Source organism: Pseudopipra pipra, unplaced genomic scaffold (genome assembly GCF_036250125.1).
Source record: "Pseudopipra pipra isolate bDixPip1 unplaced genomic scaffold, bDixPip1.hap1 HAP1_SCAFFOLD_54, whole genome shotgun sequence".
Lineage (NCBI taxonomy): Eukaryota > Metazoa > Chordata > Aves > Passeriformes > Pipridae > Pseudopipra > Pseudopipra pipra.
In genome coordinates, this window is record NW_026991024.1 from 1 (window position 1) to 261,270 (window position 261,270).

At 55.3% G+C, this 261,270-nt stretch overlaps 6 long non-coding RNA genes across 11 annotated transcripts; 4 read left to right on the top strand and 2 right to left on the bottom strand.

The window, feature by feature from the left end:
* The first annotated feature begins 858 nt into the window (after window positions 1-858).
* LOC135408632 (uncharacterized) lies at window positions 859-3,488 on the top strand. Of its 2 annotated transcripts, none has more exons than XR_010427731.1 (5): window positions 859-1,098; window positions 1,183-1,306; window positions 1,771-1,901; window positions 2,545-2,739; window positions 3,109-3,488. It is a non-coding gene; the product is annotated as an uncharacterized LOC135408632 (long non-coding RNA). The 2 variants fall into 2 exon arrangements; XR_010427732.1 differs by having other exon boundaries at window positions 860-1,098; window positions 1,814-1,901.
* A 2,149-nt stretch (window positions 3,489-5,637) lies between these two features.
* LOC135408630 (uncharacterized) lies at window positions 5,638-160,623 on the top strand. Its single transcript, XR_010427729.1, has 18 exons — window positions 5,638-6,304; window positions 6,575-6,704; window positions 7,915-8,595; window positions 10,118-10,249; window positions 10,778-10,951; window positions 11,222-11,351; window positions 91,519-91,650; window positions 92,626-92,755; window positions 104,975-105,225; window positions 106,313-107,883; window positions 129,562-129,690; window positions 131,261-131,392; window positions 131,922-132,046; window positions 149,809-151,430; window positions 151,504-151,635; window positions 152,591-152,720; window positions 159,812-159,943; window positions 160,473-160,623. It is a non-coding gene; the product is annotated as an uncharacterized LOC135408630 (long non-coding RNA).
* On the bottom strand, window positions 18,688-108,458 carry LOC135408637 (uncharacterized). The gene is made up of 2 exons (XR_010427740.1): window positions 108,349-108,458; window positions 18,688-18,862 (listed from the first exon to the last, which is right to left on the bottom strand). It is a non-coding gene; the product is annotated as an uncharacterized LOC135408637 (long non-coding RNA).
* LOC135408636 (uncharacterized) lies at window positions 108,936-136,181 on the bottom strand. The gene is made up of 2 exons (XR_010427739.1): window positions 136,070-136,181; window positions 108,936-109,110 (listed from the first exon to the last, which is right to left on the bottom strand). It is a non-coding gene; the product is annotated as an uncharacterized LOC135408636 (long non-coding RNA).
* Window positions 122,370-125,801, top strand: LOC135408634 (uncharacterized). Of its 4 annotated transcripts, none has more exons than XR_010427736.1 (4): window positions 122,527-122,976; window positions 123,346-123,637; window positions 125,020-125,136; window positions 125,686-125,801. It is a non-coding gene; the product is annotated as an uncharacterized LOC135408634 (long non-coding RNA). The 4 variants fall into 4 exon arrangements; XR_010427737.1 differs by having other exon boundaries at window positions 125,607-125,686; XR_010427738.1 differs by lacking the exon at window positions 125,686-125,801 and adding an exon at window positions 125,328-125,425.
* Window positions 145,763-148,811, top strand: LOC135408633 (uncharacterized). 2 transcript variants are annotated; one of them, XR_010427734.1, is made up of 4 exons: window positions 145,763-145,988; window positions 146,358-147,671; window positions 148,031-148,147; window positions 148,618-148,811. It is a non-coding gene; the product is annotated as an uncharacterized LOC135408633 (long non-coding RNA). The 2 variants fall into 2 exon arrangements; XR_010427733.1 differs by having other exon boundaries at window positions 148,698-148,811.
* Window positions 160,624-261,270: the final 100,647 nt, after the last annotated feature.

The following is a 261,270-nucleotide window of genomic DNA, read 5'->3' on the forward strand; positions in this document are numbered from 1 at the left end:
TAGGGCAAGCGGCGACGCATGCGCAGTGGCTCGTGTGCCGCTGCAGCGCTCCCCGCTCGACTTGAGGGCCGGCTCCGGCGGCACGGCGGGAGCTGCGGTCTCCCGTCTCTCCCGGGGTGTGCGCGGGGGGAATAAGGTGAAGATTTTTGGGGCGAAAGCGCAGAAATTAGCGAGGGTCGTTGTCCGGGTAAAGCGGGGCACCGGAAGTAGAGAGCGACCGGGCTGTTTTGGATGGCGCACCACCCGGACCGGAAGTGCTGCGAGGCCGTACACAAAGATGGCGGCGCCAGCAGCGGAAGTCCTCCAAGGCCGTACACAAAGATGGCGGCCCCGGCCCGGAAGTCGCCCCGAGGCCACACTCAAGATGGCGCCGCCAGGACCGGAACTTAGCCCGGCCACACTCAAGATGGCGGCAAGAGGCCCCCTCGCCTCAGAGAGGCGTTTTTCCTGGTGCCTGACCTCCGCCCTGCCCCGGACCCCCGCCCCGCGCCCGCAGCGCCGTCTCGCCGCGCCGTTTCCCGCTGTGGGGACGGGGCGGGGCGCTCGGCGGCGCCGGGCGCGGGCGGCGGGTTCGCGGGCGGCGGCAGGCACCGGCGCTAGCAGCCCCCTCTCGGCGCCGCGGCGCGCCGCGCAGGCGCAGGACTCCAGGCAGTCACCGCCCGCCCGCTTGTTCCTCACCGTTGGGGTCCAAATGAGAGGGGAGCAAGAGGCAGAACAGCCCGGTGCTGCTGCTGCTGCCGCCGGAGGAGAGAAGTCCTTTGAGAAGCCGGGATAAAAACAGCAACTCTGTGACTTGCCCAGCTTTTCCTGGGGAAGGGCAGGTTTTAGGGAAGAAAGGCCCGTCCTCGCGAAAGGCGCCGCGGGTCTCGCAAGGGGGGGGGCGCGGCTGCAGTGCCGTTCCCGGCCGTGTCCGCCAGGCGGCGACTGCGAGGCGGCGCCCGGCGGTCGGGGCGGGCTGGGAAGCGGCGCCTGCGCAGAGCGAGGCGTTGGCCGGGCCGGGCCTGGAGCGCTCGGGGCCGCCGGGCAGGGCAGTGGCCGGGGATCGGCCGGGGCGGGGGTTGGAGCGTAAGAGCAGGTTTTAGGGAAGAAACGCCTGTGGTGAGTAATCAGAAGAGAAGGGTGAAAGCCAAGAGCCTTTGACTTCCCCGGTGCACTTAATTCTCTTTTTCTCCTCTCTTTCAGGACAGGGAAAATCGTTGACTTGGGTCCAGCAATGCCAGATGTGTTGGGGTGTGAGCAGCCAAAGCAACAGGCTCCAGCCCCACCGACCGGCGCTGGGGGCTCCTGGTGCTGCCTGTGGGGTGGGGTAAGTCAGAGGGACACGTTTCTCTCCTCCTGCCTGTTGGCATTTGCTCCCTGGGCACTGGCTCTGTTTCCCACTGCAGGCTGGTCCTTGCCGTGCTGGGAAGGGTGGAGAGGAAGGGGCGAAGGGCCGGGTGAGCGTGGGGTCCCCGAGCTGTGGGGTTGGGCTGTGCTGAGTGGGGCAGGTGGGTCCCCGTTGGTGAGCCCGAGCCTTGGCTTGGGGGTTCAGGAGCCCGGGGGGCTGAGCTTTGCAGCTCTGCCAGGGCTGGGGCTGACACAGCGCTGGGGGAGAGCCTGGAGCTGGGCTGGGCCGGGGGACAGCCCAGGGGAGCTGGGGGAGGGTTTGGGACTCCCTGGGGGGAAAGGAGGGGTGGATGGGCTGGATGGAGCCATGGGCCTGTGCTCCTGGGAACACACTTGTCCAGGGCACCAGGATCCGGGTCAAACTCCAGTTCCCCTCCTGTCCAGGGCTGCAGGGTCTGAGGGATTGGATTTCCCTGGGGGTTTGCAGGAGACCAGGAATGAGAGGAAACACGGTGCCAGAGCTGTGTCCGAGTGGGCTGCGTTTCCCTGTGAGGACAGAGGGCCTGTGGGCTGAGGTGAGATTGCTGTGAGTGTTGGGATGAGCATTGCAGGGAACGGGGAGCTTGGAATTCCAGGTGCTGATGGAACCATTGCCTTAGGTGGGTTTAGTTTGTGTCTGTGGGAGCTGGGGTTCGGGCTGGAGAGCTGTTGCTGGGAACAAAGGGTGGAGAAAACCTGCTCCACGGATGTGTAAGGAAGGATGAAGTAGCAGGGAAGGGGAGTATTTCTATACAGTATCAATATTCTCCATGTGGGATGGAGCAGCAATGGGGGTGGTTGGGTTTGGCCTGGGCCGGTCAGGATCCACCATAAACAACCCACCAGACCCTGAACCCTCACTGGACATGTCCAGCCCCTCAGCAGAAACCCAAGTTGTTCATTTGTTACAGAGGACAAATGGTTGGTAATTGCTTCTGATCTGTGGAGAATCTCCTTTGGAATGATCAAGCAGAGGGCGTACCAAGGCAGGCAGAGCATTTCTTTTGGCTCTTTTTTTTTTTCTGGTTTGTCATTTTCTGTTTGGCTTCAATGCATTTTGTGTGCTCCTGTTCAGGTGCCGGGGGGATGGAGCTGCCAAGGACAAACTGGGAGGGCGTTTGTGAAGGAAGGGGGGAGGAGGAGCTCTTGATGTGCTTTTTTTACTTCTTCATCCCACAGAATTGCCACGAGAGGAAATACCTCAGAGGGGCTTCCCTCCAGATAAGCCCTGAATGTGCCAGGAGGTTTCAGCCGGGAGAAAGGAGCTGTGGAAGAAAAGCAGCCTGAAAATAGCCAGTGGGGATCAGCAGCTTTTCCAACCAAGAAAAACAAGGACGGAGATGAGGGAATCGGGTTCCAATTCCTAATGATTTGGTGGGTGCAGGAATGATTTCTGTGTGTTTTCTGGTCCCTTTTTATTCCTGGGAAGATTTTAAAATGATGGCTTTAGCAATCAACTAAATTGGAGATGTTGTTTTTGAGAGGAAATGATGCCAAATAAATGCAGAGAGAGAGTGTGGAATCATCCGGGGATCCTGGAGTGGTTTGGGTTGGAAAGGATCTCAGGGATCATCTCCTTCCATCCCCTGCCACAGGCAGGGACACCTTCTAATAGACATCCAGCCTGGCCTTGGCCACTTGCAGGGATGGGGCAGCCACAGCTTCTCTGTGCCAGGCCACCTCCCCACCCTCCCAGGGAAGAATGTCTCCCTTATGTGCAATCTTTCCCTTTCTTCTCTGCAGGAAGTGGGCTGGGACAAGGGAATTGGCTCCCACGAGGCCGAGGATCAGAGCGGGCTCTGCACAGGGGACGACTTCCACTTCCGAACGGGGAAGGGCACCTTCGTCCCCACCCCCGGCACGGGGACGGAGTAACATCTGCCTGCAGCTGGCTGGAGTTCCCCTTGGCTCTGGGCTCTCTGCCCACGGGCCGGGGATCATGGCCAGAGTCCTTCAAACCTGGGGCACAGTGGCCTTCACAGCATCCCTGCAGCCCATCCAGGGCAGGCTGCTGCCCATCGGCCCCTGATCACAGGTGGATGTAGAAGTGATGGTGTTTAGGGAATGCTGATTGTATTTCCCTGACTTTAGCAACGTGGTCATTAAAAAGAGAAAAATAACAAGTCTATGGAAATCCCTGCACGTGGGAGCCTGCAGCGCTCGGGATTAAACTTGGCTCTATAACGTTAAAACTGTGGGCGAGGGGCGGTGGCCGAGCAGGGCCAGCGGCGGTGCCGGACGGGCCCGGCCCGGGGGTCCCTTCCCCGCGGGGTCGCAGCCGCGGGACCCGCCCCCGCCCCGCGCGGCCCCTCCCGGCGCGCCCCGCCCGGCGTTGGGGGCTGCGGCCGCTCCCGGCGCTGCCGAGGCTGCCGGGGAGGGACCGGCCTGTGCCGGGGGCACGGGGTTCGTTCCTTGGGTTCGAGGGCGGCAGCGGGAGCGGCGCTGCGGGGCGGGACGGGCGGGAGGGGCCGGGGGAGGGCGGGGAAGCCGCGGCGGGGCCCGGGGGCTGCAGCTCTCTGGCTTCCCGACTGGCTTTGCAGACATTTGCCACCTTCAGAGGAGGCACAAATCCCCGCGGAGCTGAGCAAGGGGTGCGGGGAGTGCAGGGAGCTGGGGCGGGGCTGTGACCAGGGCAGGGTGTGCGCAGTGCCCCAAACCCGCACCCAAAACCAGCCCGGAACAGCCCCAGAGCCCAGAGCGAAGCGCCGCGGGATCGCGCCGGCCCCGCCCCTCGACCCGCCCAGGCCCGCCCCCCGGCTCGCGCCGGCCCCGCCGCTCGGCCCCGCCCTGCCCGCCCCCAAGAACGCCGCCGCCCCCGCTGCCCGCCTCGCTCCCCTTGTCCCGGGAGAGCTCCCGGCCGGGCCGTGACCGCGGAGCTCCCACCGCCCTTCCCCGGCCCCAGCAGCGCCCGCCGGGGCTGCGGCGGCGGCGGGAGCCGCGCTGAGGGAACGGGGGGCGGGGCCGGGCTGAGCGGGCGGGGCGGGGCCGCAGGGCCGGGCGGGCTGGGATTGGGCGGCGGCGCTCGATGCTGATTGGGCAGCGCTGCCGGCCCGCGGTATAAAGGGCGGGCGGGGCAGGTGCGGGCGGTTGTGTGTGAGGGCTGAGGGTGCGGCCTTGCTGCTGCCCGGGCTGCGGAGGGGAGAGCGCCTTGTTCGCTGGGTTATGGACCGGGGGAGCCGGGGGGCGTTTAGGGGCGCCTTGTGCTGGGCAGCAGGAGCCGGGTAAGCCCCTTACGTGCCGGGTGACCCCGGGGGTAGCCGTGGCCGGGCTGCGGGGCTGGTGCTCTCTGGGTGTCTCAGGTTTTGCTTTGGGATCCCAAACCCTTTCCCCGTGCAGAGTTATGAGGCAAAGACTGCTTTAATTTGGTTTTTTTGTGCTGCGTTAATGCTTTTTACTCGTTCTGTGTTCATTTGCAGCCTCGCTCGTGGTTTCCCCTGGGGCGGAGGCGAGTTGTGCTTCCTGCGGGGAGAGAGAAGGGCCTTGGGAAGCTGCTCCATGAGCCACAGCTGTGCCGAGCCCGGGAGTCTGTCCAGGTAAGAGCAGGGCTTGTACTGCCCGGGAGGAGCTGGGTTTGCTGTTGGAAGGTAGAATGTGCCCGTGCCTTTAAATGCAAGGACAGGCAGAAGCTGGGAGGGACCCTGAGCAGGTTTGGTGGCACGACAGCAGTTTGAAAAGACCTTGTCTGTGGGGGAAGTGTCCAGGAAAAATGATTCCTGTTTTGCAGGGAGCCAGTTTGCAAGGACAGGGGGGTTGCTGTGCTCTCTAGCAAAAATACTGCCCTTGGGATGTCCAGGGTGAGGAAATGTTGGCCCCGTGTGGGCTGGAGCAAAGGTGTGTGGGTGCCTGTGTGTGACAGCCGTGGGTGTGCAGGAAGGGGGTTCTGGTGCCATTGGAGCTGCCAGGGAGCCAAAAAGGGCACAGTTGTCTGAAAAAGGCAAAAAGTCTCAGCCTCTGTTGACACCTGCACCAAAGGAGATGCAAATTTTCCCTTTCTCATCTGCAGACTTCACAAAGCTCCCCAGGAAAGGAAGCTTTAGATTCCTCCCCAGCTTTATGCTAAAGGTTTCCTTCCTCCTGTCTCAGCACCCTTTCTGCTGTTGGGAGAGCACGAGGTGGATGGAGAGGATCCCCAGGCATCTGCAGGCACAAGGGACTCGTACAACTGCGATTTTCCTACAGCCCTTGTGGAAGGGACTTCCAGGATACTCTTGGGAATGTGCCAGTTCTCCTGCTGGAGCTTTTCTGTGGAATATTTGAACACAAAGGGTAAAATTAAGTCAGGTCTGTTCTGGAGTGTGTTACACTTGTGCAAAACTCCTTTCTTCTGTTTATTTTCTGTTCTGAAAAGCACAGTCTGGGGTTCCTGGGCACTTCCTATTGAGTGATTCCATGAAAATAATTTTGTACTGAAAGGGGAAAGGAGCTGTCTGTGGGAGGTCAGGTGTCCATGATAAAAGCTTTATGTTTTTCAGTCAGATAAGCCTTAAAATATCTCACAGTGTATAGGAATGCCTGGCTTCTAAAACTCACAGCTGAGTCTTAGAGGCTTCTTTGCAGAGCTGATTTCAGGCAGCAGAATTGGCCCCCAGGAGGGACTCTGTGCCTGCTCTCCCGTGGCTCCAAGGGATCTCTGGCCTATTACCTTTTAATAGGTAGCCTTGAGTGTGTCCTTGTTGCCCCAGTGGGCCTTGTCCACCTCCCTATCTTCCAGGGGATATACATATTGAAGTTGAAAATGCTCTTCCTAATCCTTTGTTGGCTTGAGGCTCTCCCCTCAGGAACTGCAGGAACTCCTGGTGCCGCCTGGGCCGATGGATTGGACGCCCCAGCCCCTCCGTTCCTGCCCAGCCCCTGGGGCCGTGTCCAGTGGTGGCACTGCCAGCCCTGCAGGGGAAGTGGGAAGGGCCTTTGCAGGTCTGGTGGATCACATTGATAGCAGGTAAAGTTGCAGAACAAGTACCTGGGGTATGTTATTCTTGAGTTAAGAAAGCTCCTTTGTATTGGTGAGCAGAACAAAGTGGATCCTTCAGAGTTCCCATCCGTGTTTGTGTCTCAGCCTGTGTTAGGATTCAGGGCTGTCAGGTGTTGTCACTGAGGAGTCAAACTGTGCTTTAAATAAGGAGACCCTGGCCTGATGGCCCAGTGTCAAGGCAAAAGGGGGAATGATATGTGAGTGTTGAGATGTAACAAGGGCTAATCCTTTTTGCAGTGGGATGGAGCCTGGAAACTGCCCAGAGCTGAGCCCAGGGATTGAAAGGGACCAAGCAAGGGAGGTGAAGAAAAAAGGAAGAAGGGAAGTGAGGCAGCAGCCAAGCAGCACCAAGTTGCTGTGTAAGCAGGTGAGTTGTGTTGAGGTTCCTCAGGCAGGCACTGAGGACTTGGAGGACTCCAGACAGAGCAGACCTGGGAAGGCCCTCGGTGAAGCTCCTTGGAAACCTTCTAAGGGTAGGTGTGTGTGGTGATAAGTGTTGGGATTGTCCTGAATGTGGAACAGGAATGCAGGGAAGGAAAATGAACCCTCCTGTAATGCTGACCCCTCCCATCAGCTGCAGTGGAGACCCCTCCGTGTGCCCTTTGGGAGCGGATTGCCAGGACACCCGTGGGGCTGGGATCATGGCAGGGTGTTGTTAGCAAGGAATGCCTGGCTTCTTAAACTCACCAGCTGAGTCTTAGAGGCTTCTTTGAAGAGCTGATTTCAGGCTGGAAAATTGGCCCCCAGGAGGGACTCTGTGCCTGCTCTCCCGTGGCTCCAAGGGATCTCTGGCCCTTCACGCCGGCACCGAGATTTTCTCGGGAAGGGCCTCAGATCCCCAGACCAGTCTGGGACACAGGCAAGATCCCCCTGCAGTTTAGGACCAAATTGGCCCCCTGGAGGGACAGTGCTGTTGGTGCCCCCCCGGGTTGGGGCACCCCGAGGACTCCAGCGCGCACCGAAAGGATTATTCGGGGAGATCCTCGGGGTGCCCGGCCCTGGGGAGCTCAAAGCAAGGTCCCTGCCATGGATTCAGGCATTGCTGAGAGTATCCCAGGGGTCCCTGTCCCTGCTGGACATGGAGCTCTCTACTGGGCTGGAATTGGGTGCTAAAAGTGGTGCTCCAGGTGCCAAAGAAGTGTGGGATTGGGATTAAGAAATGAGCAGTGAGGGTCCAATTGGCTGTTTTCTCTGGAATGTGACTGTGAGAGCTGCAGGAGTGCCAGGTGTGTGTTCCAGTCCCCAGCATTTGGTTTGCACATGTCCTGGTCAGACACAGTAGTCTGACTATTGCACGTGTCCTGGTCAGACTGTCCTCAGTCCTTAACATAATAGAGGGAGAAATAAGGACTGGCAGTGTTCAGGTGATTGGTGTGACAGGGGTTAAACTGGGAAAACATTGGGGATTCCTAAGGTTGTTTATTTGCCAAACTTGCTCAAACCTCTGCTAGGAAGAGATTGAGTGGAAAAGTTGAGGCAGAAATGAATTGGAAAACTGGGGATATTCAAACTGTAATTGCTGAAACTAAATGTGTCCAAGCAGCAGCTCTTGTGCAGGGAATAACTCCTGTCAGCAGCAAGGTCCCGACTGAAGTGGCAGCTGCAGTTGTTCCTGTGGTGTGGGCCAGTGGAATTCCAAGAAAATGGACAAGGGCAGAACCTCTAAGAATTATTCCTAAGGCAGAGTCTCTCCTGGTAAGGCAAACCCAGTATCCTTCAAAATTGGGAAGCCAAGCTGGATTGGTTCTAGTAACAGCTGAATTTGCTGATCATGGTTTGATAGTAGAATGTGAATGGAAGGACCTGTAAAGAAAGCAAATGGGAAAGATGATGGATTGCTGGGAGCAGGGGCTGGCAGACAGTGGCACTGGATGTTTGGTTGTGGTTGGGAATGAGCAGCTTGACCTGCCCAGGGTTGTCTGTGCTGGGGGTGGGTTTGGGTCCTGTGTGGCCACAGGTCTGTGCAGCAGCTGGAGCCTGGGCAGGTTTGGGGGCTGTGGTGTGCCAGGCTGCTGAGTTTGTTGTCCCTGTTTCCTTGGAGTGTCCCAGTGTCCCTGCTTGGCTGTTTGTTACCCTGCAGGCAGAAGAGCCCAGGCCTGAGCTGGCTGAGTGTTGGTGTGACCCAGAGTGGGTGTCCCTGCCCTCGGGACAGTCCCCAGAGCTGCCTTTGGCATCCCCTGCTGAAGGGTGGGAGCTGCCCAGAGCCAGCAGCATCCAGCTGGAGGATCCAGGAGGATGCAGCTCCTGTTGTCTGGGAGGTAAGAGGTGGGGTGCAGGAGCTGGCAGGGGTGTTTTGCAGGCAGAGGGAGGGCAGGAGCAGGAGAATTGCAGGTGCAGCAGCTTGGGTCAGTGCTGGATGGAGTCAGGCTGGGAAAGGGCCCTGAGTGTCAGGGCAGGGGAGAGCCCAGGGTGGCCCTGGGAGCCCTGGGGCTGTGACCAAGTGCAGTGGGCAAAGGAATGGGCACTGGAGAGCTGGGCAAACAGCTGGAGGAGTTGCAAGGGGAGCCAGGAGACTGGAATGCAGGAGCAGCAGTTCCCTGTGTGTGTGTAGAACCAGCTGTACTGCAGCCCCAGTGAGGTGGGAAATGAATCTCAGGAGGCTGGGAACGAGTCCCACACACTGGTTAAAGTGGGATGGACTCTTCCCAAGTGTCTGAAAAGCTTTTTGTTGTTGTTGTTTGTTTTGCTTTATCAGTTGAAAACTGAAGTGATTTTCAAGGTGTTGGCACTTGTTTTCCTGTGTCTTTGGTGAGGTGTTGACTCAGTACCTTTCTTGGAGCTGCTGTTGGATGAAGAGGTGCCCCCAATAGACCTGTAAGGTCCTGGTTTTCTTCCCTGCTTCTCCCAGCTTGTCCAGGAGATGGAATTCCAGTGCTACAGTCTACATGGGTCGTGGTGCTCCCAAAAGGAGCCTCTGTGCCTTCAGGACAAATTCTGTTGCCACTGAAGCTGTTGGAGAAGTGGAGCACTGGCAGTGAGAGGTGTGGAATGATGTTGTTGTGGCACAGAAGAAATGCAATTGGCTGTTTTCTCTTGAATGTAATGGTGAGAGCTGCAGGAGTGCCAGGTGTGTGTTCCAGTCCCCAGCATTTGGGTTGCACATGTCCTGCTCAGACACAGGTCCAACTTGCTCAGTCCTTAACCCAAGAGAGGGAGAATGAAGGACTGGCACTGTTCAGGTGATTGGTGTGACAGGGGTTAAACTGGGAAAACATTGGGTGATTCCTCAGTTTGTCTGTTTGCCAAACTCACCCAAACCTGTGCTAGGAAGAGATGGACTGGAAAAGTTGAGGCAGAAATGGAATTGAAAACTGGGACTATTGACTCTGTAATTGCTGAAACTAAATGTGTCCAAGCAGCAGCTCTTGTTGTGCAGGGAATAACTCCTGTCAGCAGCAAGGCCCCGACTGAAGTGGCAGCTGCAGTTGTTCCTGTGGTGTGGGCCAGTGGAACTGCAGGAGAGTGGAAGAGGGCAGAACCTGTAGGTATTACCCCTGATGTGGGATCTCTCCTGGTAAGGCCAAGCCAGTATCCTTTAAAATCAGAATGGCAGCTTGGATTGGTTGCAGGAACAGCTGAATTTGCTCCTCCTGGTTTGCTTGTAGAAGGTGAATGCCAGAACCTGCCAAGAAAACCAATGGCCAAGGGGATTGATTAGTGCAGGACCTGAGAGAACCCCCTGAAATGACAGCCTGGAGTAGTTTCCAGGATTAGATTGCAAAGATGGCCTTTGCTGCCTCTCCTTGAGCAAGGAAAGCCAAGAAACCTTTGCTTTTGCAGGAGAAAATGGGGCAAGCGGGCAGGAAGAAGAGAAGCCCCGTGACTCCTCCCTGAGCCCCAGCCAGCCCCTGAACTGCCTTCCTGGGAATGGTGGGACGGGCTGGACTCTGGATTGCTCCCTCTGCATGTGTGGTAAGTCTGTTCTGCAAACTTTTAAGAACAGCCTGTAAGCATTTGCTGCCTTGGCTGGATGGTGCAAGGGCAGCCTTTAAGCAGCTGAAGCATTCCCTGAGGAGAGCTCTGGGTCTACCAGATGTGTCAGAACTGTTGGAAGCATCTTTGGTGGGGAGGGCAAAGAAAGGCCAAGGGGTGCAGTGACCCCCCTGAGAAGGGACTTTGAGTTAATGGCATCCCTGATGGGGAACTTTGTGGGCTGTTCCCCCTGTAGGGCAGGTGAGAGTCCCAGCTACAGTGATGGGAAAAATGGTTAAAAGGGAGCCCCAAAAGCTGGAAATCCTCCTGGAGGCTCTTGGCAAACAGAGTTTGCTGAGTTCCCCCTGACAGAAGGGTAGTAATAGCTTTGAGTGCTGGTAGATCCTTTGAATAGACAGCCTTGAGTGTGTCCTTGTTGCCCCAGCAGGCCTTGTCCAACTCCCCATCTTCCAGGAGATATACCTATTAAAGTTTCAAATGCTGTTCCTAATCCTTTGTTGGCTTGAGGCTCTCCCCTCAGGAACTGCAGGAACTCCTGGTGCCGCCTGGGCCGATGGATTGGACGCCCCAGCCCCTCCGTTCCTGCCCAGCCCCTGGGGCCGTGTCCAGTGGTGGCACTGCCAGCCCTGCAGGGGAAGTGGGAAGGGCCTTTCCAGGTCCTGTGGGTCACATTTATAGCAGGTAAAGTTGCAGAACAAGGACCTGGGGTCTCTTCTTCCTGAGTTCAGAAAGCTCCTTTTGATTGGTGAGCAGAACAAAGTGGATCCTTCAGAGTTCCCATCCGTGTTTGTGTCTCAGCCTGTGTTAGGATTCAGGGCTGTCAGGTGTTGTCACTGAGGAGTCAAACTGTGCTTTAAATAAGGAGACACTGGCCTGATGGCCCAGTGTCAAGAAAAAAGGGGGAATGATATGTGAGTGTTGAGATGTAACAGGGGCTGATCCTTTTTGCAGTGGGATGGAGCCTGGAAACTGCCCAGAGCTGAGCCCAGGGATTGAAAGGGACCAAGCAAGGGAGGTGAAGAAAGAAGGAAGAAGGGAAGTGAGGCAGCAGCCAAGCAGCACCAAGTTGCTGTGTAAGCAGGTGAGTTGTGTTGAGGTTCCTCAGGCAGGCACTGAGGACTTGGAGGACTCCAGACAGAGCAGACCTGGGAAGGCCCTCGGTGAAGCTCCTTGGAAACCTTCTAAGGGTAGGTGTGTGTGGTGATGAGTGTTGGGATTGTCCTGAATGTGGAACAGGAATGCAGGGAAGGAGAATAAATCCACTTGTAATGCTGCCCTATCAGCTGCAGTGGAGACACCTGTGTGTGCCCTTTTGGGAGTGGGTTGCCAGGGCACCTGGTGGGCTGGAATGATTCAAGAGCATTGGAATAGAAGATTGCCTGGCTTCTAAAACTCACCAGCTGAGTGTCAGAGATTCTTGTACGGAAGTTTTGGCAACACTTGAACTTCTAGTGTGTACTTCTGAGTTCAGTTGGAAAGAGATTGCCAGGGAACAGGGATCTTTCTCAGTGCAAGATGTTGCAATTGCTGAACTTCCCATCTGAGCTGATGCCCTTGGCAGGAGAGGTGCTCAGCAAGGAGGCTCTTTGCTGCTAGGCAGGAAGCAAGGCCAGTGCCCTTCCTCCCCAAGGCCCAGCCCAGCAGGGCTGGCAGGAGCTGCTGGTGTGGCTGCTCTTTGGGTTCTCAGCTGTGCCTGTGGGGTGGTGACATCGTGTTCCTGCCTGTGCTCCAGGGCAGCCAAAAGCCCCAGCACAGCCCCTGGGTGTTTTTGGGAACCTGAGCTGTTGCAGCCCTGGGGATGGCTTTGGTTTCCTTCTCTGCTCAGAATAAAACTGTACAGGGGAGTCTGTGATCTCCCTGATTTTTGTATCCTAACTGGAACTTGGAAGAAAGTTGACCTTGTGTAATTTCCCAACTGCCTTGGCCGGGTTGAACCAGCAGTGCCAGATTGTTGTAGTGTGCAGGTTATTGTTTGTGTCTGAGCTGTTTGGGGTTGATTTGCCAAGGAAGGCCATGGAATGTTCTGGTAGTTTTGTCCCAATATTGGTAGGTAGTGCCCTGGATTAGTTGATTTCTGCCTCACTCCCTGATGTCTGAGTTTGGAGATGTACCAAGAACTGGTAGTTTTTGCAGTGGGATGTTCCCTAGAAACTGCATGGAGCTGAGCCAAGGAACTTAAAGGGACTGAGCAAGCAAAGTAAAGAAAGAATGAAGGGAACTGAGGCAGCAGCCAAGCAGCACCAAATTCCTCCACAACCAGGTGAGTTGTGTTGAAGTTGCTAAGGTGGTCCCTGAGAACTCTGGGGGCTGCAGGCACAGGGGACCACCAGAGACCCCGATGGAGCCCCTCAGAGACCTTATAAAGGTTTGTGTTTATGGTAACAGGTGTTGGGAATGTCCTGAATGTGGAACAGGAATGCAGGGAAGGAAAATGAACCCTCCTGTAATGCTGACCCCTCCCATCAGCTGCAGTGGAGACCCCTCCGTGTGCCCTTTGGGAGCTGATTGCCAGGACACCCGTGGGGCTGGGATGATGGCAGGGTTTTGTAAGCAGGGAATGCCTGGCTTCTAAAATTCACCAGCTGAGTCTCAGAGACTTCTTTGGAGAGCTGATTTCAGGCAGCAGAATTGGCCCCCAGGAGGGACTCTGTGCCTGCTCTCCCGTGGCTCCAAGGGATCTCTGGCCCTTCACGCCGGCACCGAGATTTTCTCGGGAAGGGCCTCAGATCCCCGGACCAGTCTGGGACACAGGCAAGATCCCCCTGCAGTTTGGGACCAAATTGGCCCCCTGGAGGGACAGTGCTGTTGGTGCCCCCCGGGTTGGGGCACCCCGAGGACTCCAGCGCGCACCGAAAGGATTATTCGGGGAGATCCTCGGGGTGCCCGGCCCTGGGGAGCTCAAAGCAAGGTCCCTGCCATGGATTCAGGCATTGCTGAGAGTATCCCAGGGGTCCCTGTCCCTGCTGGACATGGAGCTCTCTACTGGGCTGGAATTGGGTGCTAAAAGTGGTGCTCCAAGTGCCAAAACAGTGTGGGATTGGGATTAAGAAATGAGCAGTGAGGGTCCAATTGGCTGTTTTCTCTGGAATGTGACTGTGAGAGCTGCAGGAGTGCCAGGTGTGTGTTCCAGTCCCCAGCATTTGGTTTGCACCTGTCCTGCTCAGACACAGGTCCAACTTGCTCAGTCCTTAACCCAAGAGAGGGAGAATGAAGGACTGGCAGTGTTCAGGTGTTTGGTGTGACAGGGGTTAAGCTGGGAAAACATTGGGTGATTCCTGAGTTTGTCTGTTTGCCAAACTCACCCAAACCTGTGCTAGGAAGAGATGGACTGGAGTCTCTGATCCCCTGGGCAGTTGTCCTGCATGACCTGGGAGCCTGTGGGATTAGACTGGACTGGGCAGAGAGGGAGCAGTTTGTCCTGTGGAGCTGGGCTGGGTTTGTTCAGGATGCCTTGGGAGGCAGGGCTGGAGAGGCCCCTCTGTTGGCTGTAGTGCTGGAAGGTTGTAGCAGCAGGGATGGAGCCTTCGACCTCCTGCTCCCCCGTGAGCCCCGCCGGGCCCGTGCCCTTGGCAATGGAGGGCCCCCCATTGCTGAGCCAGCGGGTCCGGGGCCAGGAGGGATGGGATCAGGATGCCGAGCTCCACCCAGGGCCAGGGCTGCCAGTGTTCAACCATGGAGGGAACTGAGAGCAGAGTGAGATGGAGGCCAAGCTCCAGCACAGGGATGGGTGAGAAAAGACCCTGGTCCTCAGGTGGAGCTTTGAATTCCCTGGAAAAATGGATCCTGTCAGATGGTTCAGGCCCTTGTGGGTGCTGGAGCAGAGGCCTCTGTGATTTATGGTCACCCTGAAAGGTTGCAAGGGCAGCAAGTTCTGACTGCAGGATGAGGTGGCAAACAAAGTGCAGTGGTCCAGAGAAAAGCTGAGGCTAAAATTGGTGCTGTGCCAGAGCAGCCTCGTGCAGTGCTTGTTGCTGTCCTGAGTGTCCCATTGCAGGGGATATTCCCAAGGGGGCCTTGTGCTGGGGAACACTGGGGGCAGTTCCCTTTCCCTGGGCAGGGCAGGCAGGGCACGTTTCCCCCCTCGAGGGTGGCTCCACAGTCCCCCCCTGTGCCCTGGGAGCGTGGCAGAACACCTGGAGCCACTGTCCTTGTCAGAGAGGGCAAAGGGATGGTTGGATGGGGGAGGGAATGGGTCAGGGAGTACAAGCACCATTAGAGTGAGTAGGGCAGCACATGGAAAGGAAGGGGGGAGTTAATCCAGACAAAATCCAAGCACCTGCCCAACCTGTGATATTTTTAGGAACTCAGAGGTGCTGTGGTCCCCAGGAAGTATTGCCCAGGACTAGGCAGGGGACTTCAGGCTTGGTCACCCCCAGAGCAAGTCTCCAGGGGCAGGCAGTGGGGAGGCAGCTCTGCTGGTGAGGATGGGGTTATTTTCTCTGCTTTATTTTGTCTCCAGAGATATTCTGCCCATTAATCCAAACTGACTCCATCTCCTAACTCTCTGAAGAGGTTTTCTGCTTTTTGTGGGAGGGTAAGGTTTGGATTCTAACTATAGAAGAGCCAACAAAATAAAGGCTTCATGGCAAAGAAATGGTGTCTCCCAAACTCTTTGTACTTCAAATAGATGCCTTTATTCTTTTTTCTTATTGCTATTCTCAAGGTGTTTAATACCCTGTCTACAGTTATTTATTTTGGCTTCTCTTTTTTGTTTTTTACAGAGTTGATGTGACTGACTTCTTTTTGCAATCCAGCAGTGCTCTCAAGGATATTTCCCCCCCACTCCTGGGCTTGTGCAGGGCTGTTGAGTCCGTGTGTGCCACTGTTCTTGTCCCAGGGGGACCGAGTGACATTTGGAACCAAACCTGGGTCCTTGGGACCGAGCCCAGACCTGATCCTGTTCATGAACCACAAGGGCTGAAACTGTTCTGCAAGCCCAGTTTGCAGAGCAGGAGCTTTGCAATACTCAGCAGTGAGCAAAGGAATTCATTTCCCCTGAAATGTTCTGGGAAGGTTCTGTGTGTGCCAGCCCTGCTTCCTCCCCAGTGTGCCAGCCCTGCTTCCTCCCCAGTGTGCCCTCCTTTGTGCTCCTCTGCCTCAAGGCCAGGGCTGGCTGGGCACTGCCCTTGTTCAGGCAGGAGTGCCCGTGGGCAGTGGGTTTGTCAGCAGTGGGCACAGCTCCCAGGGGCTGTTCTGGCTGGGCACACGTTTGCTCAGGTTACTGCAGTCCCAAGGACTTGGCTTGGGGCTTTTCAGGAAGGGCCAGAAAGACTTTCTTTTGCCACTTCTGCCATTCCTGAAAGTGAAATCTCTGCACTGAAACTTCTCTTAATAAACTGTCCAATTTTTTATTCCCCCAGAGTGAAGCTCCCAATTTTGGATGCCAGGGTGCTGCCAGCTTTATTTGCCCAGCTGGAACAGTGTCTGTAGAGGTACCCAGTGTCTCCTGTCCTTGTCCTTTCTCAGTTGGGAAGTGAGCTGCTCTCCTCCCCTCTGACTCTGCCCTGGTCCCCAGCACCTGCTGATTTCAAGAGAGCAGCATCTTAGGCCAAAGGTGTTCCTGCCCTTTCTCTGCTCCCCCCTCCCCCCACGGCCTGGCAGGGAGAGCCAGCTCTGAGCTCCCAAATCTGCAGTGCCCAGGCAGATGCCCCGGGGCAGCTGAGAGCTCTGCTGGGCTCACACTGGCAGCTTTGCTTCTCCATTGGCTTGGCTGGTTCCTGTTAGGAGAAGGTTTGTTGTTTTTCCTCCACTGTAATAATTCAGGGAAATCCTGAGATATGATTTAAGAAAGAAAGTCATGAACTGTTGCAATAAATGTGAATCTGAGAGTGCCTAAAAGCTGTTACTGAATTCCATTTCCAGGGACTGTCCTGGTGGGGATAATCCAGAACTGCAGCTTTGATGTTTAAAAAGAGCCTGTGGTACTTCTTGTTTCCTGTGCTGGGCCTTCCTTGAACAGTGCCCAGGGAGGGGAGCAGCAACAGCTTCACTTGGAAGTGGACTCTGGTTTTTAAGCACATCCTAAGCTCAGTGTGGTTTTGGTATCACTCAGTACTTATTTTATTTGCCATTTGTCTTAAATTTTATACACCTTTGAAGTGCCAGCTGTGTTTTGAAGACATTCTTACAGTTGTTTCAAGTGAAATTTGGACTGTTACACATTTAGAAAGAGATGATTTTCCTGTGAATAAACTACTAAAACAAAGGGGGGAGTGAGGAAAGCCAGCTCAGGAGATAACCTTACCAACTGGTTTGGGAAGTTGTTTACCTAAATAGCCCAAATTGGTTGGAGCTGCAGCACAAACGGGGGAAAAGGAGAGGGTTTGTATTTTGACAGTTCTTCAGTTTTTTGCAGGGACTACTGCCAGGTTCTCTTTGAAGTCCCAACCCCATTAGCATGGGGAAATGTGTGTTTGGCTTTAGAAATAGGAGTGTGTATTTCCCTTTGAACTAGAGGAATGTTTCTATGTCTTTGAATTTTAAATTGCACATGAAGCAGAAATATGTTTGTGTTTTACAGGTTATATTTTCATGAAAATAGAAATGCATCGTTGGATCTTACTCCTCTGAGGGCAAACCAGCAGCCTGATCATTCCTTAGTCCCTCAAACCCAGTGCCATGAGCTCAGAGGGGTGTTTGGGTGCAATGTGCTGAGTGGTGGTGGCCCCGTGAGATGTGAGCAGCTGGAAATGTGTGTGTGTGTGCAGAGTTGGGCTGGAGCCCTTGGGATTTGGCTCCCAGATCCCCCCCAGCCTTCAGGAAAACCAGAGGACACCGAACCCTGAGGGAAGGGAGTCCCATCTGCAGAAGGGTTTTTAGGTTGGGGAAAAGCTCCAGAACAAAGCCTGGGTTCCAAACACCTTCAGCAAAAGTCAAGGAGCACAGACCCTGAAGTCATCAAGTTATGGAGTTTGGTTCAAACCATTTGCTTCTCAGTCAGTTTGAATGAAGTGTTAAAAGGAGAACTTAAATAAGGTTAATTGCTGATAGAGGACAATGGGAAGAAGTGAAGTGGTTTAAGTTCATTAAACATGTTTTATATCAGTCCATGGTTATTTAATTGAGCATTGTTTGGAATTGTTCTTTTTGCATTTGTTCCTGGTGTGCTTTTCTCTATCTGAGGGATGGTTGGAGGTCTTTCTGATTGGTTGGATGTTTTTAATGTCAGTGCTAGACTGGGGTGGACAGTCATTGTAACATGATTGAGAGTTTGATGCATTTTATTCTGTGTGCTCTGTTTGATGTCTTGTGTTCAGCGAGTGCCTGGGCAGAGTTTGGCCCAAGCCTCTGTTTTTTGGGTGAAAACCCAAAGGGGAATTGTAGTTGCAGCTTTGCCCTTGAGCTGCAGCTGGAGCCCAAGAACAAGGAAAACCTCCCTGGGGAAGGAAGGGGGAGCCAGAGAAGAAAAGCAGCTGCAGCCAGAAAGGTGGGTTTGGGGGGGGAGAAGAGCTGCTGGGACCCAGCAAGGGGCTCTGGAGGGCTCTGGAGGGCTCTGGGGGCTCTGTAGGGAATCTGGGTCCCTATAATGGCTCTGGGGTCCCTATAATGGGTCAGGGGTCTCTGTAGGGGCTCTGGGTCCCTATAATGGGTCTGGGGGTCCCTCTCGGGGCTCTGGGGTCCCTCCCATGCCCTTGAGAGGAGCTGCTGCCGCCCCAGCAGAGGCAGAGCAGTCGCTGCCCAGATCCAGAACTCCCTGAGAGCTGAACTGGGGCCGTGTGGGGCCAGAGGGGAGCAAAGGGAGGGATTTGTTCCTAAGAAAAGAAATAAAGTTTGGGGCATTTTTGGGGTGATCTGGGTGAGTTTCTGGTCATTTCTTGGGGTTATTTTTTTGTGAGTTTCTGGTCATTTTTGGGGAGACTTGGGTGAGATTTGCGTCATTTTTTGGGGATGATTTTGGAGACTTGGGTCATTTTTTGGGGAGATTTGGGTCAGTTTTGGGTCATTTTCTGGGGTTATTTTGGTAAGTTCTGGTCATTCTTTGGGCAGATTTGGGTCAGTTTCTGGTCATTTTTGGGGGGAGATTTGTTTTGAGTTTCTGGTCATTTTTTGAGGACATTTGAGTCAGTTTTGGGTCATTTTTGTGGGTTATTTTTTGTCAGTTTTGGGTCAGTTTTGGGGTGATTTGGGTGATGTTCTGCTCATTTTTGGGGTGATTCTGTCAGTTTTGGATCATATTTTGGGGAGATTTGGGTGAGTTTCAGGTCATTTTTTGAGGTGATTTGGGTCAGTTTCTGCTCATTTTTTGAAGATTTGGATGAGTTGGAGGTCATCTTTAGCGGTTATTTTATGTCAGTTTCTGGTCATTTTTCAGGGAGATTTGGGTTACTTTCTGGTCATTTTTTGGGGTGATTTTGGTGAGTTTTGAGTCATATTTTTGGAGATATTTGGGATAGTTTGGGGTTGTTTTTTTGGGGAGATTTGGGTGAGTTCTGGGTCATTTTTGGGGAGAATTTTGGGTCAGTTTCTGGTCATTTTTTTGGGAGATTTGTGTCAGTTTCTGGTTATTTTTTGGGGAGATTTGTGTGAATTTCTGCCCATTTTTGGGGGAGATTTGGGTCAGTTTCTGGTCATTTTTTGGGGAGATTTGGCTGACTTTTGGGTCATTTTTTGGGGAGATTTGGCTGACTTTTGGGTCAATTTTTGTGGGGTAATTTTGAGTCAGTTTCTTGTCATTTTTTTGGGAGATTTCGGTGAGTTCTGGGTCATTTTGGGGGGTAATTCTGGGTCATTTTTGGGTCGTTTTGAGAGGTAATTTTGGGTGAGTTTTGGGTCATTTTTTGGCGAGATTTGTGTGAATTTTTGACCTTTTTTTGGGGAGATTTGAGTCAGTTTCTGGACATTTTTTAGGGAGATTTGGCTGACTTTTGGGACAGTTTTTTGGGAGATTCGGGTGAGTTCTGGGTCATTTTTGGGGGTAATTTTGCATCAGTTTCTGGTCAATTTTTGGGGAGATTTGGGTGAGTTCTGAGTCATTTTTTGGGGAGATTTGTGTCAGTTTTGGGTCATTTTCAGGGGAGATTTGAGTGCGTTTTGGGTCATTTTTGGGGGTGATTTTGGGTCAGTTTCTGGTAAGTTTTTAGGGTGATTCTGTGTCATTTTGGGTCAGTTTTGGGGGTTTTTTTTTGCATTTTTTGGCTCAGATTTTGGGCCAATTTGGAGTTAGTTTTTGGGGTGATTTGGGCAGTTTTGGGTCAGTTGTGGATCAATTTTTGGGGTGAATTGCATCAGTTTTGGGGTAATTTGAGTCAGTTTTTGGGGAGATTTTGGTCAGTTTCTCGTCATTTTTGGGGGTGATTTGGGTGTTTTGGGTCAATTTTTGGGGAGATTTTGGTCAGTTTTTGAGTATTTTTGGGGAGATTTTGGTCATTTTTTTTCAGTTTTTGGGATGATTTGGGTGACTTTTGGATAAAGTTTTGGGGTGATTTGGGTGAGTTTCTCGTCCTTTTTTGGGTGATTTTGGTCAGTTTGTGGTCATTTTTTGGGAGATTTTAGTCAGTTTCTGGTCATTGGAGAGATTTGGGTGAGTTCTGGGTCATTTTTTGGAGTCATTTTGTGTCAGTTTCTGGTCATTTTTTGTGGTGATTTGGTCAGTTTCTGGTCATTTTTGAGGGTTAATTTTTTTCAGTTTTGGGTCACTTTTTGGGTTGATTTGGGTGAATGTCTGGTCATTTTTTGGGGTTACTTTTTGTCAGTTTCTGGTTATTTTTGAGGGAAATTTGGCTCAGTTTCTGGCCATTTTCAGTGATGATTTGGGTCAGTTTTGGGTCATTTTTGGGAGATTTTGGTGAGTTCTGGGTCAGTTTTTGTGGTGATTTCCGTGAATGGGGGGGGGAAGACTTTCTGGCAAGGGGTGCCAGGAAGAACTGGAGTCTCTGGAGAATAAAAGCTGGAAGCGTGCCCCCGAAAGTCCCCAGCCCCGGGTGGTCAGTGGTCTGACTTGCACGGAGCGGTGGCCCTGGCCAGGAGCGGTCCTGCCGTCCTGTAATTTGAATTTCCTGCCCAGGCTGTAATTTTAATTTCCACTGGGTGCTGGCAAAGCTCCCCTGGGGGTGAGCCCCAGTGCCTGGCAGGAGCGGAGCGGGCTTGCGGGGCCCTCCTGGCAGGCGTTGTGTCTAAGGGAAGGGTAGGGGGGCCTTTGTCTGTCCCAGAGGAGCTTCAGTGTTCTTTGTTGCTCTCTGGAGGACTAAGAACTAAAAGAAATAAAAGCAAACGAGAAAGAAAAGAAAAGAAAATGAAATGAAAAATAAATAGAATAAAAAATTAAGGCAATAAAGAAGGAAAATGAAAGAAAAAAAATCAAAGCGAGCAAAGTAAAAAGGCCCTAATAAAATGCCAAGTGAAATGAAAGGGAAAACCAGGGCTTCTTGGGCACCCCGGGGTTTACTCCCCGCCCCGCCCCGCCCCGTGACTTGGGGGTCCCCCCTAAAGTATGAGAAGGGGACCCGAAAAGGTGGTCGGGGGAAGGGCGGGGAGCCGAAAAGGCAGCGGAGGGGGTGCCGCGAAATGTGAGGGAGGGGCCGGGGCAAAGCGGGCGAGGCGCGCGCAGCGAGAGCGAGCGAAGGCGGGCGGTGTGGGGGGGGCAGGCAAGGTGGCGACGGCGGCGCCTGCGCAGTCGTAAGCGAGACGCCGGCGATCACGAGGTAAGTGAGGGCGGGCGGGCGAGGGCAAGCGGCGACGCATGCGCAGTGGCTCCTGTGCCGCTGCAGCGCTCCCCGCTCGACTTGAGGGCCGGCTCCGGCGGCACGGCGGGAGCTGCGGTCTCCCGTCTCTCCCGGGGTGTGCGCGGGGGGAATAACGTGAAGATTTTTGGGGCGAAAGCGCAGAAATTAGCGAGGGTCGTTGTCCGGGTAAAGCGGGGCACCGGAAGTAGAGAGCGACCGGGCTGTTTTGGAGGGCGCACCACCCGGACCGGAAGTGCTGCGAGGCCGTACACAAAGATGGCGGCGCCATGACCGGAAGTCCTCCAAGGCCGTACACAAAGATGGCGGCCCCGGCCCGGAAGTCGCCCCGAGGCCACACTCAAGATGGCGCCGCCAGGACCGGAACTTAGCCCGGCCACACTCAAGATGGCGGCGAGAGGCCCCCTCGCCTCAGAGAGGCGTTTTTCCTGGTGCCTGACCTCCGCTCCGCCCCGGACCCCCGCCCCGCGCCCGCAGCGCCGTCTCGCCGCGCCGCTTCCCGCTGTGGGGACGGGGCGGGGCGCTCGGCGGCGCCGGGCGCGGGCGGCGGGTTCGCGGGCGGCGGCAGGCACCGGCGCCGGCAGCCCCCTCTCGGCGACGCGGCGCGCCGCGCAGGCGCAGGATCCCAGGTGGTCGCCGCCCTCCCGCCCGCCCGCCCCGCTCCGCTCCGCTCCGCTCCGCTCCGCTCCCGCCGTGCCCCGGAGATGCTGTCGGGGCTGCGCCGCCGCCTCCCCCCCCCGGAAGCGACCCACGGCGGCGGATCCGACGTCGGGCTCTGCAGGAGATCGTCGCCGGGGTAAGCGGGGGCCCGGCGGGGGGGCGGCGGCCGCTCTTCTGCCTCTCCCGCGGCCAGCGGGGCCTGCAGGCAGGGGAAGCGACAGGCAGGTTTCTCGCCTCTGCGGAGACACTCGCACCTGCGTGCCGCCGCCAGGAGAAGGGGCGGCGAGAGCGGCAGGCGGCAGGGCCGGGCTCGGATGTGCCCTGGCATCGCACCCCCCCCGCGGGGAGGGTCTGTGCCGCCTCAGGGACAGAGGAAGCGGATCTTGCAGGACCCCTTTGTTCGCTCGTTGAGCTCGCAAGAGACACAAGGGGCATGAAATCCCAGGGCAGCTGCGCCTGCCGGAGGGGTTGCAGGGAGAAGCAGCTGGGGGGGGGGGGGGTTTGCTCTCTGCCCCTTTGCCACCTTCCCCTCGCTTCCCTGGGACTGCAGGGAATCCCAGCTCCCCTTGGCTTCTCCGGGGGCCTCGCGGCAGGGTTTCGAAGTGTGGCCCTGAGATTTTCTGGCCTTGGAACTGATGGCTGTTTCGGGGCACGTCTCCCCGGGCAGTGTGTCTTTTAACGCTTGCCGGGGCAGGAGAATTACGGCGGAAGAAAGCAAAGAAAGCCCAGAGCCTGGAGTAGGCAGGCCCGGGCCTCTGGCGAGCCCAGGCCTTGCTGCTCGGTGCCGATTGTGCCCGGGGCTTGTTCCTCACCGTTGGGGTCCAAATGAGAGGGGAGCAAGAGGCAGAACAGCCCGCTGCTGCTGCTGCTGCTGCTGGGGCTGAACTGTCTGCAGTGCCCGGGGGCCGGGCAGGACTTGGCCCCGATGCCTGCATTGCTCTGCAGCGGCCAGGGAGGGGTCCCAAAAGTCATCCCCCCGCCTGCTGTGCTGCACAGCAGGGGCTGGCTAGGCCGGTTCCCGGCCGGGGGAGCCCGGGGGAGGCCGTGCTGGGGCTGAGGGGCTGCTGCTCTCTGGGCCTCTCGGGCTTTGCCTTGGAATCCCAAAGCCTGGGCCTGCGCGGGGGGGAGGAGGCAAAGGGGACTGTAAATTGGTCTGTTGGGGAGTGTTTTGGGGCCGAGTTCGTGCTCTTGGCTTGTTGTGTGTCAATTCCCAGCCTCGGTCAGGGCTTCGCGGGGAGCGTTGCTGCTGCCGCTGCCGCCGCCGCCGGGAGAGAGAAGTCCTTTGGGAAGCCGGGATAAAAACAGCAACTCTGTGAATTGCCCAGCTTTTCCTAGGGAAGGGCAGGTTTTAGGGAAGAAAGGCCCGTCCTCGCGAAAGGCGCCGCGGGTCTCGCAAGGGGGGGGCCGCGCGGCTGCAGTGCCGTTCCCGGCCGTGTCCGCCAGGCGGCGACTGCGAGGCGGCGCCCGGCGGTCGGGGCGGGCTGGGAAGCGGAGAGCTGGAGTGTTTTGGCACTGCCGGGCTTCTCCGAGCTTCAATCCGGAGTCGGAGCTTTTTGTGGGACTGCACAGCGAAGCTGCCTGTGGGAATGACCCGGCTGTTGCTCGGTGTACTCCTAACGACAGTGTCTTTTACTCCGTGTTCCCAGGCTGCCTCTTTTCCTTCGGTCGCCGTGGACACTGTGCCGGACGCCTCTGGCAGGACTAACTACCGTGGCTTTTACGTCCAGCGTGCTGTGCTGTGAACCTGCAGGTAAGAAAAGCTGGGAGTGCAGTCCCTCTGCTTTGGTTGCTGTGTCTCTTTGGGAGTTGTTTCGGAGGGGAATGAGAGAGCGATTTGGTTTGAAGGGGACCTTCAAAGGCCACCCTGCCTTGCGTGGGCAGGGGCACCTTCCACTCTCATCCCCGGTTGGATGCTGCAGGTCCCATCCAGCCTGGCCTGGAACACTTGCAGGGATCCAGAGGCAGGCTCAGCTTCCCTGTGCAGTGCTCTCTAGTAGCTCTCCACTGGCATGGTGAAAAATGTTGTCAGTGTGTTTTGTTCGAGGATGGGAAGCAGGACCGGGGTGAAAATTGCGTTCTCTGAGGTGCAGAGGGAAATAATTCTCCTTTGAAGTCAAATGTACTGGGTTTTGCACGAGCCTCGTCTGCCTTATGTTTGAATTGCTTTCTATTCTCGGCAGTTGTTTTAAATTAAACTTTTATTTTGTGTCTCCCCCCTCAGCATCCTGTCCGAGACAAAGCTACCTTTCTTTCCTCGTGGGAATGGACCGGCCGGGCTTTGGCAATCTGTCCCCTCGAAAGACAAAGTGACCTCTTCCAACAGGGGAAGACTGAAGCAAGGGGTGCCAGGAAGAACTGGAGTCTCTGGAGAATAAAAGCTGGAAGTATGGCCCCGAAAGTCCCCAGCCCCAGGTGATCAGTGGTCTGACTTGCACGGAGCAGTGGCCTTGGCCAGGAGCGGTCCTACCGGCCTGTACTTTTAATTTCCTGCCCAGGCTGTAATTTTAATTTCCACTGGGTGCTGGCAAAGCCCCCCTGGGGGTGAGCCCCAGTGCCCGGCAGGAGCGGAGCGGGCTTGCGGGGAGGTGTTCACCCGGTCAGCGTCAGGAACCATCCTAACTGAGGCCTCGGTGAGTGCTTTTTGTGTGACTGGAGAGTGAAGCTGTGTGAATGACCTGGCTATTGCTCAGTGTACTCCTAATTAAAGTGCCTTTTACTCCGTGTTCCCAGGCTGCCTCTTTCCCTTCGGTCGCCGTGGACACTGTGCCGGACACCTCTGGCAGGACTAACCCTGTGGCTTTTATGTCCAACGTGCTGTATGCCTGCAGGTAAGAAAAGCTGGGAGTGCAGTCCCTCTGCTTTGGTTGCTGTGTCTCTTGGGAGTTATTTTGGAGGGGAATGAGAGAGCGATTTGGTTTGAAGGGGACCTTCAAAGGCCACCCTGCCTTGCGTGGGCAGGGGCACCTTCCACTCTCATCCCTGGTTGGATGCTGCAGGTCCCATCCAGCCTGGCCTGGAACACTTGCAGGGATCCAGGGGCAGCCTCGGCTTCCCTGTGCAGTGCTCTCTAATAGCTCTCCACTGGCATGGTGAAAAATGTTGTCATTGTGTTTTGTTCGAGGATGGGAAGCAGGACCTGGGGGAAAATGCCATTCTGTTAGGTGCAGAGGGAAATAATTCTCCTTTGAAGTCAAATGTACTGGGTTTTGCACGAGCCTCGTCTGCCTTATGTTTGAATTGCTTTCTGTTCTCGGCAGTTGTTTTAAATTAAACTTTTATTTTGTGTCTCCCCCCTCAGCATCCTGTCCGAGACAAAGCTACCTTTCTTTCCTCGTGGGAATGGACCGGCCGGGCTTTGGCAATCTGTCCCCTCGAAAGACAAAGTGACCTCTTGCAGCAGGGGAAGACTGAAGCAAGGGGTGCCAGGAAGAACTGGAGTCTCTGGAGAATAAAAGCTGGAAGTATGGCCCCGAAAGTCCCCAGCCCCGGGTGGTCAGTGGTCTGACTTGCACGGACCGGTGGCCTTGGCCAGGAGCGGTCCTGTGGGAAGCACCTTTGCCCAGGCTGTAATTTTAATTTCCACTGGGTGCTGGCAAAGCCCCCCTGGGGGTGAGCCCCAGTGCCTGGCAGGAGCGGAGCGGGCTTGCGGGGAGGTGTTCACCCGGTCAGCGTCAGGAACCATCCTAACTGAGGCCTCGGTGAGTGCTTTTTGTGTGACTGGACAGTGAAGCTGTGTGAATGACCTGGCTATTGCTCAGTGTACTCCTAATTAAAGTGCCTTTTACTCCGTGTTCCCAGGCTGCCTCTTTCCCTTCGGTCGCCGTGTGTGTGCCGGACACCTCTGGCAGGACGAACCCTGTGGCTTTTATGTCCAACGTGCTGTATGCCTGCAGGTAAGAAAAGCTGGGAGTGCAGTCCCTCTGCTTTGGTTGCTGTGTCTCTTTGGGAGTTATTTTGGAGGGGAAATTTGGTTTGAAGGGGACCTTCAAAGGCCACCCTGTCTTCCGTGGGCAGGGGCACCTTCCACTCTCATCCCTGGTTGGATGCTGCAGGTCCCATCCAGCCTGGCCTGGAACACTTGCAGGGATCCAGGGGCAGGCTCAGCTTCCCTGTGCGGTGTGCTCTAGTAGCTCTCCACTGGCATGGTGAAAAATGTTGTCAGCGTGTTTTGTTCGAGGATGGGAAGCAGGACCTGGGGGAAAATGCCATTCTGTTAGGTGCAGAGGGAAATAATTCTCCTTTGAAGTCAAATGTACTGGGTTTTGCACGAGCCTCGTCTGCCTTATGTTTGAATTGCTTTCTATTCTCGGCAGTTGTTTTAAATTAAACTTTTATTTTGTGTCTCCCCCCTCAGCATCCTGTCCGAGACAAAGCTACCTTTCTTTCCTCGTGGGAATGGACCGGCCGGGCTTTGGCAATCTGTCCCCTCGAAAGACAAAGTGACCTCTTCCAACAGGGGAAGACTGAAGCAAGGGGTGCCAGGAAGAACTGGAGTCCCTGGAGAATAAAAGCTGGAAGTATGGCCCCGAAAGTCCCCAGCCCCGGGTGGTCAGTGGTCTGACTTGCACGGAGCGGTGGCCTTGGCCAGGAGCGGTCCTACCGGCCTGTACTTTTAATTTCCTGCCCAGGCTGTAATTTTAATTTCCACTGGGTGCTGGCAAAGCCCCCCTGGGGGTGAGCCCCAGTGCCTGGCAGGAGCGGAGCGGGCTTGCGGGGAGGTGTTCACCCGGTCAGCGTCAGGAACCATCCTAACTGAGGCCTCGGTGAGTGCTTTTTGTGTGACTGGAGAGTGAAGCTGTGTGAATGACCTGGCTATTGCTCAGTGTACTCCTAATTAAAGTGCCTTTTACTCCGTGTTCCCAGGCTGCCTCTTTCCCTTCGGTCGCCGTGGACACTGTGCCGGACACCTCTGGCAGGACTAACCCTGTGGCTTTTATGTCCAACGTGCTGTATGCCTGCAGGTAAGAAAAGCTGGGAGTGCAGTCCCTCTGCTTTGGTTGCTGTGTCTCTTGGGAGTTATTTTGGAGGGGAATGAGAGAGCGATTTGGTTTGAAGGGGACCTTCAAAGGCCACCCTGCCTTGCGTGGGCAGGGGCACCTTCCACTCTCATCCCCGGCTGTATGCTGCAGGTCCCATCCAGCCTGGCCTGGAACACTTGCAGGGATCCAGGGGCAGGCTCGGCTTCCCTGTGCAGTGTGCTCTAATAGCTCTCCACTGGCATGGTGAAAAATTTTGTCAGTGTGTTTTGTTCGAGGATGGGAAGCAGGACCTGGGGGAAAATGCCATTCTGTTAGGTGCAGAGGGAAATAATTCTCCTTTGAAGTCAAATGGGTTTTGCACGAGCCTCGTCTGCCTTATGTTTGAATTGCTTTCTGTTCTCGGCAGTTGTTTTAAGTTAAACTTTTATTTTGTGTCTCCCCCCTCAGCATCCTGTCCGAGACAAAGCTACCTTTCTTTCCTCGTGGGAATGGACCGGCCGGGCTTTGGCAATCTGTCCCCTCGAAAGACAAAGTGACCTCTTGCAGCAGGGGAAGACTGAAGCAAGGGGTGCCAGGAAGAACTGGAGTCTCTGGAGAATAAAAGCTGGAAGCGTGCCCCCGAAAGTCCCCAGCCCCGGGTGGTCAGTGGTCTGACTTGCACGGACCGGTGGCCTTGGCCAGGAGCGGTCCTGCCGTCCTGTAATTTGAATTTCCTGCCCAGGCTGTAATTTTAATTTTCACTGGGTGCTGGCAAAGCTCCCCTGGGGGTGAGCCCCAGTGCCTGGCAGGAGCGGAGCGGGCTTGCGGGGCCCTCCTGGCAGGCGTTGTGTCTAAGGGAAGGGTAGGGGGGCCTTTGTCTGTCCCAGAGGAGCTTCAGTGTTCTTTGTTGCTCTCTGGAGGACTAAGAACTAAAAAAAATAAAAGCAAACGAGAAAGAAAAGAAAAGAAAATGAAATGAAAAATAAATAGAATAAAAAATTAAGGCAATAAAGAAGGAAAATGAAAGAAAAAAAATCAAAGCGAGCAAAGTAAAAAGGCCCTAATAAAATGCCAAGTGAAATGAAAGGGAAAACCAGGGCTTCTTGGGCACCCCGGGGTTTACTCCCCGCCTCGCCCCGCCCCGCCCCGCCCCGCCGTCCGCCCCGTGACTTGGGGGTCCCCCCTAAAGTATGAGAAGGGGACCCGAAAAGGTGGTCGGGGGAAGGGCGGGGAGCCGAAAAGGCAGCGGAGGGGGTGCCGCGAAATGTGAGGGAGGGGCCGGGGCAAAGCGGGCGAGGCGCGCGCAGCGAGAGCGAGCGAAGGCGGGCGGTGTGGGGGGGGCAGGCAAGGTGGCGACGGCGGCGCCTGCGCAGTCGTAAGCGAGACGCCGGCGATCACGAGGTAAGTGAGGGCGGGCGGGCGAGGGCAAGCGGCGACGCATGCGCAGTGGCTCCTGTGCCGCTGCAGCGCTCCCCGCTCGACTTGAGGGCCGGCTCCGGCGGCACGGCGGGAGCTGCGGTCTCCCGTCTCTCCCGGGGTGTGCGCGGGGGGAATAACGTGAAGATTTTTGGGGCGAAAGCGCAGAAATTAGCGAGGGTCGTTGTCCGGGTAAAGCGGGGCACCGGAAGTAGAGAGCGACCGGGCTGTTTTGGAGGGCGCACCACCCGGACCGGAAGTGCTGCGAGGCCGTACACAAAGATGGCGGCGCCATGACCGGAAGTCCTCCAAGGCCGTACACAAAGATGGCGGCCCCGGCCCGGAAGTCGCCCCGAGGCCACACTCAAGAGGGCGCCGCCAGGACCGGAACTTAGCCCGGCCACACTCAAGATGGCGGCGAGAGGCCCCCTCGCCTCAGAGAGGCGTTTTTCCTGGTGCCTGACCTCCGCTCCGCCCCGGACCCCCGCCCCGCGCCCGCAGCGCCGTCTCGCCGCGCCGCTTCCCGCTGTGGGGACGGGGCGGGGCGCTCGGCGGCGCCGGGCGCGGGCGGCGGGTTCGCGGGCGGCGGCAGGCACCGGCGCCGGCAGCCCCCTCTCGGCGACGCGGCGCGCCGCGCAGGCGCAGGACCCCAGGTGGTCGCCGCCCTCCCGCCCGCCCGCCCCGCTCCGCTCCGCTCCCGCCGTGCCCCGGAGATGCTGTCGGGGCTGCGCCGCCGCCTCCCCCCCCCCGGAAGCGACCCACGGCGGCGGATCCGACGTCGGGCTCTGCAGGAGATCGTCGCCGGGGTAAGCGGGGGCCCGGCGGGGGGGCGGCGGCCGCTCTTCTGCCTCTCCCGCGGCCAGCGGGGCCTGCAGGCAGGGGAAGCGACAGGCAGGTTTCTCGCCTCTGCGGAGACACTCGCACCTGCGTGCCGCCGCCAGGAGAAGGGGCGGCGAGAGCGGCAGGCGGCAGGGCCGGGCTCGGATGTGCCCTGGCATCGCACCCCCCCCGCGGGGAGGGTCTGTGCCGCCTCAGGGACAGAGGAAGCGGATCTTGCAGGACCCCTTTGTTCGCTCGTTGAGCTCGCAAGAGACACAAGGGGCATGAAATCCCAGGGCAGCTGCGCCTGCCGGAGGGGTTGCAGGGAGAAGCAGCTGGGGGGGGGGGGGGTTTGCTCTCTGCCCCTTTGCCACCTTCCCCTCGCTTCCCTGGGACTGCAGGGAATCCCAGCTCCCCTTGGCTTCTCCGGGGGCCTCGCGGCAGGGTTTCGAAGTGTGGCCCTGAGATTTTCTGGCCTTGGAACTGATGGCTGTTTCGGGGCACGTCTCCCCGGGCAGTGTGTCTTTTAACGCTTGCCGGGGCAGGAGAATTACGGCGGAAGAAAGCAAAGAAAGCCCAGAGCCTGGAGTAGGCAGGCCCGGGCCTCTGGCGAGCCCAGGCCTTGCTGCTCGGTGCCGATTGTGCCCGGGGCTTGTTCCTCACCGTTGGGGTCCAAATGAGAGGGGAGCAAGAGGCAGAACAGCCCGCTGCTGCTGCTGCTGCTGCTGGGGCTGAACTGTCTGCAGTGCCCGGGGGCCGGGCAGGACTTGGCCCCGATGCCTGCATTGCTCTGCAGCGGCCAGGGAGGGGTCCCAAAAGTCATCCCCCCGCCTGCTGTGCTGCACAGCAGGGGCTGGCTAGGCCGGTTCCCGGCCGGGGGAGCCCGGGGGAGGCCGTGCTGGGGCTGAGGGGCTGCTGCTCTCTGGGCCTCTCGGGCTTTGCCTTGGAATCCCAAAGCCTGGGCCTGCGCGGGGGGGAGGAGGCAAAGGGGACTGTAAATTGGTCTGTTGGGGAGTGTTTTGGGGCCGAGTTCGTGCTCTTGGCTTGTTGTGTGTCAATTCCCAGCCTCGGTCAGGGCTTCGCGGGGAGCGTTGCTGCTGCCGCTGCCGCCGCCGCCGGGAGAGAGAAGTCCTTTGGGAAGCCGGGATAAAAACAGCAACTCTGTGAATTGCCCAGCTTTTCCTAGGGAAGGGCAGGTTTTAGGGAAGAAAGGCCCGTCCTCGCGAAAGGCGCCGCGGGTCTCGCAAGGGGGGGGCCGCGCGGCTGCAGTGCCGTTCCCGGCCGTGTCCGCCAGGCGGCGACTGCGAGGCGGCGCCCGGCGGTCGGGGCGGGCTGGGAAGCGGAGAGCTGGAGTGTTTTGGCACTGCCGGGCTTCTCCGAGCTTCAATCCGGAGTCGGAGCTTTTTGTGGGACTGCACAGCGAAGCTGCCTGTGGGAATGACCCGGCTGTTGCTCGGTGTACTCCTAACGACAGTGTCTTTTACTCCGTGTTCCCAGGCTGCCTCTTTTCCTTCGGTCGCCGTGGACACTGTGCCGGACGCCTCTGGCAGGACTAACTACCGTGGCTTTTACGTCCAGCGTGCTGTGCTGTGAACCTGCAGGTAAGAAAAGCTGGGAGTGCAGTCCCTCTGCTTTGGTTGCTGTGTCTCTTTGGGAGTTGTTTCGGAGGGGAATGAGAGAGCGATTTGGTTTGAAGGGGACCTTCAAAGGCCACCCTGCCTTGCGTGGGCAGGGGCACCTTCCACTCTCATCCCCGGTTGGATGCTGCAGGTCCCATCCAGCCTGGCCTGGAACACTTGCAGGGATCCAGAGGCAGGCTCAGCTTCCCTGTGCAGTGCTCTCTAGTAGCTCTCCACTGGCATGGTGAAAAATGTTGTCAGTGTGTTTTGTTCGAGGATGGGAAGCAGGACCGGGGTGAAAATTGCGTTCTCTGAGGTGCAGAGGGAAATAATTCTCCTTTGAAGTCAAATGTACTGGGTTTTGCACGAGCCTCGTCTGCCTTATGTTTGAATTGCTTTCTATTCTCGGCAGTTGTTTTAAATTAAACTTTTATTTTGTGTCTCCCCCCTCAGCATCCTGTCCGAGACAAAGCTACCTTTCTTTCCTCGTGGGAATGGACCGGCCGGGCTTTGGCAATCTGTCCCCTCGAAAGACAAAGTGACCTCTTCCAACAGGGGAAGACTGAAGCAAGGGGTGCCAGGAAGAACTGGAGTCTCTGGAGAATAAAAGCTGGAAGTATGGCCCCGAAAGTCCCCAGCCCCAGGTGATCAGTGGTCTGACTTGCACGGAGCAGTGGCCTTGGCCAGGAGCGGTCCTACCGGCCTGTACTTTTAATTTCCTGCCCAGGCTGTAATTTTAATTTCCACTGGGTGCTGGCAAAGCCCCCCTGGGGGTGAGCCCCAGTGCCTGGCAGGAGCGGAGCGGGCTTGCGGGGAGGTGTTCACCCGGTCAGCGTCAGGAACCATCCTAACTGAGGCCTCGGTGAGTGCTTTTTGTGTGACTGGAGAGTGAAGCTGTGTGAATGACCTGGCTATTGCTCAGTGTACTCCTAATTAAAGTGCCTTTTACTCCGTGTTCCCAGGCTGCCTCTTTCCCTTCGGTCGCCGTGGACACTGTGCCGGACACCTCTGGCAGGACTAACCCTGTGGCTTTTATGTCCAACGTGCTGTATGCCTGCAGGTAAGAAAAGCTGGGAGTGCAGTCCCTCTGCTTTGGTTGCTGTGTCTCTTGGGAGTTATTTTGGAGGGGAATGAGAGAGCGATTTGGTTTGAAGGGGACCTTCAAAGGCCACCCTGCCTTCCGTGGGCAGGGGCACCTTCCACTCTCATCCCCGGTTGGATGCTGCAGGTCCCATCCAGCCTGGCCTGGAACACTTGCAGGGATCCAGGGGCAGCCTCGGCTTCCCTGTGCAGTGCTCTCTAATAGCTCTCCACTGGCATGGTGAAAAATGTTGTCATTGTGTTTTGTTCGAGGATGGGAAGCAGGACCTGGGGGAAAATGCCATTCTGTTAGGTGCAGAGGGAAATAATTCTCCTTTGAAGTCAAATGTACTGGGTTTTGCACGAGCCTCGTCTGCCTTATGTTTGAATTGCTTTCTGTTCTCGGCAGTTGTTTTAAATTAAACTTTTATTTTGTGTCTCCCCCCTCAGCATCCTGTCCGAGACAAAGCTACCTTTCTTTCCTCGTGGGAATGGACCGGCCGGGCTTTGGCAATCTGTCCCCTCGAAAGACAAAGTGACCTCTTGCAGCAGGGGAAGACTGAAGCAAGGGGTGCCAGGAAGAACTGGAGTCTCTGGAGAATAAAAGCTGGAAGTATGGCCCCGAAAGTCCCCAGCCCCGGGTGGTCAGTGGTCTGACTTGCACGGACCGGTGGCCTTGGCCAGGAGCGGTCCTGTGGGAAGCACCTTTGCCCAGGCTGTAATTTTAATTTCCACTGGGTGCTGGCAAAGCCCCCCTGGGGGTGAGCCCCAGTGCCTGGCAGGAGCGGAGCGGGCTTGCGGGGAGGTGTTCACCCGGTCAGCGTCAGGAACCATCCTAACTGAGGCCTCGGTGAGTGCTTTTTGTGTGACTGGAGAGTGAAGCTGTGTGAATGACCTGGCTATTGCTCAGTGTACTCCTAATTAAAGTGCCTTTTACTCCGTGTTCCCAGGCTGCCTCTTTCCCTTCGGTCGCCGTGTGTGTGCCGGACACCTCTGGCAGGACGAACCCTGTGGCTTTTATGTCCAACGTGCTGTATGCCTGCAGGTAAGAAAAGCTGGGAGTGCAGTCCCTCTGCTTTGGTTGCTGTGTCTCTTTGGGAGTTATTTTGGAGGGGAAATTTGGTTTGAAGGGGACCTTCAAAGGCCACCCTGTCTTCCGTGGGCAGGGGCACCTTCCACTCTCATCCCTGGTTGGATGCTGCAGGTCCCATCCAGCCTGGCCTGGAACACTTGCAGGGATCCAGGGGCAGGCTCAGCTTCCCTGTGCGGTGTGCTCTAGTAGCTCTCCACTGGCATGGTGAAAAATGTTGTCAGCGTGTTTTGTTCGAGGATGGAAGCAGGACCTGGGGGAAAATGCCATTCTGTTAGGTGCAGAGGGAAATAATTCTCCTTTGAAGTCAAATGTACTGGGTTTTGCACGAGCCTCGTCTGCCTTATGTTTGAATTGCTTTCTATTCTCGGCAGTTGTTTTAAATTAAACTTTTATTTTGTGTCTCCCCCCTCAGCATCCTGTCCGAGACAAAGCTACCTTTCTTTCCTCGTGGGAATGGACCGGCCGGGCTTTGGCAATCTGTCCCCTCGAAAGACAAAGTGACCTCTTCCAACAGGGGAAGACTGAAGCAAGGGGTGCCAGGAAGAACTGGAGTCCCTGGAGAATAAAAGCTGGAAGTATGGCCCCGAAAGTCCCCAGCCCCGGGTGGTCAGTGGTCTGACTTGCACGGAGCGGTGGCCTTGGCCAGGAGCGGTCCTACCGGCCTGTACTTTTAATTTCCTGCCCAGGCTGTAATCTGGGGCTCACCCCCAGGGGTGCTAAGCCCCCCTGGGGGTGAGCCCCAGTGCCTGGCAGGAGCGGAGCGGGCTTGCGGGGAGGTGTTCACCCGGTCAGCGTCAGGAACCATCCTAACTGAGGCCTCGGTGAGTGCTTTTTGTGTGACTGGAGAGTGAAGCTGTGTGAATGACCTGGCTATTGCTCAGTGTACTCCTAATTAAAGTGCCTTTTACTCCGTGTTCCCAGGCTGCCTCTTTCCCTTCGGTCGCCGTGGACACTGTGCCGGACACCTCTGGCAGGACTAACCCTGTGGCTTTTATGTCCAACGTGCTGTATGCCTGCAGGTAAGAAAAGCTGGGAGTGCAGTCCCTCTGCTTTGGTTGCTGTGTCTCTTGGGAGTTATTTTGGAGGGGAATGAGAGAGCGATTTGGTTTGAAGGGGACCTTCAAAGGCCACCCTGCCTTGCGTGGGCAGGGGCACCTTCCACTCTCATCCCCGGCTGTATGCTGCAGGTCCCATCCAGCCTGGCCTGGAACACTTGCAGGGATCCAGGGGCAGGCTCGGCTTCCCTGTGCAGTGTGCTCTAATAGCTCTCCACTGGCATGGTGAAAAATTTTGTCAGTGTGTTTTGTTCGAGGATGGGAAGCAGGACCTGGGGGAAAATGCCATTCTGTTAGGTGCAGAGGGAAATAATTCTCCTTTGAAGTCAAATGGGTTTTGCACGAGCCTCGTCTGCCTTATGTTTGAATTGCTTTCTGTTCTCGGCAGTTGTTTTAAGTTAAACTTTTATTTTGTGTCTCCCCCCTCAGCATCCTGTCCGAGACAAAGCTACCTTTCTTTCCTCGTGGGAATGGACCGGCCGGGCTTTGGCAATCTGTCCCCTCGAAAGACAAAGTGACCTCTTGCAGCAGGGGAAGACTGAAGCAAGGGGTGCCAGGAAGAACTGGAGTCTCTGGAGAATAAAAGCTGGAAGCGTGCCCCCGAAAGTCCCCAGCCCCGGGTGGTCAGTGGTCTGACTTGCACGGACCGGTGGCCTTGGCCAGGAGCGGTCCTGCCGTCCTGTAATTTGAATTTCCTGCCCAGGCTGTAATTTTAATTTTCACTGGGTGCTGGCAAAGCTCCCCTGGGGGTGAGCCCCAGTGCCTGGCAGGAGCGGAGCGGGCTTGCGGGGCCCTCCTGGCAGGCGTTGTGTCTAAGGGAAGGGTAGGGGGGCCTTTGTCTGTCCCAGAGGAGCTTCAGTGTTCTTTGTTGCTCTCTGGAGGACTAAGAACTAAAAAAAATAAAAGCAAACGAGAAAGAAAAGAAAAGAAAATGAAATGAAAAATAAATAGAATAAAAAATTAAGGCAATAAAGAAGGAAAATGAAAGAAAAAAAATCAAAGCGAGCAAAGTAAAAAGGCCCTAATAAAATGCCAAGTGAAATGAAAGGGAAAACCAGGGCTTCTTGGGCACCCCGGGGTTTACTCCCCGCCTCGCCCCGCCCCGCCCCGCCCCGCCGTCCGCCCCGTGACTTGGGGGTCCCCCCTAAAGTATGAGAAGGGGACCCGAAAAGGTGGTCGGGGGAAGGGCGGGGAGCCGAAAAGGCAGCGGAGGGGGTGCCGCGAAATGTGAGGGAGGGGCCGGGGCAAAGCGGGCGAGGCGCGCGCAGCGAGAGCGAGCGAAGGCGGGCGGTGTGGGGGGGGCAGGCAAGGTGGCGACGGCGGCGCCTGCGCAGTCGTAAGCGAGACGCCGGCGATCACGAGGTAAGTGAGGGCGGGCGGGCGAGGGCAAGCGGCGACGCATGCGCAGTGGCTCCTGTGCCGCTGCAGCGCTCCCCGCTCGACTTGAGGGCCGGCTCCGGCGGCACGGCGGGAGCTGCGGTCTCCCGTCTCTCCCGGGGTGTGCGCGGAGGGAATAACGTGAAGATTTTTGGGGCGAAAGCGCAGAAATTAGCGAGGGTCGTTGTCCGGGTAAAGCGGGGCACCGGAAGTAGAGAGCGACCGGGCTGTTTTGGAGGGCGCACCACCCGGACCGGAAGTGCTGCGAGGCCGTACACAAAGATGGCGGCGCCATGACCGGAAGTCCTCCAAGGCCGTACACAAAGATGGCGGCCCCGGCCCGGAAGTCGCCCCGAGGCCACACTCAAGAGGGCGCCGCCAGGACCGGAACTTAGCCCGGCCACACTCAAGATGGCGGCAAGAGGCCCCCTCGCCTCAGAGAGGCGTTTTTCCTGGTGCCTGACCTCCGCTCCGCCCCGGACCCCCGCCCCGCGCCCGCAGCGCCGTCTCGCCGCGCCGCTTCCCGCTGTGGGGACGGGGCGGGGCGCTCGGCGGCGCCGGGCGCGGGCGGCGGGTTCGCGGGCGGCGGCAGGCACCGGCGCCGGCAGCCCCCTCTCGGCGACGCGGCGCGCCGCGCAGGCGCAGGACCCCAGGTGGTCGCCGCCCTCCCGCCCGCCCGCCCCGCTCCGCTCCGCTCCCGCCGTGCCCCGGAGATGCTGTCGGGGCTGCGCCGCCGCCTCCCCCCCCCCGGAAGCGACCCACGGCGGCGGATCCGACGTCGGGCTCTGCAGGAGATCGTCGCCGGGGTAAGCGGGGGCCCGGCGGGGGGGCGGCGGCCGCTCTTCTGCCTCTCCCGCGGCCAGCGGGGCCTGCAGGCAGGGGAAGCGACAGGCAGGTTTCTCGCCTCTGCGGAGACACTCGCACCTGCGTGCCGCCGCCAGGAGAAGGGGCGGCGAGAGCGGCAGGCGGCAGGGCCGGGCTCGGATGTGCCCTGGCATCGCACCCCCCCCGCGGGGAGGGTCTGTGCCGCCTCAGGGACAGAGGAAGCGGATCTTGCAGGACCCCTTTGTTCGCTCGTTGAGCTCGCAAGAGACACAAGGGGCATGAAATCCCAGGGCAGCTGCGCCTGCCGGAGGGGTTGCAGGGAGAAGCAGCTGGGGGGGGGGGGGGTTTGCTCTCTGCCCCTTTGCCACCTTCCCCTCGCTTCCCTGGGACTGCAGGGAATCCCAGCTCCCCTTGGCTTCTCCGGGGGCCTCGCGGCAGGGTTTCGAAGTGTGGCCCTGAGATTTTCTGGCCTTGGAACTGATGGCTGTTTCGGGGCACGTCTCCCCGGGCAGTGTGTCTTTTAACGCTTGCCGGGGCAGGAGAATTACGGCGGAAGAAAGCAAAGAAAGCCCAGAGCCTGGAGTAGGCAGGCCCGGGCCTCTGGCGAGCCCAGGCCTTGCTGCTCGGTGCCGATTGTGCCCGGGGCTTGTTCCTCACCGTTGGGGTCCAAATGAGAGGGGAGCAAGAGGCAGAACAGCCCGCTGCTGCTGCTGCTGCTGCTGGGGCTGAACTGTCTGCAGTGCCCGGGGGCCGGGCAGGACTTGGCCCCGATGCCTGCATTGCTCTGCAGCGGCCAGGGAGGGGTCCCAAAAGTCATCCCCCCGCCTGCTGTGCTGCACAGCAGGGGCTGGCTAGGCCGGTTCCCGGCCGGGGGAGCCCGGGGGAGGCCGTGCTGGGGCTGAGGGGCTGCTGCTCTCTGGGCCTCTCGGGCTTTGCCTTGGAATCCCAAAGCCTGGGCCTGCGCGGGGGGGAGGAGGCAAAGGGGACTGTAAATTGGTCTGTTGGGGAGTGTTTTGGGGCCGAGTTCGTGCTCTTGGCTTGTTGTGTGTCAATTCCCAGCCTCGGTCAGGGCTTCGCGGGGAGCGTTGCTGCTGCCGCTGCCGCCGCCGCCGGGAGAGAGAAGTCCTTTGGGAAGCCGGGATAAAAACAGCAACTCTGTGAATTGCCCAGCTTTTCCTAGGGAAGGGCAGGTTTTAGGGAAGAAAGGCCCGTCCTCGCGAAAGGCGCCGCGGGTCTCGCAAGGGGGGGGGGCCGCGCGGCTGCAGTGCCGTTCCCGGCCGTGTCCGCCAGGCGGCGACTGCGAGGCGGCGCCCGGCGGTCGGGGCGGGCTGGGAAGCGGAGAGCTGGAGTGTTTTGGCACTGCCGGGCTTCTCCGAGCTTCAATCCGGAGTCGGAGCTTTTTGTGGGACTGCACAGCGAAGCTGCCTGTGGGAATGACCCGGCTGTTGCTCGGTGTACTCCTAACGACAGTGTCTTTTACTCCGTGTTCCCAGGCTGCCTCTTTTCCTTCGGTCGCCGTGGACACTGTGCCGGACGCCTCTGGCAGGACTAACTACCGTGGCTTTTACGTCCAGCGTGCTGTGCTGTGAACCTGCAGGTAAGAAAAGCTGGGAGTGCAGTCCCTCTGCTTTGGTTGCTGTGTCTCTTTGGGAGTTGTTTCGGAGGGGAATGAGAGAGCGATTTGGTTTGAAGGGGACCTTCAAAGGCCACCCTGCCTTGCGTGGGCAGGGGCACCTTCCACTCTCATCCCCGGTTGGATGCTGCAGGTCCCATCCAGCCTGGCCTGGAACACTTGCAGGGATCCAGAGGCAGGCTCAGCTTCCCTGTGCAGTGCTCTCTAGTAGCTCTCCACTGGCATGGTGAAAAATGTTGTCAGTGTGTTTTGTTCGAGGATGGGAAGCAGGACCGGGGTGAAAATTGCGTTCTCTGAGGTGCAGAGGGAAATAATTCTCCTTTGAAGTCAAATGTACTGGGTTTTGCACGAGCCTCGTCTGCCTTATGTTTGAATTGCTTTCTATTCTCGGCAGTTGTTTTAAATTAAACTTTTATTTTGTGTCTCCCCCCTCAGCATCCTGTCCGAGACAAAGCTACCTTTCTTTCCTCGTGGGAATGGACCGGCCGGGCTTTGGCAATCTGTCCCCTCGAAAGACAAAGTGACCTCTTCCAACAGGGGAAGACTGAAGCAAGGGGTGCCAGGAAGAACTGGAGTCTCTGGAGAATAAAAGCTGGAAGTATGGCCCCGAAAGTCCCCAGCCCCAGGTGATCAGTGGTCTGACTTGCACGGAGCAGTGGCCTTGGCCAGGAGCGGTCCTACCGGCCTGTACTTTTAATTTCCTGCCCAGGCTGTAATTTTAATTTCCACTGGGTGCTGGCAAAGCCCCCCTGGGGGTGAGCCCCAGTGCCTGGCAGGAGCGGAGCGGGCTTGCGGGGAGGTGTTCACCCGGTCAGCGTCAGGAACCATCCTAACTGAGGCCTCGGTGAGTGCTTTTTGTGTGACTGGAGAGTGAAGCTGTGTGAATGACCTGGCTATTGCTCAGTGTACTCCTAATTAAAGTGCCTTTTACTCCGTGTTCCCAGGCTGCCTCTTTCCCTTCGGTCGCCGTGGACACTGTGCCGGACACCTCTGGCAGGACTAACCCTGTGGCTTTTATGTCCAACGTGCTGTATGCCTGCAGGTAAGAAAAGCTGGGAGTGCAGTCCCTCTGCTTTGGTTGCTGTGTCTCTTGGGAGTTATTTTGGAGGGGAATGAGAGAGCGATTTGGTTTGAAGGGGACCTTCAAAGGCCACCCTGCCTTGCGTGGGCAGGGGCACCTTCCACTCTCATCCCCGGTTGGATGCTGCAGGTCCCATCCAGCCTGGCCTGGAACACTTGCAGGGATCCAGGGGCAGCCTCGGCTTCCCTGTGCAGTGCTCTCTAATAGCTCTCCACTGGCATGGTGAAAAATGTTGTCATTGTGTTTTGTTCGAGGATGGGAAGCAGGACCTGGGGGAAAATGCCATTCTGTTAGGTGCAGAGGGAAATAATTCTCCTTTGAAGTCAAATGTACTGGGTTTTGCACGAGCCTCGTCTGCCTTATGTTTGAATTGCTTTCTGTTCTCGGCAGTTGTTTTAAATTAAACTTTTATTTTGTGTCTCCCCCCTCAGCATCCTGTCCGAGACAAAGCTACCTTTCTTTCCTCGTGGGAATGGACCGGCCGGGCTTTGGCAATCTGTCCCCTCGAAAGACAAAGTGACCTCTTGCAGCAGGGGAAGACTGAAGCAAGGGGTGCCAGGAAGAACTGGAGTCTCTGGAGAATAAAAGCTGGAAGTATGGCCCCGAAAGTCCCCAGCCCCGGGTGGTCAGTGGTCTGACTTGCACGGAGCGGTGGCCTTGGCCAGGAGCGGTCCTGTGGGAAGCACCTTTGCCCAGGCTGTAATTTTAATTTCCACTGGGTGCTGGCAAAGCCCCCCTGGGGGTGAGCCCCAGTGCCTGGCAGGAGCGGAGCGGGCTTGCGGGGAGGTGTTCACTCCGGTCAGCGTCAGGAACCATCCTAACTGAGGCCTCGGTGAGTGCTTTTTGTGTGACTGGAGAGTGAAGCTGTGTGAATGACCTGGCTATTGCTCAGTGTACTCCTAATTAAAGTGCCTTTTACTCCGTGTTCCCAGGCTGCCTCTTTGCCTTCGGTCGCCGTGGACACTGTGCCGGACACCTCTGGCAGGACTAACCCTGTGGCTTTTATGTCCAACGTGCTGTATGCCTGCAGGTAAGAAAAGCTGGGAGTGCAGTCCCTCTGCTTTGGTTGCTGTGTCTCTTGGGAGTTATTTTGGAGGGGAATGAGAGAGCGATTTGGTTTGAAGGGGACCTTCAAAGGCCACCCTGCCTTGCGTGGGCAGGGGCACCTTCCACTCTCATCCCCGGCTGTATGCTGCAGGTCCCATCCAGCCTGGCCTGGAACACTTGCAGGGATCCAGGGGCAGGCTCGGCTTCCCTGTGCAGTGTGCTCTAATAGCTCTCCACTGGCATGGTGAAAAATTTTGTCAGTGTGTTTTGTTCGAGGATGGGAAGCAGGACCTGGGGGAAAATGCCATTCTGTTAGGTGCAGAGGGAAATAATTCTCCTTTGAAGTCAAATGGGTTTTGCACGAGCCTCGTCTGCCTTATGTTTGAATTGCTTTCTGTTCTCGGCAGTTGTTTTAAGTTAAACTTTTATTTTGTGTCTCCCCCCTCAGCATCCTGTCCGAGACAAAGCTACCTTTCTTTCCTCGTGGGAATGGACCGGCCGGGCTTTGGCAATCTGTCCCCTCGAAAGACAAAGTGACCTCTTGCAGCAGGGGAAGACTGAAGCAAGGGGTGCCAGGAAGAACTGGAGTCTCTGGAGAATAAAAGCTGGAAGCGTGCCCCCGAAAGTCCCCAGCCCCGGGTGGTCAGTGGTCTGACTTGCACGGACCGGTGGCCTTGGCCAGGAGCGGTCCTGCCGTCCTGTAATTTGAATTTCCTGCCCAGGCTGTAATTTTAATTTTCACTGGGTGCTGGCAAAGCTCCCCTGGGGGTGAGCCCCAGTGCCTGGCAGGAGCGGAGCGGGCTTGCGGGGCCCTCCTGGCAGGCGTTGTGTCTAAGGGAAGGGTAGGGGGGCCTTTGTCTGTCCCAGAGGAGCTTCAGTGTTCTTTGTTGCTCTCTGGAGGACTAAGAACTAAAAAAAATAAAAGCAAACGAGAAAGAAAAGAAAAGAAAATGAAATGAAAAATAAATAGAATAAAAAATTAAGGCAATAAAGAAGGAAAATGAAAGAAAAAAAATCAAAGCGAGCAAAGTAAAAAGGCCCTAATAAAATGCCAAGTGAAATGAAAGGGAAAACCAGGGCTTCTTGGGCACCCCGGGGTTTACTCCCCGCCTCGCCCCGCCCCGCCCCGCCCCGCCGTCCGCCCCGTGACTTGGGGGTCCCCCCTAAAGTATGAGAAGGGGACCCGAAAAGGTGGTCGGGGGAAGGGCGGGGAGCCGAAAAGGCAGCGGAGGGGGTGCCGCGAAATGTGAGGGAGGGGCCGGGGCAAAGCGGGCGAGGCGCGCGCAGCGAGAGCGAGCGAAGGCGGGCGGTGTGGGGGGGGCAGGCAAGGTGGCGACGGCGGCGCCTGCGCAGTCGTAAGCGAGACGCCGGCGATCACGAGGTAAGTGAGGGCGGGCGGGCGAGGGCAAGCGGCGACGCATGCGCAGTGGCTCCTGTGCCGCTGCAGCGCTCCCCGCTCGACTTGAGGGCCGGCTCCGGCGGCACGGCGGGAGCTGCGGTCTCCCGTCTCTCCCGGGGTGTGCGCGGAGGGAATAACGTGAAGATTTTTGGGGCGAAAGCGCAGAAATTAGCGAGGGTCGTTGTCCGGGTAAAGCGGGGCACCGGAAGTAGAGAGCGACCGGGCTGTTTTGGAGGGCGCACCACCCGGACCGGAAGTGCTGCGAGGCCGTACACAAAGATGGCGGCGCCATGACCGGAAGTCCTCCAAGGCCGTACACAAAGATGGCGGCCCCGGCCCGGAAGTCGCCCCGAGGCCACACTCAAGAGGGCGCCGCCAGGACCGGAACTTAGCCCGGCCACACTCAAGATGGCGGCGAGAGGCCCCCTCGCCTCAGAGAGGCGTTTTTCCTGGTGCCTGACCTCCGCTCCGCCCCGGACCCCCGCCCCGCGCCCGCAGCGCCGTCTCGCCGCGCCGCTTCCCGCTGTGGGGACGGGGCGGGGCGCTCGGCGGCGCCGGGCGCGGGCGGCGGGTTCGCGGGCGGCGGCAGGCACCGGCGCCGGCAGCCCCCTCTCGGCGACGCGGCGCGCCGCGCAGGCGCAGGACCCCAGGTGGTCGCCGCCCTCCCGCCCGCCCGCCCCGCTCCGCTCCGCTCCCGCCGTGCCCCGGAGATGCTGTCGGGGCTGCGCCGCCGCCTCCCCCCCCCCCGGAAGCGACCCACGGCGGCGGATCCGACGTCGGGCTCTGCAGGAGATCGTCGCCGGGGTAAGCGGGGGCCCGGCGGGGGGGCGGCGGCCGCTCTTCTGCCTCTCCCGCGGCCAGCGGGGCCTGCAGGCAGGGGAAGCGACAGGCAGGTTTCTCGCCTCTGCGGAGACACTCGCACCTGCGTGCCGCCGCCAGGAGAAGGGGCGGCGAGAGCGGCAGGCGGCAGGGCCGGGCTCGGATGTGCCCTGGCATCGCACCCCCCCCGCGGGGAGGGTCTGTGCCGCCTCAGGGACAGAGGAAGCGGATCTTGCAGGACCCCTTTGTTCGCTCGTTGAGCTCGCAAGAGACACAAGGGGCATGAAATCCCAGGGCAGCTGCGCCTGCCGGAGGGGTTGCAGGGAGAAGCAGCTGGGGGGGGGGGGGGGTTTGCTCTCTGCCCCTTTGCCACCTTCCCCTCGCTTCCCTGGGACTGCAGGGAATCCCAGCTCCCCTTGGCTTCTCCGGGGGCCTCGCGGCAGGGTTTCGAAGTGTGGCCCTGAGATTTTCTGGCCTTGGAACTGATGGCTGTTTCGGGGCACGTCTCCCCGGGCAGTGTGTCTTTTAACGCTTGCCGGGGCAGGAGAATTACGGCGGAAGAAAGCAAAGAAAGCCCAGAGCCTGGAGTAGGCAGGCCCGGGCCTCTGGCGAGCCCAGGCCTTGCTGCTCGGTGCCGATTGTGCCCGGGGCTTGTTCCTCACCGTTGGGGTCCAAATGAGAGGGGAGCAAGAGGCAGAACAGCCCGCTGCTGCTGCTGCTGCTGCTGGGGCTGAACTGTCTGCAGTGCCCGGGGGCCGGGCAGGACTTGGCCCCGATGCCTGCATTGCTCTGCAGCGGCCAGGGAGGGGTCCCAAAAGTCATCCCCCCGCCTGCTGTGCTGCACAGCAGGGGCTGGCTAGGCCGGTTCCCGGCCGGGGGAGCCCGGGGGAGGCCGTGCTGGGGCTGAGGGGCTGCTGCTCTCTGGGCCTCTCGGGCTTTGCCTTGGAATCCCAAAGCCTGGGCCTGCGCGGGGGGGAGGAGGCAAAGGGGACTGTAAATTGGTCTGTTGGGGAGTGTTTTGGGGCCGAGTTCGTGCTCTTGGCTTGTTGTGTGTCAATTCCCAGCCTCGGTCAGGGCTTCGCGGGGAGCGTTGCTGCTGCCGCTGCCGCCGCCGCCGGGAGAGAGAAGTCCTTTGGGAAGCCGGGATAAAAACAGCAACTCTGTGAATTGCCCAGCTTTTCCTAGGGAAGGGCAGGTTTTAGGGAAGAAAGGCCCGTCCTCGCGAAAGGCGCCGCGGGTCTCGCAAGGGGGGGGGGCCGCGCGGCTGCAGTGCCGTTCCCGGCCGTGTCCGCCAGGCGGCGACTGCGAGGCGGCGCCCGGCGGTCGGGGCGGGCTGGGAAGCGGAGAGCTGGAGTGTTTTGGCACTGCCGGGCTTCTCCGAGCTTCAATCCGGAGTCGGAGCTTTTTGTGGGACTGCACAGCGAAGCTGCCTGTGGGAATGACCCGGCTGTTGCTCGGTGTACTCCTAACGACAGTGTCTTTTACTCCGTGTTCCCAGGCTGCCTCTTTTCCTTCGGTCGCCGTGGACACTGTGCCGGACGCCTCTGGCAGGACTAACTACCGTGGCTTTTACGTCCAGCGTGCTGTGCTGTGAACCTGCAGGTAAGAAAAGCTGGGAGTGCAGTCCCTCTGCTTTGGTTGCTGTGTCTCTTTGGGAGTTGTTTCGGAGGGGAATGAGAGAGCGATTTGGTTTGAAGGGGACCTTCAAAGGCCACCCTGCCTTGCGTGGGCAGGGGCACCTTCCACTCTCATCCCCGGTTGGATGCTGCAGGTCCCATCCAGCCTGGCCTGGAACACTTGCAGGGATCCAGAGGCAGGCTCAGCTTCCCTGTGCAGTGCTCTCTAGTAGCTCTCCACTGGCATGGTGAAAAATGTTGTCAGTGTGTTTTGTTCGAGGATGGGAAGCAGGACCGGGGTGAAAATTGCGTTCTCTGAGGTGCAGAGGGAAATAATTCTCCTTTGAAGTCAAATGTACTGGGTTTTGCACGAGCCTCGTCTGCCTTATGTTTGAATTGCTTTCTATTCTCGGCAGTTGTTTTAAATTAAACTTTTATTTTGTGTCTCCCCCCTCAGCATCCTGTCCGAGACAAAGCTACCTTTCTTTCCTCGTGGGAATGGACCGGCCGGGCTTTGGCAATCTGTCCCCTCGAAAGACAAAGTGACCTCTTCCAACAGGGGAAGACTGAAGCAAGGGGTGCCAGGAAGAACTGGAGTCTCTGGAGAATAAAAGCTGGAAGTATGGCCCCGAAAGTCCCCAGCCCCAGGTGATCAGTGGTCTGACTTGCACGGAGCAGTGGCCTTGGCCAGGAGCGGTCCTACCGGCCTGTACTTTTAATTTCCTGCCCAGGCTGTAATTTTAATTTCCACTGGGTGCTGGCAAAGCCCCCCTGGGGGTGAGCCCCAGTGCCTGGCAGGAGCGGAGCGGGCTTGCGGGGAGGTGTTCACCCGGTCAGCGTCAGGAACCATCCTAACTGAGGCCTCGGTGAGTGCTTTTTGTGTGACTGGAGAGTGAAGCTGTGTGAATGACCTGGCTATTGCTCAGTGTACTCCTAATTAAAGTGCCTTTTACTCCGTGTTCCCAGGCTGCCTCTTTCCCTTCGGTCGCCGTGGACACTGTGCCGGACACCTCTGGCAGGACTAACCCTGTGGCTTTTATGTCCAACGTGCTGTATGCCTGCAGGTAAGAAAAGCTGGGAGTGCAGTCCCTCTGCTTTGGTTGCTGTGTCTCTTGGGAGTTATTTTGGAGGGGAATGAGAGAGCGATTTGGTTTGAAGGGGACCTTCAAAGGCCACCCTGCCTTCCGTGGGCAGGGGCACCTTCCACTCTCATCCCCGGTTGGATGCTGCAGGTCCCATCCAGCCTGGCCTGGAACACTTGCAGGGATCCAGGGGCAGCCTCGGCTTCCCTGTGCAGTGCTCTCTAATAGCTCTCCACTGGCATGGTGAAAAATGTTGTCATTGTGTTTTGTTCGAGGATGGGAAGCAGGACCTGGGGGAAAATGCCATTCTGTTAGGTGCAGAGGGAAATAATTCTCCTTTGAAGTCAAATGTACTGGGTTTTGCACGAGCCTCGTCTGCCTTATGTTTGAATTGCTTTCTGTTCTCGGCAGTTGTTTTAAATTAAACTTTTATTTTGTGTCTCCCCCCTCAGCATCCTGTCCGAGACAAAGCTACCTTTCTTTCCTCGTGGGAATGGACCGGCCGGGCTTTGGCAATCTGTCCCCTCGAAAGACAAAGTGACCTCTTGCAGCAGGGGAAGACTGAAGCAAGGGGTGCCAGGAAGAACTGGAGTCTCTGGAGAATAAAAGCTGGAAGTATGGCCCCGAAAGTCCCCAGCCCCGGGTGGTCAGTGGTCTGACTTGCACGGACCGGTGGCCTTGGCCAGGAGCGGTCCTGTGGGAAGCACCTTTGCCCAGGCTGTAATTTTAATTTCCACTGGGTGCTGGCAAAGCCCCCCTGGGGGTGAGCCCCAGTGCCTGGCAGGAGCGGAGCGGGCTTGCGGGGAGGTGTTCACCCGGTCAGCGTCAGGAACCATCCTAACTGAGGCCTCGGTGAGTGCTTTTTGTGTGACTGGAGAGTGAAGCTGTGTGAATGACCTGGCTATTGCTCAGTGTACTCCTAATTAAAGTGCCTTTTACTCCGTGTTCCCAGGCTGCCTCTTTGCCTTCGGTCGCCGTGGACACTGTGCCGGACACCTCTGGCAGGACTAACCCTGTGGCTTTTATGTCCAACGTGCTGTATGCCTGCAGGTAAGAAAAGCTGGGAGTGCAGTCCCTCTGCTTTGGTTGCTGTGTCTCTTGGGAGTTATTTTGGAGGGGAATGAGAGAGCGATTTGGTTTGAAGGGGACCTTCAAAGGCCACCCTGCCTTGCGTGGGCAGGGGCACCTTCCACTCTCATCCCCGGCTGTATGCTGCAGGTCCCATCCAGCCTGGCCTGGAACACTTGCAGGGATCCAGGGGCAGGCTCGGCTTCCCTGTGCAGTGTGCTCTAATAGCTCTCCACTGGCATGGTGAAAAATTTTGTCAGTGTGTTTTGTTCGAGGATGGGAAGCAGGACCTGGGGGAAAATGCCATTCTGTTAGGTGCAGAGGGAAATAATTCTCCTTTGAAGTCAAATGGGTTTTGCACGAGCCTCGTCTGCCTTATGTTTGAATTGCTTTCTGTTCTCGGCAGTTGTTTTAAGTTAAACTTTTATTTTGTGTCTCCCCCCTCAGCATCCTGTCCGAGACAAAGCTACCTTTCTTTCCTCGTGGGAATGGACCGGCCGGGCTTTGGCAATCTGTCCCCTCGAAAGACAAAGTGACCTCTTGCAGCAGGGGAAGACTGAAGCAAGGGGTGCCAGGAAGAACTGGAGTCTCTGGAGAATAAAAGCTGGAAGCGTGCCCCCGAAAGTCCCCAGCCCCGGGTGGTCAGTGGTCTGACTTGCACGGACCGGTGGCCTTGGCCAGGAGCGGTCCTGCCGTCCTGTAATTTGAATTTCCTGCCCAGGCTGTAATTTTAATTTTCACTGGGTGCTGGCAAAGCTCCCCTGGGGGTGAGCCCCAGTGCCTGGCAGGAGCGGAGCGGGCTTGCGGGGCCCTCCTGGCAGGCGTTGTGTCTAAGGGAAGGGTAGGGGGGCCTTTGTCTGTCCCAGAGGAGCTTCAGTGTTCTTTGTTGCTCTCTGGAGGACTAAGAACTAAAAAAAATAAAAGCAAACGAGAAAGAAAAGAAAAGAAAATGAAATGAAAAATAAATAGAATAAAAAATTAAGGCAATAAAGAAGGAAAATGAAAGAAAAAAAATCAAAGCGAGCAAAGTAAAAAGGCCCTAATAAAATGCCAAGTGAAATGAAAGGGAAAACCAGGGCTTCTTGGGCACCCCGGGGTTTACTCCCCGCCTCGCCCCGCCCCGCCCCGCCCCGCCGTCCGCCCCGTGACTTGGGGGTCCCCCCTAAAGTATGAGAAGGGGACCCGAAAAGGTGGTCGGGGGAAGGGCGGGGAGCCGAAAAGGCAGCGGAGGGGGTGCCGCGAAATGTGAGGGAGGGGCCGGGGCAAAGCGGGCGAGGCGCGCGCAGCGAGAGCGAGCGAAGGCGGGCGGTGTGGGGGGGGCAGGCAAGGTGGCGACGGCGGCGCCTGCGCAGTCGTAAGCGAGACGCCGGCGATCACGAGGTAAGTGAGGGCGGGCGGGCGAGGGCAAGCGGCGACGCATGCGCAGTGGCTCCTGTGCCGCTGCAGCGCTCCCCGCTCGACTTGAGGGCCGGCTCCGGCGGCACGGCGGGAGCTGCGGTCTCCCGTCTCTCCCGGGGTGTGCGCGGAGGGAATAACGTGAAGATTTTTGGGGCGAAAGCGCAGAAATTAGCGAGGGTCGTTGTCCGGGTAAAGCGGGGCACCGGAAGTAGAGAGCGACCGGGCTGTTTTGGAGGGCGCACCACCCGGACCGGAAGTGCTGCGAGGCCGTACACAAAGATGGCGGCGCCATGACCGGAAGTCCTCCAAGGCCGTACACAAAGATGGCGGCCCCGGCCCGGAAGTCGCCCCGAGGCCACACTCAAGAGGGCGCCGCCAGGACCGGAACTTAGCCCGGCCACACTCAAGATGGCGGCGAGAGGCCCCCTCGCCTCAGAGAGGCGTTTTTCCTGGTGCCTGACCTCCGCTCCGCCCCGGACCCCCGCCCCGCGCCCGCAGCGCCGTCTCGCCGCGCCGCTTCCCGCTGTGGGGACGGGGCGGGGCGCTCGGCGGCGCCGGGCGCGGGCGGCGGGTTCGCGGGCGGCGGCAGGCACCGGCGCCGGCAGCCCCCTCTCGGCGACGCGGCGCGCCGCGCAGGCGCAGGATCCCAGGTGGTCGCCGCCCTCCCGCCCGACCGCTCCGCTCCGCTCCGCTCCCGCCGTGCCCCGGAGATGCTGTCGGGGCTGCGCCGCCGCCTCCCCCCCCCCGGAAGCGACCCACGGCGGCGGATCCGACGTCGGGCTCTGCAGGAGATCGTCGCCGGGGTAAGCGGGGGCCCGGCGGGGGGGCGGCGGCCGCTCTTCTGCCTCTCCCGCGGCCAGCGGGGCCTGCAGGCAGGGGAAGCGACAGGCAGGTTTCTCGCCTCTGCGGAGACACTCGCACCTGCGTGCCGCCGCCAGGAGAAGGGGCGGCGAGAGCGGCAGGCGGCAGGGCCGGGCTCGGATGTGCCCTGGCATCGCACCCCCCCCGCGGGGAGGGTCTGTGCCGCCTCAGGGACAGAGGAAGCGGATCTTGCAGGACCCCTTTGTTCGCTCGTTGAGCTCGCAAGAGACACAAGGGGCATGAAATCCCAGGGCAGCTGCGCCTGCCGGAGGGGTTGCAGGGAGAAGCAGCTGGGGGGGGGGGGGGGTTTGCTCTCTGCCCCTTTGCCACCTTCCCCTCGCTTCCCTGGGACTGCAGGGAATCCCAGCTCCCCTTGGCTTCTCCGGGGGCCTCGCGGCAGGGTTTCGAAGTGTGGCCCTGAGATTTTCTGGCCTTGGAACTGATGGCTGTTTCGGGGCACGTCTCCCCGGGCAGTGTGTCTTTTAACGCTTGCCGGGGCAGGAGAATTACGGCGGAAGAAAGCAAAGAAAGCCCAGAGCCTGGAGTAGGCAGGCCCGGGCCTCTGGCGAGCCCAGGCCTTGCTGCTCGGTGCCGATTGTGCCCGGGGCTTGTTCCTCACCGTTGGGGTCCAAATGAGAGGGGAGCAAGAGGCAGAACAGCCCGCTGCTGCTGCTGCTGCTGCTGGGGCTGAACTGTCTGCAGTGCCCGGGGGCCGGGCAGGACTTGGCCCCGATGCCTGCATTGCTCTGCAGCGGCCAGGGAGGGGTCCCAAAAGTCATCCCCCCGCCTGCTGTGCTGCACAGCAGGGGCTGGCTAGGCCGGTTCCCGGCCGGGGGAGCCCGGGGGAGGCCGTGCTGGGGCTGAGGGGCTGCTGCTCTCTGGGCCTCTCGGGCTTTGCCTTGGAATCCCAAAGCCTGGGCCTGCGCGGGGGGGAGGAGGCAAAGGGGACTGTAAATTGGTCTGTTGGGGAGTGTTTTGGGGCCGAGTTCGTGCTCTTGGCTTGTTGTGTGTCAATTCCCAGCCTCGGTCAGGGCTTCGCGGGGAGCGTTGCTGCTGCCGCTGCCGCCGCCGCCGGGAGAGAGAAGTCCTTTGGGAAGCCGGGATAAAAACAGCAACTCTGTGAATTGCCCAGCTTTTCCTAGGGAAGGGCAGGTTTTAGGGAAGAAAGGCCCGTCCTCGCGAAAGGCGCCGCGGGTCTCGCAAGGGGGGGGGGCCGCGCGGCTGCAGTGCCGTTCCCGGCCGTGTCCGCCAGGCGGCGACTGCGAGGCGGCGCCCGGCGGTCGGGGCGGGCTGGGAAGCGGAGAGCTGGAGTGTTTTGGCACTGCCGGGCTTCTCCGAGCTTCAATCCGGAGTCGGAGCTTTTTGTGGGACTGCACAGCGAAGCTGCCTGTGGGAATGACCCGGCTGTTGCTCGGTGTACTCCTAACGACAGTGTCTTTTACTCCGTGTTCCCAGGCTGCCTCTTTTCCTTCGGTCGCCGTGGACACTGTGCCGGACGCCTCTGGCAGGACTAACTACCGTGGCTTTTACGTCCAGCGTGCTGTGCTGTGAACCTGCAGGTAAGAAAAGCTGGGAGTGCAGTCCCTCTGCTTTGGTTGCTGTGTCTCTTTGGGAGTTGTTTCGGAGGGGAATGAGAGAGCGATTTGGTTTGAAGGGGACCTTCAAAGGCCACCCTGCCTTGCGTGGGCAGGGGCACCTTCCACTCTCATCCCCGGTTGGATGCTGCAGGTCCCATCCAGCCTGGCCTGGAACACTTGCAGGGATCCAGAGGCAGGCTCAGCTTCCCTGTGCAGTGCTCTCTAGTAGCTCTCCACTGGCATGGTGAAAAATGTTGTCAGTGTGTTTTGTTCGAGGATGGGAAGCAGGACCGGGGTGAAAATTGCGTTCTCTGAGGTGCAGAGGGAAATAATTCTCCTTTGAAGTCAAATGTACTGGGTTTTGCACGAGCCTCGTCTGCCTTATGTTTGAATTGCTTTCTATTCTCGGCAGTTGTTTTAAATTAAACTTTTATTTTGTGTCTCCCCCCTCAGCATCCTGTCCGAGACAAAGCTACCTTTCTTTCCTCGTGGGAATGGACCGGCCGGGCTTTGGCAATCTGTCCCCTCGAAAGACAAAGTGACCTCTTCCAACAGGGGAAGACTGAAGCAAGGGGTGCCAGGAAGAACTGGAGTCTCTGGAGAATAAAAGCTGGAAGTATGGCCCCGAAAGTCCCCAGCCCCAGGTGATCAGTGGTCTGACTTGCACGGAGCAGTGGCCTTGGCCAGGAGCGGTCCTACCGGCCTGTACTTTTAATTTCCTGCCCAGGCTGTAATTTTAATTTCCACTGGGTGCTGGCAAAGCCCCCCTGGGGGTGAGCCCCAGTGCCTGGCAGGAGCGGAGCGGGCTTGCGGGGAGGTGTTCACCCGGTCAGCGTCAGGAACCATCCTAACTGAGGCCTCGGTGAGTGCTTTTTGTGTGACTGGAGAGTGAAGCTGTGTGAATGACCTGGCTATTGCTCAGTGTACTCCTAATTAAAGTGCCTTTTACTCCGTGTTCCCAGGCTGCCTCTTTCCCTTCGGTCGCCGTGGACACTGTGCCGGACACCTCTGGCAGGACTAACCCTGTGGCTTTTATGTCCAACGTGCTGTATGCCTGCAGGTAAGAAAAGCTGGGAGTGCAGTCCCTCTGCTTTGGTTGCTGTGTCTCTTGGGAGTTATTTTGGAGGGGAATGAGAGAGCGATTTGGTTTGAAGGGGACCTTCAAAGGCCACCCTGCCTTCCGTGGGCAGGGGCACCTTCCACTCTCATCCCCGGTTGGATGCTGCAGGTCCCATCCAGCCTGGCCTGGAACACTTGCAGGGATCCAGGGGCAGCCTCGGCTTCCCTGTGCAGTGCTCTCTAATAGCTCTCCACTGGCATGGTGAAAAATGTTGTCATTGTGTTTTGTTCGAGGATGGGAAGCAGGACCTGGGGGAAAATGCCATTCTGTTAGGTGCAGAGGGAAATAATTCTCCTTTGAAGTCAAATGTACTGGGTTTTGCACGAGCCTCGTCTGCCTTATGTTTGAATTGCTTTCTGTTCTCGGCAGTTGTTTTAAATTAAACTTTTATTTTGTGTCTCCCCCCTCAGCATCCTGTCCGAGACAAAGCTACCTTTCTTTCCTCGTGGGAATGGACCGGCCGGGCTTTGGCAATCTGTCCCCTCGAAAGACAAAGTGACCTCTTGCAGCAGGGGAAGACTGAAGCAAGGGGTGCCAGGAAGAACTGGAGTCTCTGGAGAATAAAAGCTGGAAGTATGGCCCCGAAAGTCCCCAGCCCCGGGTGGTCAGTGGTCTGACTTGCACGGACCGGTGGCCTTGGCCAGGAGCGGTCCTGTGGGAAGCACCTTTGCCCAGGCTGTAATTTTAATTTCCACTGGGTGCTGGCAAAGCCCCCCTGGGGGTGAGCCCCAGTGCCTGGCAGGAGCGGAGCGGGCTTGCGGGGAGGTGTTCACCCGGTCAGCGTCAGGAACCATCCTAACTGAGGCCTCGGTGAGTGCTTTTTGTGTGACTGGAGAGTGAAGCTGTGTGAATGACCTGGCTATTGCTCAGTGTACTCCTAATTAAAGTGCCTTTTACTCCGTGTTCCCAGGCTGCCTCTTTCCCTTCGGTCGCCGTGGACACTGTGCCGGACACCTCTGGCAGGACTAACCCTGTGGCTTTTATGTCCAACGTGCTGTATGCCTGCAGGTAAGAAAAGCTGGGAGTGCAGTCCCTCTGCTTTGGTTGCTGTGTCTCTTGGGAGTTATTTTGGAGGGGAATGAGAGAGCGATTTGGTTTGAAGGGGACCTTCAAAGGCCACCCTGCCTTGCGTGGGCAGGGGCACCTTCCACTCTCATCCCCGGCTGTATGCTGCAGGTCCCATCCAGCCTGGCCTGGAACACTTGCAGGGATCCAGGGGCAGGCTCGGCTTCCCTGTGCAGTGTGCTCTAATAGCTCTCCACTGGCATGGTGAAAAATTTTGTCAGTGTGTTTTGTTCGAGGATGGGAAGCAGGACCTGGGGGAAAATGCCATTCTGTTAGGTGCAGAGGGAAATAATTCTCCTTTGAAGTCAAATGGGTTTTGCACGAGCCTCGTCTGCCTTATGTTTGAATTGCTTTCTGTTCTCGGCAGTTGTTTTAAGTTAAACTTTTATTTTGTGTCTCCCCCCTCAGCATCCTGTCCGAGACAAAGCTACCTTTCTTTCCTCGTGGGAATGGACCGGCCGGGCTTTGGCAATCTGTCCCCTCGAAAGACAAAGTGACCTCTTGCAGCAGGGGAAGACTGAAGCAAGGGGTGCCAGGAAGAACTGGAGTCTCTGGAGAATAAAAGCTGGAAGCGTGCCCCCGAAAGTCCCCAGCCCCGGGTGGTCAGTGGTCTGACTTGCACGGACCGGTGGCCTTGGCCAGGAGCGGTCCTGCCGTCCTGTAATTTGAATTTCCTGCCCAGGCTGTAATTTTAATTTTCACTGGGTGCTGGCAAAGCTCCCCTGGGGGTGAGCCCCAGTGCCTGGCAGGAGCGGAGCGGGCTTGCGGGGCCCTCCTGGCAGGCGTTGTGTCTAAGGGAAGGGTAGGGGGGCCTTTGTCTGTCCCAGAGGAGCTTCAGTGTTCTTTGTTGCTCTCTGGAGGACTAAGAACTAAAAAAAATAAAAGCAAACGAGAAAGAAAAGAAAAGAAAATGAAATGAAAAATAAATAGAATAAAAAATTAAGGCAATAAAGAAGGAAAATGAAAGAAAAAAAATCAAAGCGAGCAAAGTAAAAAGGCCCTAATAAAATGCCAAGTGAAATGAAAGGGAAAACCAGGGCTTCTTGGGCACCCCGGGGTTTACTCCCCGCCTCGCCCCGCCCCGCCCCGCCCCGCCGTCCGCCCCGTGACTTGGGGGTCCCCCTAAAGTATGAGAAGGGGACCCGAAAAGGTGGTCGGGGGAAGGGCGGGGAGCCGAAAAGGCAGCGGAGGGGGTGCCGCGAAATGTGAGGGAGGGGCCGGGGCAAAGCGGGCGAGGCGCGCGCAGCGAGAGCGAGCGAAGGCGGGCGGTGTGGGGGGGGCAGGCAAGGTGGCGACGGCGGCGCCTGCGCAGTCGTAAGCGAGACGCCGGCGATCACGAGGTAAGTGAGGGCGGGCGGGCGAGGGCAAGCGGCGACGCATGCGCAGTGGCTCCTGTGCCGCTGCAGCGCTCCCCGCTCGACTTGAGGGCCGGCTCCGGCGGCACGGCGGGAGCTGCGGTCTCCCGTCTCTCCCGGGGTGTGCGCGGGGGGAATAACGTGAAGATTTTTGGGGCGAAAGCGCAGAAATTAGCGAGGGTCGTTGTCCGGGTAAAGCGGGGCACCGGAAGTAGAGAGCGACCGGGCTGTTTTGGAGGGCGCACCACCCGGACCGGAAGTGCTGCGAGGCCGTACACAAAGATGGCGGCGCCATGACCGGAAGTCCTCCAAGGCCGTACACAAAGATGGCGGCCCCGGCCCGGAAGTCGCCCCGAGGCCACACTCAAGAGGGCGCCGCCAGGACCGGAACTTAGCCCGGCCACACTCAAGATGGCGGCGAGAGGCCCCCTCGCCTCAGAGAGGCGTTTTTCCTGGTGCCTGACCTCCGCTCCGCCCCGGACCCCCGCCCCGCGCCCGCAGCGCCGTCTCGCCGCGCCGCTTCCCGCTGTGGGGACGGGGCGGGGCGCTCGGCGGCGCCGGGCGCGGGCGGCGGGTTCGCGGGCGGCGGCAGGCACCGGCGCCGGCAGCCCCCTCTCGGCGACGCGGCGCGCCGCGCAGGCGCAGGATCCCAGGTGGTCGCCGCCCTCCCGCCCGCCCGCCCCGCTCCGCTCCGCTCCGCTCCGCTCCGCTCCCGCCGTGCCCCGGAGATGCTGTCGGGGCTGCGCCGCCGCCTCCCCCCCCCGGAAGCGACCCACGGCGGCGGATCCGACGTCGGGCTCTGCAGGAGATCGTCGCCGGGGTAAGCGGGGGCCCGGCGGGGGGGCGGCGGCCGCTCTTCTGCCTCTCCCGCGGCCAGCGGGGCCTGCAGGCAGGGGAAGCGACAGGCAGGTTTCTCGCCTCTGCGGAGACACTCGCACCTGCGTGCCGCCGCCAGGAGAAGGGGCGGCGAGAGCGGCAGGCGGCAGGGCCGGGCTCGGATGTGCCCTGGCATCGCACCCCCCCCGCGGGGAGGGTCTGTGCCGCCTCAGGGACAGAGGAAGCGGATCTTGCAGGACCCCTTTGTTCGCTCGTTGAGCTCGCAAGAGACACAAGGGGCATGAAATCCCAGGGCAGCTGCGCCTGCCGGAGGGGTTGCAGGGAGAAGCAGCTGGGGGGGGGGGGGTTTGCTCTCTGCCCCTTTGCCACCTTCCCCTCGCTTCCCTGGGACTGCAGGGAATCCCAGCTCCCCTTGGCTTCTCCGGGGGCCTCGCGGCAGGGTTTCGAAGTGTGGCCCTGAGATTTTCTGGCCTTGGAACTGATGGCTGTTTCGGGGCACGTCTCCCCGGGCAGTGTGTCTTTTAACGCTTGCCGGGGCAGGAGAATTACGGCGGAAGAAAGCAAAGAAAGCCCAGAGCCTGGAGTAGGCAGGCCCGGGCCTCTGGCGAGCCCAGGCCTTGCTGCTCGGTGCCGATTGTGCCCGGGGCTTGTTCCTCACCGTTGGGGTCCAAATGAGAGGGGAGCAAGAGGCAGAACAGCCCGCTGCTGCTGCTGCTGCTGCTGGGGCTGAACTGTCTGCAGTGCCCGGGGGCCGGGCAGGACTTGGCCCCGATGCCTGCATTGCTCTGCAGCGGCCAGGGAGGGGTCCCAAAAGTCATCCCCCCGCCTGCTGTGCTGCACAGCAGGGGCTGGCTAGGCCGGTTCCCGGCCGGGGGAGCCCGGGGGAGGCCGTGCTGGGGCTGAGGGGCTGCTGCTCTCTGGGCCTCTCGGGCTTTGCCTTGGAATCCCAAAGCCTGGGCCTGCGCGGGGGGGAGGAGGCAAAGGGGACTGTAAATTGGTCTGTTGGGGAGTGTTTTGGGGCCGAGTTCGTGCTCTTGGCTTGTTGTGTGTCAATTCCCAGCCTCGGTCAGGGCTTCGCGGGGAGCGTTGCTGCTGCCGCTGCCGCCGCCGCCGGGAGAGAGAAGTCCTTTGGGAAGCCGGGATAAAAACAGCAACTCTGTGAATTGCCCAGCTTTTCCTAGGGAAGGGCAGGTTTTAGGGAAGAAAGGCCCGTCCTCGCGAAAGGCGCCGCGGGTCTCGCAAGGGGGGGGGGCCGCGCGGCTGCAGTGCCGTTCCCGGCCGTGTCCGCCAGGCGGCGACTGCGAGGCGGCGCCCGGCGGTCGGGGCGGGCTGGGAAGCGGAGAGCTGGAGTGTTTTGGCACTGCCGGGCTTCTCCGAGCTTCAATCCGGAGTCGGAGCTTTTTGTGGGACTGCACAGCGAAGCTGCCTGTGGGAATGACCCGGCTGTTGCTCGGTGTACTCCTAACGACAGTGTCTTTTACTCCGTGTTCCCAGGCTGCCTCTTTTCCTTCGGTCGCCGTGGACACTGTGCCGGACGCCTCTGGCAGGACTAACTACCGTGGCTTTTACGTCCAGCGTGCTGTGCTGTGAACCTGCAGGTAAGAAAAGCTGGGAGTGCAGTCCCTCTGCTTTGGTTGCTGTGTCTCTTTGGGAGTTGTTTCGGAGGGGAATGAGAGAGCGATTTGGTTTGAAGGGGACCTTCAAAGGCCACCCTGCCTTGCGTGGGCAGGGGCACCTTCCACTCTCATCCCCGGTTGGATGCTGCAGGTCCCATCCAGCCTGGCCTGGAACACTTGCAGGGATCCAGGGGCAGGCTCAGCTTCCCTGTGCAGTGCTCTCTAGTAGCTCTCCACTGGCATGGTGAAAAATGTTGTCAGTGTGTTTTGTTCGAGGATGGGAAGCAGGACCGGGGTGAAAATTGCGTTCTCTGAGGTGCAGAGGGAAATAATTCTCCTTTGAAGTCAAATGTACTGGGTTTTGCACGAGCCTCGTCTGCCTTATGTTTGAATTGCTTTCTATTCTCGGCAGTTGTTTTAAATTAAACTTTTATTTTGTGTCTCCCCCCTCAGCATCCTGTCCGAGACAAAGCTACCTTTCTTTCCTCGTGGGAATGGACCGGCCGGGCTTTGGCAATCTGTCCCCTCGAAAGACAAAGTGACCTCTTCCAACAGGGGAAGACTGAAGCAAGGGGTGCCAGGAAGAACTGGAGTCTCTGGAGAATAAAAGCTGGAAGTATGGCCCCGAAAGTCCCCAGCCCCAGGTGATCAGTGGTCTGACTTGCACGGAGCAGTGGCCTTGGCCAGGAGCGGTCCTACCGGCCTGTACTTTTAATTTCCTGCCCAGGCTGTAATTTTAATTTCCACTGGGTGCTGGCAAAGCCCCCCTGGGGGTGAGCCCCAGTGCCTGGCAGGAGCGGAGCGGGCTTGCGGGGAGGTGTTCACCCGGTCAGCGTCAGGAACCATCCTAACTGAGGCCTCGGTGAGTGCTTTTTGTGTGACTGGACAGTGAAGCTGTGTGAATGACCTGGCTATTGCTCAGTGTACTCCTAATTAAAGTGCCTTTTACTCCGTGTTCCCAGGCTGCCTCTTTCCCTTCGGTCGCCGTGTGTGTGCCGGACACCTCTGGCAGGACTAACCCTGTGGCTTTTATGTCCAACGTGCTGTATGCCTGCAGGTAAGAAAAGCTGGGAGTGCAGTCCCTCTGCTTTGGTTGCTGTGTCTCTTTGGGAGTTATTTTGGAGGGGAAATTTGGTTTGAAGGGGACCTTCAAAGGCCACCCTGTCTTCCGTGGGCAGGGGCACCTTCCACTCTCATCCCCGGTTGGATGCTGCAGGTCCCATCCAGCCTGGCCTGGAACACTTGCAGGGATCCAGGGGCAGGCTCGGCTTCCCTGTGCAGTGTGCTCTAATAGCTCTCCACTGGCATGGTGAAAAATTTTGTCAGTGTGTTTTGTTCGAGGATGGGAAGCAGGACCTGGGGGAAAATGCCATTCTGTTAGGTGCAGAGGGAAATAATTCTCCTTTGAAGTCAAATGGGTTTTGCACGAGCCTCGTCTGCCTTATGTTTGAATTGCTTTCTGTTCTCGGCAGTTGTTTTAAGTTAAACTTTTATTTTGTGTCTCCCCCCTCAGCATCCTGTCCGAGACAAAGCTACCTTTCTTTCCTCGTGGGAATGGACCGGCCGGGCTTTGGCAATCTGTCCCCTCGAAAGACAAAGTGACCTCTTGCAGCAGGGGAAGACTGAAGCAAGGGGTGCCAGGAAGAACTGGAGTCTCTGGAGAATAAAAGCTGGAAGCGTGCCCCCGAAAGTCCCCAGCCCCGGGTGGTCAGTGGTCTGACTTGCACGGACCGGTGGCCTTGGCCAGGAGCGGTCCTGCCGTCCTGTAATTTGAATTTCCTGCCCAGGCTGTAATTTTAATTTCCACTGGGTGCTGGCAAAGCCCCCCTGGGGGTGAGCCCCAGTGCCTGGCAGGAGCGGAGCGGGCTTGCGGGGCCCTCCTGGCAGGCGTTGTGTCTAAGGGAAGGGTAGGGGGGCCTTTGTCTGTCCCAGAGGAGCTTCAGTGTTCTTTGTTGCTCTCTGGAGGACTAAGAACTAAAAAAAATAAAAGCAAACGAGAAAGAAAAGAAAAGAAAATGAAATGAAAAATAAATAGAATAAAAAATTAAGGCAATAAAGAAGGAAAATGAAAGAAAAAAAATCAAAGCGAGCAAAGTAAAAAGGCCCTAATAAAATGCCAAGTGAAATGAAAGGGAAAACCAGGGCTTCTTGGGCACCCCGGGGTTTACTCCCCGCCTCGCCCCGCCCCGCCCCGCCCCGCCGTCCGCCCCGTGACTTGGGGGTCCCCCCTAAAGTATGAGAAGGGGACCCGAAAAGGTGGTCGGGGGAAGGGCGGGGAGCCGAAAAGGCAGCGGAGGGGGTGCCGCGAAATGTGAGGGAGGGGCCGGGGCAAAGCGGGCGAGGCGCGCGCAGCGAGAGCGAGCGAAGGCGGGCGGTGTGGGGGGGGCAGGCAAGGTGGCGACGGCGGCGCCTGCGCAGTCGTAAGCGAGACGCCGGCGATCACGAGGTAAGTGAGGGCGGGCGGGCGAGGGCAAGCGGCGACGCATGCGCAGTGGCTCCTGTGCCGCTGCAGCGCTCCCCGCTCGACTTGAGGGCCGGCTCCGGCGGCACGGCGGGAGCTGCGGTCTCCCGTCTCTCCCGGGGTGTGCGCGGGGGGAATAACGTGAAGATTTTTGGGGCGAAAGCGCAGAAATTAGCGAGGGTCGTTGTCCGGGTAAAGCGGGGCACCGGAAGTAGAGAGCGACCGGGCTGTTTTGGAGGGCGCACCACCCGGACCGGAAGTGCTGCGAGGCCGTACACAAAGATGGCGGCGCCATGACCGGAAGTCCTCCAAGGCCGTACACAAAGATGGCGGCCCCGGCCCGGAAGTCGCCCCGAGGCCACACTCAAGAGGGCGCCGCCAGGACCGGAACTTAGCCCGGCCACACTCAAGATGGCGGCGAGAGGCCCCCTCGCCTCAGAGAGGCGTTTTTCCTGGTGCCTGACCTCCGCTCCGCCCCGGACCCCCGCCCCGCGCCCGCAGCGCCGTCTCGCCGCGCCGCTTCCCGCTGTGGGGACGGGGCGGGGCGCTCGGCGGCGCCGGGCGCGGGCGGCGGGTTCGCGGGCGGCGGCAGGCACCGGCGCCGGCAGCCCCCTCTCGGCGACGCGGCGCGCCGCGCAGGCGCAGGATCCCAGGTGGTCGCCGCCCTCCCGCCCGACCGCTCCGCTCCGCTCCGCTCCCGCCGTGCCCCGGAGATGCTGTCGGGGCTGCGCCGCCGCCTCCCCCCCCCGGAAGCGACCCACGGCGGCGGATCCGACGTCGGGCTCTGCAGGAGATCGTCGCCGGGGTAAGCGGGGGCCCGGCGGGGGGGCGGCGGCCGCTCTTCTGCCTCTCCCGCGGCCAGCGGGGCCTGCAGGCAGGGGAAGCGACAGGCAGGTTTCTCGCCTCTGCGGAGACACTCGCACCTGCGTGCCGCCGCCAGGAGAAGGGGCGGCGAGAGCGGCAGGCGGCAGGGCCGGGCTCGGATGTGCCCTGGCATCGCACCCCCCCCGCGGGGAGGGTCTGTGCCGCCTCAGGGACAGAGGAAGCGGATCTTGCAGGACCCCTTTGTTCGCTCGTTGAGCTCGCAAGAGACACAAGGGGCATGAAATCCCAGGGCAGCTGCGCCTGCCGGAGGGGTTGCAGGGAGAAGCAGCTGGGGGGGGGGGGGTTTGCTCTCTGCCCCTTTGCCACCTTCCCCTCGCTTCCCTGGGACTGCAGGGAATCCCAGCTCCCCTTGGCTTCTCCGGGGGCCTCGCGGCAGGGTTTCGAAGTGTGGCCCTGAGATTTTCTGGCCTTGGAACTGATGGCTGTTTCGGGGCACGTCTCCCCGGGCAGTGTGTCTTTTAACGCTTGCCGGGGCAGGAGAATTACGGCGGAAGAAAGCAAAGAAAGCCCAGAGCCTGGAGTAGGCAGGCCCGGGCCTCTGGCGAGCCCAGGCCTTGCTGCTCGGTGCCGATTGTGCCCGGGGCTTGTTCCTCACCGTTGGGGTCCAAATGAGAGGGGAGCAAGAGGCAGAACAGCCCGCTGCTGCTGCTGCTGCTGCTGGGGCTGAACTGTCTGCAGTGCCCGGGGGCCGGGCAGGACTTGGCCCCGATGCCTGCATTGCTCTGCAGCGGCCAGGGAGGGGTCCCAAAAGTCATCCCCCCGCCTGCTGTGCTGCACAGCAGGGGCTGGCTAGGCCGGTTCCCGGCCGGGGGAGCCCGGGGGAGGCCGTGCTGGGGCTGAGGGGCTGCTGCTCTCTGGGCCTCTCGGGCTTTGCCTTGGAATCCCAAAGCCTGGGCCTGCGCGGGGGGGAGGAGGCAAAGGGGACTGTAAATTGGTCTGTTGGGGAGTGTTTTGGGGCCGAGTTCATGCTCTTGGCTTGTTGTGTGTCAATTCCCAGCCTCGGTCAGGGCTTCGCGGGGAGCGTTGCTGCTGCCGCTGCCGCCGCCGCCGGGAGAGAGAAGTCCTTTGGGAAGCCGGGATAAAAACAGCAACTCTGTGAATTGCCCAGCTTTTCCTAGGGAAGGGCAGGTTTTAGGGAAGAAAGGCCCGTCCTCGCGAAAGGCGCCGCGGGTCTCGCAAGGGGGGGGCCGCGCGGCTGCAGTGCCGTTCCCGGCCGTGTCCGCCAGGCGGCGACTGCGAGGCGGCGCCCGGCGGTCGGGGCGGGCTGGGAAGCGGAGAGCTGGAGTGTTTTGGCACTGCCGGGCTTCTCCGAGCTTCAATCCGGAGTCGGAGCTTTTTGTGGGACTGCACAGCGAAGCTGCCTGTGGGAATGACCCGGCTGTTGCTCGGTGTACTCCTAACGACAGTGTCTTTTACTCCGTGTTCCCAGGCTGCCTCTTTTCCTTCGGTCGCCGTGGACACTGTGCCGGACGCCTCTGGCAGGACTAACTACCGTGGCTTTTACGTCCAGCGTGCTGTGCTGTGAACCTGCAGGTAAGAAAAGCTGGGAGTGCAGTCCCTCTGCTTTGGTTGCTGTGTCTCTTTGGGAGTTGTTTCGGAGGGGAATGAGAGAGCGATTTGGTTTGAAGGGGACCTTCAAAGGCCACCCTGCCTTGCGTGGGCAGGGGCACCTTCCACTCTCATCCCCGGTTGGATGCTGCAGGTCCCATCCAGCCTGGCCTGGAACACTTGCAGGGATCCAGAGGCAGGCTCAGCTTCCCTGTGCAGTGCTCTCTAGTAGCTCTCCACTGGCATGGTGAAAAATGTTGTCAGTGTGTTTTGTTCGAGGATGGGAAGCAGGACCGGGGTGAAAATTGCGTTCTCTGAGGTGCAGAGGGAAATAATTCTCCTTTGAAGTCAAATGTACTGGGTTTTGCACGAGCCTCGTCTGCCTTATGTTTGAATTGCTTTCTATTCTCGGCAGTTGTTTTAAATTAAACTTTTATTTTGTGTTTCCACCCTCAGCATCCTGTCCGAGACAAAGCTACCTTTCTTTCCTCGTGGGAATGGACCGGCCGGGCTTTGGCAATCTGTCCCCTCGAAAGACAAAGTGACCTCTTCCAACAGGGGAAGACTGAAGCAAGGTGTGCCAGGAAGAACTGGAGTCTCTGGAGAATAAAAGCTGGAAGTATGGCCCCGAAAGTCCCCAGCCCCAGGTGATCAGTGGTCTGACTTGCACGGAGCAGTGGCCTTGGCCAGGAGCGGTCCTACCGGCCTGTACTTTTAATTTCCTGCCCAGGCTGTAATTTTAATTTCCACTGGGTGCTGGCAAAGCCCCCCTGGGGGTGAGCCCCAGTGCCTGGCAGGAGCGGAGCGGGCTTGCGGGGAGGTGTTCACCCGGTCAGCGTCAGGAACCATCCTAACTGAGGCCTCGGTGAGTGCTTTTTGTGTGACTGGACAGTGAAGCTGTGTGAATGACCTGGCTATTGCTCAGTGTACTCCTAATTAAAGTGCCTTTTACTCCGTGTTCCCAGGCTGCCTCTTTCCCTTCGGTCGCCGTGGACACTGTGCCGGACACCTCTGGCAGGACTAACCCTGTGGCTTTTATGTCCAACGTGCTGTATGCCTGCAGGTAAGAAAAGCTGGGAGTGCAGTCCCTCTGCTTTGGTTGCTGTGTCTCTTGGGAGTTATTTTGGAGGGGAATGAGAGAGCGATTTGGTTTGAAGGGGACCTTCAAAGGCCACCCTGCCTTGCGTGGGCAGGGGCACCTTCCACTCTCATCCCCGGCTGTATGCTGCAGGTCCCATCCAGCCTGGCCTGGAACACTTGCAGGGATCCAGGGGCAGCCTCGGCTTCCCTGTGCAGTGCTCTCTAATAGCTCTCCACTGGCATGGTGAAAAATGTTGTCATTGTGTTTTGTTCGAGGATGGGAAGCAGGACCTGGGGGAAAATGCCATTCTGTTAGGTGCAGAGGGAAATAATTCTCCTTTGAAGTCAAATGTACTGGGTTTTGCACGAGCCTCGTCTGCCTTATGTTTGAATTGCTTTCTGTTCTCGGCAGTTGTTTTAAATTAAACTTTTATTTTGTGTCTCCCCCCTCAGCATCCTGTCCGAGACAAAGCTACCTTTCTTTCCTCGTGGGAATGGACCGGCCGGGCTTTGGCAATCTGTCCCCTCGAAAGACAAAGTGACCTCTTGCAGCAGGGGAAGACTGAAGCAAGGGGTGCCAGGAAGAACTGGAGTCTCTGGAGAATAAAAGCTGGAAGTATGGCCCCGAAAGTCCCCAGCCCCGGGTGGTCAGTGGTCTGACTTGCACGGACCGGTGGCCTTGGCCAGGAGCGGTCCTGTGGGAAGCACCTTTGCCCAGGCTGTAATTTTAATTTCCACTGGGTGCTGGCAAAGCCCCCCTGGGGGTGAGCCCCAGTGCCTGGCAGGAGCGGAGCGGGCTTGCGGGGAGGTGTTCACCCGGTCAGCGTCAGGAACCATCCTAACTGAGGCCTCGGTGAGTGCTTTTTGTGTGACTGGAGAGTGAAGCTGTGTGAATGACCTGGCTATTGCTCAGTGTACTCCTAATTAAAGTGCCTTTTACTCCGTGTTCCCAGGCTGCCTCTTTCCCTTCGGTCGCCGTGTGTGTGCCGGACACCTCTGGCAGGACGAACCCTGTGGCTTTTATGTCCAACGTGCTGTATGCCTGCAGGTAAGAAAAGCTGGGAGTGCAGTCCCTCTGCTTTGGTTGCTGTGTCTCTTTGGGAGTTATTTTGGAGGGGAAATTTGGTTTGAAGGGGACCTTCAAAGGCCACCCTGTCTTCCGTGGGCAGGGGCACCTTCCACTCTCATCCCCGGTTGGATGCTGCAGGTCCCATCCAGCCTGGCCTGGAACACTTGCAGGGATCCAGGGGCAGGCTCAGCTTCCCTGTGCGGTGTGCTCTAGTAGCTCTCCACTGGCATGGTGAAAAATGTTGTCAGCGTGTTTTGTTCGAGGATGGGAAGCAGGACCTGGGGGAAAATGCCATTCTGTTAGGTGCAGAGGGAAATAATTCTCCTTTGAAGTCAAATGTACTGGGTTTTGCACGAGCCTCGTCTGCCTTATGTTTGAATTGCTTTCTATTCTCGGCAGTTGTTTTAAATTAAACTTTTATTTTGTGTCTCCCCCCTCAGCATCCTGTCCGAGACAAAGCTACCTTTCTTTCCTCGTGGGAATGGACCGGCCGGGCTTTGGCAATCTGTCCCCTCGAAAGACAAAGTGACCTCTTCCAACAGGGGAAGACTGAAGCAAGGGGTGCCAGGAAGAACTGGAGTCCCTGGAGAATAAAAGCTGGAAGTATGGCCCCGAAAGTCCCCAGCCCCGGGTGGTCAGTGGTCTGACTTGCACGGAGCGGTGGCCTTGGCCAGGAGCGGTCCTACCGGCCTGTACTTTTAATTTCCTGCCCAGGCTGTAATTTTAATTTCCACTGGGTGCTGGCAAAGCCCCCCTGGGGGTGAGCCCCAGTGCCTGGCAGGAGCGGAGCGGGCTTGCGGGGAGGTGTTCACCCGGTCAGCGTCAGGAACCATCCTAACTGAGGCCTCGGTGAGTGCTTTTTGTGTGACTGGAGAGTGAAGCTGTGTGAATGACCTGGCTATTGCTCAGTGTACTCCTAATTAAAGTGCCTTTTACTCCGTGTTCCCAGGCTGCCTCTTTGCCTTCGGTCGCCGTGGACACTGTGCCGGACACCTCTGGCAGGACTAACCCTGTGGCTTTTATGTCCAACGTGCTGTATGCCTGCAGGTAAGAAAAGCTGGGAGTGCAGTCCCTCTGCTTTGGTTGCTGTGTCTCTTGGGAGTTATTTTGGAGGGGAATGAGAGAGCGATTTGGTTTGAAGGGGACCTTCAAAGGCCACCCTGCCTTGCGTGGGCAGGGGCACCTTCCACTCTCATCCCCGGCTGTATGCTGCAGGTCCCATCCAGCCTGGCCTGGAACACTTGCAGGGATCCAGGGGCAGGCTCGGCTTCCCTGTGCAGTGTGCTCTAATAGCTCTCCACTGGCATGGTGAAAAATTTTGTCAGTGTGTTTTGTTCGAGGATGGGAAGCAGGACCTGGGGGAAAATGCCATTCTGTTAGGTGCAGAGGGAAATAATTCTCCTTTGAAGTCAAATGGGTTTTGCACGAGCCTCGTCTGCCTTATGTTTGAATTGCTTTCTGTTCTCGGCAGTTGTTTTAAGTTAAACTTTTATTTTGTGTCTCCCCCCTCAGCATCCTGTCCGAGACAAAGCTACCTTTCTTTCCTCGTGGGAATGGACCGGCCGGGCTTTGGCAATCTGTCCCCTCGAAAGACAAAGTGACCTCTTGCAGCAGGGGAAGACTGAAGCAAGGGGTGCCAGGAAGAACTGGAGTCTCTGGAGAATAAAAGCTGGAAGCGTGCCCCCGAAAGTCCCCAGCCCCGGGTGGTCAGTGGTCTGACTTGCACGGACCGGTGGCCTTGGCCAGGAGCGGTCCTGCCGTCCTGTAATTTGAATTTCCTGCCCAGGCTGTAATTTTAATTTTCACTGGGTGCTGGCAAAGCTCCCCTGGGGGTGAGCCCCAGTGCCTGGCAGGAGCGGAGCGGGCTTGCGGGGCCCTCCTGGCAGGCGTTGTGTCTAAGGGAAGGGTAGGGGGGCCTTTGTCTGTCCCAGAGGAGCTTCAGTGTTCTTTGTTGCTCTCTGGAGGACTAAGAACTAAAAAAAATAAAAGCAAACGAGAAAGAAAAGAAAAGAAAATGAAATGAAAAATAAATAGAATAAAAAATTAAGGCAATAAAGAAGGAAAATGAAAGAAAAAAAATCAAAGCGAGCAAAGTAAAAAGGCCCTAATAAAATGCCAAGTGAAATGAAAGGGAAAACCAGGGCTTCTTGGGCACCCCGGGGTTTACTCCCCGCCTCGCCCCGCCCCGCCCCGCCCCGCCGTCCGCCCCGTGACTTGGGGGTCCCCCCTAAAGTATGAGAAGGGGACCCGAAAAGGTGGTCGGGGGAAGGGCGGGGAGCCGAAAAGGCAGCGGAGGGGGTGCCGCGAAATGTGAGGGAGGGGCCGGGGCAAAGCGGGCGAGGCGCGCGCAGCGAGAGCGAGCGAAGGCGGGCGGTGTGGGGGGGGCAGGCAAGGTGGCGACGGCGGCGCCTGCGCAGTCGTAAGCGAGACGCCGGCGATCACGAGGTAAGTGAGGGCGGGCGGGCGAGGGCAAGCGGCGACGCATGCGCAGTGGCTCCTGTGCCGCTGCAGCGCTCCCCGCTCGACTTGAGGGCCGGCTCCGGCGGCACGGCGGGAGCTGCGGTCTCCCGTCTCTCCCGGGGTGTGCGCGGAGGGAATAACGTGAAGATTTTTGGGGCGAAAGCGCAGAAATTAGCGAGGGTCGTTGTCCGGGTAAAGCGGGGCACCGGAAGTAGAGAGCGACCGGGCTGTTTTGGAGGGCGCACCACCCGGACCGGAAGTGCTGCGAGGCCGTACACAAAGATGGCGGCGCCATGACCGGAAGTCCTCCAAGGCCGTACACAAAGATGGCGGCCCCGGCCCGGAAGTCGCCCCGAGGCCACACTCAAGAGGGCGCCGCCAGGACCGGAACTTAGCCCGGCCACACTCAAGATGGCGGCGAGAGGCCCCCTCGCCTCAGAGAGGCGTTTTTCCTGGTGCCTGACCTCCGCTCCGCCCCGGACCCCCGCCCCGCGCCCGCAGCGCCGTCTCGCCGCGCCGCTTCCCGCTGTGGGGACGGGGCGGGGCGCTCGGCGGCGCCGGGCGCGGGCGGCGGGTTCGCGGGCGGCGGCAGGCACCGGCGCCGGCAGCCCCCTCTCGGCGACGCGGCGCGCCGCGCAGGCGCAGGATCCCAGGTGGTCGCCGCCCTCCCGCCCGACCGCTCCGCTCCGCTCCGCTCCGCTCCGCTCCCGCCGTGCCCCGGAGATGCTGTCGGGGCTGCGCCGCCGCCTCCCCCCCCCGGAAGCGACCCACGGCGGCGGATCCGACGTCGGGCTCTGCAGGAGATCGTCGCCGGGGTAAGCGGGGGCCCGGCGGGGGGGCGGCGGCCGCTCTTCTGCCTCTCCCGCGGCCAGCGGGGCCTGCAGGCAGGGGAAGCGACAGGCAGGTTTCTCGCCTCTGCGGAGACACTCGCACCTGCGTGCCGCCGCCAGGAGAAGGGGCGGCGAGAGCGGCAGGCGGCAGGGCCGGGCTCGGATGTGCCCTGGCATCGCACCCCCCCCGCGGGGAGGGTCTGTGCCGCCTCAGGGACAGAGGAAGCGGATCTTGCAGGACCCCTTTGTTCGCTCGTTGAGCTCGCAAGAGACACAAGGGGCATGAAATCCCAGGGCAGCTGCGCCTGCCGGAGGGGTTGCAGGGAGAAGCAGCTGGGGGGGGGGGGGTTTGCTCTCTGCCCCTTTGCCACCTTCCCCTCGCTTCCCTGGGACTGCAGGGAATCCCAGCTCCCCTTGGCTTCTCCGGGGGCCTCGCGGCAGGGTTTCGAAGTGTGGCCCTGAGATTTTCTGGCCTTGGAACTGATGGCTGTTTCGGGGCACGTCTCCCCGGGCAGTGTGTCTTTTAACGCTTGCCGGGGCAGGAGAATTACGGCGGAAGAAAGCAAAGAAAGCCCAGAGCCTGGAGTAGGCAGGCCCGGGCCTCTGGCGAGCCCAGGCCTTGCTGCTCGGTGCCGATTGTGCCCGGGGCTTGTTCCTCACCGTTGGGGTCCAAATGAGAGGGGAGCAAGAGGCAGAACAGCCCGCTGCTGCTGCTGCTGCTGCTGGGGCTGAACTGTCTGCAGTGCCCGGGGGCCGGGCAGGACTTGGCCCCGATGCCTGCATTGCTCTGCAGCGGCCAGGGAGGGGTCCCAAAAGTCATCCCCCCGCCTGCTGTGCTGCACAGCAGGGGCTGGCTAGGCCGGTTCCCGGCCGGGGGAGCCCGGGGGAGGCCGTGCTGGGGCTGAGGGGCTGCTGCTCTCTGGGCCTCTCGGGCTTTGCCTTGGAATCCCAAAGCCTGGGCCTGCGCGGGGGGGAGGAGGCAAAGGGGACTGTAAATTGGTCTGTTGGGGAGTGTTTTGGGGCCGAGTTCGTGCTCTTGGCTTGTTGTGTGTCAATTCCCAGCCTCGGTCAGGGCTTCGCGGGGAGCGTTGCTGCTGCCGCTGCCGCCGCCGCCGGGAGAGAGAAGTCCTTTGGGAAGCCGGGATAAAAACAGCAACTCTGTGAATTGCCCAGCTTTTCCTAGGGAAGGGCAGGTTTTAGGGAAGAAAGGCCCGTCCTCGCGAAAGGCGCCGCGGGTCTCGCAAGGGGGGGGGGCCGCGCGGCTGCAGTGCCGTTCCCGGCCGTGTCCGCCAGGCGGCGACTGCGAGGCGGCGCCCGGCGGTCGGGGCGGGCTGGGAAGCGGAGAGCTGGAGTGTTTTGGCACTGCCGGGCTTCTCCGAGCTTCAATCCGGAGTCGGAGCTTTTTGTGGGACTGCACAGCGAAGCTGCCTGTGGGAATGACCCGGCTGTTGCTCGGTGTACTCCTAACGACAGTGTCTTTTACTCCGTGTTCCCAGGCTGCCTCTTTTCCTTCGGTCGCCGTGGACACTGTGCCGGACGCCTCTGGCAGGACTAACTACCGTGGCTTTTACGTCCAGCGTGCTGTGCTGTGAACCTGCAGGTAAGAAAAGCTGGGAGTGCAGTCCCTCTGCTTTGGTTGCTGTGTCTCTTTGGGAGTTGTTTCGGAGGGGAATGAGAGAGCGATTTGGTTTGAAGGGGACCTTCAAAGGCCACCCTGCCTTGCGTGGGCAGGGGCACCTTCCACTCTCATCCCCGGTTGGATGCTGCAGGTCCCATCCAGCCTGGCCTGGAACACTTGCAGGGATCCAGGGGCAGGCTCAGCTTCCCTGTGCAGTGCTCTCTAGTAGCTCTCCACTGGCATGGTGAAAAATGTTGTCAGTGTGTTTTGTTCGAGGATGGGAAGCAGGACCGGGGTGAAAATTGCGTTCTCTGAGGTGCAGAGGGAAATAATTCTCCTTTGAAGTCAAATGTACTGGGTTTTGCACGAGCCTCGTCTGCCTTATGTTTGAATTGCTTTCTATTCTCGGCAGTTGTTTTAAATTAAACTTTTATTTTGTGTCTCCCCCCTCAGCATCCTGTCCGAGACAAAGCTACCTTTCTTTCCTCGTGGGAATGGACCGGCCGGGCTTTGGCAATCTGTCCCCTCGAAAGACAAAGTGACCTCTTCCAACAGGGGAAGACTGAAGCAAGGGGTGCCAGGAAGAACTGGAGTCTCTGGAGAATAAAAGCTGGAAGTATGGCCCCGAAAGTCCCCAGCCCCAGGTGATCAGTGGTCTGACTTGCACGGAGCAGTGGCCTTGGCCAGGAGCGGTCCTACCGGCCTGTACTTTTAATTTCCTGCCCAGGCTGTAATTTTAATTTCCACTGGGTGCTGGCAAAGCCCCCCTGGGGGTGAGCCCCAGTGCCTGGCAGGAGCGGAGCGGGCTTGCGGGGAGGTGTTCACCCGGTCAGCGTCAGGAACCATCCTAACTGAGGCCTCGGTGAGTGCTTTTTGTGTGACTGGAGAGTGAAGCTGTGTGAATGACCTGGCTATTGCTCAGTGTACTCCTAATTAAAGTGCCTTTTACTCCGTGTTCCCAGGCTGCCTCTTTCCCTTCGGTCGCCGTGGACACTGTGCCGGACACCTCTGGCAGGACTAACCCTGTGGCTTTTATGTCCAACGTGCTGTATGCCTGCAGGTAAGAAAAGCTGGGAGTGCAGTCCCTCTGCTTTGGTTGCTGTGTCTCTTGGGAGTTATTTTGGAGGGGAATGAGAGAGCGATTTGGTTTGAAGGGGACCTTCAAAGGCCACCCTGCCTTGCGTGGGCAGGGGCACCTTCCACTCTCATCCCCGGTTGGATGCTGCAGGTCCCATCCAGCCTGGCCTGGAACACTTGCAGGGATCCAGGGGCAGCCTCGGCTTCCCTGTGCAGTGCTCTCTAATAGCTCTCCACTGGCATGGTGAAAAATGTTGTCATTGTGTTTTGTTCGAGGATGGGAAGCAGGACCTGGGGGAAAATGCCATTCTGTTAGGTGCAGAGGGAAATAATTCTCCTTTGAAGTCAAATGGGTTTTGCACGAGCCTCGTCTGCCTTATGTTTGAATTGCTTTCTGTTCTCGGCAGTTGTTTTAAATTAAACTTTTATTTTGTGTCTCCCCCCTCAGCATCCTGTCCGAGACAAAGCTACCTTTCTTTCCTCGTGGGAATGGACCGGCCGGGCTTTGGCAATCTGTCCCCTCGAAAGACAAAGTGACCTCTTGCAGCAGGGGAAGACTGAAGCAAGGGGTGCCAGGAAGAACTGGAGTCTCTGGAGAATAAAAGCTGGAAGTATGGCCCCGAAAGTCCCCAGCCCCGGGTGGTCAGTGGTCTGACTTGCACGGACCGGTGGCCTTGGCCAGGAGCGGTCCTGTGGGAAGCACCTTTGCCCAGGCTGTAATTTTAATTTCCACTGGGTGCTGGCAAAGCCCCCCTGGGGGTGAGCCCCAGTGCCTGGCAGGAGCGGAGCGGGCTTGCGGGGAGGTGTTCACCCGGTCAGCGTCAGGAACCATCCTAACTGAGGCCTCGGTGAGTGCTTTTTGTGTGACTGGAGAGTGAAGCTGTGTGAATGACCTGGCTATTGCTCAGTGTACTCCTAATTAAAGTGCCTTTTACTCCGTGTTCCCAGGCTGCCTCTTTGCCTTCGGTCGCCGTGGACACTGTGCCGGACACCTCTGGCAGGACTAACCCTGTGGCTTTTATGTCCAACGTGCTGTATGCCTGCAGGTAAGAAAAGCTGGGAGTGCAGTCCCTCTGCTTTGGTTGCTGTGTCTCTTGGGAGTTATTTTGGAGGGGAATGAGAGAGCGATTTGGTTTGAAGGGGACCTTCAAAGGCCACCCTGCCTTGCGTGGGCAGGGGCACCTTCCACTCTCATCCCCGGCTGTATGCTGCAGGTCCCATCCAGCCTGGCCTGGAACACTTGCAGGGATCCAGGGGCAGGCTCGGCTTCCCTGTGCAGTGTGCTCTAATAGCTCTCCACTGGCATGGTGAAAAATTTTGTCAGTGTGTTTTGTTCGAGGATGGGAAGCAGGACCTGGGGGAAAATGCCATTCTGTTAGGTGCAGAGGGAAATAATTCTCCTTTGAAGTCAAATGGGTTTTGCACGAGCCTCGTCTGCCTTATGTTTGAATTGCTTTCTGTTCTCGGCAGTTGTTTTAAGTTAAACTTTTATTTTGTGTCTCCCCCCTCAGCATCCTGTCCGAGACAAAGCTACCTTTCTTTCCTCGTGGGAATGGACCGGCCGGGCTTTGGCAATCTGTCCCCTCGAAAGACAAAGTGACCTCTTGCAGCAGGGGAAGACTGAAGCAAGGGGTGCCAGGAAGAACTGGAGTCTCTGGAGAATAAAAGCTGGAAGCGTGCCCCCGAAAGTCCCCAGCCCCGGGTGGTCAGTGGTCTGACTTGCACGGACCGGTGGCCTTGGCCAGGAGCGGTCCTGCCGTCCTGTAATTTGAATTTCCTGCCCAGGCTGTAATTTTAATTTCCACTGGGTGCTGGCAAAGCTCCCCTGGGGGTGAGCCCCAGTGCCTGGCAGGAGCGGAGCGGGCTTGCGGGGCCCTCCTGGCAGGCGTTGTGTCTAAGGGAAGGGTAGGGGGGCCTTTGTCTGTCCCAGAGGAGCTTCAGTGTTCTTTGTTGCTCTCTGGAGGACTAAGAACTAAAAAAAATAAAAGCAAACGAGAAAGAAAAGAAAAGAAAATGAAATGAAAAATAAATAGAATAAAAAATTAAGGCAATAAAGAAGGAAAATGAAAGAAAAAAAATCAAAGCGAGCAAAGTAAAAAGGCCCTAATAAAATGCCAAGTGAAATGAAAGGGAAAACCAGGGCTTCTTGGGCACCCCGGGGTTTACTCCCCGCCTCGCCCCGCCCCGCCCCGCCCCGCCGTCCGCCCCGTGACTTGGGGGTCCCCCCTAAAGTATGAGAAGGGGACCCGAAAAGGTGGTCGGGGGAAGGGCGGGGAGCCGAAAAGGCAGCGGAGGGGGTGCCGCGAAATGTGAGGGAGGGGCCGGGGCAAAGCGGGCGAGGCGCGCGCAGCGAGAGCGAGCGAAGGCGGGCGGTGTGGGGGGGGCAGGCAAGGTGGCGACGGCGGCGCCTGCGCAGTCGTAAGCGAGACGCCGGCGATCACGAGGTAAGTGAGGGCGGGCGGGCGAGGGCAAGCGGCGACGCATGCGCAGTGGCTCCTGTGCCGCTGCAGCGCTCCCCGCTCGACTTGAGGGCCGGCTCCGGCGGCACGGCGGGAGCTGCGGTCTCCCGTCTCTCCCGGGGTGTGCGCGGGGGGAATAACGTGAAGATTTTTGGGGCGAAAGCGCAGAAATTAGCGAGGGTCGTTGTCCGGGTAAAGCGGGGCACCGGAAGTAGAGAGCGACCGGGCTGTTTTGGAGGGCGCACCACCCGGACCGGAAGTGCTGCGAGGCCGTACACAAAGATGGCGGCGCCATGACCGGAAGTCCTCCAAGGCCGTACACAAAGATGGCGGCCCCGGCCCGGAAGTCGCCCCGAGGCCACACTCAAGAGGGCGCCGCCAGGACCGGAACTTAGCCCGGCCACACTCAAGATGGCGGCGAGAGGCCCCCTCGCCTCAGAGAGGCGTTTTTCCTGGTGCCTGACCTCCGCTCCGCCCCGGACCCCCGCCCCGCGCCCGCAGCGCCGTCTCGCCGCGCCGCTTCCCGCTGTGGGGACGGGGCGGGGCGCTCGGCGGCGCCGGGCGCGGGCGGCGGGTTCGCGGGCGGCGGCAGGCACCGGCGCCGGCAGCCCCCTCTCGGCGACGCGGCGCGCCGCGCAGGCGCAGGATCCCAGGTGGTCGCCGCCCTCCCGCCCGACCGCTCCGCTCCGCTCCGCTCCGCTCCGCTCCCGCCGTGCCCCGGAGATGCTGTCGGGGCTGCGCCGCCGCCTCCCCCCCCCGGAAGCGACCCACGGCGGCGGATCCGACGTCGGGCTCTGCAGGAGATCGTCGCCGGGGTAAGCGGGGGCCCGGCGGGGGGGCGGCGGCCGCTCTTCTGCCTCTCCCGCGGCCAGCGGGGCCTGCAGGCAGGGGAAGCGACAGGCAGGTTTCTCGCCTCTGCGGAGACACTCGCACCTGCGTGCCGCCGCCAGGAGAAGGGGCGGCGAGAGCGGCAGGCGGCAGGGCCGGGCTCGGATGTGCCCTGGCATCGCACCCCCCCCGCGGGGAGGGTCTGTGCCGCCTCAGGGACAGAGGAAGCGGATCTTGCAGGACCCCTTTGTTCGCTCGTTGAGCTCGCAAGAGACACAAGGGGCATGAAATCCCAGGGCAGCTGCGCCTGCCGGAGGGGTTGCAGGGAGAAGCAGCTGGGGGGGGGGGGGTTTGCTCTCTGCCCCTTTGCCACCTTCCCCTCGCTTCCCTGGGACTGCAGGGAATCCCAGCTCCCCTTGGCTTCTCCGGGGGCCTCGCGGCAGGGTTTCGAAGTGTGGCCCTGAGATTTTCTGGCCTTGGAACTGATGGCTGTTTCGGGGCACGTCTCCCCGGGCAGTGTGTCTTTTAACGCTTGCCGGGGCAGGAGAATTACGGCGGAAGAAAGCAAAGAAAGCCCAGAGCCTGGAGTAGGCAGGCCCGGGCCTCTGGCGAGCCCAGGCCTTGCTGCTCGGTGCCGATTGTGCCCGGGGCTTCTTCCTCACCGTTGGGGTCCAAATGAGAGGGGAGCAAGAGGCAGAACAGCCCGCTGCTGCTGCTGCTGCTGCTGGGGCTGAACTGTCTGCAGTGCCCGGGGGCCGGGCAGGACTTGGCCCCGATGCCTGCATTGCTCTGCAGCGGCCAGGGAGGGGTCCCAAAAGTCATCCCCCCGCCTGCTGTGCTGCACAGCAGGGGCTGGCTAGGCCGGTTCCCGGCCGGGGGAGCCCGGGGGAGGCCGTGCTGGGGTTGAGGGGCTGCTGCTCTCTGGGCCTCTCGGGCTTTGCCTTGGAATCCCAAAGCCTGGGCCTGCGCGGGGGGGAGGAGGCAAAGGGGACTGTAAATTGGTCTGTTGGGGAGTGTTTTGGGGCCGAGTTCGTGCTCTTGGCTTGTTGTGTGTCAATTCCCAGCCTCGGTCAGGGCTTCGCGGGGAGCGTTGCTGCTGCCGCTGCCGCCGCCGCCGGGAGAGAGAAGTCCTTTGGGAAGCCGGGATAAAAACAGCAACTCTGTGAATTGCCCAGCTTTGCCTAGGGAAGGGCAGGTTTTAGGGAAGAAAGGCCCGTCCTCGCGAAAGGCGCCGCGGGTCTCGCAAGGGGGGGGGGCCGCGCGGCTGCAGTGCCGTTCCCGGCCGTGTCCGCCAGGCGGCGACTGCGAGGCGGCGCCCGGCGGTCGGGGCGGGCTGGGAAGCGGAGAGCTGGAGTGTTTTGGCACTGCCGGGCTTCTCCGAGCTTCAATCCGGAGTCGGAGCTTTTTGTGGGACTGCACAGCGAAGCTGCCTGTGGGAATGACCCGGCTGTTGCTCGGTGTACTCCTAACGACAGTGTCTTTTACTCCGTGTTCCCAGGCTGCCTCTTTTCCTTCGGTCGCCGTGGACACTGTGCCGGACGCCTCTGGCAGGACTAACTACCGTGGCTTTTACGTCCAGCGTGCTGTGCTGTGAACCTGCAGGTAAGAAAAGCTGGGAGTGCAGTCCCTCTGCTTTGGTTGCTGTGTCTCTTTGGGAGTTGTTTCGGAGGGGAATGAGAGAGCGATTTGGTTTGAAGGGGACCTTCAAAGGCCACCCTGCCTTGCGTGGGCAGGGGCACCTTCCACTCTCATCCCCGGTTGGATGCTGCAGGTCCCATCCAGCCTGGCCTGGAACACTTGCAGGGATCCAGGGGCAGGCTCAGCTTCCCTGTGCAGTGCTCTCTAGTAGCTCTCCACTGGCATGGTGAAAAATGTTGTCAGTGTGTTTTGTTCGAGGATGGGAAGCAGGACCGGGGTGAAAATTGCGTTCTCTGAGGTGCAGAGGGAAATAATTCTCCTTTGAAGTCAAATGTACTGGGTTTTGCACGAGCCTCGTCTGCCTTATGTTTGAATTGCTTTCTATTCTCGGCAGTTGTTTTAAATTAAACTTTTATTTTGTGTCTCCCCCCTCAGCATCCTGTCCGAGACAAAGCTACCTTTCTTTCCTCGTGGGAATGGACCGGCCGGGCTTTGGCAATCTGTCCCCTCGAAAGACAAAGTGACCTCTTCCAACAGGGGAAGACTGAAGCAAGGGGTGCCAGGAAGAACTGGAGTCTCTGGAGAATAAAAGCTGGAAGTATGGCCCCGAAAGTCCCCAGCCCCAGGTGATCAGTGGTCTGACTTGCACGGAGCAGTGGCCTTGGCCAGGAGCGGTCCTACCGGCCTGTACTTTTAATTTCCTGCCCAGGCTGTAATTTTAATTTCCACTGGGTGCTGGCAAAGCCCCCCTGGGGGTGAGCCCCAGTGCCTGGCAGGAGCGGAGCGGGCTTGCGGGGAGGTGTTCACCCGGTCAGCGTCAGGAACCATCCTAACTGAGGCCTCGGTGAGTGCTTTTTGTGTGACTGGAGAGTGAAGCTGTGTGAATGACCTGGCTATTGCTCAGTGTACTCCTAATTAAAGTGCCTTTTACTCCGTGTTCCCAGGCTGCCTCTTTCCCTTCGGTCGCCGTGTGTGTGCCGGACACCTCTGGCAGGACTAACCCTGTGGCTTTTATGTCCAACGTGCTGTATGCCTGCAGGTAAGAAAAGCTGGGAGTGCAGTCCCTCTGCTTTGGTTGCTGTGTCTCTTGGGAGTTATTTTGGAGGGGAATGAGAGAGCGATTTGGTTTGAAGGGGACCTTCAAAGGCCACCCTGCCTTGCGTGGGCAGGGGCACCTTCCACTCTCATCCCCGGCTGTATGCTGCAGGTCCCATCCAGCCTGGCCTGGAACACTTGCAGGGATCCAGGGGCAGGCTCGGCTTCCCTGTGCAGTGTGCTCTAATAGCTCTCCACTGGCATGGTGAAAAATTTTGTCAGTGTGTTTTGTTCGAGGATGGGAAGCAGGACCTGGGGGAAAATGCCATTCTGTTAGGTGCAGAGGGAAATAATTCTCCTTTGAAGTCAAATGGGTTTTGCACGAGCCTCGTCTGCCTTATGTTTGAATTGCTTTCTGTTCTCGGCAGTTGTTTTAAGTTAAACTTTTATTTTGTGTCTCCCCCCTCAGCATCCTGTCCGAGACAAAGCTACCTTTCTTTCCTCGTGGGAATGGACCGGCCGGGCTTTGGCAATCTGTCCCCTCGAAAGACAAAGTGACCTCTTGCAGCAGGGGAAGACTGAAGCAAGGGGTGCCAGGAAGAACTGGAGTCTCTGGAGAATAAAAGCTGGAAGCGTGCCCCCGAAAGTCCCCAGCCCCGGGTGGTCAGTGGTCTGACTTGCACGGACCGGTGGCCTTGGCCAGGAGCGGTCCTGCCGTCCTGTAATTTGAATTTCCTGCCCAGGCTGTAATTTTAATTTCCACTGGGTGCTGGCAAAGCCCCCCTGGGGGTGAGCCCCAGTGCCTGGCAGGAGCGGAGCGGGCTTGCGGGGCCCTCCTGGCAGGCGTTGTGTCTAAGGGAAGGGTAGGGGGGCCTTTGTCTGTCCCAGAGGAGCTTCAGTGTTCTTTGTTGCTCTCTGGAGGACTAAGAACTAAAAAAAATAAAAGCAAACGAGAAAGAAAAGAAAAGAAAATGAAATGAAAAATAAATAGAATAAAAAATTAAGGCAATAAAGAAGGAAAATGAAAGAAAAAAAATCAAAGCGAGCAAAGTAAAAAGGCCCTAATAAAATGCCAAGTGAAATGAAAGGGAAAACCAGGGCTTCTTGGGCACCCCGGGGTTTACTCCCCGCCTCGCCCCGCCTCGCCCCGCCCCGCCGTCCGCCCCGTGACTTGGGGGTCCCCCCTAAAGTATGAGAAGGGGACCCGAAAAGGTGGTCGGGGGAAGGGCGGGGAGCCGAAAAGGCAGCGGAGGGGGTGCCGCGAAATGTGAGGGAGGGGCCGGGGCAAAGCGGGCGAGGCGCGCGCAGCGAGAGCGAGCGAAGGCGGGCGGTGTGGGGGGGGCAGGCAAGGTGGCGACGGCGGCGCCTGCGCAGTCGTAAGCGAGACGCCGGCGATCACGAGGTAAGTGAGGGCGGGCGGGCGAGGGCAAGCGGCGACGCATGCGCAGTGGCTCCTGTGCCGCTGCAGCGCTCCCCGCTCGACTTGAGGGCCGGCTCCGGCGGCACGGCGGGAGCTGCGGTCTCCCGTCTCTCCCGGGGTGTGCGCGGGGGGAATAACGTGAAGATTTTTGGGGCGAAAGCGCAGAAATTAGCGAGGGTCGTTGTCCGGGTAAAGCGGGGCACCGGAAGTAGAGAGCGACCGGGCTGTTTTGGAGGGCGCACCACCCGGACCGGAAGTGCTGCGAGGCCGTACACAAAGATGGCGGCGCCATGACCGGAAGTCCTCCAAGGCCGTACACAAAGATGGCGGCCCCGGCCCGGAAGTCGCCCCGAGGCCACACTCAAGAGGGCGCCGCCAGGACCGGAACTTAGCCCGGCCACACTCAAGATGGCGGCGAGAGGCCCCCTCGCCTCAGAGAGGCGTTTTTCCTGGTGCCTGACCTCCGCTCCGCCCCGGACCCCCGCCCCGCGCCCGCAGCGCCGTCTCGCCGCGCCGCTTCCCGCTGTGGGGACGGGGCGGGGCGCTCGGCGGCGCCGGGCGCGGGCGGCGGGTTCGCGGGCGGCGGCAGGCACCGGCGCCGGCAGCCCCCTCTCGGCGACGCGGCGCGCCGCGCAGGCGCAGGATCCCAGGTGGTCGCCGCCCTCCCGCCCGCCCGCCCCGCTCCGCTCCGCTCCGCTCCGCTCCCGCCGTGCCCCGGAGATGCTGTCGGGGCTGCGCCGCCGCCTCCCCCCCCCGGAAGCGGCCCACGGCGGCGGATCCGACGTCGGGCTCTGCAGGAGATCGTCGCCGGGGTAAGCGGGGGCCCGGCGGGGGGGCGGCGGCCGCTCTTCTGCCTCTCCCGCGGCCAGCGGGGCCTGCAGGCAGGGGAAGCGACAGGCAGGTTTCTCGCCTCTGCGGAGACACTCGCACCTGCGTGCCGCCGCCAGGAGAAGGGGCGGCGAGAGCGGCAGGCGGCAGGGCCGGGCTCGGATGTGCCCTGGCATCGCACCCCCCCCGCGGGGAGGGTCTGTGCCGCCTCAGGGACAGAGGAAGCGGATCTTGCAGGACCCCTTTGTTCGCTCGTTGAGCTCGCAAGAGACACAAGGGGCATGAAATCCCAGGGCAGCTGCGCCTGCCGGAGGGGTTGCAGGGAGAAGCAGCTGGGGGGGGGGGGTTTGCTCTCTGCCCCTTTGCCACCTTCCCCTCGCTTCCCTGGGACTGCAGGGAATCCCAGCTCCCCTTGGCTTCTCCGGGGGCCTCGCGGCAGGGTTTCGAAGTGTGGCCCTGAGATTTTCTGGCCTTGGAACTGATGGCTGTTTCGGGGCACGTCTCCCCGGGCAGTGTGTCTTTTAACGCTTGCCGGGGCAGGAGAATTACGGCGGAAGAAAGCAAAGAAAGCCCAGAGCCTGGAGTAGGCAGGCCCGGGCCTCTGGCGAGCCCAGGCCTTGCTGCTCGGTGCCGATTGTGCCCGGGGCTTCTTCCTCACCGTTGGGGTCCAAATGAGAGGGGAGCAAGAGGCAGAACAGCCCGCTGCTGCTGCTGCTGCTGCTGGGGCTGAACTGTCTGCAGTGCCCGGGGGCCGGGCAGGACTTGGCCCCGATGCCTGCATTGCTCTGCAGCGGCCAGGGAGGGGTCCCAAAAGTCATCCCCCCGCCTGCTGTGCTGCACAGCAGGGGCTGGCTAGGCCGGTTCCCGGCCGGGGGAGCCCGGGGGAGGCCGTGCTGGGGCTGAGGGGCTGCTGCTCTCTGGGCCTCTCGGGCTTTGCCTTGGAATCCCAAAGCCTGGGCCTGCGCGGGGGGGAGGAGGCAAAGGGGACTGTAAATTGGTCTGTTGGGGAGTGTTTTGGGGCCGAGTTCATGCTCTTGGCTTGTTGTGTGTCAATTCCCAGCCTCGGTCAGGGCTTCGCGGGGAGCGTTGCTGCTGCCGCCGCCGCCGGGAGAGAGAAGTCCTTTGGGAAGCCGGGATAAAAACAGCAACTCTGTGAATTGCCCAGCTTTTCCTAGGGAAGGGCAGGTTTTAGGGAAGAAAGGCCCGTCCTCGCGAAAGGCGCCGCGGGTCTCGCAAGGGGGGGGCCGCGCGGCTGCAGTGCCGTTCCCGGCCGTGTCCGCCAGGCGGCGACTGCGAGGCGGCGCCCGGCGGTCGGGGCGGGCTGGGAAGCGGAGAGCTGGAGTGTTTTGGCACTGCCGGGCTTCTCCGAGCTTCAATCCGGAGTCGGAGCTTTTTGTGGGACTGCACAGCGAAGCTGCCTGTGGGAATGACCCGGCTGTTGCTCGGTGTACTCCTAACGACAGTGTCTTTTACTCCGTGTTCCCAGGCTGCCTCTTTTCCTTCGGTCGCCGTGGACACTGTGCCGGACGCCTCTGGCAGGACTAACTACCGTGGCTTTTACGTCCAGCGTGCTGTGCTGTGAACCTGCAGGTAAGAAAATCTGGGAGTGCAGTCCCTCTGCTTTGATTGCTGTGTCTCTTTGGGAGTTGTTTCGGAGGGGAATGAGAGAGCGATTTGGTTTGAAGGGGACCTTCAAAGGCCACCCTGTCTTCCGTGGGCAGGGGCACCTTCCACTCTCATCCCCGGTTGGATGCTGCAGGTCCCATCCAGCCTGGCCTGGAACACTTGCAGGGATCCAGAGGCAGGCTCAGCTTCCCTGTGCGGTGTGCTCTAGTAGCTCTCCACTGGCATGGTGAAAAATGTTGTCAGTGTGTTTTGTTCGAGGATGGGAAGCAGGACCGGGATGAAAATTGCGTTCTCTGAGGTGCAGAGGGAAATAATTCTCCTTTGAAGTCAAATGGGTTTTGCACGAGCCTCGTCTGCCTTATGTTTGAATTGCTTTCTGTTCTCGGCAGTTGTTTTAAATTAAACTTTTATTTTGTGTCTCCCCCCTCAGCATCCTGTCCGAGACAAAGCTACCTTTCTTTCCTCGTGGGAATGGACCGGCCGGGCTTTGGCAATCTGTCCCCTCGAAAGACAAAGTGACCTCTTCCAACAGGGGAAGACTGAAGCAAGGGGTGCCAGGAAGAACTGGAGTCTCTGGAGAATAAAAGCTGGAAGCGTGCCCCCGAAAGTCCCCAGCCCCGGGTGGTCAGTGGTCTGACTTGCACGGACCGGTGGCCTTGGCCAGGAGTGGTCCTGCGGGAAGCACCTTTGCCCAGGCTGTAATTTTAATTTCCACTGGGTGCTGGCAAAGCCCCCCTGGGGGTGAGCCCCAGTGCCTGGCAGGAGCGGAGCGGGCTTGCGGGGAGGTGTTCACCCGGTCAGCGTCAGGAACCATCCCAACTGAGGCCTCGGTGAGTGCTTTTTGTGTGACTGGAGAGTGAAGCTGTGTGAATGACCTGGCTATTGCTCAGTGTACTCCTAATTAAAGTGCCTTTTACTCCGTGTTCCCAGGCTGCGTCTTTCCCTTCGGTCGCCGTGTGTGTGCCGGACACCTCTGGCAGGACTAACCCTGTGGCTTTTATGTCCAACGTGCTGTATGCCTGCAGGTAAGAAAAGCTGGGAGTGCAGTCCCTCTGCTTTGGTTGCTGTGTCTCTTTGGGAGTTATTTTGGAGGGGAATGAGAGAGCGATTTGGTTTGAAGGGGACCTTCAAAGGCCACCCTGTCTTCCGTGGGCAGGGGCACCTTCCACTCTCATCCCCGGTTGGATGCTGCAGGTCCCATCCCTTCCACTGGGGGCAAAGGGCCAGGTGAGCGTGGGATCCCTGAGCTGTGGGGTTGGGCTGTGCTGAGTGGGGCAGGTGGGTCCCCGTTGGTGAGCCCGAACCTTGGCTTGGGGTTTCAGTAGCCCGGGGGGCCGAGCTGGGGGGTGTTTGCAGCTCTGCCAGGGCTGGAGCTGACACAGCGCTGGGGGAGAGCCTGGAGCTGGGCTGGGCCGGGGGACAGCCCAGGGGAGCTGGGGGAGGGTTTGGGACTCCCTGGGGGGAAAGGAGGGGTGGATGGGCTGGATGGAGCCACGGGCCTGTGCTCCTGGGAACACACTTGTCCAGAGCGCTGGGATCCAGGTCAAACTCCAGTTCCCCTCGTGTCCAGGGATGCAGGGTCTGAGGGATTGGATTTCCCTGGGGGTTGCAGGAGACCAGGAGTGAGAGGAAACATGCTGCCAGAGCAGGCTGTGTTTCCCTGTGAGGACAGAGAGCCTGTGGGCTGAGGTGAGATTGCTGTGAGTGTTGGGATGAGCATTCCAGGGAACTAGGAGCTTGGAATTCCAGGTGCTGATGGAACCATTGCCTTAGGTGTGTTTAGTTTGTGTCTGTGGGAGCTGGGATTAGGGCTGGAGAGCTGTTGCTGGGAACAAAGGGTGGAGAAAACCTGCTCCACGGATGTTTAAGGAAGGATGGAGTAGCAGGGAAGGGGAGTATTTCTAGACAGTATCAATATTCTCCATGTGGGATGGAGCAGCGATGGGGGTGGTTCGGTTTGGCCTGGGCCGGTCAGGATCCACCATAAACAACCCACCAGACTCTGAACCCTCACTGGACATGTCCAGCCCCTCAACAGAAACTCAAGTCCTTCATTAACTGTTACAGAGGAAAAATGATTGGTAATTGCTTCTGATCTGTGGAGAATCTCCTTTGGAATGATCAAGCAGAGAGCGTACCAAGGCAAGCAGAGCATTTCGTTTGGCTCTTTTTTTTTTTCTGGTTTGTCATTTTCTGTTTGGCTTCAGTGTATTTTGTGTGCTCCTGTTCAGGAGGCAGTGTATTTTTACCTTGAAATTCGGGGTGATTTTGTTTGTTTGTTTAGGGTTTTTTTCTTTCCCAGTTGAATCAGGCCTAGTCCGATGTTGTCCTACAGGACTGCTTTGGTGCTGGGTCAGAGAGAGAGAAGGGGAATGACTTTTCATTCTCTTCCAAGCAGAAGTGGGAGGTTGTCTTGCCCCTCCCCAAAGCACTGCAGGCACATGGGAGTAGCTCCTTGCTGGCCCACCCAGTTCTCTGAGAAACACCTGTGGGGGAGAGGTTTAAGTCTTAATGACAATGCTCTGGTCTCTTGGTGGCAAAGAGTGGGTCCTACAGTCCCAGCCTGATGAGGGAGAACAGGAACCTCTGTTCTTCGTGCAAACCTTCTGTTGCTCCTTGTGCAGTCTTTTCTTTCCGTTGTATGTGTTACTGTCCAGAATCTCTCTAAGGAAAGCTGTTAGAAATTTAGAGGTAGGACTGGGATTTGGGTCTGTTCCCTACAAACTGCTGCAAAGCCTGAAGGACCGGGCTGATGAGTGTTCTTAACAAAGGGGGTTTATTAATATTCTGTCAGATTTCCCTCAGCTCTGGGCAGGACAGGCAAGGGTTCGGGTCGGGAATTGTGCAAGCAAGACCTGTTATTTCTCCTGTGCGTGTGTCAGTTTGGCAGGGCTGGGACAAGGAGGACTCGTGCGGGCACCTCCAGAGACAGCGGGAACGGGAGCGTGCTGCAGAGAAGGAAAGTTCCAGGGGGTGGGTGCTGAGAAATTTGTCCTTCCCTTGCCCTGTGCTCTGCACTCAGCAATGGATCAAGTGCAGAAGTTTCCTGGGGACCCTGGAAAATGAGGCCGGGTCTGCCAAGAAAAGTGGGGCCAAAGGAGCAGGACCTGGGTCTGCGAGCGTGGGAGAAACAAGGGCCGGGTCATCCTCTGCTTCCAGGAGGGAGGGCAGCAGGAAAGGCCACGGACTAAAGCACTGAAGTGCCGTTCCCCAGGGAGCCCCTGCCCAGCACTGAACTTGCTTGTGCACTTGCTGTCCCTTTCCCAGCGGAGCCGAAGCGTCGGGTGCGGGTGCCGGGGGGATGGAGCTGCCAAGGACAAACTGGGAGGGTGTTTGTGAAGGAAGGGGGTAGAAGGAGCTCTTGACGTGCTTTTTTTACTTCTTCATCCCACAGAATTGCCACGAGAGGAAATACTTCAGAGGGGCTTCCCTCCAGATAAGCCCTGAATATGCCAGGAGGTTTCAGCCGGGAGAAAGGAGCTGTGGAAGAAAAGCAGCCTAAAAATAGCCAGCGGGGATCATCAGGTTTTCCAGCCAAGAAAAACAAGGACGGAGATGAGGGAATTGGGTTCCAATTCCTAATGATTTGGTGGGTGTAGGAATGATTTCTGTGTGTTTTCCAGTCCCTTTTGATTCCTGGGAAGATTTTAAAATGATGGCTTTAGCAATCAACTAAATTGGAGATGTTGTTTTTGAGAGGAAATGATGCCAAATAAATGCAGAGAGAGAGCGTGGAATCATCTGGGGATCCTGGAGTGGTTTGGGTTGGAAAGGATCTCAGGGATCATCTCCTTCCATCCCCTGCCACAGGCAGGGACACCTTCTAATAGACATCCAGCCTGGCCTTGGCCACTTGCAGGGATGGGGCAGCCACAGCTTCTCTGTGCCAGGCCACCTCCCCACCCTCCCAGGGAAGAATGTTTCCCTTATGTGCAATCTTTCCCTTTCTTCTCTGCAGGAAGTGGGCTGGGACAAGGGAATTGGCTCCCACGAGGCCGAGGATCAGAGCAGGCTCTGCACAGGGGACGACTTCCACTTCCGAACGGGGAAGGGCACCTTCATCCCCACCCCCGGCATGGGGACGGAGTAACATCTGCCTGCAGCTGGCTGGAGTTCCCCTTGGCTCTGGGCTCTCTGCCCACGGGCCGGGGATCATGGCCAGAGTCCTTCAAACCTGGGGCACAGTGGCCTTCACAGCATCCCTGCAGCCCGTCCAGGGCAGGCTGCTGCCCATCGGCCCCTGATCACAGGTGGATGTAGAAGTGATGGTGTTTAGGGAATGCTGATTGTGTTTCCCTGACTTTAGCAACGCGGTCATTAAAAAGAGAAAAATAACAAGTCTATGGAAATCCCTGCACGTGGGAGCTTGCAGCGCTCGGGATTAAACTTGGCTCTCTAATGTTAAAACTGTGGGCGAGGGGCGGTGCCCGAGCAGGGCCAGCGGCGGTGCCGGACGGGGCCGGCCCGGGGGTCCCTTCCCCGCGGGGTCGCAGCCGCGGGACCCGCCCCCGCCCCGCGCGGCCCCTCCCGGCGCGCCCCGCCCGGCGTTGGGGGCTGCGGCCGCTCCCGGCGCTGCCGAGGCTGCCGGGGAGGGACCGGCCTGTGCCGGGGGCACGGGGTTCGTTCCTTGGGTTCGAGGGCGGCAGCGGGAGCGGCGCTGCGGGGCGGGACGGGCGGGAGGGGCCGGGGGAGGGCGGGGAAGCCGCGGCGGGGCCCGGGGGCTGCAGCTCTCTGGCTTCCCGACTGGCTTTGCAGACATTTGCCACCTTCAGAGGAGGCACAAATCCCCGCGGAGCTGAGCAAGGGGTGCGGGGAGCGCAGGGAGCTGGGACGGGGCTGTGACCAGGGCAGGGTGTGCGCAGTGCCCCAAACCCGCACCCAAAACCAGCCGGAACAGCCCCAGAGCCCAGAGCGAAGCGCCGCGGGATCGCGCCGGCCCCGCCCCTCGACCCGCCCAGGCCCCGCCCCCCGGCTCGCGCCGGCCCCGCCGCTCGGCCCCGCCCTGCCCGCCCCCAAGAACGCCGCCGTCCCCGCTGCCCGCCCCGCTCCCCTTGTCCCGGGAGAGCTCCCGGCCGGGCCGTGACCGCGGAGCTCCCACCGCCCTTCCCCGGCCCCAGCAGCGCCCGCCGGGGCTGCGGCGGCGGCGGGAGCCGCGCTGAGGGAACGGGGGCGGGGCCGCGCTGAGCGGGCGGGGCGGGGCCGCAGGGCCAGGCGGGCTGGGATTGGGCGGAGGCGCTCGAGTGCTGATTGGGCAGCGCTGCCGGCCCGCGGTATAAAGGGCCGGCGGGGCAGGTGCGGTCGGTTGTGTGTGAGGGCTGAGGGCGCGGCCCCGCTGCTGCCCGGGCTGCGGAGGGGAGAGCGCCTTGGCCGCTGGGTTTGTGGACAGGGGGAGCCGGGGGGCGTTTAGGGGCGCCTTGTGCTGGGCAGCGGGGGCCGGGTAAGCCCCTTACCTGCCAGGTGACCCCGGGGGGAGCCGTGGCCGGGCTGCGGGGCTGGTGCTCTCTGGGTGTCTCGGGTTTTGCTTTGGGATCCCAAACCCTTTCCCCGTGCAGGGTTATGAGGCAAAGACTGCTTTAATTTGGTTTTTTTGTGCTGCGTTAATGCTTTTTACTCGTTCTGTGTCCATTTGCAGCCTCGCTCGTGGTTTCCCCTGGGGCGGAGGCGAGTTGTGCTTCCTGCGGGGAGAGAGAAGGGCCTTGGGAAGCTGCTCCATGAGCCACAGCTGTGCCGAGCCCGGGAGTCTGTCCAGGTAAGAGCAGGGCTTGTACTGCCAGGGAGGAGCTGGGTTTGCTGTTGGAAGGTAGAATGTGCCCGTGCCTTTCAATGCAAGGACAGGCAGAAGCTGGGAGGGACCCTGAGCAGGTTTGGTGGCACGACAGCAGTTTGAAAAGACCTTGACTGTGGGGGAAGTGACCAGGAAAAATGATTCCTTTTTTGCAGGGAGGCAGTTTGCAAGGACAGGGGGGTTGCTGTGCTCTCTAGCAAAAATACTGCCCTTGGGATGTCCAGGGTGAGGAAATGTTGGCCCCGTGTGGGCTGGAGCAAAGGTGTGTGGGTGCCTGTGTGTGACAGCCCTGGGTGTACAGGAAGGGGGTTCTGGTGCCATTGGAGCTGCCAGGGAGCCAAAAAGGGCACAGTTGTCTGAAAAAGGCAAAAAGTCTCAGCCTCTGTTGACACCTGCACCAAAGGAGATGCAAAGTTTCCCTTTCTCATCTGCAGACTTCACAAAGCTCCCCAGGAAAGGAAGCTTTAGATTCGTCCCCAGCTTTATGCTAAAGGTTTCCTTCCTCCTGTCTCAGCACCCTTTCTGCTGTTGGGAGATCACAAGGCAGATGGAGAAGATCCCCAGGCATCTGCAGGCACAAGGGACTCGTACAACTGCGATTTTCCTACAGCCCTTGTGAAAGGGACTTCCAGGATACTCTTGGGAATGTGCCAGCTCTCCTGCTGGAGCTTTTCTATGGAATATTTTAACACAAAGGGTAAAACTAAAGTCAGGTCTGTTCTGGAGCCTGTTACACTTGTGCAAAACTCCTTTCTTCTGTTTATTTTCTGTTCTGAAAAGCACAGTCTGGGGTTCATGGGCAATTCCTATTGAGTGATACCATGAAAATAATTTTGTAGTGAAAGGGGAAAGGAGCTGTCTATGGGGGTCAGGTGTCCATGATAAAAGCTTTTTGTTTTTCAGTCAGATAAGCCTTAAAATATCTCACAGTGTGTAGGAATGCCTGGCTTCTTAAAGTCACCAGCTGAGTCTTAGAGGCTTCTTTGAAGAGCTGAGTTCAGGCAGGCAAATTGGCCCCCAGGAGGGACTCTGTGCCTGCTCTCCCGTGGCTCCAAGGGATCTCTGGCCCTTCACGCCGGCACTGAGATTTTCTCGGGAAGGGCCTCAGATCCCCGGACCAGTCTGGGACACAGGCAAGATCCCCCTGCCTTTAGAAATGAGGCCTTCTTGTGGCTTTCTCCCCGTCCCCGTTGGTGGGTTCCAAAGAAGGGCTCTGGAAATGCCTTTTGGGCTGTCCATTGAAGCCTTGGGACCAAATTGGCCCCCTGGAGGGACAGTGCTGTTGGTGCCCCCGGGTTGGGGCACCCCGAGGACTCCAGCGCGCACCGAAAGGATTATTCGGGGAGATCCTCGGGGTGCCCGGCCCTGGGGAGCTCAAAGCAAGGTCCCTGCCATGGATTCAGGCATTGCTGAGAGTATCCCAGGGGTCCCTGTCCCTGCTAGACATGGAGCTCTCTAATGGGCTGGAATTGGGTGATAAAAGTGGTGCTCCAAGTGCCAAAGAAGTGTGGGATTGGGATTCAGAAATGAGCAGTGAGGGTCCAATTGGCTGTTTTCTCTGGAATGTGACTGTGAGAGCTGCAGGAGTGCCAGGTGTGTGTTCCAGTCCCCAGCATTTGGTTTGCACCTGTCCTGGTCAGACACAGGTCCAACTTGCTCAGTCCTTAACCCAAGAGAGGGAGAATTAAGGACTGGCACTGTTCAGGTGATTGGTGTGACAGGGGTCAAACTGGGAAAACACTGGGTGATTGCTCAGTTTCTCTCTTTGCCAAAGTCAGCCAAACCTGTGCTAGGAAGAGATGGACTGGAAAAGTTGAGGCAGAAATGGAATTGAAAACTGGGGCTATTGACACTGTAATTGCTGAAACTAAATGTGTCCAAGCAGCAGCTCTTGTTGTGCAGGGAATAACTCCTGTCAGCAGCAAGGTCCCGACTGAAGTGGCAGCTGCAGTTGTTCCTGTGGTGTGGGCCAGTGGAACTGCAGGAGAGTGGAAGAGGGCAGAACCTGTAGGTATTACCCCTAATGTGGGATCTCTCCTGGTAAGGCCAAGCCAGTATCCTTTAAAATCAGAATGCCAGACTGGATTGGTTGCAGGAACAGCTGAATTTGCTCCTCCTGGTTTGCTTGTAGGACGTGAATGCCAGAACCTGCCAAGAAACCAATGGGCAAGGGGATTGATTAGTGCAGGACCTGAGAGAACCCCCTGAAATGACAGCCTGGAGTAGTTTCCAGGATTAGATTGCAAAGATGGCCTTTGCTGCCTCTCCTTGAGCAAGGAAAGCCAAGAAACCTTTGCTTTTGCAGGAGAAAATGGGGCAAGGGGGCAGGAAGAAGAGAAGCCCCGTGACTCCTCCCTGAGCCCCAGCCAGCCCCTGAACTGCCTTCCTGGGAATGGTGGGACGGGCTGGACTCTGGATTGCTCTCTCTGGATGTGTGGTAAGACTGTTAGGGCAACTTTTCCAACAGCCTGTAAGAATTTGCTGCCTTGGCTAGATGGTGCAAGGGCAGCCTTTAAGCAGCTGAAGCATTCCCTGAGGAGAGCTCTGGGTCTGCCAGATGTCTCAGAACTGTTGGAAGCATCTTTGGTGGGGAGGGCAAAGAAAGGCCAAGGGGTGCAGTGACCCCCCCTGAGAAGGGACTTTGAGTTAATGGCATCCCTGATGGGGAACTTTGTGGGCTGTTCCCCCTGTAGGGCAGGTGACAGTCCCAGCTACAGGGATGGGAAAAATGGTTAAAAGGGAGCCCCAAAAGCTGGAAATCCTCCTGGAGGCTCTTGGCAAACAGAGTTTCCTGAGTTCCCCCTGACAGAAGGGTAGTAATAGCTTTGAGTGCTAGTAGATCCTTTGAATAGATAGCCTTGTTGCCCCAGTAGGCCTTGTCCAACTCCCCATCTTCCAGGTGATATACATATTAAAGTTTCAAATGCTGTTCCTAATCCTTTGTTGTCTTGAGGCTCTCCCCTCAGGAACTGCAGGAACTCCTGGTGCCGCCTGGGCCGATGGATTGGACGCCCCAGCCCCTCCGTTCCTGCCCAGCCCCTGGGGCTGTGTCGAGTGGTGGCACTGCCAGCCCTGCAGGGGAAGTGGGAAGGGCCTTTCCAGGTCTGGTGGGTCACATTGATAGCAGGTAATGTTGCAGGACAAGGCCCTTGAGTTAAGAAAGCTCCTTTGGATTGGTGAGCACGACAAAGTGGATCCTTCAGAGTTCCCATCCGTGTTTGTGTCTCAGCCTGTGTTAGGATTCAGGGCTGTCAGGTGTTGTCACTGAGGAGTCAAACTCTGCTTTAAATAATGAGACCCTGGCCTGATGGCCCAGTGTCAAGGCAAAAGGGGGAATGTTATCTGAGTGTAGAGATGTAACAAGGGCTAATCCTTTTTGCAGTGGGATGGAGCCTGGAAAGTGCACAGAGCTGAGCCAAGGAATTGAAAGGGACCAAGCAAGGGAGGTGAAGGAAGAAGGAAGAAGGGAAGTGAGGCAGCAGGCAAGCAGCACCAAGTTGCTGTGTAAGCAGGTGAGTTGTGTTGAGGTTCCTCAGGCAGGCACTGAGGACTTGGAGGGCTCCAGACAGAGCAGACCTGGGAAGGCCCTCGGTGGAGCTCCTTGGAAACCTTCTAAGGGTAGGTGTGCATGGTGATAAGTGTTGGGATTGTCCTGAATGTGGAACAGGAATGCAGGGAAGCAAAATGAACCCTCCTGTAATGCTGACCCCTCCCATCAGCTGCAGTGGAGACACCTGTGTGTGCCCTTTGGGATCTGATTGCCAGGACCCCTGTGGGGCTGGGATCATGGCAGGGTGTTGTAAGCAAGGAATGCCTGGCTTGGAAAACTCACCAGCTGAGTCTTAGAGGCTTCTTTGAAGAGCTGATTTCAGGCTGGAAAATTGGCCCCCAGGAGGGACTCTGTGCCTGCTCTCCCGTGGCTCCAAGGGATCTCTGGCCCTTCACGCCGGCACCGAGATTTTCTCGGGAAGGGCCTCAGATCCCCGGACCAGTCTGGGACACAGGCAAGATCCCCCTGCAGTTTAGGACCAAATTGGGCCCCCTGGAGGGACAGTGCTGTTGGTGCCCCCGGGTTGGGGCACCCCGAGGACTCCAGCGCGCACCGAAAGGATTATTCGGGGAGATCCTCGGGGTGCCCGGCCCTGGGGAGCTCAAAGCAAGGTCCCTGCCATGGATTCAGGCATTGCTGAGAGTATCCCAGGGGTCCCTGTCCCTGCTAGACATGGAGCTCTCTAATGGGCTGGAATTGGGTGATAAAAGTGGTGCTCCAAGTGCCAAAGCAGTGTGGGGTTGGGATTAAGAAATGAGCAGTGAGGGTCCAATTGGCTGTTTTCTCTGGAATGTGACTGTGAGAGCTGCAGGAGTGCCAGGTGTGTGTTCCAGTCCCCAGCATTTGGTTTGCACCTGTCCTGGTCAGACACAGGTCCAACTTGCTCAGTCCTTAACCCAAGAGAGGGAGAATTAAGGACTGGCAGTGTTAAGGTGATTGGTGTGACAGGGGTTAAACTGGGAAAACATTGGGGAATTCCTCAGTTTCTCTCTCTGCCAAACTCACCCAAACCTGTGCTAGTAAGAGATGGACTGGAAAAGTTGAGGCAGAAATGCAATTGAAAACTGGGGCTATTGAAACTGTAATTGCTGAAACTAAATGTGTCCAAGCAGCAGCTCTTGTTGTGCAGGGAATAACTCCTGTCAGCAGCAAGGTCCCGACTGAAGTGGCAGCTGCAGTTGTTCCTGTGGTGTGGGCCAGTGGAACTGCAGGAGAGTGGAAGAGGGCAGAACCTGTAGGTATTACCCCTGATGTGGGATCTCTCCTGGTAAGGCCAAACCAGTATCCTTTAAAATCAGAATGCCAGACTGGATTGGTTGCAGGAACAGCTGAATTTGCTCCTCCTGGTTTGCCTGTAGAAGGTGAGTGCCAGAACCTGCCAAGAAACCAATGGCCAAGGGGATTGATTAGTGCAGGACCTGAGAGAACCCCCTGAAATGACAACCTGGAGTAGTTTCCAGTATTAGATTGCAAAGATGGCCTTTGCTGCCTCTCCTTGAGCAAGGAAAGCCAAGAAACCTTTGCTTTTGCAGGAGAAAATGTGGAGAGCGGGCAGGAAGAAGAGAAGCCCCGTGACTCCTCCCTGAGCCCCAGCCAGCCCCTGAACTGCCTTCCTGGGAATGGTGGGACGGGCTGGACTCTGGATTGGTCCCTCTGGATGTGTGCTAAGACTGTTATAGCATCAACCAAGCAGCACCAAGTTCCTATGTAAGCAGGTGAGTTGTGTTGAGGTTCCTCAGGCAGGCACTGAGAACTTTGAGGGCTCCAGACAGAGCAGACCTGGGAAGGCCCTCAGTGAAGCTCCTCAGAAACCTGAAGCCCCTGGGCCTTTTTGGGAGCTTGAGCTATTGCAGCCCTGGGGATGGCTTTGGTTTCCTTCTCTCCTCAGAGTAAAACCCTGTGGAGGAGTCTGTGATCTCCCTGATTTTTGTATCATAACTGGAACTTGGAAGAAAGTTGACCTTGTGTAATTTCCCAACTGCCTTGGCTGGGTTGAACCAGCAGTGCCAGATTGTTGTAGTGTGCAGGTTATTGTTTGTGTCTGAGCAGTTTGGGGTTGATTTGCCAAGGAAGGCCATGGAATGTTATGGTAGTTTTGTCCCAATATTGGTAGGTAGTGCCCTGGATTAGTTGATTTCTGCCTCACTCCCTGATGTCTGAGTTTTGAGGTTTACCAAGACCTGGTAGTTTTTGCAGTGGGATGTTCCCTAGAAACTGCATGGAGCTGAGCCAAGGAACTTAAAGGGACTGGGCAAGCAAAGTCAAGAAAGAATGAAGAAGGGAACTGAGGCAGCAGCCAAGCAGCACCAAATTCCTCCACAACCAGGTGAGTTGTGTTGAAGTTGCTAAGGTGGCGACTGAGAACTTTGGGGTCTGTAGGCACAGGGGACCACCAGAGACCCCCAATGGAGCCTCTCAGAGACCTTATAAAGGTTTGTGTATATGGTAACAGGTGTTGGGATTGTCCTGAATGTGGAACAGGAATGCAGGGAAACAAAATGAACCCTCCTGTAATGCTGACCCCTCCCATCAGCTGCAGTGGAGACACCTCCATGTGCCCTTTGGGAGCTGATTGCCAGGGCACCCGTGGGGCTGGGATCAAGGCAGGGGGTTGTAAGCAAGGAATGCCTGGCTTCTAAAATTCACCAGCTGAGTCTTAGAGGCTTCTTTGAAGAGCTGATTTCAGGCAGCAGAATTGGCCCCCAGGAGGGACTCTGTGCCTGCTCTCCCGTGGCTCCAAGGGATCTCTGGCCCTTCACGCCGGCACCGAGATTTTCTCGGGAAGGGCCTCAGATCCCCGGACCAGTCTGGGACACAGGCAAGATCCCCCTGCAGTTTAGGACCAAATTGGGCCCCCTGGAGGGACAGTGCTGTTGGTGCCCCCGGGTTGGGGCACCCCGAGGACTCCAGCGCGCACCGAAAGGATTATTCGGGGAGATCCTCGGGGTGCCCGGCCCTGGGGAGCTCAAAGCAAGGTCCCTGCCATGGATTCAGGCATTGCTGAGAGTATCCCAGGGGTCCCTGTCCCTGCTAGACATGGAGCTCTCTAATGGGCTGGAATTGGGTGATAAAAGTGGTGCTCCAAGTGCCAAAGAAGTGTGGGATTGGGATTAAGAAATGAGCAGTGAGGGTCCAATTGGCTGTTTTCTCTGGAATGTGACTGTGAGAGCTGCAGGAGTGCCAGGTGTGTGTTCCAGTCCCCAGCATTTGGTTTGCACCTGTCCTGGTCAGACACAGGTCCAACTTGCTCAGTCCTTAACCCAAGAGAGGGAGAATTAGGGGCTGGCACTGTTCAGGTGATTGGTGTGACAGGGGTTAAACTGGGAAAACATTGGGGAATTCTTGAGTTTGTCTGTTTGCCAAAGTCAGCCAAACCTGTGCTAGGAAGAGATGGACTGGAAAAGTTGAGGCAGAAATGGAATTGAAAACTGGGGCTATTGACTCTGTAATTGCTGAAACTCAATGTGTCCAAGCAGCAGCTCTTGTTGTGCAGGGAATAACTCCTGTCAGCAGCAAGGCCCCGACTGAAGTGGCAGCTGCAGTTGTTCCTGTGGTGTGGGCCAGTGGAACTGCAGGAGAGTGGAAGAGGGCAGAACCTGTAGGTATTACCCCTGATGTGGGATCTCTCCTGGTAAGGCCAAGCCAGTATCCTTTAAAATCAGAATGGCAGCTTGGATTGGTTGCAGGAACAGCTGAATTTGCTCCTCCTGGTTTGCCTGTAGAAGGTGAGTGCCAGAACCTGCCAAGAAACCAATGGCCAAGGGGATTGATTAGTGCAGGACCTGAGAGAACCCCCTGAAATGACAGCCTGGAGTAGTTTCCAGTATTAGATTGCAAAGATGGCCTTGGCTGCCTCTCCTTGAGCAAGGAAAGCCAAGAAACCTTTGCTTTTGCAGGAGAAAATGGGGCAAGCGGGCAGGAAGAAGAGAAGCCCCGTGACTCCTCCCTGAGCCCCAGCCAGCCCCTGAACTGCCTTCCTGGGAATGGTGGGACGGGCTGGACTCTGGATTGCTCCCTCTGCATCTGTGGTAAGACTGTTGTGCCAGCTTTTAAGAACAGCCTGTAAGCCTTTGCTGCCTTGGCTAGATGGTGCAAGGGCAGCCTTTAAGCAGCTGAAGCATTCCCTGAGGAGAGCTCTGGGTCTGCCAGATGTGTCAGAACTGTTGGAAGCATCTTTGGTGGGGAGGGCAAAGAAAGGCCAAGGTGTGCAGTGACCCCCCTGAGAAGGGACTTTGAGTTAATGGCATCCCTGATGGTGAACTTTGTGGGCTGTTCCCCCTGTAGGGCAGGTGACAGTCCCAGCTGGAGTGATGGGAAAAATGGTTAAAAGGGAGCCCCAAAAGCTGGAAATCCTCCTGGAGGCTCTTGGCAAACAGAGTTTGCTGAGTTCCCCCTGTCAGAAGGACAGTGACAGCTTTTGAGTGCTGGTAGATCCTTTGAATAGACAGCCTTGAGTGTGTCCTTGTTGCCCCAGTCGGCCTTGTCCAACTCCCCATCTTCCAGGGGATGTACACATATTGAAGTTTCAAATGCTGTTCCTAATCCTTTGTTGTCTTGAGGCTCTCCCCTCAGGAACTGCAGGAACTCCTGGTGCCGCCTGGGCCGATGGATTGGACGCCCCAGCCCCTCCGTTCCTGCCCAGCCCCTGGGGCCGTGTCGAGTGGTGGCACTGCCAGCCCTGCAGGGGAAGTGGGAAGGGCCTTTGCAGGTCTGGTGGGTCACATTGATAGCAGGTAAAGTTGCAGAAAAAGGACCTGGGGTATGTTATTCTTGAGTTCAGAAAGCTGCTTTTGATTGGTGAGCAGAACAAAGTGGATCCTTCAGAGTTCCCATCCGTGTTTGTGTCTCAGCCTGTGTTAGGATTCAGGGCTGTCAGTTGTTGTCACTGAGGAGTCAAACTGTGCTTTAAATAATGAGACACTGGTCTGATGGCCCAATGTCAAGAAAAAAGGTGGAATGATATCTGAGTGTTGAGCTGTAACAAGGGCTAATCCTTTTTGCAGTGGGATGGAGCCTGGAAACTGCACAGAGCTGAGCCCAGGGATTGAAAGGGACCAAGCAAGGGAGGTGAAGAAAGAAGGAAGAAGGGAAGTGAGGCAGCAGGCAAGCAGCATCAAGTTGCTGTGTAAGCAGGTGAGTTGTGCTGAGGTTCCTCAGGCAGGCACTGAGGACTTGGAGGGCTCCAGACAGAGAAGACCTGGGAAGGCCCTCGGTGAATCTCCTTGGAAACCTTCTAAGGGTAGGTGTGTGTGGTGATAAGTGTTGGGATTGTCCTGAATGTGGAACAGGAATGCGGGGAAGCAAAATGAACCCTCCTGTAATGCTGCCCTATCAGCTGCAGTGGAGACACCTGTGTGTGCCCTTTGGGAGTGGGTTGCCAGGGCACCTGGTGGGCTGGAATGATTCAAGAGCATAGGAATAGAAGATTGCCTGGCTTCTAAAACTCACCAGCTGAGTGTCAGAGATTCTTGTACGAAACTTTTGGCAACACTTGAACTTCTAGTGTGTACTTCTGAGTTCAGTTGGAAAGAGATTGCCAGGGAACAGGGATCTTTCTCTGTGCAAGATGTTGCACTTGCTGAACTTCGCATCTGAGCTGATGCCCTTGGCAGGAGAGGTGCTCAGCAAGGAGGCTCTTTGCTGCTAGGCAGGAAGCAAGGCCAGTGCCCTTCCTCCCCAAGGCCCAGCCCAGCAGGGCTGGCAGGAGCTGCTGGTGTGGCTGCTCTTTGGGTTCTCAGCTGTGCCCGTGGGGTGGTGACATCGTGTTCCTGCCTGTGCTCCAGGGCAGCCAAAAGCCCCAGCACAGCCCCTGGGCCTTTTTGGGAGCCTGAGCTGTTGCAGCCCTGGGGATGGCTTTGGTTTCCTTCTCTCCTCAGAGTAAAACTGTACAGGGGAGTCTGTGATCTCCCTGATTTTTGTATCCTAACTGGAACTTGGAAGAAAGTTGACCTTGTGTAATTTCCCAACTGACTTGGCCTGGTTGAACCAGCAGTGCCAGATTGTTGTAGTGTGCAGGTTATTGTTTGTGTCTGAGCAGTTTGGGGTTGGTTTGCCAAGGGAGGCCATGGAATGTTGTGGTGTTTTTGTCCCAATATTTGTAGGTAGTGTCCTGAATTAGTTGATTTCTGCCTCACTCCCTGATGTCTCAGTTTGGAGATGTACCAAGAACTGGTAGTTTTTGCAGTGGGATGTTCCCTAGAAACTGCATGGAGCTGAGCCAAGGAACTTAAAGGGACTGAGCAAGCAAAGTAAAGAAAGAATGAAGAAGGGAACTGAGGCAGCAGCCAAGCAGCACCAGGCTCCTCTACAACCAGGTGAGTTGTCTTGAAGTTGCTAAGGTGGTCACTGATAACTTTGGGGGCTGCAGGCACAGGTGACCACCAGAGACCCCCAATGGAGCCCCTCAGAGACCTTATAAAGGTTTGTGTTTATGGTAACAGGTGTTGGGAATGTCCTGAATGTGGAACAGGAATGCAGGGAAGAAAAATGACCCCTCCTGTAATGCTGGCCCCTCCCATCAGCTGCAGTGGAGACCCCTCCGTGTGCCCTTTGGGAGCTGATTGCCAGGACACCCGTGGGGCTGGGATCATGGCAGGGTGTTGTAAGCAAGGAATGCCTGGCTTCTAAAATTCACCAGCTGAGTCTTAGAGGCTTCTTTGAAGAGCTGATTTCAGGCAGCAGAATTGGCCCCCAGGAGGGACTCTGTGCCTGCTCTCCCGTGGCTCCAAGGGATCTCTGGCCCTTCACGCCGGCACCGAGATTTTCTCGGGAAGGGCCTCAGATCCCCGGACCAGTCTGGGACACAGGCAAGATCCCCCTGCAGTTTAGGACCAAATTGGGCCCCCTGGAGGGACAGTGCTGTTGGTGCCCCCCGGGTTGGGGCACCCCGAGGACTCCAGCGCGCACCGAAAGGATTATTCGGGGAGATCCTCGGGGTGCCCGGCCCTGGGGAGCTCAAAGCAAGGTCCCTGCCATGGATTCAGGCATTGCTGAGAGTATCCCAGGGGTCCCTGTCCCTGCTAGACATGGAGCTCTCTAATGGGCTGGAATTGGGTGATAAAAGTTACGGCGGATTGGGGATATTGGGGGAGACCTCCAGGCCTTATGCTGCTTGCCCCATTACCTGCGAGGTTAATGCCCTTCCCCCCACCCCTGCACGTGGCCCGGTGACCCCGCAAGGAGCACACACAGACCACCTGGGAGGGACGGACGAAAGAGGAAGTTTATTGTGGGGTTTGGGTTTATAAGGCTTTTAGGAGGGTCAAAGGGGACCAATCACAAGTTCAGGGTCACACAAAAGAAACCATCAGGTAAGGGGTCAACAGCCAGTAGGAAGGGGTTAACAGGGGACCAATGGGACACCTCAGGACACCTTGTGTGGGAGACAATAGCTTCACAGAGGGGTGTTGGGAAGAGGGAGACAGTGACACTGCAGAAAATACACAAACATGTTGAGACATGTTTAAACTACAGTAAAAACTTCTGTTTCCATAGGGTTTGAGCTGTTTTCCTCACCAGTCCATCTCTGACAGGACTTTTTTCACACTGCATATGGCAAGTTCATTGCTACATCTCCTCCTTTTTTGTCTTTTAAAGCTGGATATGCTTTTAATGATTGAGATGTTCTGGTACAACTGAGGAAGCATGGAAAGACACACATAAAGAGAAACACTACGGAAAGTCCTAGTACAATAACTACAATAATTTTCTTAATAGTGGAAGAGAGGCCTTTGAAGGGCAGCCAGTTGAAAAAATCATCAAAGGTCAGAGGATCAGCTTGCTTGATTTCATGAACTAAGGACTTAAGCCGATTAATCTGGGAGTGGATAGATTGGGAGTGATCAGAGAAGTTGAGGCAGCAGAGGCCTTCAAACTCCTGACACCCATGGCCATTTACTAGAAGGAGAAAATCTATTGCAGCACAATTTTGTAACAAAGCTTTCTTATTGGTTTGGGTATCTTGTAAGAGATCATCAAGGGCAGCACTAGTGGCATTAGCTTCTTTTGCTAGCCAACATCCCATTCTGGTAAGGAGAGTTAAGGCTTTTGTGGAGCTGACAATTGGAAGTATACCACTTATAATGTTTGCGGTGTCTGACCAAAAATGCATGTTGGAGTTGCATTCTGCTGTGAATTCATTCAAGGACTAAAGCATGTTCTTCAACTGGATGTGGGGGTGCTGCAGCTACAGGGACCTGCACTGCTTTAGGTTGAGAAAGGGGTTTTGATTGTGATGGATAGAAATTAAGAGGTGGGTGCAAACCTTGGAATTGCCTGCGCACTCTATGATGTGAGAAGGGTGAGGTGCTTTGGAGGTTAAGGTTTCTTTTTGCACAATTTTTGGGAGGTCTTACAGGTAAAGATTTCATAAGGGTAGCTGGATTGTACAGTGTTAATTTTCCAAATGTGCAGGGGCCTCCAGCAGCTAATCTGGGAATCATATTCCAGACTCTAAGTCCACAAATTAAAAAGACTCCTTTTGGAAGAATAACCGAATCAGGGGTAGCATGTATCTGGTAAGGAACCTCTTCCTTGCACCAGAAACTGAAATTGGAATAAGGTCCATAAGAGGTGACATTAATTAATTCAGGAGGGGCAACATATTTGTTGTGAATGAAGTAAAAACAGAGAGGAGAAACAATACTCCCCAAGATTTCTAATTCCTCAGGTCTCTGCCACTGATAGCTAAATGTCTGTCTGTCATGTGAAGTTTTTGCTGGTCTGGTGAGACAGTCCAAGAATGGATTCTTGAACTGATCGTGGTCATCACACCAGGGGATATACTGATTTCTAAAATTACCCCATTCTCTCAGTGTCCAGGGGATTCCTACCAGACAGGTCTTAAAAGGGTGGGAGGGATCTAAGGTAGAGAGACAGATAGAGTCAGTATTTAGTGATTGTGCTCCATGAGCCACAGCTGTGCCGAGCCCGGGAGTCTGTCCAGGTAAGAGCAGGGCTTGTACTGCCAGGGAGGAGCTGGGTTTGCTGTTGGAAGGTAGAATGTGCCCGTGCCTTTCAATGCAAGGACAGGCAGAAGCTGGGAGGGACCCTGAGCAGGTTTGGTGGCACGACAGCAGTTTGAAAAGACCTTGACTGTGGGGGAAGTGTCCAGGAAAAATGATTCCTTTTTTGCCGGGAGCCAGTTTGCAAGGACAGGGGGGTTGCTGTGCTCTCTAGCAAAAATACTGCCCTTGGGATGTGCAGGGTGAGGAAATGTTGGCCCCGTGTGGGCTGGAGCAAAGGTGTGTGGGTGCCTGTGTGTGACACCCGTGGGTGTGCAGGAAGGGGGTTCTGGTGCCATTGGAGCTGCCAGGGAGCCAAAAAGGGCACAGTTGTCTGAAAAAGCAAGAGCTCTGTCAGCCTCTGTTGACACCTGCACCAAAGGAGATGCAAATTTTCCCCTTCTTGGTTGCACAAAGCTCCTGGGAAAGGAAGCTTTAGATTCTCACTCAGCTTTATGCTGAAGGTTTCCTTGCTCTCTCAGCAGAATGTCAAGTGCCACCGTGTCCCTGAGGTCACCCTTTCTGCTGTTGGGAGAGCACGAGGTGGATGGAGAGGATCCCCAGGCATCTGCAGGCACAAGGGACTCGTACAGCTGTGATTTTCCTCCAGCCCTCGTGAGAGGGACTTTCAGGGTGCCATGAAGTCGTGTGCCAGCTCTCCTGCTGGAGCTTTTGTCTGCTGTATTTGAACACAAAGGGTAGAACTAAAGTCAGATCTGTTCTGGAGCCTGTTACACTTGTGCAAAGCTCCTTCCCTCTGCTTATTTTCTGTTCTGGAAAGCAGAGTCTGGGGTTCCTGGGCACTTGGTATTAAATGATACCATGGAAGTCATTTTGTAGTGAAAGGGGAAAGGAGCTGTCTGTGGAGGTCAGATGTCCATGACAAAATCTGATGTTTCTTCACTCAGTAAGCTCTTAAAGTATCTTACAGTGTGTAGGAATGTCTGGCTTCTAAAACTCACCAGCTGAGTCTTAGAGGTTTCTTTGAAGAGCTGTTTTCAGGCAAGCAGAATTGGCCCCCAGGAGGGACTCTGTGCCTGCTCTCCCGTGGCTCCAAGGATCTCTGGCCCTTCACGCCGGCACCGAGATTTTCTCGGGAAGGGCCTCAGATCCCCGGACCAGTCTGGGACACAGGCAAGATCCCCCTGCAGTTTGGGACCAAATTGGCCCCCTGGAGGGACAGTGCTGTTGGTGCCCCCCGGGTTGGGGCACCCCGAGGACTCCAGCGCGCACCGAAAGGATTATTCGGGAGATCCTCGGGGTGCCCGGCCCTGGGGAGCTCAAAGCAAGGTCCCTGCCATGGATTCAGGCATTGCTGAGAGTATCCCAGGGGTCCCTGTCCCTGCTAGACATGGAGCTCTCTAATGGGCTGGAATTGGGTGATAAAAGTGGTGCTCCAAGTGCCAAAGCAGTGTGGGATTGGGATTAAGAAATGAGCAGTGAGGGTCCAATTGGCTGTTTTCTCTGGAATGTGACTGTGAGAGCTGCAGGAGTGCCAGGTGTGTGTTCCAGTGCCCAGCATTTGGTTTGCACATGTCCTGGTCAGACACAGGTCCAACTTGCTCAGTCCTTAACCCAAGAGAGGGAGAATGAAGGACTGGCACTGTTCAGGTGATTGGTGTGACAGGGGTCAAACTGGGAAAACATTGGGGAATTCTTGAGTTTGTCTGTTTGCCAAACTCACCCAAACCTGTGCTAGGGAGAGATGGACTGGAAAAGTTGAGGCAGCAATGAAATTGAAAACTGGGGCTATTGACACTGTAATTGCTGAAACTAAATGTGTCCAAGCAGCAGCTCTTGTTGTGCAGGGAATAACTCCTGTCAGCAGCAAGGTCCCGACTGAAGTGGCAGCTGCAGTTGTTCCTGTGGTGTGGGCCAGTGGAATTCCAAGAAAATGGACAAGGGCAGAACCTCTAAGAATTACTCCTAAGGCAGAGTCTCTCCTGGTAAGGCAAACCCAATATCTTTCAAAACTACGAAGCCAAGCTGGATTGGTTCTAGTAACAGCTATCATGGTTGATAGTAGAATGCTTAATGAAGGACATGTAAGAAAGGAAATGGAAGAAGATGATGGAATGATGGAGCATTGCTGGAGCTGGGGCCTGACAGACAGTGGCCCTGGATGTTTGTTTGTGGTGGGGAATGAGCAGCTTGACCTGCCCAGGGTTGTCTGTGCTGGGGGTGGGTTTGGGTCCTGTGTGGCCACAGGTCTGTGCAGCAGCTGCATTCATTAAATTTTTTTATAATGTGCCAGGCTGCTGAGTTTGTTGTCCCTGTTTCCTTCCTTTGGAGTGTCCCAGTGTCCCTGCTTGGCTGTTTGTTGCCCTGCAGGGCAGAGGAGCCAGGCCTGAGCTGGCTGAGTGTTGGTGTGACCCACAGTGGGTGTCCCTGCCCTCGGACAGTGCCCAGAGCTGCCTTTGCCATCCCCTGCTGAAGGGTGGAGCTGCCCAGAGCCAGCAGCATCCAGCTGGAGGATGCAGGAGGATGCAGCTCCTGTTGTCTGGGAGGTAAGAGGTGGGGTGCAGGAGCTGGCAGGGGTGTTTTGCAGGCAGAGGGAGGGCAGGAGCAGGAGAATTGCAGGTGCAGCAGCTGGGTCAGTGCTGGATGGAGTCAGGCTGGGAAAGGGCCCTGAGTGTCAGGGCAGGGGGAGAGCCCAGGGTGGCCCTGGGAGCCCTGGGGCTGTGACCAAGTGCAGTGGGCAAAGGAATGGGCACTGGAGAGCTGGGCACACAGCTGGAGGAGTTGCAAGGAGCACCAGGAGACTGGAATGCAGGAGCAGCAGTTCCTGTGTGTGTGTAGAACCAGGTGTACTGCAGCCCCAGTGAGGTGGGAAATGAACCTCAGAGGCTGGGAACGAGTCCCCTACACTGGTTTAAAGTGGACCTATGGTCTCTCAAAGTGCTTGTTGTTTGTTTTAGCATTTGTTTGTTTTGCTTTATCAGTTGAAAACTGAAGTGATTTTCAAGGTGTTGGCACAAGTTTCCTGTTCCTTAGTGAGGTGTTGACTCAGTACCTTTTGTGGAGCTGCTGTTGGATGAAGAGGTGCCCCCAATTGACCTGTAAGGTCCTGTTTTCTTCCCCCCTTGCATTCTCCAGCTTCCAGGAGATGGAATTCCAGTGCTACAGTCTACATGGCTCGTGGTGCTCCCAAAAGGAGACTTTGTGCCTTCAAGGCAAATTCCAGTGCCCTTGAGCTGTTGGGAGAAGTGGAGGGTTGGCAGTGAGAGGCCTGGAATGATGTTGTTGTAGCAATCCCACAAGAAATGAGCAGTGAGGGTCCAATTGGCTGTTTTCTCTGCAATGTGACTGTGAGAGCTGCAGGAGTGCCAGGTGTGTGTTCCAGTGCCCAGCATTTGGTTTGCACATGTCCTGGTCAGACACAGGTCCAACTTGCTCAGTCCTTAACCCAAGAGAGGGAGAATGAAGGACTGGCAGTGTTCAGGTGATTGGTGTGACAGGGGTCAAACTGGGAAAACATTGGGTGATTGCTCAGTTTGTCTGTTTGCCAAACTCACCCAAAGCTGTGCTAGTAAGAGATGGACTGGAAAAGTTGAGGCAGAAATGCAATTGAAAACTGGGGCTATTGAAACTGTAATTGCTGAAACTAAATGTGTCCAAGCAGCAGCTCTTGTTGTGCAGGGAATAACTCCTGTCAGCAGCAAGGTCCCGACTGAAGTGGCAGCTGCAGTTGTTCCTGTGGTGTGGGCCAGTGGAACTGCAGGAGAGTGGAAGAGGGCAGAACCTGTAGGTATTACCCCTGATGTGGGATCTCTCCTGGTAAGGCCAAGCCAGTATCCTTTAAAATCAGAATGGCAGCTTGGATTGGTTGCAGGAACAGCTGAATTTGCTCCTCCTGGTTTGCTTGTAGAAGGTGAGTGCCAGAACCTGCCAAGAAACCAATGGCCAAGGGGATTGATTAGTGCAGGACCTGAGAGAACCCCCTGAAATGACAACCTGGAGTAGTTTCCAGGATTAGATTGCAAAGATGGCCTTTGCTGCCTCTCCTTGAGCAAGGAAAGCCAAGAAACCTTTGCTTTTGCAGGAGAAAATCTGGACAGGGGGAAGGAAGAAGAGAAGCCCCGTGACTCCTCCCTGAGCCCCAGCCAGCCCCTGAACTGCCTTCCTGGGAATGGTGGGACGGGCTGGACTCTGGATTGCTCCCTCTGCATCTGTGGTAAGACTGTTAGGGCAACTTTTCCAACAGCCTGTAAGCATTTGCTGCCTTGGCTAGATGGTGCAAGGGCAGCCTTTAAGCAGCTGAAGCATTCCCTGAGGAGAGCTCTGGGTCTGCCAGATGTGTCAGAACTGTTGGAAGCATCTTTGGTGGGGAGGGCAAAGAAAGGCCAAGGTGTGCAGTGACCCCCCTGAGAAGGGACTTTGAGTTAATGGCATCCCTGATGGGGAACTTTGTGGGCTGTTCCCCCTGTAGGGCAAGTGACAGTCCCAGCTCCAGTGATGGGAAAAATAGTTAAAAGGGAGCCCCAAAAGCTGGAAATCCTCCTGGAGGCTCTTGGCAAACAGAGTTTGCTGAGTTCCCCCTGACAGAAGGACAGTGAGAGCTTTTGAGTGCTGGTAGATCCTTTGAATAGACAGCCTTGAGTGTGTCCTTGTTGCCCCAGTAGGCCTTGTCCAACTCCCCATCTTCCAGGAGATAGACATGTTAAAGTTTCAAATGCTGTTCCTAATCCTTTGTTGGCTTGAGGCTCTCCCCTCAGGAACTGCAGGAACTCCTGGTGCCGCCTGGGCCGATGGATTGGACGCCCCAGCCCCTCCGTTCCTGCCCAGCCCCTGGGGCCGTGTCGAGTGGTGGCACTGCCAGCCCTGCAGGGGAAGTGGGAAGGGCCTTTGCAGGTCTGGTGGGTCACATTGATAGCAGGTAAAGTTGCAGAAAAAGGACCTGGGGTATGTTATTCTTGAGTTCAGAAAGCTGCTTTTGATGGGTGAGCAGAACAAAGTGGATCCTTCAGAGTTCCCATCCGTGTTTGTGTCTCAGCCTGTGTTAGGATTCAGGGCTGTCAGGTGTTGTCACTGGGGAGTCAAACTGTGCTTTAAATAAGGAGACCCTGGCCTGATGGCCAAGTGTCAAGGCAAAAGGGGGAATGATATGTGAGTGTTGAGATGTAACAAGGGCTGATCCTTTTTGCAGTGGGATGGAGCCTGGAAACTGCACAGAGCTGAGCCCCAGGATTGAAAGGGACCAAGCAAGGGAGGTGAAGAAAGAAGGAAGAAGGGAAGTGAGGCAGCAGCCAAGCAGCACCAAGTTGCTGTGTAAGCAGGTGAGTTGTGTTGAGGTTCCTCAGGCAGGCACTGAGGAGTTGGAGGGCTCCAGACAGAGAAGACCTGGGAAGGCCCTCGGTGAAGCCACTCAGAAACCTGACGCCCCTGGGCCTTTTTGGGAGCCTGAGCTATTGCAGCCCTGGGGATGGCTTTGGTTTGTTTGTCTGCTCAGAGTAAAACTCTGTGGGGGAGTCTGTGATCTCCCTGATTTTTGTATCCTAAGTGGAACTTGGAAGAAAGTTGACCTTGTGTAATTTCCCAACTGCCTTGGCCTGGTTGAACCAGCAGTGCCAGATTGTTGTAGTGTGCAGGTTATTGTTTGTGTCTGAGCAGTTTGGGGTTGATTTGCCAAGGGAGGCCATGGAATGTTTTGGTGTTTTTCTCCCTATATTTGTAGGTAGTGCCCTGATTTAGTTGATTTCTGCCTCGCTCCCTGATGTCTGAGTTTGGAGATGTACCAAGAACTGGTAGTTTTTGCAGTGGGATGTTCCCTAGAAACTGCATGGAGCTGAGCCAAGGAACTTAAAGGGACTGAGCAAGCAAAGTCAAGAAAGAATGAAGAAGGGAACTGAGGCAGCAGCCAAGCAGCACCAAGCTCCTGTGTAAGCAGGTGAGTTGTCTTGAAGTTGGTAAGGTGGTCACTGAGAACTTTGGTGGCTGCAGGCACAGGTGACCACAAGAGACTCCTGATGAAGCCCCTCAGAGACCTTATAAAGGTTTGTGTATATGGGATCAGGTGTTGGGAATGTCCTGAACACAGAACAGGAATGCAGGGAATGAAAATGAACCCTCCTGTAATGCTGACCCCTCCCATGAGCTGCAGTGGAGACCCCTCCGTGTGCCCTTTGGGAGCGGATTGCCAGGACCCCAGTGGGTCTGGGATCATGGCAGGGTGTTGTAAGCAAGGAATGCCTGGCTTGGAAAACTCACCAGCTGAGTCTTAGAGGCTTCTTTGAAGAGCTGATTTCAGGCAGCAGAATTGGCCCCCAGGAGGGACTCTGTGCCTGCTCTCCCGTGGCTCCAAGGGATCTCTGGCCCTTCACGCCGGCACCGAGATTTTCTCGGGAAGGGCCTCAGATCCCCGGACCAGTCTGGGACACAGGCAAGATCCCCCTGCAGTTTAGGACCAAATTGGCCCCCTGGAGGGACAGTGCTGTTGGTGCCCCCCGGGTTGGGGCACCCCGAGGACTCCAGCGCGCACCGAAAGGATTATTCGGGGAGATCCTCGGGGTGCCCGGCCCTGGGGAGCTCAAAGCAAGGTCCCTGCCATGGATTCAGGCATTGCTGAGAGTATCCCAGGGGTCCCTGTCCCTGCTAGACATGGAGCTCTCTAATGGGCTGTAACTGGGTGATAAAAGTGGTGCTCCAAGTGCCAAAGAAGTGTGGGATTGGGATTAAGAAATGAGCAGTGAGGGTCCAATTGGCTGTTTTCTCTGGAATGTGACTGTGAGAGCTGCAGGAGTGCCAGGTGTGTGTTCCAGTGCCCAGCATTTGGTTTGCACATGTCCTGGTCAGACACAGGTCCAACTTGCTCAGTCCTTAACCCAAGAGAGGGAGAATGAAGGACTGGCAGTGTTCAGGTGTTTGGTGTGACAGGGGTTAAGCTGGGAAAACATTGGGTGATTCCTGAGTTTGTCTGTTTGCCAAACTCACCCAAACCTGTGCTAGGAAGAGATGGACTGGAGTCTCTGATCCCCTGGGCAGTTGTCCTGCATGACCTGGGAGCCTGTGGGATTAGACTGGACTGGGCAGAGAGGGAGCAGTTTGTCCTGTGGAGCTGGGCTGGGTTTGTTCAGGATGCCTTGGGAGGCAGGGCTGGAGAGGCCCCTCTGTTGGCTGTAGTGCTGGAAGGTTGTAGCAGCAGGGATGGAGCCTTCGACCTCCTGCTCCCCCGTGAGCCCCGCCGGGCCCGTGCCCTTGGCAATGGAGGGCCCCCCATTGCTGAGCCAGCGGGTCCGGGGCCAGGAGGGATGGGATCAGGATGCCGAGCTCCACCCAGGGCCAGGGCTGCCAGTGTTCAACCATGGAGGGAACTGAGAGCAGAGTGAGATGGAGGCCAAGCTCCAGCACAGGGATGGGTGAGAAAAGACCCTGGTCCTCAGGTGGAGCTTTGAATTCCCTGGAAAAATGGATCCTGTCAGATGGTTCAGGCCCTTGTGGGTGCTGGAGCAGAGGCCTCTGTGATTTATGGTCACCCTGAAAGGTTGCAAGGGCAGCAAGTTCTGACTGCAGGATGAGGTGGCAAACAAAGTGCAGTGGTCCAGAGAAAAGCTGAGGCTAAAATTGGTGCTGTGCCAGAGCAGCCTCGTGCAGTGCTTGTTGCTGTCCTGAGTGTCCCATTGCAGGGGATATTCCCAAGGGGGCCTTGTGCTGGGGAACACTGGGGGCAGTTCCCTTTCCCTGGGCAGGGCAGGCAGGGCACGTTTCCCCCCTCGAGGGTGGCTCCACAGTCCCCCCCTGTGCCCTGGGAGCGTGGCAGAACACCTGGAGCCACTGTCCTTGTCAGAGAGGGCAAAGGGATGGTTGGATGGGGGAGGGAATGGGTCAGGGAGTACAAGCACCATTAGAGTGAGTAGGGCAGCACATGGAAAGGAAGGGGGGAGTTAATCCAGACAAAATCCAAGCACCTGCCCAACCTGTGATATTTTTAGGAACTCAGAGGTGCTGTGGTCCCCAGGAAGTATTGCCCAGGACTAGGCAGGGGACTTCAGGCTTGGTCACCCCCAGAGCAAGTCTCCAGGGGCAGGCAGTGGGGAGGCAGCTCTGCTGGTGAGGATGGGGTTATTTTCTCTGCTTTATTTTGTCTCCAGAGATATTCTGCCCATTAATCCAAACTGACTCCATCTCCTAACTCTCTGAAGAGGTTTTCTGCTTTTTGTGGGAGGGTAAGGTTTGGATTCTAACTATAGAAGAGCCAACAAAATAAAGGCTTCATGGCAAAGAAATGGTGTCTCCCAAACTCTTTGTACTTCAAATAGATGCCTTTATTCTTTTTTCTTATTGCTATTCTCAAGGTGTTTAATACCCTGTCTACAGTTATTTATTTTGGCTTCTCTTTTTTTATTTGTTACAGAGTTGATGTGACTGACTTCTTTTTGAAATGCAGCAGTGCTCTCAAGGGTATTTCCCCCCCACTCCTGGGCTTGTGCAGGGCTGTTGAGTCCGTGTGTGCCACTGTTCTTGTCCCAGGGGGACCGAGTGACATTTGGAACCAAACCTGGGTCCTTGGGACCGAGCCCAGACCTGATCCTGTTCATGAACCACAAGGGCTGAAACTGTTCTGCAAGCCCAGTTTGCAGAGCAGGAGCTTTGCAATACTCAGCAGTGAGCAAAGGAATTCATTTCCCCTGGCAATGTTCTGGGAAGGTTCTGTGTGTGCCAGCCCTGCTTCCTCCCCAGTGTGCCAGCCCTGCTTCCTCCCCAGTGTGCCAGCCCTGCTTCCTCCCCAGTGTGCCCTCCTTTGTGCTCCTCTGCCTCAAGGCCAGGGCTGGCTGGGCACTGCCCTTGTCCAGGCAGGAGTGCCCGTGGGCAGTGGGTTTGTCAGCAGTGGGCACAGCTCCCAGGGGCTGTTCTGGCTGGGCACTGCCCTTGTTCAGGCAGGAGTGCCCGTGGGCAGTGGGTTTGTCAGCAGTGGGCACAGCTCCCAGTGGCTGTTCTGGCTGGGCACTGCCCTTGTTCAGGCAGGAGTGCCCGTGGGCAGTGGGTTTGTCAGCAGTGGGCACAGCTCCCAGGGGCTGTTCTGGCTGGGCACACGTTTGCACAGGTTACTGCAGTCCCAAGGACTTGGCTTGGGGCTTTTCAGGAAGGGCCAGAAAGACTTTCTTTTGCCACTTCTGCCATTCCTGAAAGTGAAATCTCTGCACTGAAACTTCTCTTAATAAACTGTCCAATTTTTTTATTCCCCCCAGAGTGAAGCTCCCAATTTTGGATGCCAGGGTGCTGCCAGCTTTATTTGCCCAGCTGGAACAGTGTCTGTAGAGGTACCCAGTGTCTCCTGTCCTTGTCCTTTCTCAGTTGGGAAGTGAGCTGCTCTCCTCCCCTCTGACTCTGCCCTGGTCCCCAGCACCTGCTGATTTCAAGAGAGCAGCATCTTAGGCCAAAGGTGTTCCTGCCCTTTCTCTGCTCCCCCCTCCACCCACGGCCCTGGCAGGGAGAGCCAGCTCTGAGCTCCCAAATCTGCAGTGCCCAGGCAGATGCCCCGGGGCAGCTGAGAGCTCTGCTGGGCTCACACTGGCAGCTTTGCTTCTCCATTGGCTTGGCTGGTTCCTGTTAGGAGAAGGTTTGTTGTTTTTCCTCCACTGTAATAATTCAGGGAAATCCTGAGATATGATTTAAGAAAGAAAGTCATGAACTATTGCAATAAATGTGAATCTGAGAGTGCCTAAAAGCTGTTACTGAATTCCATTTCCAGGGACTGTCCTGGTGGGGATAATCCAGAACTGCAGCTTTGATGTTTAAAAAGGAGCCTGTGCTACTTCTTGTTTCCTGTGCTGGGCTTTCCTTGAACAGTGCCCAGGGAGGGGAGCAGCAACAGCTTCACTTGGAAGTGGACTCTGGTTTTTGAGAACATCCTAAGCTCAGTGTGGTTTTGGTATCACTAAGTACTTATTTTATTTGCCATTTGTCTTAAATTGTATACACCTTTGAAGTGCCAGCTGTGTTTTGAAGACATTCTTACAGTTGTTTCAAGTGAAATTTGGACTGTTACACATTTAGAAGGAGATGATTTTCCTGTGAATAAACTACTAAAACAAAGGGGGGAGTGAGGAAAGCCAAGCTCAGGAGATAACCTTACCAACTGGTTTGGGAAGTTGTTTACCTAAATAGCCCAAATTGGTTGGAGCTGCAGCACAAACAGGGGGGAGAAGGAGAGGGTTTGTGTTTTGACAGTTCTTGAAGTTTTTTGCAGGGACTACTGCCAGGTTCTCTTTGAAGTCCCAACCCCATTAGCATGGGGAAATGTGTGTTTGGCTTTAGAAATAGGAGTGTGTATTTCCCTTTGAACTAGAGGAATGTTTCTATGTCTTTGAATTTTAAATTGCACATGAAGCAGAAATATGTTTGTGTTTTACAGGTTATATTTTCATGAAAATAGAAATGCATCATTGGATCTTACTCCTCTGAGGGCAAACCACCAGCCTGATCATTCCTTAGTCCCTCAAACCCAGTGCCATGAGCTCAGAGGGGTGTTTGGGTGCAAATGTGCTGAGTGCTGGTGGCCCCGGGAGATGTGAGCAGCTGGAAATGTGTGTGTGTGTGCAGAGTTGGGCTGGAGCCCTTGGGATTTGGCTCCCAGATCCCCCCCCAGCCTTCAGGAAAACCAGAGGGCACCGAACCCTGAGGGAAGGGAGTCCCATCTGCAGAAGGGTTTTTAGGTTGGGGAAAAGCTCCAGAACAAAGCCTGGGTTCCAAACACCTTCAGCAAAAGTCAAGGAGCACAGACCCTGAAGTCATCAAGTTCTGGAGTTTGGTTCAAACCATTTGCTTCTCAGTCAGTTTGAATGAAGTGTTAAAAGGAGAACTTAAATAAGGTTAATTTCTGATGGAGAACAATGGGAAGAAGTGAAGTGGTTTAAGTTCATTAAACATGTTTTCTATCAGTCCATGGTTATTTAATTGAGCATTGTTTGGAATTGTTCTTTTTGCATTTGTTCCTGGTGTGCTTTTCTCTGTCTGAGGGATGGTTGGAGGTCTTTCTGATTGGTTGGATGTTTTTAATGTCAGTGCTAGACTGGGGTGGACAGTCATTGTAACATGATTTAGAGTTTGATGCATTTTATTCTGTGTGCCCTGTTTGATGTCTTGTGTTCAGCGAGTGCCTGGGCAGAGTTTGGCCCAAGCCTTTGTTTTTTGGGTGAAAACCCAAAGGGGAATTGTAGCTGCAGCTTTGCCCTTGAGCTGCAGCTGGAGCCAAAGAACAAGGAAAACCTCCCTGGGGAAGGAAGGGGGAGCCAGAGAAGAAAAGCAGCTGCAGCCAGAAAGGTGGGTTTGGGGGGGAGAAGAGCTGCTGGGACCCAGCAAGGGGCTCTGGAGGGCTCTGGGGTCCCTCTAGGGGCTCTGGGGTCTCTGTAGGTGCTCTGGGGTCCCTATAATGGCTCTGGGGTCCCTATAATGGCTCTGGGGTCCCTGTAATGGGTCTGGGGTCTCTATAGGGGCTCTGGGGTCCCTCCCATGCCCTTGAGAGGAGCTGCTGCCGCCCCAGCAGAGGCAGAGGAGTCGCTGCCCAGATCCAGAACTCCCTGAGAGCTGAACTGGGGCCGTGTGGGGCCAGAGGGGAGCAAAGGGAGGGATTTGTTCCTAATAAAAGAAATAAAGTTTGGGGCATTTTTGGGGTGATTGGGGTGAGTTTCTGGTCATTTCTTGGGGTTATTTTTTGTGAGTTTCTGGTCATTTTTGGGCGAGACTTGGGTGAGATTTGCGTCATTTTTTGGGGATGATTTTGGAGACTTGGGTCATTTTTTGGGGAGATTTGGGTCAGTTTTGGGTCATTTTCTGGGGTTATTTTTGGTAAGTTTCTGGTCATTCTTTGGGCAGATTTGGGTCAGTTTCTGGTCATTTTTTTGGGGGAGATTTGTTTGAGTTTCTGGTCATTTTTTGGGGACATTTGAGTGAGTTTTGGGTTATTTTTGTGGGTTATTTTTTGTCAGTTTTGGGTCAGTTTTGGGGTGATTTGGGTGATGTTCTGCTCATTTTTTGGGGTGATTTCTGTCAGTTTTGGATCATATTTTGGGGAGATTTGGGTGAGTTTCAGGTCATTTTTTGAGGTGATTTGGGTCAGTTTCTGATCATTTTTTGGGATTATTTTTTGTCGATTTCTGGTAATTTTTTGGAGAGATTTGGGTCGGTTTCTGCTCATTTTTTGAAGATTTGGATGAGTTGGAGGTCATCTTTAGCGGTTATTTTATGTCAGTTTCTGGTCATTTTTCAGGGAGATTTGGGTTACTTTCTGGTCATTTTTTGGGGTGATTTTGGTGAGTTTTGAGTCATATTTTTGGAGATATTTGGGATAGTTTGGGGTTGTTTTTTTGGGGAGATTTGGGTGAGTTCTGGGTCATTTTTGGGGAGAATTTTGGGTCAGTTTCTGGTCATTTTTTTGGGAGATTTGTGTCAGTTTCTGGTTATTTTTTGGGGAGATTTGTGTGAATTTCTGCCCATTTTTGGGGGAGATTTGGGTCAGTTTCTGGTCATTTTTTGGGGAGATTTGGCTGACTTTTGGGTCATTTTTTGGGGAGATTTGGCTGACTTTTGGGTCATTTTTTGGGGTAATTTTGAGTCAGTTTCTTGTCATTTTTTTGGGAGATTTCGGTGAGTTCTGGGTCATTTTGGGGGGTAATTCTGGGTCATTTTTGGGTCGTTTTTGAGAGGTAATTTTGGGTGAGTTTTGGGTCATTTTTTGGCGAGATTTGTGTGAATTTTTGACCTTTTTTTGGGGAGATTTGAGTCAGTTTCTGGACATTTTTTAGGGAGATTTGGCTGACTTTTGGGACAGTTTTTGGGAGATTCGGGTGAGTTCTGGGTCATTTTTGGGGGTAATTTTGCGTCAGTTTCTGGTCATTTTTTGGGGAGATTTGGGTGAGTTCTGAGTCATTTTTTGGGGAGATTTGTGTCAGTTTTGGGTCATTTTCAGGGGAGATTTGAGTGAGTTTTGGGTCATTTTTGGGGGTGATTTTGGGTCAGTTTCTGGTAAGTTTTTAGGGTGATTCTGTGTCATTTTGGGTCAGTTTTGGGGTTTTTTTTTTTGCATTTTTTGGCTCAGATTTTGGGCCAATTTGGAGTTAGTTTTTGGGGTGATTTGGGCCAGTTTCGGGTCAGTTGTGGATCAATTTTTGGGGTGAATTGCATCAGTTTTGGGGGTAATTTGAGTCAGTTTTTGGGGAGATTTTGGTCAGTTTCTCGTCATTTTTGGGGGTGATTTGGGTGTTTGTTACGACCCGCCCCAGGAGAAGAGGGGGGGGGGTAACCCAGGTTTTATCAAAAATTCCTTTGGGGTGGATTAAAGTGAAACGACACTAAATAATCGGTGTATGAAAACATATATTGATAAGATTTATTTTAACAATTTTGAATCAATTGTTAAGTTAACATTTTTGGGTGCTGTCATAATCAATAGGTAAGCTAACATTTTTGGGTGCTGTCATAATCAATAGGTAAGCTAACATTTTTGGGTGCTGTCATAACCTTTCTGGGGAGGAGAAAAATGCATAGGGGAGAGAAAGGCAGGATAAGAGCAAGGGAGAGTAAGGGAAAGAAAAGCTGAGAGTGGACAGATGTCCATAGTCACCGCCCACAGGGTCCAGCGATGAAACTTGATAGTTGCAGCTTCCATGTCTGTCACTTGAAGTGGTGGTCTTGATCTGCTGGGGGTGAAGGAGGGAAGCCCCCACACTCCAAGAAGTTATGAATTATCATATCCACGGTCAGTGTCACGGGCCATGTCTCGAGCCTCCAACCTCTCCCTGGGCCCTGTGCAAGAGAGCTGCTGTATCTGGCCTGGCTCCCGCCTTTCAAGTTTAGCAGAGGGAGGGCGGGTCCTGATTGCTCGTCAGATGTATCAATAGTCAAAAGCCTGCAAGGTCAGCTCTTATCTTTCAGGACTTCACACCTCCAGCACTGGAGGGAGGGAGGGCCTTGACTGCCCATCAGATGCATCAATAGTCAAAAGCCTGCAAGGTCAGGACTTCACACCTTCAGCACTGGAGGGAGGGAGGGGCTCGACTGCTCATCAGAGGTATCATGCAAGTCAAAAGCCTGCAAAAGTCTCCTAGAATGCATAAATCATCAACCATTTCAGTCTCTGACACCACCCCGTGATTTATGCATTCAATAATTTCTCTTCTTTTGTCGTTCTCTGTGAATCTTCTTTGTGGGCGGTGCTTTTCGTGTAGTGGACAGGGAGACAGAAGAGTGAAGGAAAGGAAGAGATTGCCCTAATGCATTGCAATTCTCCCCCCCTTCAAAAAACAAACTAATTTTATAATAACATAGTAAGCTAATTTGCATTAGTTACTCTCTCCACCCTGTGAGTCGTCATAGGGGATGTAATAGGATCTCAATAGTTACAATCAAATTTCTTAACATTAATGAGGTTACAAACATACATACAAATATTTGAAATTATACATCAAAAAAAAACCCAAAAACACTGAGTTACTTGGGAGCTGGTAAAAGGCTTTCTTATGTTTTCTTTTAGGCCTAAATTTAGTTCCGTTTTGTTAAATTTAACCAAATATGAAATTCAATGCCTTTCAAGGCAGAAGGCTAATGTATATAATGCATATTTATATGACTCTAAATATGCATAAATACTTGTACTAACTCCCAGGTTATATTTGGTTGAGTTTCTCAATCGAGAGGGATATTTAAAAGGACAAAATGAACTTGACAAAAATCAAATTAACAGTACATCTTATACAATTTTACCAGTAAGTTGCTCATATAAAAGAACACATTCAAAAAGCTTTTCCCAAGCTAACCTGCCCCCCAACAAAATAACAAAACAAACTTGGCAAAACTAAACTAGCAGTACATAAAATGGCTCGTCTTACACAATCTTATCAGTGAATTGTTCGTGATAAAAAAAAAACAAAACCCAAATAAGTCAACAATTATTAATAAACTGATAACACAAGTAATTCTGGGAGTAGAGGGGACACAAACACAATGTTTGTGGCAAAGTTCTACATATTGCAGACTTACTGAGACAAAAATACATACAGGCATGCATATTACAAAGTTGTTAAGATAAAAACATAAATACATGTCAAAGAACAGTATAAGTCTTCAGTCCTGTTGCTATTTCGTTTTCTCATGGGATACTTGTAAGCTGATAATAGAAGCAGTTGTGCGGGCAGTTATCTCTTCTGCCTCTTGCTGCAATTGATGCTCCATTGGTTTCATGCAGTTTGATCTCTTCTGCTGGCAGGTTATCTCCTCTGCTGGTAGGTTTCTGCAAAAGAACAAATCTGGCCCACTACGGACCGATTGTTAAAAAGAAGGAAGAATCTATTTATCCAACTCCTTTTCTTATCTCGCATAATGTCACTAGGGCAGTAATAATAGAGAAGTTTGGAACATGTTTTCTCCAAAAAACAAATAAACTCAGAGCATGCTGGAGTTCTTTTTTACTTCTCAGCATCTTTATTTGCTCTGGGGTGGCCAAGGTGTCAGGGGGAAAACACACTGTTACCTTTTCTGTGGGAATCTGAAGTCTCAGACTTTCTAAGTGGGTGATAGTACTTGTCTGAGTCTGGTCCCCTGTGGTGACATCAGCAATCTGGGCAATCAGTTCAGCTTTGTTATGTACAGCAGCTATTTGTGAGCCAGTGTCAGCATCGAGGTAACTCACTGGCAGCTGCCACTGCCCATTAGGTTTATGGACAGACCATGCTGTCCATGGTGAGTGTATAGGGACAGCTACTCCTTGCTCCTGCAATTCTGCAGTTTCTGGGGTAATGTTTTCACGTGTTCCTAAAGGGAGTGGGTAGGGGTTTACATTTGTTATTTTAGAAGGAGGCAGACTTGGAGCAGTTTGCAACAGACGGACAGAGGGGGATGGGAGACCAAACATCCATTCTCTCCCTCTGGCGTCTGTCCAGGCCTTCCCCTTTAGGAGATCTAACCCCAGGATGTTAGCTGGTAATGGCCCCACAATCATGATAGTTTCTGTGGCTGTCTCATCTCCAGGTAACCAGCATTTCACTCGAGCAGTGTACTGGGGTCGGGATTTGCCAAAAGCATCAGTTACCCATATCTTTTTTTTGTCTGGTTTAATGCCACACTGAATAGCAGCTTCAGTTTGGAGTGCTGAGACTTGTGCACCCGTGTCTACCACGAATGTAACCAAAGATTTAAAAGGGCCGAGAGGAAAAGTGATTACCAAATCTCCCTGGTTGTTTTCTGTAAGCTTTCCCTCATAAACCCACTGGCTATTTTTTGGCTTATTTACTGGAGAGCAGTAAGTCCAGTTCCTTGACTCAGAACTGGTCAAACTGGTTAGTCCAGTTTCTGGAGAGGCTGAGGGGATCACAGTGTTGGACTCCTTAGAGGGGCTGCCCTTAGGAGGTGCCTTGTGCTCTTTGATCTTATCCCACTGCTTTATCAAGTATTCTAAATTAGCAGTGGGTAATTTATCCATCACTTCTCGAGGAATTCCTTTTGCAACACCTTCTCTCCACAGACTGTATCTCTTTCTCCCGCTAGATGACACATTTTGTTGACAAATACCTGGCGAGGCAGGTTTTTGGACTTTCCCTGCCCTCCTGCAGTGTATTCTCTGGCCACTCGTACCAGAGAGCCCCAGCTGCTGACCAGTAGCTATTAATTCTTGGGCTATTTCCAACCAGGTTAATCCTGATGGAGCACCCCTTCTTCTAGGTCTGGGGGTTGCCTTTATGCGCTCCTGTAATTGTTTAGCATAAACTTTTAGTGCATCAGGCAGGCCTCGAATTAAAACTGGAAATCTCTGTGGATCTGCCTCGAGTTCCATTGGGGAATTTCGTTGTGGGTCTAATAATTTTGTATGCATTAACTGGAGACATGCGGTTTTTTGTACACTTTTTACAATGTGGCCAATTGTGGGTGTTTTAATCGTGTAAGGATCTCCCCTTTCTATAGGGTCTAACCCGCCTGCCCAGTAGGCAGCTCTTTGGGTCAGAGACCACGGAGCTCGGTTATCATTTGTGGTCAGGAAGACCCCTGGGCCCCAAAATCCTCTGGCCTCATCTTCACTCAACAAAATCCGATCTCCCCCAGTAAGGGACACCCTCCACACATATTCAGTCTCTGATTCACTGGCCTTACGACTGTATTTTTCCTGAATTTTGGCCAGTGCTTCCCCCGTGTACGGGGTAGTTCGTGTGGTAGTTTGCCTGTCTGTCCCCTGGCCAGTGGTTTCAGTTTTAATGAGGGGACGCATATGTATTACCCCCTCCTCCGGGTAACTTTGCTTCAACTCTTCTAATTCCCCAGAGGGGTACAGGGATTTGTTAACATCTACCGGTTTAGGGTATTTTGAATTAATGTCTCGCAATTCACAATTTTTCATTTCCAGTATCTGTTTAAGCCTTTCATTTTGTTCCTCCTCATCTTCAAGGGCTGACCTAAGCAATGAGTTAATCTCTCTCTCTTTCTCCAGTGCCTGTCGTTCAGCAGTTAACTGCAGGCGTTCTTTTCCTAATTGCTCCTGTAATGCCTTCATTGTCTCTTGAAGAGACCTTATCACCTCACCGGTAGATTTTTGAATAGCCTCTTTTTCTAGCTGGTCCTGCAAAGTTCTCATTGACTCTTGGAAAGATTTTATCACTTCACTTACAGATTTCTGAATAGCTGATTTTTGCCTTTGCACTGCTCTAAGGAACACGCCTAAGACAGCACCCACAAAAAACAGTTGTAAACCAAGGATAGCTATCAGGAGGGAATAATCCCCATATAACTCAACCTGGGGTGTCATCATCCCCTTTGCCTCAGTCATTAACCCAGCTTAGGTTAATGTCTTTCTCCCCCTTAACCCTCTGAGGGCTGGTTTGACTCTCTCCTGAAAACCTTTCAACAGGTCCAGGTACCAGAGAACCTTTCAACAGGTCCAGGCCACACCAGGAAACCTTTCAACAGGTCTGATGTGCCCGGGTCACACCGAGAGGAGAAAAATTCTTACTATAATTTTATTGCGAGGGGACGGTCACCATTTGACTCGCCCTCGGTACCAGTTTTAGACTACACCGATTACTCCACTATATCCAAAGGATCCTGTCCGTGACGCCAAAAATGTTACGACCCGCCCCAGGAGAAGAGGGGGGGGGGTAACCCAGGTTTTATCAAAAATTCCTTTGGGGTGGATTAAAAGTGAAACGACACTAAATAATCGGTGTATGAAAACATATATTGATAAGATTTATTTTAACAATTTTGAATCAATTGTTAAGTTAACATTTTTGGGTGCTGTCATAATCAATAGGTAAGCTAACATTTTTGGGTGCTGTCATAATCAATAGGTAAGCTAACATTTTTGGGTGCTGTCATAACCTTTCTGGGGAGGAGAAAAATGCATAGGGGAGAGAAAGGCAGGATAAGAGCAAGGGAGAGTAAGGGAAAGAAAAGCTGAGAGTGGACAGATGTCCATAGTCACCGCCCACAGGGTCCAGCGATGAAACTTGATAGTTGCAGCTTCCATGTCTGTCACTTGAAGTGGTGGTCTTGATCTGCTGGGGGTGAAGGAGGGAAGCCCCCACACTCCAAGAAGTTATGAATTATCATATCCACGGTCAGTGTCACGGGCCATGTCTCGAGCCTCCAACCTCTCCCTGGGCCCTGTGCAAGAGAGCTGCTGTATCTGGCCTGGCTCCCGCCTTTCAAGTTTAGCAGAGGGAGGGCGGGTCCTGATTGCTCGTCAGATGTATCAATAGTCAAAAGCCTGCAAGGTCAGCTCTTATCTTTCAGGACTTCACACCTCCAGCACTGGAGGGAGGGAGGGCCTTGACTGCCATCAGATGCATCAATAGTCAAAAGCCTGCAAGGTCAGGACTTCACACCTTCAGCACTGGAGGGAGGGAGGGGCCCGACTGCTCATCAGAGGTATCATGCAAGTCAAAAGCCTGCAAAAGTCTCCTAGAATGCATAAATCATCAACCATTTCAGTCTCTGACAGTGTTTTGGGTCAATTTTTGGGGAGATTTTGGTCAGTTTTTGAGTATTTTTGGGGAGATTTTGGTCATTTTCTTTCAGTTTCTGGGATGATTTGGGTGACTTTTGGATAAAGTTTTGGGGTGATTTGGGTGAGTTTCTCGTCCTTTTTTGCGGTGATTTTGGTCAGTTTGTGGTCATTGGAGAGATATGGGTGAGTTCTGGGTCATTTTTTGGAGTCATTTTGTGTCAGTTTCTGGTCATTTTTTCTGTGGTGATTTGGGTCAGTTTCTGGTCATTTTTGAGGGTTAATTTTTTCAGTTTTGGGTCACTTTTTGGGTTGATTTGGGTGAATTTCTGGTCATTTTTTGGGGTTACTTTTTGTCAGTTTCTGGTTATTTTTGAGGGAAATTTGGCTCAGTTTCTGGCCATTTTCAGTGATGATTTGGGTCAGTTTTGGGTCATTTTTTGGGAGATTTTGGTGAGTTCTGGGTCAGTTTTTGTGGTGATTTCCGTGAATGGGGGGGGGGAAGACTTTCTGGCAAGGGGTGCCAGGAAGAACTGGAGTCTCTGGAGAATAAAAGCTGGAAGCGTGCCCCCGAAAGTCCCCAGCCCCGGGTGGTCAGTGGTCTGACTTGCACGGACCGGTGGCCTTGGCCAGGAGCGGTCCTGCCGTCCTGTAATTTGAATTTCCTGCCCAGGCTGTAATTTTAATTTCCACTGGGTGCTGGCAAAGCTCCCCTGGGGGTGAGCCCCAGTGCCTGGCAGGAGCGGAGCGGGCTTGCGGGGCCCTCCTGGCAGGCGTTGTGTCTAAGGAAGGGTAGGGGGGCCTTTGTCTGTCCCAGAGGAGCTGCAGTGTTCTTTGTTGCTCTCTGGAGGACTAAGAACTAAAAAAAATAAAAGCAAACGAGAAAGAAAAGAAAAGAAAATGAAATGAAAAATAAATAGAATAAAAAATTAAGGCAATAAAGAAGGAAAATGAAAGAAAAAAATCAAAGCGAGCAAAGTAAAAAGGCCCTAATAAAATGCCAAATGAAATGAAAGGGAAAACCAGGGCTTCTTGGGCACCCCGGGGTTTACTCCCCGCCTCGCCCCGCCCCGCCCCGCCCCGCCGTCCGCCCCGTGACTTGGGGGTCCCCCCCTAAAGTATGAGAAGGGGACCCGAAAAGGTGGTCGGGGGAAGGGCGGGGAGCCGAAAAGGCAGCGGAGGGGGTGCCGCGAAATGTGAGGGAGGGGCCGGGGCAAAGCGGGCGAGGCGCGCGCAGCGAGAGCGAGCGAAGGCGGGCGGTGTGGGGGGGGCAGGCAAGGTGGCGACGGCGGCGCCCTGCGCAGTCGTAAGCGAGACGCCGGCGATCACGAGGTAAGTGAGGGCGGGCGGGCGAGGGCAAGCGGCGACGCATGCGCAGTGGCTCCTGTGCCGCTGCAGCGCTCCCCGCTCGACTTGAGGGCCGGCTCCGGCGGCACGGCGGGAGCTGCGGTCTCCCGTCTCTCCCGGGGTGTGCGCGGGGGGAATAACGTGAAGATTTTTGGGGCGAAAGCGCAGAAATTAGCGAGGGTCGTTGTCCGGGTAAAGCGGGGCACCGGAAGTAGAGAGCGACCGGGCTGTTTTGGAGGGCGCACCACCCGGACCGGAAGTGCTGCGAGGCCGTACACAAAGATGGCGGCGCCATGACCGGAAGTCCTCCAAGGCCGTACACAAAGATGGCGGCCCCGGCCCGGAAGTCGCCCCGAGGCCACACTCAAGAGGGCGCCGCCAGGACCGGAACTTAGCCCGGCCACACTCAAGATGGCGGCAAGAGGCCCCCTCGCCTCAGAGAGGCGTTTTTCCTGGTGCCTGACCTCCGCTCCGCCCCGGACCCCCGCCCCGCGCCCGCAGCGCCGTCTCGCCGCGCCGCTTCCCGCTGTGGGGACGGGGCGGGGCGCTCGGCGGCGCCGGGCGCGGGCGGCGGGTTCGCGGGCGGCGGCAGGCACCGGCGCCGGCAGCCCCCTCTCGGCGACGCGGCGCGCCGCGCAGGCGCAGGACCCCAGGTGGTCGCCGCCCTCCCGCCCCCGCCCCCGCTCCGCTCCGCTCCGCTCCGCTCCGCTCCGCTCCGCTCCGCTCCCGCCGTGCCCCGGAGATGCTGTCGGGGCTGCGCCGCCGCCTCCCCCCCCCCGGAAGCGACCCACGGCGGCGGATCCGACGTCGGGCTCTGCAGGACATCGTCGCCGGGGTAAGCGGGGGCCCGGCGGGGGGGCGGCGGCCGCTCTTCTGCCTCTCCCGCGGCCAGCGGGGCCTGCAGGCAGGGGAAGCGACAGGCAGGTTTCTCGCCTCTGCGGAGACACTCGCACCTGCGTGCCGCCGCCAGGAGAAGGGGCGGCGAGAGCGGCAGGCGGCAGGGCCGGGCTCGGATGTGCCCTGGCATCGCACCCCCCCCGCGGGGAGGCTCTGTGCCGCCTCAGGGACAGAGGAAGCGGATCTTGCAGGACCCCTTTGTTCGCTCGTTGAGCTCGCAAGAGACACAAGGGGCATGAAATCCCAGGGCAGCTGCGCCTGCCGGAGGGGTTGCAGGGAGAAGCAGCTGGGGGGGGGGGGTTTGCTCTCTGCCCCTTTGCCACCTTCCCCTCGCTTCCCTGGGACTGCAGGGAATCCCAGCTCCCCTTGGCTTCTCCGGGGGCCTCGCGGCAGGGTTTCGAAGTGTGGCCCTGAGATTTTCTGGCCTTGGAACTGATGGCTGTTTCGGGGCACGTCTCCCCGGGCAGTGTGTCTTTTAACGCTTGCCGGGGCAGGAGAATTACGGCGGAAGAAAGCAAAGAAAGCCCAGAGCCTGGAGTAGGCAGGCCCGGGCCTCTGGCGAGCCCAGGCCTTGCTGCTCGGTGCCGATTGTGCCCGGGGCTTCTTCCTCACCGTTGGGGTCCAAATGAGAGGGGAGCAAGAGGCAGAACAGCCCGCTGCTGCTGCTGCTGCTGCTGCTGCTGCTGCTGGGGCTGAACTGTCTGCAGTGCCCGGGGGCCGGGCAGGACTTGGCCCCGATGCCTGCATTGCTCTGCAGCGGCCAGGGAGGGGTCCCAAAAGTCATCCCCCCGCCTGCTGTGCTGCACAGCAGGGGCTGGCTAGGCCGGTTCCCGGCCGGGGGAGCCCGGGGGAGGCCGTGCTGGGGCTGAGGGGCTGCTGCTCTCTGGGCCTCTCGGGGTTTGCCTTGGAATCCCAAAGCCTGGGCCTGCGCGGGGGGGAGGAGGCAAAGGGGACTGTAAATTGGTCTGTTGGGGAGTGTTTTGGGGCCGAGTTCATGCTCTTGGCTTGTTGTGTGTCAATTCCCAGCCTCGGTCAGGGCTTCGCGGGGAGTGTTGCTGCTGCCGCTGCCGCCGCCGCCGGGAGAGAGAAGTCCTTTGGGAAGCCGGGATAAAAACAGCAACTCTGTGAATTGCCCAGCTTTTCCTAGGGAAGGGCAGGTTTTAGGGAAGAAAGGCCCGTCCTCGCGAAAGGCGCCGCGGGTCTCGCAAGGGGGGGGCCGCGCGGCTGCAGTGCCGTTCCCGGCCGTGTCCGCCAGGCGGCGACTGCGAGGCGGCGCCCGGCGGTCGGGGCGGGCTGGGAAGCGGAGAGCTGGAGTGTTTTGGCACTGCCGGGCTTCTCCGAGCTTCAATCCGGAGTCGGAGCTTTTTGTGGGACTGCACAGCGAAGCTGCCTGTGGGAATGACCCGGCTGTTGCTCGGTGTACTCCTAACGACAGTGTCTTTTACTCCGTGTTCCTAGGCTGCCTCTTTTCCTTCGGTCGCCGTGGACACTGTGCCGGACGCCTCTGGCAGGACTAACTACCGTGGCTTTTACGTCCAGCGTGCTGTGCTGTGAACCTGCAGGTAAGAAAAGCTGGGAGTGCAGTCCCTCTGCTTTGATTGCTGTGTCTCTTTGGGAGTTGTTTTGGAGGGGAAATTTGGTTTGAAGGGGACCTTCAAAGGCCACCCTGTCTTCCGTGGGCAGGGGCACCTTCCACTCTCATCCCCGGTTGGATGCTGCAGGTCCCATCCAGCCTGGCCTGGAACACTTGCAGGGATCCAGAGGCAGCCTCGGCTTCCCTGTGCAGTGCTCTCTAATAGCTCTCCACTGGCATGGTGAAAAATGTTGTCAGTGTGTTTTGTTCGAGGATGGGAAGCAGGACCTGGGGGAAAATGCCATTCTGTTAGGTGCAGAGGGAAATAATTCTCCTTTGAAGTCAAATGTACTGGGTTTTGCACGAGCCTCGTCTGCCTTATGTTTGAATTGCTTTCTGTTCTCGGCAGTTGTTTTAAATTAAACTTTTATTTTGTGTCTCCCCCCTCAGCATCCTGTCCGAGACAAAGCTACCTTTCTTTCCTCGTGGGAATGGACCGGCCGGGCTTTGGCAATCTGTCCCCTTGAAAGACAAAGTGACCTCTTGCAGCAGGGGAAGACTGAAGCAAGGGGTGCCAGGAAGAACTGGAGTCTCTGGAGAATAAAAGCTGGAAGTATGGCCCCGAAAGTCCCCAGCCCCGGGTGGTCAGTGGTCTGACTTGCACGGACCGGTGGCCTTGGCCAGGAGTGGTCCTGCGGGAAGCACCTTTGCCCAGGCTGTAATTTTAATTTCCACTGGGTGCTGGCAAAGCCCCCCTGGGGGTGAGCCCCAGTGCCTGGCAGGAGCGGAGCGGGCTTGCGGGGAGGTGTTCACCCGGTCAGCGTCAGGAACCATCCTAACTGAGGCCTCGGTGAGTGCTTTTTGTGTGACTGGACAGTGAAGCTGTGTGAATGACCTGGCTATTGCTCAGTGTACTCCTAATTAAAGTGCCTTTTACTCCGTGTTCCCAGGCTGCGTCTTTCCCTTCGGTCGCCGTGGACACTGTGCCGGACACCTCTGGCAGGACTAACCCTGTGGCTTTTATGTCCAACGTGCTGTATGCCTGCAGGTAAGAAAAGCTGGGAGTGCAGTCCCTCTGCTTTGGTTGCTGTGTCTCTTTGGGAGTTATTTTGGAGGGGAATGAGAGAGCGATTTGGTTTGAAGGGGACCTTCAAAGGCCACCCTGTCTTCCGTGGGCAGGGGCACCTTCCACTCTCATCCCCGGTTGGATGCTGCAGGTCCCATCCCTTCCACTGGGGGCAAAGGGCCAGGTGAGCGTGGGATCCCTGAGCTGTGGGGTTGGGCTGTGCTGAGTGGGGCAGGTGGGTCCCCGTTGGTGAGCCCGAACCTTGGCTTGGGGTTTCAGTAGCCCGGGGGGCCGAGCTGGGGGGTGTTTGCAGCTCTGCCAGGGCTGGAGCTGACACAGCGCTGGGGGAGAGCCTGGAGCTGGGCTGGGCCGGGGGACAGACGCAGGGGAGCTGGGGGAGGGTTTGGGACTCCCTGGGGGGAAAGGAGGGGTGGATGGGCTGGATGGAGCCACGGGCCTGTGCTCCTGGGAACACACTTGTCCAGGGCGCTGGGATCCGGGTCAAACTCCAGTTCCCCTCGTGTCCAGGGATGCAGGGTCTGAGGGATTGGATTTCCCTGGGGGTTGCAGGAGACCAGGAGTGAGAGGAAACATGCTGCCAGAGCAGGCTGTGTTTCCCTGTGAGGACAGAGAGCCTGTGGGCTGAGGTGAGATTGCTGTGAGTGTTGGGATGAGCATTCCAGGGAACTAGGAGCTTGGAATTCCAGGTGCTGATGGAACCATTGCCTTAGGTGTGTTTAGTTTGTGTCTGTGGGAGCTGGGATTAGGGCTGGAGAGCTGTTGCTGGGAACAAAGGGTGGAGAAAACCTGCTCCACGGATGTTTAAGGAAGGATGGAGTAGCAGGGAAGGGGAGTATTTCTAGACAGTATCAATATTCTCCATGTGGGATGGAGCAGCGATGGGGGTGGTTCGGTTTGGCCTGGGCCGGTCAGGATCCACCATAAACAACCCACCAGACTCTGAACCCTCACTGGACATGTCCAGCCCCTCAACAGAAACTCAAGTCCTTCATTAACTGTTACAGAGGAAAAATGATTGGTAATTGCTTCTGATCTGTGGAGAATCTCCTTTGGAATGATCAAGCAGAGAGCGTACCAAGGCAAGCAGAGCATTTCGTTTGGCTCTTTTTTTTTTTCTGGTTTGTCATTTTCTGTTTGGCTTCAGTGTATTTTGTGTGCTCCTGTTCAGGAGGCAGTGTATTTTTACCTTGAAATTCAGGGTGATTTTGTTTGTTTGTTTAGGGTTTTTTTCTTTCCCAGTTGAATCAGGCCTAGTCCGATGTTGTCCTACAGGACTGCTTTGGTGCTGGGTCAGAGAGAGAGAAGGGGAATGACTTTTCATTCTCTTCCAAGCAGAAGTGGGAGGTTGTCTTGCCCCTCCCCAAAGCACTGCAGGCACATGGGAGTAGCTCCTTGCTGGCCCACCCAGTTCTCTGAGAAACACCTGTGGGGGAGAGGTTTAAGTCTTAATGACAATGCTCTGGTCTCTTGGTGGCAAAGAGTGGGTCCTACAGTTCCAGCCTGATGAGGGAGAACAGGAACCTCTGTTCTTCGTGCAAACCTTCTGTTGCTCCTTGTGCAGTCTTTTCTTTCCGTTGTATGTGTTACTGTCCAGAATCTCTCTAAGGAAAGCTGTTAGAAATTTAGAGGTAGGACTGGGATTTGGGTCTGTTCCCTACAAACTGCTGCAAAGCCTGAAGGACCGGGCTGATGAGTGTTCTTAACAAAGGGGGTTTATTAATATTCTGTCAGATTTCCCTCAGCTCTGGGCAGGACAGGCAAGGGTTCGGGTCGGGAATTGTGCAAGCAAGACCTGTTATTTCTCCTGTGCGTGTGTCAGTTTGGCAGGGCTGGGACAAGGAGGACTCGTGCGGGCACCTCCAGAGACAGCGGGAACGGGAGCGTGCTGCAGAGAAGGAAAGTTCCAGGGGGTGGGTGCTGAGAAATTTGTCCTTCCCTTGCCCTGTGCTCTGCACTCAGCAATGGATCAAGTGCAGAAGTTTCCTGGGGACCCTGGAAAATGAGGCCGGGTCTGCCAAGAAAAGTGGGGCCAAAGGAGCAGGACCTGGGTCTGCGAGCGTGGGAGAAACAAGGGCCGGGTCATCCTCTGCTTCCAGGAGGGAGGGCAGCAGGAAAGGCCACGGACTAAAGCACTGAAGTGCCGTTCCCCAGGGAGCCCCTGCCCAGCACTGAACTTGCTTGTGCACTTGCTGTCCCTTTCCCAGCGGAGCCGAAGCGTCGGGTGCGGGTGCCGGGGGGATGGAGCTGCCAAGGACAAACTGGGAGGGTGTTTGTGAAGGAAGGGGGTAGAAGGAGCTCTTGACGTGCTTTTTTTACTTCTTCATCCCACAGAATTGCCACGAGAGGAAATACTTCAGAGGGGCTTCCCTCCAGATAAGCCCTGAATATGCCAGGAGGTTTCAGCCGGGAGAAAGGAGCTGTGGAAGAAAAGCAGCCTAAAAATAGCCAGCGGGGATCATCAGGTTTTCCAGCCAAGAAAAACAAGGACGGAGATGAGGGAATTGGGTTCCAATTCCTAATGATTTGGTGGGTGTAGGAATGATTTCTGTGTGTTTTCCAGTCCCTTTTGATTCCTGGGAAGATTTTAAAATGATGGCTTTAGCAATCAACTAAATTGGAGATGTTGTTTTTGAGAGGAAATGATGCCAAATAAATGCAGAGAGAGAGCGTGGAATCATCTGGGGATCCTGGAGTGGTTTGGGTTGGAAAGGATCTCAGGGATCATCTCCTTCCATCCCCTGCCACAGGCAGGGACACCTTCTAATAGACATCCAGCCTGGCCTTGGCCACTTGCAGGGATGGGGCAGCCACAGCTTCTCTGTGCCAGGCCACCTCCCCACCCTCCCAGGGAAGAATGTTTCCCTTATGTGCAATCTTTCCCTTTCTTCTCTGCAGGAAGTGGGCTGGGACAAGGGAATTGGCTCCCACGAGGCCGAGGATCAGAGCAGGCTCTGCACAGGGGACGACTTCCACTTCCGAACGGGGAAGGGCACCTTCATCCCCACCCCCGGCATGGGGACGGAGTAACATCTGCCTGCAGCTGGCTGGAGTTCCCCTTGGCTCTGGGCTCTCTGCCCACGGGCCGGGGATCATGGCCAGAGTCCTTCAAACCTGGGGCACAGTGGCCTTCACAGCATCCCTGCAGCCCGTCCAGGGCAGGCTGCTGCCCATCGGCCCCTGATCACAGGTGGATGTAGAAGTGATGGTGTTTAGGGAATGCTGATTGTGTTTCCCTGACTTTAGCAACGCGGTCATTAAAAAGAGAAAAATAACAAGTCTATGGAAATCCCTGCACGTGGGAGCTTGCAGCGCTCGGGATTAAACTTGGCTCTCTAATGTTAAAACTGTGGGCGAGGGGCGGTGCCCGAGCAGGGCCAGCGGCGGTGCCGGACGGGCCCGGCCCGGGGGTCCCTTCCCCGCGGGGTCGCAGCCGCGGGACCCGCCCCCGCCCCGCGCGGCCCCTCCCGGCGCGCCCCGCCCGGCGTTGGGGGCTGCGGCCGCTCCCGGCGCTGCCGAGGCTGCCGGGGAGGGACCGGCCTGTGCCGGGGGCACGGGGTTCGTTCCTTGGGTTCGAGGGCGGCAGCGGGAGCGGCGCTGCGGGGCGGGACGGGCGGGAGGGGCCGGGGGAGGGCGGGGAAGCCGCGGCGGGGCCCGGGGGCTGCAGCTCTCTGGCTTCCCGACTGGCTTTGCAGACATTTGCCACCTTCAGAGGAGGCACAAATCCCCGCGGAGCTGAGCAAGGGGTGCGGGGAGCGCAGGGAGCTGGGACGGGGCTGTGACCAGGGCAGGGTGTGCGCAGTGCCCCAAACCCGCACCCAAAACCAGCCGGAACAGCCCCAGAGCCCAGAGCGAAGCGCCGCGGGATCGCGCCGGCCCCGCCCCTCGACCCGCCCAGGCCCCGCCCCCCGGCTCGCGCCGGCCCCGCCGCTCGGCCCCGCCCTGCCCGCCCCCAAGAACGCCGCCGTCCCCGCTGCCCGCCCCGCTCCCCTTGTCCCGGGAGAGCTCCCGGCCGGGCCGTGACCGCGGAGCTCCCACCGCCCTTCCCCGGCCCCAGCAGCGCCCGCCGGGGCTGCGGCGGCGGCGGGAGCCGCGCTGAGGGAACGGGGGCGGGGCCGCGCTGAGCGGGCGGGGCGGGGCCGCAGGGCCAGGCGGGCTGGGATTGGGCGGAGGCGCTCGAGTGCTGATTGGGCAGCGCTGCCGGCCCGCGGTATAAAGGGCCGGCGGGGCAGGTGCGGTCGGTTGTGTGTGAGGGCTGAGGGCGCGGCCCCGCTGCTGCCCGGGCTGCGGAGGGGAGAGCGCCTTGGCCGCTGGGTTTGTGGACAGGGGGAGCCGGGGGGCGTTTAGGGGCGCCTTGTGCTGGGCAGCGGGGGCCGGGTAAGCCCCTTACCTGCCAGGTGACCCCGGGGGGAGCCGTGGCCGGGCTGCGGGGCTGGTGCTCTCTGGGTGTCTCGGGTTTTGCTTTGGGATCCCAAACCCTTTCCCCGTGCAGGGTTATGAGGCAAAGACTGCTTTAATTTGGTTTTTTTGTGCTGCGTTAATGCTTTTTACTCGTTCTGTGTCCATTTGCAGCCTCGCTCGTGGTTTCCCCTGGGGCGGAGGCGAGTTGTGCTTCCTGCGGGGAGAGAGAAGGGCCTTGGGAAGCTGCTCCATGAGCCACAGCTGTGCCGAGCCCGGGAGTCTGTCCAGGTAAGAGCAGGGCTTGTACTGCCAGGGAGGAGCTGGGTTTGCTGTTGGAAGGTAGAATGTGCCCGTGCCTTTCAATGCAAGGACAGGCAGAAGCTGGGAGGGACCCTGAGCAGGTTTGGTGGCACGACAGCAGTTTGAAAAGACCTTGACTGTGGGGGAAGTGACCAGGAAAAATGATTCCTTTTTTGCAGGGAGGCAGTTTGCAAGGACAGGGGGGTTGCTGTGCTCTCTAGCAAAAATACTGCCCTTGGGATGTCCAGGGTGAGGAAATGTTGGCCCCGTGTGGGCTGGAGCAAAGGTGTGTGGGTGCCTGTGTGTGACAGCCCTGGGTGTACAGGAAGGGGGTTCTGGTGCCATTGGAGCTGCCAGGGAGCCAAAAAGGGCACAGTTGTCTGAAAAAGGCAAAAAGTCTCAGCCTCTGTTGACACCTGCACCAAAGGAGATGCAAAGTTTCCCTTTCTCATCTGCAGACTTCACAAAGCTCCCAGGAAAGGAAGCTTTATATTCCTTCCCAGCTTTATGCTAAAGGTTTCCTTTCTCCTATCTCAGCACCCTTTCTGCTGTTGGGAGAGCACGAGGTGGATGGAGAGGATCTGCAGGCACAAGGGACTCGTACAGCTGCGATTTTCCTCCAGCCCTTGTGGAAGGGACTTCCAGGATACTCCTGGGAATGTGCCAAATCTCCTGCTGGAGCTTTTCTGTGAAATATTTGAACACAAAGGGTAAAATTAAGTCAGGTCTATTCTGGAGTATGTTACACTTGTGCAAAACTCCTTTCTTCTGTTTATTTTCTGTTCTGAAAAGCACAGTCTGGGGTTCCTGGGCACTTCCTATTGAGTGATTCCATGAAAAAAATTTTGTATTGAAAGGGGAAAGGAACTGTCTGTGGGAGGTCAGGTGTCCATGATAAAAGCTTTTTGTTTTTCAGTCAGATAAGCCTTAAAATATCTCACAGTGTATAGGAATGCCTGGCTTCTAAAACTCACAGCTGAGTCTTAGAGGCCTCTTTGAAAAGCTGATTTCAGGCAGCAGAATTGGCCCCCAGGAGGGACTCTGTGCCTGCTCTCCCTTGGCTCCAAGGGATCTCTGGCCTATTACCTTTTAATAGGTAGCCTTGAGTGTGTCCTTGTTGCACCAGTGGCCCTTGTCCACCTCCCCATCTTCCAGGGGATATACATATTAAAGTTTCAAATGCTGTTCCTAATCCTTTGGTGGCTTGAGGCTCTCCCCTCAGGAACTGCAGGAACTCCTGGTGCCGCCTGGGCCGATGGATTGGACGCCCCAGCCCCTCCGTTCCTGCCCAGCCCCTGGGGCCGTGTCGAGTGGTGGCACTGCCAGCCCTGCAGGGGAAGTGGGAAGGGCCTTTGCAGGTCTGGTGGGTCACATTTACAGCAGGTAGTTGCAGAACAAGGTCCTTCAGTTCAGAAAGCTCCTTTGCATTGGTGAGCAGAACAAAGTGGATCCTTCAGAGTTCCCATCTGTGTTTGTGTCTCAGCCTGTGTTAGGATTCAGGGCTGTCAGGTGTTGTCACTGAGGAGTCAAACTGTGCTTTAAATAAGGAGACTCTGGCCTGATGGCCCAGTGTTAAGAAGAAAGGGGGAATGATATCTGAGTGTTGAGATGTAACAAGGGCTAATCCTTTTTGCAGTGGGATGGAGCCTGGAAACTGCCCAGAGCTGAGCCCAGGGATTGAAAGGGACCAAGCAAGGGAGGTGAAGGAAGAAGGGAAGTGAGGCAGCAGGCAAGCAGCACCAAGTTGCTGTGTAAGCAGGTGAGTTGTGCTGAGGTTCCTCAGGCAGGCACTGAGGACTTGGAGGGCTCCAGACAGAGCAGACCTGGGAAGGCCCTTGGTGAAGCTCCTTGGAAACCTTCTAAGGGTAGGTGTGTATGGTGATAAGTGTTGGGATTGTCCTGAATGTGGAACAGGAATGCAGGGAAGGAAAATGAACCCTCCTGTAATGCTGACCCCTCCCATCAGCTGCAGTGGAGACACCTGTGTGTGCCCTTTGGGATCTGATTGCCAGGACCCCCCGTGGGGCTGGGATCATGGCAGGGTGTTGTTAGCAAGGAATGCCTGGCTTCTTAAACTCACCAGCTGAGTCTTAGAGGTTTCTTTGAAGAGCTGATTTGAGGCAGGAAAATTGCCCCCCCAGGAGGGACTCTGTGCCTGCTCTCCCGTGGCTCCAAGGGATCTCTGGCCCTTCACGCCGGCACCGAGATTTTCTCGGGAAGGGCCTCAGATCCCCACACCAGTCTGGGACACAGGCAAGATCCCCCTGCAGTTTGGGACCAAATTGGGCCCCTGGAGGGACAGTGCTGTTGGTGCCCCCCAGGTTGGGGCACCCCGAGGACTCCAGCGCGCACCGAAAGGATTATTCGGGGAGATCCTCGGGGTGCCCGGCCCTGGGGAGCTCAAAGCAAGGTCCCTGCCATGGATTCAGGCATTGCTGAGAGTATCCCAGGGGTCCCTGTCCCTGCTAGACATTGAGCTCTCTTATGGACTGTAATTGGGTGATAAAAGTGGTGCTCCAAGTGCCAAAGCAGTGTGGGATTGGGATTAAGAAATGAGCAGTGAGGGTCCAATTGGCTGTTTTCTCTGGAATGTGACTGTGAGAGCTGCAGGAGTGCCAGGTGTGTGTTCCAGTCCCCAGCATTTGGTTTGCACTTGTCCTGGTCAGACACAGGTCCAACTTGCTCAGTCCTTAACCCAAGAGAGGGAGAATTAAGGGCTGGCACTGTTAAGGTGATTGGTGTGACAGGGGTCAAACTGGGAAAACATTGGGGAATTCCTCAGTTTGTCTGTTTGCCAAACTCACCCAAACCTCTGCTAGTAAGAGAGAGGGACTGGAAAAGTTGAGGCAGAAATGGAATTGAAAACTGGGGCTATTGACACTGTAATTGCTGAAACTAAATGTGTCCAAGCAGCAGCTCTTGTTGTGCAGGGAATAACTCCTGTCAGCAGCAAGGTCCCGACTGAAGTGGCAGCTGCAGTTGTTCCTGTGGTGTGGGCCAGTGGAATTGCAGGAGAGTGGAAGAGGGCAGAACCTGTAGGTATTACCCCTGATGTGGGATCTCTCCTGGTAAGGCCAAGCCAGTATCCTTTAAAATCAGAATGGCAGCTTGGATTGGTTGCAGGAACAGCTGAATTTGCTCCTCCTGGTTTGCTTGTAGAAGGTGAATGCCAGAACCTGCCAAGAAACCAATGGCCAAGGGGATTGATTAGTGCAGGACTGAGAGAACCCCCTGAAATGACAACCCGGAGTAGTTTCCAGGATTAGATTGCAAAGATGGCCTTTGCTGCATCTCCTTGAGCAAGGAAAGCCAAGAGACCTTTGCTTTTGCAGGAGAAAATCTGGACAGGGGGAAGGAAAAAGAGAAGCCCCGTGACTCCTCCCTGAGCCCCAGCCAGCCCCTGAACTGCCTCCCTGGGAATGGTGGGACGGGCTGGACTCTGGATTGCTCCTTCTGCATGTGTGGTAAGACTGTTATGCCAACTTCTCAAACAGCCTTTAAGCATTTGCTGCCTTGGCTAGATGGTGCAAGGCAAGGGCAGCCTCTAAGCAGCTGAAGCATTCCCTGAGGAGAGCTCTGGGTCTGCCAGATGTCTCAGAACTGTTGGAAGCATCTTTGGTGGGGAGGGCAAACAAAGGCCAAGGTGTGCAGTGACCCCCCTGAGAAGGGACTTGGAGTTAATGGTATCCCTGATGGTGAACTTTGTGGGCTGTTCCCCCTGTAGGGCAGGTGACAGTCCCAGCTACAGGGATGGGAGAAATGGTTAAAAGGGAGCCCCAAAAGCTGGAAATCCTCCTGGAGGCTCTTGGCAAACAGAGTTTGCTGAGTTCCCCCTGACAGAAGGGTAGTAATAGCTTTGAGTGCTGGTAGATCCTTTGAATAGATAGCCTTGTTGCCCCAGTAGGCCTTGTCCAACTCCCCATCTTCCAGGGGATATACATATTAAAGTTTCAAATGCTCTTCCTAATCCTTTGTTGTCTTGAGGCTCTCCCCTCAGGAACTGCAGGAACTCCTGGTGCCGCCTGGGCCGATGGATTGGACGCCCCAGCCCCTCCGTTCCTGCCCAGCCCCTGGGGCCGTGTCGAGTGGTGGCACTGCCAGCCCTGCAGGGGAAGTGGGAAGGGCCTTTGCAGGTCTGGTGGGTCACATTTATAGCAGGTGATGTTGCAGAACAAGGACCTTGAGTTCAGAAAGCTCCTTTTGATTGGTGAGCAGAACAAAGTGGATCCTTCAGAGTTCCCATCCGTGTTTGTGTCTCAGCCTGTGTTAGGATTCAGGGCTGTCAGGTGTTGTCACTGAGGAGTCAAACTGTGCTTTAAATAAGGAGACCCTGGCCTGATGGCCCAGTGTCAAGAAAAAAGGGGGAATGATATGTGAGTGTTGAGATGTAACAAGAGCTGATCCTTTTTGCAGTGGGATGGAGCCTGGAAAGTGCACAGAGCTGAGCCAAGGGATTGAAAGGACCAAGCAAGGGAGGTGAAGAAAGAAGGAAGAAGGCAAGTGAGGCATGAGCCAAGCAGCACCAAGTTGCTGTGTAAGCAGGTGAGTTGTGTTGAGGTTCCTCAGGCAGGCTCTGAGGACTTGGAGGGCTCCAGACAGAGCAGACCTGGGAAGACCCTCGGTGAAGCCCCTCAGAGACCTTCTAAGGGTAGGTGTGTGTGGTGATAAGTGTTGGGATTGTCCTGAATGTGGAACAGGAATGCAGGGAAGGAAAATGAACCCTCCTGTAATGCTGACCCCTCCCATCAGCTGCATTGGAGACACCTGTGTGTGCCCTTTGGGATCTGATTGCCAGGACCCCCGTGGGGCTGGGATCATGGCAGGGTGTTGTTAGCAAGGAATGCCTGGCTTCTTAAACTCACCAGCTGAGTCTTAGAGGCTTCTTTGAAGAGCTGATTTCAGGCAGGAAAATTGGCCCCCGGGAGGGACTCTGTGCCTGCTCTCCCGTGGCTCCAAGGGATCTCTGGCCCTTCACGCCGGCACCGAGATTTTCTCGGGAAGGGCCTCAGATCCCCGGACCAGTCTGGGACACAGGCAAGATCCCCCTGCAGTTTAGGACCAAATTGGCCCCCAGGAGGGACAGTGCTGTTGGTGCCCCCCGGGTTGGGGCACCCCGAGGACTCCAGCGCGCACCGAAAGGATTATTCGGGGAGATCCTCGGGGTGCCCGGCCCTGGGGAGCTCAAAGCAAGGTCCCTGCCATGGATTCAGGCATTGCTGAGAGTATCCCAGGGGTCCCTGTCCCTGCTAGACATGGAGCTCTCTAATGGACTGTAATTGGGTGATAAAAGTGGTACTCCAAGTGCCAAAGAAGTGTGGGATTGGGATTAAGAAATGAGCAGTGAGGGTCCAATTGGCTGTTTTCTCTGGAATGTGACTGTGAGAGCTGCAGGAGTGCCAGGTGTGTGTTCCAGTCCCCAGCATTTGGTTTACACCTGTCCTGGTCAGACACAGGTCCAACTTGCTCAGTCCTTAACCCAAGAGAGGGAGAATTAAGGGCTGGCACTGTTCAGGTGATTGGTGTGACAGGGGTCAAACTGGGAAAACATTGGGTAATTCCTCAGTTTGTCTGTTTGCCAAAGTCAGCCAAACCTGTGCTAGGAAGAGAGGGACTGGAAAAGTTGAGGCAGAAATGAAATGGAAAACTGGGGCTATTGACACTGTAATTGCTGAAACTAAATGTGTCCAAGCAGCAGCTCTTGTTGTGCAGGGAATAACTCCTGTCAGCAACAAGGTCCCGACTGAAGTGGCAGCTGCAGTTGTTCCTGTGGTGTGGGCCAGTGGAACTGCAGGAGAGTGGAAGAGGGCAGAACCTGTAGGTATTACCCCTACTGTGGGATCTCTCCTGGTAAGGCCAAGCCAGTATCCTTTAAAATCAGAATGCCAGACTGGATTGGTTGCAGGAACAGCTGAATTTGCTCCTCCTGGTTTGCTTGTAGAAGGTGAATGCCAGAACCTGCCAAGAAACCAATGGCCAAGGGGATTGATTAGTGCAGGACCTGAGAGAACCCCCTGAAATGACAACCTGGAGCAGTTTCCAGGATTAGATTGCAAAGATGGCCTTGGCTGCCTCTCCTTGAGCAAGGAAAGCCAAGAAACCTTTGCTTTTGCAGGAGAAAATGGGGCAAGCGGGCAGGAAGAAGAGAAGCCCCGTGACTCCTCCCTGAGCCCCAGCCAGCCCCTGAACTGCCTTGCTGGGAATGGTGGGACGGGCTGGACTCTGGATTGCTCCCTCTGCATGTGTGGTAAGACTGTTATGGCAACTTCTCAAACAGCCTGTAAGCATTTGCTGCCTTGGCTAGATGGTGTAATGGTAGCCTTTAAGGAGGTGAAGCATTCCCTGAGGAGAGCTCTGGGTCTGCCAGACCTCTGAGAACTGTTGGAAGCATCTTTGGTGGGGAGGGCAAAGAAGAGACAAGGGGTGCAGTGACCCCCCTGAGAAGGGACTTTGAGTTAATGGCATCCCTGATGGGGAACTTTGTGGGCTGTTCCCCCTGTAGGGCAGATGACAGTCCCAGCTACAGGGATGGGAGAAATGGTTAAAAGGGAGCCCCAAAAGCTGGAAATCCTCCTGGAGGCTCTTGGCAAACAGAGTTTCCTGAGTGCCCCCCTGCAAGAAGGACAGTGACAGCTTTTGAGTGCTGGTAGATGCTTTTAATAGACAGCCTTGAGTGTGTCCTTGTTGCCCCAGTAGGCCTTGTCCAACTCCCCATCTTCCAGGGGATATACATATTAAAGTTTCAAATGCTCTTCCTAATCCTTTGTTGTCTTGAGGCTCTCCCCTCAGGAACTGCAGGAACTCCTGGTGCCGCCTGGGCCGATGGATTGGACGCCCCAGCCCCTCCGTTCCTGCCCAGCCCCTGGGGCCGTGTCGAGTGGTGGCACTGCCAGCCCTGCAGGTGAAGTGGGAAGGGCCTTTGCAGGTCCTGTGGGTCACATTTACAGCAGGTAAAGTTGCAGAACAAGGCCCTTGAGTTCAGAAAGCTCCTTTTGACTGGTGAGCAGAATAAAGTGGATCCTTCAGAGTTCCCATGCGTGTTTGTGTCTCAGCCTGTGTTAGGATTCAGGGCTGTCAGGTGTTGTCACTGAGGAGTCAAACTGTGCTTTAAATAATGAGACCCTGGCCTGATGGCCCAGTGTCAAGAAAAAAGGGGGAATGATATCTGAGTGTTGAGATGTAACAAGGGCTAATCCTTTTTGCAGTGGGATGTAGCCTGAAAACTCCACAGAGCTGAGCCAAGGGATTGAAAGGGACCAAGCAAGGGAGGTGAAGGAAGAAGGAAGAAGGGAAGTGAGGCAGCAGGCAAGCAGCACCAAGTTGCTGTGTAAGCAGGTGAGTTGTGCTGAGGTTCCTCAGGCAGGCACTGAGGACTTGGAGGGCTCCAGACAGAGCAGACCTGGGAAGGCCCTCGGTGAAGCTCCTTGGAAACCTTCTAAGGGTAGGTGTGTATGGTGATAAGTGTTGGGATTGTCCTGAATGTGGAACAGGAATGCAGGGAAGCAAAGTGAACCCTGCTGAAATGCTGCCGTATCAGCTGCATTGGAGACACCTGTGTGTGCCCTTTGGGATCTGATTGCCAGGGCACCCGGAGGGCTGGGATCATGGCAGGGTGTTGTAAGCAGGGAATGCCTGGCTTCTAAAACTCACCAGCTGAGTCTTAGAGGCTTCTTTGAAGAGCTGATTTCAGGCAGGAAAATTGCCCCCCCAGGAGGGACTCTGTGCCTGCTCTCCCGTGGCTCCAAGGGATCTCTGGCCCTTCACGCCGGCACCGAGATTTTCTCGGGAAGGGCCTCAGATCCCCGGACCAGTCTGGGACACAGGCAAGATCCCCCTGCCTTTAGAAATGAGGCCTTCTTGTGGCTTCCTCCCCGTCCCCGTTGGTGGGTTCCAAAGAAGGGCTCTGGAAATGCCTTTTGGGCTGTCCATTGAAGCCTTGGGACCAAATTGGGCCCCCTGGAGGGACAGTGCTGTTGGTGCCCCCCGGGTTGGGGCACCCCGAGGACTCCAGCGCGCACCGAAAGGATTATTCGGGGAGATCCTCGGGGTGCCCGGCCCTGGGGAGCTCAAAGCAAGGTCCCTGCCATGGATTCAGGCATTGCTGAGAGTATCCCAGGGGTCCCTGTCCCTGCTAGACATGGAGCTCTCTAATGGGCTGGAATTGGGTGATAAAAGTGGTGCTCCAAGTGCCAAAGAAGTGTGGGATTGGGATTAAGAAATGAGCAGTGAGGGTCCAATTGGCTGTTTTCTCTGGAATGTGACTGTGAGAGCTGCAGGAGTGCCAGGTGTGTGTTCCAGTCCCCAGCATTTGGTTTGCACCTGTCCTGGTCAGACACAGGTCCAACTTGCTCAGTCCTTAACCCAAGAGAGGGAGAATTAAGGACTGGCAGTGTTAAGGTGATTGGTGTGACAGGGGTCAAACTGGGAAAACATTGGGTAATTTCTCAGTTTGTCTGTTTGCCAAAGTCAGCCAAACCTGTGCTAGGAAGAGAGGGACTGGAAAAGTTGAGGCAGAAATGAAATGGAAAACTGGGGCTATTGACACTGTAATTGCTGAAACTCAATGTGTCCAAGCAGCAGCTCTTGTTGTGCAGGGAATAACTCCTGTCAGCAGCAAGGCCCCGACTGAAGTGGCAGCTGCAGTTGTTCCTGTGGTGTGGGCCAGTGGAACTGCAGGAGAGTGGAAGAGGGCAGAACCTGTAGGTATTACCCCTGATGTGGGATCTCTCCTGGTAAGGCCAAGCCAGTATCCTTTAAAATCAGAATGGCAGACTGGATTGGTTGCAGGAACAGCTGAATTTGCTCCTCCTGGTTTGCTTGTAGAAGGTGAATGCCAGAACCTGCCAAGAAACCAATGGCCAAGGGGATTGATTAGTGCAGGACCTGAGAGAACCCCCTGAAATGACAACCTGGAGTAGTTTCCAGTATTAGATTGCAAAGATGGCCTTGGCTGCATCTCCTTGAGCAAGGAAAGCTTCACTTGGAAGTGGACTCTGGTTTTTGAGAACATCCTAAGCTCAGTGTGGTTTTGGTATCACTAAGTACTTTTTTTATTTGCCATTTGTCTTAAATTGTATACACCTTTGAAGTGCCAGCTGTGTTTTGAAGACATTCTTACAGTTGTTTCAAGTGAAATTTGGAATGTTACACATTTAGAAAGAGATGATTTTCCTGTGAATAAACTACTAAAACAAAGGGGGGAGTGAGGAAAGCCAAGTTCAGGAGATAACCTTACCAACTGGTTTGGGAAGTTGTTTACCTAAATAGCCCAAATTGGTTGGAGCTGCAGCACAAACAGGGGGAGAAGGAGAGGGTTTGTGTTTTGACAGTTCTTGAAGTTTTTTGCAGGGACTACTGCCAGGTTCTCTTTGAAGTCCCAACCCCATTAGCATGGGGAAATGTGTGTTTGGCTTTAGAAATAGGAGTGTGTATTTCCCTTTGAACTAGAGGAATGTTTCTATGTCTTTGAATTTTAAATTGCACATGAAGCAGAAATATGTTTGTGTTTTACAGGTTATATTTTCATGAAAATAGAAATGCATCATTGGATCTTACTCCTCTGAGGGCAAACCAGCAGACTGATCATTCCTTAGTCCCTCAAACCCAGTGCCATGAGCTCAGAGGGGTGTTTGGGTGCAAATGTGCTGAGTGGTGGTGGCCCCGGGAGATGTGACCAGCTGGAAATGTGTGTGTGTGTGCAGAGCTGGGCTGGATCCCTTGGGATTTGGCTCCCAGATCCCCCCCAGCCTTCAGGAAAACCAGAGGACACCGAACCCTGAGGGAAGGGAGTCCCATCTGCAGAAGGGTTTTTAGGTTGGGGAAAAGCTCCAGAACAAAGCCTGGGTTCCAAACACCTTCAGCAAAAGTCGAGGAGCACAGACCCTGAAGTCATCAAGTTATGGAGTTTGGTTCAAACCGTTTGCTTCTCAGTCAGTTTTAATGAAGTGTTAAAAGGAGAACTTAAATAAGGTTAATTTCTGATAGAGAACAATGGGAAGAAGTCAAGTGGTTTAAGTTCATTAAACATGTTTTCTATCAGTCCATGGTTATTTAATTGAGCATTGTTTGGAATTTTTCTTTTTGCATTTGTTCCTTGTGTGCTTTTCTCTATCTAAGGGATGGTTGGAGGTCTTTCTGATTGGTTGGATGTTTTTAATGTCAGTGCTAGACTGGGGTGGACAGTCATTGTAACATGATTTAGAGTTTGATGCATTTTATTCTGTGTGCTCTGTTTGATGTCTCGTGTTCAGCGAGTGCCTGGGCAGAGTTTGGCCCAAGCCTCTGTTTTTTGGGTGAAAACCCAAAGGGGAATTGTAGTTGCAGCTTTGCCCTTGAGCTGCAGCTGGAGCCTAAGAACAAGGAAAACCTCCCTGGGGAAGGAAGGGGAGCCAGAGAAGAAAAGCAGCTGCAGCCAGAAAGGTGGGTTTGGGGGGGAGAAGAGCTGCTGGGACCCAGCAAGGGGCTCTGGAGGGCTCTGGGGTCCCTATAATGGGTCAGGGGTCTCTGTAGGGGCTCTGGGGTCCCTATAATGGGTCTGGGGTCTCTGTAGGGGCTTCGGGGTCCCTGTAATGGGTCTGGGGTCTCTGTAGGGGCTCTGGGGTCCCTGTAATGGGTCTGGGGTCTCTATAGGGGCTCTGGGGTCCCTCCCATGCCCTTGAGAGGAGCTGCTGCCGCCCCAGCAGAGGCAGAGCAGTCGCTGCCCAGACCCAGAACTCCCTGAGAGCTGAACTGGGGCCGTGTGGGGCCAGAGGGGAGCAAAGGGAGGGATTTGTTCCTAAGAAAAGAAATAAAGTTTGGGGCATTTTTGGGGTGATCTGGGTGAGTTTCTGGTCATTTCTTGGGGTTATTTTTTGTGAGTTTCTGGTCATTTTTGGGGGAGACTTGGGTGAGATTTGCGTCATTTTTTGGGGATGATTTTGGAGACTTGGGTCATTTTTTGGGGAGATTTGGGTCAGTTTTGGGTCATTTTCTGGGGTTATTTTTGGTAAGTTTCTGGTCATTCTTTGGGCAGATTTGGGTCAGTTTCTGGTCATTTTTTGGGGGGAGATTTGTTTTGAGTTTCTGGTCATTTTTTGGGGACATTTGAGTCAGTTTTGGGTCATTTTTGTGGGTTATTTTTTGTCAGTTTTGGGTCAGTTTTGGGGTGATGTTCTGCTCATTTTTTGGGGTGATTTCTGTCAGTTTTGGATCATATTTTGGGGAGATTTGGGTGAGTTTCAGGTCATTTTTTGAGGTGATTTGGGTCAGTTTCTGCTCATTTTTTGAAGATTTGGATGAGTTGGAGGTCATCTTTAGCGGTTATTTTATGTCAGTTTCTGGTCATTTTTCAGGGAGATTTGGGTTACTTTCTGGTCATTTTTTGGGGTGATTTTGGTGAGTTTTGAGTCATATTTTTGGAGATATTTGGGATAGTTTGGGGTTGTTTTTTTGGGGAGATTTGGGTGAGTTCTGGGTCATTTTTGGGGAGAATTTTGGGTCAGTTTCTGGTCATTTTTTTGGGAGATTTGTGTCAGTTTCTGGTTATTTTTTGGGGAGATTTGTGTGAATTTCTGCCCATTTTTGGGGGAGATTTGGGTCAGTTTCTGGTCATTTTTTGGGGAGATTTGGCTGACTTTTGGGTCATTTTTTGGGGAGATTTGGCTGACTTTTGGGTCATTTTTTGGGGTAATTTTGAGTCAGTTTCTTGTCATTTTTTTGGGAGATTTCGGTGAGTTCTGGGTCATTTTGGGGGGTAATTCTGGGTCATTTTTGGGTCGTTTTTGAGAGGTAATTTTGGGTGAGTTTTGGGTCATTTTTTGGCGAGATTTGTGTGAATTTTTGACCTTTTTTTGGGGAGATTTGAGTCAGTTTCTGGACATTTTTTAGGGAGATTTGGCTGACTTTTGGGACAGTTTTTGGGAGATTCGGGTGAGTTCTGGGTCATTTTTGGGGGTAATTTTGCGTCAGTTTCTGGTCATTTTTTGAGGAGATTTGGGTGAGTTCTGAGTCATTTTTTGGGGAGATTTGTGTCAGTTTTGGGTCATTTTCAGGGGAGATTTGAGTGAGTTTTGGGTCATTTTTGGGGGTGATTTTGGGTCAGTTTCTGGTAAGTTTTTAGGGTGATTCTGTGTCATTTTGGGTCAGTTTTGGGGGTTTTTTTTTGCATTTTTTGGCTCAGATTTTGGGCCAATTTGGAGTTAGTTTTTGGGGTGATTTGGGCCAGTTTCGGGTCAGTTGTGGATCAATTTTTGGGGTGAATTGCATCAGTTTTGGGGGTAATTTGAGTCAGTTTTTGGGGAGATTTTGGTCAGTTTCTCGTCATTTTTGGGGGTGATTTGGGTGTTTTGGGTCAATTTTTGGGGAGATTTTGGTCAGTTTTTGAGTATTTTTGGGGAGATTTTGGTCATTTTTTTTCAGTTTCTGGGATGATTTGGGTGACTTTTGGATAAAGTTTTGGGGTGATTTGGGTGAGTTTCTCGTCCTTTTTTGGGGTGATTTTGGTCAGTTTGTGGTCATTTTTTGGGAGATTTTAGTCAGTTTCTGGTCATTGGAGAGATATGGGTGAGTTCTGGGTCATTTTTTGGAGTCATTTTGTGTCAGTTTCTGGTCATTTTTTGTGGTGATTTGGGTCAGTTTCTGGTCATTTTTGAGGGTTAATTTTTTTCAGTTTTGGGTCACTTTTTGGGTTGATTTGGGTGAATTTCTGGTCATTTTTTGGGGTTACTTTTTGTCAGTTTCTGGTTATTTTTGAGGGAAATTTGGCTCAGTTTCTGGCCATTTTCAGTGATGATTTGGGTCAGTTTTGGGTCATTTTTGGGGAGATTTTGGTGAGTTCTGGGTCAGTTTTTGTGGTGATTTCCGTGAATGGGGGGGGGGAAGACTTTCTGGCAAGGGGTGCCAGGAAGAACTGGAGTCTCTGGAGAATAAAAGCTGGAAGCGTGCCCCCGAAAGTCCCCAGCCCCGGGTGGTCAGTGGTCTGACTTGCACGGACCGGTGGCCTTGGCCAGGAGCGGTCCTGCCGGCCTGTACTTTTAATTTCCTGCCCAGGCTGTAATTTTAATTTCCACTGGGTGCTGGCAAAGCCCCCCTGGGGGTGAGCCCCAGTGCCTGGCAGGAGCGGAGCGGGCTTGCGGGGCCCTCCTGGCAGGCGTTGTGTCTAAGGGAAGGGTAGGGGGGCCTTTGTCTGTCCCAGAGGAGCTTCAGTGTTCTTTGTTGCTCTCTGGAGGACTAAGAACTAAAAAAAATAAAAGCAAAGGAGAAAGAAAAGAAAATGAAAACTAAAGAGAACAAAAATTAGGCAATAAAGAAGGAAATCTAAAATACAAAAGAAAAGTAAGGAAAAAAAATCAAAGCGAGCAAAGTAAAAAGGCCCTAATAAAATGCCAAGTGAAATGAAAGGGAAAACCAGGGCTTCTTGGGCACCCCGGGGTTTACTCCCCGCCTCGCCCCGCCCCGCCCCGCCCCGCCGTCCGCCCCGTGACTTGGGGGTCCCCCCTAAAGTATGAGAAGGGGACCCGAAAAGGTGGTCGGGGGAAGGGCGGGGAGCCGAAAAGGCAGCGGGGGGGGTGCCGCGAAATGTGAGGGAGGGGCCGGGGCAAAGCGGGCGAGGCGCGCGCAGCGAGAGCGAGCGAAGGCGGGCGGTGTGGGGGGGGCAGGCAAGGTGGCGACGGCGGCGCCTGCGCAGTCGTAAGCGAGACGCCGGCGATCACGAGGTAAGTGAGGGCGGGCGGGCGAGGGCAAGCGGCGACGCATGCGCAGTGGCTCCTGTGCCGCTGCAGCGCTCCCCGCTCGACTTGAGGGCCGGCTCCGGCGGCACGGCGGGAGCTGCGGTCTCCCGTCTCTCCCGGGGTGTGCGCGGGGGGAATAACGTGAAGATTTTTGGGGCGAAAGCGCAGAAATTAGCGAGGGTCGTTGTCCGGGTAAAGCGGGGCACCGGAAGTAGAGAGCGACCGGGCTGTTTTGGAGGGCGCACCACCCGGACCGGAAGTGCTGCGAGGCCGTACACAAAGATGGCGGCGCCATGACCGGAAGTCCTCCAAGGCCGTACACAAAGATGGCGGCCCCGGCCCGGAAGTCGCCCCGAGGCCACACTCAAGAGGGCGCCGCCAGGACCGGAACTTAGCCCGGCCACACTCAAGATGGCGGCGAGAGGCCCCCTCGCCTCAGAGAGGCGTTTTTCCTGGTGCCTGACCTCCGCTCCGCCCCGGACCCCCGCCCCGCGCCCGCAGCGCCGTCTCGCCGCGCCGCTTCCCGCTGTGGGGACGGGGCGGGGCGCTCGGCGGCGCCGGGCGCGGGCGGCGGGTTCGCGGGCGGCGGCAGGCACCGGCGCCGGCAGCCCCCTCTCGGCGACGCGGCGCGCCGCGCAGGCGCAGGATCCCAGGTGGTCGCCGCCCTCCCGCCCGCCCGCCCCGCTCCGCTCCGCTCCGCTCCGCTCCGCTCCCGCCGTGCCCCGGAGATGCTGTCGGGGCTGCGCCGCCGCCTCCCCCCCCCGGAAGCGACCCACGGCGGCGGATCCGACGTCGGGCTCTGCAGGAGATCGTCGCCGGGGTAAGCGGGGGCCCGGCGGGGGGGCGGCGGCCGCTCTTCTGCCTCTCCCGCGGCCAGCGGGGCCTGCAGGCAGGGGAAGCGACAGGCAGGTTTCTCGCCTCTGCGGAGACACTCGCACCTGCGTGCCGCCGCCAGGAGAAGGGGCGGCGAGAGCGGCAGGCGGCAGGGCCGGGCTCGGATGTGCCCTGGCATCGCACCCCCCCCGCGGGGAGGGTCTGTGCCGCCTCAGGGACAGAGGAAGCGGATCTTGCAGGACCCCTTTGTTCGCTCGTTGAGCTCGCAAGAGACACAAGGGGCATGAAATCCCAGGGCAGCTGCGCCTGCCGGAGGGGTTGCAGGGAGAAGCAGCTGGGGGGGGGGGGGTTTGCTCTCTGCCCCTTTGCCACCTTCCCCTCGCTTCCCTGGGACTGCAGGGAATCCCAGCTCCCCTTGGCTTCTCCGGGGGCCTCGCGGCAGGGTTTCGAAGTGTGGCCCTGAGATTTTCTGGCCTTGGAACTGATGGCTGTTTCGGGGCACGTCTCCCCGGGCAGTGTGTCTTTTAACGCTTGCCGGGGCAGGAGAATTACGGCGGAAGAAAGCAAAGAAAGCCCAGAGCCTGGAGTAGGCAGGCCCGGGCCTCTGGCGAGCCCAGGCCTTGCTGCTCGGTGCCGATTGTGCCCGGGGCTTCTTCCTCACCGTTGGGGTCCAAATGAGAGGGGAGCAAGAGGCAGAACAGCCCGCTGCTGCTGCTGCTGCTGCTGCTGCTGCTGGGGCTGAACTGTCTGCAGTGCCCGGGGGCCGGGCAGGACTTGGCCCCGATGCCTGCATTGCTCTGCAGCGGCCAGGGAGGGGTCCCAAAAGTCATCCCCCCGCCTGCTGTGCTGCACAGCAGGGGCTGGCTAGGCCGGTTCCCGGCCGGGGGAGCCCGGGGGAGGCCGTGCTGGGGCTGAGGGGCTGCTGCTCTCTGGGCCTCTCGGGGTTTGCCTTGGAATCCCAAAGCCTGGGCCTGCGCGGGGGGGAGGAGGCAAAGGGGACTGTAAATTGGTCTGCTGGGGAGTGTTTTGGGGCCGAGTTCATGCTCTTGGCTTGTTGTGTGTCAATTCCCAGCCTCGGTCAGGGCTTCGCGGGGAGCGTTGCTGCTGCCGCTGCCGCCGCCGCCGGGAGAGAGAAGTCCTTTGGGAAGCCGGGATAAAACCAGCAACTCTGTGAATTGCCCAGCTTTTCCTAGGGAAGGGCAGGTTTTAGGGAAGAAAGGCCCGTCCTCGCGAAAGGCGCCGCGGGTCTCGCAAGGGGGGGGCCGCGCGGCTGCAGTGCCGTTCCCGGCCGTGTCCGCCAGGCGGCGACTGCGAGGCGGCGCCCGGCGGTCGGGGCGGGCTGGGAAGCGGAGAGCTGGAGTGTTTTGGCACTGCCGGGCTTCTCCGAGCTTCAATCCGGAGTCGGAGCTTTTTGTGGGACTGCACAGCGAAGCTGCCTGTGGGAATGACCCGGCTGTTGCTCGGTGTACTCCTAACGACAGTGTCTTTTACTCCGTGTTCCCAGGCTGCCTCTTTTCCTTCGGTCGCCGTGGACACTGTGCCGGACGCCTCTGGCAGGACTAACTACCGTGGCTTTTACGTCCAGCGTGCTGTGCTGTGAACCTGCAGGTAAGAAAAGCTGGGAGTGCAGTCCCTCTGCTTTGATTGCTGTGTCTCTTTGGGAGTTGTTTCGGAGGGGAATGAGAGAGCGATTTGGTTTGAAGGGGACCTTCAAAGGCCACCCTGTCTTGCGTGGGCAGGGGCACCTTCCACTCTCATCCCTGGTTGGATGCTGCAGGTCCCATCCAGCCTGGCCTGGAACACTTGCAGGGATCCAGGGGCAGGCTCAGCTTCCCTGTGCAGTGTGCTCTAATAGCTCTCCACTGGCATGGTGAAAAATTTTGTCAGTGTGTTTTGTTCGAGGATGGGAAGCAGGACCGGGATGAAAATTGCGTTCTCTGAGTTGCAGACGGAAATAATTCTCCTTTGAAGTCAAATGTACTGGGTTTTGCACGAGCCTCGTCTGCCTTATGTTTGAATTGCTTTCTGTTCTCGGCAGTTGTTTTAAATTAAACTTTTATTTTGTGTCTCCCCCCTCAGCATCCTGTCCGAGACAAAGCTACCTTTCTTTCCTCGTGGGAATGGACCGGCCGGGCTTTGGCAATCTGTCCCCTCGAAAGACAAAGTGACCTCTTGCAGCAGGGGAAGACTGAAGCAAGGGGTGCCAGGAAGAACTGGAGTCCCTGGAGAATAAAAGCTGGAAGTATGGCCCCGAAAGTCCCCAGCCCCGGGTGGTCAGTGGTCTGACTTGCACGGAGCGGTGGCCTTGGCCAGGAGCGGTCCTGCGGGAAGCACCTTTGCCCAGGCTGTAATTTTAATTTCCACTGGGTGCTGGCAAAGCCCCCCTGGGGGTGAGCCCCAGTGCCTGGCAGGAGCGGAGCGGGCTTGCGGGGAGGTGTTCACCCGGTCAGCGTCAGGAACCATCCTAACTGAGGCCTCGGTGAGTGCTTTTTGTGTGACTGGACAGTGAAGCTGTGTGAATGACCTGGCTATTGCTCAGTGTACTCCTAATTAAAGTGCCTTTTACTCCGTGTTCCCAGGCTGCCTCTTTCCCTTCGGTCGCCGTGTGTGTGCCGGACACCTCTGGCAGGACTAACCCTGTGGCTTTTATGTCCAACGTGCTGTATGCCTGCAGGTAAGAAAAGCTGGGAGTGCAGTCCCTCTGCTTTGGTTGCTGTGTCTCTTTGGGAGTTATTTTGGAGGGGAAATTTGGTTTGAAGGGGACCTTCAAAGGCCACCCTGTCTTCCGTGGGCAGGGGCACCTTCCACTCTCATCCCCGGCTGTATGCTGCAGGTCCCATCCAGCCTGGCCTGGAACACTTGCAGGGATCCAGGGGCAGCCTCGGCTTCCCTGTGCAGTGTGCTCTAATAGCTCTCCACTGGCATGGTGAAAAATGTTGTCAGCGTGTTTTGTTCGAGGATGGGAAGCAGGACCTGGGGGAAAATGCCATTCTGTTAGGTGCAGAGGGAAATAATTCTCCTTTGAAGTCAAATGGGTTTTGCACGAGCCTCGTCTGCCTTATGTTTGAATTGCTTTCTGTTCTCGGCAGTTGTTTTAAATTAAACTTTTATTTTGTGTCTCCCCCCTCAGCATCCTGTCCGAGACAAAGCTACCTTTCTTTCCTCGTGGGAATGGACCGGCCGGGCTTTGGCAATCTGTCCCCTCGAAAGACAAAGTGACCTCTTGCAGCAGGGGAAGACTGAAGCAAGGGGTGCCAGGAAGAACTGGAGTCTCTGGAGAATAAAAGCTGGAAGTATGGCCCCGAAAGTCCCCAGCCCCAGGTGATCAGTGGTCTGACTTGCACGGACCGGTGGCCTTGGCCAGGAGCGGTCCTGCCAGCCTGTAATTTGAATTTCCTGCCCAGGCTGTAATTTTAATTTCCACTGGGTGCTGGCAGAGCCCCCCTGGGGGTGAGCCCCAGTGCCTGGCAGGAGCGGAGCGGGCTTGCAGGGAGGTGTTCACCCGGTCAGCGTCAGGAACCATCCTAACTGAGACCTCGGTGAGTGCTTTTTGTGTGACTGGAGAGTGAAGCTGTGTGAATGACCTGGCTATTGCTCAGTGTACTCCTAATTAAAGTGCCTTTTACTCTGTGTTCCCAGGCTGCCTCTTTCCCTTTGGTCGCCGTGGACACTGTGCCGGTCACCTCTGGCAGGACTAACCCTGTGGCTTTTATGTCCAACGTGCTGTATGCCTGCAGGTAAGAAAAGCTGGGAGTGCAGTCCCTCTGCTTTGGTTGCTGTGTCTCTTTGGGAGTTATTTTGGAGGGGAATGAGAGAGCGATTTGGTTTGAAGGGGACCTTCAAAGGCCACCCTGTCTTCCGTGGGCAGGGGCACCTTCCACTCTCATCCCCGGTTGGATGCTGCAGGTCCCATCCCTTCCACTGGGGGCAAAGGGCCGGGTGAGCGTGGGGTCCCCGAGCTGTGGGGTTGGGCTGTGCTGAGTGGGGCAGGTTGGTCCCTGTTGCTGAGCCCGAGCCTTGGCTTGGGGGTTCAGGAGCCCGGGGGGGCCAAGCTGGGGGGTGTTTGCAGCTCTGCCAGGTCTGGAGCTGACACAGCGCTGGGGGAGAGCCTGGAGCTGGGCTGGGCCGGGGGACAGACGCAGGGGAGCTGGGGGAGGGTTTGGGACTCCCTGGGGGGAAAGGAGGGATGGATGGGCTGGATGGAGCCACAGGCCTGTGCTCCTGGGAACACACTTGTCCAGAGCGCTGGGATCCGGGTCAAACTCCAGTTCCCCTCGTGTCCAGGGATGCAGGGTCTGAGGGATTGGATTTCCCTGGGGGTTGCAGGAGACCAGGAGTGAGAGGAAACATGGTGCCAGAGCAGGCTGTGTTTCCCTGTGAGGACAGAGAGCCTGTGGGCTGAGGTGAGATTGCTGTGAGTGTTGGGATGAGCATTCCAGAGAATGGGGAGCTTGGAATTCCAGGTGCTGATGGAACCATCGCCTTAGGTGTGTTTAGTTTGTGTCTGTGGGAGCTGGGATTAGGGCTGGAGAGCTGTTGCTGGGAACAAAGGGTGGAGAAAACCTGCTCCACGGATGTGTAAGGAAGGATGGAGTAGCAGGGAAGGGGAGTATTTCTAGACAGTATCAATATTCTCCATGTGGGATGGAGCAGCAATGGGGGTGGTTGGGTTTGGCCTGGGCCGGTCAGGATCTGCCATAAACAACCCACCAGACCCTGAACCCTCACTGGACATGTCCAGCCCCTCAACAGAAACCCAAGTCCTTCATTAACTGTTACAGAGGAAAAATGATTGGTAATTGTTTCTGATCTGTGGAGAATCTCCTTTGGAATGATCAAGCAGAGAGCGTACCAAGGCAAGCAGAGCATTTCGTTTGGCTCTTTTTTTTTTTCTGGTTTGTCATTTTCTGTTTGGCTTCAGTGTATTTTGTGTGCTCCTGTTCAGGAGGCAGTGTATTTTTACCTTGAAATTCGGGGTGATTTTGTTTGTTTGTTTAGGGTTTTTTTCTTTCCCAGTTGAATCAGGCCTAGTCCGATGTTGTCCTACAGGACTGCTTTGGTGCTGGGTCAGAGAGAGAGAAGGGGAATGACTTTTCATTCTCTTCCAAGCAGAAGTGGGAGGTTGTCTTGCCCCTCCCCAAAGCACTGCAGGCACATGGGAGTAGCTCCTTGCTGGCCCACCCAGTTCTCTGAGAAACACCTGTGGGGGAGAGGTTTAAGTCTTAATGACAATGCTTTGGTCTCTTGGTGGCAAAGAGTGGGTCCTACAGTTCCAGCCTGATGAGGGAGAACAGGAACCTCTGTTCTTCGTGCAAACCTTCTGTTACTCCTTGTGCAGTCTTTTCTTTCCGTTGTATGTGTTACTGTCCAGAATCTCTCTAAGGAAAGCTGTTAGAAATTTAGAGGTAGGACTGGGATTTGGGTCTGTTCCCTACAAACTGCTGCAAAGCCTGAAGGACCGGGCTGATGAGTGTTCTTAACAAAGGGGGTTTATTAATATTCTGTCAGATTTCCCTCAGCTCTGGGCAGGACAGGCAAGGGTTCGGGTCGGGAATTGTGCAAGTAAGACCTGTTATTTCTCCTGTGCGTGTGTCAGTTTGGCAGAGCTGGGACAAGGAGGACTCGTGCGGGCACCTCCAGAGACAGCGGGAACGGGAGCGTGCTGCGGAGAAGGAAAGTTCCAGGGGGTGGGTGCTGAGAAATTTGTCCTTCCCTTGCCCTGTGCTCTGCACTTAGCAATGGGTCAAGTGCAGAAGTTTCCTGGGGACCCTGGAAAATGAGGCCGGGTCTGCTAAGAAAAGTGGGGCCAAAAGAGCAGGACCTGGGTCTGCGAGCGTGGGAGAAACAAGGGCCGGGTCATCCTCTGCCTCCGGGAGGGAGGGCAGCAGGAAAGGCCATGGACTAAAGCACTGAAGTGCCGTTCCCCAGGGAGCCCCTGCCCAGCACTGAACTTGCTTGTGCACTTGCTGTCCCTTTCCCAGCGGAGCCGAAGCGTCAGGTGCGGGTGCCGGGGGGATGGAGCTGCCAAGGACAAACTGGGAGGGTGTTTGCGAAGGAAGGGGGTAGAAGGAGCTCTTGACGTGCTTTTTTTAATTCTTCATCCCACAGAATTGCCACGAGAGGAAATACCTCAGAGGGGCTTCCCTCCAGAGAAGCCCTGAATGTGCCAGGAGGTTTCAGCCGGGAGAAAGGAGCTGTGGAAGAAAAGCAGCCTAAAAATAGCCAGTGGGGATCATCAGGTTTTCCAGCCAAGAAAAACAAGGAGAGAGATGAGGGAATCGGGTTCCAATTCCTAATGATTTGGTGGGTGCAGGAATGATTTCTGCATGTTTTCCGGTCCCTTTTGATTCCTGGGAAGATTTTAAAATGATGGCTTTAGCAATCAACTAAATCGGAGATGTTGTTTTTGAGAGGAAATGATGCCAAATAAATGCAGAGAGAGAGCGTGGAATCATCCGGGGCTCCTGGAGTGGTTTGGGTTGGAAAGGATCTCAGGGATCATCTCCTTCCATCCCCTGCCACAGGCAGGGACACCTTCTAATAGACATCCAGCCTGGCCTTGGCCACTTGCAGGGATGGGGCAGCCACAGCTTCTCTGTGCCAGGCCACCTCCCCACCCTCCCAGGGAAGAATGTCTCCCTTATGTGCAATCTTTCCCTTTCTTCTCTGCAGGAAGTGGGCTGGGACAAGGGAATTGGCTCCCACGAGGCCGAGGATCAGAGCAGGCTCTGCACAGGGGACGACTTCCACTTCCGAACGGGGAAGGGCACCTTCGTCCCCACCCCCGGCATGGGGACGGAGTAACATCTGCCTGCAGCTGGCTGGAGTTCCCCTTGGCTCTGGGCTCTCTGCCCACGGGCCGGGGATCATGGCCAGAGTCCTTCAAACCTGGGGAACAGTGGCCTTCACAGCATCCCTGCAGCCCGTCCAGGGCAGGCTGCTGCCCATCGGCCCCTGATCACAGGTGGATGTAGAAGTGATGGTGTTTAGGGAATGTTGATTGTATTTCCCTGACTTTAGCAACGTGGTCATTAAAAAGAGAAAAATAACAAGTCTATGGAAATGCCCTGCACGTGGGAGCTTGCAGCGCTCGGGATTAAACTTGGCTCTCTAATGTTAAAACTGTGGGCGAGGGGCGGTGGCCGAGCAGGGCCAGCGGCGGGGCCGGACGGGGCCGGCCCGGGGGTCCCTTCCCCGCGGGGTCGCAGCCGCGGGACCCGCCCCCGCCCCGCGCGGCCCCTCCCGGCGCGCCCCGCCCGGCGTTGGGGGCTGCGGCCGCTCCCGGCGCTGCCGAGGCTGCCGGGGAGGGACCGGCCTGTGCCGGGGGCACGGGGTTCGTTCCTTGGGTTCGAGGGCGGCAGCGGGAGCGGCGCTGCGGGGCGGGACGGGCGGGAGGGGCCGGGGGAGGGCGGGGAAGCCGCGGCGGGGCCCGGGGGCTGCAGCTCTCTGGCTTCCCGACTGGCTTTGCAGACATTTGCCACCTTCGGAGGAGGCACAAATCCCCGCGGAGCTGAGCAAGGGGTGCGGGCAGTGCAGGGAGCTGGGGCGGGGCTGTGACCAGGGCAGGGTGTGCGCAGTGCCCCAAACCCGCACCCAAAACCAGCCCGGAACAGCCCCAGAGCCCAGAGCGAAGCGCCGCGGGATCGCGCCGGGCCCGCCCCTCGACCCGCCCAGGCCCGCCCCCCGGCTCTCGCCGGCCCCGCCGCTCGGCCCCGCCCTGCCCGCCCCCAAGAACGCCGCCGTCCCCGCTGCCCGCCTCGCTCCCCTTGTCCCGGGAGAGCTCCCGGCCGGGCCGTGACCGCGGAGCTCCCACCGCCCTTCCCCGGCCCCAGCAGCGCCCGCCGGGGCTGCGGCGGCGGCGGGAGCAGCGCTGAGGGAACGAGGGGCGGGGCCGGGCTGAGCGGGCGGGGCGGGGCCGCAGGGCCAGGCGGGCTGGGATTGGGCGGAGGCGCTCGAGTGCTGATTGGGCAGCGCTGCCGGCCCGCGGTATAAAGGGCCGGCGGGGCAGGTGCGGGCGGTTGTGTGTGAGGGCTGAGGGCGCGGCCCCGCTGCTGCCCGGGCTGCGGAGGGGAGAGCGCCTTGGCCAATGGGTTATGGACCGGGGCAGCCGGGGGGCGTTTAGGGGCGCCTTGTGCTGGGCAGCGGGGACCAGGTAAGCTCCTTACCTGCCGGGTGACCCCGGGGGGAGCCGTGGCCGGGCTGCGGGGCTGGTGCTCTGGGTGTCTCGGGTTTTGCTTTGGAATTCCAAACCCTTTCCCCGTGCAGGGTTATGAGGCAAAGACTGCTTTAACTTGGTTTTTTTGTGCTGCGTTAATGCTTTTTACTCGTTCTGTGTCCATTTGCAGCCTCGCTCGTGGTTTCCCCTGGGGCGGAGGCGAGTTGTGCTTCCTGCGGGGAGAGAGAAGGGCCTTGGGAAGCTGCTCCATGAGCCACAGCTGTGCCGAGCCCGGGAGTCTGTCCAGGTAAGAGCAGGGCTTATCCTGCCAGGGAGGAGCTGGGTTTGCTGTTGGAAGGTAGAATGTGCCCGTGCCTTTAAATGCAAGGACAGGCAGAAGCTGGGAGGGACCCTGAGCAGGTTTGGTGGCACGACAGCAGTTTGAAAAGACCTTGACTGTGGGGGAAGTGACCAGGAAAAATGATTCCTGTTTTGCAGGGAGGCAGTTTGCAAGGACTGGGGGGTTGCTGTGCTCTCTAGCAAAAATACTGCCCTTGGGATGTCCAGGGTGAGGAAATGTTGGCCCCGTGTGGGCTGGAGCAAAGGTGTGTGGGTGCCTGTGTGTGACAGCCGTGGGTGTGCAGGAAGGGGGTTCTGGTGCCATTGGAGCTGCCAGGGAGCCAAAAAGGGCACAGTTGTCTGAAAAAGGCAAAAAGTCTCAGCCTCTGTTGACACCTGCACCAAAGGAGATGCAAAGTTTCCCTTTCTCATCTGCAGACTTCACAAAGCTCCCCAGGAAAGGAAGCTTTAGATTCGTCCCCAGCTTTATGCTAAAGGTTTCCTTCCTCCTATCTCAGCACCCTTTCTGCTGTTGGGAGAGCACGAGGTGGATGGAGAGGATCCCCAGGCATCTGCAGGCACAAGGGACTCGTACAACTGCGATTTTCCTACAGCCCTTGCGGAAGGGACTTCCAGGATACTCCTGGGAATGTGCCAATTCTCCTGCTGGAGCTTTTCTGTGAAATATTTGAACACAAAGGGTAAAATTAAGTCAGGTCTGTTCTGGAGTATGTTACACTTGTGCAAAACTCCTTTCTTCTGTTTATTTTCTGTTCTGAAAAGCACAGTCTGGGGTTCCTGGGCACTTCCTATTGAGTGATTCCATGAAAAAAATTTTGTATTGAAAGGGGAAAGGAACTGTCTGTGGGAGGTCAGGTGTCCATGATAAAAGCTTTATGTTTTTCAGTCAGATAAGCCTTAAAATATCTCACAGTGTATAGGAATGCCTGGCTTCTAAAACTCACAGCTGAGTCTTAGAGGCCTCTTTGAAAAGCTGATTTCAGGCAGCAGAATTGGCCCCCAGGAGGGACTCTGTGCCTGCTCTCCAGTGGCTCCAAGGGATCTCTGGCCTATTACCTTTTAATAGGTAGCCTTGAGTGTGTCCTTGTTGCACCAGTGGGCCTTGTCCACCTCCCCATCTTCCAGGGGATATAGCTATTAAAGTTTCAAATGCTCTTCCTAATCCTTTGGTGGCTTGAAGCTCTCTCCTCAGGAACTGCAGGAACTCCTGGTGCTGCCTGGGCCGATGGACTGGACGCCCCAGCCCCTCCGTTCCTGCCCAGCCCCTGGGGCCGTGTCCAGTGGTGGCACTGCCAGCCCTGCAGGTGAAGTGGGAAGGGCCTTTCCAGGTCTGGTGGGTCACACTGATAGCAGGTAAAGTTGCAGAACAAGGTCCTTCAGTTCAGAAAGCTCCTTTGGATTGGTGAGCAGAACAAAGTGGATCGTTAAGAATTCCCATCTGTGTTTGTGTCTCAGCCTGTGTTAGGATTCGGGGCTGTCAGGTGTTGTCACTGAGGAGTCAAACTGTGCTTTAAATAATGAGACCCTGGCCTGATGGCCCAGTGTTAAGAAGAGAGGGGGAATGATATCTGAGTGTTGAGATGTAACAAGGGCTAATCCTTTTTGCAGTGGGATGGAGCCTGGAAACTGCCCAGAGCTGAGCCCAGGGATTGAAAGGGACCAAGCAAGGGAGGTGAAGGAAGAAGGCAAGTGAGGCAGCAGGCAAGCAGCACCAAGTTGCTGTGTAAGCAGGTGAGTTGTGTTGAGGTTCCTCAGGCAGGCACTGAGGACTTGGAGGGCTCCAGACAGAGCAGACCTGGGAAGGCCCTTGGTGAAGCTCCTTGGAAACCTTCTAAGGGTAGGTGTGTATGGTGATAAGTGTTGGGATTGTCCTGAATGTGGAACAGGAATGCAGGGAAGCAAAATGAACCCTCCTGTAATGCTGACCCCTCCCATCAGCTGCAGTGGAGACCCCTCCATGTGCCCTTTGGGATCTGATTGCCAGGACCCCCGTGGGGCTGGGATCATGGCAGGGTGTTGTTAGCAAGGAATGCCTGGCTTCTTAAACTCACCAGCTGAGTCTTAGAGGCTTCTTTGAAGAGCTGATTTCAGGCAGGAAAATTGCCCCCCCAGGAGGGACTCTGTGCCTGCTCTCCCGTGGCTCCAAGGGATCTCTGGCCCTTCACGCCGGCACCGAGATTTTCTCGGGAAGGGCCTCAGATCCCCAGACCAGTCTGGGACACAGGCAAGATCCCGCTGCAGTTTAGGACCAAATTGGGCCCCCTGGAGGGACAGTGCTGTTGGTGCCCCCCGGGTTGGGGCACCCCGAGGACTCCAGCGCGCACCGAAAGGATTATTCGGGGAGATCCTCGGGGTGCCCGGCCCTGGGGAGCTCAAAGCAAGGTCCCTGCCATGGATTCAGGCATTGCTGAGAGTATCCCAGGGGTCCCTGTCCCTGCTAGACATGGAGCTCTCTACTGGGCTGTAATTGGGTGATAAAAGTGGTACTCCAAGTGCCAAAGAAGTGTGGGATTGGGATTAAGAAATGAGCAGTGAGGGTCCAATTGGCTGTTTTCTCTGGAATGTGACTGTGAGAGCTGCAGGAGTGCCAGGTGTGTGTTCCAGTCCCCAGCATTTGGTTTGCACCTGTCCTGGTCAGACACAGGTCCAACTTGCTCAGTCCTTAACCCAAGAGAGGGAGAATGAAGGACTGGCAGTGTTAAGGTGATTGGTGTGACAGGGGTCAAACTGGGAAAACATTGGGTAATTCCTCAGTTTGTCTGTTTGCCAAAGTCAGCCAAACCTCTGCTAGGAAGAGAGGGACTGGAAAAGTTGAGGCAGAAATGAAATGGAAAACTGGGGCTATTGACACTGTAATTGCTGAAACTAAATGTGTCCAAGCAGCAGCTCTTGTTGTGCAGGGAATAACTCCTGTCAGCAGCAAGGTCCCGACTGAAGTGGCAGCTGCAGTTGTTCCTGTGGTGTGGGCCAGTGGAACTGCAGGAGAGTGGAAGAGGGCAGAACCTGTAGGTATTACCCCTACTGTGGGATCTCTCCTGGTAAGGCCAAGCCAGTATCCTTTAAAATCAGAATGGCAGCTTGGATTGGTTGCAGGAACAGCTGAATTTGCTCCTCCTGGTTTGCTTGTAGAAGGTGAATGCCAGAACCTGCCAAGAAACCAATGGCCAAGGGGATTGATTAGTGCAGGACCTGAGAGAACCCCCTGAAATGACAACCTGGAGTAGTTTCCAGTATTAGATGGCAAAGATGGCCTTGGCTGCATCTCCTTGAGCAAGGAAAGCCAAGAAACCTTTGCTTTTGCAGGAGAAAATCTGGACAGGGGGAAGGAAGAAGAGAAGCCCCGTGACTCCTCCCTGAGCCCCAGCCAGCCCCTGAACTGCCTTGCTGGGAATGGTGGGACAGGCTGGACTCTGGATTGCTCCCTCTGCATGTGTGGTAAGACTGTTATGGCAACTTCTCAAACAGCCTGTAAGCATTTGCTGCCTTGGCTAGATGGTGTAATGGTAGCCTTTAAGGAGGTGAAGCATTCCCTGAGGAGAGCTCTGGGTCTGCCAGATGTCTGAGAACTGTTGGAAGCATCTTTGGTGGGGAGGGCAAAGAAGGGACAAGGGGTGCAGTGACCCCCCTGAGAAGGGACTTTGAGTTAATGGCATCCCTGATGGGGAACTTTGTGGGCTGTTCCCCCTGTAGGGCAGGTGACAGTCCCAGCTACAGGGATGGGAAAAATGGTTAAAAGGGAGCCCCAAAAGCTGGAAATCCTCCTGGAGGCTCTTGGCAAACAGAGTTTCCTGAGTTCCCCCTGACAGAAGGGTAGTAATAGCTTTGAGTGCTAGTAGATCCTTTGAATAGACAGCCTTGAGTGTGTCCTTGTTGCCCCAGTAGGCCTTGTCCAACTCCTCATCTTCCAGGTGATATACATATTAAAGTTTCAAATGCTCTTCCTAATCCTTTGTTGTCTTGAAGCTCTCCACTCAGGAACTGCAGGAACTCCTGGTGCCGCCTGGGCCGATGGATTGGACGCCCCAGCCCCTCCGTTCCTGCCCAGCCACTGGGGCCGTGTCCAGTGGTGGCACTGCCAGCCCTGCAGGGGAAGTGGGAAGGGCCTTTGCAGGTCTGGTGGGTCACATTTACAGCAGTAAAGTTGCAGAACAAGGCCCTTGAGTTCAGAAAGCTCCTTTTGACTGGTGAGCAGAATAAAGTGGATCCTTCAGAGTTCCCATCCGTGTTTGTGTCTCAGCCTGTGTTAGGATTCAGGGCTGTCAGGTGTTGTCACTGAGGAGTCAAACTGTGCTTTAAATAATGAGACCCTGGCCTGATGGCCCAGTGTCAAGAAAAAAGGGGGAATGATATCTGAGTGTTGAGATGTAACAAGGGCTAATCCTTTTTGCAGTGGGATGTAGCCTGAAAACTCCACAGAGCTGAGCCAAGGGATTGAAAGGGACCAAGCAAGGGAGGTGAAGAAAGAAGGAAGAAGGCAAGTGAGGCATGAGCCAAGCAGCACCAAGTTGCTGTGTAAGCAGGTGAGTTGTGTTGAGGTTCCTCAGGCAGGCACTGAGGACTTGGAGGGCTCCAGACAGAGCAGACCTGGGAAGGCCCTCGGTGAAGCTCCTTGGAAACCTTCTAAGGGTAGGTGTGTATGGTGATAAGTGTTGGGATTGTCCTGAATGTGGAACAGGAATGCAGGGAAGCAAAATGAACCCTGCTGAAATGCTGCCATATCAGCTGCATTGGAGACACCTGTGTGTGCCCTTTGGGATCTGATTGCCAGGACACCCGTGGGGCTGGGATCATGGCAGGGTGTTGTAAGCAGGGAATGCCTGGCTTCTAAAACTCACCAGCTGAGTCTTAGAGGCTTCTTTGAAGAGCTGATTTCAGGCAGGAAAATTGCCCCCCCAGGAGGGACTCTGTGCCTGCTCTCCCGTGGCTCCAAGGGATCTCTGGCCCTTCACGCCGGCACCGAGATTTTCTCGGGAAGGGCCTCAGATCCCCGGACCAGTCTGGGACACAGGCAAGATCCCCCTGCAGTTTGGGACCAAATTGGGCCCCTGGAGGGACAGTGCTGTTGGTGCCCCCGGGTTGGGGCACCCCGAGGACTCCAGCGCGCACCGAAAGGATTATTCGGGGAGATCCTCGGGGTGCCCGGCCCTGGGGAGCTCAAAGCAAGGTCCCTGCCATGGATTCAGGCATTGCTGAGAGTATCCCAGGGGTCCCTGTCCCTGCTAGACATGGAGCTCTCTAATGGGCTGGAATTGGGTGATAAAAGTGGTGCTCCAAGTGCCAAAGAAGTGTGGGATTGGGATTCAGAAATGAGCAGTGAGGGTCCAATTGGCTGTTTTCTCTGGAATGTGACTGTGAGAGCTGCAGGAGTGCCAGGTGTGTGTTCCAGTCCCCAGCATTTGGTTTGCACCTGTCCTGGTCAGACACAGGTCCAACTTGCTCAGTCCTTAACCCAAGAGAGGGAGAATTAAGGACTGGCACTGTTCAGGTGATTGGTGTGACAGGGATCAAACTGGGAAAACATTGGGTGATTGCTCAGTTTGTCTGTTTGCCAAAGTCAGCCAAACCTCTGCTAGGAAGAGAGGGACTGGAAAAGTTGAGGCAGAAATGAAATGGAAAACTGGGGCTATTGACACTGTAATTGCTGAAACTCAATGTGTCCAAGCAGCAGCTCTTGTTGTGCAGGGAATAACTCCTGTCAGCAGCAAGGCCCCGACTGAAGTGGCAGCTGCAGTTGTTCCTGTGGCCAGTGGAACTGCAGGAGAGTGGAAGAGGGCAGAACCTGTAGGTATTACCCCTACTGTGGGATCTCTCCTGGTAAGGCCAAGCCAGTATCCTTTAAAATCAGAATGGCAGCTTGGATTGGTTGCAGGAACAGCTGAATTTGCTCCTCCTGGTTTGCTTGTAGAAGGTGAATGCCAGAACCTGCCAAGAAACCAATGGCCAAGGGGATTGATTAGTGCAGGACCTGAGAGAACCCCCTGAAATGACAACCTGGAGTAGTTTCCAGTATTAGATGGCAAAGATGGCCTTGGCTGCATCTCCTTGAGCAAGGAAAGCCAAGAAACCTTTGCTTTTGCAGGAGAAAATCTGGACAGGGGGAAGGAAGAAGAGAAGCCCCGTGACTCCTCCCTGAGCCCCAGCCAGCCCCTGAACTGCCTTGCTGGGAATGGTGGGACGGGCTGGACTCTGGATTGCTCCCTCTGCATGTGTGGTAAGACTGTTATGGCAACTTCTCAAACAGCCTGTAAGCATTTGCTGCCTTGGCTAGATGGTGTAATGGTAGCCTTTAAGGAGGTGAAGCATTCCCTGAGGAGAGCTCTGGGTCTGCCAGATGTCTGAGAACTGTTGGAAGCATCTTTGGTGGGGAGGGCAAAGAAGGGACAAGGGGTGCAGTGACCCCCCTGAGAAGGGACTTTGAGTTAATGGCATCCCTGATGGGGAACTTTGTGGGCTGTTCCCCCTGTAGGGCAGGTGACAGTCCCAGCTACAGGGATGGGAAAAATGGTTAAAAGGGAGCCCCAAAAGCTGGAAATCCTCCTGGAGGCTCTTGGCAAACAGAGTTTCCTGAGTTCCCCCTGACAGAAGGGTAGTAATAGCTTTGAGTGCTAGTAGATCCTTTGAATAGACAGCCTTGAGTGTGTTCTTGTTGCCCCAGTAGGCCTTGTCCAACTCCTCATCTTCCAGGTGATATACATATTAAAGTTTCAAATGCTGTTCCTAACCCTTTGTTGGCTTGAGGCTCTCCCCTCAGGAACTGCAGGAACTCCTGGTGCCGCCTGGGCCGATGGATTGGACGCCCCAGCCCCTCCGTTCCTGCCCAGCCACTGGGGCCGTGTCCAGTGGTGGCACTGCCAGCCCTGCAGGGGAAGTGGGAAGGGCCTTTCCAGGTCTGGTGGGTCACATTGATAGCAGGTAAAGTTGCAGGACAAGGCCCTTGAGTTCAGAAAGCTCCTTTTGATTGGTGAGCAGGACAAAGTGGATCCTTCAGAGTTCCCATCTGTGTTTGTGTCTCAGCTGTGTTAGGATTCAAGGCTGTCAGGTGTTGTCACTGAGGAGTCAAACTGTGCTTTAAATAATGAGACCCTGGCCTGATGGCCCAGTGTCAAGAAAAAAGGGGGAACGAGTGTTGAGATGTAACAAGAGCTAATCCTTTTTGCAGTGGGATGGAGCCTGGAAACTGCCCAGAGCTGAGCCAAGGGATTGAAAGGGACCAAGCAAGGGAGGTGAAGGAAGAAGGCAAGTGAGGCAGCAGGCAAGCAGCACCAAGTTGCTGTGTAAGCAGGTGAGTTGTGTTGAGGTTCCTCAGGCAGGCACTGAGGACTTGGAGGGCTCCAGACAGAGCAGACCTGGGAAGGCCCTTGGTGAAGCCCCTCAGAGACCTTCTAAGGGAAGGTGTGTATGGTGATGAGTGTTGGGATTGTCCTGAATGTGGAACAGGAATGCAGGGAAGCAAAATGAACCCTCCTGTAATGCTGACCCCTCCCATCAGCTGCATTGGAGACACCTGTGTGCCCTTTGGGATCTGATTGCCAGGACCCCCGTGGGGCTGGGATCATGGCAGGGTGTTGTTAGCAAGGAATGCCTGGCTTCTTAAACTCACCAGCTGAGCCTTAGAGGCTTCTTTGAAGAGCTGGTTTCAGGCAGCAGAATTGGCCCCCAGGAGGGACTCTGTGCCTGCTCTCCCGTGGCTCCAAGGGATCTCTGGCCCTTCACGCCGGCACCGAGATTTTCTCGGGAAGGGCCTCAGATCCCCGGACCAGTCTGGGACACAGGCAAGATCCCGCTGCAGTTTAGGACCAAATTGGGCCCCCTGGAGGGACAGTGCTGTTGGTGCCCCCCGGGTTGGGGCACCCCGAGGACTCCAGCGCGCACCGAAAGGATTATTCGGGGAGATCCTCGGGGTGCCCGGCCCTGGGGAGCTCAAAGCAAGGTCCCTGCCATGGATTCAGGCATTGCTGAGAGTATCCCAGGGGTCCCTGTCCCTGCTAGACATGGAGCTCTCTAATGGGCTGGAATTGGGTGATAAAAGTGGTGCTCCAAGTGCCAAAGAAGTGTGGGATTGGGATTAAGAAATGAGCTGTGAGGGTCCAATTGGCTGTTTTCTCTGGAATGTGACTGTGAGAGCTGCAGGAGTGCCAGGTGTGTGTTCCAGTCCCCAGCATTTGGTTTACACCTGTCCTGGTCAGACACAGGTCCAACTTGCTCAGTCCTTAACCCAAGAGAGGGAGAATTAAGGACTGGCAGTGTTCAGGTGATTGGTGTGACAGGGATCAAACTGGGAAAACATTGGGTAATTCCTCAGTTTGTCTGTTTGCCAAAGTCAGCCAAACCTCTGCTAGGAAGAGAGGGACTGGAAAAGTTGAGGCAGAAATAAAATGGAAAACTGGGGCTATTGACACTGTAATTGCTGAAACTCAATGTGTCCAAGCAGCAGCTCTTGTTGTGCAGGGAATAACTCCTGTCAGCAGCAAGGCCCCGACTGAAGTGGCAGCTGCAGTTGTTCCTGTGGCCAGTGGAACTGCAGGAGAGTGGAAGAGGGCAGAACCTGTAGGTATTACCCCTACTGTGGGATCTCTCCTGGTAAGGCCAAGCCAGTATCCTTTAAAATCAGAATGGCAGCTTGGATTGGTTGCAGGAACAGCTGAATTTGCTCCTCCTGGTTTGCTTGTAGAAGGTGAATGCCAGAACCTGCCAAGAAACCAATGGCCAAGGGGATTGATTAGTGCAGGACCTGAGAGAACCCCCTGAAATGACAACCTGGAGTAGTTTCCAGTATTAGATGGCAAAGATGGCCTTGGCTGCATCTCCTTGAGCAAGGAAAGCCAAGAAACCTTTGCTTTTGCAGGAGAAAATCTGGACAGGGGGAAGGAAGAAGAGAAGCCCCGTGACTCCTCCCTGAGCCCCAGCCAGCCCCTGAACTGCCTTGCTGGGAATGGTGGGACGGGCTGGACTCTGGATTGCTCCCTCTGCATGTGTGGTAAGACTGTTATGGCAACTTCTCAAACAGCCTGTAAGCATTTGCTGCCTTGGCTAGATGGTGTAATGGTAGCCTTTAAGGAGGTGAAGCATTCCCTGAGGAGAGCTCTGGGTCTGCCAGATGTCTGAGAACTGTTGGAAGCATCTTTGGTGGGGAGGGCAAAGAAGGGACAAGGGGTGCAGTGACCCCCCTGAGAAGGGACTTTGAGTTAATGGCATCCCTGATGGGGAACTTTGTGGGCTGTTCCCCCTGTAGGGCAGGTGACAGTCCCAGCTACAGGGATGGGAAAAATGGTTAAAAGGGAGCCCCAAAAGCTGGAAATCCTCCTGGAGGCTCTTGGCAAACAGAGTTTCCTGAGTTCCCCCTGACAGAAGGGTAGTAATAGCTTTGAGTGCTAGTAGATCCTTTGAATAGACAGCCTTGAGTGTGTTCTTGTTGCCCCAGTAGGCCTTGTCCAACTCCTCATCTTCCAGGTGATATACATATTAAAGTTTCAAATGCTGTTCCTAACCCTTTGTTGGCTTGAGGCTCTCCCCTCAGGAACTGCAGGAACTCCTGGTGCCGCCTGGGCCGATGGATTGGACGCCCCAGCCCCTCCGTTCCTGCCCAGCCACTGGGGCCGTGTCCAGTGGTGGCACTGCCAGCCCTGCAGGGGAAGTGGGAAGGGCCTTTCCAGGTCTGGTGGGTCACATTGATAGCAGGTAAAGTTGCAGGACAAGGCCCTTGAGTTCAGAAAGCTCCTTTTGATTGGTGAGCAGGACAAAGTGGATCCTTCAGAGTTCCCATCTGTGTTTGTGTCTCAGCTGTGTTAGGATTCAAGGCTGTCAGGTGTTGTCACTGAGGAGTCAAACTGTGCTTTAAATAATGAGACCCTGGCCTGATGGCCCAGTGTCAAGAAAAAAGGGGGAACGAGTGTTGAGATGTAACAAGAGCTAATCCTTTTTGCAGTGGGATGGAGCCTGGAAACTGCCCAGAGCTGAGCCAAGGGATTGAAAGGGACCAAGCAAGGGAGGTGAAGGAAGAAGGCAAGTGAGGCAGCAGGCAAGCAGCACCAAGTTGCTGTGTAAGCAGGTGAGTTGTGTTGAGGTTCCTCAGGCAGGCACTGAGGACTTGGAGGGCTCCAGACAGAGCAGACCTGGGAAGGCCCTTGGTGAAGCCCCTCAGAGACCTTCTAAGGGAAGGTGTGTATGGTGATGAGTGTTGGGATTGTCCTGAATGTGGAACAGGAATGCAGGGAAGCAAAATGAACCCTCCTGTAATGCTGACCCCTCCCATCAGCTGCATTGGAGACACCTGTGTGCCCTTTGGGATCTGATTGCCAGGACCCCCGTGGGGCTGGGATCATGGCAGGGTGTTGTTAGCAAGGAATGCCTGGCTTCTTAAACTCACCAGCTGAGCCTTAGAGGCTTCTTTGAAGAGCTGGTTTCAGGCAGCAGAATTGGCCCCCAGGAGGGACTCTGTGCCTGCTCTCCCGTGGCTCCAAGGGATCTCTGGCCCTTCACGCCGGCACCGAGATTTTCTCGGGAAGGGCCTCAGATCCCCGGACCAGTCTGGGACACAGGCAAGATCCCGCTGCAGTTTAGGACCAAATTGGGCCCCCTGGAGGGACAGTGCTGTTGGTGCCCCCCGGGTTGGGGCACCCCGAGGACTCCAGCGCGCACCGAAAGGATTATTCGGGGAGATCCTCGGGGTGCCCGGCCCTGGGGAGCTCAAAGCAAGGTCCCTGCCATGGATTCAGGCATTGCTGAGAGTATCCCAGGGGTCCCTGTCCCTGCTAGACATGGAGCTCTCTAATGGGCTGGAATTGGGTGATAAAAGTGGTGCTCCAAGTGCCAAAGAAGTGTGGGATTGGGATTAAGAAATGAGCTGTGAGGGTCCAATTGGCTGTTTTCTCTGGAATGTGACTGTGAGAGCTGCAGGAGTGCCAGGTGTGTGTTCCAGTCCCCAGCATTTGGTTTACACCTGTCCTGGTCAGACACAGGTCCAACTTGCTCAGTCCTTAACCCAAGAGAGGGAGAATTAAGGACTGGCAGTGTTCAGGTGATTGGTGTGACAGGGATCAAACTGGGAAAACATTGGGTGATTGCTCAGTTTGTCTGTTTGCCAAAGTCAGCCAAACCTCTGCTAGGAAGAGAGGGACTGGAAAAGTTGAGGCAGAAATAAAATGGAAAACTGGGGCTATTGACACTGTAATTGCTGAAACTCAATGTGTCCAAGCAGCAGCTCTTGTTGTGCAGGGAATAACTCCTGTCAGCAGCAAGGCCCCGACTGAAGTGGCAGCTGCAGTTGTTCCTGTGGCCAGTGGAACTGCAGGAGAGTGGAAGAGGGCAGAACCTGTAGGTATTACCCCTACTGTGGGATCTCTCCTGGTAAGGCCAAGCCAGTATCCTTTAAAATCAGAATGGCAGCTTGGATTGGTTGCAGGAACAGCTGAATTTGCTCCTCCTGGTTTGCTTGTAGAAGGTGAGTGCCAGAACCTGCCAAGAAACCAATGGCCAAGGGGATTGATTAGTGCAGGGCCTGAGAGAACCCCCTGAAATGACAACCTGGAGTAGTTTCCAGTATTAGATGGCAAAGATGGCCTTGGCTGCCTCTCCTTGAGCAAGGAAAGCCAAGAAACCTTTGCTTTTGCAGGAGAAAATGGGGCAAGCGGGCAGGAAGAAGAGAAGCCCCGTGACTCCTCCCTGAGCCCCAGCCAGCCCCTGAACTGCCTTGCTGGGAATGGTGGGACGGGCTGGACTCTGGATTGCTCCCTCTGCATGTGTGGTAAGACTGTTATGGCAACTTCTCAAACAGCCTGTAAGCATTTGCTGCCTTGGCTAGATGGTGTAATGGTAGCCTTTAAGGAGGTGAAGCATTCCCTGAGGAGAGCTCTGGGTCTGCCAGATGTGTCAGAACTGTTGGAAGCATCTTTGGTGGGGAGGGCAAAGAAAGGCCAAGGGGTGCAGTGACCCCCCTTAGAAGGGACTTTGAGTTAATGGCATCCCTGATGGGGAACTTTGTGGGCTGTTCCCCCTGTAGGGCAGGTGACAGTCCCAGCTACAGGGATGGGAAAAATGGTTAAAAGGGAGCCCCAAAAGCTGGAAATCCTCCTGGAGGCTCTTGGCAAACAGAGTTTCCTGAGTGCCCCCCTGCAAGAAGGACAGTGATAGCTTTTGAGTGCTGGTAGATGCTTTTAATAGATAGCCTTGAGTGTGTCCTTGTTGCCCCAGTAGGCCTTGTCCAACTCCCCATCTTCCAGGTGATATACATATTAAAGTTTCAAATGCTGTTCCTAATCCTTTGTTGGCTTGAGGCTCTCCCCTCAGGAACTGCAGGAACTCCTGGTGCCGCCTGGGCCGATGGATTGGACGCCCCAGCCCCTCCGTTCCTGCCCAGCCCCTGGGGCCGTGTCGAGTGGTGGCACTGCCAGCCCTGCAGGGGAAGTGGGAAGGGCCTTTGCAGGTCTGGTGGGTCACATTTACAGCAGGTAAAGTTGCAGAACAAGGCCCTTGAGTTCAGAAAGCTCCTTTTGACTGGTGAGCAGAATAAAGTGGATCCTTCAGAGTTCCCATCCGTGTTTGTGTCTCAGCCTGTGTTAGGATTCAGGGCTGTCAGGTGTTGTCACTGAGGAGTCAAACTGTGCTTTAAATAATGAGACCCTGGCCTGATGGCCCAGTGTCAAGAAAAAAGGGGGAATGATATCTGAGTGTTGAGATGTAACAAGGGCTAATCCTTTTTGCAGTGGGATGTAGCCTGAAAACTCCACAGAGCTGAGCCAAGGGATTGAAAGGGACCAAGCAAGGGAGGTGAAGAAAGAAGGAAGAAGGCAAGTGAGGCATGAGCCAAGCAGCACCAAGTTGCTGTGTAAGCAGGTGAGTTGTGTTGAGGTTCCTCAGGCAGGCACTGAGGACTTGGAGGGCTCCAGACAGAGCAGACCTGGGAAGGCCCTCGGTGAAGCTCCTTGGAAACCTTCTAAGGGTAGGTGTGTATGGTGATAAGTGTTGGGATTGTCCTGAATGTGGAACAGGAATGCAGGGAAGCAAAATGAACCCTGCTGAAATGCTGCCATATCAGCTGCATTGGAGACACCTGTGTGTGCCCTTTGGGATCTGATTGCCAGGGCACCCGGAGGGCTGGGATCATGGCAGGGTGTTGTAAGCAGGGAATGCCTGGCTTCTAAAACTCACCAGCTGAGTCTTAGAGGCTTCTTTGAAGAGCTGATTTCAGGCAGGAAAATTGCCCCTCCAGGAGGGACTCTGTGCCTGCTCTCCCGTGGCTCCAAGGGATCTCTGGCCCTTCACGCCGGCACCGAGATTTTCTCGGGAAGGGCCTCAGATCCCCAGACCAGTCTGGGACACAGGCAAGATCCCCCTGCCTTTAGAAATGAGGCCTTCTTGTGGCTTCCTCCCCGTACCCGTTGGTGGGTTCCAAAGAAGGCCTCTGGAAATGCCTTTTGGGCTGTCCATTGAAGCCTTGGGACCAAATTGGCCCCCTGGAGGGACAGTGCTGTTGGTGCCCCCCGGGTTGGGGCACCCCGAGGACTCCAGCGCGCACCGAAAGGATTATTCGGGGAGATCCTCGGGGTGCCCGGCCCTGGGGAGCTCAAAGCAAGGTCCCTGCCATGGATTCAGGCATTGCTGAGAGTATCCCAGGGGTCCCTGTCCCTGCTAGACATGGAGCTCTCTAATGGGCTGGAATTGGGTGATAAAAGTGGTGCTCCAAGTGCCAAAGCAGTGTGGGATTGGGATTCAGAAATGAGCAGTGAGGGTCCAATTGGCTGTTTTCTCTGGAATGTGACTGTGAGAGCTGCAGGAGTGCCAGGTGTGTGTTCCAGTCCCCAGCATTTGGTTTGCACCTGTCCTGGTCAGACACAGGTCCAACTTGCTCAGTCCTTAACCCAAGAGAGGGAGAATTAAGGACTGGCAGTGTTAAGGTGATTGGTGTGACAGGGATCAAACTGGGAAAACATTGGGTGATTGCTCAGTTTGTCTGTTTGCCAAAGTCAGCCAAACCTCTGCTAGGAAGAGAGGGACTGGAAAAGTTGAGGCAGAAATGAAATGGAAAACTGGGGCTATTGACACTGTAATTGCTGAAACTCAATGTGTCCAAGCAGCAGCTCTTGTTGTGCAGGGAATAACTCCTGTCAGCAGCAAGGCCCCGACTGAAGTGGCAGCTGCAGTTGTTCCTGTGGCCAGTGGAACTGCAGGAGAGTGGAAGAGGGCAGAACCTGTAGGTATTACCCCTGATGTGGGATCTCTCCTGGTAAGGCCAAGCCAGTATCCTTTAAAATCAGAATGGCAGCTTGGATTGGTTGCAGGAACAGCTGAATTTGCTCCTCCTGGTTTGCTTGTAGAAGGTGAGTGCCAGAACCTGCCAAGAAACCAATGGCCAAGGGGATTGATTAGTGCAGGACCTGAGAGAACCCCCTGAAATGACAACCTGGAGTAGTTTCCAGGATTAGATTGCAAAGATGGCCTTGGCTGCATCTCCTTGAGCAAGGAAAGCTTCACTTGGAAGTGGACTCTGGTTTTTAAGCACATCCTAAGCTCAGTGTGGTTTTGGTATCACTCAGTACTTATTTTATTTGCCATTTGTCTTAAATTGTATACACCTTTGAAGTGCCAGCTGTGTTTTGAAGACATTCTTACAGTTGTTTCAAGTGAAATTTGGAATGTTACACATTTAGAAAGAGATGATTTTCCTGTGAATAAACTACTAAAACAAAGGGGGGAGTGAGGAAAGCCAAGTTCAGGAGATAACCTTACCAACTGGTTTGGGCAGTTGTTTACCTAAATAGCCCAAATTGGTTGGAGCTGCAGCACAAACGGGGGGGAGAAGGAGAGGGTTTGTGTTTTGACAGTTCTTGAAGTTTTTTGCAGGGACTACTGCCAGGTTCTCTTTGAAGTCCCAACCCCATTAGCATGGGGAAATGTGTGTTTGGCTTTAGAAATAGGAGTTTATATTTCCCTTTGAACTAGAGGAATGTTTCTATGTCTTTGAATTTTAAATTGCACATGAAGCAGAAATATGTTTGTGTTTTACAGGTGATATTGTCATGAAAATAGAAATGCATCATTGGATCTTAATCCTCTGAGGGCAAACCAGCAGGCTGATCATTCCTTAGTCCCTCAAACCCAGTGCCATGAGCTCAGAGGGGTGTTTGGGTGCAAATGTGCTGAGTGGTGGTGGCCCCGGGAGATGTGAGCAGCTGGAAATGTGTGTGTGTGTGTGTGCAGAGTTGGGCTGGAGCCCTTGGGATTTGGCTCCCAGATCCCCCCCAGCCTTCAGGAAAACCAGAGGACACCGAACCCTGAGGGAAGGGAGTCCCATCTGCAGAAGGGTTTTTAGGTTGGGGAAAAGCTCTCCAGAACAAAGCCTGGGTTCCAAACACCTTCAGCAAAAGTCGAGGAGCACAGACCCTGAAGTCATCAAGTTATGGAGTTTGGTTCAAACCGAATGCTTCTCAGTCAGTTTTAATGAAGTGTTAAAAGGAGAACTTAAATAAGGTTAATTTCTGATAGAGAACAATGGGAAGAAGTGAAGTGGTTTAAGTTCATTAAACATGTTTTATATCAGTCCATGGTTATTTAATTGAGCATTGTTTGGAATTGTTCTTTTTGCATTTGTTCCTTGTGTGCTTTTCTCTATCTAAGGGATGGTTGGAGGTCTTTCTGATTGGTTGGATGTTTTTAATGTCAGTGCTAGACTGGGGTGGACAGTCATTGGAACATGATTTAGAGTTTGATGCATTTTATTCTGTGTGCCCTGTTGGATGTCTCGTGTTCAGTGAGTGCCTGGGCAGAGTTTGGCCCAAGCCTCTGTTTTTTGGGAGAAAACCCAAAGGGGAATTGTAGCTGCAGCTTTGCCCTTGAGCTGCAGCTGGAGCCTGGCCCAAGAACAAGGAAAACCTCCCTGGGGAAGGAAGGGGAGCCAGAGAAGAAAAGCAGCTGCAGCCAGAAAGGTGGGTTTGGGGGGGAGAAGAGCTGCTGGGACCCAGCAAGGGGCTCTGGAGGGCTCTGGGGTCCCTATAATGGGTCAGGGGTCTCTGTAGGGGCTCTGGGGTCCCTATAATGGGTCAGGGGTCTCTGTAGGGGCTCTGGGGTCCCTATAATGGGTCTGGGGTCTCTATAGGGGCTCTGGGGTCCCTCTAATGCCCTTGAGAGGAGCTGCTGCCGCCCCAGCAGAGGCAGAGGAGTCGCTGCCCAGAACCAGAACTCCCTGAGAGCTGAACTGGGGCCGTGTGGGGCCAGAGGGGAGCAAAGGGAGGGATTTGTTCCTAATAAAAGAAATAAAGTTTGGGGCATTTTTGGGGTGATTGGGGTGATTTTCTGGTCATTTCTTGGGGTTATTTTTTGTGAGTTTCTGGTCATGTTTGGGGGAGATTTGGGTCAGTTTCTGGTCATTTTTGGGGGAGATTTGGGTCAGTTTCTGGTCATTTTTTGGGGAGATTTGGCTGACTTTTGGGTGATTTTTTTGGGGAGATTTGGGTGAGTTCTGGGTCATTGTTTGGGGTAATTTTGGGTCAGTATATGGTCAGTTTTTTGGGAGACTTGGGTGAGTTTTCGGTCGTTTTTTGGAGAGATTTGTGTGAATCTCCGTTCATTTTTTGTGGAGATTTTGGTCAGTTTCGGGTCATTTTTTTGGGAGATTTGGTTGTAGTGGTTTGGACTTTGTTTTCCCCCAGAGGCTAAGAAAAGTGGTAGACCCCAAGGGGTGGAACCCCTGGAAGTTTTGAAGTTCTGCCCAATGGGCGCTCCTGCGCTCCTTTGAGACCTCTGGAAAGGAGGACATGGACTCCTATTTAGGAGAAGAGTTTTAGACATGCAGAACCAGAGAGAGAGGAAGGGTGAGCTGAGAAGGGTGAGCTCTGAGCTGAGAAGCTCAGAGCGTCCTGGAGCTGGACCGGGATGCCAGATGGAATGGGGGGGGTTGACCTTGGCCCCCCTCGGTGCTGCTGACAAGCCTGGCAGCCTGAGGCAGAGCACAGGAGCTCTGGCAGAACTCTTGAGGCAAAGGCTTGCAACTGGATGCTGCCCAAGATGTTCTGACTCAGGGGTGAATCCCCTGAGGAAAGGACTTTCACGAAGATGCCCCTGCATTTCGTGATATGCCTGTGGTGATGCGAGTCTGGTCCCTGCTGGCAGCCCACAGGTGAGGCCTTCGCTTGGACCGAAGGAGAGCCGAGGGGCTTGGAGACCCCCTTGTGTATGTTGAACAGAGATCAAGCTACAGCAACCCAGTTACTGCTGCATGGAGGACAGAAGAGGAGCTGCTGCTTAAGGACTGGAAGGGATCTGTCCTTCTTTCCCTCCTGGACTTTTATTTGGAGGAGAGAAGAGATCTGGTCCATTGTAAATACTATATGCCATGGTAGAGATAGCTGTGATTGTGTGTATAATGTGATATGGTATTTATTTGTGCAGTCATTGTAATATATTCCCTTTCCCCCACTTTGAGTCTGGTGTGTTTTGTCTGGAAAAAACCCATCTCACATTAGGTTGAGATGTGGGAGGGGGCTTAGACTAGGGGATTGGATTTTGGGACTATCTCAAACCTTGACATTGGGTGAGTTCTGGGTCATTTTTTGGGGAGATTTGGGTCAGTTTCTGGTCATTTTTTGGGGAGATTTGTTTGAGTTTCTGGTCATTTTTGGGGAGTGATTTTGTGTCATTTTGGATCAGTTTTGGTGGATTTTTTTGCATTTTTTGGGTCAAATTTTGGGCCAATTTGGGATTTAAACCACTGCTGCCACCTGCTGCTGAACACGGAGTACTGCAGTTGGCCCCAGAGGAGGTGCCTGGCTCCGCCCCCTCAGGCTCGTCCCTCCCCCTCACCTGTGGCTCCACGTGCCCTCCCCTCCCCTGCGGGGCAGCCCCAGGTGTGGCCAGTGAGGATGAGGAGGGGGAGGCCCTGCTGGGGGATCAGCTCGGAGCACTTCATGTCAGGAGCTTTTGCAGGGGAGCAGCCCATTGCAGGGAGTCTCTGAAGCAGTGATGGTGAGAGCGTCTTGCAGCAGCTGCAGGAAGCCCCTGGGTGTGTCTGGAGATGGATCATCGCTCAAGGAAGGTGCCAGGAGATGAGCCCTGTGCCAAGAGGCAGTGCAGGAGAGGGGAGTAGTGCATGTGACCAGGTGGGGGAGCGTGGGGGTGCAGGGAAGATGCAGCTCGGACGGGAGGAAGAGCGCAGAGGTGTCTTTTACTGAGATGAATATGCAAAACGGAGTGAGGTGGAATATAAGCACTGGAGGTGCTTGGGCAGGGGAGCCAGGACGCAGGGGAGGGGGTCACTTTGCTGAGAACCCAGAGTTCCAGTAGGCTCTCTGAGGAGCAGTCAAAAGGAGTTTCTGCTTTGGGGCTGGTCTCCAAAGGAAGGCACCTGAAACTGCTGCTTCTGATAAATCTGTAAGTATGAGAGGCTGTAGGAAGCTCACTGCTGTACCAAGCCAGTAATTTCCACAGATATTTTGCTATTAAAAACAGTGAGTTTTATTTCCTCTGTGCTCAAAACCTGATGGTATTTGTTAAACTCACTTGCTAAGTTGTGCATTGCTTGATGAACCCTTGCCTCTTTCCCTTTCCGTAGAGAGATAATTGGTCCTGCCTTGGAAGCAAGAGAATGCCCTGCTGGCTGGGGCTTTTGCTGTTTTTTTTCCCCAGCTCACCTTTCACTGAGTCACTTGGACTGGGACAAGCCCCCTTTGAGCCTTAGCTAGTGCCTTGTGTGGTTATTGTCAGCGGGGGAGAAGGGGAAGGGCACAACTTTCCATAGTATTGGTCCATGTCCTCCTCTGTACAAAAGCACATGGTCAGAAGTGTGATGTAGCCTTGAACTGCTCTACCCAACATGTAGACTCAGAAATCAGTGGAACAGGTTCCTTACCATGCATCATTAGCATGCTGAAATGCTAAGCTGATTGAGGCAAGGGTTCTGCAGTGTTCTCAGTAAGAGTAGTCAGGAATGTTCAGTCAGGAGAGCAGGAGTTTGCGGGGCAGATACAAGTTGCATCCATGCGCTTTGAAGCTTGTCTCGTGTTCATTTGTTTCTGTGAATGATTATTAATGAGAAGTAATGTAATTTAACCATTAATTCTGCAACTTAGGGGCTATAATTTTTTCTCTTGACTTTTCATAAAGAATTGTGAACACCTTTAGCCAAAAATTTCTTGCAAAAACAAAGAAACAAAACCACCCAGAGAACAATTGCAGGCATCAGTGAAAAAAAGAGAAAAAACCCCCAAAACTAAAAAGCTGGAACTGACAGCTGAGACTTCCATAGTCATAGAGATCAAACAGGAAACATCTAGACTCTCCCAAAATTGAATATGGACAAAGATACCTCCCAGACAAAAGCTACCACACCAGAAAGCTCTTGCTGCTTAAGGAGTGCCCAGGCTGGCCCACCACCTGCTCCTGAAATTAAAAGGGCCGGTGCTTTCTTTGCTGTGGAAAAGGAGTGTTGTTCATTTTTAGGAATCCTGTGCTGGAACTGGCAGTCCGACTCCCAAAATTGCATCCAGATGAAGATTCCTCCCAGACAAAAGGTGCCAGGACAGAGAGATGTTGCTGCCCATGGAGTGCCTAGGCTAGCCCACCAACTGCACCTGAGACCCTGAGGGTAAGCACTTTCTTGCCTGGGAGAAAGGGCTGTTGTTCGCTTGCAGAAGTCCTGCAGTGAAATTGCCAGTCCAAGACCCAGAATTGAATACAGACGAGGATTCCTCCCAGACCAAAGCTGCCAGCACAGAGAGCTCTTGCTGCCCACCGAGTGGCCAGGCTGGCCCACCAACTGCACCTGAAACCAAAAAGGTAAGGGCTTTCTTTCCTGGGGAAAAGGGTTGATGTTACCTTGCAGGAATCCTAGAGCTGAAATGGGCAGTCCAACTCCCAAAATTGAATATGAACAAGGACATCAAATGTAGCACACCAGAAAGCTCTTGCTGCTTTAGGAGTGCCCGGGCTGGCCCACCAAGTGCTCCTGAAACTACAACAGTCAGTGTGTCCTTTGCTGTGGAAGAGGGTGTGGATCATTTTCAGGAATGCTGCCCTGAAACTGCCAGTCCGACTCCCAAAAATCCATATGGACCAAGATTCCTCCCAGACAAAAGGTGCCACCACAGAAAGCTCTTGCTGCTGAAAGAGTGGCCAGGCTGGCCCACCAAATGCACCTGAGACCCGAAGAGTAAGCGCTTTGTTTACTAGGAGAAAGGGCTGTTGTTCACTTGCAGGAATTGTGCCCTGAAATTGCCAGTCCCAGTCTCAAAATTCCATATGGACAAAGATTCCTCCCAGACAGACGGTGCCACCACACAAAGCTCTTGCTGCCCACCGAGTGCCCAGGCTGGCCCACCAACTGCACCTGAAACCAAGAAGGTAAGGGCTTTCCTTCCAGGGGAAAAGAGTTGATGCATGAATCCTCGAGCCGAAATGGGCAGTCCTGCTCCCAAAATTGCATACGGATGAGGATTCCTCCCAGACAAAAGGCACCACACCAGAAAGCTCTTGCTGCTTAAGGAGTGCCCAGGCTGGCCCACCACCTGCTCCTGAAACTACAACAGTCAGTGTGTCCTTTGCTGTGGAAAAGGGTGTGGATCATTTTCAGGAATGCTGCCCTGAAACTGCAGGTCCGACTCCCAAAAATCCATATGGACCAAGATTCCTCCCAGACAAAAGGTGCCAGGGCAGAGAGCTCTTGCTGCCCGTGGAGTGCCAAGGCTGCCCCTCCAACTGCACAGGAGACCCTGAGGGTAAGCCCTTTATTTCTTGGGAGAAAGGGCTGTTGTTCGCTTGCAGGAGTCTTGTCCTGAAATTGCCAGTCCCGGTCCCAAAATTGAATACGGACAAAGATACCTCCCAGAGAAACGGTGCCACCACACAAAGCTCTTGCTGCTGAAAGAGTGGCCAGGCTGGCCCACCAACTGCACCTGAAACCAAGAAGGTAAGGGCTTTCCTTCCAGGGGAAAAGGGTTGATGTTACCTTGCAGGAATCTTAGAGCCAAAATGGGCAGTCCAGCTCCCAAAATTGAATACGGATGAAGATTCCTCCCAGACAAACAGTGCCACCACACAAAGCTCTTGCTGCCCACCAAGTGCCCAGGCTGGCCCACCACCTGCACCTGAAATTAAAAGGGTCAGTGCTTGCTTTCCTGTGGAAAAGGGCTGTTGTTCGTTTTTAGGAATCCTGCGCTGAAACTGGCAGTCCGACTCCCCGTATTCCATATGGACAAAGATTCCTCCCAGACAAGAGGTGCTAGGACAGAAAGCCTTTGCTGCCCACGGAGTGCCCTGCCTGGCCCACGAACTGCGCCTGAAAGCCAAAGGTTCTATGCTTTCTTGCATGGGGATAAGGGCTATTGTTTGCTTTTTTCAGCCCTGAGCTCAAACTGCCAGTTTGACTCCGAAAATTGAATACGGACGAGGATGCCTCCCAGACCAAAGGTACCACAGCAGAAAGCTCTTGCTGCTTAAGGAGTGCCCAGGCTGGCCCACCACCTGCACCTGAAATTAAAAGGGTCAGTGCTTGCTTTGCTGTGGAAAAGGGCTGTTGTTTATTTTTAGGAATCCTGCGCTGAAACTGCCAGTCCGACTCCCAATATTCCATACAGACCAAGATTCCTGCAAGACAAAAGGTTCCAGGACAGAGAGCTGTTGCTGCCCACAGAGTGCCCAGACTGGCCCACCAAATGCACCTAACGGCCAAAGGTTCCAGGCTTTCTTTCCTGGGAATAAGGGCTGTTGATCGTGTTTTTTAATCCTGTGCTGAAACTGTCAGTCTTACTCCCAAAACTGCATAAGGATGAAGATTCCTCCCAGACAAAAGGTGCCAGGACAGAAACCTCTTGCTGCCCGTGGAATGGCCAGGCTGGCCCACCAACTGCACCTGAAAGCCAAAGGTTCCAGGCTTTCTTTTCTGGGGGTAAGGGCTGTTGTTGTCTGTTTTCAGCCCTGTGCTGAAACTGCCAGTCCGACTCCCAAAACTGAATGCGGACGAAGAGTCCTTCCAGAAAAAAGGTACCTCCACAGCAAGGTCTTGCAGCCCATGGAGTGCCCAGGCTGGCCCACCAACTGCAACTAACAGCCAAGGATTGCAGGCTTTCTTACCTGGGGGAAAATGCTGTTGTTTGTTTTTCAGAGCTTTGCACCGAAATTGCCAGTCCCAAAACTGAATACAGATGAAGATTCCTCCCAGACAAAAGGTTCCAGGACAGAGAGCTCTTGTTGCCCATGGAGTGCCTAGGCTAGCCCACCAACTGCACCTGAGACCCTGAGGGTAAGCACTTTCTTGCCTGGGAGAAAGGGCTGTTGTTCGCTTGCAGAAGTCCTGCAGTGAAATTGCCAGTCCAAGACCCAGAATTGAATACAGACGAGGATTCCTCCCAGACCAAAGCTGCCAGCACAGAGAGCTCTTGCTGCCCACCGAGTGCCCAGGCTGGCCCACCAACTGCACCTGAAACCAAAAAGGTAAGGGCTTTCTTTCCTGGGGAAAAGGGTTGATGTTACCTTGCAGGAATCCTAGAGCTGAAATGGGCAGTCCAACTCCCAAAATTGAATATGAACAAGGACATCAAATGTAGCACACCAGAAAGCTCTTGCTGCTTAAGGAGTGCCCGGGCTGGCCCACCAAGTGCTCCTGAAACTACAACAGTCAGTGTGTCCTTTGCTGTGGAAGAGGGTGTGGATCATTTTCAGGAATGCTGCCCTGAAACTGCCAGTCCGACTCCCAAAAATCCATATGGACCAAGATTCCTCCCAGACAAAAGGTGCCAGGGCAGAGAGCTCTTGCTGCCCGTGGAGTGCCAAGGCTGCCCCTCCAACTGCACAGGAGACCCTGAGGGTAAGCCCTTTATTTCTTGGGAGAAAGGGCTGTTGTTCGCTTGCAGGAGTCTTGTCCTGAAACTGCCAGTCCCGGTCCCAAAATTGAATACGGACAAAGATACCTCCCAGAGAAACGGTGCCACCACACAAAGCTCTTGCTGCTGAAAGAGTGGCCAGGCTGGCCCACTAACTGCACTTGAAACCAAGAAGGTAAGGGCTTTCCTTCCAGGGGAAAAGGGTTGATGTTACCTTGCAGGAATCTTAGAGCCAAAATGGGCAGTCCAGCTCCCAAAATTGAATACGGATGAAGATTCCTCCCAGACAAACAGTGCCACCACACAAAGCTCTTGCTGCCCACCAAGTGCCCAGGCTGGCCCACCACCTGCACCTGAAATTAAAAGGGTCAGTGCTTGCTTTCCTGTGGAAAAGGGCTGTTGTTCGTTTTTAGGAATCCTGCGCTGAAACTGGCAGTCCGACTCCCCGTATTCCATATGGACAAAGATTCCTCCCAGACAAGAGGTGCTAGGACAGAAAGCCTTTGCTGCCCACGGAGTGCCCTGCCTGGCCCACGAACTGCGCCTGAAAGCCAAAGGTTCTATGCTTTCTTGCATGGGGATAAGGGCTGTTGTTTGCTTTTTTCAGCCCTGAGCTCAAACTGCCAGTTTGACTCCGAAAATTGAATACGGACGAGGATGCCTCCCAGACCAAAGGTACCACAGCAGAAAGCTCTTGCTGCTTAAGGAGTGCCCAGGCTGGCCCACCACCTGCACCTGAAATTAAAAGGGTCAGTGCTTGCTTTGCTGTGGAAAAGGGCTGTTGTTTATTTTTAGGAATCCTGCGCTGAAACTGCCAGTCCGACTCCCAATGTTCCATACAGACCAAGATTCCTGCAAGACAAAAGGTTCCAGGACAGAGAGCTGTTGCTGCCCACGGAGTGCCCAGACTGGCCCACCAAATGCACCTAACGGCCAAAGGTTCCAGGCTTTCTTTCCTGGGAATAAGGGCTGTTGATCGTGTTTTTTAATCCTGTGCTGAAACTGTCAGTCTTACTCCCAAAATTGCATAAGGAAGAAGATTCCTCCCAGACAAAAGGTGCCAGGACAGAAACCTCTTGCTGCCTGTGGAATGGCCAGGCTGGCCCACCAACTGCACCTGAAAGCCAAAGGTTCCAGGCTTTCTTTTCTGGGGGTAAGGGCTGTTGTTGTCTATTTTCAGCCCTGTGCTGAAACTGCCAGTCCGACTCCCAAAACTGAATGTGGACGAAGAGTCCTTCCAGAAAAAAGGTACCTCCACAGCAAGGTCTTGCAGCCCATGGAGTGCCCAGGCTGGCCCACCAACTGCAACTAACAGCCAAGGATTGCAGGCTTTCTTACCTGGGGGAAAATGCTGTTGTTTGTTTTTCAGAGCTTTGCACCGAAATTGCCAGTCCCAAAACTGAATACAGATGAAGATTCCTCCCAGACAAAAGGTTCCAGGACAGAGAGCTCTTGTTGCCCATGGAGTTTCATAGCAGCTACACCTAAGGCCCTGAGGGTAAGGGCGTTCTTTCCTGGGGAAACAGGCTCTTGTTCATTTACAGGTGTCCTGAACTGAGAAAGATGGTTTGACTGCCCAAAATGAACTCAGACGAGGATTCCTCCCAAACAAATGGTGACAGGACAGAAAGATCTTCCTGCACAGGGAGTGCCACAGCACCTGCATGTGCAGCCCTGAGATTAAGGGCTTTATTACCTGGGGGAAAGGGCTATTGTTTGATTTCCAGAGACTTGTGGTGATAATGATGGTGCAACTCTCAAAAGTGAACACAGGTGAACATAACTTGAGACAGAAGATGCCAGGACAGACATCTCTGGCTTCCCATGGAGTGCCCTGGGTGTCTCATGTAGTACACCTGAGAGTCTGAGGCTATATGTTGCTTTTCATGGGGAAATGGTCTGTAATTTGCTTGCAGGAGCCCAGTGCCAAGATAGCTGGACCGACTCGCCAAAATTCGAAAGGGATGAAGATTTCTCCCAGGCAAAAGGTGCCACCACACAGGCATCTTGTTGCCCATGGAGTGCCCAGGCTGGTCCATCAACTGCACCTGAATCCCAAAGTTTTCAGGCTTTCTCTCCAGCAGGAAAGGGCTGGTTTTTGCTTTTCAGAGCCCTCCCCTGAAAGTGGAAGTCTGACTCCCTCTACTGAATGCCAGCAAAGATTCCTCCCAGACAAAAGGTGCTACTACAGAAAGCTGTTGCCACCCATGGAGTGTTGTACCACCTGCACCTGAGACCGTGAGGGTAAGGGATTTCCTTCCTGGGAATTCTTTCCCTGTTTTTTTCCTGGTTTTCCTGCTCTGAAAATTCTAGTCTGAGTCCTGAGATTGAAAATGAATGAGTATTCCTCTTGGACCAAAGGTGCCACCACAGAGAGCTTTGCTGCCCATGGAGTGTCCAGCCTGGCCCACCAACTGCCCCTAAGATTTTAAGGCTACAATCTGTCTTTCCTGGGGAAAAGGGCTGTCATTCATTTGCAGGAGCCTTGCAGTGAAATTGCCAGTCTGACTCCCAAAATGAACATGGACCAAGTTTCCTCTCAGAAAAAAGGTGGCAGGACAGAAAACTCTTGTTGCCCATCAAGTTTCACACTATCTGCACCTGAAACCCTGAGGGTCAGGGCTTTGTTTCCTTGGGGATACGGCTGTCTGTTGCTTGCAAGAGTCCTGCCTCAAATACCTGATCCTCCTCTCCAAATTGAACATGGACGAAGATGTCTCTGAAACCAAAGGTAACAGGACAGAAAAATCTTGCTGCCTGTGAAACTAATTAATTAATTAATAACCCATTAGGGTGCAGTGCAAGAAATTAATTACTGAATTAGGTCATTAGTGAATAATTAGCATGCTTTGTACAAAGAAAATTAGTTAATTGGTAGCTAATTAAGGTCTGGTGGAAAAGTTAATTACTTTATTATCAAAGGGGAAAAGGGTCCTCATTCACTTCCAGGAGCCTTGCAGGGAAATTGACCATGTCAGCCCCCAGACTGAACACAGCTGAAGCTTTTTGTCAGAGAAAAGCTGCTAGGGTCGGAAGCTCTTGCTGCCTATGCAGTGCCTGCATTTCTCTTCACCTCCATCTGAGACCATTAGGGTGAGGGCTTTCTTTCCCTGGGGAAAAGGGTTCTTGTTCATTTCCAGGAGCCCTGCAGTGAAATTTGCCATGTCAGCCTCCAGACTGAACACAGCTGAAGCTTTTTCTTAGAGAAAAGATGCCAGAACCAGAAACTCTTGCTGCCTATGGAGTGTCAGGGTGGCCCACCACCTTAACCTTTCATCTTCTTTGATAAGTTAATTTTTTGTCTGCATTGTTAGGTTGTTTATATTTTTCTCCCTCTGCCCAACAGACAATAGTTTCTTACCTGGTTTCTGCTGTTTCGGTGGGTATAGCTGCAGAAAGAGAGATGGTGTATTTATCCTCATTAGCAGTGTTTTCCTGCATCAGGGCCTTCACCCCTGCTGAACTTGAAAGACTCAGTACTACTCCTCCCAGAGCTTTTATACTCTGTGGCATTTGGCTCCTCCCTTTCCCTCGGGCCTCATGGGAAGGTGTGTGGGCGTGGCCAGGGGTATATTAACCCCAGCCTTTGCCCGAGGAGGTCATTCAGCAGCTGGGCTTCAATGGGATAAGAGCTCTCCCCTTCTTTCAATGAAGGGGACTTCTCAAGCTATTCCTGCTTTATTGAAGCATCAGCTTTGGCATCCAAAGAAGCAGAGCTGTATATGGCAATGAAGAGGATTACACTCAAATGCAAGGTTCTTAAATGTACTAATTTTGTGTCCTGTGTTGGTAAGGTGCTTTTGTAATTTGTTATCTTTTTTTTTTTTTCCTTAGGAGCCTTGCATCTTTCGGGATTTCCTGATCATCTCAACTGCAGTTTGGCATTTTTTCACAAGTGTTATCCTGCCCTGAGATGAAGCTGCTCTGTGTTGAAGATGGCTACAGGCACCCAGGTTTGCAAGTAGTCAGTTGGGGATTACAGCCCACAGATAGAGTGAGGGCTGGGGTGTCATCTTAGGAATTGCCAGGGGTGTTTTGAAGGTAGTACGGGTGGAAAGCAGTGTCCAGGAGCCCCCTAAATATCCGTGAAGGCACCCACTGACTTTTCAGATGTACCACTTAAGTTTTCCTTTCCTTCACCCAGATGTTCTGCGTGATTACAGCTGCAGTCTTTGGCTGCAGGCAGTGACCCTGGGTGGTTTGCCTAAAGAGAAGGGAGACTCTGAGCTCTCCCCATCCATCTGGGTGACTTTGGTTAGGGTTTCTTTACCGTGTCAGAGGGACAGGGTGTAAAGCAGAGTTGAACAGAACAAAGGTCAGAGGAGCAGAGCAAGAAGGTGGGTGGTCACTTGATATCAGCACAAAGATGTGTCTTCTGGCTCCACGTTTACTCACTGTGTTAAGGATTTTCTTGTTTTGGTTTGTTTTTCCTTTGTTTTCAGCTGCAGAGCTCTCAGCCTAGGAGGCTCTAGGCACCGGAGGGGAGGTGATCCGGGTGAGTACCTGTGAGCAAGGTGAGCATTGACTCCAGGACAGAACTAGATGGTCTTTTACAGGTGTTGTGGTGAATCTGTGCACATGCTTTGTTTCTTGGGTTTTCCAGGGGTTCTGCCACCTTCTAACAGACAGTCCAGTGCTTCGGGGACCCTGTCGGTAAGAGGTCACTATGGAGGAGAGGTAGGTAGGAACTCCCACAGGAAAGCCATCCTTTCAGGCAGTATCTCAGTATGTACATTTGCCTTTGGCTTTTTTACTTTGCAAAGAATGTGTGCAGCCTCAGAGGGCTGGAGCCACCTGCCAATTAGGTTTGATGGTCTTCAGCTGCCCGTGTGAGTAATCTCCTAGTACTACGAGGGTCATCAATTAAGGCTCAACCTCTTCCAGTTGTAGGTGCCATCCAGCCTGCCTTTGGCAATGGAGGAGCCTTCAGGTTGAGTCGGGGAGGTAGGGAGGAGGTGCTGGGTGTTTCAGAGACACCACGTAACTTTTTTTCCTCACTCACCCAGGTACGGCACACGGTGACGGCAGCAGCCTCTGACTCGAGTTGGAGCCAGTGGCCCGAGAACCTCTCAGCTCAGGGGAGGGTGAGTAGCCAATTGCAGGGTTATCTCCCAGTGCTGCCCAACTCTTGTCTCAGTTTCGCTTTTCTTTCTCATAGTGACAGAGTCAGGGATCACAGGACCCTTTGAGCCAGCCGGGCGTCCTTCCTTCGCATCGAAGGTGGATTCACATCCCCACCTATGGGAAAGATAAGTGGAGGACTCCCACCTGGAGAGGGATGGGAGCTGGTTCCAGTTTTATGGTTAGGAGGGAGGGAAATTCGAATTAGCATAGGGGAAAGGGTCTGCCCTAAGAGGTCCTTGGCACACATAGGAGGAGCAGTTTACTTTTCATCATGGAGTAGGATGTGCAGGGCAGAGTCGTTCAGGTCTGTGTCGTGTCCTTTGTCCAGTCTGTGTTTTGTGTCTTACAATTCACAATCACAATTCACAGTTGTTGCACCACAGCACTTGTCCAGAAATGTGCCACTGGAGTTTGTGTTTGGCCTGGAACTGCTCTGCCCTGCAGTGTAGACTTGAGGATAGGTGGAGTAGGAAGGAGACTTCACAGGTAACCTGTGATAGGCTCAGCCACTCAGGGCAGCAGTTCTCTGGTCCTCCCGGAGGCAGCCCCTGCCTGCAGCGTGTGTGCAGTCACGAGAGCAGGCTTTTCTGGAGACGATGGGAGTGGTACGGCAGGGCCTTTCAGTTAGGTCAGTGTTTCTTTGTGCAGGTTGTCTTCAGACCCCAGATGGCTTGTCTAAAGAGAAATTAGACTTGCACAGCAGTTAAGGTCCCTCCATTTATATGGCTGACTTGGCTAACTCATTTCTTTGCAGTGTCAGAGGGACTGGATGTAAAGCAGAGATAAACAGAAGAGGCTGGAGGAGGAGAGTCAGAAGGTGGCTTCTCATGTGAGGTCAGAGCCAAGACATGACTTTTGGCCCTAGGTTTACTTGATCATTTGGATGGTTTGGTGGCTTAGCTTTGTGGCTATGGTTTTTTTTTAAGATTGTGGAGCCCTCGTCCCAGCAGACGATAGGCACCAGAGGGAAGGTGAGCCTGGTGAGCAAGGTGAACAGTGACTGCAGGACACAACTAGCTGCTCTCTTGTAGGCAGGGTACTTGTGGTGAATCTGTGTACATACTTGTTTTTTTGTTTTCCAGGCAATGCACCAACTTCTAACGTGCAGTCCAACGTGACAGGGACCCTGCCTGTAAGAGGTCACGGTCAAGGGGTGTCAGACAGAAACTGCCATGGGAGCAGCAAACTCTTGGGCAGTATCTCAGTACTCACACTTGCCTCTGGGTTTTTTTGCAAGAGATGTAGGCAGCCTCAAAGGGTTAAAGCCAACTCACAGTAACGTGACGAACACGGTTTGGTCCCCTCGAGCAGCCCTTGTAGGTGATCTCCGAGTATTAAAGGGATCAGCAATGAAGCATTGAGCTTTTTTGATTGCAGATGCCATCTGGCTAACCATTGGGAGCAGATGAGCATTGGAGGTGAGTCGGGGAGGCAGCAGGAGGAGTGGGGATCATGGGGGCTGGGGCCACGTGCCACGCTAGTCAGATCTGGAGTCTGGTTTTCTTTCTCGCAGTTGACTGCTAGTAGTGTGACGATGGCAGGAACCCCTGAGGCAGCCCAGCTGCCCCTCCTGTGCATCCAAGATGGCTTGGCGGCCCGGCTCTTGGAAAGATAAGTGCGGGGCAAAGAGCCAGAGAGGGGTTGGGAGTGGGTGCGTGTGCCTGGCCTGGAGGGATTTTTGACATGAGTCCGGTGCACGGGGTATGCTGTGCCAGGTTATTTGGACTCATGAAAGGAAGGACTTGCTTTTTCTCTTTGGATTCACGTGTGCCGGGCAGAGCAGTTGCGGTCTGTGTCCCGTCCTTTGTCTGGTGCGTGTTTTGTGTCACGTGGTGTGTGTGGTCACAGGTAGGGGATGTGTCACTTTGGGTCAGCCTGGAGCTGCTCTGCCCTGCTCCGTGGATCAGTGGGTAGATGGAATATGGCTGGGAGTCTGACATCAAGATGTCAGTTCCCTTAGAGAGTGGAGCCGATGGCTGTCCAGTCTGTGAGCAGGATGGTCTTGCGATGCCCTGCTGGGGGGTCTAGAGTCCCGGCTAGGTAGAGTAGCAAAGAGTGTGTAGGGTTTAGAGGTTTTTGGCTTTGGTTGTGAGCAGTCCCTAAATGTTTGAGAGCTGCGTGTTTGAGCCTTTGCCCATTTCATTTCCAGGGGCGGTCTTGGGAGCAGCTGAAGAGAGAGGAGCCTTGTAGGTGAGTTGGGGAGGCAGCAGGAGGAGCGGGGATCCACTGCAGCTTTAGAGATGCCCTCTAATTTTGTCTCTCGCTCACTCAGGTATCCCAGAAGATGACAGCACCTTGTCCAACTGTGGTCAGAGCCAGCGACACGAGGACCTGCCTCGTTGAGAGTGAGTAGAGGGATCGTGGGGGCTGGGGCCACGTGCCACGCTAGTCAGATCTGGAGTCTGGTTTTCTTTCTCGCAGTTGACTGCTAGTAGTGTGACGATGGCAGGGACCCCTGAGGCAGCCCAGCTGCCCCTCCTGTGCATCCAAGATGGCTTGGCATCCCCGGCTCTGGGAAAGATAAGTGCGGGGCAAAGAGCCAGAGCGGGGTTGGGAGTGGGGGTGCAAGTGTGTGCCTGGCCTGGAGGGATTTTTGACATGAGTCCGGTGCACGGGGTATGCTGTGCCAGGTTATTTGGACTCATGAAAGGAAGGACTTGCTTTTTCTCTTTGGATTCCCGTGTGCCGGGCAGAGCAGTTGCGGTCTGTGTCCCGTCCTTTGTCTGGTGCGTGTTTTTTGTCACGTGGTGTGTGTGGTCACAGGTGTGGGGTGTCTCACTTGGGGTCAGCCTGGAGCTGCTCTGCCCTGCTCCGTGGATCAGTGGGTAGATGGAATATGGCTCGGAGTCTGACATCAAGATGTCAGTTCCCTTAGAGAGTGGAGCCGATGGCTGTCCAGTGTGTGAGCAGGATGGTCTTGCGATGCCCTGCTGGGGGGTCTAGAGTCCCGGCTAGGTAGAGTAGCAAAGAGTGTGTAGGGTTTAGAGGTTTTTGGCTTTGGTTGTGAGCAGTCCCTAAATGTTTGAGAGCTGAGTGTTTGAGCATTTGCCCATTTCATAAGTGCTACTCCTCCCAGAGCTTTTATACTCTGTGGCATTTGGCTCCTCCCTTTCCCTCGGGCCTCATGGGAAGGTGTGTGGGCGTGGCCAGGGGTATATTAACCCCAGCCTTTGCCCGAGGAGGTCATTTAGCAGCTGGGCTTCAATGGGATAAGAGCTCTCCCCTTCTTTCATTGAATGGCATTTCTCAAGCTATTCTTGCTTTATTGAAGCATCAGCTTTGGCATCCAAAGAAGCAGAGCTGTATATGGCAATGAAGAGGATTACACTCAAATGCAAGGTTTTTAAATTTACTAATTTTGTGTCCTGTGTTGGTAAGGTGCTTTTGTAATTTGTTATCTTTTTTTCTTTTCCTTAGGAGCCTTGCATCTTTTGAGATCTCCTGATCATCTCAACTGCAGCTTGGCATTTTTTCACAAGTGTTATCCTGCCCTGAGATGAAGCTGCTCTGTGTTGAAGATGGCTACAGGCACCCAGGTTTGCAAGTAGTCAGTTGGGGGTTACAGCCCACAGATAGAGTGAGGGCTGGGGTGTCATCTTAGGAATTGCCAGGGGTGTTTTGAAGGTAGTACGGGTGGAAAGCAGTGTCCAGGAGCCCCCTAAATGTCTGTGAAGGCATCCACTGACTTTTCAGATGTGCCACTTAAGTTTTCCTTTCCTTCACCCAGATGTTCTGCGTGATTACAGCTGCAGTCTTTGGCTGCAGGCAGTGACCCTGGGTGGTTTGCCTAAAGAGAAGGGAGACTCTTTGAGCTCTCCCCATCTATCTGGGTGACTTTGGTTAGGGTTTCTTTACCATGTCAGAGGGGCAGGGTGTAAAGCAGAGTTGAACAGAACAGAGGCCAGAGGAACAGAGCAAGAAGGTGGGTGGTCACCTGACATCAGCACAAAGATGTGGCTTTTGGCTCCACGTTTACTGGATGGGTTAAGGATTTTGTTGTTTGGGTTTGTTTTTTCTTTGTTTTCAGCTGCAGAGCTCTCAGCCTAGGAGGCTCTAGGCACCGGAGGGGAGGTGATCCAGGTGAGTACCTGTGAGCAAGGTGAGCATTGATTCCAGGACAGAACTAGATGGTCTTTTACAGGTGTTGTGGTGAATCTGTGCACATGCTTTGTTTCTTGTGTTTTCCAGGGGTTCTGCCACCTTCTAACAGACAGACCAATGTTTCAGGGACCCTGCTGGTAAGAGGTCACTGGGGAGGAGAGGTAGGTAGGAGCTCCCACAGGAAAGCCATCCTTTCAGGCAGTATCTCAGTATGTACATTTGCTTTTGGTTTTTTTACTTTGCAAAGAATGTGTGCAGCCTCAGAGGGTTGGAGCCACCTGCCAATTAGGTTTGATGGTCTTCAGCTGCCCGTGTGAGTAATCTCCTAGTACTACGAGGGTCATCAATTAAGGCTCAACCTCTTCCAGTTGTAGCTGCTATCCAGCCTGCCTTTGGCAATGGAGGAGCCTTCAGGTTGAGTCGGGGAGGTAGGGAGGAGGTGCTGGGTGTTTCAGAGACACCACGTAACTTTTTTTCCTCACTCACCCAGGTACAGCACACGGTGATGGCAGCAGCCTCTGACTCGAGTTGGAGCCAGTGGCCCAAGAACCTCTCAGCTCAGGGGAGGGTGAGTAGCCAATTGCAGGGTTATCTCCCAGTGCTGCCCAACTCTTGTCTCAGTTTCGCTTTTCTTTCTCATAGTGACAGAGTCAGGGATCACAGGACCCTCTGAGCCAGCCGGGCGTCCTTCCTTCGTGGCAAAGGTGGATTCACATCCCCGCCTATGGGAAAGATAAGTGGAGGACTATCACCTGGAGAGGGGATGGGAGCTGGTTCCAGTTTTATGGTTAGGAGGGAGGGATTTTCAAATTAACATAGGGGAAAGGGTCTGCCCTAAGAGGTCCTTGGCACACATAGGAGAAGCAGTTTACTTTTCATCACTGGAGTAGGATGTGCAGGGCAGAGTCGTTCAGGTCTGTGTCGTGTCCTTTGTCCAGTCTGTGTTTTGTGTCTTACAATTCACAATCACAATTCACAGTTGTTGCACCACAGCAGTTTTCCAGAAATGTGCCACTGGAGTTTGTGTTTGGCCTGGAACTGCTCTGCTCTGCAGTGTAGACTTGAGGATAGGTGGAGTAGGAAGGAGACTTCACAGGTAACCTGTGATAGGCTCAGCCACCCAGGGCAGCAGTTCTCTGGTCCTCCCGGAGGCAGCCCCTGCCTGCAGCGTGTGTGCAGTCACGAGAGCAGGCTTTTCTGGAGACGATGGGAGTGGTACGGCAGGGCCTTTCAGTTAGGTCAGTGTTTGTTTGTGCAGGTTGTCTTCAGACCCCAGATGGCTTGTCTAAAGAGAAATTAGAATTGCACAGCAGTTAAGGTCCCTCCATTTATATGGCTGACTTGGCTAACTCATTTCTTTGCGGTGTCAGAGGGACTGGATGTAAAGCAGAGATAAACAGAAGAGGCTGGAGGAGGAGAGTCAGAAGGTGGCTTCTCATGTGAGGTCAGAGCCAAGACATGACTTTTGGCCCTAGGTTTACTTGATCATTTGGATGGTTTGGTGGCTTAGTTTTGTGGTTTTTTGGGTTTTTTTAAGATGCAGAGCCCTCAGCCTAGCAGACGATAGGCACCAGAGGGAAGCTGAGCCTGGTGAGCAAGGTGAGCAGTGACTGCAGGACACAACCAGCTGGTCTTTTGTAGGCAGGGTACTTGTGGTGAATCTGTGTACATACTTGTTTTTTTGTTTTCCAGGCAATGCACCAACTTCTAACGTACAGTCCAGCGTGACAGGGACCCTGCCTGTAAGAGGTCACGGTCAAGGGGTGTCAGACAGAAACTGCCATGGGAGCAGCATACTCTTGGGCAGTATATCAATTCTTACACTTGCCTCTGGGTTTTTTTGCAGGATATGTAGGCAGCCTCACAGGGCTAAAGCCAACTCAAAGTGATGTGACGAACAAAATTTGGTCCTCTCGAGCAGCCCTTGTAGGTAATCTCCGAGTATAAAACGGATCAGCAATGAAGCATTGAGCTTTTTTGATTGCAGATGCCATCTGGCTAACCTTTGGGAGCAGATGAGCATTGGAGGTGAGTCGGGGAGGCAGCAGGAGGAGTAGGGATCGTGGGGGCTGGGGCCACGTGCCACACTACTCAGATATGGTGTCTGGTTTTCTTTCTCACAGTTGACTGCTAGTAGTGTGGCGATGGCAGGAACCCCTGAGGCAGCCCAGGTGCCCCTCCTGTGCATCCAAGATGGCTTGGCGTCCCCGGCTCTGGGAAAGATAAGTGCGGGGCAAAGAGCCAGAGAGGGGTTGGGAGTGGGGGTGCAAGTGTGTGCCTGGCCTGGAGGGATTTTTGACATGAGTCCGGTGCACGGGGTATCCTGTGCCAGGTTATTTGGACTCCTGAAAGGAAGGACTTGCTTTTTCTCTTTGGATTCCCGTGTGCCGGGCAGAGCAGTTGCGGTCTGTGTCCCGTCCTTTGTCTGGTGCGTGTTTTGTGTCACGTGGTGTGTGTGGTCACAGGTCGGGGATGTGTCCCTTGGGGTCAGCCTGGAGCTGCTCTGCCCTGCTCCGTGGATCAGTGGGTAGATGGAATATGGCTCGGAGTCTGACATCAAGATGTCAGTTCCCTTAGACAGTGGAGCCGATGGCTGTCCAGTGTGTGAGCAGGATGGTCTTGCGATGCCCTGCTGGGGGGTCTAGAGTCCCGGCTAGGTAGAGTAGCAAAGAGTGTGTAGGGTTTAGAGGTTTTTGGCTTTGGTTGTGAGCAGTCCCTAAATGTTTGGGAGCTGAGTGTTTGAGCCGTTGGCCATTTCATTTGCAGGGGCGGTCTTGGGAGCAGCTGAAGAGAGAGGAGCCTTGTAGGTGAGTTGGGGAGGCAGCAGGAGGAGCGGGGATCCACTGCAGCTTTAGAGATGGCCTCTAATTTTGTCTCTCGCTCACTCAGGTGTCCCAGAAGATGACAGCACCTTGTCCACAGTGGTCAGAGCCAGCGACACGAGGACCTGCCTCGCTGAGAGTGAGTAGAGGGATGGTGGGGGCTGGGGCCACGTGCCACGCTAGTCAGATCTGGAGTCTGGTTTTCTTTCTCGCAGTTGACTGCTAGTAGTGTGACGATGGCAGGAACCCCTGAGGCAGCCCAGGTGCCCCTCCTGTGCATCCAAGATGGCTTGGCATCCCCGGCTCTGGGAAAGATAAGTGCGGGGCAAAGAGCCAGAGAGGGGTTGAGAGTGGGTGCAAGTGTGTGCCTGGCCTGGAGGGATTTTTGACATGAGTCCGGTGCACGGGGTATCCTGTGCCAGGTTATTTGGACTCATGAAAGGAAGGACTTGCTTTTTCTCTTTGGATTCATGTGTGCCGGGCAGAGCAGTTGCGGTCTGTGTCCCGTCCTTTGTCTGGTGCGTGTTTTTTTTCACGTGGTGTGTGTGGTCACAGGTCGGGGATGTGTCACTTGGGGTCAGCCTGGAGCTGCTCTGCCCTGCTGCGTGGATCAGTGGGTAGATGGAATATGGCTGGGAGTCTGACATCAAGATGTCAGTTCCCTTAGAGAGTGGAGCCGATGGCTGTCCAGTGTGTGAGCAGGATGGTCTTGCGATGCCCTGCTGGGGGGTCTAGAGTCCCGGCTAGGTAGAGTAGCAAAGAGTGTGTAGGGTTTAGAGGTTTTTGGCTTTGGTTGTGAGCAGTCCCTAAATGTTTGAGAGCTGAGTGTTTGAGCCTTTGGGCATTTCATTTGCAGGGGCGGTCTTGGGAGCAGCTGAAGAGAGAGGAGCCTTGTAGGTGAGTTGGGGAGGCAGCAGGAGGAGCGGGGATCCACTGCAGCTTTAGAGATGGCCTCTAATTTTGTCTCTCGCTCACTCAGGTATCCCAGAAGATGACAGCCCCAGTGTCCGAGTCCGGTGAGTGCCAGCGACAGGAGGACCTGCCTCGTTGAGAGTGAGTAGAGGGATGGTGGGGGCTGGGGCCACGTGCCACGCTAGTCAGATCTGGAGTCTGGTTTTCTTTCTCGCAGTTGACTGCTAGTAGTGTGACGATGGCAGGAACCCCTGAGGCAGCCCAGGTGCCCCTCCTGTGCATCCAAGATGGCTTGGCATCCCCGGCTCTGGGAAAGATAAGTGCGGGGCAAAGAGCCAGAGAGGGGTTGGGAGTGGGTGCGTGTGCCTGGCCTGGAGGGATTTTTGACATGAGTCCGGTGCACGGGGTATGCTGTGCCAGGTTATTTGGACTCATGAAAGGAAGGACTTGCTTTTTCTCTTTGGATTCACGTGTGCCGGGCAGAGCAGTTGCGGTCTGTGTCCCGTCCTTTGTCTGGTGCGTGTTTTGTGTCACGTGGTGTGTGTGGTCACAGGTCGGGGATGTGTCACTTGGGGTCAGCCTGGAGCTGCTCTGCCCTGCTCCGTGGATCAGTGGGTAGATGGAATATGGCTTGGAGTCTGACATCAAGATGTCAGTTCCCTTAGAGAGTGGAGCCGATGGCTGTCCAGTGTGTGAGCAGGATGGTCTTGCGATGCCCTGCTGGGGGGTCTAGAGTCCCGGCTAGGTAGAGTAGCAAAGAGTGTGTAGGGTTTAGAGGTTTTTGGCTTTGGTTGTGAGCAGTCCCTAAATGTTTGAGAGCTGCGTGTTTGAGCCTTTGCCCATTTCATTTGCAGGGGCGGTCTTGGGAGCAGCTGAAGAGAGAGGAGCCTTGTAGGTGAGTTGGGGAGGCAGCAGGAGGAGCGGGGATCCACTGCAGCTTTAGAGATGCCCTCTAATTTTGTCTCTCGCTCACTCAGGTATCCCAGAAGATGACAGCACCTTGTCCAACTGTGGTCAGAGCCAGCGACACGAGGACCTGCCTCGTTGAGAGTGAGTAGAGGGATCGTGGGGGCTGGGGCCACGTGCCACGCTAGTCAGATCTGGAGTCTGGTTTTCTTTCTCGCAGTTGACTGCTAGTAGTGTGACGATGGCAGGGACCCCTGAGGCAGCCCAGCTGCCCCTCCTGTGCATCCAAGATGGCTTGGCATCCCCGGCTCTGGGAAAGATAAGTGCGGGGCAAAGAGCCAGAGCGGGGTTGGGAGTGGGTGCAAGTGTGTGCCTGGCCTGGAGGGATTTTTGACATGAGTCCGGTGCACGGGGTATGCTGTGCCAGGTTATTTGGACTCATGAAAGGAAGGACTTGCTTTTTCTCTTTGGATTCCCGTGTGCCGGGCAGAGCAGTTGCGGTCTGTGTCCCGTCCTTTGTCTGGTGCGTGTTTTTTGTCACGTGGTGTGTGTGGTCACAGGTGTGGGGTGTCTCACTTGGGGTCAGCCTGGAGCTGCTCTGCCCTGCTCCGTGGATCAGTGGGTAGATGGAATATGGCTCGGAGTCTGACATCAAGATGTCAGTTCCCTTAGAGAGTGGAGCCGATGGCTGTCCAGTGTGTGAGCAGGATGGTCTTGCGATGCCCTGCTGGGGGGTCTAGAGTCCCGGCTAGGTAGAGTAGCAAAGAGTGTGTAGGGTTTAGAGGTTTTTGGCTTTGGTTGTGAGCAGTCCCTAAATGTTTGAGAGCTGAGTGTTTGAGCATTTGCCCATTTCATAAGTGCTACTCCTCCCAGAGCTTTTATACTCTGTGGCATTTGGCTCCTCCCTTTCCCTCGGGCCTCATGGGAAGGTGTGTGGGCGTGGCCAGGGGTATATTAACCCCAGCCTTTGCCCGAGGAGGTCATTTAGCAGCTGGGCTTCAATGGGATAAGAGCTCTCCCCTTCTTTCATTGAATGGCATTTCTCAAGCTATTCTTGCTTTATTGAAGCATCAGCTTTGGCATCCAAAGAAGCAGAGCTGTATATGGCAATGAAGAGGATTACACTCAAATGCAAGGTTTTTAAATTTACTAATTTTGTGTCCTGTGTTGGTAAGGTGCTTTTGTAATTTGTTATCTTTTTTTCTTTTCCTTAGGAGCCTTGCATCTTTTGAGATCTCCTGATCATCTCAACTGCAGCTTGGCATTTTTTCACAAGTGTTATCCTGCCCTGAGATGAAGCTGCTCTGTGTTGAAGATGGCTACAGGCACCCAGGTTTGCAAGTAGTCAGTTGGGGGTTACAGCCCACAGATAGAGTGAGGGCTGGGGTGTCATCTTAGGAATTGCCAGGGGTGTTTTGAAGGTAGTACGGGTGGAAAGCAGTGTCCAGGAGCCCCCTAAATGTCTGTGAAGGCATCCACTGACTTTTCAGATGTGCCACTTAAGTTTTCCTTTCCTTCACCCAGATGTTCTGCGTGATTACAGCTGCAGTCTTTGGCTGCAGGCAGTGACCCTGGGTGGTTTGCCTAAAGAGAAGGGAGACTCTTTGAGCTCTCCCCATCTATCTGGGTGACTTTGGTTAGGGTTTCTTTACCATGTCAGAGGGGCAGGGTGTAAAGCAGAGTTGAACAGAACAGAGGCCAGAGGAACAGAGCAAGAAGGTGGGTGGTCACCTGACATCAGCACAAAGATGTGGCTTTTGGCTCCACGTTTACTGGATGGGTTAAGGATTTTGTTGTTTGGGTTTGTTTTTTCTTTGTTTTCAGCTGCAGAGCTCTCAGCCTAGGAGGCTCTAGGCACCGGAGGGGAGGTGATCCAGGTGAGTACCTGTGAGCAAGGTGAGCATTGATTCCAGGACAGAACTAGATGGTCTTTTACAGGTGTTGTGGTGAATCTGTGCACATGCTTTGTTTCTTGTGTTTTCCAGGGGTTCTGCCACCTTCTAACAGACAGACCAATGTTTCAGGGACCCTGCTGGTAAGAGGTCACTGGGGAGGAGAGGTAGGTAGGAGCTCCCACAGGAAAGCCATCCTTTCAGGCAGTATCTCAGTATGTACATTTGCTTTTGGTTTTTTTACTTTGCAAAGAATGTGTGCAGCCTCAGAGGGCTGGAGCCACCTGCCAATTAGGTTTGATGGTCTTCAGCTGCCCGTGTGAGTAATCTCCTAGTACTACGAGGGTCATCAATTAAGGCTCAACCTCTTCCAGTTGTAGCTGCTATCCAGCCTGCCTTTGGCAATGGAGGAGCCTTCAGGTTGAGTCGGGGAGGTAGGGAGGAGGTGCTGGGTGTTTCAGAGACACCACGTAACTTTTTTTCCTCACTCACCCAGGTACAGCACACGGTGATGGCAGCAGCCTCTGACTCGAGTTGGAGCCAGTGGCCCAAGAACCTCTCAGCTCAGGGGAGGGTGAGTAGCCAATTGCAGGGTTATCTCCCAGTGCTGCCCAACTCTTGTCTCAGTTTCGCTTTTCTTTCTCATAGTGACAGAGTCAGGGATCACAGGACCCTCTGAGCCAGCCGGGCGTCCTTCCTTCGTGGCAAAGGTGGATTCACATCCCCGCCTATGGGAAAGATAAGTGGAGGACTATCACCTGGAGAGGGGATGGGAGCTGGTTCCAGTTTTATGGTTAGGAGGGAGGGATTTTCAAATTAACATAGGGGAAAGGGTCTGCCCTAAGAGGTCCTTGGCACACATAGGAGAAGCAGTTTACTTTTCATCACTGGAGTAGGATGTGCAGGGCAGAGTCGTTCAGGTCTGTGTCGTGTCCTTTGTCCAGTCTGTGTTTTGTGTCTTACAATTCACAATCACAATTCACAGTTGTTGCACCACAGCAGTTTTCCAGAAATGTGCCACTGGAGTTTGTGTTTGGCCTGGAACTGCTCTGCTCTGCAGTGTAGACTTGAGGATAGGTGGAGTAGGAAGGAGACTTCACAGGTAACCTGTGATAGGCTCAGCCACCCAGGGCAGCAGTTCTCTGGTCCTCCCGGAGGCAGCCCCTGCCTGCAGCGTGTGTGCAGTCACGAGAGCAGGCTTTTCTGGAGACGATGGGAGTGGTACGGCAGGGCCTTTCAGTTAGGTCAGTGTTTGTTTGTGCAGGTTGTCTTCAGACCCCAGATGGCTTGTCTAAAGAGAAATTAGAATTGCACAGCAGTTAAGGTCCCTCCATTTATATGGCTGACTTGGCTAACTCATTTCTTTGCGGTGTCAGAGGGACTGGATGTAAAGCAGAGATAAACAGAAGAGGCTGGAGGAGGAGAGTCAGAAGGTGGCTTCTCATGTGAGGTCAGAGCCAAGACATGACTTTTGGCCCTAGGTTTACTTGATCATTTGGATGGTTTGGTGGCTTAGTTTTGTGGTTTTTTGGGTTTTTTTAAGATGCAGAGCCCTCAGCCTAGCAGACGATAGGCACCAGAGGGAAGCTGAGCCTGGTGAGCAAGGTGAGCAGTGACTGCAGGACACAACCAGCTGGTCTTTTGTAGGCAGGGTACTTGTGGTGAATCTGTGTACATACTTGTTTTTTTGTTTTCCAGGCAATGCACCAACTTCTAACGTACAGTCCAGCGTGACAGGGACCCTGCCTGTAAGAGGTCACGGTCAAGGGGTGTCAGACAGAAACTGCCATGGGAGCAGCATACTCTTGGGCAGTATATCAATTCTTACACTTGCCTCTGGGTTTTTTTGCAGGATATGTAGGCAGCCTCACAGGGCTAAAGCCAACTCAAAGTGATGTGACGAACAAAATTTGGTCCTCTCGAGCAGCCCTTGTAGGTAATCTCCGAGTATAAAACGGATCAGCAATGAAGCATTGAGCTTTTTTGATTGCAGATGCCATCTGGCTAACCTTTGGGAGCAGATGAGCATTGGAGGTGAGTCGGGGAGGCAGCAGGAGGAGTAGGGATCGTGGGGGCTGGGGCCACGTGCCACACTACTCAGATATGGTGTCTGGTTTTCTTTCTCACAGTTGACTGCTAGTAGTGTGGCGATGGCAGGAACCCCTGAGGCAGCCCAGGTGCCCCTCCTGTGCATCCAAGATGGCTTGGCGTCCCCGGCTCTGGGAAAGATAAGTGCGGGGCAAAGAGCCAGAGAGGGGTTGGGAGTGGGGGTGCAAGTGTGTGCCTGGCCTGGAGGGATTTTTGACATGAGTCCGGTGCACGGGGTATCCTGTGCCAGGTTATTTGGACTCCTGAAAGGAAGGACTTGCTTTTTCTCTTTGGATTCCCGTGTGCCGGGCAGAGCAGTTGCGGTCTGTGTCCCGTCCTTTGTCTGGTGCGTGTTTTGTGTCACGTGGTGTGTGTGGTCACAGGTCGGGGATGTGTCCCTTGGGGTCAGCCTGGAGCTGCTCTGCCCTGCTCCGTGGATCAGTGGGTAGATGGAATATGGCTCGGAGTCTGACATCAAGATGTCAGTTCCCTTAGACAGTGGAGCCGATGGCTGTCCAGTGTGTGAGCAGGATGGTCTTGCGATGCCCTGCTGGGGGGTCTAGAGTCCCGGCTAGGTAGAGTAGCAAAGAGTGTGTAGGGTTTAGAGGTTTTTGGCTTTGGTTGTGAGCAGTCCCTAAATGTTTGGGAGCTGAGTGTTTGAGCCGTTGGCCATTTCATTTGCAGGGGCGGTCTTGGGAGCAGCTGAAGAGAGAGGAGCCTTGTAGGTGAGTTGGGGAGGCAGCAGGAGGAGCGGGGATCCACTGCAGCTTTAGAGATGCCCTCTAATTTTGTCTCTCACTCACTCAGGTATCCCAGAAGATGACAGCACCTTGTCCACAGTGGTCAGAGCCAGCGACACGAGGACCTGCCTCGCTGAGAGTGAGTAGAGGGATGGTGGGGGCTGGGGCCACGTGCCACGCTAGTCAGATCTGGAGTCTGGTTTTCTTTCTCGCAGTTGATTACTAGTAGTGTGACGATGGCAGGAACCCCTGAGGTAGCCCAGGTGCCCCTCCTGTGCATCCAAGATGGCTTGGCATCCCCGGCTCTTGGAAAGATAAGTGCGGGGCAAAGAGCCAGAGAGGGGTTGGGAGTGGGTGCAAGTGTGTGCCTGGCCTGGAGGGATTTTTGACATGAGTCCGGTGCACGGGGTATCCTGTGCCAGGTTATTTGGACTCATGAAAGGAAGGACTTGCTTTTTCTCTTGGGATTCACGTGTGCCGGGCAGAGCAGTTGCGGTCTGTGTCCCGTCCTTTGTCTGGTGCGTGTTTTGTGTCACGTGGTGTGTGTGGTCACAGGTAGGGGATGTGTCACTTGGGGTCAGCCTGGAGCTGCTCTGCCCTGCTGCGTGGATCAGTGGGTAGATGGAATATGGCTGGGAGTCTGACATCAAGATGTCAGTTCCCTTAGACAGTGGAGCCGATGGCTGTCCAGTGTGTGAGCAGGATGGTCTTGCGATGCCCTGCTGGGGGGTCTAGAGTCCCGGCTAGGTAGAGTAGCAAAGAGTGTGTAGGGTTTAGAGGTTTTTGGCTTTGGTTGTGAGCAGTCCCTAAATGTTTGAGAGCTGAGTGTTTGAGCCTTTGGGCATTTCATTTGCAGGGGCGGTCTTGGGAGCAGCTGAAGAGAGAGGAGCCTTGTAGGTGAGTTGGGGAGGCAGCAGGAGGAGCGGGGATCCACTGCAGCTTTAGAGATGGCCTCTAATTTTGTCTCTCGCTCACTCAGGTATCCCAGAAGATGACAGCACCTTGTCCAGCTGTGGTCAGAGCCAGCGACACGAGGACCTGCCTCGTTGAGAGTGAGTAGAGGGATGGTGGGGGCTGGGGCCACGTGCCACGCTAGTCAGATCTGGAGTCTGGTTTTCTTTCTCGCAGTTGACTGCTAGTAGTGTGACGATGGCAGGAACCCCTGAGGCAGCCCAGGTGCCCCTCCTGTGCATCCAAGATGGCTTGGCGGCCCGGCTCTAGGAAAGATAAGTGCGGGGCAAAGAGCCAGAGCGGGGTTGGGAGTGGGGGTGCAAGTGTGTGCCTGGCCTGGAGGGATTTTTGACATGAGTCCGGTGCACGGGGTATCCTGTGCCAGGTTATTTGGACTCATGAAAGGAAGGACTTGCTTTTTCTCTTTGGATTCCCGTGTGCCGGGCAGAGCAGTTGCGGTCTGTGTCCCGTCCTTTGTCTGGTGCGTGTTTTGTGTCACGTGGTGTGTGTGGTCACAGGTCGGGGATGTGTCACTTGGGGTCAGCCTGGAGCTGCTCTGCCCTGCTCCGTGGATCAATGGGTAGATGGAATATGGCTGGGAGTCTGACATCAAGATGTCAGTTCCCTTAGAGAGTGGAGCCGATGGCTGTCCAGTGTGTGAGCAGGATGGTCTTGCGATGCCCTGCTGGGGGGTCTAGAGTCCCGGCTAGGTAGAGTAGCAAAGAGTGTGTAGGGTTTAGAGGTTTTTGGCTTTGGTTGTGAGCAGTCCCTAAATGTTTGAGAGCTGCGTGTTTGAGCATTTGCCCATTTCATTTGCAGGGGCGGTCTTGGGAGCAGCTGAAGAGAGAGGAGCCTTGTAGGTGAGTTGGGGAGGCAGCAGGAGGAGCGGGGATCCACTGCAGCTTTAGAGATGGCCTCTAATTTTGTCTCTCGCTCACTCAGGTATCCCAGAAGATGACAGCACCTTGTCCACAGTGGTCAGAGCCAGCGACACGAGGACCTGCCTCGTTGAGAGTGAGTAGAGGGATGGTGGGGGCTGGGGCCACGTGCCACGCTAGTCAGATCTGGAGTCTGGTTTTCTTTCTCGCAGTTGACTGCTAGTAGTGTGACGATGGCAGGAACCCCTGAGGCAGCCCAGGTGCCCCTCCTGTGCATCCAAGATGGCTTGGCATCCCCGGCTCTGGGAAAGATAAGTGCGGGGCAAAGAGCCAGAGAGGGGTTGGGAGTGGGTGCAAGTGTGTGCCTGGCCTGGAGGGATTTTTGACATGAGTCCGGTGCACGGGGTATCCTGTGCCAGGTTATTTGGACTCCTGAAAGGAAGGACTTGCTTTTTCTCTTTGGATTCCCGTGTGCCGGGCAGAGCAGTTGCGGTCTGTGTCCCGTCCTTTGTCTGGTGCGTGTTTTGTGTCACGTGGTGTGTGTGGTCACAGGTAGGGGATGTGTCACTTGGGGTCAGCCTGGAGCTGCTCTGCCCTGCTCCGTGGATCAGTGGGTAGATGGAATATGGCTGGGAGTCTGACATCAAGATGTCAGTTCCCTTAGACAGTGGAGCCGATGGCTGTCCAGTCTGTGAGCAGAATGGTCTTGCGATGCCCTGCTGGGGGGTCTAGAGTCCCGGCTAGGTAGAGTAGCAAAGATTGTGTAGGGTTTAGAGGTTTTTGGCTTTGGTTGTGAGCAGTCCCTAAATGTTTGAGAGCTGAGTGTTTGAGCCTTTGCCCATTTCATTTGCAGGGGCGGTCTTGGGAGCAGCTGAAGAGAGAGGAGCCTTGTAGGTGAGTTGGGGAGGCAGCAGGAGGAGCGGGGATCCACTGCAGCTTTAGAGATGGCCTCTAATTTTGTCTCTCGCTCACTCAGGTATCCCAGAAGATGACAGCACCTTGTCCAACTGTGGTCAGAGCCAGCGACACGAGGACCTGCCTCGTTGAGAGTGAGTAGAGGGATGGTGGGGGCTGGGGCCACGTGCCACGCTAGTCAGATCTGGAGTCTGGTTTTCTTTCTCGCAGTTGACTGCTAGTAGTGTGACGATGGCAGGAACCCCTGAGGCAGCCCAGGTGCCCCTCCTGTGCATCCAAGATGGCTTGGTGTCCCCGGCTCTGGGAAAGATAAGTGCGGGGCAAAGAGCCAGAGCGGGGTTGGGAATGGGTGCGTGTGCCTGGCCTGGAGGGATTTTTGACATGAGTCCGGTGCACGGGGTATCCTGTGCCAGGTTATTTGGACTCATGAAAGGAAGGACTTGCTTTTTCTCTTTGGATTCCCGTGTGCCGGGCAGAGCAGTTGCGGTCTGTGTCCCGTCCTTTGTCTGGTGCGTGTTTTGTGTCACGTGGTGTGTGTGGTCACAGGTGTGGGGTGTCTCACTTGGGGTCAGCCTGGAGCTGCTCTGCCCTGCTTCGTGGATCAGTGGGTAGATGGAATATGGCTGGGAGTCTGACATCAAGATGTCAGTTCCCTTAGAGAGTGGAGCCGATGGCTGTCCAGTGTGTGAGCAGGATGGTCTTGCGATGCCCTGCTGGGGGGTCTAGAGTCCCGGCTAGGTAGAGTAGCAAAGAGTGTGTAGGGTTTAGAGGTTTTTGGCTTTGGTTGTGAGCAGTCCCTAAATGTTTGAGAGCTGAGTGTTTGAGCATTTGGCCATTTCATTTGCAGGGGCGGTGTTGGGAGCGGCTGAAGAGAGAGGAGCCTTGTAGGTGAGTTGGGGAGGCAGCAGGAGGAGCGGGGATCCACTGCAGCTTTAGAGATGGCCTCTAATTTTGTCTCTCGCTCACTCAGGTATCCCAGAAGATGACAGCCCCAGTGTCCGAGTCCGGTGAGTGCCAGCGACACGAGGACCTGCCTCGTTGAGAGTGAGTAGAGGGATGGTGGGGGCTGGGGCCACGTGCCACGCTAGTCAGATCTGGAGTGTGGTTTTCTTTCTCGCAGTTGACTGCTAGTAGTGTGACGATGGCAGGAACCCCTGAGGCAGCCCAGGTGCCCCTCCTGTGCATCCAGGATGGCTTGGCATCCCCGGCTCTCGGAAAGATAAGTGCGGGGCAAAGAGCCAGAGAGGGGTTGGGAGTGGGTGCAAGTGTGTGCCTGGCCTGGAGGGATTTTTGACATGAGTCCGGTGCACGGGGTATGCTGTGCCAGGTTATTTGGACTCATGAAAGGAAGGACTTGCTTTTTCTCTTTGGATTCACGTGTGCTGGGCAGAGCAGTTTCGGTCTGTGTCCCGTCCTTTGTCTGGTGCGTGTTTTGTGTCACGTGGTGTGTGTGGTCACAGGTAGGGGATGTGTCACTTTGGGTCAGCCTGGAGCTGCTCTGCCCTGCTCCGTGGATCAGTGGGTAGATGGAATATGGCTGGGAGTCTGACATCAAGATGTCAGTTCCCTTAGAGAGTGGAGCCGATGGCTGTCCAGTCTGTGAGCAGGATGGTCTTGCGATGCCCTGCTGGGGGGTCTAGAGTCCCGGCTAGGTAGAGTAGCAAAGAGTGTGTAGGGTTTAGAGGTTTTTGGCTTTGGTTGTGAGCAGTCCCTAAATGTTTGAGAGCTGCGTGTTTGAGCCTTTGCCCATTTCATTTCCAGGGGCGGTCTTGGGAGCAGCTGAAGAGAGAGGAGCCTTGTAGGTGAGTTGGGGAGGCAGCAGGAGGAGCGGGGATCCACTGCAGCTTTAGAGATGCCCTCTAATTTTGTCTCTCGCTCACTCAGGTATCCCAGAAGATGACAGCACCTTGTCCACAGTGGTCAGAGCCAGCGACACGAGGACCTGCCTCGTTGAGAGTGAGTAGAGGGATGGTGGGGGCTGGGGCCACGTGCCACGCTAGTCAGATCTGGAGTCTGGTTTTCTTTCTCGCAGTTGACTGCTAGTAGTGTGACGATGGCAGGGACCCCTGAGGCAGCCCAGCTGCCCCTCCTGTGCATCCAAGATGGCTTGGCATCCCCGGCTCTGGGAAAGATAAGTGCGGGGCAAAGAGCCAGAGCGGGGTTGGGAGTGGGGGTGCAAGTGTGTGCCTGGCCTGGAGGGATTTTTGACATGAGTCCGGTGCACGGGGTATGCTGTGCCAGGTTATTTGGACTCATGAAAGGAAGGACTTGCTTTTTCTCTTTGGATTCCCGTGTGCCGGGCAGAGCAGTTGCGGTCTGTGTCCCGTCCTTTGTCTGGTGCGTGTTTTGTGTCACGTGGTGTGTGTGGTCACAGGTAGGGGATGTGTCACTTGGGGTCAGCCTGGAGCTGCTCTGCCCTGCTCCGTGGATCAGTGGGTAGATGGAATATGGCTCGGAGTCTGACATCAAGATGTCAGTTCCCTTAGAGAGTGGAGCCGATGGCTGTCCAGTGTGTGAGCAGGATGGTCTTGCGATGCCCTGCTGGGGGGTCTAGAGTCCTGGCTAGGTAGAGTAGCAAAGAGTGTGTAGGGTTTAGAGGTTTTTGGCTTTGGTTGTGAGCAGTCCCTAAATGTTTGAGAGCTGAGTGTTTGAGCATTTGCCCATTTCATAAGTGCTACTCCTCCCAGAGCTTTTATACTCTGTGGCATTTGGCTCCTCCCTTTCCCTCGGGCCTCATGGGAAGGTGTGTGGGCGTGGCCAGGGGTATATTAACCCCAGCCTTTGCCCGAGGAGGTCATTTAGCAGCTGGGCTTCAATGGGATAAGAGCTCTCCCCTTCTTTCATTGAATGGCATTTCTCAAGCTATTCTTGCTTTATTGAAGCATCAGCTTTGGCATCCAAAGAAGCAGAGCTGTATATGGCAATGAAGAGGATTACACTCAAATGCAAGGTTTTTAAATTTACTAATTTTGTGTCCTGTGTTGGTAAGGTGCTTTTGTAATTTGTTATCTTTTTTTCTTTTCCTTAGGAGCCTTGCATCTTTTGAGATCTCCTGATCATCTCAACTGCAGCTTGGCATTTTTTCACAAGTGTTATCCTGCCCTGAGATGAAGCTGCTCTGTGTTGAAGATGGCTACAGGCACCCAGGTTTGCAAGTAGTCAGTTGGGGGTTACAGCCCACAGATAGAGTGAGGGCTGGGGTGTCATCTTAGGAATTGCCAGGGGTGTTTTGAAGGTAGTACGGGTGGAAAGCAGTGTCCAGGAGCCCCCTAAATGTCTGTGAAGGCATCCACTGACTTTTCAGATGTGCCACTTAAGTTTTCCTTTCCTTCACCCAGATGTTCTGCGTGATTACAGCTGCAGTCTTTGGCTGCAGGCAGTGACCCTGGGTGGTTTGCCTAAAGAGAAGGGAGACTCTTTGAGCTCTCCCCATCTATCTGGGTGACTTTGGTTAGGGTTTCTTTACCATGTCAGAGGGGCAGGGTGTAAAGCAGAGTTGAACAGAACAGAGGCCAGAGGAACAGAGCAAGAAGGTGGGTGGTCACCTGACATCAGCACAAAGATGTGGCTTTTGGCTCCACGTTTACTGGATGGGTTAAGGATTTTGTTGTTTGGGTTTGTTTTTTCTTTGTTTTCAGCTGCAGAGCTCTCAGCCTAGGAGGCTCTAGGCACCGGAGGGGAGGTGATCCAGGTGAGTACCTGTGAGCAAGGTGAGCATTGATTCCAGGACAGAACTAGATGGTCTTTTACAGGTGTTGTGGTGAATCTGTGCACATGCTTTGTTTCTTGTGTTTTCCAGGGGTTCTGCCACCTTCTAACAGACAGACCAATGTTTCAGGGACCCTGCTGGTAAGAGGTCACTGGGGAGGAGAGGTAGGTAGGAGCTCCCACAGGAAAGCCATCCTTTCAGGCAGTATCTCAGTATGTACATTTGCTTTTGGTTTTTTTACTTTGCAAAGAATGTGTGCAGCCTCAGAGGGTTGGAGCCACCTGCCAATTAGGTTTGATGGTCTTCAGCTGCCCGTGTGAGTAATCTCCTAGTACTACGAGGGTCATCAATTAAGGCTCAACCTCTTCCAGTTGTAGCTGCTATCCAGCCTGCCTTTGGCAATGGAGGAGCCTTCAGGTTGAGTCGGGGAGGTAGGGAGGAGGTGCTGGGTGTTTCAGAGACACCACGTAACTTTTTTTCCTCACTCACCCAGGTACAGCACACGGTGATGGCAGCAGCCTCTGACTCGAGTTGGAGCCAGTGGCCCAAGAACCTCTCAGCTCAGGGGAGGGTGAGTAGCCAATTGCAGGGTTATCTCCCAGTGCTGCCCAACTCTTGTCTCAGTTTCGCTTTTCTTTCTCATAGTGACAGAGTCAGGGATCACAGGACCCTCTGAGCCAGCCGGGCGTCCTTCCTTCGTGGCAAAGGTGGATTCACATCCCCGCCTATGGGAAAGATAAGTGGAGGACTATCACCTGGAGAGGGGATGGGAGCTGGTTCCAGTTTTATGGTTAGGAGGGAGGGATTTTCAAATTAACATAGGGGAAAGGGTCTGCCCTAAGAGGTCCTTGGCACACATAGGAGAAGCAGTTTACTTTTCATCACTGGAGTAGGATGTGCAGGGCAGAGTCGTTCAGGTCTGTGTCGTGTCCTTTGTCCAGTCTGTGTTTTGTGTCTTACAATTCACAATCACAATTCACAGTTGTTGCACCACAGCAGTTGTCCAGAAATGTGCCACTGGAGTTTGTGTTTGGCCTGGAACTGCTCTGCTCTGCAGTGTAGACTTGAGGATAGGTGGAGTAGGAAGGAGACTTCACAGGTAACCTGTGATAGGCTCAGCCACCCAGGGCAGCAGTTCTCTGGTCCTCCCGGAGGCAGCCCCTGCCTGCAGCGTGTGTGCAGTCACGAGAGCAGGCTTTTCTGGAGACGATGGGAGTGGTACGGCAGGGCCTTTCAGTTAGGTCAGTGTTTGTTTGTGCAGGTTGTCTTCAGACCCCAGATGGCTTGTCTAAAGAGAAATTAGAATTGCACAGCAGTTAAGGTCCCTCCATTTATATGGCTGACTTGGCTAACTCATTTCTTTGCGGTGTCAGAGGGACTGGATGTAAAGCAGAGATAAACAGAAGAGGCTGGAGGAGGAGAGTCAGAAGGTGGCTTCTCATGTGAGGTCAGAGCCAAGACATGACTTTTGGCCCTAGGTTTACTTGATCATTTGGATGGTTTGGTGGCTTAGTTTTGTGGTTTTTTGGGTTTTTTTAAGATGCAGAGCCCTCAGCCTAGCAGACGATAGGCACCAGAGGGAAGGTGAGCCTGGTGAGCAAGGTGAGCAGTGACTGCAGGACACAACCAGCTGGTCTTTTGTAGGCAGGGTACTTGTGGTGAATCTGTGTACATACTTGTTTTTTTGTTTTCCAGGCAATGCACCAACTTCTAACGTACAGTCCAGCGTGACAGGGACCCTGCCTGTAAGAGGTCACGGTCAAGGGGTGTCAGACAGAAACTGCCATGGGAGCAGCATACTCTTGGGCAGTATATCAATTCTTACACTTGCCTCTGGGTTTTTTTGCAGGATATGTAGGCAGCCTCACAGGGCTAAAGCCAACTCAAAGTGATGTGACGAACAAAATTTGGTCCTCTCGAGCAGCCCTTGTAGGTAATCTCCGAGTATAAAACGGATCAGCAATGAAGCATTGAGCTTTTTTGATTGCAGATGCCATCTGGCTAACCTTTGGGAGCAGATGAGCATTGGAGGTGAGTCGGGGAGGCAGCAGGAGGAGTAGGGATCGTGGGGGCTGGGGCCACGTGCCACACTACTCAGATATGGTGTCTGGTTTTCTTTCTCACAGTTGACTGCTAGTAGTGTGGCGATGGCAGGAACCCCTGAGGCAGCCCAGGTGCCCCTCCTGTGCATCCAAGATGGCTTGGCGTCCCCGGCTCTGGGAAAGATAAGTGCGGGGCAAAGAGCCAGAGAGGGGTTGGGAGTGGGGGTGCAAGTGTGTGCCTGGCCTGGAGGGATTTTTGACATGAGTCCGGTGCACGGGGTATCCTGTGCCAGGTTATTTGGACTCCTGAAAGGAAGGACTTGCTTTTTCTCTTTGGATTCCCGTGTGCCGGGCAGAGCAGTTGCGGTCTGTGTCCCGTCCTTTGTCTGGTGCGTGTTTTGTGTCACGTGGTGTGTGTGGTCACAGGTCGGGGATGTGTCCCTTGGGGTCAGCCTGGAGCTGCTCTGCCCTGCTCCGTGGATCAGTGGGTAGATGGAATATGGCTCGGAGTCTGACATCAAGATGTCAGTTCCCTTAGAGAGTGGAGCCGATGGCTGTCCAGTGTGTGAGCAGGATGGTCTTGCGATGCCCTGCTGGGGGGTCTAGAGTCCCGGCTAGGTAGAGTAGCAAAGAGTGTGTAGGGTTTAGAGGTTTTTGGCTTTGGTTGTGAGCAGTCCCTAAATGTTTGGGAGCTGAGTGTTTGAGCCTTTGGCCATTTCATTTGCAGGGGCGGTCTTGGGAGCAGCTGAAGAGAGAGGAGCCTTGTAGGTGAGTTGGGGAGGCAGCAGGAGGAGCGGGGATCCACTGCAGCTTTAGAGATGCCCTCTAATTTTGTCTCTCGCTCACTCAGGTGTCCCAGAAGATGACAGCACCTTGTCCACAGTGGTCAGAGCCAGCGACGCGAGGACTTGCCTCGCTGAGAGTGAGTAGAGGGATGGTGGGGGCTGGGGCCACGTGCCACGCTAGTCAGATCTGGAGTCTGGTTTTCTTTCTCGCAGTTGACTGCTAGTAGTGTGACGATGGCAGGAACCCCTGAGGCAGCCCAGCTGCCCCTCCTGTGCATCCAAGATGGCTTGGCATCCCCGGCTCTCGGAAAGATAAGTGCGGGGCAAAGAGCCAGAGAGGGGTTGGGAGTGGGTGCGTGTGCCTGGCCTGGAGGGATTTTTGACATGAGTCCGGTGCACGGGGTATGCTGTGCCAGGTTATTTGGACTCATGAAAGGAAGGACTTGCTTTTTCTCTTTGGATTCACGTGTGCCGGGCAGAGCAGTTGCGGTCTGTGTCCCGTCCTTTGTCTGGTGCGTGTTTTGTGTCACGTGGTGTGTGTGGTCACAGGTCGGGGATGTGTCACTTGGGGTCAGCCTGGAGCTGCTCTGCCCTGCTCCGTGGATCAGTGGGTAGATGGAATATGGCTTGGAGTCTGACATCAAGATGTCAGTTCCCTTAGAGAGTGGAGCCGATGGCTGTCCAGTCTGTGAGCAGGATGGTCTTGCGATGCCCTGCTGGGGGGTCTAGAGTCCCGGCTAGGTAGAGTAGCAAAGAGTGTGTAGGGTTTAGAGGTTTTTGGCTTTGGTTGTGAGCAGTCCCTAAATGTTTGAGAGCTGCGTGTTTGAGCCTTTGCCCATTTCATTTCCAGGGGCGGTCTTGGGAGCAGCTGAAGAGAGAGGAGCCTTGTAGGTGAGTTGGGGAGGCAGCAGGAGGAGCGGGGATCCACTGCAGCTTTAGAGATGCCCTCTAATTTTGTCTCTCGCTCACTCAGGTATCCCAGAAGATGACAGCACCTTGTCCACAGTGGTCAGAGCCAGCGACACGAGGACCTGCCTCGTTGAGAGTGAGTAGAGGGATGGTGGGGGCTGGGGCCACGTGCCACGCTAGTCAGATCTGGAGTCTGGTTTTCTTTCTCGCAGTTGACTGCTAGTAGTGTGACGATGGCAGGGACCCCTGAGGCAGCCCAGCTGCCCCTCCTGTGCATCCAAGATGGCTTGGCATCCCCGGCTCTGGGAGAGATAAGTGCGGGGCAAAGAGCCAGAGCGGGGTTGGGAGTGGGGGTGCAAGTGTGTGCCTGGCCTGGAGGGATTTTTGACATGAGTCCGGTGCACGGGGTATCCTGTGCCAGGTTATTTGGACTCATGAAAGGAAGGACTTGCTTTTTCTCTTTGGATTCACGTGTGCCGGGCAGAGCAGTTGCGGTCTGTGTCCCGTCCTTTGTCTGATGCGTGTTTTGTGTCACGTGGTGTGTGTGGTCACAGGTAGGGGATGTGTCACTTGGGGTCAGCCTGGAGCTGCTCTGCCCTGCTCCGTGGATCAGTGGGTAGATGGAATATGGCTCGGAGTCTGACATCAAGATGTCAGTTCCCTTAGAGAGTGGAGCCGATGGCTGTCCAGTGTGTGAGCAGGATGGTCTTGCGATGCCCTGCTGGGGGGTCTAGAGTCCCGGCTAGGTAGAGTAGCAAAGAGTGTGTAGGGTTTAGAGGTTTTTGGCTTTGGTTGTGAGCAGTCCCTAAATGTTTGAGAGCTGAGTGTTTGAGCATTTGCCCATTTCATAAGTGCTACTCCTCCCATAGCTTTTATACTCTGTGGCATTTGGCTCCTCCCTTTCCCTCGGGCCTCATGGGAAGGTGTGTGGGCGTGGCCAGGGGTATATTAACCCCAGCCTTTGCCCGAGGAGGTCATTTAGCAGCTGGGCTTCAATGGGATAAGAGCTCTCCCCTTCTTTCATTGAATGGCATTTCTCAAGCTATTCTTGCTTTATTGAAGCATCAGCTTTGGCATCCAAAGAAGCAGAGCTGTATATGGCAATGAAGAGGATTACACTCAAATGCAAGGTTTTTAAATTTACTAATTTTGTGTCCTGTGTTGGTAAGGTGCTTTTGTAATTTGTTATCTTTTTTTCTTTTCCTTAGGAGCCTTGCATCTTTTGAGATCTCCTGATCATCTCAACTGCAGCTTGGCATTTTTTCACAAGTGTTATCCTGCCCTGAGATGAAGCTGCTCTGTGTTGAAGATGGCTACAGGCACCCAGGTTTGCAAGTAGTCAGTTGGGGGTTACAGCCCACAGATAGAGTGAGGGCTGGGGTGTCATCTTAGGAATTGCCAGGGGTGTTTTGAAGGTAGTACGGGTGGAAAGCAGTGTCCAGGAGCCCCCTAAATGTCTGTGAAGGCATCCACTGACTTTTCAGATGTGCCACTTAAGTTTTCCTTTCCTTCACCCAGATGTTCTGCGTGATTACAGCTGCAGTCTTTGGCTGCAGGCAGTGACCCTGGGTGGTTTGCCTAAAGAGAAGGGAGACTCTTTGAGCTCTCCCCATCTATCTGGGTGACTTTGGTTAGGGTTTCTTTACCATGTCAGAGGGGCAGGGTGTAAAGCAGAGTTGAACAGAACAGAGGCCAGAGGAGCAGAGCAAGAAGGTGGGTGGTCACCTGACATCAGCACAAAGATGTGGCTTTTGGCTCCACGTTTACTGGATGGGTTAAGGATTTTGTTGTTTGGGTTTGTTTTTTCTTTGTTTTCAGCTGCAGAGCTCTCAGCCTAGGAGGCTCTAGGCACCGGAGGGGAGGTGATCCAGGTGAGTACCTGTGAGCAAGGTGAGCATTGATTCCAGGACAGAACTAGATGGTCTTTTACAGGTGTTGTGGTGAATCTGTGCACATGCTTTGTTTCTTGTGTTTTCCAGGGGTTCTGCCACCTTCTAACAGACAGACCAATGTTTCAGGGACCCTGCTGGTAAGAGGTCACTGGGGAGGAGAGGTAGGTAGGAGCTCCCACAGGAAAGCCATCCTTTCAGGCAGTATCTCAGTATGTACATTTGCTTTTGGTTTTTTTACTTTGCAAAGAATGTGTGCAGCCTCAGAGGGTTGGAGCCACCTGCCAATTAGGTTTGATGGTCTTCAGCTGCCCGTGTGAGTAATCTCCTAGTACTACGAGGGTCATCAATTAAGGCTCAACCTCTTCCAGTTGTAGCTGCTATCCAGCCTGCCTTTGGCAATGGAGGAGCCTTCAGGTTGAGTCGGGGAGGTAGGGAGGAGGTGCTGGGTGTTTCAGAGACACCACGTAACTTTTTTTCCTCACTCACCCAGGTACAGCACACGGTGATGGCAGCAGCCTCTGACTCGAGTTGGAGCCAGTGGCCCAAGAACCTCTCAGCTCAGGGGAGGGTGAGTAGCCAATTGCAGGGTTATCTCCCAGTGCTGCCCAACTCTTGTCTCAGTTTCGCTTTTCTTTCTCATAGTGACAGAGTCAGGGATCACAGGACCCTCTGAGCCAGCCGGGCGTCCTTCCTTCGTGGCAAAGGTGGATTCACATCCCCGCCTATGGGAAAGATAAGTGGAGGACTATCACCTGGAGAGGGGATGGGAGCTGGTTCCAGTTTTATGGTTAGGAGGGAGGGATTTTCAAATTAACATAGGGGAAAGGGTCTGCCCTAAGAGGTCCTTGGCACACATAGGAGAAGCAGTTTACTTTTCATCACTGGAGTAGGATGTGCAGGGCAGAGTCGTTCAGGTCTGTGTCGTGTCCTTTGTCCAGTCTGTGTTTTGTGTCTTACAATTCACAATCACAATTCACAGTTGTTGCACCACAGCAGTTTTCCAGAAATGTGCCACTGGAGTTTGTGTTTGGCCTGGAACTGCTCTGCTCTGCAGTGTAGACTTGAGGATAGGTGGAGTAGGAAGGAGACTTCACAGGTAACCTGTGATAGGCTCAGCCACCCAGGGCAGCAGTTCTCTGGTCCTCCCGGAGGCAGCCCCTGCCTGCAGCGTGTGTGCAGTCACGAGAGCAGGCTTTTCTGGAGACGATGGGAGTGGTACGGCAGGGCCTTTCAGTTAGGTCAGTGTTTGTTTGTGCAGGTTGTCTTCAGACCCCAGATGGCTTGTCTAAAGAGAAATTAGAATTGCACAGCAGTTAAGGTCCCTCCATTTATATGGCTGACTTGGCTAACTCATTTCTTTGCGGTGTCAGAGGGACTGGATGTAAAGCAGAGATAAACAGAAGAGGCTGGAGGAGGAGAGTCAGAAGGTGGCTTCTCATGTGAGGTCAGAGCCAAGACATGACTTTTGGCCCTAGGTTTACTTGATCATTTGGATGGTTTGGTGGCTTAGTTTTGTGGTTTTTTGGGTTTTTTTAAGATGCAGAGCCCTCAGCCTAGCAGACGATAGGCACCAGAGGGAAGCTGAGCCTGGTGAGCAAGGTGAGCAGTGACTGCAGGACACAACCAGCTGGTCTTTTGTAGGCAGGGTACTTGTGGTGAATCTGTGTACATACTTGTTTTTTTGTTTTCCAGGCAATGCACCAACTTCTAACGTGCAGTCCAACGTGACAGGGACCCTGCCTGTAAGAGGTCACGGTCAAGGGGTGTCAGACAGAAACTGCCATGGGAGCAGCATACTCTTGGGCAGTATATCAATTCTTACACTTGCCTCTGGGTTTTTTTGCAGGATATGTAGGCAGCCTCACAGGGCTAAAGCCAACTCAAAGTGATGTGACGAACAAAATTTGGTCCTCTCGAGCAGCCCTTGTAGGTAATCTCCGAGTATAAAACGGATCAGCAATGAAGCATTGAGCTTTTTTGATTGCAGATGCCATCTGGCTAACCTTTGGGAGCAGATGAGCATTGGAGGTGAGTCGGGGAGGCAGCAGGAGGAGTAGGGATCGTGGGGGCTGGGGCCACGTGCCACACTACTCAGATATGGTGTCTGGTTTTCTTTCTCACAGTTGACTGCTAGTAGTGTGGCGATGGCAGGAACCCCTGAGGCAGCCCAGGTGCCCCTCCTGTGCATCCAAGATGGCTTGGCGTCCCCGGCTCTGGGAAAGATAAGTGCGGGGCAAAGAGCCAGAGAGGGGTTGGGAGTGGGGGTGCAAGTGTGTGCCTGGCCTGGAGGGATTTTTGACATGAGTCCGGTGCACGGGGTATCCTGTGCCAGGTTATTTGGACTCCTGAAAGGAAGGACTTGCTTTTTCTCTTTGGATTCCCGTGTGCCGGGCAGAGCAGTTGCGGTCTGTGTCCCGTCCTTTGTCTGGTGCGTGTTTTGTGTCACGTGGTGTGTGTGGTCACAGGTCGGGGATGTGTCCCTTGGGGTCAGCCTGGAGCTGCTCTGCCCTGCTCCGTGGATCAGTGGGTAGATGGAATATGGCTCGGAGTCTGACATCAAGATGTCAGTTCCCTTAGACAGTGGAGCCGATGGCTGTCCAGTGTGTGAGCAGGATGGTCTTGCGATGCCCTGCTGGGGGGTCTAGAGTCCCGGCTAGGTAGAGTAGCAAAGAGTGTGTAGGGTTTAGAGGTTTTTGGCTTTGGTTGTGAGCAGTCCCTAAATGTTTGAGAGCTGAGTGTTTGAGCCTTTGGCCATTTCATTTGCAGGGGCGGTCTTGGGAGCAGCTGAAGAGAGAGGAGCCTTGTAGGTGAGTTGGGGAGGCAGCAGGAGGAGCGGGGATCCACTGCAGCTTTAGAGATGCCCTCTAATTTTGTCTCTTGCTCACTCAGGTGTCCCAGAAGATGACAGCACCTTGTCCACAGTGGTCAGAGCCAGCGACGCGAGGACTTGCCTCGCTGAGAGTGAGTAGAGGGATGGTGGGGGCTGGGGCCACGTGCCACGCTAGTCAGATCTGGAGTCTGGTTTTCTTTCTCGCAGTTGACTGCTAGTAGTGTGACGATGGCAGGAACCCCTGAGGCAGCCCAGGTGCCCCTCCTGTGCATCCAAGATGGCTTGGCATCCCCGGCTCTGGGAAAGATAAGTGCGGGGCAAAGAGCCAGAGCGGGGTTGGGAGTGGGTGCAAGTGTGTGCCTGGCCTGGAGGGATTTTTGACATGAGTCCGGTGCACGGGGTATCCTGTGCCAGGTTATTTGGACTCATGAAAGGAAGGACTTGCTTTTTCTCTTTGGATTCACGTGTGCCGGGCAGAGCAGTTGCGGTCTGTGTCCCGTCCTTTGTCTGGTGCGTGTTTTGTGTCACGTGGTGTGTGTGGTCACAGGTAGGGGATGTGTCACTTGGGGTCAGCCTGGAGCTGCTCTGCCCTGCTCCGTGGATCAGTGGGTAGATGGAATATGGCTGGGAGTCTGACATCAAGATGTCAGTTCCCTTAGAGAGTGGAGCCGATGGCTGTCCAGTCTGTGAGCAGGATGGTCTTGCGATGCCCTGCTGGGGGGTCTAGAGTCCCGGCTAGGTAGAGTAGCAAAGAGTGTGTAGGGTTTAGAGGTTTTTGGCTTTGGTTGTGAGCAGTCCCTAAATGTTTGAGAGCTGCGTGTTTGAGCCTTTGCCCATTTCATTTGCAGGGGCGGTCTTGGGAGCAGCTGAAGAGAGAGGAGCCTTGTAGGTGAGTTGGGGAGGCAGCAGGAGGAGCGGGGATCCACTGCAGCTTTAGAGATGCCCTCTAATTTTGTCTCTCGCTCACTCAGGTATCCCAGAAGATGACAGCACCTTGTCCAGCTGTGGTCAGAGCCAGCGACACGAGGACCTGCCTCGTTGAGAGTGAGTAGAGGGATGGTGGGGGCTGGGGCCACGTGCCACGCTAGTCAGTTCTGGAGTCTGGTTTTCTTTCTCGCAGTTGACTGCTAGTAGTGTGACGATGGCAGGAACCCCTGAGGCAGCCCAGGTGCCCCTCCTGTGCATGCAAGATGGCTTGGCGGCCCGGCTCTGGGAAAGATAAGTGCGGGGCAAAGAGCCAGAGCGGGGTTGGGAGTTGGTGCAAGTGTGTGCCTGGCCTGGAGGGATTTTTGACATGAGTCCGGTGCACGGGGTATCCTGTGCCAGGTTATTTGGACTCATGAAAGGAAGGACTTGCTTTTTCTCTTTGGATTCCCGTGTGCCGGGCAGAGCAGTTGCGGTCTGTGTCCCGTCCTTTGTCTGATGCGTGTTTTGTGTCACGTGGTGTGTGTGGTCACAGGTAGGGGATGTGTCACTTGGGGTCAGCCTGGAGCTGCTCTGCCCTGCTCCGTGGATCAGTGGGTAGATGGAATATGGCTCGGAGTCTGACATCAAGATGTCAGTTCCCTTAGAGAGTGGAGCCGATGGCTGTCCAGTGTGTGAGCAGGATGGTCTTGCGATGCCCTGCTGGGGGGTCTAGAGTCCCGGCTAGGTAGAGTAGCAAAGAGTGTGTAGGGTTTAGAGGTTTTTGGCTTTGGTTGTGAGCAGTCCCTAAATGTTTGAGAGCTGAGTGTTTGAGCATTTGCCCATTTCATAAGTGCTACTCCTCCCATAGCTTTTATACTCTGTGGCATTTGGCTCCTCCCTTTCCCTCGGGCCTCATGGGAAGGTGTGTGGGCGTGGCCAGGGGTATATTAACCCCAGCCTTTGCCCGAGGAGGTCATTTAGCAGCTGGGCTTCAATGGGATAAGAGCTCTCCCCTTCTTTCATTGAATGGCATTTCTCAAGCTATTCTTGCTTTATTGAAGCATCAGCTTTGGCATCCAAAGAAGCAGAGCTGTATATGGCAATGAAGAGGATTACACTCAAATGCAAGGTTTTTAAATTTACTAATTTTGTGTCCTGTGTTGGTAAGGTGCTTTTGTAATTTGTTATCTTTTTTTCTTTTCCTTAGGAGCCTTGCATCTTTTGAGATCTCCTGATCATCTCAACTGCAGCTTGGCATTTTTTCACAAGTGTTATCCTGCCCTGAGATGAAGCTGCTCTGTGTTGAAGATGGCTACAGGCACCCAGGTTTGCAAGTAGTCAGTTGGGGGTTACAGCCCACAGATAGAGTGAGGGCTGGGGTGTCATCTTAGGAATTGCCAGGGGTGTTTTGAAGGTAGTACGGGTGGAAAGCAGTGTCCAGGAGCCCCCTAAATGTCTGTGAAGGCATCCACTGACTTTTCAGATGTGCCACTTAAGTTTTCCTTTCCTTCACCCAGATGTTCTGCGTGATTACAGCTGCAGTCTTTGGCTGCAGGCAGTGACCCTGGGTGGTTTGCCTAAAGAGAAGGGAGACTCTTTGAGCTCTCCCCATCTATCTGGGTGACTTTGGTTAGGGTTTCTTTACCATGTCAGAGGGGCAGGGTGTAAAGCAGAGTTGAACAGAACAGAGGCCAGAGGAGCAGAGCAAGAAGGTGGGTGGTCACCTGACATCAGCACAAAGATGTGGCTTTTGGCTCCACGTTTACTGGATGGGTTAAGGATTTTGTTGTTTGGGTTTGTTTTTTCTTTGTTTTCAGCTGCAGAGCTCTCAGCCTAGGAGGCTCTAGGCACCGGAGGGGAGGTGATCCAGGTGAGTACCTGTGAGCAAGGTGAGCATTGATTCCAGGACAGAACTAGATGGTCTTTTACAGGTGTTGTGGTGAATCTGTGCACATGCTTTGTTTCTTGTGTTTTCCAGGGGTTCTGCCACCTTCTAACAGACAGACCAATGTTTCAGGGACCCTGCTGGTAAGAGGTCACTGGGGAGGAGAGGTAGGTAGGAGCTCCCACAGGAAAGCCATCCTTTCAGGCAGTATCTCAGTATGTACATTTGCTTTTGGTTTTTTTACTTTGCAAAGAATGTGTGCAGCCTCAGAGGGTTGGAGCCACCTGCCAATTAGGTTTGATGGTCTTCAGCTGCCCGTGTGAGTAATCTCCTAGTACTACGAGGGTCATCAATTAAGGCTCAACCTCTTCCAGTTGTAGCTGCTATCCAGCCTGCCTTTGGCAATGGAGGAGCCTTCAGGTTGAGTCGGGGAGGTAGGGAGGAGGTGCTGGGTGTTTCAGAGACACCACGTAACTTTTTTTCCTCACTCACCCAGGTACAGCACACGGTGATGGCAGCAGCCTCTGACTCGAGTTGGAGCCAGTGGCCCAAGAACCTCTCAGCTCAGGGGAGGGTGAGTAGCCAATTGCAGGGTTATCTCCCAGTGCTGCCCAACTCTTGTCTCAGTTTCGCTTTTCTTTCTCATAGTGACAGAGTCAGGGATCACAGGACCCTCTGAGCCAGCCGGGCGTCCTTCCTTCACATCGAAGATGGATTCACATGCCCGACTATGGAAAGATAAGTGGAGGACTATCACCTGGAGAGGGGATGGGAGCTGGTTCCAGTTTTATGGTTAGGAGGGAGGGATTTTCAAATTAACATAGGGGAAAGGGTCTGCCCTAAGAGGTCCTTGGCACACATAGGAGAAGCAGTTTACTTTTCATCACTGGAGTAGGATGTGCAGGGCAGAGTCGTTCAGGTCTGTGTCGTGTCCTTTGTCCAGTCTGTGTTTTGTGTCTTACAATTCACAATCACAATTCACAGTTGTTGCACCACAGCAGTTTTCCAGAAATGTGCCACTGGAGTTTGTGTTTGGCCTGGAACTGCTCTGCTCTGCAGTGTAGACTTGAGGATAGGTGGAGTAGGAAGGAGACTTCACAGGTAACCTGTGATAGGCTCAGCCACCCAGGGCAGCAGTTCTCTGGTCCTCCCGGAGGCAGCCCCTGCCTGCAGCGTGTGTGCAGTCACGAGAGCAGGCTTTTCTGGAGACGATGGGAGTGGTACGGCAGGGCCTTTCAGTTAGGTCAGTGTTTGTTTGTGCAGGTTGTCTTCAGACCCCAGATGGCTTGTCTAAAGAGAAATTAGAATTGCACAGCAGTTAAGGTCCCTCCATTTATATGGCTGACTTGGCTAACTCATTTCTTTGCGGTGTCAGAGGGACTGGATGTAAAGCAGAGATAAACAGAAGAGGCTGGAGGAGGAGAGTCAGAAGGTGGCTTCTCATGTGAGGTCAGAGCCAAGACATGACTTTTGGCCCTAGGTTTACTTGATCATTTGGATGGTTTGGTGGCTTAGTTTTGTGGTTTTTTGGGTTTTTTTAAGATGCAGAGCCCTCAGCCTAGCAGACGATAGGCACCAGAGGGAAGCTGAGCCTGGTGAGCAAGGTGAGCAGTGACTGCAGGACACAACCAGCTGGTCTTTTGTAGGCAGGGTACTTGTGGTGAATCTGTGTACATACTTGTTTTTTTGTTTTCCAGGCAATGCACCAACTTCTAACGTGCAGTCCAACGTGACAGGGACCCTGCCTGTAAGAGGTCACGGTCAAGGGGTGTCAGACAGAAACTGCCATGGGAGCAGCATACTCTTGGGCAGTATATCAATTCTTACACTTGCCTCTGGGTTTTTTTGCAGGATATGTAGGCAGCCTCACAGGGCTAAAGCCAACTCAAAGTGATGTGACGAACAAAATTTGGTCCTCTCGAGCAGCCCTTGTAGGTAATCTCCGAGTATAAAACGGATCAGCAATGAAGCATTGAGCTTTTTTGATTGCAGATGCCATCTGGCTAACCTTTGGGAGCAGATGAGCATTGGAGGTGAGTCGGGGAGGCAGCAGGAGGAGTAGGGATCGTGGGGGCTGGGGCCACGTGCCACACTACTCAGATATGGTGTCTGGTTTTCTTTCTCACAGTTGACTGCTAGTAGTGTGGCGATGGCAGGAACCCCTGAGGCAGCCCAGGTGCCCCTCCTGTGCATCCAAGATGGCTTGGCGTCCCCGGCTCTGGGAAAGATAAGTGCGGGGCAAAGAGCCAGAGAGGGGTTGGGAGTGGGGGTGCAAGTGTGTGCCTGGCCTGGAGGGATTTTTGACATGAGTCCGGTGCACGGGGTATCCTGTGCCAGGTTATTTGGACTCATGAAAGGAAGGACTTGCTTTTTCTCTTTGGATTCCCGTGTGCCGGGCAGAGCAGTTGCGGTCTGTGTCCCGTCCTTTGTCTGGTGCGTGTTTTGTGTCACGTGGTGTGTGTGGTCACAGGTCGGGGATGTGTCCCTTGGGGTCAGCCTGGAGCTGCTCTGCCCTGCTCCGTGGATCAGTGGGTAGATGGAATATGGCTCGGAGTCTGACATCAAGATGTCAGTTCCCTTAGACAGTGGAGCCGATGGCTGTCCAGTGTGTGAGCAGGATGGTCTTGCGATGCCCTGCTGGGGGGTCTAGAGTCCCGGCTAGGTAGAGTAGCAAAGAGTGTGTAGGGTTTAGAGGTTTTTGGCTTTGGTTGTGAGCAGTCCCTAAATGTTTGAGAGCTGAGTGTTTGAGCCTTTGGCCATTTCATTTGCAGGGGCGGTCTTGGGAGCAGCTGAAGAGAGAGGAGCCTTGTAGGTGAGTTGGGGAGGCAGCAGGAGGAGCGGGGATCCACTGCAGCTTTAGAGATGCCCTCTAATTTTGTCTCTTGCTCACTCAGGTGTCCCAGAAGATGACAGCACCTTGTCCACAGTGGTCAGAGCCAGCGACGCGAGGACTTGCCTCGCTGAGAGTGAGTAGAGGGATGGTGGGGGCTGGGGCCACGTGCCACGCTAGTCAGATCTGGAGTCTGGTTTTCTTTCTCGCAGTTGACTGCTAGTAGTGTGACGATGGCAGGAACCCCTGAGGCAGCCCAGGTGCCCCTCCTGTGCATCCAAGATGGCTTGGCATCCCCGGCTCTGGGAAAGATAAGTGCGGGGCAAAGAGCCAGAGCGGGGTTGGGAGTGGGTGCAAGTGTGTGCCTGGCCTGGAGGGATTTTTGACATGAGTCCGGTGCACGGGGTATCCTGTGCCAGGTTATTTGGACTCATGAAAGGAAGGACTTGCTTTTTCTCTTTGGATTCACGTGTGCCGGGCAGAGCAGTTGCGGTCTGTGTCCCGTCCTTTGTCTGGTGCGTGTTTTGTGTCACGTGGTGTGTGTGGTCACAGGTAGGGGATGTGTCACTTGGGGTCAGCCTGGAGCTGCTCTGCCCTGCTCCGTGGATCAGTGGGTAGATGGAATATGGCTGGGAGTCTGACATCAAGATGTCAGTTCCCTTAGAGAGTGGAGCCGATGGCTGTCCAGTCTGTGAGCAGGATGGTCTTGCGATGCCCTGCTGGGGGGTCTAGAGTCCCGGCTAGGTAGAGTAGCAAAGAGTGTGTAGGGTTTAGAGGTTTTTGGCTTTGGTTGTGAGCAGTCCCTAAATGTTTGAGAGCTGCGTGTTTGAGCCTTTGCCCATTTCATTTGCAGGGGCGGTCTTGGGAGCAGCTGAAGAGAGAGGAGCCTTGTAGGTGAGTTGGGGAGGCAGCAGGAGGAGCGGGGATCCACTGCAGCTTTAGAGATGCCCTCTAATTTTGTCTCTCGCTCACTCAGGTATCCCAGAAGATGACAGCACCTTGTCCAGCTGTGGTCAGAGCCAGCGACACGAGGACCTGCCTCGTTGAGAGTGAGTAGAGGGATGGTGGGGGCTGGGGCCACGTGCCACGCTAGTCAGTTCTGGAGTCTGGTTTTCTTTCTCGCAGTTGACTGCTAGTAGTGTGACGATGGCAGGAACCCCTGAGGCAGCCCAGGTGCCCCTCCTGTGCATGCAAGATGGCTTGGCGGCCCGGCTCTGGGAAAGATAAGTGCGGGGCAAAGAGCCAGAGCGGGGTTGGGAGTTGGTGCAAGTGTGTGCCTGGCCTGGAGGGATTTTTGACATGAGTCCGGTGCACGGGGTATGCTGTGCCAGGTTATTTGGACTCATGAAAGGAAGGACTTGCTTTTTCTCTTTGGATTCCCGTGTGCCGGGCAGAGCAGTTGCGGTCTGTGTCCCGTCCTTTGTCTGGTGCGTGTTTTGTGTCACGTGGTGTGTGTGGTCACAGGTGTGGGGTGTCTCACTTGGGGTCAGCCTGGAGCTGCTCTGCCCTGCTTCGTGGATCAGTGGGTAGATGGAATATGGCTGGGAGTCTGACATCAAGATGTCAGTTCCCTTAGAGAGTGGAGCCGATGGCTGTCCAGTGTGTGAGCAGGATGGTCTTGCGATGCCCTGCTGGGGGGTCTAGAGTCCCGGCTAGGTAGAGTAGCAAAGAGTGTGTAGGGTTTAGAGGTTTTTGGCTTTGGTTGTGAGCAGTCCCTAAATGTTTGAGAGCTGAGTGTTTGAGCATTTGGCCATTTCATTTGCAGGGGCGGTGTTGGGAGCGGCTGAAGAGAGAGGAGCCTTGTAGGTGAGTTGGGGAGGCAGCAGGAGGAGCGGGGATCCACTGCAGCTTTAGAGATGGCCTCTAATTTTGTCTCTCGCTCACTCAGGTATCCCAGAAGATGACAGCCCCAGTGTCCGAGTCCGGTGAGTGCCAGCGACACGAGGACCTGCCTCGTTGAGAGTGAGTAGAGGGATGGTGGGGGCTGGGGCCACGTGCCACGCTAGTCAGATCTGGAGTCTGGTTTTCTTTCTCGCAGTTGACTGCTAGTAGTGTGACGATGGCAGGAACCCCTGAGGCAGCCCAGCTGCCCCTCCTGTGCATCCAAGATGGCTTGGCATCCCCGGCTCTGGGAAAGATAAGTGCGGGGCAAAGAGCCAGAGAGGGGTTGGGAGTGGGTGCGTGTGCCTGGCCTGGAGGGATTTTTGACATGAGTCCGGTGCACAGGGTATGCTGTGCCAGGTTATTTGGACTCATGAAAGGAAGGACTTGCTTTTTCTCTTTGGATTCACGTGTGCCGGGCAGAGCAGTTGCGGTGTGTGTCCCGTCCTTTGTCTGGTGCGTGTTTTGTGTCACGTGGTGTGTGTGGTCACAGGTCGGGGATGTGTCACTTGGGGTCAGCCTGGAGCTGCTCTGCCCTGCTGCGTGGATCAGTGGGTAGATGGAATATGGCTTGGAGTCTGACATCAAGATGTCAGTTCCCTTAGAGAGTGGAGCCGATGGCTGTCCAGTCTGTGAGCAGGATGGTCTTGCGATGCCCTGCTGGGGGGTCTAGAGTCCCGGCTAGGTAGAGTAGCAAAGAGTGTGTAGGGTTTAGAGGTTTTTGGCTTTGGTTGTGAGCAGTCCCTAAATGTTTGAGAGCTGCGTGTTTGAGCCTTTGGGCATTTCATTTCCAGGGGCGGTCTTGGGAGCAGCTGAAGAGAGAGGAGCCTTGTAGGTGAGTTGGGGAGGCAGCAGGAGGAGCGGGGATCCACTGCAGCTTTAGAGATGCCCTCTAATTTTGTCTCTCGCTCACTCAGGTATCCCAGAAGATGACAGCACCTTGTCCACAGTGGTCAGAGCCAGCGACACGAGGACCTGCCTCGTTGAGAGTGAGTAGAGGGATGGTGGGGGCTGGGGCCACGTGCCACGCTAGTCAGATCTGGAGTCTGGTTTTCTTTCTCGCAGTTGACTGCTAGTAGTGTGACGATGGCAGGGACCCCTGAGGCAGCCCAGCTGCCCCTCCTGTGCATCCAAGATGGCTTGGCATCCCCGGCTCTGGGAAAGATAAGTGCGGGGCAAAGAGCCAGAGCGGGGTTGGGAGTGGGGGTGCAAGTGTGTGCCTGGCCTGGAGGGATTTTTGACATGAGTCCGGTGCACGGGGTATGCTGTGCCAGGTTATTTGGACTCATGAAAGGAAGGACTTGCTTTTTCTCTTTGGATTCCCGTGTGCCGGGCAGAGCAGTTGCGGTCTGTGTCCCGTCCTTTGTCTGGTGCGTGTTTTTTGTCACGTGGTGTGTGTGGTCACAGGTGTGGGGTGTCTCACTTGGGGTCAGCCTGGAGCTGCTCTGCCCTGCTCCGTGGATCAGTGGGTAGATGGAATATGGCTCGGAGTCTGACATCAAGATGTCAGTTCCCTTAGAGAGTGGAGCCGATGGCTGTCCAGTGTGTGAGCAGGATGGTCTTGCGATGCCCTGCTGGGGGGTCTAGAGTCCCGGCTAGGTAGAGTAGCAAAGAGTGTGTAGGGTTTAGAGGTTTTTGGCTTTGGTTGTGAGCAGTCCCTAAATGTTTGAGAGCTGAGTGTTTGAGCATTTGCCCATTTCATAAGTGCTACTCCTCCCAGAGCTTTTATACTCTGTGGCATTTGGCTCCTCCCTTTCCCTCGGGCCTCATGGGAAGGTGTGTGGGCGTGGCCAGGGGTATATTAACCCCAGCCTTTGCCCGAGGAGGTCATTTAGCAGCTGGGCTTCAATGGGATAAGAGCTCTCCCCTTCTTTCATTGAATGGCATTTCTCAAGCTATTCTTGCTTTATTGAAGCATCAGCTTTGGCATCCAAAGAAGCAGAGCTGTATATGGCAATGAAGAGGATTACACTCAAATGCAAGGTTTTTAAATTTACTAATTTTGTGTCCTGTGTTGGTAAGGTGCTTTTGTAATTTGTTATCTTTTTTTCTTTTCCTTAGGAGCCTTGCATCTTTTGAGATCTCCTGATCATCTCAACTGCAGCTTGGCATTTTTTCACAAGTGTTATCCTGCCCTGAGATGAAGCTGCTCTGTGTTGAAGATGGCTACAGGCACCCAGGTTTGCAAGTAGTCAGTTGGGGGTTACAGCCCACAGATAGAGTGAGGGCTGGGGTGTCATCTTAGGAATTGCCAGGGGTGTTTTGAAGGTAGTACGGGTGGAAAGCAGTGTCCAGGAGCCCCCTAAATGTCTGTGAAGGCATCCACTGACTTTTCAGATGTGCCACTTAAGTTTTCCTTTCCTTCACCCAGATGTTCTGCGTGATTACAGCTGCAGTCTTTGGCTGCAGGCAGTGACCCTGGGTGGTTTGCCTAAAGAGAAGGGAGACTCTTTGAGCTCTCCCCATCTATCTGGGTGACTTTGGTTAGGGTTTCTTTACCATGTCAGAGGGGCAGGGTGTAAAGCAGAGTTGAACAGAACAGAGGCCAGAGGAACAGAGCAAGAAGGTGGGTGGTCACCTGACATCAGCACAAAGATGTGGCTTTTGGCTCCACGTTTACTGGATGGGTTAAGGATTTTGTTGTTTGGGTTTGTTTTTTCTTTGTTTTCAGCTGCAGAGCTCTCAGCCTAGGAGGCTCTAGGCACCGGAGGGGAGGTGATCCAGGTGAGTACCTGTGAGCAAGGTGAGCATTGATTCCAGGACAGAACTAGATGGTCTTTTACAGGTGTTGTGGTGAATCTGTGCACATGCTTTGTTTCTTGTGTTTTCCAGGGGTTCTGCCACCTTCTAACAGACAGACCAATGTTTCAGGGACCCTGCTGGTAAGAGGTCACTGGGGAGGAGAGGTAGGTAGGAGCTCCCACAGGAAAGCCATCCTTTCAGGCAGTATCTCAGTATGTACATTTGCTTTTGGTTTTTTTACTTTGCAAAGAATGTGTGCAGCCTCAGAGGGTTGGAGCCACCTGCCAATTAGGTTTGATGGTCTTCAGCTGCCCGTGTGAGTAATCTCCTAGTACTACGAGGGTCATCAATTAAGGCTCAACCTCTTCCAGTTGTAGCTGCTATCCAGCCTGCCTTTGGCAATGGAGGAGCCTTCAGGTTGAGTCGGGGAGGTAGGGAGGAGGTGCTGGGTGTTTCAGAGACACCACGTAACTTTTTTTCCTCACTCACCCAGGTACAGCACACGGTGATGGCAGCAGCCTCTGACTCGAGTTGGAGCCAGTGGCCCAAGAACCTCTCAGCTCAGGGAAGGGTGAGTAGCCAATTGCAGGGTTATCTCCCAGTGCTGCCCAACTCTTGTCTCAGTTTCGCTTTTCTTTCTCATAGTGACAGAGTCAGGGATCACAGGACCCTCTGAGCCAGCCGGGCGTCCTTCCTTCGTGGCAAAGGTGGATTCACATCCCCGCCTATGGGAAAGATAAGTGGAGGACTATCACCTGGAGAGGGGATGGGAGCTGGTTCCAGTTTTATGGTTAGGAGGGAGGGATTTTCAAATTAACATAGGGGAAAGGGTCTGCCCTAAGAGGTCCTTGGCACACATAGGAGAAGCAGTTTACTTTTCATCACTGGAGTAGGATGTGCAGGGCAGAGTCGTTCAGGTCTGTGTCGTGTCCTTTGTCCAGTCTGTGTTTTGTGTCTTACAATTCACAATCACAATTCACAGTTGTTGCACCACAGCAGTTGTCCAGAAATGTGCCACTGGAGTTTGTGTTTGGCCTGGAACTGCTCTGCTCTGCAGTGTAGACTTGAGGATAGGTGGAGTAGGAAGGAGACTTCACAGGTAACCTGTGATAGGCTCAGCCACCCAGGGCAGCAGTTCTCTGGTCCTCCCGGAGGCAGCCCCTGCCTGCAGCGTGTGTGCAGTCACGAGAGCAGGCTTTTCTGGAGACGATGGGAGTGGTACGGCAGGGCCTTTCAGTTAGGTCAGTGTTTGTTTGTGCAGGTTGTCTTCAGACCCCAGATGGCTTGTCTAAAGAGAAATTAGAATTGCACAGCAGTTAAGGTCCCTCCATTTATATGGCTGACTTGGCCAACTCATTTCTTTGCGGTGTCAGAGGGACTGGATGTAAAGCAGAGATAAACAGAAGAGGCTGGAGGAGGAGAGTCAGAAGGTGGCTTCTCATGTGAGGTCAGAGCCAAGACATGACTTTTGGCCCTAGGTTTACTTGATCATTTGGATGGTTTGGTGGCTTAGTTTTGTGGTTTTTTGGGTTTTTTTAAGATGCAGAGCCCTCAGCCTAGCAGACGATAGGCACCAGAGGGAAGCTGAGCCTGGTGAGCAAGGTGAGCAGTGACTGCAGGACACAACCAGCTGGTCTTTTGTAGGCAGGGTACTTGTGGTGAATCTGTGTACATACTTGTTTTTTTGTTTTCCAGGCAATGCACCAACTTCTAACGTACAGTCCAGCGTGACAGGGACCCTGCCTGTAAGAGGTCACGGTCAAGGGGTGTCAGACAGAAACTGCCATGGGAGCAGCATACTCTTGGGCAGTATATCAATTCTTACACTTGCCTCTGGGTTTTTTTGCAGGATATGTAGGCAGCCTCACAGGGCTAAAGCCAACTCAAAGTGATGTGACGAACAAAATTTGGTCCTCTCGAGCAGCCCTTGTAGGTAATCTCCGAGTATAAAACGGATCAGCAATGAAGCATTGAGCTTTTTTGATTGCAGATGCCATCTGGCTAACCTTTGGGAGCAGATGAGCATTGGAGGTGAGTCGGGGAGGCAGCAGGAGGAGTAGGGATCGTGGGGGCTGGGGCCACGTGCCACACTACTCAGATATGGTGTCTGGTTTTCTTTCTCACAGTTGACTGCTAGTAGTGTGGCGATGGCAGGAACCCCTGAGGCAGCCCAGGTGCCCCTCCTGTGCATCCAAGATGGCTTGGCGTCCCCGGCTCTGGGAAAGATAAGTGCGGGGCAAAGAGCCAGAGAGGGGTTGGGAGTGGGGGTGCAAGTGTGTGCCTGGCCTGGAGGGATTTTTGACATGAGTCCGGTGCACGGGGTATCCTGTGCCAGGTTATTTGGACTCCTGAAAGGAAGGACTTGCTTTTTCTCTTTGGATTCCCGTGTGCCGGGCAGAGCAGTTGCGGTCTGTGTCCCGTCCTTTGTCTGGTGCGTGTTTTGTGTCACGTGGTGTGTGTGGTCACAGGTCGGGGATGTGTCCCTTGGGGTCAGCCTGGAGCTGCTCTGCCCTGCTCCGTGGATCAGTGGGTAGATGGAATATGGCTCGGAGTCTGACATCAAGATGTCAGTTCCCTTAGACAGTGGAGCCGATGGCTGTCCAGTGTGTGAGCAGGATGGTCTTGCGATGCCCTGCTGGGGGGTCTAGAGTCCCGGCTAGGTAGAGTAGCAAAGAGTGTGTAGGGTTTAGAGGTTTTTGGCTTTGGTTGTGAGCAGTCCCTAAATGTTTGGGAGCTGAGTGTTTGAGCCGTTGGCCATTTCATTTGCAGGGGCGGTCTTGGGAGCAGCTGAAGAGAGAGGAGCCTTGTAGGTGAGTTGGGGAGGCAGCAGGAGGAGCGGGGATCCACTGCAGCTTTAGAGATGCCCTCTAATTTTGTCTCTCGCTCACTCAGGTGTCCCAGAAGATGACAGCACCTTGTCCACAGTGGTCAGAGCCAGCGACGCGAGGACTTGCCTCGCTGAGAGTGAGTAGAGGGATGGTGGGGGCTGGGGCCACGTGCCACGCTAGTCAGATCTGGAGTCTGGTTTTCTTTCTCGCAGTTGACTGCTAGTAGTGTGACGATGGCAGGAACCCCTGAGGCAGCCCAGGTGCCCCTCCTGTGCATCCAAGATGGCTTGGCATCCCCGGCTCTGGGAAAGATAAGTGCGGGGCAAAGAGCCAGAGAGGGGTTGGGAGTGGGTGCAAGTGTGTGCCTGGCCTGGAGGGATTTTTGACATGAGTCCGGTGCACGGGGTATCCTGTGCCAGGTTATTTGGACTCATGAAAGGAAGGACTTGCTTTTTCTCTTTGGATTCATGTGTGCCGGGCAGAGCAGTTGCGGTCTGTGTCCCGTCCTTTGTCTGGTGCGTGTTTTTTTTCACGTGGTGTGTGTGGTCACAGGTCGGGGATGTGTCACTTGGGGTCAGCCTGGAGCTGCTCTGCCCTGCTGCGTGGATCAGTGGGTAGATGGAATATGGCTGGGAGTCTGACATCAAGATGTCAGTTCCCTTAGAGAGTGGAGCCGATGGCTGTCCAGTGTGTGAGCAGGATGGTCTTGCGATGCCCTGCTGGGGGGTCTAGAGTCCCGGCTAGGTAGAGTAGCAAAGAGTGTGTAGGGTTTAGAGGTTTTTGGCTTTGGTTGTGAGCAGTCCCTAAATGTTTGAGAGCTGAGTGTTTGAGCCTTTGCCCATTTCATTTGCAGGGGCGGTCTTGGGAGCAGCTGAAGAGAGAGGAGCCTTGTAGGTGAGTTGGGGAGGCAGCAGGAGGAGCGGGGATCCACTGCAGCTTTAGAGATGCCCTCTAATTTTGTCTCTCGCTCACTCAGGTATCCCAGAAGATGACAGCACCTTGTCCAACTGTGGTCAGAGCCAGCGACACGAGGACCTGCCTCGTTGAGAGTGAGTAGAGGGATGGTGGGGGCTGGGGCCACGTGCCACGCTAGTCAGATCTGGAGTCTGGTTTTCTTTCTCGCAGTTGACTGCTAGTAGTGTGACGATGGCAGGAACCCCTGAGGCAGCCCAGGTGCCCCTCCTGTGCATCCAAGATGGCTTGGCATCCCCGGCTCTGGGAAAGATAAGTGCGGGGCAAAGAGCCAGAGAGGGGTTGGGAGTGGGTTCAAGTGTGTGCCTGGCCTGGAGGGATTTTTGACATGAGTCCGGTGCACGGGGTATCCTGTGCCAGGTTATTTGGACTCATGAAAGGAAGGACTTGCTTTTTCTCTTTGGATTCCCGTGTGCCGGGCAGAGCAGTTGCGGTCTGTGTCCCGTCCTTTGTCTGGTGCGTGTTTTGTGTCACGTGGTGTGTGTGGTCACAGGTAGGGGATGTGTCACTTGGGGTCAGCCTGGAGCTGCTCTGCCCTGCTCCGTGGATCAATGGGTAGATGGAATATGGCTGGGAGTCTGACATCAAGATGTCAGTTCCCTTAGAGAGTGGAGCCGATGGCTGTCCAGTGTGTGAGCAGGATGGTCTTGCGATGCCCTGCTGGGGGGTCTAGAGTCCCGGCTAGGTAGAGTAGCAAAGAGTGTGTAGGGTTTAGAGGTTTTTGGCTTTGGTTGTGAGCAGTCCCTAAATGTTTGAGAGCTGCGTGTTTGAGCCTTTGGGCATTTCATTTGCAGGGGCGGTGTTGGGAGCAGCTGAAGAGAGAGGAGCCTTGTAGGTGAGTTGGGGAGGCAGCAGGAGGAGCGGGGATCCACTGCAGCTTTAGAGATGGCCTCTAATTTTGTCTCTCGCTCACTCAGGTATCCCAGAAGATGACAGCACCTTGTCCACAGTGGTCAGAGCCAGCGACACGAGGACCTGCCTCGTTGAGAGTGAGTAGAGGGATGGTGGGGGCTGGGGCCACGTGCCACGCTAGTCAGATCTGGAGTCTGGTTTTCTTTCTCGCAGTTGACTGCTAGTAGTGTGACGATGGCAGGAACCCCTGAGGCAGCCCAGGTGCCCCTCCTGTGCATCCAAGATGGCTTGGCGGCCCGGCTCTGGGAAAGATAAGTGCGGGGCAAAGAGCCAGAGCGGGGTTGGGAGTGGGTGCAAGTGTGTGCCTGGCCTGGAGGGATTTTTGACATGAGTCCGGTGCACGGGGTATCCTGTGCCAGGTTATTTGGACTCATGAAAGGAAGGACTTGCTTTTTCTCTTTGGATTCCCGTGTGCCGGGCAGAGCAGTTGCGGTCTGTGTCCCGTCCTTTGTCTGGTGCGTGTTTTGTGTCACGTGGTGTGTGTGGTCACAGGTAGGGGATGTGTCACTTGGGGTCAGCCTGGAGCTGCTCTGCCCTGCTGCGTGGATCAGTGGGTAGATGGAATATGGCTGGGAGTCTGACATCAAGATGTCAGTTCCCTTAGACAGTGGAGCCGATGGCTGTCCAGTCTGTGAGCAGAATGGTCTTGCGATGCCCTGCTGGGGGGTCTAGAGTCCCGGCTAGGTAGAGTAGCAAAGATTGTGTAGGGTTTAGAGGTTTTTGGCTTTGGTTGTGAGCAGTCCCTAAATGTTTGAGAGCTGAGTGTTTGAGCCTTTGCCCATTTCATTTGCAGGGGCGGTCTTGGGAGCAGCTGAAGAGAGAGGAGCCTTGTAGGTGAGTTGGGGAGGCAGCAGGAGGAGCGGGGATCCACTGCAGCTTTAGAGATGGCCTCTAATTTTGTCTCTCGCTCACTCAGGTATCCCAGAAGATGACAGCACCTTGTCCAACTGTGGTCAGAGCCAGCGACACGAGGACCTGCCTCGTTGAGAGTGAGTAGAGGGATGGTGGGGGCTGGGGCCACGTGCCACGCTAGTCAGATCTGGAGTCTGGTTTTCTTTCTCGCAGTTGACTGCTAGTAGTGTGACGATGGCAGGAACCCCTGAGGCAGCCCAGGTGCCCCTCCTGTGCATCCAAGATGGCTTGGCGTCCCCGGCTCTGGGAAAGATAAGTGCGGGGCAAAGAGCCAGAGAGGGGTTGGGAGTGGGTGCAAGTGTGTGCCTGGCCTGGAGGGATTTTTGACATGAGTCCGGTGCACGGGGTATCCTGTGCCAGGTTATTTGGACTCATGAAAGGAAGGACTTGCTTTTTCTCTTTGGATTCATGTGTGCCGGGCAGAGCAGTTGCGGTCTGTGTCCCGTCCTTTGTCTGGTGCGTGTTTTTTTTCACGTGGTGTGTGTGGTCACAGGTAGGGGATGTGTCACTTGGGGTCAGCCTGGACCTGCTCTGCCCTGCTGCGTGGATCAGTGGGTAGATGGAATATGGCTGGGAGTCTGACATCAAGATGTCAGTTCCCTTAGAGAGTGGAGCCGATGGCTGTCCAGTCTGTGAGCAGGATGGTCTTGCGATGCCCTTCTTGGGGGTCTAGAGTCCCGGCTGGGTAGAGTAGCAAAGAGTGTGTAGGGTTTAGAGGTTTTTGGCTTTGGTTGTGAGCAGTCCCTAAATGTTTGGGAGATGAGTGTTTGAGCCTTTGCCCATTTCATTTGCAGGGGCGGTCTTGGGAGCAGCTGAAGAGAGAGGAGCCTTGTAGGTGAGTTGGGGAGGCAGCAGGAGGAGCAGGGATCCACTGCAGCTTTAGAGATGCCCTCTAATTTTGTCTCTCGCTCACTCAGGTGTCCCAGAAGATGACAGCACCTTGTCCACAGTGGTCAGAGCCAGCGACGCGAGGACCTGCCTCGTTGAGAGTGAGTAGAGGGATGGTGGGGGCTGGGGCCACGTGGCACGCTAGTCAGATCTGGAGTCTGGTTTTCTTTCTTGCAGTTGACTGCTAGTAGTGTGACGATGGCAGGAACCCCTGAGGCAGCCCAGGTGCCCCTCCTGTGCATCCAAGATGGCTTGGCGGCCCGGCTCTGGGAAAGATAAGTGCGGGGCAAAGAGCCAGAGAGGGGTTGGGAGTGGGTGCAAGTGTGTGCCTGGCCTGGAGGGATTTTTGAAATGAGTCCGGTGCACGGGGTATCCTGTGCCAGGTTATTTGGACTCATGAAAGGAAGGACTTGCTTTTTCTCTTTGGATTCACGTGTGCCGGGCAGAGCAGTTGCGGTCTGTGTCCCGTCCTTTGTCTGGTGCGTGTTTTTTTGTCACGTGGTGTGTGTGGTCACAGGTAGGGGATGTGTCACTTGGGGTCAGCCTGGAGCTGCTCTGCCCTGCTCCGTGGATCAGTGGGTAGATGGAATATGGCTCGGAGTCTGACATCAAGATGTCAGTTCCCTTAGAGAGTGGAGCCGATGGCTGTCCAGTCTGTGAGCAGGATGGTCTTGCGATGCCCTGCTGGGGGGTCTAGAGTCCCGGCTAGGTAGAGTAGCAAAGAGTGTGTAGGGTTTAGAGGTTTTTGGCTTTGGTTGTGAGCAGTCCCTAAATGTTTGAGAGCTGCGTGTTTGAGCCTTTGGCCATTTCATTTGCAGGGGCGGTCTTGGGAGCAGCTGAAGAGAGAGGAGCCTTGTAGGTGAGTTGGGGAGGCAGCAGGAGGAGCGGGGATCCACTGCAGCTTTAGAGATGGCCTCTAATTTTGTCTCTCGCTCACTCAGGTATCCCAGAAGATGACAGCACCTTGTCCAACTGTGGTCAGAGCCAGCGACACGAGGACCTGCCTCGTTGAGAGTGAGTAGAGGGGTCGTGGGGGCTGGGGCCACGTGCCACGCTAGTCAGTTCTGGAGTCTGGTTTTCTTTCTCGCAGTTGACTGCTAGTAGTGTGACGATGGCAGGAACCCCTGAGGCAGCCCAGGTGCCCCTCCTGTGCATCCAAGATGGCTTGGCGTCCCCGGCTCTGGGAGAGATAAGTGCGGGGCAAAGAGCCAGAGAGGGGTTGGGAGTGGGTGCAAGTGTGTGCCTGGCCTGGAGGGATTTTTGACATGAGTCCGGTGTACGGGGTATCCTGTGCCAGGTTATTTGGACTCATGAAAGGAAGGACTTGCTTTTTCTCTTTGGATTCCCGTGTGCCGGGCAGAGCAGTTGCGGTCTGTGTCCCGTCCTTTGTCTGGTGCGTGTTTTGTGTCACGTGGTGTGTGTGGTCACAGGTCGGGGATGTGTCACTTGGGGTCAGCCTGGAGCTGCTCTGCCCTGCTGCGTGGATCAGTGGGTAGATGGAATATGGCTCGGAGTCTGACATCAAGATGTCAGTTCCCTTAGAGAGTGGAGCCGATGGCTGTCCAGTGTGTGAGCAGGATGGTCTTGCAATGCCCTGCTGGGGGGTCTAGAGTCCCGGCTAGGTAGAGTAGCAAAGAGTGTGTAGGGTTTAGAGGTTTTTGGCTTTGGTTGTGAGCAGTCCCTAAATGTTTGAAAGCTGAGTGTTTGAGCCTTTGGGCATTTCATTTGCAGGGGCGGTCTTGGGAGCAGCTGAAGAGAGAGGAGCCTTGTAGGTGAGTTGGGGAGGCAGCAGGAGGAGCGAGGATCCACTGCAGCTTTAGAGATGCCCTCTAATTTTGTCTCTCGCTCACTCAGGTATCCCAGAAGATGACAGCACCTTGTCCAACTGTGGTCAGAGCCAGCGACACGAGGACCTGCCTCGTTGAGAGTGAGTAGAGGGGTCGTGGGGGCTGGGGCCACGTGCCACGCTAGTCAGTTCTGGAGTCTGGTTTTCTTTCTCGCAGTTGACTGCTAGTAGTGTGACGATGGCAGGAACCCCTGAGGCAGCCCAGGTGCCCCTCCTGTGCATCCAAGATGGCTTGGCGTCCCCGGCTCTGGGAAAGATAAGTGCGGGGCAAAGAGCCAGAAAGGGGTTGGGAGTGGGTACAAGTGTGTGCCTGGCCTGGAGGGATTTTTGACATGAGTCCGGTGTACGGGGTATCCTGTGCCAGGTTATTTGGACTCCTGAAAGGAAGGACTTGCTTTTTCTCTTTGGATTCCCGTGTGCCGGGCAGAGCAGTTGCGGTCTGTGTCCCGTCCTTTGTCTGGTGCGTGTTTTGTGTCACGTGGTTTGTGTGGTCACAGGTAGGGGATGTGTCACTTGGGGTCAGCCTGGAGCTGCTCTGCCCTGCTCCGTGGATCAGTGGGTAGATGGAATATGGCTGGGAGTCTGACATCAAGATGTCAGTTCCCTTAGAGAGTGGAGCCGATGGCTGTCCAGTGTGTGAGCAGGATGGTCTTGCGATGCCCTGCTGGGGGGTCTAGAGTCCCGGCTAGGTAGAGTAGCAAAGAGTGTGTAGGGTTTAGAGGTTTTTGGCTTTGGTTGTGAGCAGTCCCTAAATGTTTGAGAGCTGAGTGTTTGAGCCTTTGGCCATTTCATTTGCAGGGGCGGTCTTGGGAGCAGCTGAAGAGAGAGGAGCCTTGTAGGTGAGTTGGGGAGGCAGCAGGAGGAGCGGGGATCCACTGCAGCTTTAGAGATGCCCTCTAATTTTGTCTCTCGCTCACTCAGGTATCCCAGAAGATGACAGCACCTTGTCCAACTGTGGTCAGAGCCAGCGACACGAGGACCTGCCTCGTTGAGAGTGAGTAGAGGGATGGTGGGAGCTGGGGCCACGTGCCACGCTAGTCAGTTCTGGAGTCTGGTTTTCTTTCTCGCAGTTGACTGCTAGTAGTGTGACGATGGCAGGAACCCCTGAGGCAGCCCAGGTGCCCCTGCTGTGCATCCAAGATGGCTTGGCATCCCCGGCTCTGGGAAAGATAAGTGCGGGGCAAAGAGTCAGAGAGGGGTTGGGAGTGGGTGCGTGTGCCTGGCCTGGAGGGATTTTTGACATGAGTCCGGTGCACGGGGTATCCTGTGCCAGGTTATTTGGACTCCTGAAAGGAAGGACTTGCTTTTTCTCTTTGGATTCCCGTGTGCCGGGCAGAGCAGTTGCGGTCTGTGTCCCGTCCTTTGTCTGGTGCGTGTTTTTTTGTCACGTGGTGTGTGTGGTCACAGGTGTGGGATGTGTCACTTGGGGTCAGCCTGGAGCTGCTCTGCCCTGCTCCGTGGATCAGTGGGTAGATGGAATATGGCTCGGAGTCTGACATCAAGATGTCAGTTCCCTTAGAGAGTGGAGCCGATGGCTGTCCAGTCTGTGAGCAGGATGGTCTTGCGATGCCCTGCTGGGGGGTCTAGAGTCCTGGCTAGGTAGAGTAGCAAAGAGTGTGTAGGGTTTAGAGGTTTTTGGCTTTGGTTGTGAGCAGTCCCTAAATGTTTGAGAGCTGAGTGTTTGAGCCTTTGGCCATTTCATTTGCAGGGGCGGTCTTGGGAGCAGCTGAAGAGAGAGGAGCCTTGTAGGTGAGTTGGGGAGGCAGCAGGAGGAGCGGGGATCCACTGCAGCTTTAGAGATGCCCTCTAATTTTGTCTCTCGCTGACTCAGGTATCCCAGAAGATGACAGCCCCAGTGTCCGAGTCCGGTGAGAGCCAGCGACACGAGGACCTGCCTCGTTGAGAGTGAGTAGAGGGATCGTGGGGGCTGGGGCCACGTGCCACGCTAGTCAGATCTGGAGTCTGGTTTTCTTTCTCGCAGTTGACTGCTAGTAGTGTGACGATGGCAGGAACCCCTGAGGCAGCCCAGGTGCCCCTCCTGTGCATCCAGGATGGCTTGGCATCCCCGGCTCTGGGAAAGATAAGTGCGGGGCAAAGAGCCAGAGAGGGGTTGGGAGTGGGGGTGCAAGTGTGTGCCTGGCCTGGAGGGATTTTTGACATGAGTCCGGTGCACGGGGTATCCTGTGCCAGGTTATTTGGACTCATGAAAGGAAGGACTTGCTTTTTCTCTTTGGATTCACGTGTGCCGGGCAGAGCAGTTGCGGTCTGTGTCCCGTCCTTTGTCTGGTGCGGGTTTTGTGTCACGTGGTGTGTGTGGTCACAGGTCGGGGATGTGTCACTTGGGGTCAGCCTGGAGCTGCTCTGCCCTGCTGCGTGGATCAGTGGGTAGATGGAATATGGCTGGGAGTCTGACATCAAGATGTCAGTTCCCTTAGAGAGTGGAGCCGATGGCTGTCCAGTGTGTGAGCAGGATGGTCTTGCGATGCCCTGCTGGGGGGTCTAGAGTCCCGGCTAGGTAGAGTAGCAAAGAGTGTGTAGGGTTTAGAGGTTTTTGGCTTTGGTTGTGAGCAGTCCCTAAATGTTTGAGAGCTGCGTGTTTGAGCATTTGCCCATTTCATTTGCAGGGGCGGTCTTGGGAGCAGCTGAAGAGAGAGGAGCCTTGTAGGTGAGTTGGGGAGGCAGCAGGAGGAGCGGGGATCCACTGCAGCTTTAGAGATGGCCTCTAATTTTGTCTCTCGCTCACTCAGGTATCCCAGAAGATGACAGCACCTTGTCCACAGTGGTCAGAGCCAGCGACACGAGGACCTGCCTCGTTGAGAGTGAGTAGAGGGATGGTGGGGGCTGGGGCCACGTGCCACGCTAGTCAGATCTGGAGTCTGGTTTTCTTTCTCGCAGTTGACTGCTAGTAGTGTGACGATGGCAGGAACCCCTGAGGCAGCCCAGGTGCCCCTCCTGTGCATCCAAGATGGCTTGGCATCCCCGGCTCTGGGAAAGATAAGTGCGGGGCAAAGAGCCAGAGCGGGGTTGGGAGTGGGTGCAAGTGTGTGCCTGGCCTGGAGGGATTTTTGACATGAGTCCGGTGCACGGGGTATCCTGTGCCAGGTTATTTGGACTCCTGAAAGGAAGGACTTGCTTTTTCTCTTTGGATTCACGTGTGCCGGGCAGAGCAGTTGCGGTCTGTGTCCCGTCCTTTGTCTGGTGCGTGTTTTGTGTCACGTGGTGTGTGTGGTCACAGGTAGGGGATGTGTCACTTGGGGTCAGCCTGGAGCTGCTCTGCCCTGCTCCGTGGATCAATGGGTAGATGGAATATGGCTGGGAGTCTGACATCAAGATGTCAGTTCCCTTAGAGAGTGGAGCCGATGGCTGTCCAGTGTGTGAGCAGGATGGTCTTGCGATGCCCTGCTGGGGGGTCTAGAGTCCCGGCTAGGTAGAGTAGCAAAGAGTGTGTAGGGTTTAGAGGTTTTTGGCTTTGGTTGTGAGCAGTCCCTAAATGTTTGAGAGCTGCGTGTTTGAGCATTTGCCCATTTCATTTGCAGGGGCGGTCTTGGGAGCAGCTGAAGAGAGAGGAGCCTTGTAGGTGAGTTGGGGAGGCAGCAGGAGGAGCGGGGATCCACTGCAGCTTTAGAGATGGCCTCTAATTTTGTCTCTCGCTCACTCAGGTATCCCAGAAGATGACAGCACCTTGTCCACAGTGGTCAGAGCCAGCGACACGAGGACCTGCCTCGTTGAGAGTGAGTAGAGGGATGGTGGGGGCTGGGGCCACGTGCCACGCTAGTCAGATCTGGAGTCTGGTTTTCTTTCTCGCAGTTGACTGCTAGTAGTGTGACGATGGCAGGAACCCCTGAGGCAGCCCAGGTGTGACGATGGCAGGAACCCCTGAGGCAGCCCAGGTGCCCCTCCTGTGCATCCAAGATGGCTTGGCATCCCCGGCTCTGGGAAAGATAAGTGCGGGGCAAAGAGCCAGAGCGGGGTTGGGAGTGGGTGCAAGTGTGTGCCTGGCCTGGAGGGATTTTTGACATGAGTCCGGTGCACGGGGTATCCTGTGCCAGGTTATTTGGACTCCTGAAAGGAAGGACTTGCTTTTTCTCTTTGGATTCACGTGTGCCGGGCAGAGCAGTTGCGGTCTGTGTCCCGTCCTTTGTCTGGTGCGTGTTTTGTGTCACGTGGTGTGTGTGGTCACAGGTAGGGGATGTGTCACTTGGGGTCAGCCTGGAGCTGCTCTGCCCTGCTCCGTGGATCAGTGGGTAGATGGAATATGGCTGGGAGTCTGACATCAAGATGTCAGTTCCCTTAGAGAGTGGAGCCGATGGCTGTCCAGTCTGTGAGCAGGATGGTCTTGCGATGCCCTGCTGGGGGGTCTAGAGTCCCGGCTGGGTAGAGTAGCAAAGAGTGTGTAGGGTTTAGAGGTTTTTGGCTTTGGTTGTGAGCAGTCCCTAAATGTTTGGGAGCTGAGTGTTTGAGCCTTTGGCCATTTCATTTGCAGGGGCGGTCTTGGGAGCAGCTGAAGAGAGAGGAGCCTTGTAGGTGAGTTGGGGAGGCAGCAGGAGGAGCGGGGATCCACTGCAGCTTTAGAGATGCCCTCTAATTTTGTCTCTCGCTCACTCAGGTGTCCCAGAAGATGACAGCACCTTGTCCACAGTGGTCAGAGCCAGCGACGCGAGGACCTGCCTCGTTGAGAGTGAGTAGAGGGATGGTGGGGGCTGGGGCCACGTGGCACGCTAGTCAGATCTGGAGTCTGGTTTTCTTTCTTGCAGTTGACTGCTAGTAGTGTGACGATGGCAGGAACCCCTGAGGCAGCCCAGGTGCCCCTCCTGTGCATCCAAGATGGCTTGGCGGCCCGGCTCTGGGAAAGATAAGTGCGGGGCAAAGAGCCAGAGAGGGGTTGGGAGTGGGTGCAAGTGTGTGCTAGGCCTGGAGGGATTTTTGAAATGAGTCCGGTGCACGGGGTATCCTGTGCCAGGTTATTTGGACTCATGAAAGGAAGGACTTGCTTTTTCTCTTTGGATTCCCGTGTGCCGGGCAGAGCAGTTGCGGTCTGTGTCCCGTCCTTTGTCTGGTGCGTGTTTTGTGTCACGTGGTGTGTGTGGTCACAGGTCGGGGATGTGTCACTTGGGGTCAGCCTGGAGCTGCTCTGCCCTGCTCCGTGGATCAGTGGGTAGATGGAATATGGCTGGGAGTCTGACATCAAGATGTCAGTTCCCTTAGAGAGTGGAGCCGATGGCTGTCCAGTGTGTGAGCAGGATGGTCTTGCAATGCCCTGCTGGGGGGTCTAGAGTCCCGGCTAGGTAGAGTAGCAAAGAGTGTGTAGGGTTTAGAGGTTTTTGGCTTTGGTTGTGAGCAGTCCCTAAATGTTTGAGAGCTGAGTGTTTGAGCCTTTGGGCATTTCATTTGCAGGGGCGGTCTTGGGAGCAGCTGAAGAGAGAGGAGCCTTGTAGGTGAGTTGGGGAGGCAGCAGGAGGAGCGGGGATCCACTGCAGCTTTAGAGATGACCTCTAATTTTGTCTCTCGCTCACTCAGGTATCCCAGAAGATGACAACACCTTGTCCACAGTGGTCAGAGCCAGCGACACGAGGACCTGCCTCGTTGAGAGTGAGTAGAGGGATCGTGGGGGCTGGGGCCACGTGCCACGCTAGTCAGATCTGGAGTCTGGTTTTCTTTCTCGCAGTTGACTGCTAGTAGTGTGACGATGGCAGGAACCCCTGAGGCAGCCCAGGTGCCCCTCCTGTGCATCCAAGATGGCTTGGCGTCCCCGGCTCTGGGAAAGATAAGTGCGGGGCAAAGAGCCAGAGAGGGGTTGGGAGTGGGGGTGCAAGTGTGTGCCTGGCCTGGAGGGATTTTTGACATGAGTCCGGTGTACGGGGTATCCTGTGCCAGGTTATTTGGACTCATGAAAGGAAGGACTTGCTTTTTCTCTTTGGATTCCCGTGTGCCGGGCAGAGCAGTTGCGGTCTGTGTCCCGTCCTTTGTCTGGTGCGTGTTTTGTGTCACGTGGTGTGTGTGGTCACAGGTCGGGGATGTGTCCCTTGGGGTCAGCCTGGAGCTGCTCTGCCCTGCTCCGTGGATCAGTGGGTAGATGGAATATGGCTGGGAGTCTGACATCAAGATGTCAGTTCCCTTAGACAGTGGAGCCGATGGCTGTCCAGTCTGTGAGCAGGATGGTCTTGCGATGCCCTGCTGGGGGGTCTAGAGTCCCGGCTAGGTAGAGTAGCAAAGAGTGTGTAGGGTTTAGAGGTTTTTGGCTTTGGTTGTGAGCAGTCCCTAAATGTTTGAGAGCTGAGTGTTTGAGCCTTTGGCCATTTCATTTGCAGGGGCGGTCTTGGAGCAGCTGAAGAGAGAGGAGCCTTGTAGGTGAGTTGGGGAGGCAGCAGGAGGAGCGGGGATCCACTGCAGCTTTAGAGATGCCCTCTAATTTTGTCTCTCGCTCACTCAGGTATCCCAGAAGATGACAGCACCTTGTCCAACTGTGGTCAGAGCCAGCGACACGAGGACCTGCCTCGTTGAGAGTGAGTAGAGGGATGGTGGGAGCTGGGGCCACGTGCCACGCTAGTCAGTTCTGGAGTCTGGTTTTCTTTCTCGCAGTTGACTGCTAGTAGTGTGACGATGGCAGGAACCCCTGAGGCAGCCCAGGTGCCCCTCCTGTGCATCCAAGATGGCTTGGCATCCCCGGCTCTGGGAAAGATAAGTGCGGGGCAAAGAGCCAGAGAGGGGTTGGGAGTGGGGGTGCAAGTGTGTGCCTGGCCTGGAGGGATTTTTGACATGAGTCCGGTGCACGGGGTATCCTGTGCCAGGTTATTTGGACTCCTGAAAGGAAGGACTTGCTTTTTCTCTTTGGATTCCCGTGTGCCGGGCAGAGCAGTTGCGGTCTGTGTCCCGTCCTTTGTCTGGTGCGTGTTTTTTTGTCACGTGGTGTGTGTGGTCACAGGTCGGGGATGTGTCCCTTGGGGTCAGCCTGGAGCTGCTCTGCCCTGCTCCGTGGATCAGTGGGTAGATGGAATATGGCTGGGAGTCTGACATCAAGATGTCAGTTCCCTTAGAGAGTGGAGCCGATGGCTGTCCAGTGTGTGAGCAGGATGGTCTTGCGATGCCCTGCTGGGGGGTCTAGAGTCCTGGCTAGGTAGAGTAGCAAGAGTGTGTAGGGTTTAGAGGTTTTTGGCTTTGGTTGTGAGCAGTCCCTAAATGTTTGAGAGCTGCGTGTTTGAGCCTTTGGGCATTTCATTTGCAGGGGCGGTCTTGGGAGCAGCTGAAGAGAGAGGAGCCTTGTAGGTGAGTTGGGGAGGCAGCAGGAGGAGCGGGGATCCACTGCAGCTTTAGAGATGCCCTCTAATTTTGTCTCTCGCTCACTCAGGTATCCCAGAAGATGACAGCCCCAGTGTCCGAGTCCGGTGAGAGCCAGCGACACGAGGACCTGCCTCGTTGAGAGTGAGTAGAGGGATGGTGGGGGCTGGGGCCACGTGCCACGCTAGTCAGATCTGGAGTCTGGTTTTCTTTCTCGCAGTTGACTGCTAGTAGTGTGACGATGGCAGGAACCCCTGAGGCAGCCCAGGTGCCCCTCGTGTGCATCCAAGATGGCTTGGCGGCCCGGCTCTGGGAAAGATAAGTGCGGGGCAAAGATCCAGAGAGGGTTTGGGAGTGGGGGTGCAAGTGTGTGCCTGGCCTGGAGGGATTTTTGACATGAGTCCGGTGCACGGGGTATGCTGTGCCAGGTTATTTGGACTCATGAAAGGAAGGACTTGCTTTTTCTCTTTGGATTCACGTGTGCCGGGCAGAGCAGTTGCGGTCTGTGTCCCGTCCTTTGTCTGGTGCGTGTTTTGTGTCACGTGGTGTGTGTGGTCACAGGTAGGGGATGTGTCACTTGGGGTCAGCCTGGAGCTGCTCTGCCCTGCTCCGTGGATCAGTGGGTAGATGGAATATGGCTGGGAGTCTGACATCAAGATGTCAGTTCCCTTAGACAGTGGAGCCGATGGCTGTCCAGTCCGTGAGCAGAATGGTCTTGCGATGCCCTGCTGGGGGGTCTAGAGTCCTGGCTAGGTAGAGTAGCAAAGATTGTGTAGGGTTTAGAGGTTTTTGGCTTTGGTTGTGAGCAGTCCCTAAATGTTTGAGAGCTGAGTGTTTGAGCCTTTGCCCATTTCATTTGCAGGGGCGGTCTTGGGAGCAGCTGAAGAGAGAGGAGCCTTGTAGGTGAGTTGGGGAGGCAGCAGGAGGAGCGGGGATCCACTGCAGCTTTAGAGATGGCCTCTAATTTTGTCTCTCGCTCACTCAGGTATCCCAGAAGATGACAGCACCTTGTCCAACTGTGGTCAGAGCCAGCGACACGAGGACCTGCCTCGTTGAGAGTGAGTAGAGGGATGGTGGGGGCTGGGGCCACGTGGCACGCTAGTCAGATCTGGAGTCTGGTTTTCTTTCTCGCAGTTGACTGCTAGTAGTGTGACGATGGCAGGAACCCCTGAGGCAGCCCAGGTGCCCCTCCTGTGCCTCCAAGATGGCTTGGCGGCCCGGCTCTAGGAAAGATAAGTGCGGGGCAAAGAGCCAGAGAGGGTTTGGGAGTGGGGGTGCAAGTGTGTGCCTGGCCTGGAGGGATTTTTGACATGAGTCCGGTGCACGGGGTATCCTGTGCCAGGTTATTTGGACTCATGAAAGGAAGGACTTGCTTTTTCTCTTTGGATTCACGTGTGCCGGGCAGAGCAGTTGCGGTCTGTGTCCCGTCCTTTGTCTGGTGCGTGTTTTTTTGTCACGTGGTGTGTGTGGTCACAGGTAGGGGATGTGTCACTTGGGGTCAGCCTGGAGCTGCTCTGCCCTGCTCCGTGGATCAGTGGGTAGATGGAATATGGCTGGGAGTCTGACATCAAGATGTCAGTTCCCTTAGAGAGTGGAGCCGATGGCTGTCCAGTGTGTGAGCAGGATGGTCTTGCGATGCCCTGCTGGGGGGTCTAGAGTCCCGGCTAGGTAGAGTAGCAAAGAGTGTGTAGGGTTTAGAGGTTTTTGGCTTTGGTTGTGAGCAGTCCCTAAATGTTTGAGAGCTGAGTGTTTGAGCCTTTGGGCATTTCATTTGCAGGGGCGGTCTTGGGAGCAGCTGAAGAGAGAGGAGCCTTGTAGGTGAGTTGGGGAGGCAGCAGGAGGAGCGGGGATCCACTGCAGCTTTAGAGATGGCCTCTAATTTTGTCTCTCGCTCACTCAGGTATCCCAGAAGATGACAGCACCTTGTCCAGCTGTGGTCAGAGCCAGCGACACGAGGACCTGCCTCGTTGAGAGTGAGTAGAGGGATGGTGGGGGCTGGGGCCACGTGGCACGCTAGTCAGATCTGGAGTCTGGTTTTCTTTCTCGCAGTTGACTGCTAGTAGTGTGACGATGGCAGGAACCCCTGAGGCAGCCCAGGTGCCCCTCCTGTGCATCCAAGATGGCTTGGCATCCCCGGCTCTGGGAAAGATAAGTGCGGGGCAAAGAGCCAGAGAGGGGTTGGGAGTGGGTGCAAGTGTGTGCCTGGCCTGGAGGGATTTTTGACATGAGTCCGGTGCACGGGGTATCCTGTGCCAGGTTATTTGGACTCATGAAAGGAAGGACTTGCTTTTTCTCTTTGGATTCATGTGTGCCGGGCAGAGCAGTTGCGGTCTGTGTCCCGTCCTTTGTCTGGTGCGTGTTTTTTTTCACGTGGTGTGTGTGGTCACAGGTCGGGGATGTGTCACTTGGGGTCAGCCTGGAGCTGCTCTGCCCTGCTGCGTGGATCAGTGGGTAGATGGAATATGGCTCGGAGTCTGACATCAAGATGTCAGTTCCCTTAGACAGTGGAGCCGATGGCTGTCCAGTCTGTGAGCAGGATGGTCTTGCGATGCCCTGCTGGGGGGTCTAGAGTCCCGGCTAGGTAGAGTAGCAAAGCGTGTGTAGGGTTTAGAGGTTTTTGGCTTTGGTTGTGAGCAGTCCCTAAATGTTTGAGAGCTGAGTGTTTGAGCCTTTGGGCATTTCATTTGCAGGGGCGGTCTTGGGAGCAGCTGAAGAGAGAGGAGCCTTGTAGGTGAGTTGGGGAGGCAGCAGGAGGAGCGGGGATCCACTGCAGCTTTAGAGATGGCCTCTAATTTTGTCTCTCGCTCACTCAGGTATCCCAGAAGATGACAGCACCTTGTCCACAGTGGTCAGAGCCAGCGACACGAGGACCTGCCTCGTTGAGAGTGAGTAGAGGGATGGTGGGGGCTGGGGCCACGTGCCACGCTAGTCAGATCTGGAGTCTGGTTTTCTTTCTCGCAGTTGACTGCTAGTAGTGTGACGATGGCAGGAACCCCTGAGGCAGCCCAGGTGCCCCTCCTGTGCATCCAAGATGGCTTGGCGGCCCCGGCTCTGGGAAAGATAAGTGCGGGGCAAAGAGCCAGAGAGGGGTTGGGAGTGGGTGCAAGTGTGTGCCTGGCCTGGAGGGATTTTTGACATGAGTCCGGTGCACGGGGTATCCTGTGCCAGGTTATTTGGACTCATGAAAGGAAGGACTTGCTTTTTCTCTTTGGATTCATGTGTGCCGGGCAGAGCAGTTGCGGTCTGTGTCCCGTCCTTTGTCTGGTGCGTGTTTTTTTTCACGTGGTGTGTGTGGTCACAGGTCGGGGATGTGTCACTTGGGGTCAGCCTGGAGCTGCTCTGCCCTGCTGCGTGGATCAGTGGGTAGATGGAATATGGCTCGGAGTCTGACATCAAGATGTCAGTTCCCTTAGACAGTGGAGCCGATGGCTGTCCAGTCTGTGAGCAGGATGGTCTTGCGATGCCCTGCTGGGGGGTCTAGAGTCCCGGCTAGGTAGAGTAGCAAAGCGTGTGTAGGGTTTAGAGGTTTTTGGCTTTGGTTGTGAGCAGTCCCTAAATGTTTGAGAGCTGAGTGTTTGAGCCTTTGGGCATTTCATTTGCAGGGGCGGTCTTGGGAGCAGCTGAAGAGAGAGGAGCCTTGTAGGTGAGTTGGGGAGGCAGCAGGAGGAGCGGGGATCCACTGCAGCTTTAGAGATGGCCTCTAATTTTGTCTCTCGCTCACTCAGGTATCCCAGAAGATGACAGCACCTTGTCCACAGTGGTCAGAGCCAGCGACACGAGGACCTGCCTCGTTGAGAGTGAGTAGAGGGATGGTGGGGGCTGGGGCCACGTGCCACGCTAGTCAGATCTGGAGTCTGGTTTTCTTTCTCGCAGTTGACTGCTAGTAGTGTGACGATGGCAGGAACCCCTGAGGCAGCCCAGGTGCCCCTCCTGTGCATCCAAGATGGCTTGGCGGCCCCGGCTCTGGGAAAGATAAGTGCGGGGCAAAGAGCCAGAGAGGGGTTGGGAGTGGGTGCAAGTGTGTGCCTGGCCTGGAGGGATTTTTGACATGAGTCCGGTGCACGGGGTATCCTGTGCCAGGTTATTTGGACTCCTGAAAGGAAGGACTTGCTTTTTCTCTTTGGATTCCCGTGTGCCGGGCAGAGCAGTTGCGGTCTGTGTCCCGTCCTTTGTCTGGTGCGTGTTTTGTGTCACGTGGTGTGTGTGGTCACAGGTAGGGGATGTGTCACTTGGGGTCAGCCTGGAGCTGCTCTGCCCTGCTCCGTGGATCAGTGGGTAGATGGAATATGGCTGGGAGTCTGACATCAAGATGTCAGTTCCCTTAGACAGTGGAGCCGATGGCTGTCCAGTGTGTGAGCAGGATGGTCTTGTGATGCCCTGCTGGGGGGTCTAGAGTCCCGGCTAGGTAGAGTAGCAAAGAGTGTGTAGGGTTTAGAGGTTTTTGGCTTTGGTTGTGAGCAGTCCCTAAATGTTTGAGAGCTGAGTGTTTGAGCCTTTGGCCATTTCATTTGCAGGGGCGGTCTTGGGAGCAGCTGAAGAGAGAGGAGCCTTGTAGGTGAGTTGGGGAGGCAGCAGGAGGAGCGGGGATCCACTGCAGCTTTAGAGATGCCCTCTAATTTTGTCTCTCGCTCACTCAGGTATCCCAGAAGATGACAGCACCTTGTCCAACTGTGGTCAGAGCCAGCGACACGAGGACCTGCCTCGTTGAGAGTGAGTAGAGGGATGGTGGGAGCTGGGGCCACGTGCCACGCTAGTCAGTTCTGGAGTCTGGTTTTCTTTCTCGCAGTTGACTGCTAGTAGTGTGACGATGGCAGGAACCCCTGAGGCAGCCCAGGTGCCCCTCCTGTGCATCCAAGATGGCTTGGCGGCCCGGCTCTCGGAAAGATAAGTGCGGGACAAAGAGCCAGAGAGGGGTTGGGAGTGGGTGCAAGTGTGTGCCTGGCCTGGAGGGATTTTTGACATGAGTCCGGTGCACGGGGTATCCTGTGCCAGGTTATTTGGACTCCTGAAAGGAAGGACTTGCTTTTTCTCTTTGGATTCCCGTGTGCCGGGCAGAGCAGTTGCGGTCTGTGTCCCGTCCTTTGTCTGGTGCGTGTTTTTTTGTCACGTGGTGTGTGTGGTCACAGGTCGGGGATGTGTCCCTTGGGGTCAGCCTGGAGCTGCTCTGCCCTGCTCCGTGGATCAGTGGGTAGATGGAATATGGCTGGGAGTCTGACATCAAGATGTCAGTTCCCTTAGAGAGTGGAGCCGATGGCTGTCCAGTCTGTGAGCAGAATGGTCTTGCGATGCCCTGCTGGGGGGTCTAGAGTCCTGGCTAGGTAGAGTAGCAAAGAGTGTGTAGGGTTTAGAGGTTTTTGGCTTCGGTTGTGAGCAGTCCCTAAATGTTTGAGAGCTGAGTGTTTGAGCCTTTGGCCATTTCATTTGCAGGGGCGGTCTTGGGAGCAGCTGAAGAGAGAGGAGCCTTGTAGGTGAGTTGGGGAGGCAGCAGGAGGAGCGGGGATCCACTGCAGCTTTAGAGATGCCCTCTAATTTTGTCTCTTGCTCACTCAGGTATCCCAGAAGATGACAGCCCCAGTGTCCGAGTCCGGTGAGAGCCAGCGACACGAGGACCTGCCTCGTTGAGAGTGAGTAGAGGGATGGTGGGGGCTGGGGCCACGTGCCACGCTAGTCAGATCTGGAGTCTGGTTTTCTTTCTCGCAGTTGACTGCTAGTAGTGTGACGATGGCAGGAACCCCTGAGGCAGCCCAGGTGCCCCTCCTGTGCATCCAAGATGGCTTGGCGGCCCCGGCTCTAGGAAAGATAAGTGCGGGGCAAAGAGCCAGAGCGGGGTTGGGAGTGGGGGTGCAAGTGTGTGCCTGGCCTGGAGGGATTTTTGACATGAGTCCGGTGCACGGGGTATCCTGTGCCAGGTTATTTGGACTCATGAAAGGAAGGACTTGCTTTTTCTCTTGGGATTCCCGTGTGCCGGGCAGAGCAGTTGCGGTCTGTGTCCCGTCCTTTGTCTGGTGCGTGTTTTGTGTCACGTGGTGTGTGTGGTCACAGGTAGGGGATGTGTCACTTGGGGTCAGCCTGGAGCTGCTCTGCCCTGCTCCGTGGATCAATGGGTAGATGGAATATGGCTGGGAGTCTGACATCAAGATGTCAGTTCCCTTAGAGAGTGGAGCCGATGGCTGTCCAGTGTGTGAGCAGGATGGTCTTGCGATGCCCTGCTGGGGGGTCTAGAGTCCCGGCTAGGTAGAGTAGCAAAGAGTGTGTAGGGTTTAGAGGTTTTTGGCTTTGGTTGTGAGCAGTCCCTAAATGTTTGAGAGCTGCGTGTTTGAGCATTTGCCCATTTCATTTGCAGGGGCGGTCTTGGGAGCAGCTGAAGAGAGAGGAGCCTTGTAGGTGAGTTGGGGAGGCAGCAGGAGGAGCGGGGATCCACTGCAGCTTTAGAGATGGCCTCTAATTTTGTCTCTCGCTCACTCAGGTATCCCAGAAGATGACAGCACCTTGTCCACAGTGGTCAGAGCCAGCGACACGAGGACCTGCCTCGTTGAGAGTGAGTAGAGGGATGGTGGGGGCTGGGGCCACGTGCCACGCTAGTCAGATCTGGAGTCTGGTTTTCTTTCTCGCAGTTGACTGCTAGTAGTGTGACGATGGCAGGAACCCCTGAGGCAGCCCAGGTGCCCCTCCTGTGCATCCAAGATGGCTTGGCGTCCCCGGCTCTGGGAAAGATAAGTGCGGGGCAAAGAGCCAGAGCGGGGTTGGGAGTGGGTGCAAGTGTGTGCCTGGCCTGGAGGGATTTTTGACATGAGTCCGGTGCACGGGGTATGCTGTGCCAGGTTATTTGGACTCATGAAAGGAAGGACTTGCTTTTTCTCTTTGGATTCCCGTGTGCCGGGCAGAGCAGTTGCGGTCTGTGTCCCGTCCTTTGTCTGGTGCGTGTTTTGTGTCACGTGGTGTGTGTGGTCACAGGTAGGGGATGTGTCACTTGGGGTCAGCCTGGAGCTGCTCTGCCCTGCTCCGTGGATCAGTGGGTAGATGGAATATGGCTGGGAGTCTGACATCAAGATGTCAGTTCCCTTAGAGAGTGGAGCCGATGGCTGTCCAGTGTGTGAGCAGGATGGTCTTGCGATGCCCTGCTGGGGGGTCTAGAGTCCCGGCTGGGTAGAGTAGCAAAGAGTGTGTAGGGTTTAGAGGTTTTTGGCTTTGGTTGTGAGCAGTCCCTAAATGTTTGGGAGCTGAGTGTTTGAGCCTTTGGCCATTTCATTTGCAGGGGCGGTCTTGGGAGCAGCTGAAGAGAGAGGAGCCTTGTAGGTGAGTTGGGGAGGCAGCAGGAGGAGCGGGGATCCACTGCAGCTTTAGAGATGGCCTCTAATTTTGTCTCTCGCTCACTCAGGTGTCCCAGAAGATGACAGCACCTTGTCCACAGTGGTCAGAGCCAGCGACGCGAGGACCTGCCTCGTTGAGAGTGAGTAGAGGGATGGTGGGGGCTGGGGCCACGTGGCACGCTAGTCAGATCTGGAGTCTGGTTTTCTTTCTTGCAGTTGACTGCTAGTAGTGTGACGATGGCAGGAACCCCTGAGGCAGCCCAGGTGCCCCTCCTGTGCATCCAAGATGGCTTGGCGTCCCCGGCTCTGGGAAAGATAAGTGCGGGGCAAAGAGCCAGAGAGGGGTTGGGAGTGGGTGCAAGTGTGTGCCTGGCCTGGAGGGATTTTTGAAATGAGTCCGGTGCACGGGGTATCCTGTGCCAGGTTATTTGGACTCATGAAAGGAAGGACTTGCTTTTTCTCTTTGGATTCACGTGTGCCGGGCAGAGCAGTTGCGGTCTGTGTCCCGTCCTTTGTCTGGTGCGTGTTTTGTGTCACGTGGTGTGTGTGGTCACAGGTAGGGGATGTGTCACTTGGGGTCAGCCTGGAGCTGCTCTGCCCTGCTCCGTGGATCAGTGGGTAGATGGAATATGGCTCGGAGTCTGACATCAAGATGTCAGTTCCCTTAGAGAGTGGAGCCGATGGCTGTCCAGTGTGTGAGCAGGATGGTCTTGCGATGCCCTGCTGGGGGGTCTAGAGTCCCGGCTAGGTAGAGTAGCAAAGAGTGTGTAGGGTTTAGAGGTTTTTGGCTTTGGTTGTGAGCAGTCCCTAAATGTTTGAGAGCTGAGTGTTTGAGCCTTTGGGCATTTCATTTGCAGGGGCGGTCTTGGGAGCAGCTGAAGAGAGAGGAGCCTTGTAGGTGAGTTGGGGAGGCAGCAGGAGGAGCGGGGATCCACTGCAGCTTTAGAGATGCCCTCTAATTTTGTCTCTTGCTCACTCAGGTATCCCAGAAGATGACAGCCCCAGTGTCCGAGTCCGGTGAGAGCCAGCGACACGAGGACCTGCCTCGCTGAGAGTGAGTAGAGGGATGGTGGGGGCTGGGGCCACGTGCCACGCTAGTCAGATCTGGAGTCTGGTTTTCTTTCTCGCAGTTGACTGCTAGTAGTGTGACGATGGCAGGAACCCCTGAGGCAGCCCAGGTGCCCCTCCTGTGCATCCAGGATGGCTTGGCATCCCCGGCTCTGGAAAGATAAGTGCGGGGCAAAGAGCCAGAGAGGGGTTGGGAGTGGGGGTGCAAGTGTGTGCCTGGCCTGGAGGGATTTTTGACATGAGTCCGGTGCACGGGGTATCCTGTGCCAGGTTATTTGGACTCATGAAAGGAAGGACTTGCTTTTTCTCTTTGGATTCCCGTGTGCCGGGCAGAGCAGTTGCGGTCTGTGTCCCGTCCTTTGTCTGGTGCGGGTTTTTTTGTCACGTGGTGTGTGTGGTCACAGGTAGGGGATGTGTCACTTGGGGTCAGCCTGGAGCTGCTCTGCCCTGCTCCGTGGATCAGTGGGTAGATGGAATATGGCTCGGAGTCTGACATCAAGATGTCAGTTCCCTTAGAGAGTGGAGCCGATGGCTGTCCAGTGTGTGAGCAGGATGGTCTTGCGATGCCCTGCTGGGGGGTCTAGAGTCCCGGCTAGGTAGAGTAGCAAAGAGTGTGTAGGGTTTAGAGGTTTTTGGCTTTGGTTGTGAGCAGTCCCTAAATGTTTGAGAGCTGAGTGTTTGAGCCTTTGGGCATTTCATTTGCAGGGGCGGTCTTGGGAGCAGCTGAAGAGAGAGGAGCCTTGTAGGTGAGTTGGGGAGGCAGCAGGAGGAGCGGGGATCCACTGCAGCTTTAGAGATGCCCTCTAATTTTGTCTCTCGCTCACTCAGGTATCCCAGAAGATGACAGCACCTTGTCCAACTGTGGTCAGAGCCAGCGACGCGAGGACCTGCCTCGTTGAGAGTGAGTAGAGGGATCGTGGGGGCTGGGGCCACGTGCCACGCTAGTCAGATCTGGAGTCTGGTTTTCTTTCTCGCAGTTGACTGCTAGTAGTGTGACGATGGCAGGAACCCCTGAGGCAGCCCAGGTGCCCCTCCTGTGCATCCAAGATGGCTTGGCGTCCCCGGCTCTGGGAAAGATAAGTGCGGGGCAAAGAGCCAGAGAGGGGTTGGGAGTGGGTGCAAGTGTGTGCCTGGCCTGGAGGGATTTTTGACATGAGTCCGGTGCACGGGGTATCCTGTGCCAGGTTATTTGGACTCCTGAAAGGAAGGACTTGCTTTTTCTCTTTGGATTCCCGTGTGCCGGGCAGAGCAGTTGCGGTCTGTGTCCCGTCCTTTGTCTGGTGCGTGTTTTGTGTCACGTGGTGTGTGTGGTCACAGGTCGGGGATGTGTCCCTTGGGGTCAGCCTGGAGCTGCTCTGCCCTGCTCCGTGGATCAGTGGGTAGATGGAATATGGCTCGGAGTCTGACATCAAGATGTCAGTTCCCTTAGAGAGTGGAGCCGATGGCTGTCCAGTGTGTGAGCAGGATGGTCTTGCGATGCCCTGCTGGGGGGTCTAGAGTCCCGGCTAGGTAGAGTAGCAAAGAGTGTGTAGGGTTTAGAGGTTTTTTGGCTTTGGTTGTGAGCAGTCCCTAAATGTTTGAGAGCTGCGTGTTTGAGCCTTTGGCCATTTCATTTGCAGGGGCGGTCTTGGGAGCAGCTGAAGAGAGAGGAGCCTTGTAGGTGAGTTGGGGAGGCAGCAGGAGGAGCGGGGATCCACTGCAGCTTTAGAGATGCCCTCTAATTTTGTCTCTCGCTCACTCAGGTATCCCAGAAGATGACAGCCCCAGTGTCCGAGTCCGGTGAGAGCCAGCGACACGAGGACCTGCCTCGTTGAGAGTGAGTAGAGGGATGGTGGGGGCTGGGGCCACGTGCCACGCTAGTCAGATCTGGAGTCTGGTTTTCTTTCTCGCAGTTGACTGCTAGTAGTGTGACGATGGCAGGAACCCCTGAGGCAGCCCAGGTGCCCCTCCTGTGCATCCAAGATGGCTTGGCGGCCCGGCTCTGGGAAAGATAAGTGCGGGGCAAAGAGCCAGAGAGGGGTTGGGAGTGGGGGTGCAAGTGTGTGCCTGGCCTGGAGGGATTTTTGACATGAGTCCGGTGCACGGGGTATGCTGTGCCAGGTTATTTGGACTCATGAAAGGAAGGACTTGCTTTTTCTCTTTGGATTCCCGTGTGCCGGGCAGAGCAGTTGCGGTCTGTGTCCCGTCCTTTGTCTGGTGCGTGTTTTGTGTCACGTGGTGTGTGTGGTCACAGGTCGGGGATGTGTCACTTGGGGTCAGCCTGGAGCTGCTCTGCCCTGCTCCGTGGATCAGTGGGTAGATGGAATATGGCTGGGAGTCTGACATCAAGATGTCAGTTCCCTTAGACAGTGGAGCCGATGGCTGTCCAGTGTGTGAGCAGGATGGTCTTGCGATGCCCTGCTGGGGGGTCTAGAGTCCCGGCTGGGTAGAGTAGCAAAGAGTGTGTAGGGTTTAGAGGTTTTTGGCTTTGGTTGTGAGCAGTCCCTAAATGTTTGGGAGCTGAGTGTTTGAGCCTTTGGCCATTTCATTTGCAGGGGCGGTCTTGGGAGCAGCTGAAGAGAGAGGAGCCTTGTAGGTGAGTTGGGGAGGCAGCAGGAGGAGCGGGGATCCACTGCAGCTTTAGAGATGGCCTCTAATTTTGTCTCTCGCTCACTCAGGTGTCCCAGAAGATGACAGCACCTTGTCCACAGTGGTCAGAGCCAGCGACGCGAGGACCTGCCTCGTTGAGAGTGAGTAGAGGGATGGTGGGGGCTGGGGCCACGTGGCACGCTAGTCAGATCTGGAGTCTGGTTTTCTTTCTTGCAGTTGACTGCTAGTAGTGTGACGATGGCAGGAACCCCTGAGGCAGCCCAGGTGCCCCTCCTGTGCATCCAAGATGGCTTGGCGGCCCGGCTCTGGGAAAGATAAGTGCGGGGCAAAGAGCCAGAGAGGGGTTGGGAGTGGGTGCAAGTGTGTGCCTGGCCTGGAGGGATTTTTGAAATGAGTCCGGTGCACGGGGTATCCTGTGCCAGGTTATTTGGACTCATGAAAGGAAGGACTTGCTTTTTCTCTTTGGATTCACGTGTGCCGGGCAGAGCAGTTGCGGTCTGTGTCCCGTCCTTTGTCTGGTGCGTGTTTTGTGTCACGTGGTGTGTGTGGTCACAGGTAGGGGATGTGTCACTTGGGGTCAGCCTGGAGCTGCTCTGCCCTGCTCCGTGGATCAGTGGGTAGATGGAATATGGCTCGGAGTCTGACATCAAGATGTCAGTTCCCTTAGAGAGTGGAGCCGATGGCTGTCCAGTGTGTGAGCAGGATGGTCTTGCGATGCCCTGCTGGGGGGTCTAGAGTCCCGGCTAGGTAGAGTAGCAAAGAGTGTGTAGGGTTTAGAGGTTTTTGGCTTTGGTTGTGAGCAGTCCCTAAATGTTTGAGAGCTGAGTGTTTGAGCCTTTGGGCATTTCATTTGCAGGGGCGGTCTTGGGAGCAGCTGAAGAGAGAGGAGCCTTGTAGGTGAGTTGGGGAGGCAGCAGGAGGAGCGGGGATCCACTGCAGCTTTAGAGATGCCCTCTAATTTTGTCTCTTGCTCACTCAGGTATCCCAGAAGATGACAGCCCCAGTGTCCGAGTCCGGTGAGAGCCAGCGACACGAGGACCTGCCTCGCTGAGAGTGAGTAGAGGGATGGTGGGGGCTGGGGCCACGTGCCACGCTAGTCAGATCTGGAGTCTGGTTTTCTTTCTCGCAGTTGACTGCTAGTAGTGTGACGATGGCAGGAACCCCTGAGGCAGCCCAGGTGCCCCTCCTGTGCATCCAGGATGGCTTGGCATCCCCGGCTCTGGGAAAGATAAGTGCGGGGCAAAGAGCCAGAGAGGGGTTGGGAGTGGGGGTGCAAGTGTGTGCCTGGCCTGGAGGGATTTTTGACATGAGTCCGGTGCACGGGGTATCCTGTGCCAGGTTATTTGGACTCATGAAAGGAAGGACTTGCTTTTTCTCTTTGGATTCCCGTGTGCCGGGCAGAGCAGTTGCGGTCTGTGTCCCGTCCTTTGTCTGGTGCGGGTTTTTTTGTCACGTGGTGTGTGTGGTCACAGGTAGGGGATGTGTCACTTGGGGTCAGCCTGGAGCTGCTCTGCCCTGCTCCGTGGATCAGTGGGTAGATGGAATATGGCTCGGAGTCTGACATCAAGATGTCAGTTCCCTTAGAGAGTGGAGCCGATGGCTGTCCAGTGTGTGAGCAGGATGGTCTTGCGATGCCCTGCTGGGGGGTCTAGAGTCCCGGCTAGGTAGAGTAGCAAAGAGTGTGTAGGGTTTAGAGGTTTTTGGCTTTGGTTGTGAGCAGTCCCTAAATGTTTGAGAGCTGAGTGTTTGAGCCTTTGGGCATTTCATTTGCAGGGGCGGTCTTGGGAGCAGCTGAAGAGAGAGGAGCCTTGTAGGTGAGTTGGGGAGGCAGCAGGAGGAGCGGGGATCCACTGCAGCTTTAGAGATGCCCTCTAATTTTGTCTCTCGCTCACTCAGGTATCCCAGAAGATGACAGCACCTTGTCCAACTGTGGTCAGAGCCAGCGACGCGAGGACCTGCCTCGTTGAGAGTGAGTAGAGGGATCGTGGGGGCTGGGGCCACGTGCCACGCTAGTCAGATCTGGAGTCTGGTTTTCTTTCTCGCAGTTGACTGCTAGTAGTGTGACGATGGCAGGAACCCCTGAGGCAGCCCAGGTGCCCCTCCTGTGCATCCAAGATGGCTTGGCGTCCCCGGCTCTGGGAAAGATAAGTGCGGGGCAAAGAGCCAGAGAGGGGTTGGGAGTGGGTGCAAGTGTGTGCCTGGCCTGGAGGGATTTTTGACATGAGTCCGGTGCACGGGGTATCCTGTGCCAGGTTATTTGGACTCCTGAAAGGAAGGACTTGCTTTTTCTCTTTGGATTCCCGTGTGCCGGGCAGAGCAGTTGCGGTCTGTGTCCCGTCCTTTGTCTGGTGCGTGTTTTGTGTCACGTGGTGTGTGTGGTCACAGGTCGGGGATGTGTCCCTTGGGGTCAGCCTGGAGCTGCTCTGCCCTGCTCCGTGGATCAGTGGGTAGATGGAATATGGCTCGGAGTCTGACATCAAGATGTCAGTTCCCTTAGAGAGTGGAGCCGATGGCTGTCCAGTGTGTGAGCAGGATGGTCTTGCGATGCCCTGCTGGGGGGTCTAGAGTCCCGGCTAGGTAGAGTAGCAAAGAGTGTGTAGGGTTTAGAGGTTTTTGGCTTTGGTTGTGAGCAGTCCCTAAATGTTTGAGAGCTGCGTGTTTGAGCCTTTGGCCATTTCATTTGCAGGGGCGGTCTTGGGAGCAGCTGAAGAGAGAGGAGCCTTGTAGGTGAGTTGGGGAGGCAGCAGGAGGAGCGGGGATCCACTGCAGCTTTAGAGATGCCCTCTAATTTTGTCTCTCGCTCACTCAGGTATCCCAGAAGATGACAGCCCCAGTGTCCGAGTCCGGTGAGAGCCAGCGACACGAGGACCTGCCTCGTTGAGAGTGAGTAGAGGGATGGTGGGGGCTGGGGCCACGTGCCACGCTAGTCAGATCTGGAGTCTGGTTTTCTTTCTCGCAGTTGACTGCTAGTAGTGTGACGATGGCAGGAACCCCTGAGGCAGCCCAGGTGCCCCTCCTGTGCATCCAAGATGGCTTGGCGGCCCCGGCTCTGGGAAAGATAAGTGCGGGGCAAAGAGCCAGAGAGGGGTTGGGAGTGGGGGTGCAAGTGTGTGCCTGGCCTGGAGGGATTTTTGACATGAGTCCGGTGCACGGGGTATGCTGTGCCAGGTTATTTGGACTCATGAAAGGAAGGACTTGCTTTTTCTCTTTGGATTCACGTGTGCCGGGCAGAGCAGTTGCGGTCTGTGTCCCGTCCTTTGTCTGGTGCGTGTTTTGTGTCACGTGGTGTGTGTGGTCACAGGTCGGGGATGTGTCACTTGGGGTCAGCCTGGAGCTGCTCTGCCCTGCTCCGTGGATCAGTGGGTAGATGGAATATGGCTGGGAGTCTGACATCAAGATGTCAGTTCCCTTAGACAGTGGAGCCGATGGCTGTCCAGTCCGTGAGTAGAATGGTCTTGCGATGCCCTGCTGGGGGGTCTAGAGTCCTGGCTAGGTAGAGTAGCAAAGATTGTGTAGGGTTTAGAGGTTTTTGGCTTTGGTTGTGAGCAGTCCCTAAATGTTTGAGAGCTGAGTGTTTGAGCCTTTGGCCATTTCATTTGCAGGGGCGGTCTTGGGAGCAGCTGAAGAGAGAGGAGCCTTGTAGGTGAGTTGGGGAGGCAGCAGGAGGAGCGGGGATCCACTGCAGCTTTAGAGATGCCCTCTAATTTTGTCTCTCGCTCACTCAGGTATCCCAGAAGATGACAGCACCTTGTCCAACTGTGGTCAGAGCCAGCGACACGAGGACCTGCCTCGTTGAGAGTGAGTAGAGGGATGGTGGGGGCTGGGGCCACGTGGCACGCTAGTCAGATCTGGAGTCTGGTTTTCTTTCTCGCAGTTGACTGCTAGTAGTGTGACGATGGCAGGAACCCCTGAGGTAGCCCAGGTGCCCCTCCTGTGCATGCAAGATGGCTTGGCATCCCCCGGCTCTGGGAAAGATAAGAGCGGGGCAAAGAGCCAGAGAGGGGTTGGGAGTGGGTGCAAGTGTGTGCCTGGCCTGGAGGGATTTTTGACATGAGTCCGGTGCACGGGGTATCCTGTGCCAGGTTATTTGGACTCATGAAAGGAAGGACTTGCTTTTTCTCTTTGGATTCATGTGTGCCGGGCAGAGCAGTTGCGGTCTGTGTCCCGTCCTTTGTCTGGTGCGTGTTTTTTTTCACGTGGTGTGTGTGGTCACAGGTCGGGGATGTGTCACTTGGGGTCAGCCTGGAGCTGCTCTGCCCTGCTCCGTGGATCAGTGGGTAGATGGAATATGGCTGGGAGTCTGACATCAAGATGTCAGTTCCCTTAGAGAGTGGAGCCGATGGCTGTCCAGTGTGTGAGCAGGATGGTCTTGCGATGCCCTGCTGGGGGGTCTAGAGTCCCGGCTAGGTAGAGTAGCAAAGAGTGTGTAGGGTTTAGAGGTTTTTGGCTTTGGTTGTGAGCAGTCCCTAAATGTTTGAGAGCTGAGTGTTTGAGCCTTTGGCCATTTCATTTGCAGGGGCGGTGTTGGGAGCAGCTGAAGAGAGAGGAGCCTTGTAGGTGAGTTGGGGAGGCAGCAGGAGGAGCGGGGATCCACTGCAGCTTTAGAGATGCCCTCTAATTTTGTCTCTTGCTCACTCAGGTATCCCAGAAGATGACAGCACCTTGTCCAACTGTGGTCAGAGCCAGCGACACGAGGACCTGCCTCGTTGAGAGTGAGTAGAGGGATCGTGGGGGCTGGGGCCACGTGCCACGCTAGTCAGATCTGGAGTCTGGTTTTCTTTCTCGCAGTTGACTGCTAGTAGTGTGACGATGGCAGGAACCCCTGAGGCAGCCCAGGTGCCCCTCCTGTGCATCCAAGATGGCTTGGCGTCCCCGGCTCTGGGAAAGATAAGTGCGGGGCAAAGAGCCAGAGAGGGGTTGGGAGTGGGTACAAGTGTGTGCCTGGCCTGGAGGGATTTTTGACATGAGTCCAGTGTACGGGGTATCCTGTGCCAGGTTATTTGGACTCATGAAAGGAAGGACTTGCTTTTTCTCTTTGGATTCACGTGTGCCGGGCAGAGCAGTTGCGGTCTGTGTCCCGTCCTTTGTCTGGTGCGTGTTTTGTGTCACGTGGTGTGTGTGGTCACAGGTAGGGGATGTGTCACTTGGGGTCAGCCTGGAGCTGCTCTGCCCTGCTCCGTGGATCAGTGGGTAGATGGAATATGGCTGGGAGTCTGACATCAAGATGTCAGTTCCCTTAGACAGTGGTGCCGATGGCTGTCCAGTGTGTGAGCAGAATGGTCTTGCGATGCCCTGCTGGGGGGTCTAGAGTCCTGGCTAGGTAGAGTAGCAAAGATTGTGTAGGGTTTAGAGGTTTTTGGCTTTGGTTGTGAGCAGTCCCTAAATGTTTGAGAGCTGAGTGTTTGAGCCTTTGCCCATTTCATTTGCAGGGGCGGTCTTGGGAGCAGCTGAAGAGAGAGGAGCCTTGTAGGTGAGTTGGGGAGGCAGCAGGAGGAGCGGGGATCCACTGCAGCTTTAGAGATGCCCTCTAATTTTGTCTCTCGCTCACTCAGGTATCCCAGAAGATGACAGCGCCTTGTCCAACTGTGGTCAGAGCCAGCGACACGAGGACCTGCCTCGTTGAGAGTGAGTAGAGGGATGGTGGGGGCTGGGGCCACGTGGCACGCTAGTCAGATCTGGAGTCTGGTTTTCTTTCTCGCAGTTGACTGCTAGTAGTGTGACGATGGCAGGAACCCCTGAGGTAGCCCAGGTGCCCCTCCTGTGCATCCAAGATGGCTTGGCATCCCCGGCTCTGGGAAAGATAAGTGCGGGGCAAAGAGCCAGAGAGGGGTTGGGAGTGGGTGCAAGTGTGTGCCTGGCCTGGAGGGATTTTTGACATGAGTCCGGTGCACGGGGTATCCTGTGCCAGGTTATTTGGACTCATGAAAGGAAGGACTTGCTTTTTCTCTTTGGATTCATGTGTGCCGGGCAGAGCAGTTGCGGTCTGTGTCCCGTCCTTTGTCTGGTGCGTGTTTTTTTTCACGTGGTGTGTGTGGTCACAGGTCGGGGATGTGTCACTTGGGGTCAGCCTGGAGCTGCTCTGCCCTGCTGCGTGGATCAGTGGGTAGATGGAATATGGCTGGGAGTCTGACATCAAGATGTCAGTTCCCTTAGAGAGTGGAGCCGATGGCTGTCCAGTGTGTGAGCAGGATGGTCTTGCGATGCCCTGCTGGGGGGTCTAGAGTCCCGGCTAGGTAGAGTAGCAAAGAGTGTGTAGGGTTTAGAGGTTTTTGGCTTTGGTTGTGAGCAGTCCCTAAATGTTTGAGAGCTGAGTGCTTGAGCCTTTGCCCATTTCATTTGCAGGGGCGGTCTTGGGAGCAGCTGAAGAGAGAGGAGCCTTGTAGGTGAGTTGGGGAGGCAGCAGGAGGAGCGGGGATCCACTGCAGCTTTAGAGATGCCCTCTAATTTTGTCTCTCGCTCACTCAGGTATCCCAGAAGATGACAGCACCTTGTCCAACTGTGGTCAGAGCCAGCGACACGAGGACCTGCCTCGTTGAGAGTGAGTAGAGGGATCGTGGGGGCTGGGGCCACGTGCCACGCTAGTCAGATCTGGAGTCTGGTTTTCTTTCTCGCAGTTGACTGCTAGTAGTGTGACGATGGCAGGAACCCCTGAGGCAGCCCAGGTGCCCCTCCTGTGCATCCAGGATGGCTTGGCATCCCCGGCTCTGGGAAAGATAAGTGCGGGGCAAAGAGCCAGAAAGGGGTTGGGAGTGGGGGTGCAAGTGTGTGCCTGGCCTGGAGGGATTTTTGACATGAGTCCGGTGCACGGGGTATCCTGTGCCAGGTTATTTGGACTCATGAAAGGAAGGACTTGCTTTTTCTCTTTGGATTCATGTGTGCCGGGCAGAGCAGTTGCGGTCTGTGTCCCGTCCTTTGTCTGGTGCGTGTTTTTTTTCACGTGGTGTGTGTGGTCACAGGTCGGGGATGTGTCCCTTGGGGTCAGCCTGGAGCTGCTCTGCCCTGCTGCGTGGATCAGTGGGTAGATGGAATATGGCTGGGAGTCTGACATCAAGATGTCAGTTCCCTTAGAGAGTGGAGCCGATGGCTGTCCAGTCTGTGAGCAGGATGGTCTTGCGATGCCCTGCTGGGGGGTCTAGAGTCCCGGCTAGGTAGAGTAGCAAAGAGTGTGTAGGGTTTAGAGGTTTTTGGCTTTGGTTGTGAGCAGTCCCTAAATGTTTGAGAGCTGAGTGTTTGAGCCTTTGGGCATTTCATTTGCAGGGGCGGTCTTGGGAGCAGCTGAAGAGAGAGGAGCCTTGTAGGTGAGTTGGGGAGGCAGCAGGAGGAGCGGGGATCCACTGCAGCTTTAGAGATGCCCTCTAATTTTGTCTCTCGCTCACTCAGGTATCCCAGAAGATGACAGCACCTTGTCCAACTGTGGTCAGAGCCAGCGACGCGAGGACCTGCCTCGTTGAGAGTGAGTAGAGGGATCGTGGGGGCTGGGGCCACGTGCCACGCTAGTCAGATCTGGAGTCTGGTTTTCTTTCTCGCAGTTGACTGCTAGTAGTGTGACGATGGCAGGAACCCCTGAGGCAGCCCAGGTGCCCCTCCTGTGCATCCAAGATGGCTTGGCGTCCCCGGCTCTGGGAAAGATAAGTGCGGGGCAAAGAGCCAGAGAGGGGTTGGGAGTGGGTGCAAGTGTGTGCCTGGCCTGGAGGGATTTTTGACATGAGTCCGGTGTACGGGGTATCCTGTGCCAGGTTATTTGGACTCATGAAAGGAAGGACTTGCTTTTTCTCTTTGGATTCCCGTGTGCCGGGCAGAGCAGTTGCGGTCTGTGTCCCGTCCTTTGTCTGGTGCGTGTTTTGTGTCACGTGGTGTGTGTGGTCACAGGTCGGGGATGTGTCCCTTGGGGTCAGCCTGGAGCTGCTCTGCCCTGCTCCGTGGATCAGTGGGTAGATGGAATATGGCTCGGAGTCTGACATCAAGATGTCAGTTCCCTTAGAGAGTGGAGCCGATGGCTGTCCAGTGTGTGAGCAGGATGGTCTTGCGATGCCCTGCTGGGGGGTCTAGAGTCCCGGCTAGGTAGAGTAGCAAAGAGTGTGTAGGGTTTAGAGGTTTTTGGCTTTGGTTGTGAGCAGTCCCTAAATGTTTGAGAGCTGCGTGTTTGAGCCTTTGGCCATTTCATTTGCAGGGGCGGTCTTGGGAGCAGCTGAAGAGAGAGGAGCCTTGTAGGTGAGTTGGGGAGGCAGCAGGAGGAGCGGGGATCCACTGCAGCTTTAGAGATGCCCTCTAATTTTGTCTCTCGCTCACTCAGGTATCCCAGAAGATGACAGCCCCAGTGTCCGAGTCCGGTGAGAGCCAGCGACACGAGGACCTGCCTCGTTGAGAGTGAGTAGAGGGATGGTGGGGGCTGGGGCCACGTGCCACGCTAGTCAGATCTGGAGTCTGGTTTTCTTTCTCGCAGTTGACTGCTAGTAGTGTGACGATGGCAGGAACCCCTGAGGCAGCCCAGGTGCCCCTCGTGTGCATCCAAGATGGCTTGGCGGCCCGGCTCTGGGAAAGATAAGTGCGGGGCAAAGAGCCAGAGAGGGTTTGGGAGTGGGGGTGCAAGTGTGTGCCTGTCCTGGAGGGATTTTTGACATGAGTCCGGTGCACGGGGTATGCTGTGCCAGGTTATTTGGACTCATGAAAGGAAGGACTTGCTTTTTCTCTTTGGATTCACGTGTGCCGGGCAGAGCAGTTGCGGTCTGTGTCCCGTCCTTTGTCTGGTGCGTGTTTTTTTTCACGTGGTGTGTGTGGTCACAGGTCGGGGATGTGTCACTTGGGGTCAGCCTGGAGCTGCTCTGCCCTGCTCCGTGGATCAGTGGGTAGATGGAATATGGCTGGGAGTCTGACATCAAGATGTCAGTTCCCTTAGACAGTGGAGCCGATGGCTGTCCAGTCCGTGAGCAGAATGGTCTTGCGATGCCCTGCTGGGGGGTCTAGAGTCCTGGCTAGGTAGAGTAGCAAAGATTGTGTAGGGTTTAGAGGTTTTTGGCTTTGGTTGTGAGCAGTCCCTAAATGTTTGAGAGCTGAGTGTTTGAGCCTTTGCCCATTTCATTTGCAGGGGCGGTCTTGGGAGCAGCTGAAGAGAGAGGAGCCTTGTAGGTGAGTTGGGGAGGCAGCAGGAGGAGCGGGGATCCACTGCAGCTTTAGAGATGCCCTCTAATTTTGTCTCTCGCTCACTCAGGTATCCCAGAAGATGACAGCACCTTGTCCAACTGTGGTCAGAGCCAGCGACACGAGGACCTGCCTCGTTGAGAGTGAGTAGAGGGATGGTGGGGGCTGGGGCCACGTGGCACGCTAGTCAGATCTGGAGTCTGGTTTTCTTTCTCGCAGTTGACTGCTAGTAGTGTGACGATGGCAGGAACCCCTGAGGTAGCCCAGGTGCCCCTCCTGTGCATGCAAGATGGCTTGGCATCCCCGGCTCTGGGAAAGATAAGTGCGGGGCAAAGAGCCAGAGAGGGGTTGGGAGTGGGTGCAAGTGTGTGCCTGGCCTGGAGGGATTTTTGACATGAGTCCGGTGCACGGGGTATCCTGTGCCAGGTTATTTGGACTCATGAAAGGAAGGACTTGCTTTTTCTCTTTGGATTCATGTGTGCCGGGCAGAGCAGTTGCGGTCTGTGTCCCGTCCTTTGTCTGGTGCGTGTTTTTTTTCACGTGGTGTGTGTGGTCACAGGTCGGGGATGTGTCACTTGGGGTCAGCCTGGAGCTGCTCTGCCCTGCTCCGTGGATCAGTGGGTAGATGGAATATGGCTCGGAGTCTGACATCAAGATGTCAGTTCCCTTAGAGAGTGGAGCCGATGGCTGTCCAGTGTGTGAGCAGGATGGTCTTGCGATGCCCTGCTGGGGGGTCTAGAGTCCCGGCTAGGTAGAGTAGCAAAGAGTGTGTAGGGTTTAGAGGTTTTTGGCTTTGGTTGTGAGCAGTCCCTAAATGTTTGAGAGCTGAGTGTTTGAGCCTTTGGCCATTTCATTTGCAGGGGCGGTGTTGGGAGCAGCTGAAGAGAGAGGAGCCTTGTAGGTGAGTTGGGGAGGCAGCAGGAGGAGCGGGGATCCACTGCAGCTTTAGAGATGCCCTCTAATTTTGTCTCTTGCTCACTCAGGTATCCCAGAAGATGACAGCACCTTGTCCAACTGTGGTCAGAGCCAGCGACACGAGGACCTGCCTCGTTGAGAGTGAGTAGAGGGATGGTGGGGGCTGGGGCCACGTGCCACGCTAGTCAGATCTGGAGTCTGGTTTTCTTTCTCGCAGTTGACTGCTAGTAGTGTGACGATGGCAGGAACCCCTGAGGCAGCCCAGGTGCCCCTCCTGTGCATCCAAGATGGCTTGGCGTCCCCAGCTCTGGGAAAGATAAGTGCGGGGCAAAGAGCCAGAGAGGGGTTGGGAGTGGGTACAAGTGTGTGCCTGGCCTGGAGGGATTTTTGACATGAGTCCAGTGTACGGGGTATCCTGTGCCAGGTTATTTGGACTCATGAAAGGAAGGACTTGCTTTTTCTCTTTGGATTCCCGTGTGCCGGGCAGAGCAGTTGCGGTCTGTGTCCCGTCCTTTGTCTGGTGCGTGTTTTGTGTCACGTGGTGTGTGTGGTCACAGGTAGGGGATGTGTCACTTGGGGTCAGCCTGGAGCTGCTCTGCCCTGCTCCGTGGATCAGTGGGTAGATGGAATATGGCTGGGAGTCTGACATCAAGATGTCAGTTCCCTTAGACAGTGGTGCCGATGGCTGTCCAGTCCGTGAGCAGAATGGTCTTGCGATGCCCTGCTGGGGGGTCTAGAGTCCTGGCTAGGTAGAGTAGCAAAGATTGTGTAGGGTTTAGAGGTTTTTGGCTTTGGTTGTGAGCAGTCCCTAAATGTTTGAGAGCTGAGTGTTTGAGCCTTTGGCCATTTCATTTGCAGGGGCGGTCTTGGGAGCAGCTGAAGAGAGAGGAGCCTTGTAGGTGAGTTGGGGAGGCAGCAGGAGGAGCGGGGATCCACTGCAGCTTTAGAGAGGGCCTCTAATTTTGTCTCTCGCTCACTCAGGTATCCCAGAAGATGACAGCGCCTTGTCCAACTGTGGTCAGAGCCAGCGACACGAGGACCTGCCTCGTTGAGAGTGAGTAGAGGGATGGTGGGGGCTGGGGCCACGTGCCACGCTAGTCAGATCTGGAGTCTGGTTTTCTTTCTCGCAGTTGACTGCTAGTAGTGTGACGATGGCAGGAACCCCTGAGGTAGCCCAGGTGCCCCTCCTGTGCATCCAAGATGGCTTGGCATCCCCGGCTCTGGGAAAGATAAGTGCGGGGCAAAGAGCCAGAGAGGGGTTGGGAGTGGGTGCAAGTGTGTGCCTGGCCTGGAGGGATTTTTGACATGAGTCCGGTGCACGGGGTATCCTGTGCCAGGTTATTTGGACTCATGAAAGGAAGGACTTGCTTTTTCTCTTTGGATTCATGTGTGCCGGGCAGAGCAGTTGCGGTCTGTGTCCCGTCCTTTGTCTGGTGCGTGTTTTTTTTCACGTGGTGTGTGTGGTCACAGGTCGGGGATGTGTCACTTGGGGTCAGCCTGGAGCTGCTCTGCCCTGCTGCGTGGATCAGTGGGTAGATGGAATATGGCTGGGAGTCTGACATCAAGATGTCAGTTCCCTTAGAGAGTGGAGCCGATGGCTGTCCAGTGTGTGAGCAGGATGGTCTTGCGATGCCCTGCTGGGGGGTCTAGAGTCCCGGCTAGGTAGAGTAGCAAAGAGTGTGTAGGGTTTAGAGGTTTTTGGCTTTGGTTGTGAGCAGTCCCTAAATGTTTGAGAGCTGAGTGTTTGAGCCTTTGCCCATTTCATTTGCAGGGGCGGTCTTGGGAGCAGCTGAAGAGAGAGGAGCCTTGTAGGTGAGTTGGGGAGGCAGCAGGAGGAGCGGGGATCCACTGCAGCTTTAGAGATGCCCTCTAATTTTGTCTCTCGCTCACTCAGGTATCCCAGAAGATGACAGCACCTTGTCCAGCTGTGGTCAGAGCCAGCGACACGAGGACCTGCCTCGTTGAGAGTGAGTAGAGGGATGGTGGGGGCTGGGGCCACATGCCACGCTAGTCAGATCTGGAGTCTGGTTTTCTTTCTCGCAGTTGACTGCTAGTAGTGTGACGATGGCAGGAACCCCTGAGGCAGCCCAGGTGCCCCTCCTGTGCATCCAGGATGGCTTGGCATCCCCGGCTCTGGGAAAGATAAGTGCGGGGCAAAGAGCCAGAGCGGGGTTGGGAGTGGGGGTGCAAGTGTGTGCCTGGCCTGGAGGGATTTTTGACATGAGTCCGGTGCCCGGGGTATCCTGTGCCAGGTTATTTGGACTCATGAAAGGAAGGACTTGCTTTTTCTCTTTGGATTCCCGTGTGCCGGGCAGAGCAGTTGCGGTCTGTGTCCCGTCCTTTGTCTGGTGCGTGTTTTGTGTCACGTGGTGTGTGTGGTCACAGGTCGGCGATGTGTCCCTTGGGGTCAGCCTGGAGCTGCTCTGCCCTGCTGCGTGGATCAGTGGGTAGATGGAATATGGCTCGGAGTCTGACATCAAGATGTCAGTTCCCTTAGAGAGTGGAGCCGATGGCTGTCCAGTGTGTGAGCAGGATGGTCTTGCGATGCCCTGCTGGGGGGTCTAGAGTCCCGGCTAGGTAGAGTAGCAAAGAGTGTGTAGGGTTTAGAGGTTTTTGGCTTTGGTTGTGAGCAGTCCCTAAATGTTTGAGAGCTGAGTGTTTGAGCCTTTGGCCATTTCATTTGCAGGGGCGGTCTTGGGAGCAGCTGAAGAGAGAGGAGCCTTGTAGGTGAGTTGGGGAGGCAGCAGGAGGAGCGGGGATCCACTGCAGCTTTAGAGATGCCCTCTAATTTTGTCTCTCGCTCACTCAGGTATCCCAGAAGATGACAGCACCTTGTCCAACTGTGGTCAGAGCCAGCGACACGAGGACCTGCCTCGTTGAGAGTGAGTAGAGGGATCGTGGGGGCTGGGGCCACGTGCCACGCTAGTCAGATCTGGAGTCTGGTTTTCTTTCTCGCAGTTGACTGCTAGTAGTGTGACGATGGCAGGAACCCCTGAGGCAGCCCAGGTGCCCCTCCTGTGCATCCAGGATGGCTTGGCATCCCCGGCTCTGGGAAAGATAAGTGCGGGGCAAAGAGCCAGAGCGGGGTTGGGAGTGGGGGTGCAAGTGTGTGCCTGGCCTGGAGGGATTTTTGACATGAGTCCGGTGCCCGGGGTATCCTGTGCCAGGTTATTTGGACTCATGAAAGGAAGGACTTGCTTTTTCTCTTTGGATTCACGTGTGCCGGGCAGAGCAGTTGCGGTCTGTGTCCCGTCCTTTGTCTGGTGCGTGTTTTGTGTCACGTGGTGTGTGTGGTCACAGGTCGGCGATGTGTCCCTTGGGGTCAGCCTGGAGCTGCTCTGCCCTGCTGCGTGGATCAGTGGGTAGATGGAATATGGCTCGGAGTCTGACATCAAGATGTCAGTTCCCTTAGAGAGTGGAGCCGATGGCTGTCCAGTGTGTGAGCAGGATGGTCTTGCGATGCCCTGCTGGGGGGTCTAGAGTCCCGGCTAGGTAGAGTAGCAAAGAGTGTGTAGGGTTTAGAGGTTTTTGGCTTTGGTTGTGAGCAGTCCCTAAATGTTTGAGAGCTGAGTGTTTGAGCCTTTGGGCATTTCATTTGCAGGGGCGGTCTTGGGAGCAGCTGAAGAGAGAGGAGCCTTGTAGGTGAGTTGGGGAGGCAGCAGGAGGAGCGGGGATCCACTGCAGCTTTAGAGATGCCCTCTAATTTTGTCTCTCGCTCACTCAGGTATCCCAGAAGATGACAGCACCTTGTCCAACTGTGGTCAGAGCCAGCGACACGAGGACCTGCCTCGTTGAGAGTGAGTAGAGGGATCGTGGGGGCTGGGGCCACGTGCCACGCTAGTCAGATCTGGAGTCTGGTTTTCTTTCTCGCAGTTGACTGCTAGTAGTGTGACGATGGCAGGAACCCCTGAGGCAGCCCAGGTGCCCCTCCTGTGCATCCAAGATGGCTTGGCGTCCCCGGCTCTGGGAAAGATAAGTGCGGGGCAAAGAGCCAGAGAGGGGTTGGGAGTGGGTGCAAGTGTGTGCCTGGCCTGGAGGGATTTTTGACATGAGTCCGGTGCACGGGGTATCCTGTGCCAGGTTATTTGGACTCCTGAAAGGAAGGACTTGCTTTTTCTCTTTGGATTCCCGTGTGCCGGGCAGAGCAGTTGCGGTCTGTGTCCCGTCCTTTGTCTGGTGCGTGTTTTGTGTCACGTGGTGTGTGTGGTCACAGGTAGGGGATGTGTCACTTGGGGTCAGCCTGGAGCTGCTCTGCCCTGCTCCGTGGATCAATGGGTAGATGGAATATGGCTGGGAGTCTGACATCAAGATGTCAGTTCCCTTAGAGAGTGGAGCCGATGGCTGTCCAGTGTGTGAGCAGGATGGTCTTGCGATGCCCTGCTGGGGGGTCTAGAGTCCCGGCTAGGTAGAGTAGCAAAGAGTGTGTAGGGTTTAGAGGTTTTTGGCTTTGGTTGTGAGCAGTCCCTAAATGTTTGAGAGCTGCGTGTTTGAGCCTTTGGGCATTTCATTTGCAGGGGCGGTCTTGGGAGCAGGTGAAGAGAGAGGAGCCTTGTAGGTGAGTTGGGGAGGCAGCAGGAGGAGCGGGGATCCACTGCAGCTTTAGAGATGCCCTCTAATTTTGTCTCTCGCTCACTCAGGTATCCCAGAAGATGACAGCACCTTGTCCAACTGTGGTCAGAGCCAGCGACACGAGGACCTGCCTCGTTGAGAGTGAGTAGAGGGATGGTGGGGGCTGGGGCCACGTGCCACGCTAGTCAGATCTGGAGTCTGGTTTTCTTTCTCGCAGTTGACTGCTAGTAGTGTGACGATGGCAGGAACCCCTGAGGCAGCCCAGGTGCCCCTCCTGTGCATCCAAGATGGCTTGGCATCCCCGGCTCTGGGAAAGATAAGTGCGGGGCAAAGAGCCAGAGAGGGGTTGGGAGTGGGGGTGCAAGTGTGTGCCTGGCCTGGAGGGATTTTTGACATGAGTCCGGTGCCCGGGGTATCCTGTGCCAGGTTATTTGGACTCATGAAAGGAAGGACTTGCTTTTTCTCTTTGGATTCCCGTGTGCCGGGCAGAGCAGTTGCGGTCTGTGTCCCGTCCTTTGTCTGGTGCGTGTTTTGTGTCACGTGGTGTGTGTGGTCACAGGTCGGGGATGTGTCCCTTGGGGTCAGCCTGGAGCTGCTCTGCCCTGCTCCGTGGATCAGTGGGTAGATGGAATATGGCTGGGAGTCTGACATCAAGATGTCAGTTCCCTTAGACAGTGGAGCCAATGGCTGTCCAGTGTGTGAGCAGGATGGTCTTGCGATGCCCTGCTGGGGGGTCTAGAGTCCCGGCTAGGTAGAGTAGCAAAGAGTGTGTAGGGTTTAGAGGTTTTTGGCTTTGGTTGTGAGCAGTCCCTAAATGTTTGAGAGCTGCGTGTTTGAGCATTTGCCCATTTCATTTGCAGGGGCGGTCTTGGGAGCAGCTGAAGAGAGAGGAGCCTTGTAGGTGAGTTGGGGAGGCAGCAGGAGGAGCGGGGATCCACTGCAGCTTTAGAGATGCCCTCTAATTTTGTCTCTCGCTCACTCAGGTATCCCAGAAGATGACAGCCCCAGTGTCCGAGTCCGGTGAGTGCCAGCGAGACGAGGACCTGCCTCGTTGAGAGTGAGTAGAGGGATGGTGGGGGCTGGGGCCACGTGCCACGCTAGTCAGATCTGGAGTCTGGTTTTCTTTCTCGCAGTTGACTGCTAGTAGTGTGACGATGGCAGGAACCCTTGAGGCAGCCCAGGTGCCCCTCCTGTGCATCCAAGATGGCTTGGCGTCCCCGGCTCTGGGAAAGATAAGTGCGGGGCAAAGAGCCAGAGAGGGGTTGGGAGTGGGTGCAAGTGTGTGCCTGGCCTGGAGGGATTTTTGACATGAGTCCGGTGCACGGGGTATCCTGTGCCAGGTTATTTGGACTCATGAAAGGAAGGACTTGCTTTTTCTCTTTGGATTCCCGTGTGCCGGGCAGAGCAGTTGCGGTCTGTGTCCCGTCCTTTGTCTGGTGCGTGTTTTGTGTCACGTGGTGTTTGTGGTCACAGGTGTGGGGTGTCTCACTTGGGGTCAGCCTGGAGCTGCTCTGCCCTGCTCCGTGGATCAGTGGGTAGATGGAATATGGCTCGGAGTCTGACATCACAATGTCAGTTCCCTTAGAGAGTGGAGCCGATGGCTGTCCAGTGTGTGAGCAGGATGGTCTTGCGATGCCCTGCTGGGGGGTCTAGAGTCCCGGCTAGGTAGAGTAGCAAAGAGTGTGTAGGGTTTAGAGGTTTTTGGCTTTGGTTGTGAGCAGTCCCTAAATGTTTGAGAGCTGAGTGTTTGAGCCTTTGGCCATTTCATTTGCAGGGGCGGTCTTGGGAGCAGCTGAAGAGAGAGGAGCCTTGTCGGTGAGTTGGGGAGGCAGCAGGAGGAGCGGGGATCCACTGCAGCTTTAGAGATGCCCTCTAATTTTGTCTCTCGCTCACTCAGGTATCCCAGAAGATGACAGCACCTTGTCCAACTGTGGTCAGAGCCAGCGACACGAGGACCTGCCTCGTTGAGAGTGAGTAGAGGGATGGTGGGGGCTGGGGCCACGTGCCACGCTAGTCAGATCTGGAGTCTGGTTTTCTTTCTCGCAGTTGACTGCTAGTAGTGTGACGATGGCAGGAACCCCTGAGGCAGCCCAGGTGCCCCTCCTGTGCATCCAGGATGGCTTGGCATCCCCGGCTCTGGGAAAGATAAGTGCGGGGCAAAGAGCCAGAGCGGGGTTGGGAGTGGGTGCAAGTGTGTGCCTGGCCTGGAGGGATTTTTGACATGAGTCCGGTGCACGGGGTATCCTCTGCCAGGTTATTTGGACTCCTGAAAGGAAGGACTTGCTTTTTCTCTTTGGATTCCCGTGTGCCGGGCAGAGCAGTTGCGGTCTGTGTCCCGTCCTTTGTCTGGTGCGTGTTTTGTGTCACGTGGTGTGTGTGGTCACAGGTGTGGGGTGTCTCACTTGGGGTCAGCCTGGAGCTGCTCTGCCCTGCTCCGTGGATCAGTGGGTAGATGGAATATGGCTGGGAGTCTGACATCAAGATGTCAGTTCCCTTAGACAGTGGAGCCGATGGCTGTCCAGTCTGTGAGCAGGATGGTCTTGCGATGCCCTGCTGGGGGGTCTAGAGTCCCGGCTAGGTAGAGTAGCAAAGAGTGTGTAGGGTTTAGAGGTTTTTGGCTTTGGTTGTGAGCAGTCCCTAAATGTTTGAGAGCTGAGTGTTTGAGCCTTTGGCCATTTCATTTGCAGGGGCGGTCTTGGGAGCAGCTGAAGAGAGAGGAGCCTTGTAGGTGAGTTGGGGAGGCAGCAGGAGGAGCGGGGATCCACTGCAGCTTTAGAGATGGCCTCTAATTTTGTCTCTCGCTCACTCAGGTATCCCAGAAGATGACAGCACCTTGTCCACAGTGGTCAGAGCCAGCGACACGAGGACCTGCCTCGTTGAGAGTGAGTAGAGGGATGGTGGGGGCTGGGGCCACGTGCCACGCTAGTCAGATCTGGAGTCTGGTTTTCTTTCTCGCAGTTGACTGCTAGTAGTGTGACGATGGCAGGAACCCCTGAGGCAGCCCAGGTGCCCCTCCTGTGCATCCAAGATGGCTTGGCGTCCCCGGCTCTGGGAAAGATAAGTGCGGGGCAAAGAGCCAGAGCGGGGTTGGGAGTGGGTGCAAGTGTGTGCCTGGCCTGGAGGGATTTTTGACATGAGTCCGGTGCACGGGGTATCCTGTGCCAGGTTATTTGGACTCATGAAAGGAAGGACTTGCTTTTTCTCTTTGGATTCACGTGTGCCGGGCAGAGCAGTTGCGGTCTGTGTCCCGTCCTTTGTCTGGTGCGTGTTTTTTTGTCACGTGGTGTGTGTGGTCACAGGTAGGGGATGTCTCACTTGGGGTCAGCCTGGAGCTGCTCTGCCCTGCTCCGTGGATCAGTGGGTAGATGGAATATGGCTCGGAGTCTGACATCAAGATGTCAGTTCCCTTAGACAGTGGAGCCGATGGCTGTCCAGTCTGTGAGCAGGATGGTCTTGCGATGCCCTGCTGGGGGGTCTAGAGTCCCGGCTAGGTAGAGTAGCAAAGAGTGTGTAGGGTTTAGAGGTTTTTGGCTTTGGTTGTGAGCAGTCCCTAAATGTTTGAGAGCTGAGTGTTTGAGCATTTTCCCATTTCATTTGCAGGGGCGGTCTTGGGAGCAGCTGAAGAGAGAGGAGCCTTGTAGGTGAGTTGGGGAGGCAGCAGGAGGAGCGGGGATCCACTGCAGCTTTAGAGATGGCCTCTAATTTTGTCTCTCGCTCACTCAGGTATCCCAGAAGATGACAGCCCCAGTGTCCGAGTCCGGTGAGAGCCAGCGACACGAGGACCTGCCTCGTTGAGAGTGAGTAGAGGGATGGTGGGGGCTGGGGCCACGTGCCACGCTAGTCAGATCTGGAGTCTGGTTTTCTTTCTCGCAGTTGACTGCTAGTAGTGTGACGATGGCAGGAACCCCTGAGGCAGCCCAGGTGCCCCTCCTGTGCATCCAAGATGGCTTGGCGGCCCCGGCTCTCGGAAAGATAAGTGCGGGACAAAGAGCCAGAGAGGGGTTGAGAGTGGGTGCGTGTGCCTGGCCTGGAGGGATTTTTGACATGAGTCCGGTGCACGGGGTATCCTGTGCCAGGTTATTTGGACTCATGAAAGGAAGGACTTGCTTTTTCTCTTTGGATTCATGTGTGCCGGGCAGAGCAGTTGCGGTCTGTGTCCCGTCCTTTGTCTGGTGCGTGTTTTGTGTCACGTGGTGTGTGTGGTCACAGGTCGGGGATGTGTCCCTTGGGGTCAGCCTGGAGCTGCTCTGCCCTGCTCCGTGGATCAGTGGGTAGATGGAATATGGCTGGGAGTCTGACATCAAGATGTCAGTTCCCTTAGACAGTGGAGCCGATGGCTGTCCAGTCTGTGAGCAGAATGGTCTTGCGATGCCCTGCTGGGGGGTCTAGAGTCCCGGCTAGGTAGAGTAGCAAAGATTGTGTAGGGTTTAGAGGTTTTTGGCTTTGGTTGTGAGCAGTCCCTAAATGTTTGAGAGCTGAGTGTTTGAGCATTTGGCCATTTCATTTGCAGGGGCGGTCTTGGGAGCAGCTGAAGAGAGAGGAGCCTTGTAGGTGAGTTGGGGAGGCAGCAGGAGGAGCGGGGATCCACTGCAGCTTTAGAGATGCCCTCTAATTTTGTCTCTCGCTCACTCAGGTATCCCAGAAGATGACAGCACCTTGTCCACAGTGGTCAGAGCCAGCGACACGAGGACCTGCCTCGTTGAGAGTGAGTAGAGGGATGGTGGGGGCTGGGGCCACGTGCCACGCTAGTCAGATCTGGAGTCTGGTTTTCTTTCTCGCAGTTGACTGCTAGTAGTGTGACGATGGCAGGAACCCCTGAGGCAGCCCAGGTGCCCCTCCTGTGCATCCAAGATGGCTTGGCGTCCCCGGCTCTGGGAAAGATAAGTGCGGGGCAAAGAGCCAGAGAGGGGTTGGGAGTGGGTGCAAGTGTGTGCCTGGCCTGGAGGGATTTTTGACATGAGTCCGGTGCACGGGGTATCCTGTGCCAGGTTATTTGGACTCATGAAAGGAAGGACTTGCTTTTTCTCTTTGGATTCACGTGTGCCGGGCAGAGCAGTTGCGGTCTGTGTCCCGTCCTTTGTCTGGTGCGTGTTTTGTGTCACGTGGTGTGTGTGGTCACAGGTAGGGGATGTGTCACTTGGGGTCAGCCTGGAGCTGCTCTGCCCTGCTCCGTGGATCAGTGGGTAGATGGAATATGGCTCGGAGTCTGACATCAAGATGTCAGTTCCCTTAGAGAGTGGAGCCGATGGCTGTCCAGTGTGTGAGCAGGATGGTCTTGCGATGCCCTGCTGGGGGGTCTAGAG